General features: G+C 38.5%; 5 protein-coding genes across 9 annotated transcripts; 4 read left to right on the top strand and 1 right to left on the bottom strand.

Annotated features, from left to right (window-relative positions):
• Window positions 1–27,498: 27,498 nt before the first annotated feature.
• Window positions 27,499–56,272, bottom strand: mrasa (muscle RAS oncogene homolog a). 2 transcript variants are annotated; one of them, XM_022680484.2, is made up of 7 exons: window positions 56,110–56,272; window positions 54,177–54,273; window positions 41,650–41,856; window positions 38,250–38,403; window positions 36,706–36,805; window positions 31,110–31,189; window positions 27,499–29,576 (listed from the first exon to the last, which is right to left on the bottom strand). In XM_022680484.2, exons 2-7 carry the CDS (start codon window positions 54,184–54,186, stop codon window positions 29,477–29,479), a joined length of 651 nt encoding a protein of 216 aa, XP_022536205.2. In that variant the 5' UTR covers window positions 54,187–54,273; window positions 56,110–56,272; the 3' UTR covers window positions 27,499–29,476. The 2 variants fall into 2 exon arrangements, with proteins under 2 accessions (XP_022536205.2, XP_022536206.2); XM_022680485.2 differs by having other exon boundaries at window positions 56,133–56,272.
• A 2,437-nt stretch (window positions 56,273–58,709) lies between these two features.
• Window positions 58,710–62,765, top strand: tmem177 (transmembrane protein 177). Its single transcript, XM_007260575.4, has 3 exons — window positions 58,710–58,788; window positions 60,184–60,687; window positions 61,794–62,765. Exons 2-3 carry the CDS (start codon window positions 60,205–60,207, stop codon window positions 62,244–62,246), a joined length of 936 nt encoding a protein of 311 aa, XP_007260637.3. The 5' UTR covers window positions 58,710–58,788; window positions 60,184–60,204; the 3' UTR covers window positions 62,247–62,765.
• Window positions 62,766–66,178: 3,413 nt separating this feature from the next.
• On the top strand, window positions 66,179–150,952 carry ptpn4a (protein tyrosine phosphatase non-receptor type 4a). 2 transcript variants are annotated; one of them, XM_022680487.2, is made up of 27 exons: window positions 66,179–67,035; window positions 90,762–90,916; window positions 102,961–103,068; window positions 104,553–104,595; window positions 104,692–104,770; window positions 105,989–106,033; window positions 106,129–106,181; window positions 112,126–112,246; window positions 113,699–113,786; window positions 116,266–116,354; window positions 118,795–118,858; window positions 124,299–124,471; window positions 124,950–125,018; window positions 128,003–128,137; window positions 128,921–129,079; window positions 131,959–132,112; window positions 132,912–132,995; window positions 133,108–133,164; window positions 133,394–133,550; window positions 134,389–134,555; window positions 138,381–138,471; window positions 138,570–138,631; window positions 139,530–139,676; window positions 139,849–139,977; window positions 140,217–140,365; window positions 142,323–142,458; window positions 145,238–150,952. In XM_022680487.2, the coding sequence occupies exons 2-27, from the start codon at window positions 90,779–90,781 to the stop codon at window positions 145,328–145,330; spliced, it is 2,790 nt and encodes a 929-aa protein (XP_022536208.2). In that variant the 5' UTR covers window positions 66,179–67,035; window positions 90,762–90,778; the 3' UTR covers window positions 145,331–150,952. The 2 variants fall into 2 exon arrangements, with proteins under 2 accessions (XP_022536208.2, XP_022536207.2); XM_022680486.2 differs by having other exon boundaries at window positions 66,180–67,035; window positions 128,918–129,079.
• A 1,976-nt stretch (window positions 150,953–152,928) lies between these two features.
• Window positions 152,929–205,900, top strand: epb41l5 (erythrocyte membrane protein band 4.1 like 5). Of its 3 annotated transcripts, none has more exons than XM_007260570.4 (26): window positions 152,929–153,084; window positions 155,776–155,978; window positions 165,667–165,771; window positions 167,864–167,906; window positions 169,279–169,357; window positions 169,453–169,497; window positions 171,025–171,077; window positions 173,510–173,630; window positions 175,358–175,445; window positions 176,392–176,480; window positions 176,608–176,677; window positions 178,579–178,748; window positions 181,011–181,117; window positions 181,232–181,250; window positions 182,662–182,701; window positions 183,861–183,982; window positions 192,466–192,620; window positions 193,700–193,788; window positions 194,538–194,666; window positions 195,229–195,293; window positions 195,908–196,024; window positions 198,976–199,057; window positions 200,257–200,334; window positions 200,456–200,518; window positions 201,580–201,707; window positions 202,918–205,900. In XM_007260570.4, the coding sequence occupies exons 2-26, from the start codon at window positions 155,799–155,801 to the stop codon at window positions 202,982–202,984; spliced, it is 2,304 nt and encodes a 767-aa protein (XP_007260632.3). In that variant the 5' UTR covers window positions 152,929–153,084; window positions 155,776–155,798; the 3' UTR covers window positions 202,985–205,900. The 3 variants fall into 3 exon arrangements, with proteins under 3 accessions (XP_007260632.3, XP_007260631.3, XP_007260635.3); XM_007260569.4 differs by having other exon boundaries at window positions 201,577–201,707; XM_007260573.4 differs by lacking the exon at window positions 201,580–201,707.
• Window positions 205,901–209,891: 3,991 nt separating this feature from the next.
• On the top strand, window positions 209,892–271,104 carry ramp1 (receptor activity modifying protein 1). Its single transcript, XM_007260574.4, has 3 exons — window positions 209,892–210,443; window positions 246,761–246,896; window positions 268,909–271,104. The coding sequence occupies exons 1-3, from the start codon at window positions 210,398–210,400 to the stop codon at window positions 269,162–269,164; spliced, it is 438 nt and encodes a 145-aa protein (XP_007260636.1). The 5' UTR covers window positions 209,892–210,397; the 3' UTR covers window positions 269,165–271,104.
• The last annotated feature ends 17,202 nt before the right edge of the window (window positions 271,105–288,306 follow it).

Raw genomic sequence — 288,306 nt, 5'->3', positions numbered from 1 at the left:
CCGGTACTAAAGAAGGAAAGACATTGCCCTCTTAATATAAAAAAAAACGAGGGGCTCCACCCTCCCAATACTAAAGAAAGGGGACAATACCCTCCCAATATGAAGAAGGAGGGGCAACACACTCCCAATATGAAGAAGGATGGGCAACACTCTCCCAATATGAAGAAGGATGGGCAACACTCTCCCAATATGAAGAAGGAGGGGCAACACACTCCCAATATGAAGAAGGATGGGCAACACTCTCCCAATATGAAGAAGGATGGGCAACACTCTCCCAATATGAAGAAGGATGGGCAACACTCTCCCAATATGAAGAAGGATGGGCAACACTCTCCCAATATGAAGAAGGATGGGCAACACTCTCCGAATATGAAGAAGGATGGGCAACACTCTCCCAATATGAAGAAGGAGGGGCAACACACTCCCAATATGAAGAAGGAGGGGCAACACTCTCCCAATATGAAGAAGGAGGGGCAACACACTCCCAATATGAAGAAGGAGGGGCAACACTCTCCCAATATGAAGAAGGAGGGGCAACACACTCCCAATATGAAGAAGGATGGGCAACACACTCCCAATATGAAGAAGGAGGGGCAACACTCTCCCAATATGAAGAAGGATGGGCAACACTCTCCCAATATGAAGAAGGAGGGGCAACACTCTCCCAATATGAAGAAGGAGGGGCAACACACTCCCAATATGAAGAAGGAGGGGCAACACACTCCCAATATGAAGAAGGAGGGGCAACACTCTCCCAATATGAAGAAGGAGGGGCAACACTCTCCCAATATGAAGAAGGATGGGCAACACTCTCCCAATATGAAGAAGGAGGGGCAACACACTCCCAATATGAAGAAGGAGGGGCAACACACTCCCAATATGAAGAAGGAGGGGCGACACACTCCCAATATGAAGAAGGAGGGGCAACACACTCCCAATATGAAGAAGGAGGGGCGACACACTCCCAATATAAAGAAGGAAGGGCAACACACTCCCAATATGAAGAAGAAGGGGTCAACACACTTCCAATAAAAAAAGGGAGGGCAACACACTCCTAATAAAAAGAGGGAGGGGCAACACACTCCCAATATGAAGAAGGAGGGGCAACACACTCCCAATAAAAAGAGGGAGGGGCAACACACTCCCAATAAAAAGAGGGAGTGGCAACACACTCACAATATGAAGAAGGAGGGGCAACACACTCTCAATAAAAAGAGGGAGGGGCAACACACTCCCAATATGAAGACGGAGGGGCAACACTCTCCCAAAATGAAGAAGGAGAGGCAACACCCCTCCAATAAAAAGGAACGAAGGGTGATGCCATTCCAAAACTAAAGAAAGGGGGCAACACACTCCTAATATAAAAACTGATCAGCAACACACTCCCTATATGAAGACGGAGGGACAACACACTTCCAATAAAAAAAGGGAGGGCAACACACTCCCAATTAAAAGAGGGAGGGGCAAAACTCTCCCAATATAAAGAATGAAGGGCAAAACACTCCCAATAAAAAGAGGTAGGGGCAACACTCTCCCAAAATTAAGAAGTAGAGGCAACACCCCTCCAATAGAAAGAACGAAGGGCAATGCCATTCCAAAACTAAAGAAAGGGGTCAACACACTCCCAATATGAAGAAGGAGGGGCAACCCCATTCCAATATGAAAGAACGAGGGGCAGTGCCCTTCCGAAACTAAAGAAAGGGGACAGCATTCTCCCAGTATGAAGAAGGAAGGGCAACACCCAAAACTAAAGAAGGAAGAGCAAAGCTCATCTAACTAAAGGCAAGGCATAGCTCTTCCAAATCTAAAGAAGGAAAGGCAATGCTCTTCCAATATGAAAGAAGGAGGGGCATCTCCCTACCAAAACTAAAGAAGGAATGGAAATCCCTTCCCAAAACTGAAGATGAACAAACAAGTCCCTCCCAAAACTAAAGAACAAGTGATCCTTCCAAAAACTAAAGAAGGATGAGTAGGTTATTCCCAAAATGAAAGAAGGAAAGGCAATGCTCTTCCAATTTGAAAGGAGGGGCTCTTCCTAAACTAAATAAGGAATGGCCCTCCTAAAACTGAAGAAGAACAAGCAATCCTTCCATAAACTAAAGAAGAACAAGCAACCCTTCCCTAAACTAAAGAACAACAAGTAAGCCTTCTGAAAACTAAAGACGAACAAGCAATCCTTCCCAAAAATAAAGTAGAACATGCAAGCCTTCCCCATAATAAAGAAGAAGAACTAGCACTCCTTCCCAAAACTAAAGAAGAATCAGGATCAACATTATTCTAAATCTAAAGAAATAGGGGCAATGCCCTGCCAGTCTGAAGGAAGAAGGTTTAACTCCCTCCCAAACTAGAGAAAGAAGAGCAATTCCTTCTTAAAACTAAAGAAAGAGAGGCAAAATGATCCTAAACACAACCCCCCAAAAACTAAAAAAGAGCAAGCAATGCCCTCCCAAAACTATCGAAGATGGGGGACATGTGGTTTTAATGTTGTGACTGATTAGTAAATGTTGTTCTGAAGCGAAGACTATTGCTAGTTTCATCAACCATACAATGAAACAAGCTCTAAAACACACTACAACTAACCACTTTAACTGAGTAGATTTACTTCCTTTTCTCCACAAGCCAGGCCCATTAGAGAATAGTTTTATAGTGGCCTCCAGTTTTGAAGAACACATCTAAGTGCTCATGCACGAAATTTCCTGGAAAGAGCATGTTAGATTAATAGCTTACTCTGACCCATGCACAGCACATCACACTTTAGTCTTGTACAGTACACGGGTATTACCAGATGACTAGCCATTTTGTAATTGGCTTGTCGGTCAGCAGAGTACACGCTGATGGAGCTTGCTGAAGGACTGCAGAAGCTGATCTCAGGTCACTGAGCTTCAGAGATGGAAAGCAACAAATTACTATCATCACTGCAAAATTGAACCACATTTTCCAGAAGCAAGGCTTTCAGTTCAGGCCATAAATATAAAAAAAATGGTCAAAATAAAGTTAAAATTCAGCCTTTTGAAAACAAAATTTAATGAGAGCTTTGAAACTAAGCTGATGCTGGATAAAAGGGAATTCTAAAGGAATCTAAATAGATCTTTGATACAGAACAAGGTCACCATGAACCAAGTGTTTAATTCAACTCTTGGTCAATCAGGTTTTCATCAAATGGCAATTTTCCTTTAAATTGCCAACCCTGGTACTGTCCACTCTATCATTCAGCTTGCAATAACAGGGTGGACAGGAAAAAAGTGTGAAAAGGTGATTTTTTTTTTTTTTTCATTTTTAAGTTCTCCAGGTCCAGTCAATAACCAGAAATGGTACCAAATCCACTTTACACGTTTTTTTGCAGTTAACTGCAAGGGCCTTTAAGACAAACCAAATAACTAAAAATAAAAAAGTCATTTTAGTATGGTACAAAAAATGGATATTGTAAAAATCCAATCATTGGATAGTAGCTAGTAAGTAGCATTGGCAATTAACTGAGCTTTGGAAATGGATTTAAAAAAGTATATATTTATTTACAACGCCTTTGTCTGTAGTAAAGCAGCGCTGAAACAGATTGTGTTACTGTACTCTCTACTAGGGGTGGGCAATATGGCTCTAAAATAATATCACGATATTTCAGGGTATTTTTGCGATAACGATATACTTGGCAAAATAGGAAAAAAGAAAAATAATTCATTAGTTTCAGGAATATAGTATAATAGTATAATAGTATAATCACAATGTGGCAAAATAAATAATATAGCATAAAATAATATAATGCAGCAAAAAATATTGCAGAATATTTTAATGCATATAAACTGCAAACTAAAACTATAAACTAAAACAATTATACAATAAATACACCTTAAGCTTCACAGTAAATAATAGACTACTTTTAAGACAAACCATCCCTATTATCACAATATGAATTTTTAATATCATGATATTTCTGTGTCACGATATATTGTATACGATATAATATTGCCCACCCCTACTCTCTACTGCAGCATGTACACACATTCACACTTTCATCATAATAACTAGAAAAAGACACAGAAACACAGAGAACTCTGTATATATCAAACAAGATTGCTTGTTTGAACCCTGGTCATGCAGCTTGCCATCTCATCACTCCTAGGGTGATGTTGATCAGCACAAGGCATCTGTGAGCTAATGTATTGAAATCGAGTGGCTGTTCTTTCCTCCGAGTACGCTGTGATGCTATGCTGCATTGATTCATCAGCAGCAGTTGGAAAAGAGGCAGTGGCTGACGTCACATGTATCAGAGGAGGCATGTGCAAGTCTTCAGCTTCCTTGTGTTGTGGCATCACTAGTGATGGTGATATATAGTTTAGTAGCAGCTGAATGGGTGGGACAGTTGACCTAGTTGTGAGAAAATGGAAAAAAAAAAAAAAAAAAAAAAAAGGGATGTTCGAAAAGTTTTGATCAGTAGTGTATGTAAGTACAATGAATAGTCAAAATAATTACAAATATTTGTAAGATATTACTTTAAAAGTATTGAGGTCCACTAGGCACAGAATTCTGCATATTTTCTGCATATTAACATATTTACACAAAGATGATTCAGATGAGTTATAGTGATTGATCTGTTAATAGGAAACTTACCAAATCTGAATTGTATAAAGGAGTGGTGAATAAAATTATTAAAATAATAAAAGGTGAGTTTAATGCAGATATTACACTGAACTAGAAAGAACACACTGCCTGATGCCTGAGACACTGTTTTACCATATTCTTGTGTTTTGCGAAGCCTAATATATTTCGTTTTTTCATGATACATTCACAGCGGATGGGTGCATGAGGGCGTTAGCTTCCCTACAGGCGGAGGGGGGTGTCATCCCACACTTCAAAGGGAGGAGCTTTTCCTCTCTTTGTAGCTCGTCCACAAAAGAGGTACAAAAAAATCTAGCTTGAAGGTACTTTGATGCTGACTCAATGTGCCTCTCATGGTAGACGTATTCAGTGCTGCTGTGTAGGTGATGAAGCTAACTCCTCTCCTGTTTTGGCAGCTTTCAGACACATTTCTCCACTTGTCATGCGTGAAATTATTCAAATGTTATGTTATTTAGTGCCCACCCTTTTGGACATAGCTTATCCTTACCCTGGAGGAGAGTTCTGACAATTCAATTAAACGGCAAGTCCATCATATGTCTCAAATCTCTGCATTATTAAGGTTAATGAGATGTATAATGAGTCATTCAGAGTGAGTTTTGTATGGAACACTTTGTTCCAAAGAAACTTACAGTGTGTGTTCTAGACACCTGAACCTGGAATACCCTGCCTGCTGCTTAAAAACTCAAATCTGTTAAAAAATATATATTCTGACTTATAGAATGTCATGGGAAATGGGACTAGTAACATGTCCCATGACTTTTGATACTACACTGACCTGTGGGATAGGTGTGTGGGGTCTTCTGAATATTTAATATGGATGTGATTTGTTCACACTGACAGTTCTAGTCAGATCATTACCACCCATGATTTCTAGCATTAATTAGAATGGCTAAAGCTACATTTTTTTTACAGCAAATTACTGTAACCACCGTAATTATATACAATAACCGTATCATAAAGCTAATTACCCACAGTGCGTCTTCACTGGGGTTGCCAACTGCCCCGTAAAATACAGAATCGCCCCATATTTGGGCAGTAAACTACGCGTTCGTATTAAGTTGCTATGAGAGACATGCTTTGTCCCATATTTTTGAGGTTAATTATTATTATTATAAGGTTAATTAAGACGGGTGATTTGTTTCAGACAGACAGAGACACCGCTGCTGCGGTGCCCCCCTCCGCTGAAGAAAAGCCACTACTCCTAAACAGAGGCTGCGCTTCTCATTGGTCGTGATACAGAGACTCACGACCAATGAGAAGCGCAGCCTCAGTTTAGGAGTAGTGGCTGTTCTCCAGCTGAGGAGATTGGAGGGTACTGTGTTATGTTTCATTGTTTCGAGTTTGGATAATACAGAGACTATGATGATTGTATACATTCACATATAATACATACATAGTAATTTCTAGTTGTTTTGTTGTAGAGAACATTTTATTTGCATTTGACCTTTTTCACTAATTCTTTTACAATATGCGGTTATATTCCAAATGTATGCTGTTTTGCACTGTTAAAGGAAACCCCTTAAATGCCAATGAAAAATAGTTTTTACTACTGTAAATATATACTTTTTTACAGTACAAATACAAATATAAAATTATATTATGTTACACATTTAATCCTATGCCTTGTTGAGCATTAAGAGATTAAACAATTAACAAGTAAATAATTGACTTTTGTCATGAATTGTAATGATGTAGTTGTGTCTACAGCATCCCCTGATACAAAGAATCCAACAAAACAATGCAAAACTAAATAGAAACTTCATTTCACAAAACACTGCTACAATCAACTGAAATTTCCAACCAAACCAGATCTAAACGTATTAATACATCTCCAGCTTAACCCTTTCCAGACGACGGACGCGCGGGCGCGTCAAACGCAGCGTTGCTGGGTGTTTCTATAAATAGATTTGCAATAATACGGCACAGAAACACAGTTCAAACATTTCCTGAATCAACAGAGTCCGCCCTTTTATGATATCCAATCCTGAGTCTGTACGTCACTCAGGTCCGGATTTATATGCCTTTTAGACGAGCAATACGGTCCGCCTCTCTTGTGTGACTGGTGGATTCGCGTGTCTATCACCAGCCTCTCATCTGCGACTGGTGGATTCATGTGTCTGTCACCAGCCTCTCATCTATAATTGGTGGATTCATGTGTCTGTCATCTCTGTTGGTTGTGTAAAACTGACCAATAGGCTTTCAGAAAATCACAAAAAACCCTCCCACACATGATTACATCAGTCTGAGTCATATAGAAAGACACGTGGGGGCGGGGTGTAAACAGTTCACCGCGGCTCAAGTTACAGCAGCGTTAGAGAAGCAGCGGTTTTAGGTAGAAGTGCATCAGCGGCTTTGATTCTTATAATGAGGAAAAATATAGAACCGATCAGGATCCAACTGAAGATCTGTGAGTGTATTTAGTGTATTTATAAAACTGTCACTCATTAGGGATGTTTTGTTATGTGAGTTCGCGAGCTAGCGAGCTAAATGCTGCTGCCGTATGTAGAGAAAGGATCTTTGGGGAAACGCAGGGCTGATAGAGAAGCTGGAATCTCTCTCTCTCTCTCTCTCTCTCTCTCTCTCTCTCTCTCTCCCATACACACACGCGAACACACACACTCACACTCTCTCTCTTTCACACACACACACACACACACACATACCGACACACTCTCTCTCTCTCTCTCTCTCTCTCTCACTCACTCACTCACTCACTCATGCACACACACAGTAAACACTGAAGCTAGTTAGGTTTCTGTAGTCATGATCTGACAAAATTGATTAGTAAACAGTAAATATTTACTTTGCTATTGGAAAATTCATTTTCTACCCATTAGTAAATATTTATTGTATAAAGTTTTTTTTCTTTCTTTTAGTAAAAGTAAGCTTCACTTACAAATTGCATACAAATAAACATTTTATGACCACTGATGGATTGTGCCATATATATCATACTGTTATGTTCAAATTAGACTTTGTTGTATTTAGTTTTATTCTTATTTTTTATTTGTGTGTGTAGTGAATGCAAAACACTGGTAGTCTGTTTAGGTGTAAAGTGAAGTGAAGTGTAGTGAAATAAAAGAGAGTAAATCCACCGTCTCTTCAGGTGGGCTCTTCTGCATTCCACTTAGGTGAGTGGGAGAAAGGGAAACTTAGTTAGCTTTTATATGTGAAAGTAAGCATTTTCTAATGAACAGACAATGTTTTTTAATACAGTAAAGTAAACATTTACTAATGAACAGTGATTTTTTTTTTATGTTTATGTCCAAGTTTATGGCTGTTTGCTGTTGTGTCAAGTACAATGGCAACATGCTACTGAATAAATGTTTTTACAAAAATTTAATTTTATATCTTTATTTTACATTTATATATTATTTTATATATAGTTAACTACTGATGTGAAGCTAAGACTTTAGTAAATAAATTTCAAGCACCAAAACATTTTATCCACACAAGTAAAATATATTTTTAACATTATATAGGAATAATTTTTAAATCGTATTTCACATTTTTGAGGTTTAGGGCCACATAATCTCTTCATACATCCTCCAGGCCACTTATTCCCTTATTATTGAGATAGTTGAGATTATTCTGAACATTTTGATATAAAATATGTGGGTATTATTTTAAATGAAAGTGCCTTTAAAGGCAAAATTAAGAAAATATCCAAAAATCGAGATAATGCCCCTAGACTGGAAAGGGTTAATATAGGACATTTTAAACAGTTGGTGGAATTTTCATTCGATGACTAATTCTAGAAAAGATTCCACTCTAAATATGCACTGAAAAAGCCTTTTCTCCAATGCCTGTGTATGTGTGTGTGTGTGTGTGTGTGTGTTAATGCACTTATGATTCCTCTCATTTATTGCCTTTTGATCTAGAGCAGCTGGCCTTTATCGGCACTCAAAGACCAGATGGAGGAAGCGTCCTGGCATTAATACAAGAGAGCCGTGGCCGTGCATTTTCATGCTGAGAGATGCTCAGGCTATTTTCTACCACATTACCGCTCACAAACTAACAAACAAACACATAAACACATAAACAACAAAACACTTCACTTGTGGAAATAATTACTGCTTAACACTGTTGTTTCTATCTAGGAAGCATACACTGACATCCCACATGTCATATCCCAATTCTAGCCAGATATCACCGGTCACGATCATTCAGTCACGACCACTCGTCACCTTAGATGTAAAGCTTTGACCAGAATTCAGAATAATCTGAAGATCTGATATGGGTGACCATTATTAACCTAGATAGCAGATGATTTTGGGTCATGGCTTTATATTAGATTTTGAAATATTTTTGTCAGAAATGTAGCATTTTTCAGCATTTGTTAGGTCAGGTACCATTATCTGCTATTTTAATAGACGAGAGTATGAATAGTTACAGATTAAATCTGCGCTCAGGTTCACATGAGGTTCCTTCTGCCATCCCTTAGTGGTAGAACACAGTACCTTATTTTTTGCATAATAAGGCACACCGGATTATAAAGCACACTATCAATGAAAGTCTATTTTCTGGTGTATTTTCATACATAAGGCGCACCGGATTATAAGGTGCATTATTCAACAATAGTAAGGCACAGGGGTGTCACCATGTTTTCCTTCTAATTCAGCTCGAAAGTTCAGCTCGCTAAGCTAAGTTAAATAAACAAAACTGTAATAAAAAAAAAAAATCCTTTTAGGGTCAAACGAGTGCTGGATGTTAATCTACACAAATCTGCACTGAAAACTGTTTTTTTGGGTGAGTAAAGCAGTTCCATGTGTTAGTAGTGCTAGTAAATGCTGCCCGACAGTGCTACATTGATGAGCACTGAGTGTACCGGTAAGCCAGGGTGATATTAGTTAGCAGTTTCGTCTAACGTAGCTTGTTTTAGCACACTAAACGCACAGACTACAAGGTGATAATGCTCACCTTTGAATGGCGAAGGAGCTAGTGCTTAGCACAGTTAGTGGCTAATACTAATGCTAATGCTGCTCCAGCAGTGCTAGCCAGGGATAGCAACAGGCTACAGGCTGATAAACTCACCTCTAAACGGCAAAAGAGCGTTTAGCTTAATGTTAATACTGCTCCAGTCTCGGTGCTTGATAAACTTCACTGAAACACTTTTTTACACTTTATAACGCTGTACTTCATTGGAGTAGCTTTCTGCTCCTTACAACCTGACTGGTAAAATTCATAAATTCAGGCGCACTGACGATTTTTGGGAAAATTAAAGGATTTTAAGTATTTAAGTATCTTATAGTGCGAAAAATACGATAAGTGTGGTCCAGAACTGGGATGTAACATCTGCTATTTGGTAGGTTGTTTCTGTGGAGATTTCATTATAAACAAGCAACATTTAGCAATGCTTTATAAATATTCCTTTCTAATTATTGTACGTTATTAAAAATCTGCTTAATGTCTGCACAAAAGCACAGCCCATAGTTATTCAGTCATGAAAAGTAAGCAGGTCGGATCATTTCACTTCTCTAAAATAATTAGGATGTTGAAGGAGAGAATGGGATCCAGCCACGTGTGTAAGAATAGCTGATTACACATGGCTCGAGAGGAGGATAATTAGACTTTAAAAGAGACTTTTATTCCTTCATTTACTGCTTTCTCTGGTTGGGAAAAAAAAAATAAATAAAAAAAGCAAAACAGAAAAACAGCACCCTTAGAACTCCCTGTTTTTTTTTTTTTTTCCGGAAGGAATCAAAAGGCTGGACGTGCTTCTCCTGCTCCCTGGGGGTCTCCACTCTGGTGTGGAAGTGAATGTGTCAGTCTGACCCCTCAGGATTTACCTGGAAGTGTGTGTCACTGACTGTACTGCTCAGAGTCAGCGGAGTCCTGGTGAGAAAGCTCGGACTTTGCTAGACTGTGAGGTTTTAACAAGGAAATGAAAAAATTAAAGACAGAGAGAAGTGGCGATTAAATACAGATTTGAAAGGCCAGTGAAGTAAAGCCAATTAATTATGGTTCGTTAGTGGAGGTGATAATTTAATGAGGCTATATGGACAGCTGAGGAGTTGAGATAAAGCACCTAACAGTGACAGTAATTCAAATTCAAGGTCCTTTAGGTCCTTTTTTTATCTCTTTTTTACTTTATAGATCAGTTTTTCAGACAAGATAATATTTTATGGTATTTTTGTGACAATGACACTCTTGGCGATATGAAAAAATATAAGTATATAAGTATTTTGCAGGTACATGTAATTATATCATGACGTGTAATCTTAGCAAGATTCTGACGTTGTATAAAATAAGAATAATGTAATAATGTAAAGAATAGAGCATCTATCTACCACACCAATAAAGTGGACTATAGTTTCCTTTAAATGGAAGATCTACATTCGAAAATGCTGTGTAAACCAAAACTAGGCTAAACCAACCCTATATCTATACGCATAAAAAAGAAGAGACCACTTAAATATGATGAGTTTCTTTGATTTTACCAGGAGAAGATGGATGATCACAAGCCATCAAACCAAACTGAACCACTTAAATTTTGCACCAGGAGCAGCATAAAGTTATCCAAAAGCAGTGTGTAAGACTGGTGGAGGAGAACATGCCAAGATGCATAAAAACTGTAATTAAAAACCAGGATTTTTGCACCAAATATTGATGTCTGAACTTCAAAAATATATAAACTTGTTTTATTTGCATTATTTAAGATCTGAAAGCTCTGCATCTTTTTTTTTTTATTTTAGCAATTTTTTCATTTTCTGCAAATAAATGCTCTAAATGACAATATTTTTATTTTGAATTTGGGAGAAATGTTGTCTGTGATTTATAGAATAAAACAACAATGTTCATTTTACTCAAATATATACCTATAAGCAGCAAAATCAGAGAAACTGATTCAGAAACTGAAGTGGTCTCTGTATACATAGGACCATGAAAAAAATGCCCCTTTTTGTTTTCAAACTAACTTTAATATCAGACAAAGATCACCTGAGTAAATACAAAAAGCTGTTTTATAATGATTCCAAAAGGGCATGGACAACTCATCCAGGAGGTCACAAAAAAGATCCAAGAGTGGTGAATACTTTTCCACAGCACTGTATACAATACCTACAACTATTACGTTAAAAGAGTGGCAACAGTAACATACGGCCAGTTTAGAGTACATACATATTTAATGTAAACTGAATGTAAAATAATATAATTCTAATTACATATCAGTAGTGATTTACTTTCACAAGAATTTTCATTATCACCTCAAAAATCAAAAACACTGAATACAATTTTACTAGAGGCAGCCAAATGATGTGTTAATTGATTCATAGTGAAGAAACAGATGTGAAAATAAAGTGCTGATGACTTCCACTGCAGAATACTGTATGTGAGAAACCATTAAAGAGTGAGTATACATAAATGGAAGTTTTAAAAGACGGGTGAAGCAATGGGCAATCGCTCCAGTCAGGCTTTTAAGCATCGACATGCAGTGCCACAGCCTGCCAGCCACGCTGCATTTGTCCATTTCAAAAGCCGTGGAGAAGACGTGCTGAGAAAAGGACGTCTCGAGCCAGGAAATGAATCCTTGACACGTTGCCGAAGGCATTCGACACACAGCTGAAAGGGTTGACATTGTAGGTCACCCAATTTGATTTTAAATGAGGATAAGGCGAGTCAGAGAGTCAGTGGATTGGCTGTGATCTTTCCTTCAGCTTAGCGGACAGTTCCTCTCCAGACACCGACAGTACCAAGGCTAAACTGTGCTCTCAGTGGAGAATCTCTATTCATGGGGTTCTTTACTCCAACAATATGCGTGACCCTGTGACCCTTTCTGAAGCCAGTCCAAGTTCCAGGCACGTTTGAAAATCATGGCAACACTAGATGGACACCTATATAGTAGACACAAGTATTTGAACACCTGGAATTTATCTTGCTTTTGTTGAAGTAAATGTCTCTACTGCACAGGAAAAGCTTTCTTCTAGAGCAGGAGTCGGCAATTAAGTTTGGCCGCGGGCCAGATATTCTCCAAGCCATTACATGGCAAGCCACAAAAAATATATATGTTTTGGAAAATGAAGTGAAATGGGATGAAGTGCTACAGACTAGTAGCTCTCCAGCCCAGAGGGTTGTTGAACCCAATTGCCCAAGGACTCTTATTAGTGCAGCACAGCATATAGTCACCCAGACCAGAAACTGAGCCCCAGTCTCCCATGTGATGTTGTAGTTTACTAGGAGGTAGCGGTGCACCTATATATTGGTATAGCGGTATAGAAATATATCTACACTGATGGGCGTGGTGGTCTGGAAGTGAGGTGTGTTCAGGGCGTGTTTCTATCTGGGTGTTGGCAAGCACAGACGTGCCACTGACTGATTAAAACCAGCATTCACCCGTCCATACCTATCTTAGCTACGCAGGTGAGCATCATCAACATTAAACAGACTACAAAATAAAATAATAATGCTGGTACCATAAAGTACCTGCTGGGCTACCTTCACAGCGTGAATACAATTCAGTATCCTCTGCTGAGACACGCAAAGCACTGCGCTGTTAAGATACAAATGTGCCAAAGTCACAGAGCACCTGACTCTTAAAGAAAATGACAAGTAAACTCTGGTTGGTTTATTTTATGATACACCCAAAATACACCAATTATTATTAAGACAATTAGTACATGCCTTCATGTACATGCCTTTTGCACATTTCAAATAGCGGACGCATATTTTTTGCGCCCTCACAATACCAGACACCGACATGCCCCCTAAATCAAGCTGTGCAATGCGCAATTGACGTCTCGCCTGTATATCAATAAAATAGGGCCCTTGGTCTCTTTAATCTCCTTAATCTCCTTAGGCCAAGAGATAAGTCTAATGCTGTCTCCTGAGATAAAGAGCTTAGTAATCCTACATGTGCCCCCTCTTCAGTTTTAGTATAGATACCAATGAAGTGTCATATTGTGCTCAGATTTGCCACAATAATAACACAACCATTTACATAAGACAGTCAGTATTTCTCATCCAAAAAAGAACAGCCTTTTTAGTTTTCATGCTGTTTTGATTTTTGTTTCCTATGCTTAAACATTTCTGTTAAAAAAATAAAAGGATGGAAAAGACGAAACGGTTGGACAGTTGATTGTATTGATTAAATTGAATGTGTTTAATTAGGGTTACAAAGCTTTAGTGTAAATTGTGTTGCTGGCTTTAGAGCAGTGGTAGGTCAATGGTTAGAGCACTAGACCATTATTGACAAGGCTGTGGGTTCGATACCTGAGTTTGGCGGGCTGTCAATAGGTCTTCCAAGAACTCATATGTGTCTAACCCCAAATAAAGGAGTCTGACTCCTTTAAGCTCAGAAGTATCTTGTGTGTCTTTTTTTATTCTATTACTCCTAAACAATTTTTGGAGTAACGTCTGTGATAGAGTTGATGTCTGGTCCCATTAGCAACTCACTTTTGAGAAGGGAGAGAGCATGAATGACCCCAACAAGCAGTGGATCTCTTTTAAAATGGTGGCCCACTGGTGGAGACTCTTTTTCACACTCCACCACAACATTAAGATTAGTGCAATTGTCACACAGACAAAAGAGACACCAATATTAAACCCCCTTATATGCCACATGTCCATGAATCTGAACATAGCCTTTGTATAAGCAGACATAGTAGTTGGCAAATGCAAAATTAACCAAGTGATATTTAGGCTGTATCTAACTTCCAAGCTGACACCATGGGGGTAAAGAAATGTTTCTACCAATGGAACCACCACAACTGAATTATTTTTCTGAGGGGGGGTGGCCATAGAGCATGCTGGGAGCAAAGCACAATAAAAGGTTGTGAGGATTGTGAGGATAACTCCCAGTGCATTCACAATTGTTAACACCGTGGATTTTACTGTGTGGCAAAACATATTAGATGTTTGATTAAAATTTGCCTCAGTAGACGACCTGCCCCTGCTGATTTTTTCATCCAAAGCAATTCAGTTTTGTCTCTGAAACGTAAAATCTTCATTTTATACATGCCGCTCATTAATTTAAGTGGTTTAGCTCGTGGAACTTGTTGGCATGACCTTGTTTTATCTATCCATCAAGGAGAAATCCAGATGTGGTTATGTTTAACTATATTTATGAGATTCCTGCAGACATCAATGTCCCTATTTATTGCCTTCCATGTTATCTGGTGTGAAGATCACATGCATTTCTTCTGAAGCAAACATGAAAGAAGGGGATGTGAAGTTAACATTACTAGGCCTTGGCCTGAGGCATTGAATGATGCTAATGGAATGAGTAATCAAAGACTGCCTGCAGCAATGCTGAGGGTGAAAAGAGCACTGGAACACAAAATACATAATTTCCATTGATTCTTTCATTTTGAACTCTCCAGCCTGAATAGACAACATTTAAGAAATAACAAATGCTTATTATTAGTGGATCATTTCCAGCAACAACTGGCCAAATTAACTTGTTAAAATGACCTACATTGAAAGAAGGGACTTGTGTTCATTCTCCTCAATAGGTTTCAGTGTATAAATTGCTGGTGCATTACAAACAAGTGCATTAGTTTGAACTCTGGATCCGATCCAACACTGTTCCAACTCATCCCAAATGTACTGGATGGAACGCTGCAAACCCTCCATGCCAAGGTTTCCACCCCTCTAAATTATGCTTGAGATTGGGTATAGAGGTTTTCTCCAGTTCTAGCAGGACACCTAAATCCATGTCACTCATGTCTCGACCAATCACCGTCTTCCACCTGTCTCTATAAGACCTCCCCTTACACACCTTATCTGCTTTTAGATGCTTTTGTTTTGTTTCCTCTCCTTTCTCCCCACCATCTCCAGTTTGGTCCCACCAGCTGCCAGGAGATGGCTCCGCCCCTACCTTTCATGTACCGTATTTTTCGGACTATAAGGTGAACTTAAAATCCTTTATTTTCCCAAAAATTTACAATGTGGTTATATTCGGTACGCCTTATGTATGATTTCTACCAGTCAGGTATTAAGCCACTCCGCTAAAGTACAGCATTATAATGGGGAGTTTTCAGTAAAGTTTATCCAGCACTAAGGCTGGGTGCAGCAGCATTAGCATTAGCCGCTGAGGAAACTGAACCTACACAGCCGAACCTGTATATGCAGTGTCTAATCACATTTGTCCTTGTCCTAGGAATTTTGACCAATCCTGACATGTTTAAAAAAATGGTTAAAAATCTAATTGTAATCATATTTTGCAGTCTACAGACAAACAACTGGTGCTATTTGCTTCAGTACTAGATTTGGAACAATTACATATCATGTAAGAAAATACACTCCTTTGTTTTAATTTTGACTTGTTTGGTCAAAAACTTCAACTTATTTTGAAAAGGTAAAATGATCAATCTAAACACAACTTTGTGAACATTCTGATTGAAGTCTCCTGATCAATAACCATAACATGTAGACACCTTTGGCAAATTGTAACTCACTTGATGAATATTCTACAAACTCCAATATATTTGGTTATATACGAAAGCACTGATCATGTTTCGAGGTCTCTGCTCAAAATAAATAACAGGTGAAAAAATTTTGATAATCTTTAAGTGTCACAGAGTGTTTTAAATTGTATTAAACCTTACACATCACCATCCAATGCTCTAGTAGGCACCATCGTGCTTGAACCCGATGATTGTCACTTGCAGCTAAATTATTATTATTTTTTTTTATGTCTGCAGCTTTTGTGGAATACCCGGCACCCCAGGCTGTAAAGATAGTACTGAGGAATGGACAGTAGGTGAGATCAGAGGCATAACCATTCCATAGCTAATTATTCAAAGGAGAATGTACTGGCTGATGCACTGCTGAAGCACCCTTTGTAGCACCTTTATTTTTACTGTCATGGGTTAAACTCATGACAAGCTGTACCTACACAGCACTGAATCATACTTTTTTTCAGAACGTTGTTGACTTTTTCATGCCCCTTAGAAGCTGAACCACATCTGCAGCCAAAAAAGTGCATAATTTATCATCTTTTTCACAGCACATTTTAATTTTTTGAGCCGTAATCGTGAAGCACATAATTGCACACTGCAGTAAATATGAGTAGCATTACAAAGCGCATTATAACCGTTCCACTTCATAAACACACCACAGTAATTATGCATGGGGTTTAGATAACCTTTATTGAATGATAGTCTTTGTCTGGGAATAATTTACTGCAATTTTTAAAACTATGCAGTTCTCGGTTATTGCTTGATTGTAGATGTTTACATTAATTACACTTTCTGGGCTTTGTTTATTTGTTTGTTTGTACTTGATTTAGTCATCCCTTTTGCCACATTCAGCTTAGTCAAATGTAGTCACATTTGAACCTGATTACCGATACTTTCTCTCAGCTCTTCTCAGCTGCATCTCTTTTCTACAAGACAGGTCTGTTAAGGTGAATATCTGTCTGAGTGGATTATGTAAGGGGGTGTAATCAGTCTGTACACAGAGCTCAACACAGTGGGCTACAAGTTACATCAAAAAGCTAGAACCTAATCTCATAATGGAGCATAACTGCTTTTAAGTCTGACTGAGATATGATTACTGTTTTCTGATTTTGTGAGAAAGAAATAATAGGCATCCATACAGATTCAACAAAATGCCGTTGTATAAGTAGAATTTTCACATGTACAGTATGAAGATGTATTTTTTGTATCTTTTTTCAACTCATACACCCATATATTTAACTATTTAAAATATGTATTGGTCAAACTGAGGCAGCTTTACTTAATTTTTGTACAAAATTTCTAAGCTGAGATATAGTTACAAAACTCATGTGACATTTAAAGCATGTTTAAAAGCAAGTCCACTAATTCTTTTAATTTTCTCTCAAGAAAGTCTTTATTTTAAAGGAATGGTTGACTGCATGTTCAAATAACTAATATTTCTGATAAAAAATAAATCACTCTTGTTAGTGGCACTCATTCCTGTTACTGGAACTCACTCCTGTTGCTGACATCCATTCCTGTTTTTTATATTTTGAGTAACTGGAATTAAAGTAACAGGAATGATTGTTTAGCAAAGAATTAGCAAAAACACAAAAGATAGCTAAATAGCGGCCATGCTAATAGCATGAGGACACTGAGCACATTATAGGGATTTTCCTAAACAAATAAGATCTAAGATTTAATTTAGGTAACAGGAATGAGCATTGAGATTGATCTCCTCAGATCAAATATACAGAAAAAACAAATGAGGGAACTTAATTTTGGTCTTCCCATGATCTTTGGAAGAACCTTGCTGTTGTAGTAGGCTAGTATCTGTGAAGGAGAGGACATATTAAGCAGCAAGTGAAGAGTCAGTTCTTCAGTTGAATGTGTTGAAGCAGGAAAAATGTAAAGATCTAAGACACTTTATCAAGATCTATAATAGGTAACCAAGCATAATTAATGAATAGTGCTGCATTAGCGCCTAAATCTCTCGTATTAACCACCAGGGAGTACTGAGTAATTACTCAGTAAGTACTGAGTAGTACTGAACTAATGTCTGTAGTAGCTCACTATTAACTACTCATTAAATACTGAGACTTACATATCTCCTTCAGAACTACTTACTAATTAGTAACAAAGTATGTTTTTTGACTGTTTATTCGCTTAACAGTCACTGTTATTTTGCTTTTTGACATTTGTGAGTTCAGCAATACATGTAAACATACCGCCTGCTGGTGTAGGTTTCCTCCCTTTCACTAATGCACATAACCATTCAGTTGACAAAACCTGCTTGGAGTTTTGGAGCAAAAAAGATGACTGTTACACAGACAAACCAAGTCTCCCTGAAGCTGCGGGAGTCTCCCACATTTGGGTAAAGGCTCCCTGATGCCCGCAAGTCACATATAATCTCCCGGAATTCAGAACGAGTTCCCCAAACGCGCACACAGCGCAAAACAGAGCGGGTTCTGGCCTGTTCTCTGCAAAGAGTCTGTGAGACAGCCAATCAGTGGGCGGGCAGTGTTTTTCCCCCCTCCCGGACTGGATTTGTTCAGTATATGAGAGAAAGCAGATCATGGCGGAGGCAATATTAATAATTATTGTAATATTATATGAAATTTTGATGTTGTGCAATTTTTTGTGATATTGTAACTGTCAATTTTTGTCAAATAAAAGCTTTTTTCCAAAAAAAAAAAAAGGAAAGCAGAGGCAGGGCCTTCCAAAAAGAAAAAGATAAAACTCATTTCACCTCTGAATACTCTAAATAAAAAAAAAAGTAAAATTAATTAATATAAAAGTAAAGTTTGCTTTGGTGTGTGTGCAAGTTTTTTTTTTTGTTTTGTTTTTTTTTTTGGTGAGGGGGGGTAACCTCCCTAAATTCAACTTTTGCAACTTGGGATGTCTGGTTACATTACACTGAAATATTCTGAACATACACAGTCGCTTCCTATTGGGATTAACACTTTTTCCAACAAATTTCCAGCCCCAGCACCGGCCGCTCCTGTTCTGCTGACAAGGGAGTCTAAGCTGATTCTGTGTGTAGATGGAAACTGTTGAGAATAAATGCAGTATGGCTTGTTATAAAGGAAAAGGAATTTAGGCACGCTGAGGAGAGTCTAAACAAACCCAAACCTCGACGGCTCATAGGAATTCAGCTGTACTGCTCTCTCTCTGTCTCCCCCTGTGACAGCGTCTCCGTGTGGGGAGAAAGTAAATGTCGGGTTGGCCTGCTGCCGCACGGCTTTTGTTGACTGCATTAATCATGCTCTTTGGCATCGTAATAGCTTGGCAGTGTCTGCTCACAGCTGCAGCAGGAATAACAATATTGTTATATGTATGGATTGCTGAACTGCCAGAGCACATCTACATGAACACGCAAACGCCCGAGAAAGTGGCCATTCATCCGCCCGCTAAGCTTGGGGGTATGTTTGTGTTCTATTTTGTTTTACTCTTGTGTTTTTGAGATCAAATGTTGAATCAGATTGGTAGTGGAGGGTAACATTTTTTATGCTCTGTAGCTTTACTACAGTGATGTAAGTTTATTGTGAACACTCTGTTAACCATAGGATTTTCTAGTTTTAGATACTTGTAATAATAAAAGCTTTTTGTTTGTAGTTGTTCAGTTCCTACTTCTCACACACATCGTGCCTGGATAATGGAAAGACACTTATTGGTCACTTTTTTTTATTTGTGACTAGTTTGAGTTAAGTCTATTTTTGTGCAACTTAAATACAACTCTAAGTCAAGACTCTCAAGTGCCCATCTTTGAAAGCAGGAGCATTAGCCTGATCTAGCTAATAGGAACCGCTTTAAAAGTGATGTCTGCATTTAGAACTATTGGCAAGATGACAGGAAGCAGCTGAAGATGGTGGCTAACAAAAAAAAGTGTTTATAAGCAAGTCAGTTCACTTGGAAGCCATCTTTGCCACCAGGCAGTTATATCCCTTAATAAGACCATGACACTCTAAATGACAAGTTACTATTGCAACATGTTTTACATCGCTGATAAAATTTGATAAAAACTGTTTGTAGCTTTTGGCTTTAATGCTCAACAAAAATATGCTGCCCCTCCTCTACTTGCAGTATAAACAGCTAGCTGATTGGTTATTTTGTAGGACAGGACTTTTTTGTTGAATAGATGCTGAGGTTTAGAACTGTGAGAACTTTCAGTCATATCTTAACCATAACCATATCTTCCTTTTCTATTTCTCCATTCTTTTTTTGTAAATATTCAGATCTATTTGTTGTTGTTTCCTAATATTTGTATCTTGTTTGCTATAATCTGTTTTTTTTCTTATAATTATATATTTTTTTCTTATAATTATTATTATTATTATTATTATTATTATTATTATTATTATTATTATTATTATTATTATTATTTCTCTTTTTTCTATGTATTATTTTTTTCTTCCTTTCTTTTCCCCCTTTTCTCCACTATCCCCCACTTCTTATTTTTTATTATATATATATATATTTTTTTTTTGTTATTATTATTATTATTTTTTCTATTATATATGTTTTTGTTTTCTTCTCACAATGCCCACAGTACCAAAAAACTTTGTATAAACACTAATAAACAATAAAGTTAAATTGGTCCTCCGAAGAGGGGGGGTGGTGGCGGGCAAACAAAAAAAAACAAAAACAAAAACATAACCATGGTCTGTTCTAACAGTGAATGCTCAGCAGTATGATTCCCATTAATAAACAAAAGAGCAGCTGCTCATTGGGTGACTGAGGACATCAATGCAGTTTGTGATCATACCTTGTGTACAAGAATAGTCCATCCACAAGTACACAAAAGAGGAAATTAGAGCAGAGCTGCAGTGCAGGAACCTCATTATGAAGAAAAATCACAGTCTGATAGGATAGGGGTACAGAAAAACACAGGCCCTGCATATTTGCTCCACAAATATGAGGAACATCTATCAGATGAACGCATCTTCCTCATATTCTCCAACAGTCAGCAAGAGCAAGTGAGCAACATCCAGAGAACAGGCCCTTTTCTATCTTGTCCTTTATAAGTAGAGGTTATTTTCTGTGGAAAGGTCACTGCCTTCCATTTATCGTCACCCCAACTCACCTTTATTCTGTAATGGAACATTTCATCCTGATAAAAGTGGTCTCCTTCAAACTAAGGGGTCATTGAGTGGTTTCACCACTTAACCAGGCCAATTTTTTTTTCTCATTACTTTTGTATTGTCACAATGCTAAGCTACACTAATATGTGGGATACAGCTCTGGAAACAAATTAAGAGACCACTTCAGTTTTTGATTCAGTTTCTCTGATTTTGCTATTTATAGGTATATGTTTGAGTAAAATGAACATTATTTATAGTTTTATTCTATAAACTATGGACAACATTGCTCCCAAATACCAAATAAAAATATTGTCATTTAGAGCATATATGTGCAGAAAATGAGAAATGACTGAAATAACAAAAAAGCAGAGCTTTCAGACCTTTCAGATCAGAAATCAATATTTGGTAAAATAACCCTGTTTTTAATTACAGTTTTCATGCATCTTGGCATGTTCTCCTCCACCAGTCTTACACACTGCTTTTGGATAACTTTATGCCACTCCCGGTGCAAAAATTCAAGCAGTTCAGCTTGGTTTGATGGCTTGTGATCATCCATCTTCCTCTTGATTATGTTCCAGAGGTTTTCAATTTGGTAAAATCAAAGGAAGTCATAATTTTAAAGTGGTCTCTTATTTTTGTCCATTGCTGTATGTGTGTTGGGCTTCCTGGATTGTATGTGGATGTGATTTCTGCCACAATCTCTTCACCTAATGCATTGTTCTCCAATGGTGGAACAAGCTACCTTCCACTACCAGATCAGGAGCGTCCCTTGCTACCTTTAAAACTTATGAAGACAGAGCTCTTCAAAGAGCACTAACTCTCCTAACACCTCTAACACACTAACTACTTCTAACCTCATTTCCTGCTCCCCATCCTTACCTCCTAATACCCCACTATTCCCGTGACTTCCTTTAGTCCCTGTAAAAATGTTTTTGCCTTGATGTTCTACTGTATGTCCTCTATGTGCTAATGTACATCATTATTTGTAAGTCGCTTAAGATAAAATTGAGCGCTAAATATAATGTAATGTAATCTAATCTATTGTTGATGGGGGTGGGGGGCTCTGACTGTAAGACTGATGGTGTCTACTGCTCTCAGGGATTATGTCGCACGCAGCGCCGTGCCCTAGTGCCTGTAAATTTAATGGTCCAATGAAGGTAATTTAAAAACCAGGACATTTCCTCACTTTTAAAAAAAAACCCGGGACGCCCGGGACAGGACGTGAAATACAGACATGTCCCGGGAAATACGGACGTTTGGTCACCCTACTATAGTTGGTTTCTATAGTCCGGACCAGTTGATAAATTAATTATTTAGTTTATTTGGAGCGTTTTCTCTCTCTGTTTGGTCTGGTTTTACACAGGCACAAATCTAAATGCACCTAAATGTGCATCAATAAACCACGCAAGCACACTGTCCTCTGTTTGATCAGAGCTCTCTTGTGTGAGCAAGAAAGTAAATATAGCATGGAGACTATTTTTTCCAGAGCATATATTTGTGCAATTTAAAGCTGCTTTAACACTCAACACTGAAATGCTGCACTTTTAAACACTGTGTTTTCAATAGGATGTGCACATAGTAAACGGAGTCACTCGGCTGCAAGCAGTGAACACAGCACAGGCTGTGCATGTAAACAGCATGGCATTTGTAAATAGCTGTGGTAATTAGCATTATGTGGATGATGTGTTAAGATTAAACTGCATCTTATCAGCAGTTTAGCTCAAATAAAAGGAGTATATTTGATATCATGTTCTCACCACGTTCTCTCGGTGTGGTTGTTTTGATCCACACCCCCGAGGGTGATTACTGTTTTCACACCTGCTCAATCGAACCGTACTAAAGTTACAAATGAACCAGAGTCCGTTTGAACTGGACCAAATAGTGCTGGTGTAAAAACGCCCTAAGTTAAAGCAGCATTCCTTAAGATTTTGTCTTTTGAAATTAGTAGAGTTAAGAGCAAAATATTAAAACAAACTGGATCAGTGTGCTTCTAATACCAGCTCTGCAAAGCCGAATGTATTAATTCTAAAACAGATTGGTCTGGTAGGTCCCCAGCCCTGCATTCTGTCTATGATAGCTTTTGCTGGTTAACAGAGAATCTGTGGCACAGCTCATAGCACTGATACAACAGCTACTGCGAACATGGAAATATCAGAACAGCAAACCCCCAGTCTTCACCTGATCATTCATTGCAGATCACTAAACTAAAGAGACACAGATTTAAAACTGAAGAGAGCTGGCGAGATAGAAAAAATTGCAACAGAATCCTCACTAAAATCACCAGATTCACTCACTCTGTAGAGAAACTGCAACACAGTTACACATCCCCAGACTGTCACTTTAAGTTTTACATTTTCTTAAAATAAATCCTTATAAATTGGCCAAGTCTGGCACTGTAAGCATGTTTCCATCTTTAACCAAGCAGAGCGTCACGTTCACGCGTTTGTAAGTGAATTATGACGCTAATGCACTCGGGAGGTGCGTCAGGTCCTTGTTATGCTGCAGCATGTCGTGTGCACACTCCCATAAGCGCAATTACCCTATAATGAGACAGATACAGGCTCTCCAGAGCCTTCCTGTCCACCTAAAGGACCTTTCAGCATTTTATTCACCGCGTGTTTCCTGCAGCTGAATGGAAGGAGACGGGGTCCAGACCCCAAACCATGGAGACTGGACTTGCATATTGATTATATCTGGATGCCTTCCGCAACACAGCGTATATATGTAGTTTGCCATGAGCGTATTGGCCGGAGTTCAACCTCAATCACAAGACACTAGACTGAACAAATCCCAAATGAGAAAACACTGTTAAATATCTTAATGGAAATTCATAATGGTCATTATTCATTAAAAAAACTATGGAAGTGGGTTTTAAGAAGACATTTCTTCTTAAAAACAGTTCATAAAAAGTCCTAATGTTACTGAAATTACAAAACATAGTGTTGTGTAGTTACACTTTGCATAGTGTAAGCTGGACTATAAACATAATTGGATGGTGTGTTTAATAGTACATTTATTCTGAGGAATATAACTGTTTCCATATTGCAATTGTGAAACTTCAGCTATCCAGTAGCAATAACAGTGAAGCAGTAGTAGCAATAATGAGGGTAATGGCAGTAATGTAATGATGGTAACAGTAGTGGTGGTAGTAGTAGCAATAGTGTAGTAATAGTAGCAGCAGTAGTGTGGTGTTAGTAGTAGTAGAAGTAGCAGTAGTGAGTGCAGGAGTGTGTGTGGTAATAGTAGCAGCAGTACTGTACTCATTGTAACATTAGTGGTAGTAGTAGTAGCAGCACTTGTGTAGTTCCAGTAGTAGTAGTGTAATTTTAGTAGTAGTAGGAGTAGCAGTAGTGAGGGCAGTAGCAATAGTGAGGGTAAAAGCAGTAATGTAATGATAGTAACTGTAGTGTTGGTGGCAGTGTCACTAGTGTAGTAATAGTAGTATCACTAGTGATAATAGCAGTAGTGTTGTGTTAGCAGTAGTGAGTGTAGTAGCAGCAATAGTGTGAGTAATAGCAGTAATGTAATGATAGTAACTGTAGTGTTGGTAATAGCAGTAGTAGTAAGAGAAGGAGTAGCAGTAGTGAGTGCAGTAGCAATGGTGAGATAGCAGTAATGTATAATAGTAACAGTAGTGGTGGTAGAAGTGGTAATAGCATTAGTGTAGTAATAATATTAGTTATGTAGTGTTAGTAGTAGTGTAGTAGTAATAGTAAGGGTAGTAACAGTAGTGGTGGTAGAAATAGTAATAGCATTAGTGTAGTAGTAATAATAGTAGTTATGTAGTGTTAGTAGTAGTGTAGTAGTAATAGTAAGGGTAGTAACAGTAGTGGTGGTAGGTAGTAGTAGCAGTAGTGTAGTTTTATTAGTAGTAGTAGCAGCAGTAGTGAGTGTAGTAGTAGTAGTAATGTAGTAACAGTAGTGGTGGTAGTAGTAGTAGCAGTAGTGTAGTTTTATTAGTAGTAATAGCAGAAGTGAGTGTAGTAGTAGTAGTAGTAATGTAGTAACAGTAGTGGTGGTGGTAGAAGTAGTAATAGCATTAGTGTAGTAATAATAGTAGTTATGTAGTGTTAGTAGTAGCGTAGTAGTAATAGTAGTAGTAATGGTAGTAGTAGTAGCAGTAGTGTAGTTTTATTAGTAGTAGTAGCAGCACTGAGTGTAGTAGTAATAGTAAGGGTAGTAACAGTAGTGGTGGTAGGTAGTAGTAGCAGTAGTGTAGTTTTATTAGTAGTAGTAGCAGTACTGAGTGTAGTAGTAGTAGTAATAGTAAGGGTAGTTACAGTAGTGGTGGTAGGTAGTAGTAGCAGTAGTGTAGTTTTATTAGTAGTAGTAGCAGTACTGAGTGTAGTAGTAGTAATAGTAAGGGTAGTTACAGTAGTGGTGGTGGTAGTAGTAGTAGTAGTGTAGTTTTATTAGTAGTAGTAGCAGTACTGAGTGTAGTAGTAGTAATAGTAAGGGTAGTTACAGTAGTGGTGGTAGAAGTAGTAATAGCATTAGTGTAGTAATAATAGTAGTTATGTAGTGTTAGTAGTAGCGTAGTAGTAATAGTAAGGGTAGTTACAGTAGTGGTGGTAGGTAGTAGTAGCAGTAGTGTAGTTTTATTAGTAGTAGTAGCAGTACTGAGTGTAGTAGTAGTAATAGTAAGGGTAGTTACAGTAGTGGTGGTAGGTAGTTGTAGCAGTAGTGTAGTTTTATTAGTAGTAGTAGCAGTACTGAGTGTAGTAGTAGTAATAGTAAGGGTAGTTACAGTAGTGGTGGTAGGTAGTTGTAGCAGTAGTGTAGTTTTATTAGTAGTAGTAGCAGTACTGAGTGTAGTAGTAGTAATAGTAAGGGTAGTTACAATAGTGGTGGTAGGTAGTTGTAGCAGTAGTGTAGTTTTATTAGTAGTAGTAGCAGTACTGAGTGTAGTAGTAGTAATAGTAAGGGTAGTTACAATAGTGGTGGTAGGTAGTTGTAGCAGTAGTGTAGTTTTATTAGTAGAAGTAGCAGTACTGAGTGTAGTAGTAGTAGTAGTAGTAGTAATGTAGTAACAGTAGTGGTGGTCGTAGTAGTAGTAGTAGTGTAGTTTTATTAGTAGTAGTAGCAGTACTGAGTGTAGTAGTAGTAATAGTAAGGGTAGTAACAGTAGTGGTGGTAGTAGTTGTAGCAGTAGTGTAGTTTTATTAGTAGTAGTAGCAGTACTGAGTGTAGTAGTAGTAATAGTAAGGGTAGTAACAGTAGTGGTGGTAGTAGTAGTAGTAGTGTAGTTTTATTAGTAGTAGTAGCAGTACTGAGTGTAGTAGTAGTAATGTAGTAACAGTAGTGGTGGTAGTAGTAGTTAGTGTACTAGCAGTTATATAGTAGTAGTTACTGTAGTACAGACCTAGTTGTAATTTGTTACAACTAGGTAACTAGGTCAATTGTTGTAATTGACCTAGTAATATATGTAAATGAGCAAAATATCTTATGCCTAGAGCTAAAACTTCACACTTTATACATTTTCAGCTCATCCCTCCTTCAACTCAAACCAACAAACCACAAACCAACACAGAAACTCTGACGTGCTGCTGCCCTCTAGAGGTCTTGTGTTTATAGTGGCTTTTATAAATGCTTGTAACTGTATATGATGAAGACAACAAATAGACACTTGAAAACATTTAGAAGGAAAATATGCCAATGCGGTTTTTAAATGAGCATTCTGTTTATTGAAGACTTCTTAAAGTAGGTGGTATACATTTATAAGTATAAGTAACTGCCCCTAAAAATACAAAATCAATCCGCTAACTTTAATTACGATTAATTTCACACACACACAAAAAAAAAAACACAACCAGGCATGATAACTGCCAACTGAATCTAAACTTCACCTAAAGACAGTAGAACTTGTCTGGAAATGGGAAGCAGGCTAGAGAGTTTTTTGCTAGTATTGACCCACGCCCTTGACTGGGCAGAGAAGAAGAAAGAGGGGGAGCGAACTCAGAGTATTTGGGATGGAGTTCGGGGCAGCTTCGCTGTAAAGCGTGAAGCCGAAGCCCCCCCTCTCATGAAGAGAAACATGAGAAGAGAATAAAATTAAAGAAGGAGGAAGATGGGGAGGAGGTGGGTGCGAGGTTTGTTCAATGAGCAGGTAGAGAGGAAATGACGGTTTAAATAGGGATGGAAGTGGGAGGAGTGAGGGTGTGGATCACTCCCATAACTTAGTTATGACACATAACTCCACTAAAAAGCAGCAAATTTGCCAAGATTGAGATGATGTAGCAAGCAAATGCTGGAAAACCAATCCAATGTGGCCAAATTTAAACCATTATGTAAAGAAAAAGAGGCCTCAACTCTCCAACATCAACATGATTTTGATTGCAGTTGTTACTTCCAAGCATAGCATAACCAGCAATTAGGATTTTTTCTAATCGAGTGGTATATAACCCCATATAAGAAAAAAAAACACACTCTTTGTTTCTTATATTTACAATGTTTTTTATTTACTTGCAGACAGCATGAGTACATTTTATGGTTTGTTTGGTCAACTTCATTTCATGTGTTAATATACATTCATTCCTGTATTTCAGGACTTCAACACAAACTGGCACAATAAGGCAATTAATACTTTGCAATGTTCCATTCCTTCTCAAAACACTTCGAAGATGTTTTGGCACAGATAATACAAACAAAAAATGAAGTACTTCAGGTTATTTTGTCCCATTTTCCTGCAAACTTTGTATTAAGGTGTGCTACAGTATTGGGTTCTCTGTTAGAGATAGACTAGTCCAGTGCCTGTATCCTCTTCTTCTACGATTACGGCTTTGTAATGTGTGCAGCATATGATTCTGCATGGTCTTGGGAAAAATGGGACATGGCTGTCCTTAGAAATGGTGTTACCTTGAAGGCAGCATATGTTTCCATAAGAGCTCAATATACTTTTCGACTTTTCTTCTATTTATGCTGCCATCACAAAAGGATGCCACTAACACAGCCCCATACCATGACAGACTCTGGCTTTTAGACACATTGCTGATAACAGTCTGGATGGTCCTATTCGTGTTCATTCTGCATGGTCTTGGGAAAAATGGGACATGGCTGTCCCTACAAAAGGTGTTGCCTTAAAGGCAGAACTTGTTGCTATAAGATCTCAATATACATTTCTAACATTTATGCTGCCATCACAGAATTGTACTACTAACACAGCACCATTCCATGACAGACCCTGGCTTTTAGACACATTGCTGATAACAGTCCGGATGGTCCTATTCCTGTTTGGTCTGGAGCACCCAAAGTCCAAAAAGTACTGTAATACTGATTCGTCTGACCACAATGTAATAGTTCTTTCCAGACACATCTGAGCCAAAAAGTCGATGCAGCTTCTGTTTCCCAAAGTAAAGTTTTATGTGTATTCCTCAGTGAAAGTTGGCTAAAGTTCTGCTAAAGTAATCCTAATTGCTTATGTGATTCCATCAGCAGATCATGGGTGTTCAGCTTGGGCTTAGTTTATCTACAATTCATGGAATGATCATTAATTGGATGGTCTGAAACATGTAAATATTACAATAGGGCAGAGGTAAAAGACACAGCACTGTGCAGGCACATTGGTGTAATAGGAATTGTCTTAAAAAGCCAAGCCTAGAAAAAAAGATGAACAAGCAATGCTTTTAAACCGCCACATACAGATCTTTAGCAGATATGTAAAAAACTTCATGTTGGCCAGTGGAGAACGTTTTGGTGTTTGATTAAAATAGGCAGAAAAAGTTTTACAAAAATGTATAAAGGCAATAAAAATGAATGTTGTCAGCAGTCCCACTATGAGTGCAAATTAGAAGTGCAAGAAATAATAATAAAACAATTCTACCTTTACAACTAAACCCTTCATCAAAGTCAGAATTCTTTAATACTGTGATCCCATAATTTCATATTTGACACAAAGTAAAAGTGCAAAATAGATTCATTTAGTAGTGCAATGGGACAAATTCTATTTGTGTAATACTTGTACAGTAAAGGCCATATTGAGGAGGTATTTAAATTCCTGAAGCCCCAAAAACGTTTTTAATACAAACAACAGTTCAGGTGACTGCGATCCCTCCGATATCTAAAACCAATAAGGACAAGTTCTGTCCGCTCACACTGAGCCCCTTGGAAGAAGTCATTAGCCAATGCCATTTACACTTGTGACCACCAGGAGACACTAAATCACCACACATCAGTACAAAGTCCTGTGGTGATCTCTGCATCAGTGCAAACGTCTCTGTCAGCCTTATTTAACTGTCACTGCTGGTCCGGTCCAGCCCGGCCCTGCCCGACCCCACCCAGCCCGGCCTGACTCGGGCCTGCCGGTTCTGTAGCACTCCCCCTGCTGAGCGCAGTGATCTGAGACGAAGAATGAGAACCATCGAGAAACCACCTCTTTCTGGCTTAACCAGAAGCTGGAGGAGGAGCGCATCACAAAATACTGCAGCGGAGTCTGGGAGAGGTAGCAGCTCGGTCTCCACGCCACTTCATCTTCTTCTTCTTCTTCAAACTCCTCTCTGGAATCTCCTGCCTGAGTGAGAGAAGAGGAGGAGAAATTAATATGATTTTTTTAATTGACAGGAGAATGCAGGAGAAGAAAAAGAGAAATAGAGAAATGCAGGAGAAGAACAGGAGAAATAGAGAAATGCAGGAGAAGAAAAAGAGAAATAGAGAAATGCAGGAAAAGAACAGGAGAAATAGAGAAATGCAGGAGAAGAAAAGGAGAAATGCAGCAGGAGAAAATGAGAAGTGTAGGGAAATGAAAGGAAAGAGAGAAAAGGAAAAAGGCAGGAAGAAAAAGGGAGACATTTAAGAAATGGCAGAGAAGAAAAGGAGAACAAGAGAAAATGCAAGAGGAGAAAATGAGAAACAGAGCGAGACTTTGAGAAAAGGAAAAAGGGAGAAACTGAAAGAAATTCAGAAGAAATAGTGGAAGAGAAAATGAGAAAGGAAGGGAGAGAGACATGCAGAAAGAGAAAAGGGAAAATAAAAAATGCCAAAAGAGAGAAATAGAGAAGTAGAGAAATGCAGAAAGAGAAAATGAAAAATGTAGAGGGTAAAACTGAGAAATGTAGAGAAATGTGAGACAAAATGAGAAATACAGGAGGAAAAAGGAAACAAAGAGAAATGTAGGGAAAAAGGGGAATATTAAAAAAGTTCCAAAGAAAAAAATGAGAATGAGAGTAAAATGCAGGAAGAACGGAAGAAATTGAAAGAAATGCAGAAGGAGAAAGAAGAAAGAGAGAGAGAAATGCAGAAAAGAAATGAGAAAGAAAGAAATGCAGAAGGAGAAAAGGAGAAATGCAGTGGGAGAAAACAAGAAAGAAAGAAATGCAGAAGGAGAAAATGGAGCAATGGAGAAAATAAAATAAAAAGGGGGTTGAATTGAGGAGGAGAATGGGATAAAGAGAAATACACAATAAGAAATAGAGAGAGATATGCAGGACAAGAAATGAAGAAATACAGGAGAAAACTGGAGAAAAAGAGAAATTGAAATTGAGTTATTTCAGAAATGCCACAGAGGAAGAGGAGAAAGAGAGAAAAGCAGGTGAAAAAGAAAAATACAGGATGACAAACAGAAATGCAAGAGAAGAAGGAGAAATATACAGAAAATGAAAATTTCAGACCAGAAAAGATCCCTGGAGGATAAAAGAGGAAACAGAAGAGAAGAAAAGGAGAAGAATACAGTAGGGAAAAAATGCAGGAGAAAGGGAAAGTGAAAGGAGACAGGATGTAAGGAGGTATAAATGAGGGAGAGAGGGAGGAAATGGTTACAGTGAGATAAGTGACTCTCTCTCTCACAGTCCTGACAGAATGCCCTATAGAGGCCGAGAGCTCCTATAAACCGGATACGACTCTCCTTATGGCCGCACACTGGATTCCACACCAGTGACTGCGCTGCTCAGAAAATAGCTTTTTATTTGAGCAGGTGGCTGAGCTTTAATACCGGGTGAACAGTTCAGAATGAACATGCCTGCCCCTGCACTATCCCGACAACAGACGTGTGAAACGAACACAGTAAAAACACTCTCAGATATTTGTGTTCATTAGGCACTTCACTTACCTAATTACTCGGACCAGTTCATGAAAGGCTTTGTCCACATTCATCGGGGGGTCCTTGGCACTCGTCTCAATGTAGGTAATCTGTGTATGAATGAAAATTGAAAATGAGTCTATGAAGGGCTCAAACGCTGTGACTCATTTTCTCTCTAAATAGAACATCCAAAATTATCATATCCATCTTTGCCTGGCTAAACCAGGCCTTAATCACAGCCTGTTTCTGGGAGTGAGTCAACACCAGTCCACAACCCACCACACACACACATACTTGTTTTCATACAACGTCGGAAGTATGAAGTAATGTGCAGTATGTATAGAGTTAAGGAAATAATTATTTGATTCCTGGCTAATTTTGACAGTGTATAATTTTAAGGGTTGGTCAATTTTATAGAATATTACATTGTATAAATTATATACATTTATTTGCATTCTGTAGAGAGTAATTTTAAGGGTTGGTCAATTTTATAGAATATTACATTGTATAAATTATATACATTTATTTGCATTCTGTAGAGAGAAATAAGTATTTGAACCCCTACCAACCATTAAGAGTGTTTTGGCTCTTACAGGCCAGTTAATTGCTCCTAATCAATTTATTATCTGCATTAAAAACAGCTGTCTTAAATTGTCACCTATATAAAAGACTTCTGTTCACACACTCAAATTACAGTAATCAGTCAGACTCTAACTTCTACAACATGGGAAAGACCAAAGAGCTTTCTAAGGATGTGATGGACAAGACCATATACCTGCACAAGACTGGAATGGGCTACAAAACCAAAAGTAAGACGCTGATTAAGAAGGACAGAGATTGGTGAAATAGTAAGAAAATGAAAGAAATACAAAATTACTCTCTATTGACATCAAACAGGGGCTTCATGCAAAATCCCACCTCGTGGGGTATCCTTGATCATGAAGAAGGAAAGAGATCAGCCTAAAACTAGACAGTGGGGAACTTGTTAATGATCTTAAGGCAGCTGGGACCACTGTCACCAAGAAAACCATTGGTAACACATTATGCAATAATGGATTAAAATCCCGCAGTGCCCGCAAGGTCCCCCTGCTCAAGAAGGCACATGTGCAGGCGAGTCTAAAGTTAGCAAATGAACACAATAGTTCATATATTCTCTCTGTTAATTGTTAATTAACATATCCTCATAGTAAAGTGTTTCCAGTGTTGCTCATAAAAGCACCGGGTCAGTCGGGACACTCGTGTCCTGAAAATGTAAAAAGAAAAAAAAACAAACACCAAAATAAAGCACCCTCCCAACAGCTGCCAATCCCACTGGTGTCTGCCCTCAAAGAAAAAGCTTTCCAGTCTCTCTTCAGAGCCTCTCCAGACAGACGTCTTCCTGTGTTAGGGTTCACGTTTGCCAAAGAAGGGAGCATGGCTTTTGGGCTTGTTCATCGTTTTCTAATTAAAGATGCTGCTCAGAGTCCACAGAAGCAGCAGCATCTGAGCTGTAGGCGTGTTTGCTGTTTTGAAAGCACGCCAAAGTGTTCCCGTAAAGCCTGTCAGGACTCCGGGCAGAAACATCTCTGCATGCAGATGAGAGAACGATGCTGTACAGTACGTTCACACTGATTATTAATATACATATTCGTGACTGTGTGTAAGCACAGCGGTGGACATATGGAGTGAATTTTGTGCCAAAAGTTTGACGTAAGAAAATAAAATCTGCAATCAAAATTTTAAGAATCAAAAGGTAAATTGGTATGTTGCAAATTCAAAAGAGAGAAAATATATAGCAAATAGATATTTTTAAATATACTTAGTTACTTTATTATACTTTGCAGTTTTTTTTTTAATATTTCAGTTGGGTTTTTTTAGTCACTGCTTTTACTTGTGTGTTTTTGTAAATTTTCTGTGATTTTTTTGCGATTTCGCTGTTAAAAAAGCAAAAGAGAGATTCCAGAAGCAAAAGTCTTTAACAGAAAAAAATTCACAAAAACACAAATAAAAGCAAAGACTGACAAAATCCAAACTAAAATAATTTTCAAATAGCTGCAAAGGATAATAAAGTAACCAAGTATATTTAAATATATATATATTTGCTATATATATTTTCTTTTGAATTTGCAACATACAATTTTTTTACAATTTTGATTGCAGATTTTATTTTTTGGTGTAAAACCTTTGGCGCAAAATTCACTCCGCAGTAGACACTCCTCTGGGAGATATTGTGCAACAGCTGTAATTAATGCATTATTAAAGCTCCCGTATGTTGCACATTTACCTTAAAAAGCAGCATCAGTATCAGTGTTTATGATACTCTGACTGAAATAGGGAGAATCATAGAGCTGCCCTCTGGAAGTCGACGAGCCACATTGAGATTCTGACTGAGATTCTTCAAGTCAAAATGTCAAAGAACAGAAACTGCTTGAAAATGATGTTTTATTCAAGAATGATAAATAATAGGAAATATATTTTATAAATCATAGCAGGGTGTGGCAGAAAGAAAAGCTGGAACTGTCGGATTTGCCATATAATTCAGGCTGGGTATAATTTATCCCTAATAACAGACATGTTCACAAGAATGGAGGTCCTAAGTAATCACCAACATGTCAATTTTAAAGCATAATGTTTAGAGAAGGCTTTCTACTATATTTTGGAGCATTGCTCTAAGGATTTGATTGCACTGATCCACAAGAGCATTAGTGAGGAGTAGAGTTGCACGGTGTACCGAAGGTTCGATTCTTTTTCGATACTACGTCATCACAAACGATTCGGTTCTTTAGCGTTCGATGCTTTCGATACTGTATATAGCCCAGTCACTAGCTTCAAATGAGTCAAATTAGTAGGCGCGATTTGATTCAGTTCATAAGAAAACTGATTCACACCGCAGCAGTCGGTGTGGCAGGATTCAGATAAACTTAGTGTTCTGAACAAATGAATCGATTCACGCGCAAGCCAGCAGAGCAGCAGCGAGTGTAGAATGGCGACGGCTAAAATAACAGATGTCTCTCGTCCGCGACTTGTGGACAAAACGGGCGCGAGGAGTGAAGTGTGGGAAAATAGTCTGAGATGTAGGCATCTGTTTTTTATTGATATTTTTATTTCTAAATAAAATAACGAAAACTGAAAGTGAAACTAAACTACTTTATTAGCGCTGTTTTCACTCCCGCAGTTGTACAGCGGGGGGTGTTGTGCCGATTCTGTCCGCGAAGCGGGAGTCGGATTCAGTAGCGGATTCGGCACAAGCGCGGCGGCGCCTCGCGGTCCGCGGTGTTAGTTGTAAGCGCTCGCCGCAAAATACGACAGAAAACACTGAGGGAGCTGCAGAATTATGTATGGGACTAGAATATGAGCACGAGGAGATCAAAGAGAACCTTTACCTGTGAGTAGCTCACATCAGAACACGCAAATCTCTCTCTCTCTCGCTCTCTCACTCTCTCACTCTTTCTCTGTGTCTCTCTCTCGCACGTGAACGCCTCCGCGTTTGACCTGCAGCACTGTGTTTAGCTGTTCTTAAAAATCATTTTAATTAAATAATAGTTCTATGCTTCTATGTTACAGTGTTATTTAACATAATTCTGATCATATTTCGCTCATTTAGCAGACAAGCACCCTGATCTCTACAAAGAGCTGAGAAGTCGACAGGTTAGTGGAGTTAGTCAAGATACACTCTGTCTGTAGCTTTACTAAGATTTACTAGCGACTGCTAGTAAATCACGTTAACATGGAGAGGAGTGTGCAGGAGTTTTGTTTTGGACCCGTGGTTTTCTCTATTTCTCCATTATCCCATTGGCTGTGAAACATGAACTCAAGATGTTCACGTTTTCGCGTTTCCATCGCAAATCTGTGGTCAGGCACGTAGCCTGCTTGCTCGTTACACTGAACATGGGCTTATTAAAAACGGTAAACGGTTGATTAATAAAACGGAGCAGTGAGTGTTAAAATGAACATAACATTGTAATGTTCTTCTGTCTCTTTATTTTCCTTATTCAGAACTTAACTTCTGCCCGCCCGTCAGGTTCACATAGTCAGGCTACCATTACCTCTGGTTTTAGTTTAAGTTTTTAGGAAGTGTTTAGATAATTATGTTATAGTTAAGGTTATAATAACGAAACTTGTTTTTTGTACAAATGTTTCATTTTAGAATAAAAACGTTTGCACCGATTGTTCAGTGTTCAATCCAGTTCAGTCAAAAATAAACATTTTATGTTCAGATATTTTTATTGTTTTTTTTTTCTTCCAAGTATCGTTTTGGTATCGAGAATCGTGATACTACAGTTGGTATCGGTATCGAAGTCAAAATTTTGGTATCGTGACAACCCTAGTGAGGAGGTCTCAATGTTAGATGATCACCATCCCACATCATCACCACCCCAACCCCTCAGCTCATCCCAAAGGTAGGAGGGGAAGTTAAAACAGCACCGGCAAAGAAGCAGATGCAGCTCGCTAACTAACGCTAGCCAACTAATGGTAGCTCAGCTCTGTGGAATCAAACGCTTCATCCTGCCTGGAGAGAAATGAGAACAGCACTTTATCTGAGGAGCTCCTTCTGCTGTTCCTCACTGTATAAGGGTTTTTATGAGTAAAATAGAAAAACAACAGCAAACAGCAATTATTCACTCAGAAAAGAGACAAATAGAATTGCACAATCAATAAACAAGTCAGACAAATAAGAAAAGTTCCGCTCCTCCCCTAGACAAGCCCAGAATTCAGTACAAATCCCTAGAACTCTGGATATAAGGTGCAAATAAACTTCAAGAGAAGTAACTGTAGCCCTTTTAAATATATTAATGCTCTAAGTTGAAGGATAATATTAATGCACTATACTGAATTTATTTGTTAAGTGGAGAAAGATAAAGCCTCTAATGGCTTCAAGATGAACATACTGTAAATTGATGTTAAACTTGTGTCTTTTTTCTGCAATAAAGATCTTGAGAATTGAGTAGTTTAGAACCATTTATAGTGTTTATGGAACTACTTAAAATATTGTGTTTGAAAAGAAGGCCTTGTTAAAAGTTGTTGGTGTATCTCTTTTTAAGGTTTATTGTTAACATTCTTCAGCTGTTTATCTGATAATGATGTCTGATTTCTTCATATATTGTGTAATTTGTGAGGCTAAGTGATTTAAAGCCTTAATTTAAGGCCTCAAGGTTTTATATTATATGTACTCTTAACTAAATAGTAAGTTAGAAGCCCAGTCATGCAATAAATAAATCAATAAAATAATTAAAAAATACACAATATACCCTGAAATGATCAGAGTCTTGAAAAATAAAGTGATATACATTTTTGGTCATACCTCCCAGAACTACCCAAAAGTACTAAATGAAGCACCATCATTCCAGTGAACACATTTACACTGCTCCTCAGCTCAATGCTGGAGGGCTTCATACCCCTCTGGTGCCAAGAGATTCATATGTATCAGCTCCAGACTCTTTATATTGTTTGCACGTCTGAGTCATCAATGGTGCAACTTAAAATAGATAAATGTATACATTAGAAGGCATGCCCACAAACATTTGGACATATGGGATCAGTTTTCCAGACAAGGATTAAGCCTAGTACATAGGCTATATTTTCCTTTCAATGGAAAATCTCTGTCTGGGGAAATGGCCCATGGTGAATGTCTGTCTGGAAGACTCACACTGTGTTTGGCAGCCATCTCACAGCCCTGGTCACTCGTCACCTTCCTCAGATGTACCAAATCTACTTTGTTTGCCACCAGGACCATGGGGAAGGACTCTCTGTTGGAAAGCAAAAAACACAGAAGCTAAACCAACACTAAAAAAAACATCAGACCTACTTAAAATGGACAAAAATTAATCAATTTTTTTTAGGTTATTCAATTTAGTTCAGTCAAATGTTCTCCTCTCTATGTGTCCTCTCTTTCTATTTGGTCAGCAAAACAAACCAAACAAACATTCACACTAAGCAATCCAGACTGTTCTCATACAGAGTTTCCCAATGGTGGAACAAACTACCTTCCACTACCAGATCAGGAGAATCTCTCACTACCTTTAAGAAACTCCTGAAGACAGAGCTCTTCAAAGAGTACTTACTCTCCAAACACCTCTAACTAACTACCTTCTACTACCAGATCAGGAGAATCTCTCACTATCTTTAATAAACTCCTGAAGACAGAGCTCTTCAAAGAGCACTTACTCTCCTAACACCTCTAACTAACTACCTACGACTACCAGATCAGGAGAATCTCTCACTATCTTTAATAAACTCCTGAAGACAGAGCTCTTCAAAGAGCACTTAACTCTCCTAACACCTCTAACTAACTACCTTCCACTACCAGATCAGGAGAATCTCTCACTATCTTTAATAAACTCCTGAAGACAGAGCTCTTCAAAGAGCACTTAACTCTCCTAACACCTCTAACTAACTACCTACTACTACCAGATCAGGAGAATCTCTCACTATCTTTAAGAAACTCCTGAAGACAGAGCTCTTCAAAGAGCACTTAACTCTCCTAACACCTCTAACTAACTACCTACTACTACCAGATCAGGAGAATCTCTCACTATCTTTAATAAACTCCTGAAGACAGAGCTCTTCAAAGAGTACTTACTCTCCTAACACCTCTAACTAACTACCTACTACTACCAGATCAGGAGAATCTCTCACTATCTTTAATAAACACCTGAAGACAGAGCTCTTCAAAGAGCACTTACTCTCCTAACACCTCTAACAAACTAACTACTTCTAACCCCATTTCCTTCTTCCCCTCCTTCACTACTCTATCCCATTATTTCCCTTTGACCTCCTTTAGGCCCTATCTAAAGATGTTCTTACCTTTAACTTCTATTACTTTTGTACTTCACTATTGTAAGTCGTTTTGGGCAAAAGCGTCTGCCACATGTAATGTAATGTAATAATGTAAAAAGGTTAAAACTCTGGTTAGAAGATATCTCAAGACGCTGAGTCCTTGCTAGGATTTAACTTATGATCTCTTCACACTAAATGATCAGCAGTTAGACCGTAGGGCCACCCTAGAGCTATAAAATAACAATGCATAAAACACACTTCTGAGTAAACAGATTTTCAGTGCTTTCTTAAACACAAAAACAAGTGGAGCGACTATCAAACCGCCTGTTTGTTAAGAGACAAGGTAACATACACTAATATACATATCACACATCCTGAGTTCTCTGTGAGAAAACAGAACAGCACCTCTCTCACCGATCTTTCACCCTGAGGATGAGCTGGTGGAAGCGGTCCACATGCTCGAAGCTGGCCTTGTCTGTGACGGAAAACACGATAAGGAAGCCGTCGCCTGTCCTCATGTACTGCTCTCGCATGGCACTGAACTCCTCCTGCCCTGCCGTGTCCAGAACTGACAAAGAAATACACACACACAACATTTAACACAACATGTGTCAGGGCTCAATTACAAAAACAATTGACCGCCTTTAGAAAAGCTGCCATTTTTAAATACCAAAAAAGGCAAATATCCTCAAATATACTGTAGTTTTCTGTGTTATTTATAGTTTACACTATAAAACAATTATATTTAAAAACACATGTATACACACAGATGAAAAGTTTAAGTTCATATTCGTAAAATTTTAAGAGTTCAGGATCAGTATTTAGTGAAATAACCATGATTTTTAATCACAGTTTTCATGCCTCTTGGCATGTTCTCCTCCACCAGTCTTACACACTGCTTTTGGATAACTTTCTGCCTTTACTCCTGGTGCAAAAAATGAAAGCAGTTCAGATTGGTTTGATGGCTTGTGATCATCCATCTTCCTCTTGATTATGTTTCAGAGGTATTCAATTTGGTAAAATCAAAGAAACTCATAATTTTTAAGTGTTTTTTTTTCAGAGCTGTATAGCGTGAAAAAGTATTTGTCCCCAACAGATTTCTTTTGTTTTTGCTTTCTATTGTCATACTGATATTTTTCTGATTATCAGACAAAGATAACCTGAGTAGATATAAAAACACTTTTAAATGCTACTTTTATTTATTAAAGGAACAAAAACTATTAAAACAAATCTTGCCCTGTGTGAAAAAGTGTTTGCTCCCTAAACCTAATAACTTAGTTGTGCCCACTTTTGGCGGCAACAACTGCAATATAGCTTTGCTGGCAATGAGTCCCATTTGGCTCAAACAAAGTAACAAAGTGTTTATTATTGCAGTTATCTAGGGCTGGCCCGAATAGCGTTTTTTGAGCTCCGGATATTCGGCACTGATTCGAAGCGAATATTCGAATATTCGTTTTTAAAAAAAGAGGTAAAAAAGAGGTAAAAAAAAAAAAAAGAAAATCACGGCCCCCTTAAGACATATTCACCCCGGATTTTTGGTGTTTTTATCCCGGATTTTTGTTTTTCACCCCATATTTTTTCTGTGTTTTTAGCCCAGATTTCTTTGTGTTTTCATCCCGGAATTTCTGCTGCCGCACACCGCGTCTTATCTGCTGCGTAAGAATAAATAAATAAAATAAATGATGTAATTACTATTATTATTAGAAAAATAACAAACAAAAATAAACCCAAAATGTTGACAAAAATATAGTCTAACGAATAAAAAAAATAAGAAACGAAAAACTCCACAGGACCAAAGAAAATTACTAAGACATGTAATACTGAAAAAAAAAACGGAAAAAACAAATACGCGTCTGGGGATAAAAATTAAACAAACCAAACCACACTCAAAGAAATAAATGTATATATAAACAAAACAAAAGAATGGACAAAAACAACAATCCGTTAAAAAAACTCATTTAAATCCATTAAAAAACTCATTTAAAACAATCACAGGCTTTTTGCGCAGAATAATAAAAGTTTCGGTTAGTTTCAGTTTCAAATCATGAAAACAGCTCACCAAAACCTCAACCTATCCTTTATATTTGACAATATTTGATTAACTTACAGGTCCTTACTTATTTTTATTTAACTGAACTGAGTTGTAAATTATTTATAGCCTCGCGCTGAATTCATCTCCCGCTGCGAAAGAGAGAGAGAGAGAGAGAGAGAGAGAGAGAGGCGCAGCGCATTTTGCCTGATTTTAATTAACAGTACATTTGTTGGCTTTAGTAAGTTTAATAACATTAATTTTAGTATACTTGTCAGATCTTATTTATAAAAACTTTTTTTAGAAGACAGAGGTTATTCTGCGCGCAATGCCGCGCCGCTGCGCCAAGCACCACTTTGCGTGCCTGACATTTCAGAGTGCTGGACGAGATTTTAATTCATGAATTAATATATTTAATATTTTAATAAATTTGCCCTGGTGATAAGAAACGAATGCTAACATATAGCTTTATATTTCTGTGTATTTCAAATGTTTTAAGTTTTATGTAATTGACGGGCAGCACCACGCGCCAGATTGACAATGTGCTTTATTTTTCAGATATAAAAGTGAAATTCAGTTAAATAATAGCAAAGTTAACTAAAATAAATTTATGTTCAGTCAAAGTTATTTTCTCTTTTAATTTTCCATTTCAAAACTCCAGCATTTGAGTGAGAATAAGCATCTGTTGAAATTTTTAAACAGCAGAATGCCTAGTTACAGTTATTTAGTCTGTGTACTAAACATAAATATAAATCCTTATAACTGACAGAAATAAATATAACTAATAATAATTTATAGTTACAGTGCAGATTTTTAAGTATATATATTTTTTCATAGTTGATTACTGAAGGCTCTGGGTGTGGTTTATTTTTATGTGGTAAAGATGTGATGGTATGGAGTATTTTGGAGCGCAGGGTGAGCAATCGCGCTAAGCTTTTTTCCGCCGCCAAGATAGAAACACGCCAGAAATTTACCTCAACACACATCATTTCCAGACCACCACGCCCATCGGTGTTAATATATTCCAAAGTCCAACGCTATTTTAAGGACGCGTGCAAGGCCTAAAAATAGACTGTTGACGGGTGGCAAAGCGCCACGCTACACGCCTTGCGTGGGGTGTATGATAGGGCTCTTTGTCTGTATGCGCAAAGTTTAAAAAAAGTTCATTCAGCTGCTAAAGTAACGTGCAGTAACGGAGTGTCGAAAATGGTAACGGCGTTATAGTTACAGTCATAGTAATTAGTTAGATTACTCCTTACTGAAAAAAGTAACGGCGTTAGTAACGCCGTTTATTTTAACGCCATTACTCCCAACACTGTCGTCTGGATTAAACTCCCGCTCCAGCCAATAACAGTTCAGTTCTGTCCCACACGCAAGATATTCTGACGGGACCCGCGAGAACAGAAGTGGTTAGAGTGAGGTGGAGCTCTGGAAAGTAGAAAAAAAACGAATATCCGAATACCAAAATTAAAAACCGAATACCTACTCAACGAACGAATATCCGAATACCCGAATATTCGGGTCCAGCCCTACAGTTATCAGATTATTTAAGTTGTATTTGCTGTACAATCTGTAATGAAACAGTAAAGGAAATTATTAATAAAAAGAATAGTAAAATAAAGGGCAGAATAAGCCAATAGTTTTGCTTCCAACTCAAGAACTATATTAGGATTATCTATTAATAAACCAGCAGCCACTTTTTTGAAACATAAATGTGTGCAACGAAATACAAATCCAAAAATAAATGAAGGATAAAATAGAACAATATTGTGTTAGAGACACTACCGTCCAAAATAGCCCACTGTCCATCGATCTCTGTGTGCTTCAGGTAGGAGTCCTCGATGGTGGGATCGTAGTCGGGTACGAAGATCTTCTGGAAAAACTGAATGGTGAGAGCACTCTTGCCCACGCCGCCGTCTCCCACCACCACCAGCTTGTACGTGGGGAGGTTGTCGCTAGGAACTGCACTGGTCGCCATGACAACAGCTATACCTGCAAGACAAGGAAGGAGAAAACCAGCTGTTATCCTGCTGATGTTCCTAACACCACCTTTCAGCGTTCCAGCATCTAAAAAAAGTCCTCAGCATGAGCCTCTAAACATCTAATCATCTAAACGTAGGAGCTCAGAGCGTCTTCTGAGAACACGCTGAGCTCGGAGAGCACTAGTCTGCTTCACTCAGAGCTAAAACAAGCCCAAGAACCACAGAGGAAGTGTGGTCTCCTCCAGACTTTCAGACTGGGATTCACTTTAATTATGTTTATTTCCTGTGAGGAACCAGCTGTGGAGAAGGCTTGCCCACTGCAGATGTATTTTTCTGGCTAAAAATTCCAGAAAACCAAAACTGGAGTGTTCAATGCCAAAGGCTACAGTCATTCAATAGCCCATGATACTCAACTGTCATGAAAATAAAATGACTTCAATATTAGCCATAAATATACAAATAAAAAACATTGCATATTTCATATTTTTGTACTTTATTTTGTGCAGTCTTGTAATTAATATAAATTATACACTATTTTTTTTATAAAGGTCCATTAAAGATGCCACATATGCTGTCACCTAACATTCAACTAATACATAAATGATTAGGCTAGATATTAAATGCAACAGAATTACAAGCTGAATGTAAATGACTCAAAGTAATCTACCTCTACATCTAACCCTGCTAAATATGCTAAGCTTAACCCTAACCTTGAATCAACTTTTAATTTTAACCCTAACACTCCAGTTAACATAAAATTAGGCTGTTTTTTTTTACACTTTTACATTACATTACATTACATTTGGCAGACACTTTTGTCCAAAGAGACTTACAATAGTCAAGTACAAAAGTAATAGGAATTAAGATAAACCATTTTTAGATAGGGCTTAAAGGAGGTCGAAGGGAAATAAAGGGATAGAGAAGTGAAGGAGGGGAAGAAGGAAATGAGGTTAGAAGTAGTTAGTGTGTTAGAGGTGTTAGGAGAGTAAGTGCTCTTTGAAGAGCTCTGTCTTCAGGAGTCTTTTAAAGATAGCAAGAGATTCTTGTAGTTGGTTTCTCTGATCAGAATCAGTTGATAAGTCTGTTTACTTGGAGTATTTTCTCCCGCTGTTTGGTTTGGTTTCACACAGGCATAAACCTAAATGCACCAAAATGCGCATCAATAAACCACGCAAGCACATCATCTCCTCTGATTGGTCAGAGCTGTCTGGTGCATGAGCAAGAAAGTAAGTATAGTGAGAAGATTCTGTGTTTCAGCGTGTATATCTGTGCAGCTGCTTTAACACTAAAGGCTGTAAATTTGTCGCTGTTCTTTTAAAACACAGTGTTTGGACGTGCAGCGCAGATGTATATGTACATGCATTTGTTCATAGTTGTGGTAATAAGCGTTATCTGACTAATATATCAGATTAAATGCGCCTTATCAGCAGTTTAGCTCAATTAAAAAAGAAGTACATTTGATGGCTGCATCAAATCAAGACCGGATCACGTTCTCACCACAAGTGAACAACTCCACCTCCTCTAGCAGGTCTCAGTACGTTTTTTTTAATCCTCACCCAAGTATGATTACAGTTTTCACACCTGCTCAATTGATCTTAATCGGACCAAATAGTGCTGGTGTGAAAACACCCTTAAAGGTTAAGGTTAGGGTTAAGGTTAAGGGTAAGGGTTAGGTTTAGGGTTAGAGAGTCATTAACATTTACATAAGAATTTGTTTGCATCAACATTTAATCAACATTTGGTTGAATGTTAGTTGAATATCTACAATGCATCAACAATGGATCATCCAAGTAAAGGGTTCTACACTGATTTATTTTTTTTACACTGATCACCATTAAGAGTTAAGAAATCTTCTGATTATTTAAATTATTGACGCTACTCAATTTCATTTTATACGTTTAAACAGTATTGGAAAAAAAACTGACTGTACTTTTCTGTAGTATTACATATTGCAATTTTTAAAAATACAGTAATTTTTATTGAATACACTCAATAAACTAATATGTCACAATATTAATAATGCACTATGTGCATTCAGGACTGGACTAATATAAGCTGAATTATGTATGTAGATATGAGTTTCACATGTCATGGAAAATAAGAAAGTTTATTTAAGTTAAATATCATAACACTGCAAATATTGCAATCTGAACAGTGTCCACATTGCGATGACAATGTGCATGCCATGTCTGAATTATTTCTAAAATTGATGACTGATATAATTGAATAACAAATGAATAACTTTAAATGCAACCTTATAGTCAATCGCTGGGGTGCAATGGAAACTCTAACCCTTATTCACAACCTCCAAACTCTGGATGTGAGTCACATAAGACCATGCAACAGAAAGGGGGCAGACTCTTCAGATTGAAGAAATGTTTGAAGTGTATTGCTGTTCTGTATCATTGCAAATATATTAATGGAAACATTGAGATGGCTGGTGAGTTTGGTAACCCTGAATGGTTAAAAAGCAAGAGTAAGTAAAGCATTTTCCAAGTTTGATCTTTCCAACCTTTGCAATAGAGCGAGCTGAAGCCATGCTGCCTGCATGCTGTATATCATTCAGAGAGAATGCACAATTGTAGCTCCACTAGTTTAAACACACCTTTTAACCCAGCAGACCATTCTGATCGCTCCCTCTGAGACCTGTGTATAAATCAACCAGCAACAAACACAAGCTGCAGCAGAGAGGAGCTCCAGTTCCCCTCGATAACTCCACTGTTACAGGAACCCACAAACCATATAAGTGCACTTTTACATTTGAGAGCAAATGAGCTAAACAAGTGAATATATATATATATATGACATATGTGGCCTATACTAGGACTGTGCAATACGGTAAAAGCTAGCGCACACCACATTTAATTGCATTCATCACTTCTAACAAAGAAAGTTTTATTTGTAAACTGTGCAATTCAAAAGAATTTATTCTGAGGAGCAAATGAATGAATTAATGAATGAATGAATAACTGACATAGACTTAAAAGCTCCCTGTAATGAACATAAGTCAGCAACAGATGCTGTAAATACTGAATGTCTCTTACAATACTAGACCAGTTTCATAGTTTGATGCAGCTTTATTAGCCTAAATATGTAAAAAATATATATAGAGAGAAAAAAGAAAAATAGAAGATGTTAATACATGCCAAAGAATATTTTCTATAGATTCGAGGCTACAAAAATACGTCTTAAAGAGTTACTACTCTCTAATACATTTTTACATTAATAGCTTAAATGTATTGCTCTGTAATAATAACATATACCAGCCCTGCTTAAAATGTTTAAAAATGAGGTGCATTATTACTGTATTTTTTATAATTATAAGGCGCACCTGATTATAAGGCAAACTATCAATAAACCTCTATTTTCTGGATTATTTTCATACATAAAGCGCACTGGATTACAAGGTGCATTAAGCAACACTAGTCAGAAACAGAGGAGCAGGTCTTGCTGCTGGGTAGTGGTAGTGGTGGTGGTGGTGGGGGGGGGGGGGCTAAGTTAAGTTAAAGCTAAGCTAAGTCAAGTAAATAAAACTGTAAATCTGAAAAAAAACATTTTCTTTTAAAGTCAATCAAGTGCTGTATGTTACTTCTCTCCTGAAAGCTGTTTATTTAGGTGAGTAGGTGAGTAAAGCATTTACATTTATTAACAGCACGATTTACAGATTTCCACTGGGCGCAGCATTATTAGCTTTAGCAGCTAACCTGAGAACCCTGAGTGTCGCGATATTAGCTAGCGGTTCGTCCCACGTAGTTTAATAAGTTTAATAAAGTAAATGCGCAGGCTACAGTCCGATATAGTTGCCTCTGAACAGAGAAAGAGCTAACGCTTAAGATGGTTAGCAGCTAAAGCTAATTTACAGCAAGCTTAGATTTACAGATTTTCACTGGGTGCAGCTTTATTAGCATTAACAGCTAACCTGTGGAACCCTGAGTGTTCCAGTAAGTCAGCTCGATATTAGCTAATGGTTCCTCCAAGTAAATGCGCAGGCTACAGTCTGATACACTTGCCTCTGAACAGCGAAAGAGCTAACGCTTAGGATGGTTAGAGGCTAATGCTAATATTGCTTCAGCAGTGTTAGCTGGGGTTAACAGCAGGCTACAGGTCGACAATTCTCACCTCAGAACGGCAAAAGAGCTAGCATTTAGCAGCCTAGGCCCAGGAGAACAAAACTAAAACTCCTGTTTAATGCTGCACTTCAGCAGAGTGGCTTTACTGTTTCTTATGTCCTGACTGGTAAAATCTATACATAAAGCGCACCGGATTATATGGTGCACCTGCAATTTTTGGGAAAATTAAAGGATTTTAAGTGTGCCTTAAATTGCAAAAAATACAATCGCGTCCAATTAAATAAAATGAAATAAATGTTTTAATTGCTTTACTATGCATCTTTTCATTAATACAGGACAAATCTTCAGACTTTTATTTTATAAAGCCCAAAAAGGCGGATTAGCCACGATGGCTAACGGCTAACTGGAGATGAATTTTCAAACATCTTACAGCGAGGAGTTGTTTGGTCTGTGTCTGTCGCTGTAAAAACGAACTAATTCACAGAAGCCCCAGATTTTCCCTAATCACTGTGTTGTTGTTTGTGTGTGAAAAAAGCAAGCAGGAGGAGTGTCACTCTGAACTACGGGATCCCAAAGGGAGCATAGGTAGCAGAAGTTAAAACTGAGAGAAAAAATATTTTCATAAAAACACATCATCCTTAGCTTTAAATTCAAATTAATCGATCAAATCAATTTATCGCTTATGATCTAAACATGTCGATAAATGAGTTTGAAACTGTTTGTGTTCATGTACAGTTAACACATAATACACTGGGGAGCAGAGTGGTCCAGCGGTCTAAAGCTCTGCCACTATGATTGGGAGATCGCAGGTACGAATCCCGGTCATGCAGCTTGCCATCGTCTACTGGAACCCTGAGAGAGCACAATTAAGAGAGCAGAGAGCACCTTACTCTCTCTGGGTGGGTACATGGAGCTCTTTCCCAACAGCTCTTTCCCCACATCACTCCTAGGGTGATGTTGATCAGCACAAGGCGTCTGTGAGCTGATGTATCAGAACCGCTGTCGGAGTCGTTTCCTCCGAGCGCACTGTGATGCTACTCGACAATGCTGCATCAGCAGCAGTTTAAAAAGAAGCAGTGGCTGAATTCACATGTGTTGGAGGATGGGTTGAGTAATTGGTCTTGTAAATTGGGAAAAAAAAACGTAATACACTGGATTTTGAATATCAGGGTCACATTTAAACAAATAAGACAAAGGGGATTAATCGTGATCACTGAAGCTGTAGCATTTGTATAACAGCTTACTCAAACCACAAGTCTCAACACTTTTGATGTGCACCAAACTGAAATAAGAGAAGCGATGGTATCTACAGCACTCTGCCAAAAGGGGCTTTCCTGCAGTGGTACGCAAAATTCATCTGAACTTCCCCAACACTTCATTTTTGTTTTTCAAACCCTTAGTGTGATAATAAAGAAGATTTCTATTCCAGGACAATATGTAGAGTCTCAACAAGTTTCATACTGACAGACTATTCTTTCACTCTCACTGCTAATGGAAAAGTAGAATGTGTAGGTTTAGCATCCAAACGTATTTCCTTTCTTCAGTTCCTAGAACTAACTGCCTGAGTGACAGGATGCTAAAAAGCTGCAGTTAAAATAACTCACAGTGTTTGTTAATAAAAAGATTCTTTATTACTATAAGATTATGACTATGATTTTATTACACCTAAATAATGAATTTTCTAACTGTCTACAAATAGGAGGTGGGCGATATACCTCAATATTTCAGGGTATATTTACGAGACGATCTTTTTGCCAATAATGACGAACACAGAAAAATGATTGCCATTTGAATTTGAATGAATGCCATTTAAAAATATATTGTTTATAGTAGCTATTGTATAGGTAAAGTAGTTATTTATTGAAGTATATTTCAAAAAGATAATAATGCTACAAACAAACATTATATTTTTATATAGTTTAACAATTTTAAACATTCAATAGAAACACTTAGAAAAAACTTTTTTTTTTAACAACAGTAACATACCAAATCAAAACATGATAAATACTGTGTATTATAAGGTATCTTTAAAAACTGTGATATTATTTTTGACATATCGACAGCTTTATCAGTGCGTGATGATGTACACCAAGGACGGTGGCTTTTATGCAGTTCATATTAATAACAAAATTATACTTTATTGACCGAAATTAAGAAATATATTGTGATATTAGTTTCGGCAATATTGTATAAGTCAAATTTACTTCAAATCTAATCAAATCAAATTTAAGTCAGCTACTTAATAATTGACACTAGTTAAGTAGTCCAGTGGTCTAAAGTGCTGCCACTATGATCGGGAGTTCGCTGGTTTGAATCCCAGTCATGCAGCTTGCCATCAGCTTCCAGAGCCCTGAGAGAGCACAATTGGCCTTGCTCTCTCTGGGTGAGTAAATGGAGCTCTTTCCCCTCATCACTCCTAGGGTGATGTTGATCAGCACAAAGCTTCTGTGAGCTGATGTATCAGAATCGAGTTGCTGCGTTTTCCTCCAAGTGCGCTGTGATGATATTCGGCAATGTTGCATCAGCAGCAGTTTGAAAAGAGGCGGAGTCTGACTTCACATGTATCAGAGGAGGCATGTGCTAGTCTTCACCCTCCTTGTGTTGTAGCATCACTAGTGATGGGGGATATACAGCTGAGTAGCAGCTGAATGGATGGGACAATTAGCTTAGCGAAATTGGGAAAAAATGGGGGAAAAAATTAAATAAACTAAAAGTTTAGACCTTCTGCAGTAAGTACTGCTTGCTTATTGTAAAGCGTTACCCTTACATGTGCTAAATGGAAGATGCTAATCTAACATTGCTATCAAACAACAGACTATCATCAATCTATTCTCAGTAAATATGTGTGAAAATCTTTATTTATCTACCTCAAAACTGTATACACATGTTACAGAGAACTGTAGCTATATTATTATATTCATATCGTCCCACTCTGCAGTGCTATTCTGCTTTCAAACTAGGCCGCAGCATATGTTTGGAGTGATATCGACTCTGGGCTGTGGTAAAAGTGGTTCTGGTTAAGTTTATTTATGCACTTACAGACCAGAGTTAGTCACACCATATTCTAAACCACATCAATTTGTCTGCACCAAACAAATAAAGACCTGAATCTACTAGAGATTACTGACAGTATTATTCCAGCATTTGTTAGCAATGTTAGGACTTAGGACATCCCTGTTTAAAGAGTCTAAATGATTCTGTATAATGAACCACTTTACAACACTACTTATGTAAAACCAAGAACACAATGCATTACAAAGAGCATCATTAATTATGTTTAAATGGATTTAACGGACAGCAAATTTTGAATAAAATCTGTTAAATCAGTTTTTGATTAAACCACATCGACTACATCTTTAGAATTTATATTTTGTTTATTTTTCTTGTTTAATTCCTTTTCTCTCTATTTATATCATTATATACAAGAAACATGCACGCATATAAAATATATATAGCTCTGGAAAAAAAAATGATTTTACCAAATTGAAAACCTCTGAAATGTAATCAAGAGGACGATGGATGATCACAAGCCATCAAACCAAGCTGAACTGCTTGAATTTTTGCACCAGGAGTAGCATAAAGTTATCCAAAAGCAGTGTGTAAGACTGGTGGAGGGGAACTTTCGAAGATTCATGAAAACTGAGATTAAAACCCATATTCATATACCTATAAATAGCTAAATCATACAACCTGATTCAGAAACTAAAGTGGTCTCTTACATTTTTCCAGAGCTGTATTATATGTGTAAAATAACTGTCTATCTAAACACTGACATTTTGACACTGTCCGAATAAAACTTCATATGATTGAAATGGTAACATTACAAGAAAAAACAGGCAAAATGTCATTAATGTACAGTACTGCCACGTGTCTAAATTCTATGCACTTTCTATGCTTTTTATTATTCAATTTATCATAAACTGGTCAGTTTTTAGTCTAAAGAACAGCTGATGTTTTCAAATGTCACATTTTTTGTAGGTAAAATCCATTCTTACCTAAACGCTCCTCTCTTTCGTTCTCCTAAATATTGGACGTGACCCACTGACACTGTCCTGACACTGTCCTGACACTAGCTAGACCAGCAGGACAGGCAACACATCCGCTTATGAATGGGAACCCTGCCCACAGTGCCCGAGGAGGAAACGTCCGTCAGCGGGGGGGCTCAGCCGCCCCTTCCTGCGCTCCACAATACGAGGAAAGAGCGAATTTCCTTCCTAATTCAGCCCACTTCATACCAGCGCACCCTCGTTCACGAGGGAACCCTAACACACCCCGCTCTCAAACACAGCCTGGACAGAGACCTCGACCTGTCCAGACAAACCAGCCCATCACCATCAGGCACATCCCTTATTAACTCTGAGTCATAAAACACTGAGTCATTCATAGCAGTTACTGATTCATTAATAGCGGGTACTTAATAATCCATAGTTCATACTGAATCATTTGCAGTAGGTATTAGGGCTGCACAATATATCACTTCAGCATCGATATTGCAATGCACACATGTGCAGTACTCACATCACAGGACATGCAATGTTTTGCTTTTTTTTTTACTTTATTTTATAGTTATTTTTGCTGCTTAATACAGGAAAAAAGGAAATCACACTGATCTCATTTTACATAACAATCTACCAGATTAACAATTATATCGACCCAATATAATTTATTTTATTCCAATTATTGACACATTGGGTGATTTATTAACATCATGTCATGTTGGATCATTGACATCTGACGAAATTTGATGAAACTTCCTGTATTTTTTAATATTGCAATATGTACCGCAGAACAACTAAATATCGCAAAGTAATTTTTTTTCCAATACCAAGCATCCCTAATAGGTATGGAATATTTTATTGCAGTCCGTGAATAATTCATAGCAGATACTTAAACAATTAATAAGAGGCTAAGATGTGAGATATCGGATTGAGTTTAAGGTTCTATTGTGTCTATAAGACCTTACATGGTATAGCACCAAGCTATATATCAGATCTTCACTTCTCCTCTTGGTCTTTGCGGTCCTCAAATCAGCTGCTTTTAGCCGTTCCGCGCTCCCGGCTAAAGTTCAAGGGTGATAGGGCTTTCTCAGTCTCTGCGCCTAAACTCAGGAACAGCCTGCCATCTTTCATAAAATCTTCCCCTACACTAAAAACTTTTAAGACTAACTTGAAGACTCATCTTTACACCCAGGCATTTGAATCTTCCTAGGGAGTTCTTTCTATTGTTGTTTTCTCAAGTGAATTAATTTATTAATTTACTCAAGTAAATTATTCAAGTTTTTTTTTTATAGATTAGAAGTCATTTTTTAATAATATTTTATAGTTTTACCACTGATTTGCTTTCTTTTAAAATCACTTTGGCCGACACTTGATGTCTTTTAAATGTGCTTTATAAATAAATTGACTCGACTAAATAATTAATACAGAATACTCAAACTTCAGAGTGAATACTAAATTATTCATAGTGAATACTCAATAACAGTGAATAGATAATGAATAATACATAGTAATTACTGAATAATTCACAGTGAATAATTCATTATTCATAGTAGTTACTGAATAATTCATTGTGAATGCTCAATTATTTATAATAATTACTGAATGACTCATAGTGAATACATAATAATTTATAGTGGTTATTGAATCATTCACAGTAGATACTGAAAATGCATTTTAGTAATGAATAATATAATACTTCCTGAATAATTCATAGCAGTTACTTGGCCTGTCACAATAATAACATTATCGACTTTTGGACATAATAATATATGGACATGACAGCAATCATTCTGATGACCCCAATATTGCCCATTATGTTTTTTTTTATTAGCAGGAATGAGCCAATATATTGGATTGGTTTAAAATAATTTAATTTCTGTTTTAATTATTTAGGATATCTGAATTTTATTTATTATTAAAAGTTAACTGCTCTTTTGAACATGTGTAACTACATTATTGTGCTATTATTATCATAATGTATTATGTATCATATTATAAGTGTCAGAAAATTGCAATAATATAATTTATCAATTTATCTATTATGTCTCGGGACAATATATTGTCCAAAAAAAAAAAATATTGTGACATGCCTAGTAGTTATTAAGTAATTTATTGTGAATACTGAATAATATATAAGACAAACTAAATATTTTATATTACTAAATATACATATACAAAATAATTCATATTGGCCACTGAATAACTCACAGTGGATATTAAATAAGTTCTAATAGATACTGAATAATTTATAGCGAACTCTAAATACTGGTTTCAGAGAGACATTCTCTCTCTCTCTCTCTCTCTCTCTCTCTCTCTCAGTACAGTGACTTCATTAATCGTTTGTGTGAGTGTCAGTAAGTACAGTGAGAGCCAGGGTCCCACACAACAGCCTGACTTCTGTAAAACACAAGTGCACACTGAAACATGCTCTCTGTTCCCAGCAGCTGAGCTGAGAGCTGCTGAAGCTGAATGCTGTATTGTGTTTTCAGTTCAGTCTGGCTCTCTCATCATCCTGTGTGAAGACACCACTGCTGACAGCACTGTAATTAGCTGCATTTACAGCCATACAGACCTGACTGCTGCCTTTCAAAACTTTCCACACAGTGTATGTGTATGTGTGTGTGTGTCTGTGTCTGTGTGTGTGAGGGGGCATCCAAGTCATTTAGGCCCTGAAGAGCAGCTGTTCCACTCTCAGAGACCACCACTGACATAAACACACAAATGTGCTTTGTTTCAGTTATGAAAATTAAAACACACCCTTATAAAAAAGGAACATATGGTAATAATGTAGTAACTGGTACAAGATTCTTGTAAGACATTATTTGTTATGAAAGTAACAATTACAACAAACTAAAATATAGATTATAGTGTACTACAGGACTCTTTAAAGCCTTTTTAAATGATGGAATTTAGCTACTACAGTGTTACAGCCCCCAAATTGAAATATTTATTTAGTCTGCATGCTTCTTATTGTCACTGTCCAATGAAAAACACTTATCTGCAAAACGGCAACTTTACAGGAGAGAGAAAAACACTTATAAACTTTCAATGGAAGTCAATGTAAAAAGAGATTATTTCAGGTCATTTTGAAGTATTTCTATCGGTTCGTTCATCAAGAAATTTTGGCACAGAGTAAGGAACAGTTTGTCTGTTCAAATTATGTAGTAAACTAGAAATCGACAAAAATGGAGATAAGTGTTTTTCATAGGACAGCGACGTTATGCTTCGTAATTTTTGTGTTTATTTTGCTATGTGCAGTACCAAGACTTGCCACCAGCTTTCTATAAAAGAGATAAAAGAACCTTGTCCTAGAGAGACGTTTAGGGCTCCTCCCCTTTGATGACCTGGAAAAACTGCCTTCTCAGGCCAACCTGGTACCTCCATTTTTACACTCTGTGCTCCTGCAAGCTTTGTATTCTTTTTATTATTTAAAAGTTGGTGAAAAGTTGGTGGTCAGTGTGATTTTGTTTGGCTAGCTTTTTTTCCTGGTTTGTTAGTAGTGAGTAGTGAAGCACTCTTTCAAAATAGCGATCTACATGTTATGCAGTTGTTTACTGCATACTCCTCATTTCAAACGTATTAAAAAAGGTTTTCTTTTACATATAATAAAATGAATATTGAAAATTGATTTTATTTTTACATTTCTTGTACTTTTGAAAACAAAGTATGTGATACACCTATTAAAAGTCCCAGATAGAAATATGTCCAACCACCAGCACTGGGTTGTAAAGTAATGGTACTACATTCAGTGCTATCCACAGGGCTCCAGACTAACATGGTCCCACCGTCCCTGGGACGATAAAAATTGCACATGGGACAAGATTAAAGCTCTTTGGGACAGATAAGCTGTGTGCGATGCAACTGATTATGAAATGTTTTTGAGGAGAATGCCTGCTGGTTGAAAAAAAAAAACGTTCCTAATGCTTAGCACAGATTGTATTTACAGATAAAGTCCCACTTTTCAACGTAGCGCCAATCAGCTTGCTAGTAACACTGTATGAGGAGGTGGGGCATGAATTCAAGAAAGTCCAAACCACTGATGACTTTATAGCTGAAGAAAAATCCACAATTCAAAATACAACAGTAATGGTAAAAAAATAAAATATATATACAAAAAAATATGTATTTTGGGCCCAACATTTTTTTTGTTTGTGTCGGGCTGCCAGAAAGCTTTGGGACGGGTGTGAAAAAGTTAGTCTGGAGCCCAGATCCACTACTATAGGGATTAATTAGCATCATTTGTGAATGTCTAATAGCAGTACCTGAACTCATGAATGCTCTTCTTGCTGAACTCGATCCAATCTTCACAGCAATGTTCCAACATGTAGTGTACAGATCTCCAGAAGAGGGGAGGTTTTACTGCAATAAATGGGGAGAAATATGGTATTATTTACTGCCTTTTATTCAAAAAAAGGTAGAATGAGCAGAGGTGTCTGTACTAGGTTAAGAGAATTGGTGACATATAATATGATATGATGAAAAACATAAAAAAGCCAATGTTAAAATACCTGTTTTTATTTGTACATTTATAAATACTGGTTATCTAGCTTGGTGAGGGTGATCATGTTTGTAGACCAGCTAAACCATCAAAGTCATTTCAAAACACAACCTTTGCTACCAAAAATAAATGGATTTTTAAGTAGCATGGTCAGTGTTGGCCAACTGTAGTAGTGTGGTCAGTGCCGTTTGGTCCTTTTCCAGCATACAATAAATACATCAGCATATATCAGTTTGAAATATTGGCCAAATACAGATACCAATATCACTGTGCATACTTAAGTTTTATAATCACATTATAATGTATAAATAACCTTAATAATTTTAGAATCCACTGCTCTTTAGAAGTGTGTCTCTGCATCATTTTACTAATTAAAATCTTAAAATCACAATAATACAGCTCAACATAATAAAATAAATATATAAAAAATAAATGATAATATATTGTCGGAAAATACAAATTTACAAACAAAAATAGCTACAGCTTGACAATCTCACTGTATATATATAATCCACTGCTGACTATTTATGTCATTTTATTTTAATAATAATCGCACATGCATTTACTGTTAACGTGAAATAAACCAAATATGCTGCACTTTATTTTTATGGTAGATTGCTCTTACATTATTTATTTCTTCCAATATTTTAAAACAAAATCAGGGTCTTGATAAGTTACTATCTACTATTTAAATAAAAAACATATATAGATTATTTTTGTTTCTAATACATTTTTAAACCCTTATATTTATGCTTAACACAACTGTAATATTTGCTTTGCAGCAGTAATATATATATATATACTTTTAATTAATTAAAAAATGTCAATGTTTTGTTATATCCCCAAGAATATCATTATTTGTTTCTACTGAACTCATGAAACTCTTATATGTATTATTAATAAAATTATAATATTTGTTTTGCTGCAGTACTATATTTTTAAAATTCATATTAAAAAATGTATGTTTTGTCATATTGCCAAAAATATCATTATTTGTTTCTACTGAATTTATGAAACTCTTATATTTATGCTTAATACAACTATAATATTTGTTTTGCTGGAGTTATATAATCCTAGTTACTTTTTTTTTAAATGTCAATTGTCAGTTTTGTCATTATGCTATTAGAATATTGTTATCATAAAAATACTGAATATTGTGATATCATTTTAGGGTCAAATTGCCCAACCCTGGTTTCTCATAGTTCACTTCATTATTTAGAGCACTACAGTACCAGTCAAAAGTTTGGACACCTCTTCTTATTCAATGTTTTTGTTTATTTCTTTAATTTATTTTCTACATTGTAAATTAATATTAAGAACTTGAAAACTAAAGTATAAAACATATTCTGGTTTGTTTAACATTTTTTGTTTACAGAATAATTCCTCATGTGTTGTAACAACAATTATAAATCTAATATTTAAGCTTAATTTTAAGCTTAGCTTTAAAATAGTATTTTCTATTTGGAGTCATCCTTTCAGTGTACTTACTTCTATTTAACAGTCCTTATTAATAACTAATAACTTATTATTAATAACTGAAGGAGTTTATCGTGTATATAACTCGTTGTTTTAGTGTATTAAAGCCACATTAAACTTTTTTTCAGCTTAAGTTTTTTAGCAAGACTCTCTCCTAACAGACGCTTCTTATAACCGTAATTAATCAGATTTGTTTTAATAAATGAGCAATAATATCTTACCAGTGAAGTGTCTGGGGTCTTACCGGGAGAGAATATGTCGCCAGAACTCCCCCGCATCCCTCCAGCACCAGAAAACAGACTTTATTCAACAGGTTTCCTCCTAAACTCAGAGAAAAGCATCGCCGTGCCTTCCTCTCCCTCTCCTCTACTCCGCCATATAAACACACACTACAATAAAAGACTCTGAACTGAGGAGAATTCACACTTAAAAAAAAACAGTCCGCTGGGTTTGTTTTACCACCAGGGGGCGCTGCCTAAAGAGAGTGCAAAATAATTATGAATGTTTTATTAACCAAATAACTGGATAAAATACTGTTCACTGTTATACACGTGAAAAAAAAAAAACATACAATTAAATGTTTTAAAGTTTTTTTTAAGTGTTACGTTTAGAGAAAGGAAAACACTGCAATTCAGCATAAGAATCTCATTCTGTGAAACATGGTGGTGGTAGTATCGTGGTTTGGGCCTGTTTTGATGCATTAGGGCCAGGAAGGTCTGCCTTTAATGTTAATGGAACAATGAATTCTGAATTTTAAGCGATATTATTGTCATTTTAAGACCCTTAAATGACTTTTATTTTTATTTTTTATTTTTTCACCTTTATTTCACCAGGCTAGTCATTAAGAACAAGTTCTTATTTACAATAAGCCTGGCGCTGTTATAGTGATAAATAAATAGCGTAACAATACAATTATGCCCCTTTAAGGGTATACAACACAGTTTTGATTAATCATAGATTGGGAAATATCTAAATTTTCTTCACCTACTGCAGTCCACACTGTATGTATGGAGTCACAGTTATTGAAGTATTGGTCATTGCGTGACTGGCTAAAATATTACAAATAAACGTAATAGATAATGTCTCGATTATCATATACTACTGAGATCATGTCCATTTGTTGTACGATACATTTTCAATACAGAATACATATTATTTATGTATTCATAAGTATTTAAACTCCAGTTATACATTTTAAAAGTGCTCTTGCTGTATGTTCAGCATCAACTGGCTTACCAACCACCACTCAGCTCATAGTAGCAGTAATGCTAGCGTATTTACTGTTTTGTGTAGAAAACAAATAAACATACAGGTATATTTTCTTTGCCTTTTTAGCGACACACGCCATTATACTTTCCGAAATTAAATGAATATCTTAAAAAATTATATAATTAATATTTTTTATTTGACTTTTTAGCCGTTTACCTCCATTCACCCCATTCATTGAGGGCTCGCTCGCGGGCTCCCTCTAGCGGCTACCACTAATTTTCCTATTTCTAAAGTGAGCTATATGAAGTGCGCAGTCTCTCCATAAACCGGCTCTGCTTCAGTCTTCAGCTATATCGCAACCGCCGCCGCCGCTGCTATAAATAGAATGGACCGGTCTAGAGGAGGGGTGTTTTCCGCTAAATTAAGATCGGATTTCGAGCTCAAATCTAATCGTAAAGTTGTGATATAGCTCACACAAGTTATTATCAGGAGTTATACAAGTTTATGTTCAAGAAAGTTAATTTTCATCAGTGTGTATCACTGTTTATCCTCCCCTCTCTTCTGCAAGAATGAACTGATCCGCCTCTCCGCTCAGTTTAAGGTGGCAGCAGCTGCGCTAAAAACGCCTCACAGACAATAAAGGAAGATTAAAGTGATAAATATAGAAAGAAAGTGTCGGATTTTAATATAGAAAATGTGTTTGGTATTTGGGTCTGTTAGACTTTAGCATAGACATTTTAGCCGTTTGCTGTGCTGTTTTAAAGTTTGTGAACTAGAATTTTCTATATTTCTGCATAAATACGATCTAAAACATCATCAGATTTTCACATAAATCCTAAAAGTAGATAAAGGGAACCCAGTTAAACAAATGAGACAAGAAGATTATACTTGGTCATTTATTTGTCGAGGAAAATTATCTAAAATTACAAATTTGTGTGTGGTGTGTGATGTATATTGAGCATACACAAGCTGTGAACCTCTAGGATTAGCAGTTGGATTAAAAGGTAAAATCCAATATGACATGCACATTTTTAAAACACCAATTGTTTTTGCTCGAAATTGTCTGAAAACTCAAAAAGTGCCAAAATAGCACACAGGGGACACCGTCTTTATAACCTGTTTATTACCTGTAAACGACCAGGGTTAACCTTTTCATGGCAACATACAATAAATAAAAAATAATAATAATAATAAATATATATTTTAGAAGTTGTTTAAAAATGCATATGCAAGATGATGCAGATTTGACACAATATTTGCGGCAATTACCGAACCGGCCGCGCGGTGGGGCCATTTAACAACATTTCTCGATAAATGGACCAATATCTAATCTTTCAATATAAATCTTTTTATTGTAAATTTGCCGTTTTGTAGATACTTGTTTTTCATTGGACATCGACCTTAGCACCACCTCGAGTGTATTACTGCTTAAATCAGATTTTAGGAAAAGGATACCGGCCCTTAGGTATTATACATACAGTCTACCTCTTTGGAAAACATTGGTTTGGACACCCCTGCTTTAAACAGCTTTTTTGCTTTTCTCTCTAGGTAGGACGCAAGTGTTAGGGCGTAGGGTGTAGGGACGTTTAGTTCTGAGTGGAATGGGACGCCCCCTGCTCGCTGTGTGCAGTGGAAAGAGAGAGAAGGATTTGTTCTGATGCTGTTCATGTGGAAATGAACCCCTTTTACCGGTAGGTGGGAGTTTAAAACTTCATCATAATCAGTCTGGAGAGTAATTTAAAGGTGTTTGCTCGTTTTAAATGAAGTTTAGACGCTTGTTTTGTATGTTTGTGTGGCAACGACCTCTAACTGCAGCCTGTGTTATAACCCTAACCTAGCCCGGCTAGCTAAGTTAGCCTGATAGCTAGAAGGCTAGTAACAGCATTGGTCCTTAGCTAACTACATGCAACAAGCTAACAAGCCAAGCTAAGCTATTTAGTGATATATAGGAATTATTTAACTGTTTTGTTCAGAATGTTTAGTTGGAGAAAGACTGTAAGGCGTAATTTATGTTCTTACTAATAACTTCACTAACTAGTTAACATGTTAGCTAACCTAAGTTAGAATTCCTCTTAGTGTTTAATATATTGTAATATATTGTATTAATGTATTAATATATATTATTCACACCAGACATGTGCAAAAGTCTGTGCACCCCTGGTTACATCACCTGTAACTGTTCGCTACTATTGAATTTAGTGCAAATGCTAGATAGTTAAAGTAATGCCTCTACAGAGATTACAATATGCACATTCTATTATTTACTTAATTTGACACATTTAATTAAACAAAATATAATGTCTGACCTTTAGGTTTAAGGCAATTAGTGTTTATGTATAAAAAACTAGGACTGTCAATCAAAAAAAAAAAAAATTGCACAATTAAGATGGGATTAACTGTGCTTCTTATTTTCGTAATTTTCTTTTTAGTTCATTACTATTACCTTACATTCAGCCAGTTACTGACACACCAGTTTTTTTACATTTAATAAAATAGTGTAATGATATGATATATATATATATATAATATATATATATATATATATATATATATATATATATATATATATATATATAATATGTATATATATATATATATATATATATATATATAATATGTATAATATAATATATAATAATGCAGTTGCTCTATATCAATGCCTAGTTTTAGCACATGGCGTACTGTAGTGGCCAACATTCCCCATAGTGAACTAGAGGTTGACGATTGAAGATTCCTTGGGCAAGAGTTCTACAAGACCCACGGTTCACATGATGTAAAGGCTTTGGATAAGCATAAATATAAATGTTTTCTTTGTAGAATTTGTTAATTTAGAACATTAGCAACATTTGTTTAAAGAGATTATTAAAGTGGACAGGTGACCAGCATACACCAGAATTTGATTTCCTTAATCAAGTGTTATGTACTATTCTGCTACAAACAAAAAAGCCCAAAAAGTAAGAATCACAAAGTGTTGTTAAAAATTACTAAGTTTTGGAAGGAGGAACATGCGTGAAGCACCTGAAAATCTTTGCGTTAACTTTAAAGGGACTCATTTTGTTAATGTAATATTTGTTTATTATTTACAGAGTTTCCAGCAGCTAGAGAAGATGATGGCCTCTGGTTTCTTGAAGTTCTCTGCGCTGTTGCAGAAGTACCGGACCCCTCTTCTTCTCACCGGCTGCGGGGGCGTCTTTGCTGCCAACATATTTTACCATGTCTTTCCAGAAAATACTTACAGGAAACTGTACCAGGCCTGGAGCAAAGGAGAGCCGGCCACACTCTCAGAGAAACTGGAGAATGAGTTTCAGCTGGTACTGAAGGATTTAACCGTGGGCTCCCCTGATAAATACAGCGCTTTTGCTGCCTTCGGTTTCCATCCTGTTGGGGCGGGGGTCCCCTGGCTGCCCGCAGGTGCACAGATTGGCATCCCAGCCAACTTCAACAGCACAGTGGATGACCAGGCTGGAATCACTAACCGAACCATTCTCATCAATGGTAAAGAGCTGGAGTGGGACAGTGAGCTGGGAACGGCTCTGAAAAATGCACTGCTGTTGTCCCGGGATGCTCAGAAATTTGCGGTGGCACGAGAGGTAAGATGATAATTAGCATTTTTTTTTTACATTGTACTTTATAAACCTGCGGCTACTCTGTCACCTGTGAGCTAACAATTTAGGAAGTTTATGATGCCAATTTAACGTATTGAAAACTGAATGTCTCTGAAATATTTCTTGCTTTGTTTACTCGCATGGGCTTAAGAAGTCAGGGTAGTGTCTGATAGATGTCTGTAAAAATTAAACAAATATTTATGTTCACATATTCATACAGTGCCTCCAGATTATTTCTAAGTTAATTTATCTGGTGAGTTCTGGGTTACCCTGCATTTGTGGCTACAGTTATAATGTTTTGAGTTCATTTAATGAGGAGGTGCAGTGTAGCCGAAATTAGTTCACTTGAATATTTAACCCCTTTGCCATAAAAAAATTGATCTTTAACATTTGTGTCTCTTTTTCAAACCAAGAAATGATATTATTTGATGACAAATGATGTCATAACAAGAAACAAGCAGGAAAGTGTCCAAGAGGCATGATTACAATGAAAAAGTTCCATGGGTAATTTTTTTGGGTGACTCATTTGTACCAGAGAGGGTCTTTAAAGTTAGCCGGAAATATCCCAACCGTGTAGATTTGTTTTGTCTATGGATTGTCATAAAAACTCTCTTTGTAAATCAGTTGTATAGCAGTAAACTAATCTGCTAATCTCAGTCCAGATCAACTGAACTCGTTTAGTTTGTCTGTAGTTAAAAAAAAAAAAATTGGATGGTTCAGATTACCGAGGCTATCACCACCAGTCAAGTAATAAGAAAGGTGATTTCTGTATCTACTGTAACTGTAGATGAACCCTTGTTTTTCAACAGGGCTAATGAGTAATCCACTGGAAGGAAAAGTGCAATTGTACAAAATGGGTGCACTAGACATATATTGGCAGGAAGGCAGAAGGACGGCACCTCAAAAGGCAACTTGCTGAATTGACAAAATGCCAATTCCATGCCCCTCTGCAAACTGTTAAATGTCAAATATAGGTACACACAGCCCACATTGGATGATTATTAGGCATAATAAGACCCTTCATTAGAGTGGTGCTTTGTATCACAATATCAACCCATACTGATTATACCCTCCGCCATATGTTCCAACAGGTTTCTCGGCTGGAGAGCGGTGGACCACTTCTGCAGGCCGCCGTCGCCCCGATCTGTCTGGCTGGAGCCTGTCTCTACAGTGTGGCCCTCAAACAGATGTTCGGGCTTCTCTCTGGTTCTCTTATCTTCAGGGCTGGAGTTAACGTGGTTGCACTGAGTCTGGGAGCTGTGTCATATTTTTTAGCCTCTGATGCAGCCAGCCAGTGGCTGGAGTTTTACTCGGACAAGCGGGCTGCCAGCCTGTCACATGACTATGCTAAAGGTGGAGTGGAGTTTTATGATAAGATTCTGTCCAGAAACAAAACCCTGAGACATCTGATGGGGCAGAAAGGGCAGGAGATGTACGCGCCCAGTGGGAATCTGTTCCCTGCCAACGTGCTGAGTCTCAAACATGCACCGTATACATCACGACGAGATGGGATTCTGAGCCTTCTGAAAAAAGAGAAGATGTAAAGACGTGTTTAGTCGTGGACTTGGTTAATTTAACCTAGAAATGATGATAAATGGCAGTGGTAAAAGGTGTAATGGTAATGAGTATGCAGTGTTTTCTAGCATTTTTCAATCTCTAACTGTTGCACCTTCATCATGTATGTGGTTCATGTATAGCAGGCAGCTATCCCACTGAATAACAATGCTATCAGGCACTATGCATAGTTTTTTTTTTCTGTTTTCTGTTGTACTTTCTTATAATGATTCAGAAGCTCCAAAGATATTTGGGAGAAAACTTCTATTCTCATCATTTGGAAATTACAATTTCTGTCATAGATGATTCAGGTATGATTCTAACTACAGGATGACGACACGACATCAGTCAATAGTGCTGTAGTTTCCCAACCACAGGCTCAGTAAAGAAGGTGAATGTCGCAACACATGCTCTTAAGTATGCAGAAAAACTAAAGTGTGAGTGGTTAGAAATGTACAAACTCTGGAAAATGATCATGCATATACATTGAATAAATTGTTATATTCTTACTTGCGTCTTTAGGGTTCTCTTACTTTGGATGTTTTAATGAATTTGTAGGAGTGTAAAAACTGCATGTGATGTATGGTTGTGTGCAATACAATCCTCTCATTACAAAACACACCAATTAGTACACCCCATAAAAAATGTTTTTAAACATATTAACCATTAATAATATTAATTTGAAATGTCTTTAAATATAATTTGTAAAAAAAAGTATTGAATATAAATGCTATTTCTTGCAAGGAAAAAGTAAACCCCTATATTTATTACTATATAAAATGTCTTAATAAAAATGTCTCAACAATACTTTTACACTTTAAAGTAAAAGCTTGAGTTCATACTTTTGACTCCTTTGACAGGCATGTCAAAATAACAGTTTTATTTCTGGACAATATATTGTCCCAAAAATAATTGCGATAAATGATTTTGCAATTTTAAGACAATTTTATACCACTTATGTAATTCTACCCTATATAATTAGATATTATTATATAATTATACCTACTTAAATGCAATGAACTATTAATTATTAAGAAAATAGTTTTTTTTACGTTTAAATAATTCCATGTAAATGTCTAACCAGAAAAATAATCTGATGATTTATTTTCATTCGTATTTAAAATTAAACAGACTAACTCATAGGCCCTCATCTCTTAATCACATCTCTACTCCCTTGTGCTGAACGTGGGCCAGAAATAGAGCTGAGTAATTAAGACTGTAACCATGTTAGAGCCTAATAACTGTCAAGACACTCACTAAGTGTGTTAAGAAGTAATTCCTAAATGAGCTCATGTTAATTTTACCAGTGCCTTAACAGACTTCCATTACAGCCATAATGCCAAGCTTGTGTTGGTGTGTTAAAAACTGTATTTTAACACCATAGTATCAACTGCAAATTTTCCTCTTAATATTTTTTTACTTGAAATATATTTATAACATAATGTGGGTTTATGTTTAGTTTTACGATACTGTGTATCGCAAAATCCTAAGTATCGGCCCCACAATCTTGCTCTCAATGGTTTGGTGCTCTAACCACTGAGCCACCACTGCCTGTCCAGTAATTCACACTACATTAATTTATGCACACAACAAATGCAAATGCTGCAAGATCATGCTGTCAAACTAAATTTATACCAGTCTATTTCCACTGTTTATTAGCAAGGTTACTCTAGCATTTCCAGTTGCAGGCTAAAAAAAGAAGCAAATGTATTGATTGATTGACTGTGTCAGGTGAGTGTGATCAATAATATTCACTAGATTTTTTTCACTGAACTGTTCCTTTAAGTCAAAGTTTGCAGTCTTGCGATCTTTAGATATATTCAGTGCTGAGATCATAGCTTATTTAAGCTCTGAATGTAGCAGCAGTCCATGAATAAACAACCACATCTTTAAATTTTTACTGTCTTTAGCAACCAGGTCAGTAACTCATTAAAAAAACACAGGGGATAAAACCAGCTGATGTGGTTTAAAATGTGAATAAAATACTATTTGGCCTGAATACAGTAAGTCTCTCTGGTTCTCCTGTAATGGTTCATTCTTCATTCTTTTCAATGCGTACCAAAGCTAATTACACATTTTTTTTGTACATGAATGTCAAGGCAATAGTGAGATTCAGTTTTTTTTATCTGTGGGAGAATGTCTAATTGGGGAGTTAGAATGATGCACCATGTTTCATGTTGAGTGTTCGCCTTAATTTAATGTGATACTAATATTACACTCCTGCATTACAAGCCTACAACACATTTCAAAAGTTGGGATGGGGAACTTAAGCACAAGTAATAAGATAAACAGATGATCTGATACTGAGGTTTAAACAGGTGATGTCAACAGACAATTGTAATAATGATTTGGTACAAAAAAATAGTACGTATGAAAGATTGAAGCGAGGAGTAACAATTGGCACAGGATCTCCAGTTTGTCAACAAATGCATGGAGAAATTATTGATATGTTTAAAAACTCGCTCATCAGAGAAAGATTGGAAGGATTGGCATATTTCTTCCTCTATAGCCTATAATATCATTGAACAATTTAAGACATCAAGGGATTACTTTGGCAAAGCTTTGTCAAGCACTACAATGCAGACTAACAGGACATTAACAAATACTTAGTTCACAAAAACTTTACAGTGCAAAACAGAAGCTTTAAGTTAACCATGTCCGGGAGCTACGTCAGGTTCTTTGGGCTAAGAAGCATCTTGGATGGCCCATCACACAGTAAAAAATGCACCTTCAAACACATTCCCTTACCCACCTAACTCAGCCCTTCTTAGATACAACCACTGACTGGAACTTGCAGCTACCTCTGCCAACTTCTACAACTGCCCTCAGCACATGGCCGCTAAATCTGAATTAAGTTAGCATCTTGAGGCAGACTTTGCTACAAAACCCCTAGCACTTACCTCAACTTGTCTGCTTACCTCTCACTCTTACTTCCACAAAGTCTGCATACCCCTACTTTTACTTTCATACACTCCATCTACTTTAACGGAACAGTCAGCTCTATAAAATAAACTATTTGTTTGATTTCAGATTACAACACAACATCTGGCCTCAAGGTTGTAAGTGCAATGCACTCTGGGACCTGCAGTTTTCTGCCTTTATCTACTAACATCTTCTCTTCTCAACTCTTGTGTCTTCCCATTCACAGCCACTTATGTCAAACACTGTGCTGGTATCCTATTAAACTAGGCGTACACTGTGCGATTTAAGCCGACGTTAAGCCCGATCTTGTTGGTTGCGACTGAATTTCACGATCATGCTAAATTTTAGCTAGTGGTTAGCTGCTAATGCTATTGCTGGTGCAACCAGCCTTAGTAAAAATCTGGAAATTTAAGCTTACTGTAAATTAACAGAAGCACTTTACTCACCCAAACAAACAGTTTTCAGGAGAGCTCGTTTGACTTTAAAAGAAAATATTTTAATTTAATTATTCCCCACCACCACTAGCCAGCAATGAGACCTGCTGAATTAGAAGGAAAACATGGAGACAACCCTGTTCCTTACTAGTGCCACATGACATGCCTTAGAATCCGGTGTGCCTTATGTATGAAAATGGATCAGAAAATAGATGTTCATTGATAGTGTGCCTTATAATCTGGTGTGAAAAATACGATAACTAGCCTGTTGAAACAGGCATATCATTAATTTCTATCTGTAAAATGTTGAGTGCAGCTGGGCTGCAGGAACAGGATTGAGAAAACTTAGTCAGGCCAAAGGTTAAGACTGTCTAACAGTATAAGAGGTCAGAAACACAGAGAAAATTCATTTTGAACAATCAGTCCCTAGTCTGTCTACTGAAGCTTGAAGTATCTGTGCAGGCTCCTCGCTGGGTGGCGATGTTTCCCGCACTGAAACCGGACTTCTAGACTTCTAGCCCTCAAGCTAATTTAGAGCAGCTATTTCTTTCTTAGTTTTATTGATTTATTTATATTCTCACCACAGTGTGGACGTTCACATATCATATATTAAAACCACAAGGTTATTAAAGCTCTAGAATCAATATTCACTAACAAAAAGAAGCGAGAATGTGAGTGAGAAGCTGGCGAATGAGAAGCGACCTTCAGCTGGTCTGAGTCCTCCTCCCTCCTCCAGCTTAAAGGGGAGAAGACACTGGTGTAGAGCTAGCTTAGCTTAACTAACTACAGTAGCTACTAGCTAGTTACAATACCGCTGTGCTAAGGCGACAAAAAAGGGCATATTTATTATATTTTCTTAGTTTAGGCTTTCTTTTTGAACCCCCTCAACCTCCTCCTTCTTCACCAGCCAGCACTCACTCTCAGCGGGGCTGTGACTGCACCCCCGAGCGCTGGCGGCGCTACGGAGATCTGCTCCACATTTGCCCGCCTCGGAGAGCAGGGAGACCGGACACACGAAACAACAGGCAGCGGTGTACGAGCCGAGCACAAGCGCCGGGCTGCCAAATGCACGAATTTACCCTCCTACTTTTTCTTTTCATCGCTGTGGATTGTAAATTCTCACACTCAGCCGGAATGCTCACTGCTGGATTTTATTTTTGACCGGTTTTAAATGTTTTTCACCCTCCTTTTTCACCGCCAAGAGGCCCCGCGGATTGTAGCGACGTGTAGCCGCCTCGGGGCGACCGTATCGGGGATGAAGTCTCGCTGGGGCTCGCTGTGGGCGGTTTGAGTCAGGAACTCCCCCACCTCCACCACTCACACTAGCTAAATTTCCAGTCGTTTTGTATTCATTTCTCACATCGGAAAGAAAATATTTGCCACGTTTCTTCAAACCTGGACACCCCTGGAACAGTTTATGACGGTAAGATTTTATATAAAGTAGTTTTTAACCTAGTTATATTAAGAAAAAGTAGCTAAACTGGGCTTTCCAACCTAACTACTTATTTAGCCTGCTAGCTGTAACAGTTTTGGCCAATCCAGATTCAGAAAGTAATATTCCATTCCAGGATTTTGTTCCAACTGCCCTCGGCAAATCTGCAGAGCAAATGTACTGGGGCAGCTGGAGTAAAACCTTGGAGTGGAGTTTTACTTTCTGGACCTGGATGTTTAAGCTCTGTAGCTATAGGTTAATAAAGTTTTTATGGCATGGCTGACTCTGGAAAGCTGACTCTGGGCTATGGTTGAACGTTTATGCCTTCAGAAAAATACATTAAAAATAATGTTTGGTGTGAATAACAAGGCAGGGTTAACGTTAGATAACTAAGCAAGAGAAATATAGCTTAGCCAGTTAACTTATGACTGTTCTCCTTTCTAGACAGTTATTTTAAGCTAACTAATCCAGCTAGTACCCTGTATAAGTTTTGGGAGGGCTAGACGATACTGGTGGAATTCTGTATTGTGATGTTTAACGCTATCAAATATCACGGTTTCATATGACATTTAAACTAGCTTAGATAACTAAAAGGACAATTTTACCAGCTGTTACACACAGTGTGGACTGCAGTAGGTTAAGCAATAACATTTATTTTGTTGTCTTTAAAAGCATATAATTGCTTTGTTATGCTCTTCTATTATAATGTCAGTGGCATTTAAATGGTCTTAAATTTGCAATATTGTTTATTGCCGTTATTCTTGGGATGATATAAATATATATCTACTTGGCTGTGATTCTCAAATACTTCTAGCAACTTTATAGTCATAAAAGACCTTGGAAAAAAGGCTTTAAATATATTAACTTACTAAAAATGTTTGGAACTACCACTGCATTTAAGGTGGAACGGAAAAACACTATTATCGCATGCAAGATAAATTTAATAAAAAAAAAGAGATATGTCTTGATTAAACACTCTAGAAGGTTCTAGTGACATTTGAGTGAGAGAAAAAAAAATAGAACTTGATGTTAAGGTTAGCTTGATTTAAATCTATGCTGGTTTAGCTGTCACATTTAAGGTGGAAGGGAAAACTCTTAAGGCTACCTTGTTCGCTAAATATAAGTGAGAGATAAATTAACTAACACCGTAGGTTCTACTGCGACTTTCCAAAAGCACTGAAGAGACTGAGGAAACTCCAGCAAATTTAACATTTACTCATGTGTCTTTCTAATAATGATTGACAGGTTTCTCACAATATCCCACAATAACAAATGGGATGCATTCGAGAGACACTCCCGAGACAGTACCATCTCTCTTGGTTGTTAGCAAAAAGTGTGCAAAAAAGCCCAGCATACATTTGTCCCGATTTGTTTGTTTGTTTGTTGAAGATATTATATGTGATTAGCTGGTATGAGAAGCCCACTATCTGTATGTGGAAGAATCCAGCGAGTCTCAGGAGAGGTGGGATGTCTGCAGCAGCCACCTAGTCTTACTAATACTTAGAAAGCTTGTTTCATGGAGTAAACTAATTAAGGTTTGAAATCTATGATGTTTTACCTATAGTATTAATTAGGGGTGTGCCATATCGTATCGTACGCGATAATATCGCCAACATTTTTGAATATCGTGAACGATATTTTACCCTGAAATATCGTGCCATAACACTTACCCCTAATTATCAAATCAGGGTTCTACTTTTTAGCTGTTTTAAGCAAAAGACAAATTCACACATTTCTCATTTCCTATTATTTATCTACTAGAGACAGATTATCTGTCCATTATCATTTATTTAACTTTAATCCTGGATATATTGAGATATTTGGAGTTCTGTTACAAATCTACTAAAATTCTTGTATTTTTTTTTTATATCTTTATTTTTGTGTCATATCGGCAAGAGTATCGTTATCGCGATAATACCATGAAGTATCGTGATATTATTTTAGGGCCATATCACCCACCCCTAGTATTGATAACATTTTAATTGATTGTTTAGTTTGTAATCATGCTCATAACTACAGTAGAGTTTAATAGGCCCTGCCATAGAACGTTGTGGAACTACAGCAGATATGCTGAACTTATGTTTACCAAGTGCTTTACAGTACATCTGTATAAGTAATCTATGGTGTAAGAGGATGTCATATAGACACTATAGTTCCAAAGACTGCACTCATGTTGTTTTCCTCAGTCTTAAGCTTTCCGAGTTGTCTCAGTAGGCATACGTCACTAAGCAGAAATAAAAACATCCTGCCATGCTAGCTTGCAGGATGAAAATGTGGCCCATCTCCACACAATTGGTGAAGAACCATCTGCAAAAAAGAAGACATTGTCAGATGTGTGTAGGCTACATCTAACTTACTGTGTATAAGAGTATGTGTGTGTGTGGTACATATATTTCTGTGAAACTGAGTTGTAGGTGGTACTTGGAAGTTTTAGTTTGCTTGTGGGTGGAATGCTATATAAAATGCTTGAAACAAATCCCACAGTGAGAGTACATCAACTTAGATATATGTTGTGACATGCTATGAGCGTCATGTACATCTAGTTAGACAGTAAGTAGGTGGAGGATGTTATACTAAGTAAGTTTCAGTATGTGTTCATTTTTCTCCTGTCAAAACATGACTGTAATATTTTTTTAAACCATACTTAAATTGTTTTCAGATTAATAACCACATTTTAGTATCAGACAAAGAGAACCTGAGTAAATACAAAAAGCAGTTTTTAAATGATCATTTCATTTATTAAGGTAACAGAAATCATCCAAAACAATCTAACTCTGTGTATAAAGTATATTTCCTCTAAATTTATTAACTTGGTTGTGCCACCCTTGGCAGAAAAGTCTGCAATCAAGCGTTAGCACTAACTGGTGTATAAGAGTCTTTCACATCTCTGTGGAGGAATTTGATCCCACTCTTCTTTGCAGAATGGTTTTAATTCTGTCACATATAAGTATATTGTCTATCTAGGCTGCAACGATTAGTTGAGATAAGAGTCAGTTAATCACAGTAAACTAACTGCAACACACTACAGGACAGAAACTCAGTGGGAGAGGGGTAGTGCTGGACGATATGGCCAAAATTTATATCACGATATATTCCTTAAATTTGGTCGATACGATATAATTTCGATATTGATATACATACTTTGAAGGCCTCAGAAAACTGCTAAGAAGCCCTGCAATCCCTGCAGCACTGCGAATTTAAATTATTATATAACTGTGTATTTGCACTTTTTGTATTGCTGGCATCAGATACCCTCATTATATGCACATCTATCTATCTATCTATCTATCTATCTATCTATCTATCTATCTATCTATCTATCTATCTATCTGTCTGTCTGTCTGTCTGTCTGTCTGTCTGTCTGTCTGTCTGTCTGTCTGTCTGTCTGTCTGTCTGTCTGTCTGTCTGTCTGTCTGTCTGTCTGTCTGTCTGTCTGTCTGTCTGTCTGTCTGTCTGTCTGTCTGTCTGTCTGTCTGTCTGTCTGTCTGTCTGTCTGTCTGTCTGTCTGTCTGTCTGTCTGTCTGTCTGTCTGTCTGTCTGTCTGTCTGTCTGTCTGTCTGTCTGTCTGTACCTACTACTGTCTGAAAATTTAATTTAAGACTTTGAAACCTCCTTTCACAAAAACTTTAATACTTTAGAAATAAAAGTAGTCAAAATAAATGAATGCTCAATATTATTTGCATATAGCAAAATAATAACATGACATCCCTGTTAAACATAAGCCTATATAACTATTACCAATAAAAATAACTTTAAATTACAGCAGAGGCAGAGCTTCTTATTCTTTGTGAACAAATTTAACAGATTAAAACAAGTGTTTCAACTAGGATATAGAATACAAGAAGCCTTTATATACATAAAAGCAACAAGATTTTCCCGTCAAATAAACAAACCTACAGGCTCTATCAACTATGAATAACTTAGTTACAACATAAGCTATAAAAGTGCTTCAGTCAGTATAAGAAAAATATTGTATGTAGTGGAGTTGCTTGAAGTGGTGGAACAGATTAGATGTATTAACATTACCGCTGCTGGTCGGCTGCACTCTCCGGCACAATTTGCAGCAAAGCGGCAAGGGAGCGGACCCGCTCGTCCCGGCTCTGTTTGGCTCCACCGCGAGACATATGTGCTGAGTAGCGAAGCGGACCCGAGCCTAGCCATTTTAATGTAGCCTTGCCTAGCCTAGCCTATTTGGCTACGTGCCTGTGTGGTTACGTCATCACGCACTGACGTAGCCCAGCTACGGGGGCTGAATGTGTTGAGCTCTGGGGCGAGCTGACGTCAGTAAAAAACGCCTGTCCGTGATTCTAATACATATCGATATACCACAAAACTGATATCACCGTTATTGAAACATTTCTTATCGCGATAAATACCGATATCGAATTATTGTCCAGGCCTAGAGAGGGGTAATGGCTTTTCACTCACATACAGTAGCCTATGACTTTTGCAACTTAGCCTATGATTTCTGCAACCTAATGTTCTGCATCTTAATGCTAGGGCCAACGCTGAACTATAGGCTTCTGTGGTGCAGCTCAAGCTTTTATCCTTAAAAGCATTTTTTCCCTGTACATTACTCTTACTCTTATACTTTTAAAGTAGTTGTGAAACCAGTACTTTTACTTAGAGTAAAAACTTGTGGTGATACAGAAGTATTTTAAACACTAGTATCTATACTTCTACCTACCTAAGTAATAGGGGTGGGAATCGTTTACTATCTCACGATTCGATTCGATTCCGATTTTGGGGGCCACGATTCGATTCAAAATCGATTTTTGATTCAAAACGATTTGAATTATAAAAATTTCTGCTTCTGGCTTATGAATCTTATTGAAAAAAAACCCTCCATAATATACACTGGTCCTGGAGCAGGTAATGTGTTACAAAAACAATAAAATGTGCAGGAATGTGGGTCCTCAGTGACAGAGGAATCACTGGGATATCACAATGACGTTAATGAACAATAAATAAATAATAAATAACACTGCTTTATTACCAGGCTACTAGCGGTGGTGTGTAGGTGACGCTGCTGGGCTGATGTGATGATAGCAGTGGAGCGCTAAAGTTCAGGAGCAGCTGCTGATTAACTAGTTAATTTAAGGTCGTTGTATTTCTTCAGAAAGGGGGCAGGAGGTGGAGAAATTAATTCATATGGTCCATTCCTTAATTCCTCTGTGATGAGGAGCTGAAATTAGCTCTGATTAGCTTATTGTATTTTTCCGTTCCGCCTTAAATGCTGCAGCCCGCTGCCACCTGTAGCGTTATTTAAGGTGGAACTGGAAAGTTAGCTAGTTAGCTAGCTAACAGTTACTGAAACTAACTACTAGCGATCTTTTTTATGCTTGTTATGAAGCATTCTGCCATAAAACATTGAAACTACACGTTAATCTAATGTAATATAGTGCTTGTTCTGCCATCTTACCGGTGATTCTCAAACACCTACGCTCTGTGTGTGTCTGGAAGATCTCCGTTTGAAAGGACAAGCGCTATCCCCAGGGTTGCCAGGTCCAACAAAAATACCCAGCCCAAAATCAGTCTAAAACCCGCCCCTCAGAATCGATTTTGGGACATTTTAAATCGATTCTGAATCGTAGTAAATGAGAATCAAGATTCTTATGTGAATCGATTTTTTGGCACACCTCTACTAAGTAATGAATGTGAATATTTTTCACACCTTTGGCGTTTGGAGAGTGCATCAGGATCATTGCCTTGAATTACTGATCCCATGTTCCTGGACAGTCTGAAGGAGTTAATTTTATGCAGGGCCATTTGTTGGTGCTTCTGGGGAGTCAGCTGTTGGAAGATGATAGCCTGCGGTGAGGGCCCGGGTGGATGCAAACACGCACCTGAGCCGAAAATGCGCAGGACTGGGAGCCTGTGGGGGGCAACAGGGTAAATGAAGGCAGGTGCCTGGACAGTTGTGAGGGGAGCACCTGCTAACTACTCTTCATTTGGGCATAAGAAATACATTTTCAAATCATATAGTAGTTTGTCTTAAAATTACAGCTACATTACTGCTGCAATTCTTGTGCTTTTGGTTTCAAGTGGCAGTAAGGCAAGTGAATGACGTCAAGAGGTGACGCGCCTTCGGCTGCTTCCATCTAAACAAGCAATATTTTGGCTTTACCAAAAATTGTATTGTGCTACAAATCCCTGTACTGTGTCACAAACCCTAGATGACCCCACTTTAAGAATCTTGCCACATTATATGGCTATATACTACTGTGGTACAGAATAAAAGCAATAGTAAAGCTCTTTGGTGATTTTAAGTCTATGCCAGTCAGTGCTGATGCGCTTCTCCAGGTGGGCTGTCGTTTCCGGTTAAGAGTATGATTGGCCGTGGCTTCTGTCTGGTGTAATGGTTGCAGAGGTGTCAAGTAACAAGAAGTATAAATACTTCGTCACCTTATTTAAGAAGAAAATTAAGTTATCTATACTTTACTGAAGTAATTATTATTACTAAATATATTTAAAAATACTTTTTACTTCTAAGCCTTACATTTTCACACAATTATCTGAACTTTTTTAGTTGTTACATTTTAAAAATAGCCTTGTTACTTTATAATTACTATTTCATTTCATATTGTTTTCATTCTGGCTAGTCAGCGTTCCAAAAAAAAAAAAACAATTCAGATAAATCAATGTTAAAACGATGGCTATAAAATTGTGAAACTGTAAACTGTAAAATACTACACATTAACATATGAATATATAATATTGCTGTAGTTACAGTGGCATAACAAAAGTGGAGGACATTTTTGGTGCTATATAGAACCTTTTTTTACAAGGTTCTTTAACCATTTACTGGAGTTTTCCAAGTATTGCAAGATGCCTTAAACCTGGCAAAAATACCAGGTACTCCAGTAATTATTGGATTTGTTTTTATTTATTTAGTTATTTGACTATCACTTTTACTGAATAATTTTTGATGCACCCACAGGGAGTGCCACTATAAGGACAATGGCTATATAGTACTGAACAGTAAATTCTGCAAAGTATCTTTCAAATCATCAGACAATTCTTTGAGGTTTCATGGTTTGAAGAACCTTTAAAAACAGTATTAAAATAGTACTTTTTTTAAAATAAATATAATGTTTCTATACTCCTATACTATACTCTTTTATTCTAGACTATACTTCTATACTATTTTCCCTGTATTGTAAAATAATTTAACCAGGCAAATCAATTTAAAGATTTAAAGCGCTTCAGTAGTGGTCGAAAGAACCTTTTGAAGAACCACCGGGTGGTCCCACATTAAGAATCATGGCTATATTGTTCTGTAGAGTTCTGTGCAGTATGATATCACAAGTTATTTGAATGTGTTTGAAGTAATTTGATTGGACAGTTCTTGACAGTTCTTTTCCCATCACTGACTCATCATTTCCTCCAGGGTTCCAGAATTGTGATTGTTGAGTTGCAAAGTGAAGGGAGGAGACCTGCCTAAGAAGAGACCTGCCCATTACTGGGAATAGTAGTAATGTCGTCATTTAGTCCGGTTCTATCTGCCTTTCTACACAAACCTTCCCGAGGTGTTACAGAATGGATGATTAGCAGCCTTGTCATGTCCTGTCAGCACCTGTGAAGTGAGGCAATAATGCGTATTATATATTGTCTGGTGAAAAAGTGGCACAAGCTGTTTACAGTAATTACTGTTACCTTACAGAAAAAAAGTCAGTACTGTACTGTAGTTGTAATACTGTAAGTAGGCCTGTACTTTACAGTAAATGAAAAAAAATGCATGATGTCCTAGAATGAACTGCAATAAACAATAGTATTTTATATATGTTGTGTTATGTTTATATATATTATTTTATATATGTTATAAATATTATATATGGTATAATGTAACAACACAAAAAAGCAATTACACTATTAAGAGTGATTTCATATTTTATATTTTAGAATTAAGAATGTTAAGGTTTTAACGTAATGTAATATAATATATATATTTTTAAATTTGACAAAAATCAACATGCAATAAACCCACTTATTTAATAAAAGTGTACATTAGAGCTGAATAATATGATTTTTCAGCAATTGTCAATATTTCAATAACATTCCCGTGGACCGATTTGAGTCGTTCTCCAGGTGCTGGTGTTTTGAGCTAAAGAACAGAGCAACATATCACATCAAACAGCAGAATTTACAATATCTAACCTGCACATGAAAGACATTCTTTTATCAAACATCAGTTAATTATTTAATCTTAGAACACAGTTAATACAATAAATAAAAAGATTTACACTAAAAATAATCCAGAAAAGATTATATTTGTTTTATTTAAATCTAAATTATTTATTTTCGTCCAAATATGGTCAAATTCTAATAATATGTGCATTATTTTTTACAAGCATTTATAAATATATACATTCTTTGTCATTTTATGCAGATAAAGGTCCATCAAAGTATAAATTGTTGCAGCTTTTTTTGCCTGAAAATGACAAAGTATTTATAGAAAAGTATTTATAGAAGCATCTATATTAAAGAATAGCCCCAATGCTAACTGTATTCCTAGATGGATTTTCTGATATCAGAATGATATTAGTCCCTGTGCTGGTTAGATATGGTATGTACTGCAGTTGAATGCGATATGTGTATTTTCTGTTATGAAGCTCAGGAAAATTTGGCATTGCTTTATAGTGTCATTGACGCATAATATAATATTTGATAATCGTGATTACCATTTCTTCAGTAACTGTTTGGGATGCAGTATTAATGATTAATTTCATATTTGTTGTCTTTAAAAGAGTACAATTGCTTAATTATGCATTATATTATCCTTCTCTGTGTCATTTTAAATGGTCCTAAAATGGCATTAATCTTGTTTATCGCAGTTATTTCTGCGACAATATGTCATCCACCACAATGTGTTTATATGTGTATATATGTAAATAACAACTACACATGTATCTCAATAAACAAAATCACTTCTCGAGCATGTAAAGCAACATAAGCTTCTCTCACTCTCTCTATTTCTCTCTCTCTTTTTCTGTCTCCCTCTTTCTTTCTCTCTGTGTGTGCTGGGCAGCTTGTTTACTCTGCGGGTGTTGTGTCAGGGTTAGGGTTACAGCTCACACTCAGCCACAAAAAAAGAAACAGCATCTGTTTGAGAGCAGCAGCCTGCAGCCGCTGACCTTTCCTGACTCCACCTCAGGGTGACGGCGTGGGCCTGTAATCACAAAACCTCGCAGAAACTGAACACACTCCTGTATCTCACCAACAATAATCTACTGCAACCGTACTACAGCCTCAGGTCACTTCTACACACTATCATTATTATTAATAATGGATTAGTTCTGAATTGAGATACAGTGTACTGAATTCAGATACAGTCCACATGTTAAAGACATGTTTGGAGTCTGAAGTATGCTTTTGTAGTATAAAGTGGGAGATTCTGGACTAATCAGTATGTCAGTACGAAATCAGTACACACAAACTATACTGTATCTGGACGGGATTAGTTTCTCAAATCCCAGGCGGTCCTGGGGTAATTTTGTGATTTTATTACTGTCCGGAATGACCATGTATGTGTTCTCTCGTCAGTTTTTAATTCAGTTTTTACAGGCTGAATTACCTACTGTTTTTCGCTGAATTTTAGTCCCATCTGGACGCGAATCTCGTTTCATCACCTCACATTTAATAAAGTAGCTATTTGTCCACACTTTGGGCACACGTTTCCACAGAGATCCGCGTAAACACAACAGCAAGTGGAAATGGAGGAGCTACTGAACTCGATGTCATGTGAACCAGAAAGCCAAAAAACTCACTGGTCCTCCTGTTTTTTCAATTGCAGTCCAGATGCAAGAGTTTTATCACTGAGAAACTAATACCATCCAGATAGGGTTAAAGTATACACTAAGGGTGGGCAATATTATATCGTATACAATATATCGTGACACAGAAATATCATGATATTAAAAATCCATATTGTGATAATAGGGCTGTTCTGTCTTAAAAGTAGTCTATTATTTACCGTGAAGCTTTAGGTGTATTTATTGTATTATTGTTTTAGTTTGCAGTTTATATGCATGCACTAAATATTCTGCAATATTATTTGCTGCATTATATTATTTTATGCTATATTATTTATTTTGCCACGTTATGATTATTCTGTTATACTATTATACTATATTCCTGAAATGAATGAATTATTTTAGTTTTCCTATATCGCCAAATATATCTTTATCGCAAAAATACCCTGAAATATCGTGATATTATTTTAGAGCCGTATCGCCCACCCCTAGTACACACACAGTACATTTTTTTTTTGTATTAAAGACTAATACAAGCACATTATATGTACATATGGACACAATTATTGGGACACTTGTTCATCTCTTCTAAAATCAAGGGTATAAGTTTATCCTGCCTTTAGTAGAGTAATTGTCTCTACTGTCCGGTCCAATTCTTTCCACTAGATCTAGTAGCTTTGCTGTGGGGATTTGATTGCATCCTGTAATGAGAGTTACAGGGGTTGGACAATGAAACTGAAACACCTGTCATTTTAGTGTGGGAGGTTTCATGGCTAAATTGAACCAGCCTGGTGGCCAATCTTCATTAATTACACATTGCACCAGTAAGAGCAGATTAAAACTGTCTGAAAGGGATTGTATCCAAAAAACTTAAAACCGCATCTGCCCAAATCACGGCATAATTTAATGTGCACCTCAACTCTCCTGTTTCCACCAGAACTGCCCATCGGGACAATAAATTATTGTGGTCTAAAACCAGGTGTTTCAGTTTCATTGTCCAACCCCTGTAGTTCCAGAAAACACACCGTTCCTTTGCTGCACAGCTCAAATTCTAAGAGTCTTTATACCCTTCCAAGCAACACCTGGCATTAAGAGTCATAGTGCCAACATGTTCTTGTTCATCTGCTCATGAAAGTTCTATTCCATTGTCAGTACTTCTCTACAGGAACTACACAATTCATGTGTGTACATTTGCACATCTGTGTCAGCAATAGGAGCAACCTAAAGTAGCTGAATGCATTCATTCATTCATTAAAGGGGTGTCCACAAACATTTGGACAATACAGTGTATTTACTAAAAGGAGACTGTTTGCAGTCTAAAGCTTGACTGTTTGTTAGCAGCGTTAGCCAAACAGCTCTTCCAGAATCACAATTTTGCTTAGTCAAAGTGTATTTAGTCTCTCAGCCTGGACCGAGGCCAATCAGAGCAGAGGTTGTTTACATGGCTCGGTCTAAAAGGCACAGTAGCTCCAGAAGCTTTTTAAATGGATCATTTGAATGGGTCACTGGTTTTGTTGCATAAACATGCTCAGATGTCATAAGTGGATCTTAGTTTTTTGCTGACCTTATTATTACCCACTATGTTCTCCACAAGCAGAGCCCATTCATGTGAAGGTTTACTAATGCTGGACGATATAGACAAAGTTTAGGAGGATATATTTCTTAATTTCGCTTGATACGGTGTGATTTTGATATTTATATGAATAGTATAAAAGCTACCGTCTGTTGTCTACATCACAAACTGGCAGTGCCAGGCTACCTGATTGTATTGTACTTACGTCAATCAAGCATATTGTGTTTCTACACTCATTATCATTATTTTTTTTACAGCTCCTCTTACTATATAGTTGTGGTTTTCTATATTATATGGTATTTAATAAAATTGGCAAAGTTTTTGAATATCATTATCGCAAAAATACCCTGAAATTTTGTCATTATTTTAGGGCCATATGGGTCATCAGGGTACAACTTGTTTGCTATTGGTAGCAAAAAGAAAAAAATCACACTGTTTTCCCTTTTCCACAGATAATAAAATCTGTACAGTATCCTTTAATTTACTTCAGTTCTGGATATATACAGTGCAATCGTAGTATCATGACCTGTTGGATCATTTTACTTCTGTAAAATCAGTTCTGTTTTCTGTTAAAGCACTTATTTTTTATTTACAGTAAGCTTAGATTTCCAGGTTTTCACTAAGTCTGGGTGCAGCAGCATTAGCATTAGTGATCAGCACTAATAAAAAGCCGCCAGACAGCGGCGTGTCCAGTAAGCCAGGGCTTCAATCTGATATACTCACCTCTGAATGGCAAAAGAGCTATTGCTTAGCGTGGTTAGCGGCTAATGCTAATACTGCTCCAGCCTCGGTGCTGGAGAACCTGTTTTCAGCAGAGTGGCATTACTGCTCCTTATAACCTGACTGGTAAAATTCATATATAAGGGGCACCAGATTATAAGACGCACTAGCGAAGTTTGGGAAAATAAAATTATTTTAAGAATAGTGTATAGTATAGTGTGAAAAATAGGGTAGCATGCAATAATGTCACCAAATAAAATGTAAAATTCCTCTTGTTGCAGTTGTTTATTTTTAGTTTTTTTACATTTTTCAAATTCAATGTTTTGTCATCACTAAGAACATTGTTATTACGATAGCATCAAAATTACGATGATGCTATCTAATATAAGACACTTTGTAGTTCTATAATTATAGACTGGGTTTTTTTTTTTTTTTGCACTGCTGGACTGATAATTGTCCACAAACAGCATCCAGTATGCAGCATCCAGTGGGCTCTAATGAAGGTCTAGACGATGTGCAACTACAGATGGCGAAGCTAGTATGAGTTTCTAATAGAGTGGGCAGTGTTTAAAAACTCCAGCAGCACTGCTGTATCTGACCCTCTTTAAACAGCACAACACAGTTTGCAGAGAAACAGAAAGACTACAGTCTGTAATCATAGAATAGAAAAGTCTAATAAATTTGATGTTTTTTTATGCTTGGTCTGTACAGGTGTATAGGTCAGAAGAAAATAATGCAATTTCAATTTTTACCCTAGTATTGTGCAGCCCTTATAATACATGTACACCCATCATAACAATAACCGCAAATAAAAGGTGGAGGTGTTTGTTTTGCTCTGTATTCAGCTCTCTGTCTTTAATCCCAGGAGCGCCAGTATACAGCAACACAAACAGCAGCTCCTGAGGGCAGCACTCGCACAGACCTCTCGCACGCTGAACTGCTATACATGCCTCGGCAACCGTCTCTGATTACTAAATACGCGCTCAGCTTTCAGTGGAATTACAGTGACTCACGGGCGCAAATATTTCAGCACCAAATGCAGCTTCCTCTTTCCTCCCAGACATGAGAACTTTATTCATTAATGCTTCAGCCATCTCCCTGTCCCTCCGAGCCGTGTCACAAGTCCTGAATTAACAATGACACGCACAGGGAAAAGGAGGCGGGCTATTTACAGCTTTTCCGTCTGAAACGTGCCGAGACGTGTTGCCAAAGAAAGCAGCGGGAAGCAGAACAGCATGTCACTTCCACCTCCTGTAATTCTGACTACTCTTACACTGAATGTGTTTCCAAGCGAAGAACAGTGTTCCTCAGTCTGAGATCTTTTTTAAGAGTTTAAAGTATAATACACAAGCATTACTAGTGGTATAAAATCTGAAATCTGTGTCGATTAACATCCAGCGCTCGTTTAAGTTTGAAAGAAAATGTTTTTTTAAGAATTACACTGCCCCCAGCAGTGATCCCTGCTGAATTAAACGGAAAACATTGTGACACTCTTGAACCACAATGAAGATGATCGGATACTTCCATGTATCACAACATTGGCAGAAGGTAATCTTAAGCACATACAAAAGCAGTTCTGCAGAAAGGAATCAATGACTCATCCTGTGTTTTGGTTTATTTGGAATGTTTTCACACCTGCACGTTCAGTCTGTTTAAATCGTGTTCTGGTTTGCTTTCGCACTTTGTGCGATTTGTTTAAGCAGGTGTGAATACAGTTATTGCACTCGAATGCTGCCCAACACAACCACACCAAGCCCCTTAAGAGGAGGTGGTCTCAATCCTTAACCTGGTATATTGCCCTAAGAATTACTACAGCTGTGACTAGATTGCATCTCTGCTGCTGCTCCTCCTAGTTGAACTGCACGAATTCAAAAACCTGCTCTAATCCAAAACACAGGACCTTCTTTCTGTATTTACTTTCTTACTCCCGCCCTAGTCGGGTCTGACTGTTAAGCAGAGAACAGAGACCTTCTCAAAATACATTTGCTCTTGCACGTTTAACTGTGTGAAAACAAACCAGACCGAAGGGAAAATGCTCCAAGTTTATGAACTCGTTAACGTATTTGATTTTTTATCCTTTAAATGTATTTGGTCTGCATCGAGAATAGACCCAGTTGTTTAAGTGCACTAAGATCTGACAAAAACTCACACTAGTTCTGATGAACCAGAATAACATCTTGGTGAAACCAGGGTTTGCTTTGACACACCCCCCAAACCATGATTCTCTTAAAAAAAACAGACAAAAAAGGAGACTTGAACTTTATGCGATGAGAGTTTATAGATAATCATGGGAATCATTTTCTTTGCCAAAATGTTGCCTCTAGTAAAACCAAAAGGGGATATGTGAGATGATGTTATTCAGGAGCCATCTTTGATTTGTCTTTTCCAGGGATGTACACTCATGTCACTTAAAATACGATCCTGTTTTGAAAGGTTCCTAAAGTGTCCGAAAGATGTTCTACTAAAGCCTCCGGAGCAGTGTAGCCAATTTTGGGAGTACATGCTGTTGTCTATAGAGTCAAGACTCGTGATTTCCATCCTATCGCCAAGTTTTTGCCAATACACCGCTGTAATAGAATGAGAGAGCACGGTCCGGCTGCATCTCAGCCCTCTGCATGTTCAGATGAAGCGCTGTGCGCTCCACCACATCAGTCCGGGTCGGATTAAGAGATTAGGTTTGCTGAGCTGTCATAGTGGTTTCATGGATTCCAGATGAGTGTGCTGTGACTCTGAAGATGAAACAGGTAAGCTCATTAAGAGATTAGCATAAGCTTTGATGATTACTCATTGGGAATGCTGTGTGATGTCGGAGGTCGGCTGGGTCAACAGCTCGTGTTCACACCACTTCTTGAAAGGCAGTACGGCAGAAGTTGGAGGTGGCTGATTGACATCAGAAGAATTTGTAGAAAACTTGCGTTAAGAACTTAGCTTGCGGTTTCAATGCAAACCTTGGGGGAATAGAAAGGAGCTGCACGATATTGTGACAATTTTACATCGTGATATGTTTTGTTTTGGGATATTAAAAAAAAAAACAGGAATTTTGCAGAATTTTGGCCAGAAGTCATGTTTTCTTATAATGCAAGCTTTCTGTCAGTGATTGTAGTACAATAAATGATATAAGGTATATATTATCAGTTGGATTCCAAAATGTATTAACCTTATTTGTCTTAAAGCATTCTTTGGTAGAACAACTTGTGTGCTTAGGGTCATTGTCTTGTTGGAATACCCACCCTCTCTTGAGATTTCGTACACAAAATTTTCTTTACAATTCTCTGATATAATTCAGAATTCATTGATCCATCAATGAAGACACGCAGTGCTGGCTCAGATGCAGCAAAACAGCCCAAAGTATGATACTAACACCACCATGTTTCACAGATGGAATAAGGTTCTTAAGCAGGAATACAGTGTTTTCCTTTCTCCAAACATTCTTTCTTCCAATAGCTTTGTGGATTGTCCATGTGATTTTAGAAAACTGCAGACAAGCAACAATGTTCTTTTTGGAGAAAAATGGCCTTCTCCTTTCAACACTGCCATGCACACCACTGCTGTTCAGTGTGCTCCTGATGGTGGACTCATGAATATTAACATTAGCCAGCGTGAGAGAGGCCTTCAGTTGCTTAGAAGTTACCATGGTATCCTTTGTGACCTCACTGACTATTACATGCCTTGCTTTTGGAGTGATCTTTGTTGGTCGACCACTCTTGGGGAGGGTAACAATGGTTTTAAATTTTTAGGTCTTTAGATGAGCCTCAATATCTCTTTTTCTGATGTCCTCAGATATCTCCTTTGTACCATAATATACTTCCACAAACCTGTGTTGTGAAGAGCTGTCTGCCATATATGTATGGCTGCTATATATATATATATATATGTATATATATATATATATATATATGTGTATATATATATATATATATATATATATATATATATATATATATATATATATATATATATATATATATATATATACACGTATATATATATATATATATATATATATATATATATATATATATATATATATATATATATATATAGTCTAAAGGGTTCACAAACTTGTGAGTTAAAGCCACTCTATACTGGCGTTGCACACAAAATTGCATGCTCTGCATTGTGACTATTGTGTAATATCAATGCTAAAACAGTATATTGTGCAGTCCTAGTAAAAAGGACTTTCTGCAACAATTTCTCTGCTATCAGCATGGTTTTCTTTGACCCGCCCACCCTGAGTCCAGCCTGTTTTTCAAGCCTAGCAGTTGATGGTGGAGGTGGTGGAAGTAGTGGGTGGAGAAAGGGACTCGTTCCTATTTAACTTGTTTGTGTTTGCTCTGCCAAATGTAGCCAGAGGCTGCAGAAATATTGAGCCCTGTCAGAGACTGGCTAGAAGTGTGTGCGCCATTGAGATCTGGTTACAAGGTCCTGTGGACACAGTTAAAATGCGTCTGTGTGTGTGTATGTGTACTCACCTGAGTAAGAAGAACCACCCGCTTTCCCCTCCCCACCTGCCGAAAACACACACACTGCACATTGCACTATTTATGTCGGCCTGGCGCAGGGTAGCGTGGGCAGCATGCAGGAGAGGAACTGTCTCTGTTTACTCGACAGAAATAAGATTCGCTTCAAACAAACAACCTCTGAATCCACCCCACTGGGTTACAGGCTAGAACCCTTGATCTACCGAGACTACACCAGGGCACAGCCGAGCCAGAAATATAGATCAGAACCTGTCGGGAACCAGTTGTTAAATGATTGTATTTGGGGTCAAGGTTCCAGTGATCTGATCCTCCAATTTCACATTTTCTCAGGTTCGAAGTTGCCCTTCACCAGTCAGATTACACTGTTTTTCCCAGTTTTGACATGCATCTCATTCAGTCATGTGCACACTGTTCAATTTCCCAGTTTTGAAAATGCTCACCCAGTCACATACATAAACTTCTGTTTCCTAGTTTTGGAAATGCCCCTTATCTATGGGATATGCTTGCTCTTAGAATTCCCAGTTCACAAGTGTCCCTCGCCCAATCAGTTGCACAATCTTCTATTTCCCAGTTTTGAACTTGCTCTTCAGCCTCTGTGCTAACTGGCCAAACTGATACATGCCTACACGTGGCACCGACGAACACACCCACAATACACCAACTTGGGGCTACATGAGACTTGTAGCCTGCAAGTACGAATGCAAAATTAGGGTACAGATATACTTGCTTTTAAGTACACCATTGCGTATGCATTGGTGCATTGTATGTGCACATACTTCAGAAGTTAATGAAAAGCATACATTAGGACATGCAATACCGCTTGGGGCAGAGCTGCACATCAACAAATTTGCCTGTTTAAACAGCTGGCGAGAGCTCAACATCATTTTAAAAGTCGATAAGGAAACGTGTACATTGAAATGGAAACAAGTCAGAGACCAGTACATCCGTGAAAAATGGTGAAAAATGCTCAAGAAATGGAGAAAGGGATGGAGCAGACAGTAATTATTATTATTTCAAGTATTCATTATTTGTCTGAGCTGCCAATTACTGATCAGATTAATCCGCAGCCAAATATGATAATCGTCAGTTGCAGTCATGTAGCACATAGGCACGTATGTCAACTGTTACATTCATGGTGCAGCTGGTTGTGTACATAATTGCATGGTCAAATCCTTAAATGCATCTCTAGACATTTTCTGGAAAGAGCTTTTACTGAATATATTCAAACAGCTTCCCCTGTATGTTTTTGTACTTAGCTTAGCTTCATTAAATTTGTGTAAGTAGATCAACCAGGGTTCCAAGCTCACGTAACGATGCTGTTCAGCGATACGGGGTATTTTCTGTGATGTGCAGGGATAGTGTACTGCAACATGTGCTTTAAGCCCCCAGTCTTCAGGCCCGAGGCTCAGACTTCACAGACAGCCCAGGGTTTCTATTGATCTGGAAGATCAGCAGTAAACACTAAAGCTTTCTCTTTACTGCTCCTCGTTCTCTTCTCTTCCCAGAGAGTCGTTAGCTTACTTAGTCCCTAAGGACTCTTCCACTTGCTAATGAAACGAATGAGGATGTGCTTACACACTATTGATCACTGCGGTGCTTCTTCATTTACATGTGGAGCACTTTGGCTCTGGCAGTTTTGCATGAGGCGCTCTCACAAGTAGGAACAGCCTTGATAACACTTGCTTGTGTTTTAGTGAGCCTGTCACAATAAGCTTTTTTGTTTTTGGACAATATATTGTTCCAATGTTTATTGCAATAAATTATACTTTTATTAATGATTTAATTGTTTTGTTATTTTAAGAAAGAATTTCTCAAACACCTATGAATACTAAAGCCCAGTCACATTTCTCTTTTGTACCCCTACCCCTTATTTTTTTGCTTTGTAACTCCTCCCCCTAAGAGTTCATACGCTCGATACAGATATATAGCAGTGGATCTCCAAAGTTCTGCAACCTAGCTGCTGGATAACTAGTTAACTGTATGGCATCATATCTTAAGAAGTTTAGGTGGTCCAGCAATTGTTATTGCTGTCCATTCATTAATTCCGATCTGTGATCGGAAACTGAAATTAGCATTTATTAATTTTTTTTTCCACCTTAAATGCTGCAAATTTCTGCCATCTGTTGCACCATTTAGCTTCCTAGCTAGCTACTGAGATTAACTACTAGCAATTTTTAAAGCCTGTTAGGAAGTGAAATACATATTTGCCATAAAACACTGACACTATCATAACCTTTAACAAGCAAAATAGTCAAGTTTGTTGGTTGCTTTGGTTGATTGTGCCACCATCTTGCCAGTGATTCTCATAGCCCTCAGTTTTGAGTGGGCCTCTGAAAAATTTGGAGGGTCATGTAGCCCTAACACTTCCCCTACTCCTCCAGCCTACTAAGAATCAGGACACCCTACCCCTAGACATGCACACTCAAAAGGGCCAAGGGGTGAAATGGGATTGGGCCTAAATATTAGAACAGTTTTAATCATTTTGTTCACTACTGATGTCGTTACAAAGTGCACCTCAGTTTTTGCTGGTTGTGATTTAATTGCATCATCAGAAATGTCATTAGGTTTAAAGTGCTCAGTCTTTTCAAGTATTTGTCTGAACACCGAAAGTACTATTTTGCAGTTTTTGGCCAAATGATGTTGGTTTGCCAAATGTTTAATGCATTCCTAATCTAAGAACAATTTATGCCAGTGATAATACTGTAGCATGGTATTGCAGTTTTTAAGCTTAATGTTTTTAAGCTTAATTAAGAATATTCTGACAAAAATATAAAGCTGTGTTAATTGACCTTAATTGACCCAGTCTAGTTTAATTTACTTCAGTAAATATTTGACCAACAACATCTTGATCTGGTTGCAATGGCTCCTATAAAAGGGGTGGTTATGTTAGGCAGCAAATGAGCAGTCAGTTTTTGAAGTTGATGAGCTCAAGCAGACAAAATTGACATTTTGACTTTGACTTTTGATCAAACTGTGATGGCAAAATGACTGGGTCAGAACATTTCAGAAACATCGGGTAGATCTTGTGGGGTTCAGTTCCAAATACGCATTGGTCACTACTCATCAGAAATGCACCAAGAAAGGACAACTGGTGACACTGATGCTCGTGTAGGTCCCAGCTAATAACTTGCATGACTCTGGGTCTTCTATTAATGACTTGTTTTAGGATACTAAAGTGAAACCTTGTTCAGAGGTCTTTGTAAGTTCTGTTTTGTTGGCAAAAGAGTGATCTGATTGGCTGTAATCGCTTTACCTCAACTGCTGTTCAGTTAAATACCTTCAGTTAGCTTCAACACGAACAAAAAGCTCCAAGAGCTCTCACTATTGGTCAAGCTAAAGATTAAAAGAGTTTGCCCATGATGGATCTCCCCATCTCTTCTTTCCTGGCTCAGGTAACCTGGTGTTGTGAGATTTGTCATGCTCCAAATCAGGTTTACAAAGCAGAGCTGAAAATTCAAAGGGAGGTCATGTGGAAGCGTCTGTACCACTATGGCTGAGGGTGATACTCATCAGGCCATGCACATGCCGTGCAGGCTCCTGAGGGAAGGAGGTTACTGTGAAATGCCTGTGACCTTTTACGGTACCTCACGGGATTTTGGAGACTTTGTGTTTGCCAAAGCATCCTTTCCAGCTCTCTTTTAGGTTGGTACAAGGTCCTTTGTTGGCAACTATGCTTTGTGAGTAAGGGTGAATGAATACATGAATTGGGGTAAAAGTTGGTGGGGGGTATGGAGGAGCTTGATGACTTACCTTAATTACCTGAAAAGGGTACTGCATCAGATTGATAACAATTAAATTAGGTCAAAGAAGTATGGAAGGGAATGAAAACGTCTTTTAAGCTGTGTAAAATTTTAGAGAACCAATAATATTGGCTTATTTTAGCATATCAGTTCTTTTCTGACTGATACAGTCTTTCATTGTCACATCTGAGTAACTGAAGTTAGGCCCAAATCAGATTTTTGACATGTATATTGCATCCAGATTGATTTTTGATGGTTTGGATAGCTTGAAACCACATACAATCAGATATAAACAATATTTGGGGGTGGTTACAGTTGTATTTGTAGGGATTTGTAGGTCTCTGTCTGGATGCTCTGGCTGCTCTCAAATCAGATTTCAGCAGATCAGAGTGAAAGACGTGTTGGTGTCCAAGAAAAGCACATACTTTAATACCACAGAATCCAATGTAGGCTCATCAAAAAAAAAAAAAAAAAAACAGTGTGGACAGTCATCTCAACAGATCTAATATGAGAAACAAAATCAATTTTCCTGCAGTTTCAACCTAACCTTCATCACTACCCTAATTGTGGTTATTTGGCATTTAGCTTTTTTAGTTTTTGTTCTGCACAATAAGTTACATCATACTATCATCATGCTAGAGGTGAAGTGTGGGTGTGTTATTCTAACCATGATGGTAGTTTGTGTTTGTGATTCAGCTGTTCAGCATGCATTACTCTCATACTGTAACGTGATGTGGGCTCGCCCTGTTTCTGGAAAATGTGAGATTTAATCCTAGCGATGCAGCATTCAACAAATAAAGGCAGGTCATGGGTAAACATAGCGTGGGTCTTTAGCTTTGGTCTGTATTATTGTTTAAGTAACAACACATTTCACCTGCTGCCAAACAGCTCTGACTTATCGAGGCATGCGCTCCACAAGACAAGAGAAAATGAAAATAGATGAGTGTGGTTCAGAATGATTTATGGATTAGCTTTTGGGGATCTGCCCTGGTAGAGTATTGATGGAGTATCGTATTTTTGCACTATAAGGCACACTTAAAATCCTTTAATTTTCCCAGAAATCATCAATGAGCCTTATAATCCGATGGGCCTTATGTATTTGTTCACCGGGCAGGTTATACACGTTTCAGTTTAGTTCTCCAGCACCGACCCTGGAGCAGTATTAGCATTAGCAGCTAAGTGCTACCTCTTTTGCCATTCAGAGGTGAGTATATCATACTGTAGCACTGCTGGAGCAGCATTAGCATTAGCCGCCAAGAACTAGCTCTTTTGAGATTCAGAGGTGAGTATTTTGGACTGTAGCCTGCACACTTACCGTGTTAAAACAGGCTACATGGGATGAATCGCTAGCTAATATCGCCCTGCCTTACTGGAACACTCAGGGTTCCTTAATGTAATGCTCTCTCTGGTGGTATTTACTAGCGCTAACAGCAGCTAGCACTCGCGGTTAGCGAGTCTATAAAAATCTAAGCTTAGTCTGAATAAATGGCGGTGCTTTACTCACACAAATAAACAGTTTTCAGGAGAGAAATCTGTGTAGATTTACATCCAGTACTCGTTTGACTTTAGAAGAAAATGTTTTTTTTTTTTTAAGAATAAAAGTTTTATTTACTTAGCTTTGCTTAACTTACTTATAACAGTAAAGTAGATGCGGACACATTTTTCACCCTAGTTGTACTTAATATCAAAAAAATGCTAGCGAAGTTCGTACAAAAACAGTGCGCCTGATCAAAAAGCTGTATGCAAGCCCACGTCACACACTGAGACTGAACACTCTGGGAATGGTGATAAATGCTCAAGATAAGTTATGCAGCAAAAATCTAGCTTTTGCATTTGCTCACTTGCTGGTTTGTTATGTGTATATTGATTATATACAAATGTTTTCAAGTACGTATACGTCAGTATTTAGCTGTTTGGGGCTCATTCATAAATCCTCCCTCACTGTGCAGAGTAGCCTGTATGGCCCCGCTGTTCTGCTGTTGAGGCCTGCTGGCATGGCTGCATGTTTTGGAATGTTTAATGATCAATGATGGCAGTCTGTGGGTTCTGAAACAGAGCTAGCCCCCCTGCTCCCCTGACCTACTTAGAGCTTCAGCCGGGTCTAAGCTCAATCCTCTGAGAACCAGTCTGAAGAACATACACAATCCACTGACTCTTTATAATCCAGTGTTATTCATTTTGATTTATTGTAAGTTTAAATATACAGTGAGCATATTTCAATTAGACTTGCACAAAGTAGAACTGGGTATAGTTTAAATTTTTTTTAATACTGATATGATACTTTGAATTCGATACAAGTACCCAAACAATAATTTTTTGAGATCTTTTCCAAAAAATACAAAAATCAATAATTATTCTCACAAAATGATTTTATGTACACTAATAATAGTGTAGTGTGGTTTACTTCTGCTTTACTTCTGGCAGACAGGATTACAATATCTCAAGGTACATTGCAAGAGAGAGAGAGCGGGAGACAGTGCGTGTGAGAGAGTGATAGCGTGTGTGAGCAACAGACCGCAAAAGTGTGTGCGAGAGAGAGGAGGATACTGCCCGTGTGAGCGAGATAAAGTGAGTGTGAGCGAGAGAAAGTGTGAATGGGAGAAAGTGCATGTAATTAAGAGAAAGTGTGAGCGAGAGAGCGCATTTGAGCATTAGCACGTGCGAGAGAGACTGCGCAAGTGTGTGCAAGAGAAAGTACGTGAGAGCAAGAGACAGCGCAAGTATGCACAAGATAGCATGAGAGAGGGAGAAACAGCGGGAGAGGATGAGACAGTTATAATTTACTACACTGCAGTAAGATATTGTCATGTTTACCAGCAGAATCTAGTCAGAATTAATATCACAAATATGTCTTGGTTTTAGTATAAACATTTAAGCCATAAAAAAGCTGCCAAAAATGCATATAACAGATGTTTGCACTTTGATAACTTTGCCTATTCATTGTTAAGTATCATTCAGATATATTGTCCATTCTTGCTTTAACAGCTTCCTTTAAATAATCAAACTGATGAATAACAGTGCTCCTCTGCATCCACATTTAAAATTTAGTTATTTGTTTTAAAATAATGTTTAACGTTTAATTAAAGGGATTAAGTCTTTTGTTGTGGACTGGATTTTAATTTTAGTGGAAAATCTTGATTTAAAAATGCTGTGAAGTCCAAGACTAGGCTTAGTCCCTGAGCCCTGGTGATTAGATGACTGTGAGTATTTAATCTTATGTTATGGTGTGGTTTGGTATTGAGTATTAGGATACTGCAGCTTGGTACCAGTAATGAAATCCCAAACCATGTTGTTGGGACCACTAAATATGGTTTAATAAACAGTTCATAGAGAAATGGTCCTGAAGCATTTCTGTATGACTGCACAGCCATGCTGTATGTAATTCAGTGTGTGTTTTTCGAACCTGCAGGTTGTGTGTTATTTATTTACCCGCTTGTCCTCATTGTTTCAGACTCTGGCTGGACCGTAATGACCGCACGCTTCCGGTTGCCTGCTGGCAGATCCTACAATGTCCGGGCGTCGGAGCTGGCACGCGACAGGCAGCACACTGAAGTGGTCTGCAACATCGTTCTCTTGGACAACACAGTCCAGCCTTTTAAGGTTAACGTAAGTACGCTGAAATACTGTCTGTTTCTGCCTCTGGTTTATCTGGTAATCCTTTGTTTAAAATGTTGTGGTAGTTGGCTTGCTAGTTAAATGGTAAGAACGTCGAACTCAGATCTCTGTAAAGCTGCTTTGTGAAAATTTGTGTTATGTGAAGAACATCAATGACTTTGTTAGCAGGTGGATTCTTATTATTGTACTAATAAGGAAATGCTCTTATTTTGGTGCTGTTCTTGTGCAATTATGTAATATATAATATAGTACCAGTCAAAGGTTTATCATATATATTTTTCCCCTACAGTGTAAATTTAATAAATAATTGTCATCCAGACTAGGAAGGAACACCTAAGGAATCATGTAGTACCTTAAAACTGTTTAGCAATCCAAAATACTTTGAAGCATTTAAGTGATATATTGTGCAACAGTTTCTTTCCATATTCTTGCCATATTATAGATTAGAACATTCCTCAAATATGGTTATTCACTGTATACCAACTCTACCTTTACAAAACTTTGCAACTGATGTTTTCTAACACTTTAAGAGCACTCCAAGCACGAAATAAATCCATCCATCCATTTTTTGTAAATCATAAGCTTGTATGAGCCATTTGGATGGCTCCCTTATTGTGACGTCACAATAAGGAAAAGTGTATAGAACCATCCTGACATCACTAGTCACCCCCCACCCACCCCAGCCCCACCCTCTAAATCCGATAAAAAATCGCCATTTCAGTAAATTTGGTTGGGAATCTCGGATAATACAAAGCAGGATTAGAAAGCAGACTTCTTCTGAGGGAGGGATCTGTACCTACTGTATGTTGCAAGTCAGCAGATGAGGGAGATGTAAGTACTTTCAAATCTCAGTTAAACAAGCTAGATCATGTTGTGTTTTGCCAATTAGCACAAGCTGACATTAACGTGTGATAAATACTCAGCGTAAACATGGCATGGCCAGCAACAGTCTTGAAACGGTTTATTCTGAAATGTAATGAATCTATTAGGATTAGAACTAGTGAGATCTCTTTATGTGAGAGTGATTTTGAGCGAAGTACTTCATGAACACAGTTTGTATAGCACATAGATCTATTTTAAAGTGTTTTAAGTGTAAAAAGAGGTATAATATATCCCCTTTAAGATGCTTACTCTGATCTGACTTACTACACAGGAAGTGACATGGTAAACCTGAATTAAATTATAAACAGCAAGGTAAAATTCAGAACTTGTAATATGATGTGCTACAACATAGAGTTTCTATGTTCTAAATCTTATCTGAACCCATAATAGAAATATTCTCTTCCAGACAGAAGCACAGTGTGGTTTAGAAGACAGCACATTTAGCAGTTTGTTACTGTCAGATTTGAATGAGGATCAGTAAAACGGGGCATAAGAGAAGGTGCCGCAGGCGAGCTGCAGGGGATAAAGAGTCTTCCTCAGTCAGTCGGTAACTCCTGTCAGCGCTGTAGGTGTTTAAACACCTACACAGCGAAGTTTGAGACTGATCTTCTCTGATGTTCTGGATTACACTGCTGTCACATCTGCACACGCTATGCTACCTTCAGCTCAGAGTTGGGTTTCGTGTCTGAAATTCCTGGGGAGGGAGGAGCCTCCTTTGGGGTTCCTTCCAGTCAAGTATGTACTTGCACCTGCAGCGTTGCACCACTGGCGTGCACGCACCCGTACACGCGCCAGGCAGCGCACGGCTCTAATCTAGGGCACTAAATCACGGGGCATGACTATTGCAACATCGCCGTTGTTTGTTTCTGAGCTGTCTCAGTCATGAGAGTTGAAGAGTGTTGAGTAAAAGTCCTGGACTGGGTGGGCAAAAGAAAACAACACTCTAAAAGGGGACGGTCATAGACATTCCTTCAAACTCAAGGGCTCTGTGTAGGGATTTACCTTTTCAACTCCCTACTGGGCTTCCAGACGGTAATAAAGCAGTACAGCTAATCAAAATGTCTTCATAAAGTTAGCGATTCTTTATAGAAGTATGAGCCTCTCAATACATAAATGGTTTGAGATCAGTTTAGAAATTGTTTTATATACCCTAATCTGCCAAAATCGACACTCGTCTTCCTTTTTACACAAGGGTTTAATATGTTGTTGACTCGCTTTTGGTAGCTAAAAAAAAGGTTCAATTCGTCTAGGAAGGCTTTTCATAAGGTTTAGGAGTGTGTTTATGGGAAATTTTCACTGTTCTTCCAGAAGCACATTTGTGAGGTGGGATACAGATGTTGAAAGAGAAGGCGTTCTTTCAGATTGAGTTCTGGGCTCTGTGCAGGCCATTCAAGTTCTCCCAGACCAAACTCTGTCATCCATGTCTTTGTGCACTGGTGCACAGTCATGTTGGAACAAGAAGGGACCTCCACAAACTGTTCCTGCCAAGTTGGGAGCATGACATTGTCCAAAATCTCTGGATAAGCTGAAGCATTAAGAGTTCCTTTCACTGGAATTAAGCAGCCGGACTGAACTCCTGAAAAAGAACCCCACATTATAATCCCCCCTCCACCAAACTTTGTCAGTATGATTGCCAGACTGAAAGCCATGACAATCTACTTCAGAGAACATGTCTCTACTATTCTAGAGTCCAGTGGTGGTGTGCTTTACACCAATGTACCCAAGACTTTGTGTTGCATTTGTTGACGTAATACGGCTTGGATGCAGCTGCCCGTCCATGGCAACCCATTCCTTGAAGCTCTTCACTCTCTGCTGTTCTTGGGCTAATCTAAAGGCCTCAAGAAGTTTGGAGGTCAATTGATAGTAATTAACTCTGCAGAAAGTTGGCGACCCCTATGCACAGTTTCCCTCAACATCCATTGAGCCACTTAGTTAATGAGTTGCTGTTATTCCCAATTGCTTGAAATTAGTATAATACCACTGATAATTGACTGTAAATGATTTACTAGTGAGGAAATCTGTAGGACCTCTTTTCCTAGAGCAGAGGTCCTTAAATATGTAGCTTAACTTTCCAGTGGTTGAAGGCCTGTAAAGGGCAAACAAGTGATATAAGTCTGGTTCATCCCACGAAGTACAAAAGAAGCTGATGACCAAAGTATAGTTTAGTCATCAAGAAATCAAAAACACTGAATTGACAGGTATCAGGACACCTGTTCGTTTGTTGTTTCTTCTGAAATCATGGGTAATAATGTGTTTATCCTGCATTTGTTTAAGATGTTTTGGATAATTTGATGCTAGGATTTGATTGGGGGTTTTATACCCCTGAAGCCCATACCTGGCATTAGAGATTGTGCCAGAAGCGTTATGTTTATCTGCTACAGAGAGTTTTATTTATTTGTTTTATTAGCAGTATGGCTTAGACATGCTGTTTGTGTGCGCTATTAGGAAAAAGGCTTCTATATAGCATGGAAAAGGGGTTCTTGAACTTTGGAAACTCTTTGTTCTTATGTTTCTTCTCTTCATTCTCTAAGGTAGGGTTCTCTAACAGGATTATTTTGCTTTTAGGAACTTTTTTGTTTCTAAAAACTTAAAGTATAAAACCACTCACAAGAGTATATGGAGAACCGTTTAACCAGCAGCTCCACCAGTACTCTAGGGATCAACTCTCTGAATGGATCTCCAGCAGGATGTTGGGTTCGATGGGGTTAACTGGGAGTCTTCCAGTACAATTGCAGCAGTGTTCTTCTTATGAAACATACGCTAATCAGTTGAATGAATGAAGGCTGTTTCCTCCTCGCTGCTCTTTGATTTGTTCCAGGAAAGCCTGCGTTCTTCTGACCGTCCACTTGATCAGATTTACCCTCCTACACTCTGCTCTCGTACGCCTGGGTTGCCAAACCTCTACACGACCCAGATACCTCCAGAACACGGCCCTGAAGAGCAGTGTTCACACGAACAGAGACGGAAACAGAAAGGACTAATAGTTTAGATGAGAAATGCTGATGTACACAAACAGGAAGGCCGGTGTTGGTGTTGCGGGCGTTACTTCTGCAGATCTCGAGAACATTATTGGAGAGATTCTTGTAAATATTTTGAGTGTGTTATGTCTGGAATGACTGTGGAAAAAGCCAGAAAGTCCAAGCATACCTGTATATATTTGAAATTACCGTATTTTTCGGACTATAAGGCGCACCGTATTATAAGACGCACTATCAAAGAACGCCTATTTTCTGCTATTTTTCCATACATAGGGCGCATCGCATTATAAGGCGCGTTAAGTGACACTAGAAAGGGTGCCTATATCAAAGTGAACAGGGGTGGCGCCATGTTTCCCTTCCCCCACCGGGGGTGGTCGCTTGCCGGTGGAGCGTCTCAGTATTCAAATCTAGCTCTTTCAAAGTCAAACGAGTGCTGGATATTAATCTACACAGATTCCTCTCCTGAAAACTGTTTATTTGGGTGAGTAACGTGCTTCAGTTTATTTACAGTAAGCTTAGATTTCCAGATGTCCACTAAGGCTTGCTGCACCAGCGTTAGCATAGCTATCCGCTAGCACGCTAGCTAGTCACCTAAACTAGTAAAGTTAACCCAAACTTAAACGACAGCGTTACACTGAGTAATCCTGCGTGTTCTGGTAAGACAGTGAGATATTAGCTAGCGATTCGTCCCCCGTAGCTTGTTTTAACACGGTAAACAAGCAGATTACAGGCTGATAAAACTCACCTCTGAGAGAGTTAGCGCTTAGCATCTAGCTAATGCTAGCCAGGCAAAGCAGCACAGACTTACAGGCCGATAACTCACCTCTGAACGGTGAACGCTTAGCGATTAGCATCTAACTCTCATAATACTGCTCCAGCAGTATTAAAAGTACTAAATTTAGAAAATACTGATCTCTGAACAGTGAAAAAGCTAGCTAGCTAAGCGGTTAGCATCTAGCTAATGCTATTGCTGCTCCAGCCTCGGAGCGGCACGGCTCTGCACGGAGTGTGTTTATTGCTCCTTACACCTGACGGGTAAAATTTAGATAATACTGATCTCTGAACAGTGAATAAGCTAGCTAATGCTATTTGCTGCTCCAGCCTCGGAGCTGCACGGCTCTGGACTCTGTATAGCACTGAAACTCTGTATAACGCTGCACGGAGTGTGTGTTTACTGCTCCTTACAACCTGACGAGTAAAATTTAGATAATACTGATCTCAGTGAATAAGCTAGCTAGCTTAGCGGTTAGCATCTAGCTAATGCTATTGCTGCTCAGCCTCGGAGCTGCACGGCTCTGGACTCTGTATAGCACTGAAACTCTCTATAACGCTGCACGGAGTGTGTGTTTACTGCTCCTTACAACCTGACGAGTAAAATCCATACAAAAGGCGCACCGTATTATAAGACGCACTGTCAATTTTTGTGAAAATTAAACGTTTTTAAGTGCGCCTTATAGTCCGAAAAATACGGTAGTCACGATAACGTGTCTGTTGGCGAGTCCTCAACACCAAGCTTATCTAAGCATGGCTTTAGGTGAGGAAATGTAAACTACATGGTTGTCCCACCAGATACAGAGAGAGTCCACTTTATTGCATATGATTTATTGCATTGGATATCAAGTGTAATGTAAACGCAAGATAATCTTTTCATCCCCATGGGGTCTGAGTCTAAAGGTTGTTAAAGTTATAAAAGTTGTAGTGTGAACAGAAAGTGACCCAAGATCCCCACCCATGTTAAAGAGGATCATCAAGTGAACAATCTTTTTTAGAGATTAGTTACAGTGAGGGAGATGCTTTTCAGATTCATTTTGTATATGAACACTTACTAACTGAAGTCAATTCTGTTGAAGTGAACCTGAATGGGAACGGTACTTTTGGTGTTCACAATGTAAATGAAATTATTAGATCTTGGACCACTTTTTGTTCACACTGCAAATCTTTCATGTAGGTGTGAATAGTGTAGCTGAAGTTCTTCTTGGGACCAGAATAATAATAATAAAGATAGAAGTATAGATACTAGAGTTTAAAGTACTTTTTTTTTTAAAAGTTGAAGTATCAACTCAAGCTTTTTACTCAAGAAAATAGAAAGTACTGATTGCAGAACTTCTTCAGTAAAAATTGTGGTTATATATACTTTACTGGAGTATATACTTTTTACATTAAGTAACATAACTAAGTATTTGTACTTCTTTATGTGACACCTCTGATATTATTGTATTTTTCTCACTATAAGGCACTCTGAAAGTCCTTCTACCAGCGAGGTATTAAGGAGCAGTTAAGCCGCTCCGCTGAAGTGCTGTGTTATACAGGAGTTACAGTGAAGTTTCTCCATCATCGAGGCTGGAGCAGTGTTAGCATTAGCCACTAACCGCAGCGCTGGTATTTAGCATGTTAAATCAAGCTACATGGAACAAACCGCTAGCTGATTGCGCACTGGCTTATTGAAACACCTAGAGTTTCTCAGTGTAGCGCTGTCAGGTGGCTCAGAGACTGTAAAAAAGATGGCCGCCGTGTCGCCGTTCCCATTCGTTCAATGAAAATAAAGCCAAAACCAGAGGAGGGAGAAAGACTGTTGAGAGACAGCCTACTCATTTAAATAAACCCGCCCCTGAGGGCTGCCTCCACAGAGCTCACACAGTCTATGGTCCCACCCATACAGACATTGGTCCCACCCCGGCTAGGTGTAACCCAGCCCTTTTACAATAACCACACCTTTTTAACTAGAGATGAATAACGTTTTAAAAACAAATTCTGTGGGGATATAAAAATCTGACAATATAAGCAGAGGTACCACTAGCTGTTGCATTTAAATAATGGAGGTAGAATTGCAGTATGTTTTGCCATTGAAACCTATGGGGATGGGTGGGGTTACACAGCCTTCTGAAACCGAACAGCAGGGGGTGCCCGACCTGTGGTGGCTTCACTTTTGAGAGACGATGCTCTGTCCAGCTATACACAGTTTATGGGCGGCATTTACAAGCGCTAAGCTTACAGACGAGACCTGCTGAAGTAGAAGGGTAACATGGTGACACCCTTGTTCCTTACTACTGTCGCTTAAACTGTGCCTTTATAAATCCAGTACGCTTTATGTAGAAAAATAGACCAGGAACTAGATGTTCACTGAATGTGCACCTTTATAATCTGCTAAAATATGGTTAGTAGTGAGGTGGGTGCTGCTGCAGTACAGTGTAGGTGAGTGTTGTTTAGATCTGTGGTTGGTGGTGTAGGTCTCTCCGTTAGAAGTCTACACCGTGCTGAGATGATTCCTGGACAAGCTGCCTCCTGTCTGCTCACATTTCTGTCATTCCTCTGCCCGAGCTTTTCACCTCCACCGCTGTTCTCCCCTCCACTTGACACCCGTCTATCTCCCACATTACAGCATTACAGCCTCACAGCCTCACGCTGTTAACCCCCGCACAGTCGCAGCAGCACCGCTAATGCTTTCTCTCTCGGGGCTTTTATCCCCCGGACAGGAATGTTTTAGTAGCGCTGCTGCCGCTGCGATGCTGCTTAAATCCAGTGTCCTATTTCCCTGCCTGTTCAGAATACACACACACACACACACACACACACACACTTTTCTCTGCCTTTCTCAGCTTGTTTCATTATTTATCCCCTCTGTTCTGCTTAGCTGCTGAGTGTTTAGCTCTATAACCTGAGTTTGAATAGTGCTGCACTGACTCAGTCAGACTGATATGAATATTATGGTACAGATTTTCTATTATAGCTGAAAGTTTCATCTGACTTGTATAGTTTTCTTTTACTTAATGAACCAAAAATCTGCATTTGTATTGATTCGTTCTGTTTATTATACATATATATTATATATATATTATATATATTTCTTATTTCAATGTTTCTGCTGGATTTTTTTTCTTTCATTCCTGCTATCTCCTCCTACAGTTATCAGTTATATCACAGATATTGGCACCATTCCAACTTCAGATTGTTGGGTCTGATTTGGGATCCAATTTAAGCTTGATCAGACATACTGTGCAACATTCCATGTAGCAACATTTGTTGTTTTCAAATATTTTTCAAATATTTGGCAACATAGATTATTCAGCTAAAATATGGCCAAAAAGCCTTTTTGGTGTTTGACCAAGTAATGTATAGCGATTTATACTGATAGTTTGATTGATATGCTAGCACATCTCAAAAAATTTAACATCATTGAAAAGTTGCTGTATTTCAGTAATTCAGTTCAAAATGTAAAACTGATCTATTTTAAGTGTTTATTTCTTTTATTGTTGATTATGGCTTACAGCCAATGTAAACCCAAAAATCAGTGTGGGCAGTGTGCCAAGTCCTGCTGGAAAATGAAATCTGCATCTCCATAAAAGTTGTCAGCAGAGGGAAGTATAGAGTGCTGTAAAAGTTTCTGGGAGAACACTGCACTGACTTTAGACTTGATATAACACAGTGGACCAACACCAGCAGATGACATGTCTCTCCAAACCATCACTGACCATCAGTAAATTTTGCATTTCATTTGAAAATGAAGGAAACCGAGTCTGGAGGAAGTTTTATAATTGCTTTTTCTTTGAAAAGCAAGAAAAAATAGACTTATTCTCTTTAATGCAGTAGTGAAAACTGACAAAATTAATTAAAGCCTGCAAAAAAAAATACATTTGTGCTTTTCTATTTTTTCTTCCCGTTAGATTGAGTGCTGAAGTGCTTCATGATGATGTTATGATGATTATACAAATACACTGGTAACACCATTGTGCAGACAAACGCACCTTCTCATGCTCAAGTAACATTTAATGTATCGGCCCCAGGTCTGTAAGTAAAGCTAGGTTTAAGTTCTTCCTTTTGCTTTTTTTGCATGTTTAGCCAACAGTGTAGGAACATCAGAGGAGTGGGAATAGCCCTGTTTCTCCAGCCCAGCACGGCGCCGCCACTGTGCAGCAACTCCGACCTACGTCTGCCTTTACACACTCGTCACACACACTCATTACCAGCTCCACAGCGCATTCCTGCTTCCAGTCACTTCCTCAGGAATGGCTCTAGTCGACCACACACACACACACACGTTCTACAGTGGCAGGATGTCGGATCATACATCTGTTCTTGTTGGTTCTACTGTATATGTAAGCACATAACAAAAGTGGTGCATATGGTGTTTTTACAAGCAACACACAATCTGGCATGACATTAATTCCACTGCTAGTTATGTTATCTCTATACAACTGGGTTAATGCATCTCCAAAACATTAGAAAGCTCTTGTCGGGTGTTCTTGTTATGCATTGATCAGTGCCTACCAAAAGCTCTCCAAGGAAGGGCGACCAGTGAACTGACAAACTCATAGTCATAGCCCAAGGTGGGGATGACGTTGCTTTGGTATTTCAGGTGGTTTCCAAATGCTAATATAGTAAATTTATTTATTAGTTTGCACTCAGGGAGTGATTTGCAGGTTGGTTTGACATGGCGTGAAGTTCACATTTTGAGATTGTTTAAAGCAGCACTAGGTAGGATTTCCTTGATTTTTGAACTTATTAAAGAAGTAAAATCACAGCTTGAAACTTACTGCATCACTGCATTGAGGTGTAATACGACCAACCGAGGCGGCCACGACCAACGCTCGCGAGAACTGCGACCTGCTTTCCATCCTTTAGTTCGAACAGTTCTACAAGGACTACTGGTTCATTCTTTACAAACTAACATACAGACACTCTGGCAGAAGCTGGAAAGAGACCGAATATGTCTGTGAAAGCCAGAAAACGAGAAAGAGAAACTAATCCTCCTGAAACATTTATTACACTCTGCAACTGTAGGGGGAGCCCACAAGCACAAAATCTCAATCCTACCTAGTGGAGCTTTAATAGATTTGTTCTTTAGTCGTTTACTTCAATATTTTTTCCAAAAGTCTCTAAAGTGTCACTCAATGCCAGTTTCTATAAAAGTTCACTTACATTACATAAAGTTAGTTTTTGGTTATAATTTGTTGTTTATTATCTTTTAAACATGCTGAAAAGCTTCAAGATTAAGCTTCCAGTCACATACACATTATAGTACCACTCTCCGGAACCCCAAGAAACTATTACATGTCAAGACTCCCTTGATTGTCACAAACCCCAGTTTAAGGACCCCTGATTTAATCTGATTGTGTGGGTTTGACTTGTGTACACCGAAGTGGTGTACCACAGCAACCGGCCCTCTGAGAAAAGGCACCCTAACAACCACCTAAAATTCCACAGCAGCTGTCTTAACCACCTAAAAACCTTGACAACCTCCATGACCACTTGGTAAATTTGGCAACTATTTGAAATAAGACTGACTGCCATAAGTACCTGAAAAACATGGGCAGCCACCTCAAATACAATTATTTAGAAAACCTTGGCAACCACCTGAAATACCAAAGTAACCACCATAACCACTTGGAGAAACTTGCCAACCACTGGAAATACCAAAGCAACACCATACCCACCTTAAAAACCTTACTAACCACCGGGAAAACTATACCAACCGCCATAACCACTTGTGAAAACTTGCCCAACAACTGAAATACCAGATCAACCACTACATCCACATAAAAAAACGTTTGGCAACCACCTGAAATACCAAAGCAATCATCATAATCAGCTGGTAAACCTTGGAAGCCACCTTAAATGCAGTTACAACCATGGAACCATCTGAAATATCATACTAACTGCCATAATCACTTGGACAACCTTGGCAATCACCTGAAATACCAAAGCAACGACCATAACCATGTAAAAACTCTTAGCAACCACCTGGAATACCATAGCAACTGCTGTAACCACTTCAAAAACCTTGTCAACCACCAAAGCAACCAACAGACCTACTTGGTAAACAGTTTTGGTCAGTCAGGGTTAAAAACAAACGTGTAAGATTTGCTATTGGGGTTGTTTTAAATAGAAATATGGTTTTGTTGTGGAGTTGAGTGGGTCAGTGTTCAGGAGTTTAATCTGCAGTTTAATCTGTCTGGAATGGAGTGTTGATTTTGTCCTGTAAATGTATGAATACAAACCCCCGAACACACACCGTCTCAGGGTTGTGCAGTTATCCCTCACTTCCAGTTCAGACTTCCAGTGGTGTTAAAATGTGTGTGCTGCAGGAAGCAGCTGAAAGGGCTGTGGGCAGAGGAGGAAGTGCTGAGGCAGACTGCAGCTTCTAATCATCTTTCTGTCCCCAAAAAAGATCTAGCAGTGACTAATGCTCAGCAAATGCCTCGAGATTTAGGAGGAGTTGTGTCGGGATGGGCACTTTGATGATACGTTATTGTTCTCTTGTAAACGCACTTATCATCTAAGAAAGAGTTGATTCCAAAAGGAAGTGTTGGATTGCAGTGCAGTTAGGCCAAAATATTTTCCCACAAACACTGATTTTGTAAAAAGTAAACACTACAAAATGGCGGAAGATGTTAGACTTCTCAGCGTGGCGCTGTAGAGGTTCTTAATGGTGTCATTTTAATACATCCCATGCAGCTTGAATGTTGATGCCGTTTCTGTCGATTTTGCAGTTGGTAAAGAGAGGAGTTCAATAGCTTCTCACAATCTCTCAGTTTTCAGTCAGGGGTAGGTCTGGCGATAGCCTGACCATGGAATAGTTTGTGTCTCCATGAGAATGGCAGCAGTATGTGGATGAGCATTGTCCTGTTGTATTGAAAATCAAAGGTGATCCGGCACCATATAAAATTGTCTCCACCAAGAGACACCAAGTGGCAGGATGACCAGCTGTCATTAAGTCAGGCACGACTACCCAACAAGTATCATTCTTGTTGTTTATTGCTTCTGGGTGTAACTTTGTCGATGGGTGTGGTGGTCTGGAAGTGAGGTGTATTCAGGTAAATTACTGCCATGTTTCTATCTTGGCGGCAGGAAATACAGGTGCGCTACTGACTGATTAAAACCCTACAACAGTCAGTTGCGCAGTCCTATCTAAGCCACGCAGGAGCACGTATTTTTTGGTGTTCTCACAATACCAAAGACACATCGCCCTAAATCCAATTAACCGGTGCTATAGAGCACTAAAATAGGGCCAAGAGTGTTTATCATGTTTATCAGAGTATAGTCAATACTTATAAAAACAACTGCATAGCCATAGCAAGCAGTGCTAAATAACTGTAAAGTTTAAAAATAAATCAAATAAATTTGTGATTGCTCTTCTGACATCTTGTGTATTTGTCTGTGTGTGTGTTGGTTCTGCAGAAGCACGATCAGGGACAGGTCCTGCTGGACACAGTCTTTAAGCACCTGGAGCTGACCGAGAGAGATTATTTCGGGCTGCACCTGGCGGACGATTCCTCCGACTGTCCGGTGAGTTCAGAGGTCACTGGGGAAGTCAGGCCTGGGCTAAGCAGCTCTGTCCCCGAGCGCTCACACGCCTGATCCTTTAAGCCCTTACAGATGAGCCTAGCAGTAGAAATGGACAGCTCTGCTTTTAACAGGCCTACATTTCACAATGTAGGACAATCTTCACTTTAAACTCTCAGCTTTTAGAACACAGCCTGATCAGTAGTAGAGAATCTGCTGTATCTATATTTGACTGTGTCTAATTACAGACAGGTCACAAATAACAGTACTTGCTGTCAAAATCTTAGTTTTTAATTTTCCCAATAATTCCTGTAATGTAACTCTGGTTGTTCTTTGCATTACGTCAGAAATGTATAATGAAAGAACCAATAAAAATGCTCTAAAAGTAATGAGATGAATATATATATACAACTCTGGAAAAAAGAGACCACTTTAGTTTGTAAATCAGTTTCTCTGATTTTGCTATTTATAGGTATATATACATATATACATATACATATATACATAAATAAACATTGTGGTTTTATTCTATAAACTACAGACAACATTTCACCCGATTTCCAAATAAAAATATTGTCATTTAGGGCATTTATTTGCAGAAAATGAGAAATGGCTGAAACAACAAAAAAATATGCAGAGCTTTCAGACCTCAAATAAGGCAAATAAAACAAGTTCATATTCATAAAGTTTTATTAGTTCAGAAATCAATATTTGGTGGAATAACCCTGGTTTTGAATCACAGTCTTCATGCATCTTGGCATGTTCTCCTCCACCAGTCTTACACGCTGCTTTTGGATAACTTTATGCCACTCCTGGTGCAAAAATTAGTTCAGCTTGGTTTGATGGCTTGTGATCATCCATCTTCTATATTCTAGAGGTTTTCAATTTGGTAAAATCAAATAAACTCGTAATTCTTTAAGTGGTCTCTTATTTTTTTCCAGACCTCTATATATTATTTTCTTACTGTCTAACAGTATTATAGTACAATAAAATCAGAAATATGTCAGCATTTGACAGATGACCAGATGTGACCTATATTTCAAGCCAAGATGTGTGTTTGTTTGTTTATTTATTTATTTATTTATTTATTCATTGAACGCCAGGAGCAGGTTTTAGTTTCAGTGTCTTCATTTGTTTTGTCTACATTTGTAATATCAGGTAATTCAGCTGATTTTAGTAGCTGTACGTTTTCTTATAGAAATGTTTTGAAAAGCTGAGCTGAGCAGTGCAGGAATGGCCTGCAGCAGTCAGACTCGCTCGCAGTCTATCAGTGGGTCAGCGTGTGGTTGAATGTGATGTTCTGCTGCTGAGCTGGATCAGAGATAAAAGGTGTCTGAAAGTGTTTTGTGCTGTAATTACACTCCCGCCTCTCCTCCCCTCCCCTCAGAAGAGCATTGTGCTGAATTATTGAGTGGTATTGTGTTGGACTGTTGCCTTGTTATTGAGCCCCCCCTCCTTTCTCTTGTCGTCTCATCAATATTTCACAGAGGTGGCTGGATCCAAACAAACCCATCAGGAAGCAATTAAAAAGTAAGTGAATTTAAATGAGGCTCTAAACTGTGCTGGTGTTTAACCTGAGCTATTGATCTGATTGGTCTGTTGACACCTTCTCTTCTCCTTCTGCAGGAGGATCTCCTCACCATCTCAACTTCCGGGTGAAGTTTTTTGTGAGCGACCCCAGCAAGCTTCAGGAAGAATACACACGGTAAGTATGGAAACACACACAACAGACGAAGAGCTGGAGTATTGATAATCCAATTAATAAAATAGTTTAAAAAGGTAATTGCATCAGCTATAAAATTAATTATATAACTATATAATTATATAACATATGTTAGTATGAAGTTTCATGCTGAATCTATCCATCCATTCTTTTATAAGCTCACTCCCCTTTATTCACCCTTCTTTTATCCATCTGTCTCATTTTATCCATCTATTATTCAGATCACATGCTATCCATCCATCATCCATATCACATCCTATACATTATTTATCTATATCACACCCCATCCATCCATTATCCATATCACATTCCATCCATCCATCACATCCCATCTTTCCATTTTCCATATCACATCCCATCTATCCATCGTCCATCACATCCCATCCCTTCCATCCATCATCCAGATTACATCCCATCCATCCATCATCCATATCACATCACATCCATCCATCATCCGCATCACATCCCATCCATCCATCATCCGTATCACATCACATTCCATCCATCATCCATATCGCAGCCCTTCCATCCATCATCCATATCACAGCCGTCCATCCATCATCCATATCACATCCCATCCATCCATCATTCATATATCACATCCCATCCATCCAACCCTAATCTATATCACATCCCATCCATCATCCATATCCCATCCCATCCCATCTAGCAATCATCCATGTCACTATCACATCCCATCCATCCATCATCCATATCATATCCCATCCATCCATCATCCATATATCCTATCCATCCATCATTCATATCACACCTATCATCTATCTATGTATCTATCAATATCCAGTATCCTTCAATCTCATACATGCATCCAATATCCCATCTCTCCCAAGTAATATAATGTAAATTACAGTATATCTGAAAGAAGAAGAATCTTGAAAATTATATTATTTAAAATTGTACTGGTAACAAATTCCTCTCTAAAGAATGGGATAGAGTTAAACAAAAAACAGCAGTTTATTCAGCCTGTAATTTTCTCAGAGGATGTCTGAGAAAAACACACACATGGTCATTCCGAGCAGGAATAAAATCACAGAGGACCCCCATAAAAGAGAAAATTACCCCAGGACCCCCTGAGAAACTAATCACGTCCGGATATAGCTTAATGTATATTTAATACAATTTCTTCCTCAGCATTACAAAAAAAACTTAATCTCTCTCTCTCTTCCTCCTCTCCTAAAGGTACCAGTATTTTTTGCAGATCAAACAGGACATTCTTAGTGGGAGGTGAGGTTTCTGCTGGACACAGATTTTCACCTTTAACATGTGAACTGAACACTCATTCAGTGTGGTGATGATGTTATTTATGTGCTATCTTTTAGACTGCCCTGTCCGCACAACACTGCCGCCCTGCTGGCCTCCTACACTGTTCAATGTAAGTACGAGCTTCCTTATAGGTGCTTTTACACTTAAACATTTGTTCAACACATTTCACCGTGCTGCATATATTTGCTGCTCGTCTGTGTCGTATTTTGTCTCTGGAGCGAGTTTTATTTAGTGAGCTAGTGGGTTTAGTTTGTGTGGCATGTTTACACTGCAGTTTGAAAGCTTCCTCTATTTCTTGTGCACAGCATATCAATAAGAGCATGTAATTAGAAATGATTTTAGATTTTATGGAGAATCGCTAAAAGTCTTTAGAGTCACTTGAAGTGTGACTAGTCTATATGCAGACCTAAGTAAGTTGTAGTGAATATAGACTCTAGACTGTAGTCTGCACTATTGAATTAAATCCTGTGAAGAAGAAGAAGAAGAAGAAGAAATGGTGGAATGTCGATAGATTGAGCCCCGCCCCCTCACTGCACATAATATACGTTGATAGGCTGTTGCATGATGTCTGGTTGTGATCATGGTAGACCCTAGAACAGAGGGAAGAGCGCTTAGGTGATGCAATTTCCATACTGTGAGTCTAGACTGTCTTGTATTGTTAGGCTAAATGTGAGTGATAAATGTTATTGCCTATTATATTGTCAGTATAATTTTTTTTTTATATTGAGGATCTCATTTGAGCTGACCCACAGACCCAACTGTACCTGAGAGCAAAATTTATAGGTATCTCTGAGTAGGAGGTCCTGAATCAGGTCAAGGAACTAGGGTGTTTGAGGGGCTTACAGAGTTGGTGTTTTGATGGGGGGGGGGGGGGTCACAGTGCTGGGGATGGGGCTGTTTCAAAGGTCCTTCACTAACCCCAGACCCAGCCTTTGTCTCAGGTGGTGCTACTGAAAACCTTTATTAGAGCATCAATAGCAAAACTATCGAAATGTGACTTTGTCAGATATGTCTATTCTGCGTGATTATAATAACCGTGAAGTAATGGGGCGCCAAGTGTTTCAGCGGTCTAAATCACTGCCACTATGATCGAGAGATGTGGTTGTTGGTTCGAATCCCAATCATGCAGCTTGCCTTCAGCTGCCGAAGCCCTGAGAGAGCACAATTGGCCTTGCTCTCTCTGGGTGGGTAGATGGCACTCTTTCCCCTCATAACTCCTAGGGTGATGTCGATCAGCACAAGGCGTTTGTGAGCTGAAGTATCTGAACTGAGATTCTTTCTATATTTCTTATGAATGTCTTCTAATAAAATAAGGTAAATCTCTGCTGTATATTAGTACTATCACTCTTTTTTGGATGTACTGTGGAATGGGCTGGTCTAAAGGTGGATCAGGCAGACGTCAGCAGAATCCTGACCAATTCACAAGGCTAACAACATAGCTCCGCCCTCTCTGAGTCTGAGCAACTAGAGCTAGTAAACTGGTGAGCAGTTGCTTAGTAACCATCTAAGATAAAAAAAAAAAGCTATAAAGTGCAGTCGGAGACTGACGCAGCTTTTCTGTTACAAGGCTGCTGTGTAGGTTGCCTCGGTAATGTAAACAACTAATATAAGTATACCATGACCACGCCCACATAGATCTCAGATACTGAATGCCTCAACCCATGTTCTAAAAATCGAAAGATCAGTATATAAAATTGTGTTCCTGAAGGCTTTAAGGATCTGTCACTGTCGTCATATAATATTTTTAACATGTTGTCCAGCCCCACTGTTACTACTGGTGCTGTATGAGTGTGTTATGTTTGCACAGTCCACACATTCATTCAGCAAACACGCCACGCTGCCATGTGCTGTTCCAGAGCCTCCCCCCTGAAGCCCCCAGCGTAAGCCACCAGCGCAAAGCATGGCCAGGCCAGCACAGCACATTCCAGCCCCAACACACACACACGCACACACACAGCTTAACAAGCTGCAGCCTGTAAAACACATACATGCTCCGAGTACAGCTGCTAAAACAGCCCAGCCTTTACCAGCATGGACCAGTTCAGCTGCAGGTTAATCAATATTGTGATGTTCCAGTTTGACCCGCACTAATTTGAGCAGTTTACATTTTCTGGGTTGTGTGAACGCCTCGATCTTTCCAAACACCCACAGAAACACTCAGCAAGCAAGCAGGGTAAAGGTTGGGTAGGAGGTTTAAAGCACACAGTAGAATGCTGGGATTTGTTTTGGCAGATTGAGGCTTATTTGCATGTTGCAGCCTGCTGCTGTAGTACCACTATCACGAAGACCAATATCACCATTCAGTTCACTTTTAATATCACTATATTGATATATTTGCGAACTATTAGGTGCACTGTATTATAAGACGCACTATAAATGAATGTCTATTTTCAGGTCTATTTTCATACATAAGATTATGTATGAGGCTTATTAGGCGTATTTTAAGCGACAAAGTAAGGAACAAGGGTGTCTACATGATATGGGAGGGTGGATGGGAGGAATAGTTCAATAGATGTAATTTGTTTTTCCATTTATTTACAGTAAGCTAAGATTTCCAGTATTTTAGCACAGATAGCAGCAGCGCTAGCCATGGTTAGGAGCCGCTATAAAACTATAAACACTATAAAAAAGTAAAAAAGAAATGCTCATTTTAAATTAACATTTATTATATGTGAAAAAAATATTAATTCTAAGAGACCAAAAAACAAATGAACACATAAAAAGAATTAATAAAATATAAAATAAAGAAAAAGATAATAGTAAAAGTAAAGTAAAATGATAATAAAAATAAATGATGAAATGAATAGTAATTAACTAAGAACATAAGAATCAAAATATAAAACATTAGAATAAAAAAATAAAAAGTAATAAAGTGTTGGATATTAATCCTCACAGATTTCTCTCCTGAAAACTGTTTATTTGGGTGAGTAAAGCACTTCCATTTATTTACAGTAAGCTAAGATTTCCAGTATTTTAGCACAGTTAGCAGCAGCGCTAGCCATGGTTAGGAGCAGCGCTTAGCGCTAGTAAATTTCACTCGATAGACTGAGGTAGACTGAGAAACCCTGAGTGTTTTGGTAACACAAGGCGATATAAGATAGCAGTTCGTGCTCTGTATCTTGATTTAACACGATGAACACACAGACTTCAGTCTGATATATATTTACCTCTAAACAGTGAAAAAGCTAGCGCTTAGTGCTCAAGAAACTCCACTGAAACTCTTTTATAATGCAGTCACCCTCTGCATGGGATCCTGGCAGCTCAGAGGAGCAGGCGCAGTGATAGACTCCTCTCTCTCTGCTGTAGGACTGAGAGGTTCCGCAGGTCATTTGTTCCTGCTGGAATTAGACTACTTAACACCTGATGTGTGTACTTAATAAGCACCATTTAGCACTTTTTTTTTGTACCTGGGTGTGGACTCTGTCGTGTATGTTTTTTGTGTGTTTTTGTTTTTTGTTGTTGTTATTTGTGTGCTGTTGGACAAATGAATTTCCCCATTGGGGATTAATAAAGTATCTATCTATCTATCTATCTATCTATCTATCTATCTATCTATCTATCTACTTCAGCGGCGTGGCTTTACTACTCTACTTTACTACGATTTTTAGAAAATGTTAAAGTGCGCCTTATAGTGCGGAAAATATGATATATTGCTTCAAACCAAATTAAGGAATACTGTTTATTGTTATATACTTTTTTCATACTGTCAGGCACTAGCTATATCGTTGTTTGGTATCCATATATCAATGTTGAGCACAAAATTAAAATTTAAGTCATTTTGGGTTTTTTTTAACACTTTTGTTGGTTTGGCTGCACTCAAACTGTCTGTGGACCTCTACCTGTACCTCAATTTACTTTACTCAACCTCCAGCCTTGTTATGTCACGTGAGCACACACTGCAGTGTGCAGAGCTCCCTCTATTACTGCATTTGGGTAATACAGCTTGAGTTTGCTGTTATTAATTAGATTATTCCAGCTCTTTCAATGTATTTCGATGATTAATCAAGAGATAAATGAACGGAGGCAACAATAAAAAAAAAAAACATAAAATAAAAATAATATATAGAATAAAATAAGCAAAAATAATCTATTTTATACTATTTATACTATTTATAGTATTATTAATAATCTGAGGGTCTGATGGTGGTCTCCTGCGGGGTGCACTGTGCTGAACAGTCTCTGGAATATTCTGCTAATAAAAGGCTTCTCATATATTGTAGATCTGAGATCACACATGCGTGTGTCGGACCCCCCTGCAGGGTGTCTACACACTACCCCCATCACCAACCCCTCATCACCAGACTGACCTCAATAAGACTGACTCCTGACAGATTTGTGTGTGAGTGTGTTTGCCTTGGCCTTTGCTGAGCGCTTCAGAGTCTCTAAGGGGGGGCTTTGACCGCGCAGTTTAGCAGCTATGTAGGTCAGAGGGGATTTGAACCAGTGAGTTAGACTTCAGTACCCATCATCCTCTCCATCTCTCAGCTTTCTCTCTCTCAGACAGAGCCCACCACAGTGACAGATGTGACCGGGTCACAGATCTGTGATCTGACCCCCCCCACCCCCCATTATCACAACCTTTCACTTTTGCAGCTTCACAAACAAGCAGTAGCCAAGCCCCTCACAGCAAAGCCTGTCACAGAAGGATGCTTATCGAACCTATAGCTATATCTCAGGCAGAGCCAAGTGTATTAGAAGAGGATATTACATAGAATAGTGTTCTGTGAATTGTATTGTTTGGTACATTATGGGGAAAAAAATTGGATTAGATTTTTTATTTTTTTTTTTCCCAATGTGAAGTAATTTGGCCCAAAGTAATTTGGGATGATTTTGAGTATTTACCGATACCAAGTTCAACCAATCAACCTTTATTTTCACTCAGGAATACATTGAGGGTGACCCTCATTTACATTGTTGCCAAGCAATTACAGTAATAAGGAATAAAATAATAAATAAGGAATAAAAAAGTAAAAAAATTATAAAAAAGAAATGCGAATTTTAAATGAACATATAATATATATGAATAAAATATGTGTGAAAAAATTAGAAAATTCTAGAAGACCATAAAAAACAAATTAACACACAAAAAGTTAAGAATTAATAAAATGTAAAATATAGAAAAAGATAATAGTAAAAGTAAAGTAAAATTATAATAAAAGAAATTATGAAATGAATAGTGATTAACTAAGAACATAAGAATCAAAATATAAAACATTAGAATAAAAAATAAAAAGTAATACATGTATAAAAAATAAATGAAATTAATTAAAAAAATAATAATAAGAAAAAGATAAACTAATAAAAAAAAAACGAATTTAAAACAATCACAGGCTTTCTGATGGGGATTAGAAGCTAAAAGTTTAAAATGGATCTGATCCCATACTTTGGCGATGCAGTAAAAAAAAAAAAAAAAAAAGAACAGATCCAAGTTGTCCGTTAAGGTTTTTTTAATCACATGCCATTTATAATAATATATAATTGAACATCATTATTGCATTACCATGAACAAAATATAAGTAATTTTTTCTAAAATTAGCGCATTTTTTAAATTTAAATAAACATTTATTGTAAAACTGCTGCTGTTATTGTAAAACAATGTAGTTTAAAATGAGCTAAGCTAAAGTGCATCCTTTTCTACAGATTAGTCTCCTTTTTGTTCCTTATTGACTTCCATGTGAGCTCTTTAAGTTGGTTAAGGACCCTGTACTTGGTTTCATGTCAGTTAAAGAGTCAGAATTGATTGTTGGGGGTCTGCGCTTTAGTGTTTTTATGGACCGCTAAGTCTGTCCCACTGTTAACACTTCAGTTTACAGCTCTCAGGTTTCAGTGTTCAGTAACCCGGGTAAGAAAAAATAACCCACTGCACATTATACTGCAGGTACTCATGTTTCAGATGCCATGTTTCTTAAAGGGATATGTGTATGTGTGTGTCTGTGTGTCTGTGTGTCTGTGTGTGTGTGTGTGTGTGTGTGTGTGTGTGTGTGTGTGTGTGTGTGTGTAGGTTATTTACTGATCCATGCTGTGTGTATTTATGTTTGTGTTTTGCACTTTAGCTGAACTGGGGGACTACAGCGAGGCGGAGAACCCACCCGGCTACCTTTCAGGGTACTGCTTCATCCCCAACCAGCCACAGGGCTTTGAGAAAGAAGTGGCCAAACATCACCAGCAACACAGGTCAGTATTTGAGCTAAGGTTAGCACCATGGTAGGTGTTATTTTTGTAAAATCTGGACATCGAAACAACTGTAAAAATTACATTCTATGTTTACCGATATACCCTCAGTACTTTTGCTACCCCAGCATTAGAGTTGACCAACAACCCCACTTAATGGGTATGATGAGAGTGGCATGGCTGTGGACAAATAAACAAAGTAAAGGGTTAAAAGCTTTGGAAGAGTATTTTTCTGCACAGCAAGCCTCTTCCCAAGTGTCACCCACAGTGCTTGAATGATGGGAGTGCTGCAGAATCATTTCAGCTGTTACATATTCATCCAAATGACTTTTTAATACAGATATTTTAACGTTATCATGCATTCACACATGAACCGTTTTAGAACATCCCTTTTTTAGTTGTCCAGTAGCAGTGCTGTATGACCCAGACAAGCTGCTTTTTTATTTTCTCTTCTTATCATTGACTTTATTGATGCACTTCACCTGTCAGACCTCTAATTCTCCTTTTCACTGCAGACACTCAGGCTTAGTCCAGTGTTCAGCTAAGCTAAAGCTGTTGCCATGTGGGTCAGCCAAACCTGAAGAGCTTAAAGGCAATATATATACACAGCCCTGGAAAAAAAAATATGAAAAAGAAAGAGACCATTTCAGTTTCTGAATCAGTTTTTCTGATTTTGCTATTTATAGGTTTATGTTTGAGTAAAATGAACATTGTGGTTTTATCCTATAAACTACGGAAACAACATATTTCCCAAATTCCAAATAAGAAGCAATTAGAGCATTTATTTGCAAAAAATGAGAAATGGCTGAAATAGCAAAAAAGATGCAGAGCTTTCAGACCTCAAATAATACAAAGAAAAATAATGCAAAGTTAATGTTAAATAAGTTTTATGAGTCCAGAAATTAATATTTGGTGGAATAACCCTGTTTTTAATCACAGTTTTCATGCATCTTGGCATGCTCTCCTCCACCAGTCTTACACACTGCTTTTGGATAACTTCATGCCTGCACTTCTGGTGCGCAAATTTAAGCAGTTCAGCTTGGTTTGATGGCTTGTGATCATCCATCTTCCTCTTGATTGTATTCCAGAGGTTTTCAATTTGGTAAAGTCAAAGAAACTCATAATTTTTACGTGGTCTCTTATAATTGAAATAAAATTTGTGGCCTATCAAAAGTTTGGGACCCAGTTGAACCCACCCAGCACAGGAGAGATGAGAGACATGGGGCAGGACTGAGAAATAAAGCAGATCATAGTGTATTTAAAAAGTGTAATGCTGCCACAGAGGTCCAGAAAAAGCTGTAGTCACTCTAAATGGGAAGTTCTGAAAAAGCTCAGGGCATTTCTATCCTTGTTTAAAAAGTGTAAACTTAAAACATACAGGCAGGTTTGTAGTTTTATCAGGTTCTCGGTTAGCTGTTTTTTGTTTTGACACGTTCTCTTCACTTGTTCCTGTAGTGGCCTGAGTCCAGCTGAGTCAGAGTTCAACTACCTGAACACAGCGCGCACTCTGGAGCACTACGGAGTGGAGCTGCACTATGCAAGGGTGAGTAATTCTACAGCCTCCAGCTTTATCCATGCTTTTAATAATGTGTTTACCATACAGTATAATGGAACACAGTGTAGTATAGTACGTTGGCATGCTAAAAGCTAAAAATCAATGAATTGGAGTTATCATCTTCCACGACTGCTATGTCCTGGGGAAGCTAAAGATTTCTGCACTAACCTGAAGGATATGCACGTAGGGCCTTCTGCATTAAGTTGTTCAAGCTTAGTCAGTATTTTAAATAAAGATTTTTAATTGAAAGAAAATATAATCTCTCTTTTCCTGACTTACACAGTGGACCAACACCAGCAGATGACATGTCTCTCCAAACCATTACAGATCATCATTAAATTTTGCATTTCATTTGGAAATCAAGGGATCAGAGTCTGGAGGAAGAGTGGAGAGACACACAGTCCAAGCTGTTTGGGGGGTAGTGTGAAGTTTCCACCAATCAGTGATGGTTTGGAGACACATGTCATCTGCTGGTGTTGATCCACTGTGTTTTATTATCAAGTCTAAAGTCAGTGCAGTTTTGTTTTCCTGGAAAATCTTACAGCACTTCATGCTTCCCTCTGTTGACAACTTTTAAAGTAATGGAGATTTCATTTTCCAGCAGGACTTGGCTTACTGTCCACACTGCCAAAAGAACCAATTGGTCTTATATAATATTCTAATTTTCTGAGACACTGATTTTTTGGGGTTTTTATTGGCTGTAAGCCATAATAATCAACAATAAAAGAAATAAACGCTTAAAACACATCGCTCTGTGTGTAATACATCTATATATCTATATAAGTTTCAGAACTTTTGACTGGTAGTGTATGATTTTTCAGTTATAGATTATCTCCTATTATCAGCTTAGTAAGCAAATTTCAGGTACCGAAATAAATTGACTGCATTTGGGTAATTTTAATGGCTGCAGGAACAGCTCAGGTGTGTGTGTGTCTGTATGTGTGTCTGTGTGTGGCCTCTGCTCTGAACCAATTAGCATCCAGGGCTGCTCTTGACCTTCTAATGGTTTTAGCATCTCTCGTAATCCACCGCAGTGTTAAACCTGCCCTGCCTCGCACAAGAGGAGAACGTTTTCTCCGAAGTGGTGATCTTAGAAAGCCCAGCTTTCAGGCTTTTCCTAAAGCTGCAGACAGGATAGAGCACACCATACAGACACACATACCTTATTAATGTACAGTGTGTGTGCATGTGTGTGTGTGGGGGCCAGACAGAAGCCATCAAAAGCTTTCTAGATCCCGTAAGCTGGCCGGCACTCTCTCCAGTGCCCATTATCCCGGGATTCGTGCCGAGGCATTAGCTGCTCTGGGAGCTCTCGTATCTAAAGGCCGTTGTTTCAGGGGTGGAGAGGACTCTCCCTACTGTACAATTATCATATGCTGTTCTGTGGACCCAGGAGATTTCAGCTGCAGGGATACAGAGCTGTGGAAGGAGAGAATCAGGGACATTCGCATACATAATTTCTGTGAGCGGAAGGTTTAAGCAGCATTCTGTGAATTGAGCCCCGTTGATGTCAGGTCTGAGGCAGGTTTGCATGGAAAAGGCATCACTGTTATTTACCTCCATTATTATGCCCAGTCTCATTTATTATTTGTATTCCTACCTTTTTCCATTCTGAATACTATTTTAATTACACATTTCTATTGGATTAAGATCAGGATTTGGACTTGGCTCCATTTCAAAACATTTGACTTTTTTTTCTAAACTATGCTTTGGTGGAATAAGTGGTTTGTGTTTAAAATCATTGTCTTGCTGCGTGGCCCATATTCTCTTGAAACTATGACTTGAGCGAACATGCCAGTTTGTCCTGGCCAAGTTGCATTAAAAACAGACCCATGAAACCTTGATACTACCACCACCATGTTTCACAAATAGGATCAATTGTTTTTCATGCTGGAATGCAGTGATTTCTCATTTAAAACTTTAAGTTCTTAAACATTGATCCCATGCAACTCCAATTCTGGATGTGTTGCATAACAACATGCATGCCAGCATTAAGAAAGCCTAGAAGTATGTGGGCAATACGTGGGATGTATGGTTACATTATTTGAAACTGACATTCATTTTCATATTTAAAGAAAAATATATAGTCTAATCAAACACAGATTTGTATAAAATCTTGCATTCTTTCAAAAAAAAAAGCTGTCCACGAAGGTGCGCTCAAAGGATAATTTTTATTAACAGCGGTGGAGTAAAAGCAAAGTACACGGCACAGGAGCAAAAATGCATGTAGTAGAAAAAGAAAAAAAAGTTCAGAACGGAAGAAAATCATCTCTAAAACATCTCATACTCAAGGCACAATTCCTCAGCTGGAGTGTCCACATTATAAAGTAGCTTTCACTGTAGTTTACTGTAGCTTTAGACCACCCTTCTGGCTGGTGTCTGAATGCTCTGTTATGTTTCTTCTAATCAATGTCGCTCTTTTCTTTTTGCTTTTTTCTCTTCTTTTTCTCTTCCCTCATTACTGCAGGATCAAAGCAACACTGAGATTTTAATTGGAGTAATGTCAGCCGGAATCGTCATTTACAAGAACAGGGTACGAATCAACTGCTTTCCATGGTAAGTAACGACACAATCTCAACACTCAGTTGCTTACATTTCCAATATTTTGTCTAAGGGTGAGTTTTCAGTGAAGTTTCTTCAGCACTAAGGCTTGGTGCAGCAGCATAAGCATTAGCCGCTAAGCGCAGCGCCGGTGGGCCGTAAATGCCACCTGATTGCGCTACACCTGAGGAACCGTTAGTTCCGGTAGAACTTAGATCGGGCCCAAAAAAATCCAGCCAAAGAGCTGCATGATTATAATTTTTTTTTTTTTGTAATTATATGTTTATTGAATTTTACAAATATTACAGTTATATCAAAACAAATTTAAAATCTCTCACCGCATCAGGATCAAAAGGAGGTTAACATAGTATGTAAAATTAGATAGAAGATAAAGGGTAAAATAAATAAAAGTAACAAAATGGTAAATAAAAATAATATAAAAATTGGGAAAAATAAAGATAAAATAGAATGCAAGACAGACATGATATAAAAGGAAGAATCACAGATCGTCAACAGTTTTGATTTGTTACTTGAAATTATATTGAAATTATCATGCCACAGCTTTATATATATAATAAAAATATCATTAAAAAAAACAGTTGCCTACATCACAGACCATTTTCTTGAGCATGACCCGAGCTGGCCAGAGGAAAGTGGTCAGAAATCCTGGCCCTACCTGCCCTAAATTTAAATCTAAACTCTAGTGAATATGCATGAATAGTGTATAATACAATGAAATTATTAATCAGTACAATTTTTTTTTTTTTTTAACAATTTATAAAACGCTAGTTATCCAGCATGAGAACTGATTCCTTGCAGGCGAGCCTCCTGGGAAAACAACAGTTGTTGAGGAAAGTGAGCACATGGTTTGTGTAGTGACACAGTATTTAATGACCTCACTATAGCGAGCTTGGCAGGGGGACCACTCTCACCAGTCGCCACCCCGGCCACACCGTCTCTGCCGTCTCGGACATGTTGTTGATAGCACGTCCTTGGTAACATACTTTGTGTGGTACTTCAGTTCTTCAGTTCTATTTAAGCTGCTTTATCCTCGTAGCTGCAGAAATCTCTGACCTCCTGCTGGGCTTCCTCTGCTCTTCAGCTTTCAGAATTGGAGGGATGACACCCAGACCCCTAACACACACACACACACAAACACGCACACACCCTATTTTCTGATGACACACTCTCCTTGTTCTCAGAAGCAGCTGCTCTGGAGTCGTTACCCCAAGAACAGCCTTCTTTTTTAGAAACAGACGCGCAGATGCTTTCCAGTCAGGCTAAATTTAGCGGCGCAGAGGGACGCACGCTAACTTCTCCTGCGAGCGCTCGAGCTGGTTCTGCTTATTGATTATCTTGTCACTCAGCCCCTGTAGTCGAGGGCAGTCAAGCAGGGGGCTGAGCAGAAGGGCCAGGGTTACAGGATTATATGTTTTTCTTATTTATTTATTTATTTATTTGTCTTTACTGTGCTGGCAGGGGAGCTTAGTTTAGCAGGCATGACTCCTTGGAATTGAGCTCTGGAGCTCTGGAGCTGTGAAGCAGTGAAATGATCAAGCTCCATTCATTGTTTTTGGGATGAGGTGGAGTGGTGATCATCCAACATCATCGCTGACCTCCTTAACACTCAGAACCTGGAAAAGTCATAGAAATTGAAAATAGCAAATTCCTGAATAAGTTTGGGAAAAATAAAATACCCAGAAAGTTTTGGAGAAGTCATGGAAATTTGGTCTACAAATCTTTGTGTTTCGGTTTATCGATGGAGAAAATCTATTTTACTCTAACAAATACGTCAGCTAAGAGTTAATTCAGTAATTTAGCCCTACACAATGGAGCTCTCAGGATCTGACACACATTTTATTATTAAAGATTGTGAGTCAACATTTTATCTGATTTATGTTAGACCTAATATAATATAATAATATAATAAAAACGTATGGTCATGAAAATTTGCCTTGAAGGCATGGAAAAGTCATGAAAAAAATCTTGACTTTATTGGGTAAAATGTGTATGAGCCCTGCAGAATCTTTACAACAATGCTCTAAATCCAGTCGAAAGTCTGATCTGGACAGTAGAACCAGTTACTCCAATAAAAGCTGAATAAACTCCTAATGCCCTCGATTTTAGAAGAAGCAGAGCAGATGTTCCAATACTTTTGCCTTTATAGTGTATACATTTTTGATGTTAACACTGCTTTGCAAGTGTGTGTGTGTGTGTGTGTGTGTGTGTGGCCTCATAATGTGGGATATATTTAGACTGACTGTGAGTCAGGTCTTAATAGGGGAAGTGCTTTTGTAGGGGAAAGGGAGAGGAGTAAATGGGTCAGGAGACAGCCGCAAATTATGAGCAGCTTTAATTGTATGTTTGTTGAGGTCATTCTGAGCATTTTCTGCCTCACCAGTACTCTTATAATTTATTCTCTCTCTTTTTTTCTCTTTCTCTTTCTTTCTCTTAGGCTGAAGATCGTGAAAATCTCGTTCAAGTGCAAACAGTTCTTCATTCAGCTAAGAAAAGACGCTGTGAGTTATCTGTCTCTTTCATTTCCACCTTGTAAGCAATAGATTTTATCAAATGTTGTGCACACAGTTACCCCCTGCTAATTGGTATACCTAAGCCCTGGAAACACCTGGCATTAAAATATTGCTTGGGTGATCTGGTTGTGAGTGGATGTTGTAAAGATGGGTTGCTGTCCAAATACGTAATGGAAATGTCAAGGGTTAAAGTGAGTGTAGCTGGTGAACAAGTGCAGGTATCCTAAAACTGTGTAAAATTCCAAGTCATACAATCAGGCTGAATAATATAGAGATTACACTGTGCTGATATTGAGATATTGAGAAGGCTGATGAAAGCCACCTGTGAGGAAAGACAGCAGCAACAAGGGAAGGTGTTAACAATAGAAGACTGCAATATGGTAAGACAACTAAAACAAAAGACTGCTATGACAGAAGTCAGGTCAGACGATGAAGAGAATGGAAGGTGGAGACGACAGAAGACTATGATGAAAGAAAATTATGACAGAAGACGATAAAGACTGAAGACAACAAAGACTAAAGACGGCTACGATGGAAGACGGCTATGACAGGAGACGACTACAATGGAAGACTACTATGATGGAAGAGGTCTGTAAGTGAAGACTGCCTACAAAAAATTTCATTTTTGGCGACAATAATGGAAGATGCCGGTCATGCAAGATGCAAGAGAACTACTATGATGGAAGACGACAACTATTGTAGAGGACTGTAAGGGAAGACTGCTATGAAGGACGACCTATACCAAAGAAGCCATTTTAAGGGAACATGGCAACAACGATGGAAGATGCCGGTTATCCAAGATGCTGAAGACGCAAGAAGACTGCGTGGGAAGATGATGACATAGAAGACAATAATGATGGAATAAGATAATGTCAGAAGGCGATAACATCAGAAGATTGCGAGGCCAGACCATGAATCGGATAATGTAATTCTGCTGTAGTGCAGTTGGCATAATAAATTGGAGCTGTTTGTGGTGCATAAAGCATGCACACTATTCAGCTGTGCATGTTTATACTTTTGCGTTTTTATGTTCGTGGCTTGACGGACCTACCATGTAGCGATGCGTAGGCAGGGGCGAATTTTACCACCACGCAAACCACGCAATTGCTTGGGACCCCAGGAACCAGGGGGCCCCCTGCTGGCCAAAAGGTTGGAAAAAAAGCAATAGCGTTATATATTTTTTGTTTGAAGAGACACCGTACACACAAGTTAAGCTAGGCGAGGTAGACTAAGTTATCTTCGGCATAACCATGAAACAGTCTTATCCCAGCAAGAAAGAAAGAAAATTAAGGAATGGAAGTCCAGCACAGAAAGCTTGACAAAGCTCACCAATTTTTTTCGCAGCAGCAATAAATGAAACGTCTGATGAGGATAAGGTACCGGAGCCAGCTAGGTTGTCAGAGTTAATATTGCATTTTGCTTTGCAAAAGAATCCATTTGATCAGGGCCCCCAGAAAAAAAAACATTGCTTGGTGCCCCATTACTTCCAAATCCGCCTCTGTGCGTAGGCTGAGCTGTAGGTTTGACGCTGAGATGTAAATTGACCCTACTTTAATGAGCATACCCTAGCCTCCTAGCTTATGAACCATCAATATCAAATGAAACTGAAAAAAGTGTTGTACATGATAGATAGATAGATAGATAGATAGATAGATAGATAGATAGATAGATAGATAGATAGATAGATAGATAGATAGATAGATACTTTATTTATCCCGAAGGAAATTTAGGCATCCAGCAGCAACAACACAATACAATAAGAAACATACTCAGACAAATCAAAACACAGAAGAATAGAAAATATATAAGGCTATAAAAAAAACTAACTATACAAGGTAAGGATCTATCTGTAAACGGAGCAGTGCAGTAGATGTTGCTAATGGTCATAAATAATTAAATAATTAACAGAGTAAAGTGCAATGACATCGATTACGAAAGTGACTGATGTGACATAGAAATATAATATAATATAAGTATGCATACGTTACAAGACAGTTCTAAAAAGAGAATGTGAAAATGTGAATACCCAATCATGAGTAAGGTATACTTTAATGTAAGCGAGGTTGGGGAAGTGTTAATATAAATAATTAAGTTGTTGAATAATGTCCAAGTGGTGTGCCTGGATTAAACTCAGTCGTCAGCAGCATCCCGTCCCCGATGGGAGGAGTTAAAGAGTCTGATGGCTCTTGGAATGAAGGATTTTCTGAGTCTGTCTGTTGTGCAGCTCTGTGACAGCAGTCTGCCACTGAACACACTCCTCTGCTTCATGATGGTGGTGTGAAGTGGGTGACCATCATTGTTCATGATAGAAAGCAGTTTATCCAAAGTCCTTCTCTCAGCTATTGTAACCAGAGAGTCCAGCTCCATTCCAACCACTGCCCCGGCCCTCCTGACCAGCTTGTCCAGCCGTGATGCATCTCTCCTCTTCATGTTGCCTCCCCAGCACACCACAGCGTAGAAGAGAATGCTGGCCACGATTGATTGGTAGAACATCTGCAGAAGCTTCTTACAGATGTTAAAGGACCGCAGTCTCCTCAAGAAATAGAGCCGGCTCTGTCCCTTCCTGTACAGGGTGTCTGTATTTGTTGACCAATCCAGTTTGTTGTCCAGCTGCAGACCAAGGTACTTGTAGGTCTTTACTGTCTCCACATCAACCCCCTCGATGGAGACTGGCTGCAAGGGTGGTCCAGACCTACGGAAGTCCACCACCATCTCCTTGGTCTTGGATATGTTCAACTGCAGTTGGTTCAGTCGGCACCAAGCAACAAAGTCATCCACCTGTCTCTTGTACTCCTCCTCCTGACCACCCTTCACACACCCAACGATGGCAGTGTCATCCGAGAATTTCTGCAGGTGGCACATCTCAGAGTTGTACTGGAAGTCTGATGTGTAGAGAGTGAAGAGGAAGGGGGAGAGCACAGTCCCCTGTGGTGCTCCAGTGCTACTGACCACAGTCTCCGATGTGCCGTCAGTGAGCCTCACGTACTGTGGTCTGCAGGTGAGGTAGTCTGTGATCCAGGACACCAGGTGAGGATCCACATTCATCTTCACCAGCTTGTCTCTGAGAAGTGGAGGCTGGATGGTGTTAAAAGCACTGGAGAAATCAAAAAACATGATTCTCACAGCACTACTCCCCTTGTCAAGATGAGAGTAGGTTCGGTGGAGGAGGTAGATGACTGCATCCTCAACACCAATCTTCTCCCGATATGCAAACTGGAGAGGGTCCAGTGCATGCTGTACCTGGGGTCTGAGGAGTGGGAGAAGCAGTCGTTCCATGGTCTTCATAATGTGCGAGGTCAAAGCTACCGGCCTGAAGTCGTTGAGCTCACTGGGGCGAGGTTTCTTGGGAACAGGGACTAGGCATGAAGTTTTCCACAGCGTAGGAACCCTCCCCAACTGCGGTTGCTGAGATAGCAGGACAGACAGAAGCAGGTGAGGATGAAACAATCAAACCGGTTATAGAAGAGATTGAGTTCGTTCGCTCTCTCCACACCACCAGCTGTTGCACTATCACTCTTTGGCTTGCACCCTGTGATTGTCCTCATACCGTCCCAAACTTCCTTCATGTTGTTGTCGTCAAATCCTTGCAAAGAATTCAACGGTCTCTTTCTCATTAATTATGAAGATTAGATAATGTACTTTCACATGGTGATCTATGGGACTCACATGCCAACCCCACATCTCCACGGCAACCTACACTCTCCTCCCCTCTCCCCCATCCACTCCCATAACCCACCCCAGAGAACTGAAAGCACCCGGGCGGTGTGAATAATGCACGGGGGCCCTTTCGGAGGCAGTTGTTCTAAAAGCACGGATTCAATAGTGTCATGATCCATAATTCATGGCCAGATGGCTCGACGTGGCTGAGTAGGTCCAATTTATTTCTATATTTATTTATTTTTCACATCCTCTGCTCCCCCTCAGAGCCGGTAAGTGTGTGGACCTGGGTGGCAGCCTTGTGATTTACAGAAGTGAAGAAATACAGTGGAGAAATGGGTTTTCTGCCCTGTGGTTCTTTCCAGCACCCAGTGGAGCCTCAATGAGTGCAGCTTTGTAGTTAATAGGTCTTGCAAAAGTGGAAGCTTTTGTTTTAAACTGATTCGCTTGTTGACTGTGCAACCAGGCTGCTGTCAGAGGGGGATTTCCTTATTAGTTAGTCAATTTCCCAGCATTTCCAGATCTAACGAGGCAAAGGAGCTTACGGTATTAGGATGAGTTGAGTGGTTGTGTTATGCAGACCAGGTTTCACTTGTAGTTGGGTTAAAAGTTCAGGATACTGTGCTCCAAGTGGTCCTGTGAACCATGGCACTACCACTATAAGGACCGGTTCAAATCCCAGGTCATGCTGCTTGTCTTCAGCAGTCGGAGTCTGAGAGAGTGATTACAATTGACCATGCTCTCTCTGTGTGGGTAGCCAGTGCAACAGTTTGCAATGTCCTAAAGAAGAGGAACGTCGTCACTTGTGTGCTAAATAACAGATGTTGAACATTTGATGAGCAGCTGATGACAAACAATTAAAGATTCTAAAACAACTGTTTGTGACATCACCAACATCCTACAGAGGGCAGGAGTGAAGGTATCACAATCTACTGTTCACAGAAGATGTCAAAAGCAAAGGTACAGAGACTTCACCAGAAGATGCAAACAATTAATTATCCTAAAATATCCAGGAATAGGCAAAAAAGCACTTTTGGTATTTAGACAAAGTAGTGAAAAGACAGAATAGATGTTCCATTGTTGTTTGGTGTTCTGATGGTGGATTCATGAACATTAACATTAGCCAACGTAAGAGATGCATTCAGTTGCTTAGAAGTTACCCTGGGGTCCTTCTTGACCTCACCGACTATTCTTGGCACGATTGCCTTACTCTTGGCAAGGGTAAGAATGGCGTTGAATTTCCTCTGTGTGTACACAATTTGTCTGACTGTGGATTGGTGGAGTCCAAACTCTTTAAAAATGGTGTTATATATATTTCCAGCCTGATAAACATCAGCAACTCTTTTTCAGAAGTTCACATACTTTTGGCACTCACAAATATGTAATATTGGATAATTTAAAATAAATAAATGACCAAGTATTATATTTTTTTGCTCATCTGTTTAACTGGGTTCTCTTTATCTACGTTTAGGGCTTGTGTGAAAATCTGATTATGTTTTATATATATATTTATGCAGAAATATAGAAAACTCTAAAGGCATCACAAACTTTCAAGCACCACTGTAAATCTAAGAAAACACTACCATGGTTAATCCATGGTTAAAATTGCACTGCTTGGGTACTTTTATGCTATTTAAGTTATTCAGTTGTGTCCGGTATTCAATACCAGGCCACCTACCAATTGTTTGTTTTATTTTCATTTCTATGCATCTCCTATACTCACCTCACCTATTAATAACCAGTCCTTTTTTCTACTTCTCATTTTCTCCAGAACGAGACTCGAGAGACGTTACTGGGCTTCAACATGGTGAACTACAGAGCCTGCAAGAACCTGTGGAAGACGTGTGTGGAGCACCACACCTTCTTCCGGCTGGACCAGCCCGTGCCCCCTCAGAAGAACTTCTTTGCACACTACTTCAGCTTAGGGTCCAAGTTCCGCTACTGGTGAGAAACTGACAGCTGCCAGATTGTGGCTAAGTGCAGTAACTAGAGAAAGAAAGGTTCTTACTGTTATTTTCTTCTTAATGTAGGAAGTTCTAGAATAGACTGGGCATGCGACTCCCAGATGAATCATATTTTCTCCTGTTTGTGTTCCATCTATCCCTGAAAAGCTTGACCTCAGTCAGACTCTAGCCACTTGCCACTAGCCACCACTTGCTTAAATTCAGCAGCTGAAATATTGATGATGCTTTTAGGGACACTTTAGCTTGTTTGGTGGAATGTTTGGGGAGAAGTTGTCCACTTTTTGCTCTACTTTTTAAATCTGTGAGCATCTTAAACAATAGCAGTGCTGACAGGTTTCAAATCACTTACTCTCACTTGATTAGATTTGAATGATTGAGTTTGCTACAGAGATTAGATACTCCGTTACACTGAGGACATGGCTGAACATCTGTTTGTCTGTCTCTGTGTCTGTTTACAGCGGAAGGACAGAAGCACAGTCTGTGCAGTATGGCAAGGAGAAGGGAATCAAGGACAGAGTGTTTGCAAGGTAATGTTTAATGACTGCCTTAACTTGTAGGACAGTGGCTGTGTCCAGCCGCAGAGCATTTTGCAGCATGAATAAATAAACAGAGAGAACAGAGAGGTGTGTGTAAATTTGTACTCCAGCTAGTGAATAAGTGAGTGTCGGTGCGAGAAATTAAACATTAACACAATGTTTACAAAGCTTATGTAATTCTTCTGACCTAAACGAAAAAAAAAAAAAAAAAACGGATGTAAAACCTGCAACTTCTTAATGGTCCATCCTGTACCACTAAGCTGTATCAATGTCTTAAGCTGTGTTTTCCATCAGTGACTCCACCCCCTGCTTCGATCTTCACCCCTTCCCAACCCCAGCACCTCGATCTTGGCCTCTGTACCAAGCCCCTGCACTTCTGAAATCTTCCCCCCATCCAAAACTCATGTCTCTAAATTTTTTTTAAAACCTCTGCACCTCGATCTTCACTCCATCCCAAACCCCTGCGCCTTGAACTTTGACCCATCCCAATGTCCTGCACCTCTCTTTGTCCAGTCCTAAATCCCTGCTCCTCGAACTTTGACCCATCCCAAAGTCCTGCACCTCTCTTTGTCCAGTCCTAAACCCCTGCTCCTCTAACTTTGACCCATCCCAAAGTCCTGCACCTCTCTTTGTCCAGTCCTAAATCCCTGCTCCTCTAACTTTGACCCATCCCAAAGTCCTGCGCCTCGAACTTTGACCCATCCCAAAGTCCTGCACCTCTCTTTGGCCAGTCCTAAATCCCTGCTCCTCGATATTTGACCCATCCCAAAGTCCTGCGCCTCGAACTTTGACCCATCCCAAAGTCCTGAACCTCTCTTTGGCCAGTCCTAAATCCCTGCTCCTCAATATTTGACCCATCCCAAAGTCCTGCGCCTCTCTTTGTCCACTCCTAAACCCCTGCTCCTCGATATTTGACCCACCCAAAGTCCTGCATCTCTCTTTCTCCAGTCCTAAACCCCTGCTCCTTGATAATTGAACCATCCCAAAGTCCTGCTCCTCGATATTTGACCCATCCTAAAGTCCTGCACCTCTCTTTGTCCAGTCCTAAACCCCTGCTCCTCGATATTTGACCCATCCCAAAGTCCTGCACCTCTATCCTTGCCCCTGTCCTGAACCCCTGTGCCCTTAAAATTTGTCTGTACCTCTGCAACCTGATCTTTAACTCATCCCAAACCCCTTGGCCTCAATCTTCACCTCATCCCACATCCCTGCTCCTCGATCTTAACCCCATCCTGAAATCTTAACCCCACCCTTACCATTTCTGCAGTGCAAGCGTCTATTTGATATCTATTCCCATAAGAAAACTGTACAGGTTCCTAGAAAAAAAAAAAAAATTCTTTAAACATGTGAATTACAGTAAAATTCTCCTGTGCTACCGCTGTGACTTTCAGTGCATTTCTCCAGCTCAGAAACACAACATCAATGAACCTGCAATAATCCAAACCCCCATTCTGACATTGACTTTTCGTTCCATTGACAGCATCCAAAATCATCCTGTCTGTAGTCAATTGGATTATCTGGTCAGTTCTATGTGTAGCCCTCACACAGAGTCACTGATCTCTGCTGGCCTTGATCGAGTGAAGTGAGGGAGGTCAGTGGTGGGTCATGGAAGGGAGGTACTTTTAATTCATCCTGATGTGCGTAGGCTGCCGCAGTCATAAGCCCCGCTGAAGAAAGAGCAGATGAATGCAGTCACGGCCGCTCAGCCGAGGGCCACCGGAGTCCGCCTCTGCCATTTCCGTTCCGCTCAGGATCGCTGCACATCGCACACGGCTCTTATGTGATTTCATTAACTGCTGCTAATGTGCTGTTAAATGTGTTGGCAGTGTAGTCAGATGACCCTCTGATGTCACAGAGCATAACATAAGACGAGTAGTTTGTCGTCTGTTTAGTTGAAAGGGCGGTCAAAACTGCAAATGTTTTTCAAACCTTTACAAGTTTCTTAGATAGATAGAACCTTTGTCATTAAGTACAATTAAATAAATTCGAAATTGTAATGGTGTTCACACTTAACATCGAGCAATAATAATAAAAAAAAATAACAAGGCGAGGGTTCAAATATAAAATATGGAAAATATGGAAGTAGAATATGTATAGAGGCTGGCTGAAATGTAAATGCATGAGGTACCATACTGAGCAGTACACATATCCTGAAAATACTAAAGGCAGTATTTGTACAAATGGACAATAGATAAGTACAGAACCTCTCAAAATATTGGGAACACTTTAATTGCAGTGTTTTTTTATTTTTTATTTTATTTTATTTTTTATGTTCAGAACAGGTATTATATTTTAGATTCTTCAAAGTAGTACCTCGGAGGCATGTGCTGGTCATCACCCTCCTGGTGTTCACTAGTGATCACTAGTGATAGGGGGAGTCCTAATGAGTGGGTTGGGTAATCGGTTGTGTAAATTGGGTAGAATAAAATAAAGTTATAAAATAATTTTGTAGTTATCGTGTTCTACTTGTTCTGACCTTTAAAAAAAATAATAATAGTTTTAAAAACCGAGAAGAAACATAGTAGAAAGATGTCTTTTATGTTTTAGTTGTAAAACCTCTTAAGTTTTTGTATCTGAGAACAAGTCATGACTCCGAAGCCTCCGGTTGGTAAGTCTGGGAGTGCAGCATTTTACTTTTGCATTGTGCATTCTACATTGTGCGCTTCCAGAAGATTTGTAGAAGAGGTTTGTGTGAAACCTGTGAGATTTTGAGACGTTTGTATGTTCATTTTAGTTGAACAACTTTGGTGGCAAAAGAAGAAACAAGCCACACCATCAAGCTTCAACTTTATGAGAGTAAAGTGTGATTTTGCTGTTATGAAGGCTCAGAGTAGTGAGATGCTTTTGGCGTCGTCACTTGGTCTGTCAGCTCATTCAGTATTCACAAGTTGTCATTCAGTGTATTAGTGACCTTTTTGCTCATGTGTGATCATGATTATGTTGACACATAACAAAAACTTGTCATGTTTCCACAGATCTCCCAGCAAACCCCTGGCCAGGAAACTGATGGGCATGACGGACTGGGAGGCAGTGAGCAGGAACTCGCTGTCTGAGGAGAGGCTGGAGACCCAGAGCCTGCCCACTCGCTCCCCTCCAGGAACACCCAACCAGTAAGTGACTCTCAGCAGATAAAAGTGTCTGACCTCAACTGTAGCCCAAAAAACTCCATCTGAACCAAGTGTAGCTCAACATAATTGTACCACCAGCAGATAACATGGCTCTTCAAACCAGCCCCCACCCCCTGGAGCTCTGCCAACAAATATCTAAGCAATACTGTATTGTGTATTGTAGGGTTTGACAGTCCGCGTATACAGCTCTGGAAAAAAATGAGAGCTCCCTTAAAAATGATGGATTTCTGTGGAATATAATCAAGAGAAAGATGGATGATTACAAACCATCAAACCAAGCTGAACTGCTTGAATTGCACCAGGAGTAAAGGCATAAAGTTATCCAAAAGCAGTGTGTAAGACTGGTGGAGAAAAACTTGCCAAGATGTATGGAAACTTTGATTAAAAACCAGGGTTATTCCACCAAATATTGATTTCTGAACTCTTAAAACTTTATGAATATGAACTTGTTTTCTTTGCATTATTTGAGGTCTGAAAGTTCTGCATCTTTTTTGTTATTTCAGCCATTTCTCATTTTTTGCAAATAAATGCTCTTAATGACAATATTTTTATTTGGAATTTGGGAGAAATGTTGTCTGTAGTTTATAGAATAAAACAACAATGTTCGTTTTACTCAAACATAAACCTATAAATAGCAAAATCAGAGAAACGGATTCAGAAACTAAAGCGGTCTCTTTATTTTTTTCCAGAGCTGTATTTAGTTTGTTGGTAATTTATTATGAAGGAAGATTAAAGCTGATCTTTTGTTTTGTGCACTGGCAGCAGGAATTCCTTGTTTGTTCAAGAGGGGCCCCGGCCGCGGCCGTCTTCCATGGGTCATTTGGTGGAGCACGTTATTCACGCCTCGCCCAGCCTGCCCGCCTTCACCAACCACAAATCAGCCTCGTCCACACAGGCCAACAGCATCAGCCTGGAGTCCACACCGTAAGTCCAGCCAGAGTGTGCGTGAGTCTTGTTATTGGAGTCAGAATTTTCAGTTTCAGTGATTGTGTACACAGGTCCACAGTACGGATTACTCACCACCTCCCTTTTTTTAAGGAACAATACCCATTACAGACCATGAAAATGATTTTCAGTCTCTACAACCTATAGAACCCCCAAAAAAAACTCCTTGATGCTAGCTATGGCTGTGGTTTTGAGTTATGAGGTCAGAAGGGGGTGTTGGTGGGGGGTAAAAGCCCATACGCCAGCATCTTCTTCACACATGGTCAAAAGCAGAGCTTAATTTGTGTGTCGTGGCGTTCTGCTACCACTTTTTACAATCGTGAAGAACCTCTATTTTGTTGTGTCTGTGGCTTGCAATTACAGTTCACGCCCTCCGTCACTGTCATTAAAGCGTCTCAAATGGAAGCGAAATGCACTCGGAGCTGCTGTAAAACGTGTTTACTGCTCTCACAGCGCCGGCAGATTGCTTTGGGTTCTGAAAAACATGCCTTGTGCTCCATTGTGCTCTTTTAGAAAGGCCTGCCATCTACTTAAGCCCAATGACCCCGGCAGATCTTTTCTCATGGAATATGGTTTGTTTTTGATTTTAAACAGAGAAATAGATGAATAAATCCCTCACCTCCTCACCTCTTTCACTTGTGTCCGTTTCTCCTAAACTGTCACAGGAAAACATTTAAACCAAGTGAAGCTAAAAGTATTTTAAAATGAGCTCAAAATATACTGTAAGTATAATTTAGCAGTAATACACTTGAGGTTCGTGCTGTAATGTGTAATATTGGCACTGTTGGACACGTTATAGCACGAACCTTAAGTGTATTATTGCGATTATACCACAGTTTCATTATCGCTGTTTATTGAAAAATTTAGATGGATTTAAAGAGGATGAGAAAATCTGATCTGTTTTAAAATAGTTCAATTTCTGCTCTGTTTGTAGCTGCGCTGTTTGGCTTGTAAGCGCTGCATCGTTGCTAGGTTACCTGTATGTGGCGGGGAGAGCTTCGGTTACAGTACATTACCGGCTGAAAATTGTACTCACAGAACAGCTCTCAGCCAATCACATTGCAGGGTCGGAACTAATGGTACACATTACATTAATAAAGCCATTATGCTAGTAATGATAGGATGCACTTTCGTTTGTGTAGAAATGTTGACCATTGTGTTTGCACCATTTCAGCCATTTACATCCCTCTTTTAAAACTTCTACATGTAAATGAGCACTGTTCTGATTGGCTGCCCCCACTATTAGAATCTAACCCTGGATTCATTAAGACGCTTTCTCACTCTTTCTGAGTACTTAGGGTTAATGCTACAGCGTGGGCTGCCTACACACACACACACACACACACACACACACCAGAAAGAGTGTGTTACATAATTCAGTACACCACCATGTTGTTACTCACCAGCGTGAAACTGTAAAGTGAAAGACGCTGAACCAGTTTGACCCTCCAGTCTTTTTCAGATAAGATGAAAGAGAAAAGGAGGGACTCAGTAGGCGGGGCCTGATCCAATCTGAAGGAAAGATCAAGGCAGATCTTAAAAGATCATTATCGTTAAATGAAAGATAGCCATGGGGTTTAACAGGTCACACATCCTACATATTTTTTTATATAAATTTGTTTGCCATTGCTTCACCCACAGTGTCACATGCGTACCAGGAATATGTAATAACAGGCATTAGCACCAACAGCCCTGAGTGGTTAGACAGTCCTACATATAGCTGCTCCAAGCTTGTAGATAAAGTAAGCTCAGAGAGAGAAGCTCTGAATCTGTTGCTGCACAGCTTGTGTTGGTCACTAGTCTTCATCAGTGCTCACAGAATACTGTTGTTTGGTTCAGCACTGCTGTAACTGATCTACTCATCATACCAGCACAACACACACTTATATATAACACCTCATATACTGAATGAATGACCTTCCACTCAAATAACAGCTGCTTTATGGTGGTCCAGTGTAGTCCTGACCATTGAAAAACAAGGCGAAAGGATAAAAAAAAAAGATAAATATATTAAACTATAAAGTGCTCCTACATTCTTGGTAAAGCTAAAAATGGGTAATGGGTTTAGAATAACAGAGGTGGTCATAATGTTATGCTTGATTCTGTATGATATCTCTATCCTTGAGTAAACAGTACAGTTGGAAATGAGATGAAAAAGGAGGATTTTTCTTTTTTTTTCCCTTTAAAGTCCCTTTAAAGTAGCATTATGGAGAATTTGTATTTCTTGCTCCTAGGCTCCCCCTAGTGTGAGGAAGGGCAAGCCGCCTCTAAAGAACACACTCTGCACAGCGTTTGTGACAGAAACAAGACCATCACTAAAAGTAAAATAAGCTTGTGGACTGGTGTGGAAGACTAATTTAACAAGATTTTACACAAATATGGCAAATATGATGAGTTATGCATTGGTATGCAGTTCTTGTGAGCATTGTCTTGCCCACTTTGCCATCACCGTAGAAGGGATGTGGGAAGAGAGCGCTATCCATCCATCCATCAATCCAGAGAGAGCAAGACCAGTTGTGCTCTCTCATGGCTCCAGCAGCTGATGGCAAGCTGCATGACCGGGATTAGAACCAGCGATCTCCTGATCATAGTGGCAGTGCTTAGCCTGCTGGACTACTCTGCGCCCTGAAACTGTTATTTTAAATAGAATTGCTAGATAATCTTGCTTTAACCTAATTGGCTGCCTATTATATTTGATCTAAACTGGATTTCCTTCACTTTATTTTAATGTATTTAAATCATCCACTGACATTAGGTATAATAAAACATGACCCAGTTACACTTTAGTCTTTGCAGTCCAGACTATTTTTAATTTATGTATTATTTAAAGTATAAACTGTTTTATTTGTGTCTTGCAGATCTCCAGAGGGTGTGGACGGGCCACCGCCGGCTTTGCCCCCAAAGCAGTCCCGGAAGAACTTGAGCCAGCTCATTCTCTCCCACTCCCAACAGGATCTGGACAACCACATCAACGAGATGTACGATATCCCTGTGGCGACAGAAAAGGCCACGGTATGCCACACACATGCACACACACTCAAATACACACACAAATACAGAGCTCCTCTGGCCCTCAGTGAAGTCTAATGGAGGAGTTCCTGTTATTGAAGCAGACTGCTCTTAATAGCTCCACAGCTCCTCCCTGCCAGCATGCAGCAGTGATGTGGTTTCATTCACACAGGCTAATAAAACAGCTGCAGGGTTTATATGTTTAATTAAGTTTCACTGTCTGATTGAAGTAGCATATTAAAACGGTTTATCTGTGAAATTAAAAGCTGGAAAAACTGAATCAGTAATTAAAATAAAAAAATAAAAAAATAATAGCACTTCTGAGGTAAATGTATGATTTGAATAGCTCTATTGAGGTAAAGGCATAAGTAGTTTGCTGTTGAGGTCAGTTTTTGATAAAAAAAAAACTCAGATGAGGCAAGGGTATGACCAGACTAGCACCCCAGATATAAATGTAATAATCTGATTAAATCTAAACTGCCGAGGTAAATGTATGACTTAATTAGTACTACAGAGTTAAATTGCATTTGAAAAGAGCACCATCTACCCACCCAGAGAGCAATGCCAATTGCTGCTGTAGCTGATGGCAAACTGCATGACCAGGAATCGAAACAGCAATCTCCCGATCTTAGTGGCAGCACCTTAGTCCGCTGGACTCATTCACTTGTACTCCTGTCTTTGCTGTTCTAACAAAAATGAATTTAAGTTTGTTTTTATGATGCTGATAAATCAGTGAAATTTTGATTGGCTTTTTTTTTGTACTTCGAAATATTTTGTAAAACTTCTGTTGGTCTTCCCTCAGCTCAATGGGGTGGTCCCTCATGACAATCTTGTTCTAATCAAGATGAAGCCGGATGAAAATGGAAGATTTGGATTCAATGTAACGGTAAGAACTCAATAGAACTGATTATCATTGTCATTACAAAGCAATAATTTAAATACTCTAATTTGTTTTTTTTTCCCTGTGTGTAACATTTTGTTTGGGGTTTTTATTAAAGGGTGGTTCTGACCAGAAGATGCCTGTAATTGTGTCTCGAGTGGCTCCAGGAACATCGGTGAGTATTAATCTCAGCTTGTTATAAGCTCATTCTGTTAATAATAGATTTATTGAACTAAGAGAAAGGTAAAGCCTAGTCTTGGACTAGCGACTCTCTGTCTATGAATCTGATCCTATGTGCCTTAAGTATTAAGCTTTACATTTTGATGACTTTAGGTGGCTGTAGGAACTGTATAGGGTTCTTCATCTTGGCTAATCACAACCTTTCTATGTATTTTCCTCCTCAGGCTGATTTGTGTGTGCCCCGCCTGAACGAGGGCGACCAGGTCGTCCTGATAAACGGCCGCGATATTTCTGAGCACACTCACGACCAGGTGGTCATGTTCATCAAAGCCAGCTGTGAAAGCCACTCAGGGGAGCTCATCCTGCTGGTCAGGCCCAACGGTAAGAACCGAGCCTGTTGTTTTTTATTACTGGAGCAGATATTGTTTGTAGAACTTGCTCACTGTCATTGTCATTGTTTTGCAGTCAATATTGGGCCTGATATATTTATTTTTTTAAGAATTTTGTCCACACCTAGCATTGACCAACCCAGCAGTGAAGCATGGGGGTGGTAGCATCATGCTGTGGGCAACTTATTCAGATAATGCATTGCCATAACATGGTCATCCCAAACTCCAAATCATAGTGCTACATGCATGTAACCCCATTTCCTCCATCACTTAAATGGAACTGCTATTGATTGGAAGGTTTTTCTTCATTTAAATAATTTCTATTAGGAGATAAATATTTTTGTTTCAGCACCAACTGTATGTTTGGATTTTGTTTTGTTTTTCTTCATATTAACTGTAATATTTCAATATCTGTAACAAAAATATTTTCAGAGACCAACCACTGGTTGAATTATGACTGGGAGTTCTCGTAACTTTCAACCCCAGCTTCCATTTAAGGGTAAAGTCCCGCCCTTCAACAAAAAGAGCCAGTCAGCTTGGTGCTTGCACTGCGAGAGGAGAAGAGTCAGTGACAGCATGCCTGTGTGTAATCCTCCCCTCACTAAGGAGTTATGTGCAAGCGCAGTAGCCATAACAAGCTGAATAATCATGTATTTTGTGCAATTTAGAACCAAACACTACAGACTAATCTTGAGGGTTTTTTTTTTATATTTTGTTTAAATTATCATATACTTGTGAGTGGTTACAAATGCCTGGTGGCATTGCAAAGATGGTTGTGCTGAGTGATCTGACTTGGCTATAAATCCCCTTACTGTAATATTCTCTTCTAGCTATCTATGACGTGGTGGAGGAAAAGTTGGAGATGGAGCCAGATTTCCAGTACATCCCTGCAAAGTCCCCCACGGACCCCTCCCAGCTGGACCAGGACGCCTGGAGGGAATCCATGCAGCAGCTGAAAGACGGTCTCAGCAGTGGTGCTGTACTGGCCCAGTTTGATGTGAGTGTATAAGAGAAAAGCTTGATATTAAAATAAATGTTAATTGTTTAGATTTATTAGAGAAGTGAGCAGTATGACACATTTTAGACATTTTGCTGGATTTTGGAGCATTGCTGTGAGCTAGCTAGATAGTGCATTATTAAAGTCAGGATGGTCATCACCCCACCTCATATATGCCATATCATCTGCCCTTAATTATTCATCCACCTCCTCTTTTCTAACTGCTGTTGATGCTGATGTTGCATTGTCGAGTAACCAGGGTGCTTGGCGTGCGCAATGAGTCAAGTCAAGTCAAGAGGCTTTTATTGTCATTACATCTGAGTACAGGTACACAGTGTGATGAAATTACGTTCAGGGAAGAGAGACTCCGATGATTTTCTCAGCTGTCCGCACTATCCGCTGTAGGGTCTTGCAGTCTGAGGTGTTGCAATTCCCAAACCGGACGGTAATGCAGGTGCTCAGGATGCTTTCTACAGTCCCTCTGTAGAACATGGTGAGGATGGGGGGTGGGAGATGTGCTTTCCTCAGTCTCCGCAGGAAGTAGAGGCGCTGCTGGGCTTTCTTGGTTATGGAGCTGGTGTTGAGGGACCAGGTGAGGTTCTCTGCAATGTGAACACCGAGGAACTTGGTGTTATCCACAATTTCCACAGCAGAGCCGTTGATGTTCAGCGGGTGGTGGACACCTGGAGCTCTCCTGAAGTCAACAACCATCTCCTTGGTTTTATCCACGTTAAGAGATAGGTTGTTGGTTCTGCACCAGTCCGTCAGCCACTGCACCTCCTCTCTGTATGCTGACTCGTCGTTCTTGCTGATGAGGCCAACTACAGTTGTGTCATCAGCGAACTTGATGATGTGGTTTGAGCTGTACTTTGCAGTACAGTCATGAGTCAGCAGAGTGAACAGCAGTGGGCTGAGCACACAGCCCTGGGGGGCGCCAGTGCTCAGTATGGTGGTGCTGGAGGTGTTGTTTCCAATCCTGACTGATTGTGGTCTCTCAGTCAAGAAGTCTAAAACCCAGTTGCAGAGGGAGGAGTTCAGGCCCAGCAAGCTCAGTTTTCCGATCAGATGCTGAGGGATGATGGTGTTGAATGCTGAACTGAAGTCGATGAACAGCATTCGAACATAGCAGTCTTTGTTGTCCAGGTGGGTGAGAGCCAGGTGGAGCGCAGTAGAGATGGCATCGTCTGTTGATCTGTTTGGACGATACGCAAACTGCAGAGGGTCCAGTGAGGACGGGAGCTGGTTTTTGATGTGCCTCATGACCAGCTTCTCAAAGCACTTCATGATGATGGGAGTAAGTGCAATGGGACGGTAGTCATTAAGGCAGGACACTTGAGACTTCTTCGGCACAGGGACGATGGTGGTCGTCTTGAAGCACGTCGGCACGATTGCAGTACTCAGAGAGATGTTGAAAATGTCCGTGAGAACATCCGTGAGTTGTTCTGCACATCCTCTGAGCACTCTGCCAGGTATGCTGTCTGGTCCTGGGGCTTTCCGTGGGTTGACTCTGAGTAGAGTTTTCCGCACATCAGCTGAGGACAGGCACAGTACCTGATCGTTTGGAGGAGGTGTAGTCTTCCATGCTGTCGTGTAGTTCTGTGCTTCGAACCTTGCGTAGAAGGAGTTCAGTGCATCTGGAAGGGAGGCATCACTGTTGCAAGCAGGGGGGGGTGACTTGTAGTTGGTGATGGTCTGGATGCCCTGCCACATGCGCCAAGTGTCAGTAGTGTCCTGGAAGTGGGCGTGGATTTTATTTGCGTAGGTGCGCTTTGCCTCTCTGATCCCCCGGGAGAGCTTGGCTCTAGCTGTTCGGAGGCCAGTCCTGTCCCCTGACTTAAAGGCCTTGTCTCGGGATCTCAGCAGCACACGCACCTCTGCAGTCATCCACGGCTTCTGGTTGGGGGCGGGTTGTGATGGTTTTGGAGACAGTAACATCCTCAATGCACTTGCTGATGTAGCCAGTCACTGAGTCTGTGTACTCCTCCAGGTTGATGGAGTCATCAGAAGTAGCAGCTTCTCTGAACATGTCCCAGTCAGTGTGCTCAAAACAGTCCTGAAGAGCAGAGATGGCTCCTGGAGGCCAGGTTGTAACTTGCTTCTTCTCTGATTTGGCACGTCTGATGAGCTGTCTGTATGCTGGGATGAGCATGACAGTGATATGATCAGAGTAGCCGTAGTGGGGGCGGGGCTCTGCTCTGTACGAACCGGGAATGTTAGTATACACACAATCGAGCAGGTTAGCTCCACGGGTTGGAAAATCCACATGTTGGTGAAAGCTGGGCAGCAGAGCCTTCAGATTACTGTGATTGAAATCACCAGCAACAATAAACAGTCCGTCGGGGTGTGAGTTCTGGAGTTTGGAGATAACAGTGTACAGTTCTTGACTCGTTTCCTATACATTAGCTCACAGATGCCTTGTGCTGATCGACATCACCCTTGGAGTAATAAAGGGAAAGAGCGACATCTACCCACCCAGAGAGAGAGCAAGGACAATTGTGCTCTCTCAGGGCTCTGGCGGCTAATGGCAAGCTGCATGACCGGGACTCTAACAAGCAATCTCCCAATGATAGTGGCAGCGCTTTAGACCGCTGGACCACTCGGCGCACCTTCGAGTAGATCAAAATTAATTTTATATATATATATATATATATATTTGTTGTAGATGTAAAAGTTTGAATAGCTGTTGAATGTTCTAAATTGTATTTGGGTCTCAAAAGCACTGAAGATTTCTTTGTGGAATTGTGTGGGTTTCCATTGCGATACTTATGCTTAATTACCATTAATTACTGAACCTTTTCTATTGCTCAAAAGTGAATAAGAGAGCTGCTATTGCAGAGCATTGGTTTGAAAGAGCCAATTCAAATCTGTTACATTGAACTTCAGTCCTGTTGAGGGTTATGTAAACAGACTCTTTGTTCAGCAGCAATCAAGGCGTTTACCAGGATGTGGTCATATCTGTGATAACTTCCTATTACTTCCTGTCTTTTATCAAACAGACTGTAATAGCTGTGTGTGCGTGTGTGTGCTTGCATGCTTGTTTTTTACCTTTGTGAGGACCATATGTCCACACAACCATAATTAAGAGTAATCAATTGTCGGTTTCTGATGGTCCTTTCGATTTTGAAGGCTTTTAGTTAGAAAATATAAAAGTGAGAGATTATTTATTTTGATCACTGTAGTTAGGTGTAGGTGTAGTAAGCATTAAATACAGTCAGTTGTTATTATTATGTGGAGGGAAGGTCCTCACAAGAATAGCAAAAACAACATTGTGTGTGTGTCCACATGTAGGAGAATCTTTTCTTCCTATTTTGTTCTTGGAAATCCAGTCCATCAGTTATTATATTCAAAATCCTGCACTGCTCTCTAAAATGATACCTCTTCGTATGAATATGTTCTAATTCTAGTTCTATATGAGAAGATAACAGTGTTTTCAGATGCACTACACCTCTTTACACAGAAATGCAGCTTTGTGGTATTGTAATGTGCAGATTAGGGAAAGCCCCTTGAATGGCTGGCTCAGCAGATAAAGAAGGCTTATCTGGAATAACCGAGCTTACGTCAGCCTTCCTAAGACACGTTTCAGGGCTTTCTCTCCCGGGGCGGCTGTAAGCAAGGATTTTGTTTCTTACAGATGTTTTGCATATTAAATCTCTCTCTATTTCTTGCTCTGATATCTTATGTAATCGAACGGTTAAAGGATGAATAAGGACATTCAAGGACTATCCATTACATCCTGAGGGAATATCGGTCTGTCTTTAGTGGATATCATCACTTAAAGTGTCACTGATTCATGTTTTTAATTATTTATTATTTTTTTCTTTACAGCAACTCTACCGCAAAAGGCCTGGAATGACAATGTCGTGTGCCAAATTACCTCAGAACATTTCCAAAAATCGCTACAGAGACATCTCACCCTGTGAGTATCATCCCCAACTGATGCTTTCTGAATGCACTATGCATTCAGGTTATGATGCTGGTACTTAACAATATATTCTTTGACTTTTTGTTCTTCAGATGATGCAACACGGGTCATCTTGAAAGGCACAGATGACTACATCAATGCAAATTACATAAATGTGAGTATTGTTTTCTTTTCTTTTTCTTTTTCCCCCTTTTTTGACTTTTTTATTTTATTTGTTATTTGTTACAGTTGTAAAAAGGTTTGGGCATTCTTTTTCAGTAAAAAAAAGTAAGCAAATCCTCTTCAGAACATTACAAATAAACACAACTGGAGAAAGGCCTTATTCAGTTTGAACAAAGCTCATTTTTGAAGTTCCTCAGGGCTCAATACTTGGTTCAATTTCATTTCTTTTGACAAAGCATGTTTTTACATTTACTTATTTTTTACAGCATTTAAAAGGAATTTTAGACTTTGACTATTTAAAACAATGTACAAATTGTCAAACAGGTGCAAATAAAATAAAGAGGATTTTTTAGAAAGAAGCTATTCAAAAGCATGGACAACAACAAATACAGAGACAAATACATAAGGCAGCAAAAATATACCAAAAGGGATGGAATAGTCCAGATCCACGACAAGACAGTATAAGAGGAAAAGGCAAACTCAAAATATAGATATCAAAATGGTCAAACAAAAACAGTCAAAAAAAAAAAAAGAACGATAGAACCAGAACAAATACTCGGCAAAAGGTGTGTGTGGAAAAAGAGGTGTGTGTACAGTGGCTGTAACAGGTGAAGTCAATATTCATGTGATTGTGGTCTGGTGGGTGTCATGTGAGGAAGTGAATGACTGATTTCAGTGTGTGATGTATTCTGAGTAGTGGAGTTCAGGTGTGATGCAATGTGCAGAAGTGTGTTTCTGTGACAAATTGAACATATTATTTTCAGTTAACAAACATGTAATTTGATCAGGGTTGTCCAAATCTTTGTATACAAACTACATCGCTGATTATTGATTTTATATTTTCTCTGTTATCTAAGTTCTTCTAAGTTATTTGGTGAATTTTGTTCCAGATGGAAATTCCCGCTTCCAGCATCATCAATCGCTATATCGCCTGCCAGGGTCCCCTGCCGAACACTTGCTCTGACTTTTGGCAGATGACCTGGGAGCAGGGTTCCTCCATGGTGGTCATGCTTACCACTCAGGTGGAGAGAGGCCGGGTAAATGCCACCTATTGTTTCTGCTTCATTCTGGACAAAACTCTGTTGTGAGGTTCCTCCAGGCTCTGTTCTGGGCCCACTTTAATTGCTGTAGTTAATGCAATGTAAAAATGGACTTTTCCCCTGTATTGTAAGATCAGGTCAGTGTGTAACCTGTGGTCTCTCGTTACAGGTCAAGTGTCATCAGTACTGGCCCAATCCCTCAGGGACTGCCACGTATGATGGCTTCCAGGTTTCCTGCCAGACCGAGGAGGGAAACTCTGCATTTTTGGTTCGAGAAATGACCCTCACTCACATTGAGGTGCGTCTGCTTTAAAAGAGCTTTTATAAATTACTGTTATTGTAGATTATAGTAGTACATAATTTTCAAAATACCTTAAATAATCTCTTATTCAATGCAAGTTAAGCCATAAAAATAATATATTGTGATTTAATTGTTTTAATTAGAATAGAACTAATAAATAGGTTCACTGCTTTTATAATGCATATAAGTATTAGTAAGTAATTTGACTATTGCATGTGTGGTGTTTGCTGCTTAAGACTGAGGAGAGCAGGGAGCTGACCCAGATTCAGTACCTGGCCTGGCCTGACCACGGAGTGCCCGACGACTCCACTGACTTTCTGGACTTTGTGGCTCTGGTACGGAGTAAACGAGCAGGAAAGGACGAGCCGGTAGTGGTGCACTGCAGGTAAAAAAAAATATTTATTAGACATATCCCCTTACCTATAAAAGACATACACTCACTGTATACAACATTAAAAAGCCCATACCTTGTGACTCCACTCAATGGCCACTTTATTGGAAACCCATACCTTGCAATTCTACTGATAGGCCACTTTATAAGAAACACTTACCATCTTGTTCTCCCACTCACCAGCCACTTTACTACAAAATCACACCTTATGCTCCATCTCTTAACTGGCCACTTCATTAGGAACACTTATCCTGTGCTTCCATTTACTGTACACTTTATTAGAAACCCCTACCACCCTGTGCTCCCACTCACTGGCCACTTTATTAGAAACACCTAGCACCTTGTTCTCCCATTCACCTGCCACTTTATTAGAAACACCTAGCACCCTGTTCTCCCACTCACTGGCCACTTTATTAGAAACACCTACCACTCTGTTCTCCCACTCACTGGCCACTTTATTAGAAACACCTACCACTCTGTTCTCCCACTCACCGGCCACTTTATTAGAAACACCTACTGCCTTGTTCTTCCACTCTCTGGCCACTTTATTAGAAACACCCTCTGCCCTGTTCTCCCAATAATTGGCCACTTTATTAGAAACACCTACCACCTTGTTCTCCCACTCACTGGCCACTTTATTAGAAACACCTACTGCCCTGTTCTCCCAATAATTGGCCACTTTATTAGAAACACTTACCTTGTTCTCCCACTCACCAGCCACTTTACTACAAAATCACACCTTATGCTCCATCTCTTAACTGGCCACTTCATTAGGAACACCTGTCCTGTGCTTCCATTTACTGTACACTTTATTAGAAACCCCTACCACCCTGTGCTCCCACTCACTGGCCACTTTATTAGAAACACCTAGCACCTTGTTCTCCCATTCACCTGCCACTTTATTAGAAACACCTACCACCCTGTTCTCCCACTCACTGGCCACTTTATTAGAAACACCTACCACTCTGTTCTCCCACTCACCGGCCGCTTTATTAGAAACACCTACTGCCTTGTTCTTCCACTCTCTGGCCACTTTATTAGAAACACCCTCTGCCCTGTTCTCCCAATAATTGGCCACTTTATTAGAAACACCTACCACCTTGTTCTCCCACTCACTGGCCGCTTTATTAGAAACACCTACTGCCTTGTTCTTCCACTCTCTGGCCACTTTATTAGAAACACCTACTGCCCTGTTCTCCCAATAATTGGCCACTTTATTAGAAACACCTAGCACCTTGTGCTTCCAACTTTCTGGCCACTTTATTAGAAACACACTCTACCCTGTTCTCCCAATAATTGGCCATGTTATTAGAAACACTTACCTCCTTGTTCTCCCACTCACTGGCCACTTTATTAGAAACACCTACCACCTTGTTCTCCCATTCACCGGCCACTTTATTAGAAACACCCTCTGCCCTGTTCTCCCAATAATTGGCCACTTTATTAGAAACACCTACCACCTTGTGCTCCCACTCACTGGCCACTTTAATGTAAACCCATACATTGTGCCCCCCCCTCACTGGCCATTTTATTAGAAATACCTACTTCCTTGTTCTCCCACTCCCTGGCCACTTTATTGGAAACGTTTCTTGTAACCTTCTGTATTGAGTTTTTACTCACTGGTCACTTTAATAGAAACATTTAAATTTACATGCTTGCCATTTTATACCATATTCAACTCACTACTGGCCACTTTATTGGAAACCCACTTCTAGTTTGAGGTGCTTACCGTGTTTTTTTTAAGACAATATTAACCAGCAGAGCTGCATCTCGCTCTCTTTGTCTCTCTCTCTCTTCTAATATCTCTTCATTATCAGCTGTTTATATGTTTAACATTCACTCCACATCTCCTTGATATCAGTGGGTTTTTTAATCAGTAGTCAAGATTGTGCCCCTATGGGCATCACTAATCACACACTCTCTCTCTCTCTCCCTCTCTTTCTTGGCCCAGTGCTGGGATTGGCCGGACGGGAGTGCTCATCACCATGGAGACTGCGATGTGTTTAATGGAGTGCAGTCAGCCTGTCTATCCGTTGGATATCGTGCGGACCATGAGAGACCAGCGAGCCATGATGATCCAGACCCCTGTGAGTGCTCTTCTTCTGTAATCCCTCTTCTCTTTTCTCCTCATTCTGAACCACAGAGGAATTACAACAAGAAAAAAATAATTTATTGAGTATTTAATTTGTTGTTTGATATATATACACAGTAAGTGTGTGACTTTATTTGGGCTAAAAAGTTAAGACATTGTTTAACATCATTAAACTATTCTGTAGTTCCACTTTCCTCTCGCTGTGTCCTCTCAGGGTGATGTTTTGTTAGCAAGTTGTTGAGATTGTAGTAGGTTAGCCTTTAGCCCTGCACCCACTCACTCAAACAAGCAGGTTTTTTTTTTCTGATTTGTGTTTAGCTCCACTTTGGTTCAGCTGAGGTACTCCAGTTTGTCTTTTTTTAAAGAACTGGAAAGCTAGCATCTGCTTCTATTAGTTCCTGAACTGAGAGCGCTTGGGAGTACCAATCTTTGGGGTTTGCTTTAAGCACCTCGAGTGTGGGAGCTATCTGCTCCCTGTGCCACATGTGGGGTCAGGTGATGTGTTCAATTTGCAACATAATGCTTTACCTTGTCTCTTTGCAAGAGTATATCCTATTAAAGCCAGTGTGATAGGACTGGAGTAACAGTACTGTAATAAGATCAGCTTTGTGGAAATATTGTCTGTAATGTCAGCATGGAAAAGCATTTTCTCTTACAAGTTTGGCTGATTTGTTTGGAGAAGCTTCTGCACAGGGAACTGCCATGCATCCCAAAATCTCTGTTTCTCAAAACTAAAAATAATCAAATGTTTAAAACATTTGCAATTTTACGTACAGAAAAGAAATGCATGGAATTGCACAGTCTATCCACAGTATTACTGGAGAAGGAAGTGAGCAATAATAAGCTCCTCCTCCAAATGAGCCTAGCTTGTATTTTTGGAGTGTGAAAACGCCCTTAAAAGAGCTGAACTCACTAATAAGATGGGGGTTCCACAAACGTATTCATGAGTGGTGCCTGTTGGCATGTGTTTGTGGGGGGAAAAGGCTTTGAAAATAGCAGAAGTGCTTAAATTACTGAAACTGCACTAAAAATAGTTGGTCATCAATTCCAAACCAGATGGGGATAATATTTACCACTTAACTGGTGTATAATGAAACAATATATCTCTAAAAAAAATAAATCTCTAAAAATTCCATTGCAATTCCATTGCAGTTCACCTTCTTGCTGATTTTACACTTTTGGTTCATTTAGCAGAAATCTGGGCTATTATCTTAGCCACTTCTGAGTGGATATGGATCCAGAGAGGATTCTAGGGGGGTTACTGAAGGGGATTTAGGCCAGCACAGGGCAGCAGGGGTGGGTTGATGATGCTGCAGCAGCTGCTAATTTGGTGAAGCAATGTGCCTCACAACGAAGGCTTAATGAAGGCTGCCTGCCCGGGGCTTAGAGCAGGGGAGCTTACTAATTACACAGGGGACGAGGAAAAGAGCTGATGTTCAGACCTTCCAACAGACCAAACACACCAACACACTAGGGCTGGGCAGTGTAGCCAAAATGTGTGTGTCAGTATTTGTTTTTTCAAGATTCTGACAGTTTTACAGAATATCACAGTGTTTTTATTCATTTTTTGATTCATGTATTTGTGTTTGTTTATATGTATTGGTTATTTTGTTTCAGTGCCTAATTTTAAATGTCAGGGCCCTTGGCATTCTATCAATAAAGTGTGGAGTTACTTTGAGCTTGTTAATGATGCAAAAATAGTGTTTTCTTTGCATGGGAAATGCTCTATGCCCTATCGCTAGCATTGTGAGGCTGTTGGGAGCGTTGGCTAAAAGTGCTGCATTTTGAAATGCTAAGGGTGAACAGAGGTGGGATGTTTGACAAAAGTTTGTATTCATTATTTCTCCTTTAAATCTAGTTTAAAAGTGATATTTCTCATTAAAAAGTTTCTTTATTTCATTAATTCAGTTCAAAATGTGAAACTCACAGTGTGCCAGGTCCTGCTGGAAAATGAAATCCGCATCTCCATAAAAGTTGTCAGCAGAGGGAAGCAGGAAGTGTTGTAAGATTTTGTGGGAAAACACTGCACTGACTTTAGACTTGATGTTACACAGTGGATCAACACCAGCAGATGACATGACTCTTCCTACCATCACTGATTGTAGAAACTTCACACTAGATCTCAAGCAGCTTGGACTGTGTGTCTCTCCACTTTTGCTCCAGACTCTGGTCCCTTGATTTCCAAATGAAATGCCAAATTTACTGATGATCAGTGATGGTTTGGAGAGACATGTCATCTGCTGGTGTTGATCCACTATGTTTTATTATCAAGCCCAAAGTCAGTGCAGAGTTTTCTTTCTCAGCACTTCATGCTTCCCCCTGCTGACAACTTTTATGGATATGCAGATTTTATTTTCCAGCAGGACTTTGCAGTGTAGGGCAATTGCGAAAAAGTGTACCAAATAAACTGGCATACCACCCAGTACATGTGCACATTATACACATTTTCACACCTGGAAATTACATAATAATAATAATAATAATAATAATAATAATAATAATAATAATAATAATAATAATAGATTTAAATCAATGAAGACATGAATTTATTTAATACACACTTCCCGTTCAAACAGGGTGCTCACACTTTTTCACTACTGTGTGTGTGTGCGTGTGTGTGTAATAATGATTTAATTGTTACAAAATACTCTCCCACACTCTTATTCCCAGCTTTTCCCTCATATGACCCTCCACCCACTCTCACACTCTTTTCCATTCAGTTCTCTTTAATCTGTAGCAGCTCATTCATTTCTCTCTCTCTCTGTATCTTTCAGAGTCAGTTCAAGTTTGTCTGCGAGGCGATTCTGAGGGTGTACGAGGAGGGCCTGGTGAAGCCGCTCAAGTCCATGCCGTTTAAGTCTGAGTAACAAAAGCAGCATTTCACCTTCACCAACAGCCACCAACCATCACTGCAGCATTGTCAGAGGATCCTGCTTCACGCACGGACGATTGGCACCTCGAAAAAAGTGCTCAGCCCCCAAAGCACATTATCTTTTTTCACATTTTATTATATAAATTTAAAATGCAATATTTATTTCTCTGTGGTGGAGCACCATGTCAGAGTAAGATTTTTATTATTATTTATTATAATTTTTTTTTTTGTCGTTGTTGTTAAACCTCACAATTCATTGGTTTGACACCGGGTGTTTTTGTAATGTTATATAAATAATTAAATGTTTTTAAGTTAATTCAAATTGCATCAAATCAAAATTCAGAATTCCTGAGAGATTTGTCTTTTTTGTGTTCATTTAGATTTTTTTTTATTGTTGTATAGTTTATTCCTAAATTTAATTAAAACCTCAAATTATAATTTTAGGTGTGTCCTAGATATATTTAAACCCACAATTCATTGGTTTCAAAAAGAGTGTAAAATTTATTTTTTAATAAATTGTAATTATTGTTTTTTTACTTCAATTAAATCAGAAGATATATTTTTGTTTGGGTTTTGTTCCTTTTTCTGCTTTTTTTTTTTTTTTTTTTTTAATTAGAATTATCTGAAATTCTTCTACTTTTACTCTCACATGGTGCTTCTTTAATCATGGAAGATAATACAATATAATTTAAGTAATATAATGTAGGAAAATGTTTGCTTGGGACTGTGTACTTTTTTGAGGCACACCAAAATCAACAAAAAAAAAACAACAACTCTTGAGCCAGGAAAAAATATGTTGGACATAAAATAAGCACTATTGCACTTTACGCTGGCAAAGGGACAATTCGCCAGGCTTTGAGGAGAGATGATAGAAAAAAAAACTAAAATAAAACAAAGATGAATTTCGTACTTGTAGGGACTTTGAGTGTTCAGGGTTTAAAAAAAATATATCTATAAATATATATATATGTTGATAATAAGAATAGAGGAGATTGCTGTGGTGCCATATGTAAGTAGAAGGGCAGGCCCAGGAGTAAATGAATTTTCTGTCTTTTGTTCTATCTTTTTTTTTTGTGCTCGCCTTGCTGGAAAAAAAGACTACAATCCACACAGCGGACATGAGTACTTCTCAATTCCTGTGCTGCAGATTAACAGAGCTCTTTTTATTAAGAGTATTTATTTTGTGTTATTTTTAGTGTAGAACCCTGCCCAATGAACAAATTTCTCTCTTCTTTTTTTTTTTTTTGTTCAGTTTTTTTTTTTTTTTTGGTTCTTATCACAGTAATAGTTCATTCGCTGGATATGTTTTGGTTTTGTCCCATTTCCGTTTGTTTCCAAGTAGTTTTTATTTATTATTCTTCTTGCTTTTATCAAAAATCATGCAGTTGCCAGGAAACCTAGAGCACTTTGTGTTTTTTATTTGAAAGGTCTGTAACCCGGACTGACTGACTGACTGTGTTTGCAGATCACAGCTTTTGTTGAAAACTGACTTGTGGAACGGGGGTAACGTTTTACATGTTTATCAGACATCATTAAGCAACTTTTATGAGACTTTTTGCGTTAATTTAAACTAATTGAGTACAACAGTAGAACTGGAAAGTGTGTGTATGTATGTGTGTGTGTGTGGACATGGGCGTACATTACTGTTTCCATTTGTGCCTCTTGGAGTTGCAGGTAATTCACATTCAGCCTAATCGCCACAGCTTCTTTATAGCTATTAATTGCTGATCTCAGAACAGCCCAGGAGACTTGACTGTTCTCAGATCAGTAAAACTGAACGAATGAAATGAGGCCTGATTGTCGTCTCAGCAGCACATTCAGGAGTTACTATCTGCTACGTCTGCACTAAACTCATTACCAGCATAAATACAGACAAACCATCCATTAGCGTACAGCTTTACCCAATTTCGGCTCTTAACTGTGGCCTGGATCTGATATTGAGTCCTCTAAATCTATCCTGATCTTAAATCAGCTGTTTAATAGTGCCGCCAAATTATTGTAAGACTGCCAGTGATGCCACAGTTGTAAGTAGTGGGGGTTCCACACTGTCCATGCTGTCGTAGCATGTACAGAATTAGAAGTTAGTGCTCTCCTCCAAGCGTGTTGAGCCCCAGTGGTGTTTATAATTAGCAGCAGATTAAAAAGGTGTGGAGATTTGAGTGTGATCCATCTTGGAGGAATACCGTGACATTTAAGCTAGAACTGAATTCTCCGTTAGACATTGGAACAAAATGAAAAGTAATGACAATTAAACATTAAGCTATAAACATTACACATTACAGTACTCTTCAAAAGCTTGTAGTTTTACATTAGTATATACATACTAAATTATACTTTCTAAAATTTTAATACCGTAAAATGGACATAAGGCCCTTTTCTACTTAAATTTCAATATTTTGCCTATTACAAAGTGATGTTTCATTATAACAGGTAGTGTATAAATTGCCCTTCAAAACTATAGGCTCTTGTTTTCAGTTATTACATTTGGCAAGATTTAAATGTTTTGAGGAAGATGAAATTATAATATCAGATAGTATCAGTAATATAAGTTATTGCTAGTAATACTAGGAAATAATTCTGAAGGCAACTCATTGTATTAGATGTCGAAATTCATTGAGTTTTATTCTTCCATGTCATTGTATCAACTAAAACCTGCCCTTTGTACTGAGGTAGACAATTTGATGAATATGAGTGCTATAGATAATTCTACCCAAATACATATTTGTTTTTAATACGGTAAATATACATTGAAAATGATTACAGTCCAGAAGGCATTGAGGCATCAGCACGGCTCCATGGGGGTCGATCTTTGCTCTCATGTAGCTGTGTGTGTGTGTGTGTGTGTGTGTGTGAGTGTGAAAGAGAGAGAGAGAGAAAAAAAAAAGAGAGAGGTGTTGTCTGTGCTTGATAGCACTGTATGTTTCTAGTCTGTGTTTGTGACAAGGCTGCGTTTAGTATTTAATGTGTGTGTGTGTGTGTATGTATAAGTGTGTGTGAGAGGCTCTGAGCCTGGCCTTAGAAGTTTGTGTTTTAAAGGAGTAGTCTGTTGAGTGTTCACATGATCAGGTTTTCTTTTTACACTAATCGCAAAAAGTGTCAGACGTTTGTTTTTGTTGTTACTCACAGATGTAACCAGAGCAAACAAGCTAAATAGATTTTTGATTATTGATAGACTTCCTCAGCTGTTCTAACAAAGTTAAAATATCTAGTAACCAATCAATACATCCCATTAGATGAGCTAATAGATATCCCCCAATCAGATAAGCTAATGGAGCTAAATAATACATCCCTTCGAATGGGCTAACATCTAATTGATATCCCTCTTCATATAGTCACTGTCCAATGAAAAACAAGTATCTCCATTCTTGTCGATTTTTAGGTTACTACATAGTTTAAACAGGCAGACTGTCCCTTACAGTGTGTCAACATTTCTTGGTGAATGGACCAATAGAAATATTTACAAATTACCTAAATTTTACATTGACTTCCATTGAAAGATTACAAGGTTTTTTTTTTTCTCTCTCCTGTAAAGTTGCTGTTATGGTGATGCTTGTTTTTCATTGGACAGCGACGGAATGAGCAAACAGAGCTAATCTATACACCACTTTAGATTAGCTAAATGAAACATTCTTTCACAAGAGTTAACAAAGCTAACCAATTTGTCTGTTCAAATGAGCTAACAAACTAAACAAGCTAATACATACATCCGTTCAGATGAGCTAAACCTTTTTTAAAGTTTATCTTCCGATGAGTTAATGAGCCAACAGAGCTCATAGATGCATCATTTCAGATTAGCCAACAATGCTAATAGCAACACCTCTTCAGATTTGCTAACGTAGCTGTATTATTAACCCTTTCACATTTAAGAGCTAATCAATTTATCCCTTCAGATGAGCAAACATTGCTTACAGATAAACCCCTTCAGTTGAGTTAACAGAACTGACCAATTTGTCCCTTCAGATGAGCTAATTTAGCTATCCTTTACAACGTTTCAAATGAGTTAACAGAGCTAACCAATGTGTCCCTTCAGATGAGCTAACATTGCTAATAGATACACCCCTTCAGTTGAGTTAACAGAACTGACCAATTTGTCCCTTCAGATGAGCTAATGTAGCTATCTTATAAACACTTTCAAATGAGTTAACAGAGCTAATAGATACACCCCTTCAGAAGAGCTAATATAACTAAAAGATGAGCTAACAGAGCTAAAAGATGCTTCTCCTCAGATGAGCTAACAAATCTTACCAGTATATCCTTTCAGATTAGCTCAAAAAAAGCTAAAAGATACATCCCTTTAGTTGACCTAACAGGGCTCAAACACTATTTAGGGCAAGCTAACAATTTTGAGCTAACAGGGTTAATAGGGCTTATAGAAAAACCCTTTCAGATGAGCAAACAATGCTAATTAATGGATCCCTTCACTTCAGGTGAGCAGGTGGAGCTAATAAACACGCTCCTTCAGATGAGCTAACAAAGCTAATAAATAACCTACAGTCCTTTGGATTAGCAAACAAAGCTCAAAGGTATAGCTACCCTTAAGAAAATGCTCAAAAAGCTAATAGACACCGCCCTTTCAGATAAGCTAACAGAGATAACCAATATGCCTCACAAGCTCAGCTGAAGTAGCTAAAATAAACACATCCAGCTAAACAATATATTTCCCTGCATGAGCTAATAAGCTAACAGTGCTACCCAAAGGCTGCAACGTCTATTTCCAAACTAACATCAGGTAGAGCAGTTAGCGGAAAAAAAAAAACACCAGAACTGCCAGCACTACCAGAACACTGCTCTTTTTGGGGGCTAGCTAACATTTATATTTACACCTAAATATTATTCTTAAAATGTGGATTTGTCAACAAACTACTCCTTTAATAATTGTAGTGTGTTTGGGAGATTCAAGAGAGAAAGTTGGCCTTTTTTGGTCGACAGTTTCTCGTGTTTACTTAGCGTAGCAAGCCTGAATCAGACAAAGTATGCTAAAGTTTTTTTTTTCCAGCCGTTTTCTGAGCTTTATCTATAGCAGAAGCCTCTGAGCCCATGTCCCATCTCACCAGCTGTCTCTCACGCCCTGTTTACGAATGCTGCTTCTCAAACTGGTTGCGATTTACCAATAAATCTACTGGACATTAAGAGTCCCGTGGACATGGAGTCTGTGGAGGATTCTTCCAGTGGTACAGAGCACTGGTCCAGGCTTGAAACTCTACTACTAGGTACCAAGTGACATTTAATCTGAAGATTATAGGACAATATTGGGTGATTAGGTTTTAGGACCAATCAATATCTCTGCTCTTGAATGTCCATTTAAACTTCTCCAGCATATGATTCAGGTTTGGGTGTGTTGAGTTAATAAATATAGAGCGTTTTTTCAAATGAAATGTTTTCTGCCTTGTGGAAAAGGACAGCACTTTTCGAGAGAGGATCATGAAAGCTACTCAAACATGCATAATGAAACATTTATAAAGTCTTGTTGACATTATATTTATCTTTTTTTTCTTACGTACACCTGCAAGAGAAAGAAAAAGTCAATTGTGCCACTTGTTAATTTTGTAAATATTCTAGTGTGAATACAATGTTGTATATTAAAAAAAAACCTTTAAAAATAAAAGAGAAAATGTGATGTGTGTGATGGTATTATTTTCTGATAAATGACAAATTTGCAACTCAGTATAGCAGAAAAAATTATCTGTATTACATACCCTTTGTTTTGCTTCAACTCTCAATACTTTGAGTGATAAGTCATTACTTTTTCTGTGCCTCTCACTGGCCACTTTATCGGAAACACCATCATTTGTGTTTCCACTCACTAGATACTTTATTAGAAATACCAATCTTGTGCTTCCACTTACTGGACACTTTTAGAAATGCCTACCTTGTGGTTACACTCACTGGCTTCTTTATTAGAAACACAGACCTTGTGCAGTCACTTACTGGCCACTTTATTAGGAACACCTTTGAAATTTCAGTCTCTGGCCACTTTATTAGAAATCCCCACCTTAAGATTTCAGGCTCTGGCCACTTTATTAGAAACCCCCACCTTGAGATTTCAGTCTCTGGCCACTTTACTAAAAACCCCCACCTTGAGATTTCAGTCTCTGGACACTTTATTAGAAACACATACTTTGTGCAGTCACTCAGTGAAATATTATTAGAAAGCTCCACCTTGAGATTTCAGTTTCTGGCCTATTTATTTAAAAAAAACTACCTTGTATTACATAGGCCACTTAATTAGAAACACCTACCCTAAACTTCAACTCAATGGCCAATTTATTAGAAACTTGTGCTCCACTTGCTGGCCACTTTATTAGGAACACCTAACTTGTAAACACGTTCAAGTCTTGTGAGGTCCATGCCTCAATAGTGCCACAAAATCTTAGACAGGGGGTCTTAATGTTATGGCTGACCCATATATGCCACAACTACAATGCTTTTCATTAAAATATGATCTGTGTCTAGGTTTCAGTAAACATGGGAATGGATCTGCTAATAAAGCACTCTTGATCCAAAGATCTAAGATCCAAACAGCAGATGAGTTTATGAGTTTTATGAGCTTATATTAATTAAATCTGTGGTGGTTCATGACAAGTTTGGAATTCATGCATCAGAGATTTTAACACAGGTAATAAAACCCTGTGAACAACCAGGGGGTGGTGCTGTGGTACCTGCAGGCCTGTGAAGGAAAATCATGAAAATCATCAGGGGTTCCCAAACTTTCATAAACTTGTCAAACGTTCATGATTGCACTGGGTTTTATGTAGGGGTTTCAGAGGAAGTAGTGCTTTTTCACATCACATTTTTTTTAATAAAAATTTTTAAAACCACGTATTATTTTTGTTCCACTTCACAAATTATGTGCTATTTTGTGTTGGTCTATCACTTCAATCTCAATAAAATAAATGTAATTTTGTGATTGTAAGAAGACAAAATGTACAAAAATTTCAAAGGATATGAAACTGAATCAAGTTCTTTGATTGTGCTACTTATAGGTATATATTTTAGTAAAATGAACATTGTTGTTTTATTCTATAAACTACAGACAAATTTCTCCCAAATTCCAAATAAAAATATTGTCATTTAGAGCATTTATTTACAGAAAATGAGAAATGGCTAAAATAAAAAGAGTTTTCAGATCTCAAATAATGAAAAGAAAACAAGTTCATATTCATATTTTTTTTCAGAAATCAATATTTGGTGGAATAACCCTGGTTTTAAATAAACGTTTTCATGCATCTTGGCATGTACCCCTCCACCAGTCTTACACACTGCTTTTTGGATCACTTTATGCCACTCAAAACATCATCCATCCATCCATCTATCATTTATCTTTCTCTTGATTATATTCCAAAGTTTTTTGAATTTGGCAAAATCGAAGAAACTCACCATTTTAAGTGGTCTCTTGTTTTTTTTTCAGAGCTGTATGTAAAAGTTGTATCATATGATATCCGACGGTGATGAGACTCTGTGAAGCTAATTGCTAAGATTAGCCCCCGGCTGTCCTTCAGCGCTGCTCCTTTAAATCTCAATCCTCTTTTAGGGATTTCAGGAACGTCATTTCCTGAAGGAGGGAGCAGATCCTCCTCCTGTAGCTCTGGGGGAGAGACAGAGCGAGTATAGTGGAGAGAGAGAGCGGGGCAGCGGGCTGGCTGGCGGGGTGTTGTGGTGGAGCTGAGCGGTGGATATGAGCTCCTCGGAGCGCGGAGCTGCTTTGTGATCGATGCGCGGGTGGAGGAGCTGTGTTTACCCGGACTGAGAGTGAGTAAACTCGGCCTGCGGGCTTCAGACTTTCCGCCTGTTTTGGATCAACAAGTGGCGTAGCGGTCAGCGGCTCAGCTACCCTTACTAACACCAACTAACACTGCTCACACACACATACTGACCCACAGCGTCCTCAAGCCCGGTCCAGTCCGCGCTCAGGTTATTAAATATCACATTATAAAACCCTCTATATGTTTATTTGTTGATTTAGATAGCTATCAGACTGATGCGCGCGCGGGATAAAGGGACAGAGGGAGAGAAGTGGAGAACAGCAACAGGTTGGATCCGAATCATCAGTATCTAATGTTTCATTTGGGAAAGAGTCGGTTCTTTGAGTCGACTCGGTGTTCAGGTCCCCGCTGGGATGCGATTCACGTTAAAGAGCCGAGTTTTAGACTTGTGTAGGGATGGGAACGATCCAGTAACAGGTTTTTTTTTTATCGATGGCGGTCTATCGGGAAATTCATGCTAGGTGTAGTATAAATGGAGAATAAAAAGAACGAATCGGATCCGATTCTGCAGTGAATCGATCACCGTGTGCTGATTTGTTGGAGTTTTAGACTAGTAAAGTTAGAGCTGTGGGTTAAAGGAGAGCTCCGGTGTAAAATTGACTTTTGGTGTAGTAAAACATGATTTAAAAAGTACTTAACTTCGATGAATAGCACATCTCCATTCTCCCACAGTGTTCCAAGATCCAGAAATTTTAACTGTTTGTCCAAACACCCTTCAGACTGGGTGACACGGGACATAATTTGCTCCAATAAATCGCTTTTTCCACCGTTATCCAGCTCAAAGTAGCTCCACACCTCCTTGCTAGAACCCGGAGAGCCCTGACATTTAAAACGAGGCATTAATAACTTCAAAAGTGCACATGAAACACTGTTTACATCCTATAACCTGAGCTTCTGCTCCGTACACCGCCATCACTGTGTACTGATAATAACTGATAATAATATATACATACACTTCGGATAGCATAGGCTATGTTGAATCTAAGGCTAAGTTGTGGTTTACCCCAGGAACAGATGCTAACTGTAAAATTTAGCTATGTATACAAGATCAAGGACAAACATGGTTATATAAGTATATAAAGAAAAATTTGATTCTACTCATTATTAGTCTTACAATATGAGTAACAGGGTTGCGTTCACTGAGTGACACACACAGATTGGACAAACATATTTGGGAAAAAAAAAACTTGAAAATTGTTAGAGCACTTACTCTTGCAGAAAATGTCCTTGTGATGTAACTTCCTTTGTGCCAGTAGACAAATATTTTCAACTCTTTCTCTACCAGGTAAAATTCCTTATGGTAACAGGGTTGTGCGCATGTTGTGGGACACAAATTTATAGCATAAAAACTGTAACATGCAATACAGTGTAGACCAAAGAAGTTGTTTTCATAAGTAAAGGAGATGCATATCAACAATAAACAAGAAGAAGTCATTTATTTAGAGCTTTTTTTAATTGTTAAATTTGAGTTGGTCACCCAATGTGTGGGACAAGAGAAAACGGCCATTTTTTGAGGTGGTCCAAAGGTATTCTGTCTTTTGAATAATATCTTAGGAGCTTATTTTTCCACCATATTTTACAGTTTGTCTTATCACAAGTACATTGTTCACAAAAAACAGTCATTTAGATATTTTGGATATGTACATTTAAAATGTAAGTGGTGGGACAGGAAATGTACCAAAATCCTGGAATGTCCCATATATGTCTGTCATTATAAGTACACAGTGATATAACGATAATATTAAACACTAGAACACTAGAACGAGAAAAAGACTTGTAATCCTAACCACTTTACACTGAACGATTGAGATGACCCATTCATTACTATGGGGCAAATTTGTACAACAATTGTACAAAACCCATACATCTTATCATTTCATACAGCATATTTTCAGTTATTAAAACATATTACTAGTTTTGTTTTGTTTAGCGATATTTAGCAACAACATTTACTGTTAAGTTCAGAAGATAGATTGCCTTTTATATTTGCTGAGGTTTATGCTCTCTCTCTGTCTCTCTCTCTCTCTCTTATTCTCTCTTTTTTTCTCTTCTCGTCTCTCTCTTTCTCTCTCTCTCCCACACATTTGTGTGCTCATGCATGCACAAACCCAAACACACAGCTAATGGCACATTTCCTCTTCCCAAGCTGATGAGTGTGGAATATGGAGCTACACTAGCATGTTTTTTCTCCTTTAAAATTCTCAGTTAAACTCAGTAACTCAGCACATTACAATATTCTAGTTTAAAAAGCATCAGAAATGGCGTGAGATATTATTATACAGTAAAAAAATAAAAGGATCTGGTCTGTCAGGTGTAAACCACTTTACACTATTATTATTATCGTCTCTCTCCCAAAAATACAGTTAAATACCAATATTATGTCCATTAATTATCCATAGTTATGATATAGTTGTGATTTAATATTTTTATGGGCTTAGTTTCAAAAATACATATCTGTTTCTAAAGCTTATTCTTCTTATATGTACAGGATGTCCGAGTAATAAAAATATACTTATCTAGGACTGTTATGAATAAAGTTAGTCTCCTTAGTCCCCCTTTTTTCTTTAATCCTGTACATCTGTTTGGCAGTTCTAGCAGATTCATGAGAGAGTTGACTCCTTGTTCAGTGGCTGATCAGAACGGCATGTTGACTTCTTCTTCTGTCTTTTCTTCTCAGGTATAATCCGCAGGTCCTCAGCCATGCTGAGTTTTCTCCGGCGCACTCTGGGCCGGCGCTCGGCCCGCAAGGCCGCAGAGAGAGCGCGGCTGAGGGAGGCTCAGAGAGCCAGCACGCACATCCCAGCGGCTGGAGACACCAAAAACATCATCACCTGCAGAGTGTCCCTGCTGGACGGGACGGATGTTAGCGTGGACTTACCGGTGAGTAGCTTATCATGATCACCCTGGAAGATCCACAGCCTTTTTTCGAGCTGCTGCTGATGCGGCATTGCCGAGTAGCATCACAGCGCGCTCAGAGAAAAGCGCAGCGACTCGGTTCTGATACACTTTGGAGCGCCATCTACCCACCCAGAGAGAGCAAGGCCAACTGTGCTCTCTTAGGGCTTCGGCAGCTGATGGCGAGGTGCATGAACGGGATTCGAACCAGCGATCTCTCGATCATAGTGGCAGTGCCTTAGTCTGCGGGACCACTGTTTTTATTTTTTTAAACCTTATTTAAAAATACCAAAAGGTGTTTATTTTTTGTCATGAAAAATGGCTTCAAAATTTGTTTACATTGACTTTTATTGCGAGTTCAGAATGTTTTGTTTGTGTTTCCTTCTGCTGGAAAGTTGCTGCGAGTACCACCTTGTTAATCTTTGTGGGAAAAGTTCTTGCAGTGCTAGTTGGGCTGCTTTGAGTGTTTTAACATTGTAATTGTGTAACAGCTGTGCATAACCAGGCATATCTGGCTTGTGTACTTTCTCTTGTCGCACACCTATTATTGACATTTTGAATCTGTGCTTTGCCCCAGATACCACACAGAAACTCACAAATGGATTATTGACCAGTTTGCTTGTCAAGTTAAAGTTTTTGCTGCAGTTGGCTTTGAGTTTTCTAGTAGTTTATGGAGAGATCTTAGGGGCATTTTGATACCTGTACTTGGTTTCTATGGTCCGGATCAGTTGTTGAGATTCTTTACTTGGAGCGTTTTCTCCCTCTGTTTGGTTTGGTTTCACACAGGCTTAAACCTAAATGCCCCAAAATGCGCATCAATAAACCACGCAAGCACATTGTCTCCAGCTGTCTGGTGCAGGAGCAAAAAAGTATTTATCGAGAAGATTCTGTGTTCCAGCACGTATATTTTCGGAATTTTTAAGCTGGTATAACACAGAATGCTGAAATGCTGCGCTTTCAAACACAGTGTTTTTTAATAGGATGTGTAGCAGTGAACGCAGCACAGGCCGCATGTGTAAGTAGCATAAAGCAGCAGAGAAAGTGTTTTTTCATAGCTGGGGTAATTAGCGTTATTAGGCTAATATATCAGATTTAACTGCACCTTATCAGCAGTTTAGCTCAACTAAAATAACTATATTTGATAGCTGGGTCAGATCGAGACCGGATTACATTCTCGCCAGAAGCAAACTGCACCAGAGTTTGTTTTGAGACCGGATTGAGAACACCTCCTCCTCCAGGTGTTTTAACTCCTGCTCAATCAAACCGCACTAAAAGGTACAAACGAACCAATTGCCGTTTTAACCGGAAAACGCCATTAAACTCCTGTAGCAGATGGAGCTGCTTTATATTGTATGACTTGATATGACTTTGTTGGATGGATGGGACATTTTAATTTCTGAAGTTGTGTGTGGGCATTTGACATTCCTCGATCCACAAATTATAGAGCCTTAACACTTTAACCATATTTTAAACAATATCTATATTCATATCACTCAGGCCATACAGCAATTGATACCAGCAAGATTGTTCTGATTCTAGTAAAAAGCTTTAGGCCTCTGTTGGCTGTTCTGTGGTTGTAATAAAATGGAGCTTGCTCCCTTTTAAACATCATTTGATTTTTTTTTAATAATGTAAAAATGCACTAGTGGGCATGACTCAATAAAATCACAAATAATATCATCATGTTTCATTTCTCCTTCCAGTATGCCATCAGTCATGTAGAGAAAACACTCAGCTAGCTTAGAGGCCCTCCCTAATATTCCAATACTTCTAGTTGAAGTTCACTAGTGCTGCAATACCCAGCATGCACCCTTAAAACACAGCATATCCAAGGGTATATTAGACTTTACGTTTGGAAGTGTCAATCTAGAGACCACAGCGGCATGGATGTAGAAGATGAGCAGACACTTTTACAGCAGACTTTTTGGAGCTTGTTATTGATACGTTTTGCATTGTGCCTATTTTATTTTTTGTATTTGTGACGCATTTTTGCTGGGCCATCCAGTGGGCCTGGCTAGAATAGATAATTTTATACAGTCTTAATAAATGAATCTGTCACACTCAGCTGTTTTAGCAGAGGAGAGGCTTTAGAAGAGGCTTTGACGGCTCTTTTCTTGCCGACAGATTTAAGCTGCTCTACCTAAATGACCCTGCAGGAAAGCATTTGGGGTTCCAGCCTCGCCCAACACCACCTTTACTACTACTGGTCAATTTACACTTCTAAGTCCAGTCAAAGAAGTGTCTACCGTGTAGCCTTGGCAAGTGGCTGTTGTAAGCGTTTATACTTCTGTGTTGGTGTGTCGGCATCACTCTGCAGTTCACTGCGCAGGCAGTAGTTACATTGTCGTGGAGGTATGTGGCTACACGTAAGCTATGGTGTAAATCTGAGGGCAAAACCATTAGTACCAGGATGCTGGCCTCACCCAGCATAAATATCGCACAGTTAGCATCGCCACCGCATATTTTTCTTTGCGCCTTTGGTACCTCCACCATTCCTTTTGTACCTCCACCATTCCTTTGGCATTTCCACCCTTCTTTTGGTATCTTTACCATTCTTTTGGCATTACCGCTGCTCCTTTGCCATCTCCACTATTCCTTTGGCATTACCACTGCTCCTTTGCCATCTCCACCCTTTCTTTGGCATTTTCACTGCTCCTTTGCCATCTCCACCCTTCCTTTGGCATTTACACCCTTCTTTTGGTATCTCTACCATTCTTTGGCATTACTTTTTTGGCTATTCCACCTCTCCACCATCCTTTTGGCATTTCCACTACTCTTTTTTTTTTTTAACTCTACCATTCCTTTGGCATTACCACTGCTCCTTTGCCATCTCTACCATTCCGTTGGCATCTCCACCGCCTTTTTGGCATCTCCATCATTCCTTTTGCATCTCCACAGCTCCTTTGCCATCTCTACCATTACTTTGGCATTTCACTGCTCTTTTGGAATTTCCACTGCTCCCTTGGAATTTCCACTGCTCCCTTGCCATCTCCACCATTCCTTTGGCTTTTCCATCGCTCTTTTGGCATCTCCACCATTGCTTTGGCACTTCCACTGCTCCTTTGTCATTTTCACCTTGCATTGAGTGTCTCCCCTTGGCCTTAAGCGTCGACCCCTGGGCCTTGAGCACCAAGCCCTGGGCCTTGAGCACCAAGCCCTGGGCCTTGAGCACCAAGCCCTGGGCCTTGAGCACCAAGCCCTGGGCCTTGAGCACCAAGCCCTGGGCCTTGAGCGTCTCCCCTGGGCCTTGAGCGTCTCCCCTGGGCCTTGAGCGTCTCCCCTGGGCCTTGAGCGTCTCCCCTGGGCCTCGCACAGTCACACTCACCCAGCATCACTACTCCTGTGTTAGTTACAAGCTATGTTCTTCAGGGCCCTTTACATCTAAACACTACTAAATATACGGTTTACATCTTAACGCTCTGTGATCAAGGCTTAAATCTCGATCAGGCAGGGTCACATGATTTGCTACATAAAATATAATCAAATTCATATTTTATATCCCAGCACCTTTTGCAAAATAAAGAGCAACCCTGTTGAAATGCCAATGATGATTCTGTGTAGTCTTCAGAGATGACTTAATGGTAATGATTAATCAACCTTACGTGACTTTACCATTCTCTTGGTTCTCAGTGCTGCTGGAATTTCTTCTTGTTTGCCTGAGGCAGAGGCTGGAAGGTGGTAGAATAGAGAGTAGAAGGGCAGGCAGTTAATGAATGCCCAGGCTGGACTGCTCTAGCTGTGGTCACTGAGCTGTGGCTTGGACAGTTGCGTGTCACACTGTGTACTGATCAGGTGTAATACCAAGATCCCCTTAAAAGGTCCAGCTGTCACGTGAGCCAATAGCTGACTCCCTTCGGCCTCTTTAGAGCCTCAGTGTTTACTCTGCAGCCGCTCCCTCAGACCTGCGTTCTGCACTCTGTTTGAAGAACTAGCCTTAACTTCTTTACACCATGACTTAACTGATATGTGGAAATGTCAAGATGATTCTAATATTATGAAATTGTAAATATTATGAAAGATAAAAAAAGTAATTTTAATAGTTTACTAGACCTTCCTCTGAAAAAAGTATTTAAGAATGTATAATTGTGTGGGACTGTGTGCCTTGACTGCGTGCAAGGCTTCAAGTTACCAAAGGATTTTGGGTTGCAATATAGGGTTCAGTGTCAGAAAGCTGGGTTTAGGTCCTAGGTTATGGGTCTTCCGGCAGGACAATGAATGACCCCAAATATACTTTAAAAAAGCTCCCAAAGATGAATAGTAACAAAGTGCTGGAGAGTTCTGAAGTGGCCAGCAATGATTCCAGATCTTAATCCCATTGAACACCTGTGGAGAGATCTTAAAATTGCTGTTGAAAAAAGGAAACCTTCCAATATGAGAGACCTGGAGCAGTTTGCAAGAAAAAGAATAGTCCGGAAATCCAGTTGAGAGGTTTAAGTAGCTTGTTGATGGTAATAGAACGCGATTGAGTTCAATTATTTTTCCAAAGGGCAATAATTTTGTCCGGTCCATTTTTTTTTTCTTCAGTTTTTTTTTGTGTTCTTCCAACTTGTCTTTGCACGTGAGCTAAATATAACAGTGGGAATAATGTTGACCAACAAATGAATGTTCCCTGAGGCTGCAACAGTTCAGAGGAGTAAACAATAGCTTGCATAATATCATATGATTCATACAGTCCTGTCTCACAGTCAGCCTGTTTGCTTTACATGTGGCAGTGCTAATATGAAGATCTCGAAGGGATTAACATCAAAAATCCAGCATGAATCTGGATCAGGTCAATTCAGTAGTGCCACTACTAAAAATACAAATTTTGAGAACAAAAAAATTATATGCTGTGGGCATGTTGAGAAAAATGTGAATGTTTACGCAATAAAGTTGTAATGTTTTCAGAAAAAAGTTGATATTTTGATCATTTTGAAAATAACATCTCTATTCTTTGTCATGACTTAAATCTCAAAATATTATGACATAATTCTTAACATATTATGACTTTATTGTTAAAGAAATATGGTTTAAAGATGACATATATTATGCTCCCCCGCGACCCTTCACGGATAAAGCGGTTGACAATGAGATGAGATGAGATGAGATATATTATGCATAGTTCACTTTTTGTGTGTTTTTGAATTTCCGCTTGTGTCTCAACTGCCCCTATAAACATGCAGTTTTTGTGAATAAGTTGAAATCAGGAATCATATGTTTCTATAAGCCGTTTCGATGATTTGATTCAATGACGTCACAATAAATAAAAGTGCATAGAACTACCCTGGCACAACCCCTTACCGTTAAACCCCCACCAGAGCCCCACCAACTAGATAAATCAGTTCTGCCAAGATCTCCCATTTCTTGGTCTGCTGATTGAGAACCTCAGACAGAACACACTGCAGCATTAGCCAGCAGACTTCGCCTGAGTGATGGATCTGTACCTGCTGTCTGTAGCAAGGCAGCATATATGAGGGAGACTTTATTTTTGCAGATTACTATTTGAACTTGCTGTCTGATTGTTTATCTTGACTTTGCTCACTTTGTGAAGAGTTGTAAATTGTTTTCACCTCCCCTGTTCACCAGCAGTATCTGGATTGTGAGATATGTGAGAAACTGCTATTTAATGGCATTATTTCTAAAACCTTTCTACCTGAATTAGATTTTCAACCATTGAATCGTACCTAGAGTCAGTTTTATTAAGCCAACAATTCACATCTTCCTTCCATGCCGGCCCGGTCTAATAAATCCCGTCATCCGGTGCTTCATTTACTGAAAGGGGACCCATCTCTGGCTAGGAGCTGTACAGAAAGAACAATGAAAGATCTGAAGTCTTCTCACTGTATTTTAAATATCCTCTCCAAGGGTTTCCATGGGATACCCCAAAAGTCCCCTTAAGTTGCATCTGCTGCCGGCCCCTGTATGTTCTTCGATTCACAGCCGTCTCTGATTTACTGTCTTGGCGTCCCATCTTTCTCTCTACGGTGTGTCCAGGCAGCAGGGCCCCCGGCCTTCATAGGAAGAGGTGCTGAGAGAGGTTCCTTGAGCCTCTGCCCTCTTGTCCCTCCCTCGTGATGACTCGCGTGCAGGAAGCAGGCTGAGGAATGTAGCTGTGCCTTCAAAGGCCGCTAGCTGCCCCAGCAGAGCTGGAAAAAAACCTGGGGCAGAACAATGCGAGCTGGGAAGCTAGGGGCTCACTGGAGTGCACAATGGGCTCTTTGTGTGCATTCCCATCAGCCCGCTGAGATGCTTTGTGCGCTATGCCAACTCTCTGGGGCTGGAGCAGGCAGCCGGCACGGTGGACTCAGAAACAGCTCCGCTACCAGCACCCAAAACCCGGCTCTGCCCAACCAGAGACGGAGGCTGGAGGGCTAGTGTGGAATTTCAGCCAATCTTACTCTAATCTGCTTTATTGTAACAAATAGTTTGGTTAAAAAAAATAAAATATCTACACTGCAGTCAAAAAAATATTTGCCCCTTTTGTCTGGGTCTGCTTTGCTGATTCAGAACCTGAACAGTTTGCTGTAATTGATGGAACCATGGATTCTGCTCTCTGCCTTAAAATCCTGAAGCAGAATTTCCACCCTTCATTTCATGACCTTAAGCCCAGGTGTACTTGGGTTCTGCAGCAGGACAGTGACCCAAAGCACATCAGCAAGTTCACCTCGGAATGGCCTGGCATGGCCTAGTCAAAGTCCAATTGATATGAAGTGGCATGACCTTAAACAGACCCTTCATGCTCAAAACCCTCCAGATTTACAACAAATCTGCAAAGAAGAGTGGACCAAAATTCCACTCTTTGAGATTTGAAAGACTAATTGCCAGTTATCAGTAAAGCTTGAATGCAGTTGTTGCCGCCAAAGGGAGGGTGGCACAACAAAGTTATAAGGTTTAGGGGAAAAATACTTTTTCACATATGGCCAGGTTAGTTTAAATAGATTTTTTTTTCTCTTTACTAAATTAAATTAGCATTGAATTACTGCTTTTTATATTTAGTCAGTTGTTTATTCTTCAGTTTTGCTGACCTGAGAACAGTCGAGACATTTATAATCTTTTAATTTTCCAAAAAATCGTCAGTGCGCCTTTTAATCCAGTACACCATATGTATAAATTTTACCAGTCAGGTTGTAAGAAGCTGTAAAGCCACTCCGCTGATTTTCAGTTTAGTTTTCCAGCACAGATGCTGAAGCAGCATTAGCATTAGCCGCTAACCGCTATTTCCGCGTTCAGAAGTGCATATTGTCAGCCTGTAGCCTGCTTCTATCCCAGGCTAACACTGCTAGGGCAGCATTAGCATCACCTATTAACTGCACTAGCATTTTCGCTGTTCAGAAGTGAGTATTATCGGTTAGTATAATGGTTAGCTGCTAATGCTAATGCCCCAGCCTTAGTGCTGGAAAAATGTGGGAATCTAAGCTTACTGTAAATAAACAGAAGCGCTTTTCTCACCCAAATAAACAGTTTTCAGGAGAGAAATCTGTGCAGATTAACATTGAGCGCAAGTCTTTTTTTTAGTACACTTTTGTTTACTCAGCTTAGCTTTACTTAACTTAGTTAGCTTAGTTATCTGAACGTTCTCTAAGTAAATAAATCTAATATCTGCCAGACCTGAGTATCTGCTGATACTGATCTGATTCCACTCCTGGATGTTTTTAGTGTAACCCCTGTGAAATGTGTGCTGATGTTCTTTTGTATCTTCTCATGGCTGTAGGTCAGGATCTTTTTTTATGTGTACTGGCCAGACTGTGACTAGTTGTATGTTTGTAAGGTCCAGGCTGAGTAGCTGAGGCTCTTTCAGGGTTGCTGTAGTGATGGTTTGATGGTTTGATTGTCCTGCTGGCTCGTCTGAAGCTGGTGTACTTCTGCAGGAACGAGGGAGTGGCTGGTACGGCTCTTCTCAGAGCTCGGACTGTTCCTGGACGAGGTCTGAGTACAGCAGGTGTTTTATTTTTTCAGAGTTGAAGTGCTGTAGGTGAAGATCTGAGTGGATTTTGTTTAGAGAGACCTCCTGATGTATGGCAGTGCAGGTCCTGAGCTGTTTCAGTGCCTCCTTTTGCAGAGTTCCATGGCTGATATTTTAAGGAATGTAGAAAAAAAGGGTAGTTCTGATGACAAACCGTAAATTCTGTGGGTTTTTTTTTTTTATTCTTTTCAAATGTTCTGCGTTGTAGATTAATACTAAAGTAATTATATTTTTTGATTCACTAAAGTAGCTCCTCTTGCCTAGATGACAGTTTTGCATGTCTTGGCTGGATGTTCCTTAGTCAGCTTTATGAGGTAGAGTCACCTGGAATTCAGGCTTTCAGTTAACAGCTGTGCTGAACTCGTCAAGAGTTAATTACTAGAATATCTTGCCTCTTAATGTGTTTGAGAGCATCAGTTGTAAAGTTGTGAAGAGGTAGAGTTGGTATACAGTGAATAGCCCTATTTGAATAATGTTCTAATCCATATTATGGCAAGAACTATAAGTATATATTGTAGTATATTATAGTTTACTTATAGTATACAAGTATTATATTGAAAGAATCCCCCAGTGCAGTCACAAAGTCCATCAAAAACACTATGATGAAGCTGGCTTTCATCAGGACCCAGGAAGACCAAGATTTACCTCTGTTGTACAGGCTAAGTTTATCAGCGTTCCAGCCTCAGAAACTGCAAATTAACAGCATGTTCCTGAATCAGAATGTTCTTAAGATTGTCAAATGCCAGCACACAGTCAGGTGTGGTCAAACTTTTGACTGTTGTTATAAATATAAAACTGTGTGTGTGTGTGTGTGTGAGTAATAGTTAAGACATAGCTTGGTTCTATTGTGTATTTCATTTAGGCCCGTCTCTGCTGGCTCTGAGTCACTGTTAGTTTGTTTAACAGTAGAGATTTTAATCACAGACAGCTGCTGAGGTCTTTAGAGCTCTACAAAGCCACTAAGCAACAAGTGTTTAATGTCTTTGATCACATGGAGATGTGTATCCTCTGATATACTCCTAGTTTGATTCAGTACAGTGGACAGACACAGTGTTACACACAAAGCACTGAAAGCTATGTTAGTGCTAACAACAACCCCGTGTGGCAGTCTGCAAACAGGTGAGGGGTGCTGAATGGTTGGGTTGGCAATAGGACTGATTCTCTGATTTTGCAATTTATAGGTATGTGTTTGAGTAAAAAAAAATGTTTTTGTTTTATTCTATAAACTTTAGACAACATTTCTCCCAAATTCCAAATAAAAATGGCTTAAATAATAAAAAAGATGCAGAGCTTTCAGACCTCAAATGATGCAAAGAATACAAGTTCATATTCATAAAGTTTTAAGAGTTCTCAAAAATCAATATTTGGTGGAATATCCCTTGTTTTTAATCACAGTATTCATGCAGCTTGGCATGTTCTCCTCCACCAGTCTTACACACTGCTTTTGGATAATTTTATGCCACTCCTGGTGCAAACATTCAAGCAGTTCAGCTTGGTTTGATGGCTTGTGAGCATCCATCTTCTTCTTGATTATGTTCCACAGGTTTTCAAGTTGGTTATTTGGTACAATTATCTTTTTTTTTTCAGAGCGCTATATGTATGTTGTTGATTAAGTTGAATGAGTGGATTAGAGGATGGGTGAGTGGGTGAATGATTGAATTAGTGGATGGGTGTGTCTGTGGATGAGTAAATGTTTAAACTAATTGATGACTCTCGTTCTTCTCTCCACAGAAAAAAGCCAAAGGCGAGGAGCTGTTCGATCAGATCATGTATCATCTGGACATCGTGGAGAAGGATTACTTTGGCCTGCGCTTCATGGACTCTGCTCAAGTGCCGGTAAGAGCAGTGTGAACGGCGTTCCCCAAAGTACTGAGAGTTCTGAATCTCATTATTCTCAAATATATATTGATGCCAAGAGATAAAGTTCCTAGAGAGCACTTGTTTAAAGCATAACACTCAGCTAACACAGTGCTAATGCTAACAGTAGGAGATGTCTGGTCATCTTTTGTGGTTTGGAGACATGCTGCTTGCTCTGAGTATAAAAGCAGGCTGTTCTGGCGTGACGCTTCACTGGAAGGATCGTCTTGTTTAGTCTGATCTGGTGTGAATGCTCCTGTGTGTTGGCTACTGTATCTGTATCCTTTATGATACTCAAGATCATTATGGTGTTGGTAGATGGCTTTTGTTGTATTCCAGGTGGTTGTTATGGTGTTTCTAGCTGGCATGCATTGTACATGAGGTTGTTATGGTATTTCTAGTTGGCCTCTGTAGCATTGCATGTGATTACTCTGGTGTTTCTAGTTGACTGCTATTGTACTTAAAGTAGTCATGATGTTGTCATATAACTTTTTGTTGTATGGTATTCCCAAGTAACTTTTTGTTCTATGCCAGGTGGCTGCTGTGGTGTTGCTGAGTGTGTTCTGTTGTATCCCAGGTGGATGCTACAGTGATTCTAGTTGACTGCTATTGTACTTAAAGTAGTCGTGGTGTTGCCATGTAGCTTTTTTTGTATCCCAGGCGGCTGCTATGGCGTTGCTAAGGTGCTGTTATTGTAGACAACATGGTTATGGTGCTGCCATTGTATTGCATGTGGTTGTTATGGTGTTTCTAGCTGGCAGCATTATACTTGAGGTCGTTATGGTGTTTGTATGTGGCTGCTGTAGCATCCCAGGTGATTATTATGGTATGTGTAGCTGGCTGCTATTGTATCTGAGTTGGTTATGGTGTTGCTAGGTGACTTTTTGTTGTATCCCAAGTGGCTGCTATGGTGTTTGAGTGTTTCTGTAAATTACCAACCGTTTGTAGGTAATTTACATTGTGCCTAAGGTCGCCATAGTGTTTCTGGTGGCATCTGTAGCATCCCAGGTGATTACTATGGTATTTATGGCTGGCTGCTATTGTATCTAAGGTGGTTGTGGTGTTGCTAGGTGACCACATTTGAGGCTTCTCCAGAACCTTGTGGAGTCCTGAAGGTCTGGAAAAGCAGCTCCATTGAGAATCATCCTGAAGCTGCAGTAGACTGGGAGACTGGGCTTTGGGGAGAGTGCTGTACTACATAGAGCAGACAGGGAGGGGGTGGGAGGGTGTGAGTGAGTGAGGAATGCGGGGGAGAAGAGGGTGAGACCTTCCATTCTTCCATCAGCAAGCCCCTCCCTCCCTCGATCCCGCGCTCCACTGCTGCACCCAGAAATCCTTGAACTCATGTGTCTCAGTAGCAGTGAATTCCTTGAACACTCATGATCATGAAGCCGTTTTTATAAAGGATTTAGAGGAAGAAAGAAAAAAAACATACTGAACATTCCTGATCTGCCACTCTGAAAATGTATATAATAGAGCCATCTCAAAAAATTAGAATATCATTAAAAAGTTACTTTATTTCAGTAATTCAGTTCAAACTGTGAAACTCTTATATTATATAGATGTATTACACACAGATATAACTATTTTAGGCATTGATTTCTTTTATTATTGTTGATTATGGCTTGCAGCCAATCAAACCCAATGAAAATCTGAGTGTTATATAAGACTAATCAGTATTTTTGGCAGTGTGCCAAGTCCTGCTGGAAAATGAAATCCTCTTCTACATAAAGGTTGTGAGCAGAAAAAGTAAAGAAAAAAAATATGAAGTGCTATAAGGTTTTCTGGAAAAACACTGCACTGACTTTGGACTTGGTATAACACAGTGGATCAGCACTGATCAGATCATGTTCTCACCACAAACGAAGCGCTCCAGAGTACTGCTGGGCAGTATGGCCAAAAATGCATATCACTGTATTTTTCAAAATTTATAGTATTATTTATTATTATTTATTATAGGTTTGTGAGTTACTGTACTGTTAGGGGTACATATAATATAAAACACCTAAGGCTTTAATTTAAGGGGTTTACTTTGTCCCACAAAATTGTAATTTTATTTTTCTCTTCACAGCACTGGCTGGACGTCACGAAAAGCATCAAAAAGCAAGTAAAAAGTGAGTAGTCTGTTCTGTATCTGCAGCAGGTTCTCAGCCTCGCTCGGCTCTTCTTTCTCTGCGTCTCCTCCTATTAACACTTGAATCAGGTTCATTAACGAGCAAACCTGAAAAGAGTTTTCCGTCTCCTAAGTCTTAAAATCCTGAGGAGTGTGTGGTGAGGAGAAAAGAGGACACTTTAAGTGGTGGAGTGGAATGAATGCTGGCTGATGGGATCTGCTGACCAAGTGATAATGAGCTGCACCTTCTTAAAGGGTGCATATCTCCTACAGCAATTGTGCTGCTTTATGTTCCTAAAAAGGCAAAAAATGATTTGAGGCTGATTTTAATTTTATTCTAATTAGAAATGTATTTATTTATTTATTTTTTTTTTTTTTAAGAATAAAACCAATATATATTTTTAGCTTACCATTAAGACTGGTACTGGGAACTGTATGTAAATGAGTGTCTCATTTAAAAAGCACATCTGAGAACATCAGTGTGAATGGGCGGAGCTAAAGTATGCTAGGTCTATTGATGGAGATGAGTAAATGTATCTGTAAAAACCTGCGGAGGGAAAAGTTGAATGACATTTTCCAAATGAATATGTTCTTTGCATATTTTATATTTTTTTCATTGTAGATTAATACTTAATTTATCCAAACTTTGAAGAAAATCATATGGAATCATCTGGTAAACAAGAAAGTGCTAAACCAGAATGTTTTATATTTTAGCTTCTACAAAGTAGCACCTCTTGCTTAGATGACAGCTTAGCACATGTTATCTGGATTTTCTCAGTCAGCTTTATGAGGTAGAGTCACCTGAAACAGAGCTTTCAGTTAACAGCTGTGCTGAATTTTTAAGAGTTAATTACTTGAATTTCTTGCCTCTTAATTAATGTGTTTGAGAGCATCAGTTGTAAAGTTGTGAAGAGGTTGAGTTGGTATAGCTTAGCTTTATTTCAGTAATGTTCTAATCTATAATATGGCAAGAACTACTCAACTATGTAATAAAAAATACTTTAAGAAATGAAGGTCAGTCAATCTGAAAACATTTAATAACTTTAAAAGTATCCTCAAGTTCAGTTGCAAAGACCATCGAAAACGTTATGATGGAACTGGCACTCATCAGGACCTCACCAGGAAAGGAAAAGCAATAGTTACCTCTGTTGCACAGGATAAGTTCATCAGAGTTACCATCTTCAGAAACCACAAGTTAACATCACCCCAGAAAAGAGGCACCTAAATGCTTTGTAGTTGTGTGAGCAAATTTTTAACAGGAGAAAGAAATAAAATACTAATTACTTTTTATGTTTAGATTATTTATGCAGCATTTGTATTTTAGAAGTGTATTTCTCACTACTTTTGTTTGTTTGTTTGTTTTTCGTCTCCAGTCGGACCCCCGTACTGCCTCCATATGCGTGTGAAGTTCTACTCTTCAGAGCCCAACAACCTGCATGAGGAGTTAACCAGGTTCAGTTCTCACTATTTCCTCATCTGTTAAATTTATTATTAACATAATAAACACCAGGCTCACACACTGACCACATTTATCTCCCTGCTTACAGATACCTGTTCGTACTGCAGCTGAAGCAGGACATCCTCAGTGGAAAGTAAGCAGAACACCTTAATGTCTTTACCTCTGTATTGACCTATACACTCTACTACACTGCTTTTTTTAATGCAGAGTATAGCCTGAGTAACGTAAATTACATTATTATGACTGGTTGCGTTGGTCTTCCCTTGTTAACAGTGTGGTTCCTATGAATAATTAAGTGAACAGAAGAAAAACTAAGGCTGTATATTGGCAAGGACATGGCAATACATATAGCTCATCTCTGTCTGTTGAGGAGTCTGACTGCCTAGGGGATGAAGCTGTTGCAGAGTCTGGTAGCAGAGGCTCGGATGCTCCTGTATCTTCTGCCAGACGGCATCAGAGCGAAGAGTCTGTGTGAGGGATGGGTGGGGTCGTCCACAATGCTGCAGGATTCACGGATGCAGAGTGTGGTGTAGATCTCAGTGATGGAGGGAAGAAAGAGACTAAGGATCTTGGATGATTTTAACAAAGATTGAAGTCTTCTCAATCTCGTCCCAAAAATCTGCCTAGCATTTAAAACATTTAAAGAAATTGATGCTTGGGGGTGTCAAGTGGTCCAGCGGGCTAAGCGCTACCTCAATGACCGGAAGAACGGTTATTCGATCCACCATCAGCTGCCGGAGTTCTAAGAGAGCACAATTAGCCTTGCTCTCTCTGGGTGGGTAGATGGGGCTCTCTCCTCACCTCACTCCTAGGGTGATGTCGATCAGCACAAGGCATCTGTGAGCTCATGTATCGGAACCGAGTCGATGCGCTTTCCTCCGAGTGCGCTGTGCTGTGATGCTACTCGACAATGCTACATCAGCAGCAGTTTGAAAAGAGGCGGTGGCTGACTTCACATGTATCAGAGAAGCACATGTATCATTTGCTAGTCTTCACCCTCTTTGTGTTGTGACATCACTAGTGTAAGTGGTTGACTTAAAGCTGACTAGCAGCTGAATGGGTGGGACAATCAGCCTAGCTAAATTGGGGATAAATATGGGACAGAATTAGAAAAAAATCAAATAAAGAAATTGATGCCCCTCTAATCACATTTATTAAAGAACCCTTTTTAATATAGTAAATGTGCATCTGTTGATGCTATCAGTAAACCAGGTGGGGTAAGCGGCTTAGGCTGATCAGGTTTTCAGTTTGGAATGGAATTATTTACATCCATAAGCAGATTATGAGCGTTCATATCAGTGCAGGATCTCATAACACTGGGCAGTATGGCTCGACTGGCTCTGTTCTAGCGCACAAGAACCATATATAGAAGTCTGTTTTAGGTTATTTAACAAAAACTGTGTAGTCTATGGATTGGATCAAATGCAGTTAGTCATTACAGAGACTAATATATTTGAATTTAGGGCAAAAATATACAGATTTAAGTTCAGTATAGTTGCTAGATCAGTGTAGTTGCTGGCAGTTGACTTGTTGGAGTCTAGCAATGTTGGTCTGTCTAGCAATGCATATAATAGAGTGACTTTTGGTCAGTGCCTCATTAAGAAGTGTTGCCCTGAAGCTAATTATTTTTATTATTATTTTTTTTCTTCCCTGAATTCAGGTTAGAGTGCGCGTTTGACACGGCGGTGGAGCTGGCAGCCTTTTCTCTGCAGGGTAAGTCAAACTTCTGTAAGCTAACATGAAAAGGATGATCCAGACTGTTATCAGCTTATTTTACGAGAAGTCATGGACACTGTACTTGTTCATGTCTTATGACGTTTGGCATGTCTGTGTAATCTTATAGTATTTTTAACTATTCTAAAAAAAGCTAATATATGATATTTAGACTGGATTTAAAGATATATAAGATATAATGTTTTGCAGTTCACTGTTAATGCAAGCCTGTACATTCTGTGAGTACATGCACCTAAAAGCACACTGTACTACAGTGAAGAGGATCCAGTCTGTGCATTTGTTGGCGCCGTGGGTGCCGAATGATTTGTGTGAGAACACAGAGAAGGGCCCCCTAATCCAGCGCCCACCTCCCTCTAAGGCTCGGTTAATGAGCTGGCATTTACCCCATGGAAAGAGCCAGAAACTGCAGGCTGAGGGAAAGAGAGAGAGAGAAGAAGGAAAGAGGGCAGAGAACTGGAAGACAGAAATGAAGATAAAGAGGAATATAGAGTTATAGGAGTTTTAACATTTGTATTGTAAGCATCAATAACATTCGACACAACAGTTAAATCTAATAAAGCATATTGAATTTATTTTCTAAGTGGAGACCCATTGGGGCTTTTCTACACCTAATCCTGATAAACACATTAAGGCCAGAGTTCTGGATGAGGGGAATCTGAGAAGGAGCAAAATGTGCTTTTTCCTCTGGGTGGGTTAATCATAAATCTCCTCATAAGATAGTACAAACAAACATGGTGGAAGGAGAAGGGGGGGGGGGGGGGGGGGGTTGAGATGTAGGTCTGAACATGAAGGTCTGGAGCCTTGTAAACAACTTCCACTGACAGCAAGGACACTCCCACACTACACAGCCAAGACTTTCAGTTTTATTCAGAGAGAGAGCTCCACAGATTACCATACTTTACACTGACCATGTATCAGCTAATTGCAGAAGTCTGAGTACGGTAAGATATGATAGACTCTCAAAAGGTTTGATACTCTTTATTAAACATTTATAGTTGGAGTTTGTTTGAGTAAGTATGATCTACAACCTTAAATCAGAAACAGAACAGTTCAAGGAAGATGCAACATGCTTGTTTTTTAAGCAATATTCCTTGCATTTAATCTGACCTTTATTTGATTACAGACAGTATGGAACCTAAAATATTTCATGTTTTGTCTGCACAACTTCAATTCATTTATTACTATACTTTAATTCCTGTGTTTCTGGGCTGCGACACATTCGAAATAAACGTTAGATCTGGGGCATTCTTGGGCTAGTAGTAAACAAAAATATATACAGCTCTGAAAATAATTAAGATACTACTTCAGTTTCTGAAGTAGTTTCTCTGACTTTGCTATTTATAGGTGTATATTAGAGTAAAATAAGCATTGTTGTTTTATTCTATAAACCACAGACAACATTTCCAAGTAAAAATATTAAGAAAAAGATGCAAACAGAAAAGATGCAGAGCTTTCAGACCTCAAATAATGCAAAGAAAACAAGTTCATATTCATAAAGTTTTAATAATTCAGAAATCAATATTTGGTGGAATAACCCTGGTTTTTAATCACAGTTTTCATGTATCTTGGCATGTTCTCCCCCACCAGTCTTACACACTGCTTTGGAAAACTTTATGCCACTTCTGATGCAATTTAAGCAGTTCAGCTTGGTTTGATGGCTTGTGATCATCCATCTTCCTCTTGATTACATTCCAGAGGTTTTCAATTTGGTCAAATCAAAAACTCATAATTTCCAAGTGGTTTCTTATTTTTTTCCAGAGCTGTATTATTTACTTAATTCTGATGGTTTTCAAACAGGTGATTGTAATCATGATTCGGCACAAAAGCAGAATCCACAAAAAAAGCTGAATCTTTGAGGAGGAAAGATAGGAAGAGGTGTTCCTTAAGTAAAATTTAGGCTTTAAGGCCATTTTTATATGTTTATACACCTGCATAAGCATATCAGCGGCTCTACATTGCTCTCTGAAGTTTAAACTGTGAGGCTCGGTGGACCAATCACATCTGTGTATAGTTACATTTACAGGAAGGTGCGCATCGAGCTAATTAAAAAAATATGAATTTGGAAAGAAATTTGGTAGAAGTAGACACTTCTGAAAAATGGATCAAAAGGATGATTCAGACTGTTATCAGCAACAAGTTACTTGGGCTTTATTTTTGTTTTATGTATAATTTAATTTTTTTTCACTTTATAATGTTCTAATTTAATGCCATCATTACCAGGTTAAAGTTTTAGTTTAGTTTGTTTGCTGCAGTCAGAATGCACCTGCTGTTTTTTCTCTGTTTTGGCTCAACCTGGATATTTCATTGGCCGAAATCTTTGTCAGCGTTTCCATTCCAAGTTGAACCACACATCCAGCTCCATCCATTTCAGCACCCCATTATTAATCTTTGAACTCTTGACTCGCCCTCAGCTGAACTGGGTGACTACGACCCTGCGGAGCACGCCCTTGACCTGGTGTCGGAGTTCCGCTTCGTGCCGGAGCAGACGGAGGAGGTGGAGCTGGCCATCTACAACGCCTGGAAGGAGTGCAGGTATGTGAGGCAGAGTTCAGGCCGTAAAAACGCATCCGCTCGCTTAAAGCGGGGCTTCAGGAGAGGAAATGGAAATAAGAAGCAGGTGAGAGGAGTGCACGGATGTCATTTACAGGCTATCAGCCAGGATTACGGCTCTATCTGGTCTGCCTGCTCGGCTGGGTTTGTGCTGTTAAGCCTGCAGGTTTACTGCGTGAGTTATGAGTCTTCATTCCAGACGCAGCAGCATGTAATCTAGAACACGTGTGGGCTGGTTTGTAGTCGCTCCAGAATCATCTTAATGTCTAGTGGCCAATTTACAATGAAATCCACAGAAAATGTAGAGTTAGGAGCCACGACCAAGTCAAATATTAGTCTAGCACTGGGTTGGTGTTATCCACTACACAACACTACTGCAAAATATCTTTGTTTCTACACACAAAAACGGTAGGTGGATTGTAAATAGTAGTAAAAATGGTATTTATTTTTGGTATGGTGATTGAGAGCAATAGTCAAGTTTAAAGTTTTGTAAAAAGGCCAGAAGTGTAAAATCATAGGACGGTATATTCTTTTTCTTTTTTTTTTTTGAGTTTTACTAAAATATTTGTTTGCATGTGTCACTTTTAGAAACTATATATATTAAATGAATCTTATGGAAAAAAATGTTTTTAAATAATACAGTTTGTTAAATTCCAATGACTTTGTTTTGGATAATTTGTGCATAATTTAGTGTAAATAAAAACCCATGTCCTATTTTATGCTATTTATTTTTGTATTTTATGTCTATGCACTCTTAGTGTTTTTGATATCCTGTATTATAGCTATAGGGCAATATGGCAAAAATATTTTATCAAGGTACTTAAAGAAATTTTATTTATCGTAGCTGATTTCCAAAATCCATTTAATTCCAGTTCACAAGGTCCCAATTTAATTCGTTTTAGTTTTTGATTTGATTCGATTCGATTCAATTCAATATTGATTCATTTCGCGATATTCCAACTATAGTATGGATTTTATTTTGGTGTGAAAAGAGATTTAAAAAAAAAACTAATGTAATTTGAAAGAAACAACCTACTATTAGTTAATGAATAATTGATTAAAATCAGTTACATTCTTTTTTTTATTATTATTACTATTTCTATTATGGCTAAATATCGTAATTTTTAAGAATTATCTTAGATTTATATGATTTGATATTATATTGAATCAATTCAATGAAAACAACATATTCTTCTGAGTCCTAAAAATGCAAATTAAACACTACAGTTTTTTTTTATTCTAAATATGCTGCACTTCATTCAAACAAAGTGCACTAATTATATTTTTTTCTAATGAAATGTGCAGTTGGTCAGTCTTCTTTAATATTTGATGATATTCATATAATATTCATCACAATACAATAAAATATTATCATATTGCCCAGCTCTATTCTGTATAGACATCCTCTTGCTTGTACAAATGGGCCTAACTCTCTGAAATATGATTTTGTAATTCTTGTAATACTTAAGCTGGATTGGTAACAGCCTTTGGTGTGTCTGCTGGCAGGGATTAAGCCTGCCGGGAAACCTACGGGGAAGTTTCCCAAACAGGGATTTCTAGGGATTCTTTTTCTATAGAGAATCGTAGTTCCCACTGCTGTGTAGTGGCAACCCACATAGGGTTGGTTTGTTGGTGTCCAAGACTTGGAAGTCCAGTCAGTCCTTTCTTTTCTTTAACCTTTCTTTAACCTTTCTTTGTGTGTTTGGTAGGGGCCAGTCTCCTGCCCAGGCCGAGATCAACTACCTAAACAAAGCCAAGTGGCTGGAAATGTATGGAGTGGACATGCACATGGTCAAGGTAACCCAATTATACAGTCAAAAACAAGACCATTAATCCAAAAAAAAGAAAAGAATTAAATTACAGATGCATCTCAAAAGAATTCAAATATTATTGAAAAGTTACTTTTTTTCAATAATTCAGTTCAAAATGTAAAACTTATATATTATATATTATTTATTATATTGGTGATAATTGTGCTTAAAGCCAATGCAAACCGAAAAATCAGTGTCTAAGAAAATATTAAGAGAATATTATTTAAGACTAATTGGTACTTTTGGCAGTGTGGGCAGTGTGCCAAGTCCTGCTGGAAAATAAAATCCACATCTCCATTAAAGTTGCCAGCAGAAGGAAGATTCTGCACTGCACTGACTTTGGACTTGATGCAACACAGTGGATCAACACCAGCAGATTCTACAAACCATCAGTTTTCATTGGCTGTAAGCCATAATCAACAATAATAAAATAAATCAATGCTTAGAATAGATAACTCTGTGTTTAATACATTTGTATAATGTGAGTTTCACATTTTGATCTGAATTGCTGAAATAAAGTAATATATATTTTTTTTAATATTCAATTTTTTTGAGATGCACCTGTAGTGCAAACACATGAACATTGTTTATATGAATGCTGATTAAATAATGAGAATATTTCACATTTTTATTGTAGAATTGTAACCTTTACTTTCACAAGTAACATCTTGACATAACATTACTGCATTTTAAAAGAGATAAAAAGAGATAAAACGAACATTATTGCAAATTGAGATTAGTTTTTAGTTTAACACAGTCTGCAGTTATCACATGGCCCCTGGTTTATAGTATTTGATTTGTGTCTACCCTGAGTGAGTTATTATTGTATATATTGTAACTTTAACAGAAATAACCAGAAGTATTTGTTTCATAAGTCTGTACTCAATCCATTCATATCCAGTGATTTACCTTCTTCTGTATTTTTCCTCCAGGCACGAGACGGAAATGAGTACAGTTTAGGACTGACCCCCACCGGAGTGCTCGTGTTTGAGGGGGAGACTAAGATCGGGCTGTTCTTTTGGTAAGGAGTCCTCCCTAAAGCCGTAAAGCTGTTCTACTCCTGATATATACTGTACACTTCCTGCTGTATTTTTTGTGTTGAAGATCTTTATCTGAGTGAACATATGTGTGCTTCTCACCTACAACAGGCCCAAGATCACACGGCTAGACTTCAAGAAGAGCAAGCTGACCCTGGTGGTGGTGGAGGATGATGAACAGGTAATTTATTGGCTGCTAAGTGTCAAGTTTGCCCATCAGGGTGTGGCTATAGAAAAGCTCCTCCTATGGAATGTTGAAGAATATGAGCTGCTTGAAATGAACTGCACTGTGGAAATTTGACCACTTGCTGGAAAAGTGATTTATTACAGCATGCTTATATGTTTTGAGTTGTGCCTTCTAAAAGATGCTACACATTGACAGGGTTGTGAATAAATGAAGAATACAAAATATCTTAAATGCTAATTTTTCCAGAAACTTATTTTTAGTTTTGCACATCACTGAGCTCAATGCAACTATGTTGGAGGTGCTTTTAGATATAATTTACCATATTTTTCTCAGTATAATGTGCACGGTCTTATAAGGCGCACTATCAATTTACGTCTATTTTCTGGTCTATGGGGAAATAGCAGTTAGCGGCTAATGCTATTGCTACTCCAGCGTTTGTGCTGGAGAACTAAACTAAAACTCCTGTACAACGCTGTACTTCAGCGGAATAGCTTTACTGCTCCTTACAAAGGTACACTGACCATTTTTAATCAAATTAAGGGATTAAGTCAGGGTTGCCCAAACTTTTTTTGTTGGGGGCCAGAAGGAGAAATATATTTGAAGTCACGGGCCACACTCCGTAATAAAACAAATAATGAAATATACCACTTTAAATAATACTTTTTTTTTTCCTGATTATTTCATTTACACACCATTTTACTTGACTAACTATCTTTATCTTTGACAGTGTTGTGTAAACTAGGATTTTTCAAATTTCATTTCATGATGTCTCTTAATATTAAACTCCTTAATTACGGCAACTTTTAGACTCTTTTGCCCCATTTTTCTGCGCTAGAAATGCGCACCCTCTCCGCTTTGAGACTCTTTTGCCCCGTTTTTCTGCGCTACAATTGCGCACCCTCTCCGTTTTAGACTATTTTGCCCCATTTTTCTGCGCTAGAAATGCGCACTCTCTCCGCTTTTAGACTTTTGCCCTGTTTTTCTGCACTAGAAATGCGCACACCTCGCTTTTAGACTCTTTGGCCCGTTTCTGACACCTAGCGTTCAAACTTTGAATCTCACATTATAAAAACCTGCTTAACAGCGGGCCAACTTTCATTCTATTTCTAAAATACCTCGCGGGCCGCTCCAAAAAAGGAAACGGGCCGCAAATGACCAGCGGGCCGTAGTTTGGACACCCCTGGATTAAGTGATAGTGTGAAAAATACAATAATCTATCTTTTAACCACATCAATATGTTTGACTTTCTAGGACACAACCATCTAGATTGTCACTGTGCCAAAGATGGAGAAAAATGAAAAATGATGTTTCTGTGAAACATGTAAATTTACACACATTTGTATTGTTTATTGACTTAAATCTGATCTGGCTCTTAATGAAGTGAGACCTGACGGGAAAGGTTGGCTCTCCTCCAGCAGGATTTAATAAAGCACTGCCCTGCCTCAGGCATGTCTGGAATCTGGAGCACTTCACACTCCAAAAAGCTCTAGAAATGCCATTATAATGCCATCAGTACAGCAACAGCACAAATGCTGGAAGACTCTTCCTAAAGGTAGTTTTTGAGATGCGCATGATGCAGGATGATATCAAAACACTGATGCTCACAGATTATTAGATGATTGCTCCCCACATCACTCCTAGGGTGATGTCCACAGCACAGGACGTCTGTGAGCTGATGTACCGGAACCGAGTCGCTGCGCTTTCCTCCAAGTGTACTGTGATGCTACTGTGATGCTACTGTGATGGGGGGGGGGGGTTGGGTAATTGGCTGTGTAAATTGGGAAATAATGGGAAAAATTAGAAATAAGAAGTGTTGAAAAAAGAAATGTTTTAGTGTATCATTAAAGAAACTTCATTGTGTTCATGTCTCTAAAGAGTCTCTGGTTCTTCTGCAGGGGAAAGAGCAGGAGCACACGTTTGTCTTCCGCATGGATCACCCGAAGGCCTGTAAGCACCTGTGGAAATGTGCCGTGGAGCACCACGCCTTCTTCCGGCTGCGAGGCCCCGTCCAGAACAGCTCTGCTCGCTCTGGATTCATCCGCATGGGCTCTCGCTTCAGATACAGGTGAGCTTATCACAGTGACCTTATCATGGCTGGAATTGAACCAGATCTACAGCCTGTTGAATACTGACATCATTAAGATGTGGATTTTTTTCTGTACTGGCTGTGGTTTTACTTTTAAAATACAAAAGTATTTGTCAGGCTTTGACTAAGGCCTCTTCAAAACCCTTTTTCTTTTTTGAGCCGTTCACAGGTGGACTTGTTTGTGTGCTTTGAGTCATTGTTCTGTTGCAGGACCCAAGTACACCCAAGCTTGAGGTCACAAACTGATGGGCAGGTTTTTTATTTAGAATTTATTGTTCCATCAATTAAATCAGCTCTTAAAGCAGCAAAGTTTTTAAAACATCACACTACCACCACCACCATGTTTGACTTTTAGTATGATGATCTTTTCTGAAATATTATCAACCTGTAGCCTGCTCCCAACCCCGGCTAGCATTTCTGGAGCAGCATTAACGTTACCCGCTAACCGCAGTCGCCCCCCCCCCCCCCCCCATTCAGAGGTGAGTATTATCCGCCTGTAGCCTGCTCCTAACCTTAGCCAGCCCTGCTGGAGTGGTTAGCTGCTAATGCTCCAGCCTTTGTGCTGGAGAAATTCGGTAATCTAAGCTTACTTTAAATAAACAAAAGTGCTTTACTCACCCAAATAAACAGTTTTCAGGAGAAATAATCTGTGTAGATTAACATCCAGCGCTCGTTTGACCTTTTTACAGTTTCGTTTACTTAGCTTAGCTTTACTTATCTTAGTTAGCTACACATTCCGCCCCCCCCCCCCCCCCCCCTGGCAAGACCAGCTGAATTACAATTACCTTAAAATGCACCTTATAATCCAGTGCCCCTTATGTATGAAAATAGACCAGAAAAAAGATGTTCATTGTGCGCCTTATGTGGTGTTCCTTATAGTGTGAAAAATTTGGTATTTTAAAGGTCTCATTCCACCCATCAGCAAGTTAATGGTTAATGGTTATCTACTGTATTAGTATAAGTTAAAAGTGAATCTCTGTGACTGGGTAATGTTGCTGGGTAATCTAAAACAGTTTGACATACTGGTACACGAGCACATCACTATCTAACACTTTTACATGTATTTTTTGTTTACTTTCTGGTCTAAATGTATTATTTATTAATGTGTTGTTGTGTTTAGAACATTAGCGAGGATTAACCATAATCACGACCTCGACAGCTGCCCCGTCTGCTTTCCTTCACTGTCTATTGTTTGTTTAGCAGAGGGATTTTGGATATCTGTGAAAAATGGGGGTTCATCAGGGTTTAATGCTAAGCTTTATCTCAGTGTGTGCTGATAGGCACTGAAGTGATTGTATTGTTTGTTTTTTAATTCCATATTCTTGGAATTTCAAACAATACTATGGTTTTGACTGTGTGTGCATGCGTGCGTGCGTTTATGTGTGTGTGTTTAGTGGGATTGAATCTTATCTCCAGCTGCCAGACAGACAGCATTGACGCTGACCAGTTACACTTTAACTGTTGCAGCCCTCTTTTATCTTAGACTTTTCTTTTTTTTTTTTTTTTGCTTCATATAATGTTTTAACACATTCTGTTCTGCGTATTATAATGTATTATATGACTTGAGAACCTGTAAATTAGGCTTGTATAAATGCTCATTAAAATATTTGTTTCATGCGTAACGCCTTTAGAACATTAGAATTCATCTCTTATAAAGTGCATTTATTATATAAAAAACTATGTTGAGCAATAAGGTTTAAGAAGATGGTATATAATTTCATGTTTTATAATGCATATACTATTTTAAGTGGTACAGTACCAGTCATACGTTTAGACACTTCTTCAGTTGTTTTTTTTTTTTTTTTTCATTATTTTAAAATGTTCTGCATTGTAGATTAATTAATACTAAAGTCATCCAAACTATAAAGAAAAACGTGAAATTATTTACTAAATAAATCTCATCAGGTCCGCTCCAGGAAAGAAAAAAGCAAGAGTTACCTCTGTTGCACAGGATAAATTTATCATATTTACCAGCCTTAGAAACCACAAAGTAACAGAACCCCAGAAAAAAAAAATATATATTTTTTTTCTTAAACAGCATGATTTATTATGTGTTCCTTCATAGTCTGGATGACTTCAGTTTTCATTTACAATGTAGGAAAAAGAAAACATTAAATGAGAAGATGTGTCCAAACACTGAACTGGTATTGCATATAGCATTATGGTAGGTTATAACAGGTTATAAGGAGCTAGTATAACCTAACTGCCTTGTTCACTTTGTTTTATTCTGTTGTTTTGCAGTGGAAAGACTGAGTACCAAACCACAAAGGCTAATAAAGCTCGGCGGTCGGCTTCCTTTGAGAGGCGGCCCAGTCGCCGCTACTCCAGGAGAACCATGCAGAACCGAGGTGGAGAATTAAACCAACCTATATTATTTACCAGCGTGGGAACATAACATGCTTTAGGTTCCTGCTTTACAGTTTTTACATTCATTTCACTGACTTGTTAATTTCCTTTCACAGGTCCATTCAAGTCCTCAGAGTAAGTACCTTTAATTGTGTTCTACATTTTACAGCGTGGTTTTATGAAGTGCAGCCGACACAATGACCTCAGTCACAATTAGAGTAATTACTTACCAAGTTGCTAATCATGTGTGTGAAACAATTCTGCCTGTTTTACTGAAGATGTACAGGGTTTAAAACTTCAAAGTTTTCACCAAAAAGAAATCTCTTGGCTATGGAGATTGCACTCAAGTTTAAAGGTGGAAAAGCAAAGGGTTGTTTAAATTATTCCATAGAAGCAATGCTGTTGTGCTTTTAAACCTGGCAACCTCGGGGGTGGAATTAGTATTGGGGAATGAGTTGCAGGCAGAGTCAGAGGCCACACCCACACAGAATTACATGATGATTCACACAGTTCTAGTTAGAAAATACTGGCTTTAGCTCTGCTGACTACAGATGACTGTGCTTGAACTTTGCATGTTTCCTTAATATCTGATGACACATTCTGATCATTTTATTATTTACTACTGAAAAAAATAGATTCCTCACTCTCCTTTAAATATTTAACTTTTAGGACTGATTTATTAATGTGACCTATTTCCTGTCAAAAAACAATACTGTGAATCATCCAGAGTTAGCCCTAACGGCTCTTTTTTTTTTTTATCTATAGTGCGGTAGACTTTTTGTGTTTTATGGATTACTCTATGGATTATTATAATTATTTTTCCTTTTTTTCTTTTGCTTATGTGTGTCTGTTTAAGTAAAATGTTTCAACCATCATAATGAATATATATATATATATATATATATATTTATTACAATATTTTATTCAATTAAATCTGGTGACCTTATAATATCAATTCACACCAGCCCTAGATTCCAATCAGCTTAACCTCCATTATGTATATTAAAATAGATTACTATCTCCAGTAGAAGTGATTGAGCATTGTGAGCTCATTGTGAAACTTGCTCAAATCTCTGGTTACAACAGTAGCCTTCACATTCCAAAGTCATGAGCAGCTACTGCTCCTATTACAGCTTCTTGTATCAGCTTATCCACCGACACAGAGAGAAAAAGAGCAGACCAGGACCTGATGTAACTCAAGCATAAATCGTTCACATCCGGTCCTTTTCAGCTAAATAACGGTTCTGTGCGTTGTGTGGATGAGTCACTCAGTGATTTAATGAGCATTTTGTAATCCTCTTGAAAGTACAGCAGCTATTGTCTTGCTTACCGAAACTGACTGACTGTAAGAACGTGGCTTTGTGCTGAAGATAAGCTCAATAGGGACGCGTGTCTAACGTATTACTGCACCACAAGGCCGACATTGTTTCTAATAATTAATATCCACTCAATGCTTGCTTATATAACATGGTGAAAGACCAAGATCATCATCTACGATCATCATGAGTTCATATCGTATTAATTTTCATCTCTCTCCTTCCTCTAGGGCACACAATAATGGAGTGAGCCCCAGTAAAGAGACCAAGGTAAATCACTTTTAATTTCTTCCTTTGAGAATTTGAGAGTTTTGGTTGGAGTAAAAAAACTTGGGTTGTTTCACATTTAGAAGTCAAAACCAAACTCTTAACCAAGGTTTGAGTGTTTGTTACATTGTATATTTTCCATTTAATACAGTTAGTTTTGGTTTCACATTATAGTTTAGTGAGTGGACTAAAGAACTTACTGTGAATCCATTTAATTTACACTGATTGGTTTGTAAAGGGTGTGAATTCTGCCTCCATTTACAATCATTACTCAGGTAGAAGTATAGATACTAGGGTTTAAATTACTTCTGTAAAATTTGAAGTATCAACTCAAGCTTTGTACTCAAGTAAAAGTGTAAAAGTACTGCTTTCAAAACTACAAAAATTCAACCCAACTGCAGAAAACCCTTAAAGAAAGAAAAAAAAATAAATAAATAAACACACCACTCCTCATGTGGGATGGAATACACTACCGCTAGTGAATTGGGACACAGCTGGAGAAAAACGCCCTTATAAGGAGTTAGAGAGCCCAAAGACAGACGGAAAAATGAGAACAGGCGGAAACTAAAGTCATGCCGAGTGCGACAGAGAGACAGGGGAGGATGGTAAACAAAAGCTCACCAGAAAAGCATTTTATTTAGTTATTTTTTGTCATTATCTATCATTATAGTTCCACCAACATCATGGACCAGAGTTATGCAAGGGGAAAGCTTAGGTCGTGCCACAGGGGCCTATAGTGCAATAAATTATACTTTTTATCCAAACATATAACGTGTGCCTGTTGGCAGCTATGCCAACATTCTAGCTTCGCCCCTGAAATAGCAATACGCCAAAAAAGGAAGTAGCAAGTGTCGCATTGATAGGTTTATTTTACTTTATGTCCAAAACACACCCATGATTAATTAGTAGAGAGAATAGGTACATGCTTTTTGCACATTTCAAGCTCTCGCTCAAACGTACTTTTCCTGTCGTTACGATAGCAAAGACTCAACAACAGTTCCATGGTTGCTGGCTCACCTAGAGATCATAAAAATAGGGCTCTGAAAGTGGAAGATACTTCAAAGTGATGCCATAGAAGACCCACATTTGGTTCCATAAAGAGACATTTAAGATATCAGATATGTGATTGTGAGAGTAATCTCTCCGCCCTTCTCCCTCCCAGCCTGTCCACTCTCGTCCTCCATGGTCTGCGGTACCTGCCAGCGCCCTGCCCTCATCCCAAAGTGCTGTGGAAATCGAAACTCTCCCCAGGAGCCCCGGCGGCAGCCAATCAGAGAAGAGAAGGTGAGCTTTTCGCAAGCGTAATGCTATAAGACAGCTAAGCCGGGTAATCCCCCACCCTGCTGTCACTGTCCGCTGTCTTACCTGTGCTCCCACACTGCTGCACTGCCTGTGCACTGAGACTGATGGACTCAGTGGGGGGGGTTTGTGTTGGTGTTGATGGTGAGGGGTTGTAGGGCTGTGCGATATAACCTACATTTATTTTATTCATAAGTCAATATTGATAGTTGCTAAGTTTTGTATTCGTTGAGGTGAACTATGAAGAAGAACTGTTTTTCCAAAACTACTTAGTACAATACAAAAATTGTAAGAAACACTGTAAGTATTCAGTGTTTGGTATCATCCATAATCTTTAAAACCGTCAAAAAACTAGGAATGAAAAAAAGCTAGATATTCGGTCTAATTGTCTTATAATCAGCTAAGCTAGTTCCACGGTTCCTCTTCTCTGTTGTGCTGTTATAAAGGATAAGATTAGCATTTGTATATAACCTTGTTGAAATACTAAAGACTACAGATTACAAGCGCATGTTACAAATATATTATATTGCCTAAGCTATTCGCTCATTCATGCAAATCATTAAACTCCGGTATTTCGATCACTTCCATGTCCACAGATGTATAAAACTAAGCACTTAGGAATGCAGAAAGAATGGGTCGCTGTCAGGAACTCAGAGAATTCCAGCATGGTATCGTGATAGGATGCAGCACCAGGGCAACAAGTCCAGAGATGAAATTTTCTCACTACATAAGATTCCACAGCCAACTGTCAGTGATATTATGACACAGTGGAAAAGACTGGAAACAAAAGCAACTCAATCTGTCAACCTAAAATAACAGAGCGTGGTCTGAGCATGATACTGAGAAGCATAGAGTCACAATTAGCTCAATTAGCACAATTAGTCTTCAGATTAGCTCATGAACAGTGTAGAGCGTAGGGAACTTCATTGAATGGGTTTCCATGGCCGAGCAGCTCCATCCAAACCTTACATCACCAAACGCAAGGCAGGAAAGCAGATACTTTTGGCAAAATATAGTGTATCAGCATAAGCCATTTAAAAGTTTTACTGTTTCGGCCATTTTGGAGCAAATAAGAAAGCCAAGAGCAGATCACTGCAAACAAACAAAAGCCTGTAGTTCAGCTCCAACTTATTATGAAATTATGAATATCTAGTCTGTTCCATACAAATAACTCTTAACCCACTAGATTGTCAGTTTCCAACAAGATTTCTGAGATGTGAACAGTAGTTTCAATATAAGCAAAAGTGCCCAAAGTTGTTACTCAGAACATTGTGGAATTTGTACAAGTACCTAAATAATCTCAATATAGTAATCTCAAAGTAATATTTGAAAAGCCTAGGATCTCCAGAAAATAACATCTGGCATGTGTGTGTGTTTTTTTTTTTTAAAAGCAAAGTATACAAAGGTATAACAACAAATGTCAAAAATGGCCTAGAGAGCCCTAAAGAGTTTCATATTCATGTTTCATGGATCATTATTTTACTTTGCTGCACAACAGGATGCTTATTTGATCATTTCAGGTAAAACATGCATTGAAATAGAAGCCATGCTTACAGCCAGTGATGGAAAGAGACATGCAAGACATCACAGAAATTGTTGTTGGTTTAATGATGCATTGAAAAGAATAATCAAATGGTTAGTCGTCTATAAAAATAATCATTAGTTGCAGCCCTAGTGAGTTAAAAGACTGGCTAGAAGACTCCTTCCGCCCGTTTAGCAGATAAAGCACATGATGATTGATCGTCTGGTTTACCAAAGCAACAGTTCAAGGTTCAAATCTTCGCTGCTAATGCCGGATTGAGGAACAGTCAAGAACAATTGTTTGACATGGAACAGACGGCGGCCCCTTGTCTGGATGAGGCCCTGCTGTTCTGGCAACAGGGAAAGGATTGTTTATCTCCTGCTGTCTGACTCTATTACTTCACTTACTCTCGTTTTCTGTCGTTCTCTTTTTGCTCTTGAGGCAGTCTGGGGATCACTGTACTGTTAAGAGCTTTTCCTTAAATGTCCTGAAATGCAGAAAAAGTCTTAAAAGTATGCTTTTATCAACAGTGGTTCTCATGCCTGGTCATGGTGGACATTCTGTCTTGCACATTTTAGGGTTAATCATTTTCCCAACCCTGATCCACCAATTTAGACATTTATCAAGCCCAGAGTTTTTAAGGTTGTGTGTGCATTTGGAAACTACCGAAATGTGCAAGGCATAGAGTCCTCCAGTATTGGAAAACACTTTTAAGGAACCTTTTAAAAAAGGTGTTTCAAGAAACAAGATCTTCTGAAAGCCTTTTCTTGAAGGTTCCTTAAATAATCCTAATAGATTCCTCCATTGTTTCAAATTGAAAAAAAACCAAGAAGTTCCTCAGAGAACCTCAACTTACCAATGCACTGAAGTACATGCTTGCATTATGGGTGTGGGAGTAAAACATTGTGATTTTATTATTATTTTTGAAAGTATGTTCTGATGTTTGTTCTAGTCTGGTGTTCTGAAACCAAACACCCTTGTCATAAGGTAAGGTAGTTACTTATCATTTCTAACGCCTGCTGGGATGCTGCCTCCAATCAGTTGTATGTCTTTTGCTGGGGTGGTCTCTCATGATTGGTTCTCTTCCAGCTGGGCAAGGCTACTTTTACAGCTCTCTCTTGGTGCTCTTCCAAACTGATGCAATCAGCTGATGTGGTGAACTCTCTTGATGTACCGAATCATGGATGGTAAATTGGCTTAGTTTAGATTTTGTTCTGCTTTCTTACAAGCTTTGGACTCTTTGCAATCTCTTTGTGAAATTCTCTTTCCTTCAGCTCTTTCTTAAACTAGTTGAGGCTAATGTCGGTACATAACAAAATCACCAGACAGGAACACAGAAGCATCCATGAAAGTGTTAACATCATGCCAGTTTAGAAAATGATTCAGGGACTAGTATGGCCCATGTAAACCAATCACAAAACAACTAAAGGCAACCACAGCAGAGCTGTTTATGACAATTCCATGAAGGTTGAATTGGAGGGATCGGGCAAATTTATTTAATGAGCTCCACAGAGACTAATGTTGGGTGATCAGTTGAGCTTTGGCCTGCAGTCCATCCTAGAGGTATTGGATGAGGTTGCATGAAGCCACATAAGGTGCAAGTCAGAAGGTAATGTTGGGTGATCGTCCAGTGCTTTCCAAAGCTTACCTTGAGTTCCATTACTCCAAATAATACAGTTCCACTGCTCCACAGCCCAGTGTGGTAGTCTCCACCGGATGTGAGGTCTGGTACTAATATTGGGTGATCAGTAAACCTTTGATAATCCAGATATTCTCAAAGAATTGAGCTCTATTCTCCAGATAACTCGATTTCGGTGCTCAGCAGCCCAATTTTGATTGTCTGTTCAAGGAATGATGTCAGGATGGGACTACAACAGAGAACTCAGGTACACTGCTCCACAGCCCAATGCAATGGGAGTGGAATCAGGGACTAATGCTAGCAGTAAACCAGTAAACCATGCTAGCAGTAAACCATTTTCACTACGTTTCATTTTCGTTTCCAATTTCATCCATATTAAATGAATGCGACCAATCCAGAAAACTTTGTTCCAGTTCCCCAGAGTTTAGTACTGGTGGTCTGTTTAGGGAAAGGAGTAAGGTTATTGACTAATGTTAGGTGGTCATCCAGTACTTGATCTGAAGTGCCAAAGCTTAACTGAGGTTCCATCACTGCAGAACCGAGAACTCCGTCCTCTTCTGCAAAGCCCAATGCTGTTGGTCTCCTCAGGATGTGGGGTCAGTGGCAAGTGTTGGGTGATCAGTTGAGCTTTGGCACTTCAGATCATCTCAAATGTATTGGATGGAGCTCCATAATTTCAGAGAAAGCTGTTCCACTGATTTAGAGATCAGTGCTGATGGTATTATCTGGGACTGAGGTCGGGGACTTATGTTGGGCGATCAGTTGAGTCTTTGCATAAAGTCCATCCCAGTGCTCCATAATCCAGTGCTGGTAGTATCATCAGAGATATCGCATTTCCACCAACGTGGAATCAGCACCGTTTTGGCGAACCTAATTTTAAACCGGTATGCTGTGTTTCCACCAACAAAAGTAGGTTCCCAAACAAGAAACGTTTGTTCGCAAGTAAAATTGAAGAATACTAGGTTCTTCAGCGCAAACCGTGACCATATCTGTGAACGTGTCTGGTTGTACAGGAGCACCGGCACTGTACAATGCCCTATGTTAATGACGTATGATTTGACATTTTGACGGTTCCAATAAAGCTGCTTGGAAATGGAATTGGTTCAAGAACCTAAGTTCTTTTGGTGGAAAAGCTAAAAGTGAGATAAGGGACATTGTTATAGAAAGATACGTAATTCCAAGAATCTACTGGAATTCCATCACTCCAGAGAGTTCAGTTCCACTGCTCCACAGCTTGGTGCTGAGGGGCTTTCTACCAATCCAGTCTTCATTTGACACTCATTTGGCTGTGGCTGCTTCATAGTTTCCTGTTCTGTTTGTCAGGGTTTTTCTGTCAGTTTCTGCCGACTTTGCTGGGTTCTTAAAGACTGGTTTGGGGAAACCCTGCAGTGAATCTCAAGCCTCTTTTTCTGTATCTTGCTTGGTCAGCAGGTTTCTTTTCTTTGCGTGGGAGCTGACTAACAGTAGTAATTCTGAGCATGCACCACTAATGTGAATCAGATCCCCCCCACAAATCCTTATCTAAACTAATAAGGCTGGTAAGCAAATGGCATACACTGTATTTTGGCCATTGTTTGCTGACATGTTTTGTCTTATTGAAAATATTTGCTCTGGACGTTTCTTCACACTGTTCTTCATCACTTCCCTGTGCTCTGTGAAGTTACCTTACATCCTTACATCCTTACATCCTTACATCCTGCACCTCATTTTTTAATATGTATTGTAGCTTTAATAACCTAGGTCAAAACTAGTCATTTTGATGCTTTTGATCAAAAGGTCATAATTGGTCAATTTTCTCTATTTTTATCATACCTAAAATTTCAGTATACCATTAGTATACCCTTAAAACGTGGTTCTACAGTGATCTACTGTTGAAGTGTATGGTTCTGTATAGAACCACAACAAATGATTGCATCATCCTTGCTGCTGAAACAGTTCTACTCTACATTGATAATTCTCAAATGTTTTGGTGTTTGTTCCATAGAACCCTTTTCAATACCATACAGAACAGAATATAACCCTTTAAAACCTTTAGAATTATAATCTGCTACGAATATTACTTAAAAGAAAGAAAGTATCAGGGCAGCTTCATGCCAGATCACGACAAGTGATGGTCATTCTTTGATCTTTCAGCATGTCCAGCTCTTCTTCATTTCCTAAAAAATCCTTCCACTTCTATTCTATTCTTTTTTCATTTCTCCCTGCCTCCTGTCCTGTCCAAAACTCCCCCGACTGTCCAGCATTCCTCTCAGCAATCATCTTCATCTCCTCTTCACTACACCCTCCCTAACTCCTCCAAAACCCCTCCCACTCAGGCCTCCCATCCTCCCCAACTGGCGAGACTGTTTGGCTCCACCCCTTCAGCCTGGACCCCTGCCCACCTCACATTCCTCTTGGATCAGGAAGACACAGTGTTCTCTGACCAAGTCTGAAGTGAACCTGCCTGAGCTCGAGCGTTCCCCTGCATGGCTTTAACCACAGACCCTGCTTTGGTCTTCAGCGTCCAGCCCGTGATTGAGACTGTCCAGAGCACGGCCGTGGGCGTGGACAAGATAACGAACGATGGCTGATTTACAGCAGACAGCTGAGGAGAGTACTGCCTGCTGTCAGAGACACCTTACTGTTACTGCTGCCTCACAGTTTCTAAAGAAGTGACTCGACCTGTACTCAGCCTCCTCTTTACACTGAAAGTGGATTTTATTACTGATAGAGCTTGTTCTGTTCTACAAAGTGATATAATCTAGAACTCAAAGCACACTGATTCAGAATCCTCTACACAACAAACACCAGCAAACCCAAACACTGAGTTGTTGTCCATGCCTGTGTGATGGTTGTGCCCATTCAAACTGCTCTATTGTTCTTAGAATTTGAGTATGGAATTCTAGAATGTTCCCCTTAATTATATTGTTTGTGAATATTCTCCACATTAACTTCTTTTCACACTCTACGAGAAATACCTCTTCCATTCACACTGTTCTTGAATACTTCCAACGTTTGCACCGTAACAGCATGTTTCCAGCATGCACACTAGTATAGAATATTCCCAATTGTTTTTTTAGCATTTACATTGTTCTAGAATATTCCCCAATTCACACTGTTCATTTAAAAATACTCCCAATATTAACATTTCTGAAAAAATGGGGGAGTATTCTAAAACATTTACACTTTTCCATTTGCACTGCTCTAGAATACCAGCAATATCCACACTGTTCTAGAATATTCATCACATTCATAGTGCTCTAGAATTCTACCTATATTCACACTGATCTAGAATATTCCCCTTATTCACACTATTAATAATAATTCTCCCAGTGTTCACACTCTTCTAGAATGCACTGTTCTAGAATATCCCTCCCCTTTTCAATGTTCTAGAATACTCCCAATATTTAAAATGTTCTGGAAAATTCCTTCCATACTTAGTGTTTTCAGAATACCCCAGTAATCACTGTTCTATAATACTCCAAATATTTACACTGTTCTGGTATATTACTCCCATTTATAGTGTTCAAGAATACTCTCAAGTATTCACACTGTTCTAGAATACTTCTAGTATTTACACTGTTCTGAAATGTCCCTCCCCTTCATGGTGTTCTAGAATACTCCCGATATTCACACTTCTAGAATACTCCCCCATATAATATTTTAAAATATCCCTGTTCTAGAATATTCACCCTATTGATACTAGAATACTACACATATTCATATTTACAATGTTCTGGAATACTCCCAATATTCACACTATTATAGAATACTACTCCCAGTATTCACACTGTTCTAGAATTGTTCTAAACAGTCCAGAGACAATGGTCAGCACTGGAATGTTGGTGTTTGGCAGGTGATGTTGGGTCATTGTGCTCTGGGCCGCGATTCAATCAATCCATCTTGCATTTGTATGTTTTTTAATTTAAGTGATTTTTCATTTGAGTTTATTTCCATCCATTTCAGTGCAGTTCTAGTCTAGTTTTTAGGATATTTTGTCCTGTTACATTCTATCAGAATAATTTTAGTTTTGCACAGATTTAGTTTTTACCAATGATCTTCAACTACCTTATCCCTAACTGCTTTACAGTAAAACTCTTACCAAAGGACACTTCTTTTTCTCACCTTGGTTTGAAAGCATTTCATAGTGACTAGTGATTAATATTAAAGTGTATTCTTAAGTTTTGGGTTCTGTTTTTCTTGAAAGTAAAACACTCAGATCATGATGACAAGAAATCATGATGACAATAATAAAAAGACTGTCTTTTTTTGCACAAATCAAATAAATTAATATAATAAAGTCCCAGTAAATCAAGTCCATGCCTTGGCTGCATGCAAAGCTCTTGTTTGGATGTGGTTATGGAAATGACTATTTTGAGAGCAACTTTAGACATAAGTTTCAGGATTGGTGCTGTTGGATTGGATTTAACAGTAAGAACGACTGAAAGTTCTTATCTTTGAGCCTCTGCTGCTGGACACGTCAGAATGAGTAGGAGTCGGAAAGCATTTGATGGTGCTGCTCCAGGCTGTGTGTGTGTGTGTGTGTGTGTGTGTGTGTGTGTGGTCTTTTGATTTTAATTGAGCTGTAGAGGAATGCATGTGTGTGTGGTCAGCAGGCATGCAGCTCTGTTAGATAACAACTCCTTTATTTCGGCATGCTTCTGAATCAGGAGTGTTCAGTGAGGTTTGCTTTTTCTTAGCTGCTGCCGGTGGGGTTTAGTATCTCTCTTTTTGATCAGGCTGAATCCGTGATGGAATTTAGGCCATTGTTACACCTGGAAGTCTTAAAATTTTGTTTTAAAGTTTTAAATTTGGCTTCCCTGCCAGAATCTGACTCAATTTAAGAGTCATTTCTTTCATTTCTGTTTACCAATAAGAGTTATTCTACAGTTACAGAAGATAGAGGGGTCACTAGAGTAATGTGCTACATCCATGCTGCTGCAAGTTCTTTTTCTTCTTCTATTGTTTAATGGTTGATGATTGAAATCCTTAAATTTTAGTCATTTTCTGTAATCGTAAAAAGTAAAATAAAAAATTACAAACCGTCCAAAAAATATATTTTAACACTGCCAGCAAACCTGATAAAGCCGTTACAGAAATACAATAACATATTTTTTGTTCCGTATCTTGGTAGAACCCCAGTTGTTAAGGCTCTTTCACACAGTTTTTTTTTTTCCCCCCACATATAAAAAAAAAATTATGCGATTTTTAACACAGGACCTTTTGCCGCAGGTAAGTTCCTTTACACATGATTACACGAGTGGAAGTAAAGAAGTGTTTCAGGAACTGTTTGGTTCTCACCTTCTTCCCTGTTTCCTCTTTACCCAGCATGGCCGCCGCGGCCGGCCTGCTCGAGACGTGCGTGGACGAGGTCATCCTGGTGCCCGTTCCCATAGCAACGGCGGGTTTGGAGGAGGAGCTGTGCCCTGGTGCCGCTCACCCTTCACGAAGTGCAGCTGCTGAGGAGAACCTGACACTTACAGGTGAGACACACACACCCAGACACACATATTTTATCATTGCTAACCTTGTGAGGACAGTCCATTCACATAATAATAATTGTAGCCAGTTTATACTACCTCTACACCTATACCTAACTCTAACCTTAACCTCAGTTACTCAAAGTAAATAATTTGTCTTCTTTAGATTTTCTAATTAAAGTACAATTGTTTGTAAAAAAAAAAAAAAAAAAAAGCCCTTCAAAGTTCAGAGGACAACAAAATGTCCTCATAAATGGGACGTTGAGGAGGATCAGGAGATTCTGGTTCGAATCCAGGTCATGCAGCTTGCCGTCAGCTGCCCGAGCCTTGAGAGAGCACAATTGGCCTTGCTCTCTCTGGGTTTGTAGATTGCGTTCTTCCTAGGTTGATGTTGATCAGCTTATGGCGTCTGATGAATCAGAACCGAGACTCTGCGCTTTCCTCCAAGCGCGCTGGCTACTCTACATGTGCTCGTCTTCACCCTCCTTGTGTTGTGGCATCACCTGTGATTGTGGCTATATAGCTGAGCAGCAGCTGAATGAGTGGGACAATTAGCCTAGCTAAATTGGGAGAAAATGAGTAAAAAAGTCCTCATAAATGACCGTTTATGACGTACCGCTATGCTTGTGAGGACATGTAATTCTCACAATGCTGCCAAAACATGTACACACACACTCACATTCATCACTAAGGGTTTAACAAGTTGATAAAATAACATAATTTGAGAACAAGAAGTTATCATGGCTGTAAGAAAATATGAGCAAATTATGAGATCAGATATTATTATTTAGTAGTAATAATATAATAATTATTTTTCGGCATTTTCTGCTCCATTGCTTTTTTGGCACTGTTTCAATCTGACAGGTTACTGAAGGACAGCATCTGTAATGCAACTGAAACCAGCTTCTAAAACATTAAACATGAGTCGCAGATATTTTCATGACATGTAACATGCATTGTCATGCTCTCTGTTTTTCACATCACCTCCCCCGGTCCTCTCCACTCTGAGGGTCTCGGTGTGTCTGAGTGAGCTGAGTGGTTGGTTAATGCTGAGTGTGTGTGTGTGTCTGCTGTGCTTTCAGAAGCTGCAGCTCGGCTGAAGCAGCTGGAGATCGAGAGTGCGCCGGTTTCTGCTTCTCGCTCCAACATCAACCTCAACATGAACAACCAGGTCAGTGCAGCCGCCCGGAACAGCGTGGTGGAGCCTGTCTGCCTCATACAGTACCAGTCAAAAGTTTGGACACACCTTTAATTCAGTGTTTTTTTTTTTTTGTTATTTTAAAATGTTCTGCATTGTAGCTTAATACTAAAGATATCCAAACTATGAAATTATTGAACAAAACAGAATATGTTTTATATTTTAGGCACCTCTTGCTTAGATAACAGTGTTACACATCTTGGCTGGATTTTCTCAGGCAGCTTTATTAAGTAGAGTCACCTGGAATTTTCAGCTTTCAGTTAACAGCTGTGCTAAACAACATCAGTTGTAAAGTTGTGAAGAGGTAACTAAATAAAGGGAAAAAATACATTAAGAAATAAAATCAGTCAATCTGAAAAATTTCAAGATCTTTGAAATTATCTTCAATTGAAGTTGCGAAGATTGTCAAAAACGTTGTGATGAAACTGGCCCTCATCAGGACCACTACAGGTAAGAAAGACCAAGCCTTACCAACCTCAGCCTCAGAAACCAAGACAGACGAGAGAACAGGATAGCGTAACTGTCACAAATATTGATGATCATTCCTATATAAACACAATGGGTGACATTGAGGTCATACTAATATATTGTACGAAACATTGATAGTGTAATTATTGTGAACGGCCTAGTGATTACAGATTATTAGGGGTTGACAAGCTCAGCTCATAGGCCAGTGACACTTGTGTGTGTGTGTGTGTGTGTGTGTGTGTGTGTTCATTCAGGAGGATGTGCTGAAGCTTACAGATAAGTGTCTGAGCAGCGTGGGCAGCAGTCCAGCGCTGAGTCAGCTGACCGCTCCAGATGAGCTCAAGAGCAACATCCTGAAAGCCCAGGCAGAGGCTGCACTCAGGGTAACATACACACACACTCTTACACACACACTCTTACACACACACACACCGCACAGAATAAGGCTGTTCTTTATTTTAAAGGTAAAATATATCCAGTGCTTCATATGTGCTCTAAGATGCTTGAGCACAGATATGAATAATTTTCAAATCACATTTTTTTTTATGATAATCATTTCTTGTATTCAGGAGTTTGCTCATGTGACATCCAGTAATTTTTAAATAAAACTACAATGTGAAAAATAAATACCCAGAAAGTTTTGTAAAAGTCATGGAAATTTGATCTAAAAATATTTGTGTGTTCCATTTATTGACAAAGAAAAGCTATTTTGAGCTAACAAATAAATCATCATCAGTCAGTTCACTAGGACAGGCCTAGTGAGTTCATCTCGTAATTTGGTTACAAAGGTTTTAAAAAATGTATTTACAAAAAAATAATGATATTAATGATTATTAATAATGTTAAAAGAAAATGATCAAAACGAACAGAACAAGTTCTTTGTCGTTTTTCTTAAAACTAAACTTACGTGACTTAACTGTACAAATGTGGATTGTCTTTGTTCAGGGTGTGAAAGAGGAGGCAGGAGCAACTGGAGAAAAGAACTGTAACCTGCAGGAAGCAGCAGCCAGGTGAGATGATCGATGACGAACTCTAGGAAAGCTGGAAAAATATTTGTTATAAATTAGGGGAGTCAGTTGATTTTAAAAAAGTATTGTGATTAATCACACTTTTTCTTCTTCACACTTTTAAATTGGCAGAATTTAATGGGGTAAATTGCTAAAAAAAAAATAATAATTGTATTGAATGCAACAATATTCAGTGTGAAAATTATGATATTTTTTTTAGCTGACCGTTCCCTCTATTTTTGAGAGGGGAGGCTATAGTAATAACAGTGTAGTGTTGTGGAGTTTAGGGCTGGCAGAGTAGAATCTTTTTTTTTTTTTTTTTTTTTTTTTACTGTATTCTAATACTTTAAGGCAAGTTTAATGCTTTTTTTTTAATGGAGAGTATTTTCATGTGTTGAGTTTAACGTACAGCTTGTTAGCAAGTGTGAAGTGTGTGTTGGTGAGGTAAGGAGGTGGTGAGTGAAGTTATTTATCTTCTTAACACATCAGTAAATGTCACTGTGTTATATCTCTGTATGGTCTTTGTAAACTTTGTCACAGGATTAAATTGAACATTTTTATGTAATATGTATCTTTCTCTCTCTCTCTCTTTCTCTCTCTCTCTCTCTCTGTCTCAGGCTGAAGGGACGTGGTGGGCGGATGGGCAGCACCTCCTCTCTGACGGTGAGCGGCTTTGCAGAGCGGCAGGAGCCCAGGGAGGCTCTAAAGCAGCCTGTCCTGCAGCCGTCCAGCAGGTCAGTCCAAAAAAAAACAAAAAAAAACAGCACAGTCACAAAAGACCACTGTGTGTGTGTGCACATGTGTGTGTGTGTGTGTGTGTGTGTGTGTGTACTTATTAAGAAGTAGTGTAGTGTATATGTGAGTAATCCTGCTGGGTCAGTGGTGGAGACAGTGGAGCGTGGGGCTGAATCTGGGGCACACTCAGATTAAAGGAGGCACCTGGTCCTCCCCCTGCTGGAGGACGGAAGTCGGGGATGCTTTAGTGTGACTGATACCTGAGGCGTCTTCTGTTGCTAGGGTTGTACAAACATTTATTTGAATGAGAAACTGTGTAGTTGTGTTTGTTTTTAGTTGAAAATACTGTGCTGCCCAACTGGACTGTAACTGTAGATAACTGTGAATGGCAGATTGAGAAAATACGCTAACCCACAGACTGTAAAAAAGATGGACGTCATGTCGCCGTTCCCATTCATTCAATGAAAATGAACCCAAAATCTTTCGCCATGTTGGTGATCCTGATACCCGAGTCTGCGCAGTAGAGACCAGAGGATGGAGAAAGACCGTGGACTGTGGAAACACAGCCCACTCATTTAAATAACCCCGCCCCAGAGTGTGAAAGTTCAATTAGCAGGGTAAGAGCTCAGTTTTGCTCAAAATATTGCAATGCACACAACATTATGGGTGACATACCAGAGTTCAAAAGAGGACAAATTGTTGGTGCACGTCTTGCTGGCACATCTGTGAACAAGACAAGTCTTTGCGATGTATCAAGAGCCACGGTATCCAGGGAAATGTCAGCATACCACCAAAAAGGACCAACCACATCCAACAGGATTAACTGTGGACGCGAGAGGAAGCTGTCTGAAAGGGATGTTCGGGTGCTAACCCGGATTGTATCCAAAAAAATACATAAAACCACGGCTGCTCAAATCACGCAGAATTCAATGTGCACCTCATCTCTCATGTTTCCACCAATACTGTCCGTCACCACAATAAATTATATTGTGGTCTAAAACCAGGTGTTTCAGTTTCATTGTCCAACCCCTGTTTCTTCTATCTGTCTAAACTAATGCTAATCTAATTCAAACAGCCTTGTGTTCAGGTCTTTTCTATGAGCTTATAAGATTGAAAACCAAGACATTTGAACCATTTCCAGCTCTTTGTTGCCATCTAGAGGAATAGTGACTCAGTGCACTGCACACGGTCATGTCACGTGATTCAAGTTCTGCCTGGATACTTGTTGTCTTTACATAACTAGAGTGTGCTCTGATGCAGCAGATAAACACAGTACAATTAGGCAATATCTGCTCTACAGTGACCATTGTCTGCTCAGTGCTGATATTCACCCTGACAAAGTAAAGGTAGCTACATACCTTCACCAAGATGAAGGAAACGAGGGAACACACAGGCTGTAATGCGGAGAACGAGCTGCGGTCCCCGTATATACACCCTGCACACGTCACCGCTCTGACTAAGCGCTCCGGATTTGAATAAATTCTCCATTGTGTGGATGTTAATGTGCTCTACTTTTTCTCTGCTTTCTTCCAGCAGCTTGAATTGCTGGTTTAATTATCTGTAAACTGGCAGGAGGGGAGCAGATGTGAGCGGGGCTGGTGAATAACCCACATGCTGAGTAATTAAAAGCCTAGTGTTTCAGGACTGCACACAGGAGAATCTCGAGCTTCTGTTGGGGAATTAGTGTATTGACGACTTGCAGATATATAGAAATGGTCAAAGTATAAATACATGGAAAATAATGTTTCCAAGATTTATTAAACTGTATTTTTCGCACCAGTCGCACCATCAATGAACATCTATTTCCTGGTCTATTTTCTTACATAAGGCACACTAGATTATATGGCGCATTTTAAGACACATTTATAAGAAAATTCTATCTCAGCAGGTCTCGCCACTGGGGGGTGGTGGGGGGGTAGCTATGTAAAGCTAAAAAGTAAGTAAACAAAACTGTAATAAAAAAAAGACTTTAAAATTAAGTCAAACAAGCGCTGAAAAATGTTTATTTGTGTGAGTAAAGTGCTTCGGTTTATTTACAGTAAGCTTAGATTCACAAATTTCTCCAGCACTAAGGCTGGAGCATTAGCATTAGCAGCTAACAGCTCCAGCAGTGCTAGCCAGGGATAGGAGCAGGCTACAGGCCGATAATACTCCCCTCTGAGCGGTGAAATAGCGAGCGCAATTAGCGGGTAATGCTAATACTCCAGCCTTTTGTGAATCCAGAAATTTGTGAATCTAAGCTTACTTTAAATAATCTGAAGCAATTTACTCACCGAAATAACCATTTTTCAGCACATTTTTCAGCGCTTCTACCCCAGTAGGGCTAGCCGGGTAAGGAGCAGACTACAGGTTGATAATACTCACCTCTGAACAGGGAAATAGCGAGCGTGGTTAGCAGGTAATGTTTATGCTGCTCCAGCAGGCTACTGGCTGATAATATCCCCTTTGAACGGGGAAATAACAGTTAGCGGCTAATGTTAATGCTACTCTAGCCTCAGTGCTGCAGAACTAATCTGAAACTCCTGAATAACACTGCAGTTTGATGGAGTGGCTTTAAAAAAAAAGAAAGAAACAAATAAGCTGCCTCTTTCTCTTCTGATGTACCTTTAGCCTCTACCATCTCTTCTGTCCATTCTCTACTTTCTTTAAAACAAACTGGACCTTAGCTGAACTTAACTGCATCAGTAAGCCCTAATGACCAGGTTCTGTTGGCTATAATACTGCCTCCACCATGTTTAACCGATGGTTTAAAGGAAATTCTCACTTCATCTTTCATCTTCTAGGTTTGCTGTGTTCTGAACAATTGTGTCTGTGGGTTCTGTGTATTGGGAGTGTGGTTCAAGTCACTAGTAGATTAAACAAAAATCACAGGCCTCTTTAATGAAATGATTAAAATGTGATCTAAGGTCTGTGTGTCTGTGTGTGTGTGTGTGTTGTTGTCTCTCCTCAGCCTTGAAGTGAAAGGGGACGAGTTTGCTTCTTCTGTGGCCAGCTTACCAGTAGAGCCAGTGAATGAAGCCCATCCAGCCAAGGTAACAAAAACCTCTGTGTGCCAGACCACAGCAGTCCAGCTGCTGCACTTCTGCAGCACATCACTCAGCGTCTGGCAGTCATCCGTCCATAAAGTGCATCCAAAAATGTGAACTTGGCTAACAGTGAAGGAGATGGCTTTATGGCTGGTTGTCCTCCATTAGTTTTTATTCATTCTGCTTTATTTACACACTATGAGAAATCATTTGTAGAGTTCTTCATCTTCAAATCACAAATATTAATAGAGAGTTTGACCCTGCTTTACGACCATAACAGCTTCTAGTTCTTAGGGAAGGTTTAGAAGAGAATAAAAGCTGGTTCTGTTGCCATTCAGATGTGAGTATTATCGTATTGGCCTGTAACCTGCTGCTAACCCCAGCTAGCACTGCTGGAGCAGCATTAGCATTAGCCGCTAATGGCACCTTAAAATCTAGTGCACCATATAAATGTATAAAAAAAATAAATACATAAAAAATTCAACAAAAATATCTTGAAAAAAAAGTGTTTTTTTTTTTTTATATTGTAAATTTAATATTAAAGATATTAGTTATTCAGAAACACATGCGATATTGTTCTGTGAACACAATACAATGTATTGTGGTGTTTTTTATTTTTTTGTATTTCTACTTGATCTTTAACACAAGCTCTTAAACTGGATAAAGATTCCAATAAACAAAGTAGTAGTAGATAAACATTGTAGTTTTTACATTTATTTATTGAACATTTTTTTCTGAAAAACTTACTTTCAATAACTCATGTCACCCTGTTGAGTAGCAACATCTTTATAATGATCATTCCTCTTCAAAATGCTGGCGCAATTTGGATATTATAATTTGATGTCAGACTTTCATTCCCACAACATGATGCTGCCACCCCCATGCTTAACAGAAGCACCTAATGGCACCTTAAAATCTGGTGCACCATATAGTGTAAAAAAAAATTAAACAACAAACATCTTACAAAAAAGTGCATGCATATAAACTGCAATCAATTAAATACAAGTACATACAGTGAATAACAAAACTGCTTTCAAGAATATTTAATATTGCAATATTAGGAAATGTATCTTTTGTATATCAGGATATACGTATATTAGGATGTGTACATTCTTTTGGTAATGTTATTGTGTGCAATGTAATATGGCATACCCCTAATATAAATGTAGCCTTCCAAGTTTACACGCTTGTTTTTCCTAACGCAGGGCAAAGCTGAGGAGCAGGAGGCACATGCGCCCCCCCAGAGTGAAAACCTGATAGACTTCACAGATCCCACCCCAGTAGTAAGTCCCTGAACGCACTGCTACTTAATGTCCTGTCTCATTCCCATGCTTTATTTATTTCTTCATGTTTTATTGCAGTGTAAGGATGAAAACTCAAGTGCTGTTATGCCCTTCCTTACAGCTCCCGCAGGTGCAGCCGCCCAAGCCCATCATCACCCCGCGGTGGATCATTCCAGCAGCTACAGTGAGTTCAGGCTGCCGAGAGGCTCCTTAAAGTGCTCAACAGGATCTAACAGTAGTGTTTAATCTCAGTAATAAAGGCCCACTCTAACACTCCATATGTTTAATTTAAAGAGCAGCGTTTCCTTTTATTGAATAAGAAATGATTTTTAAAGGCTGCTTAATTAGTTTAAGCATATGGAGCGGAAGAGTTTTACACTTTTATGAGACCCAGTAGTTTTTATTTGCAGCTTGTTTTACACACAATACGGGTCAAACGTTTGGGCACACCACTTCACCTCTTTCTCAGTGTGTTTTTACATTGTAAATTTAATATTAAAGATATTAATTATACAGGAACACGTGCACAATTGTTCTGTAAACACAATACAATGTATTGTGGTGTTTTATTTTTTTGTATTTCTACTTGATCTTTAACACAAGCTATTACACTGGATAAAGATTCCAATAAACAAAGGAGTAGTAGATAAACATTGTAGTTTTTACATTTATTTATTGAACAATTCTTTCTGAAAAACTTACTTTTATTAACTCTAGTCACCCTGATGAGTAGCAATATCTTTATGATGATCATTCCTCTTCAAAATGTTGGAGCAATTTGGATATTATAATTTGTTGTCAGGCTTTCATTGACTTGAGGCAGCATTGTGTTACCAGAACATGATGCTGCCACCCCCCATGCTTAACAGTTGCGCTTAACAGTTTCTTAGGCTGGAATTCTGTGTTTTGATTTTTTATTGGGTTTTTTTTAAATCACTTTTTTAATAATAATAACTTTGAAAAGAAAGGTATGGTATATTGGATTATCTGGTATATTTTCAGAATTTCCGAATTTAATATTGGCTTTTTTAGATCAATAAATAAACACTTCAATGTTTTTTGTGATTTGTTTTGAAATCTCTTTATCCAGTTTGGTTCTAGAGACATTTGGGATGATTCTAAAAAAAAATAGACAAGAATTCCAACCAATCATCTCTTCTTCTCACTTTTCAGTGCTCTCTCTCTCTCGTAGTGACCCCTAGCGACCTCCTAACCCTCTCACCTTTCTTTGCCCTTCTCTAGCAGACCGGCACCTTTACTAACGGCCTCCTAGAGCATGATTCTGCAGCAAAGATGACCCCTCACCATCCTGAAGGGGGCGCTCTTGCCTCCCTCCCTCATCTCTCTCACACTCATAATGTGATTGCCACCAGGTTTGTGTTCGCCATGATTTCTTCCCATGTAGTTTTAATAAATATTCCACAGTTGGGTGCCCAGTGGTCCTAAGCGATGCCGCTATGATCGGGAGATTGCTGGTTTGAATCCTGGTTATGCAGCTTGTCGTCAGCTGCTGGGGCCCTGAGAGAGCACAATTGATCTTGCTCTCTCTGGGTGGGTAGATGGCGCTTTTTCCCCCCGATCATCACTCCTATGGTGATGTCGATCAGTGCCGGTCACGATCCATTGTGAAATGGAATGTGCCATCGATATGGTGCTCAGTGTCAGACCCTGTTCCAACTACGATGATTCATGTTACCTTGCCATGAGCACTCTGTCCAGTGTTTAGACTCACTCACAAGATAACACATTAAGTTATACAGGGTTTGGCGTTACCAAACCATTGCCGGGGTAACACTTTATCTGGTCAGTTTACATATTCATGTCTCATGATTTTGGTCTCAAGACTTTTGGCTGGAGTGTCCCAGCGACTTTGGTTTTTCAGTTTGCATCATTTATTTTCTATATACAGTACCAGTCAAAAGTTTGGATACGTCTTCAGTTTTGTGTTTTTTATTTTATTTTTTCTCATTATTTTAAGATGTTCTGAATTGAAGACTAATACTAACGTCACCAAAACCATGAAGGAAAAACCTTTTGGAATTATTAATTAAACAAAAAAAGTGTTAAACAAACCAGAATTAAGTTTTACATTTTAGATTTTTCAAACAGCTTTGCACATCTTGGCTTGGCAGGATTTTCTCAGTCAGCTTTATGAGGTAGAGTCACTTGGAATTCAGGCTTTCAGTTAACAGCTGTGATGAACTTATCAAGAGTTAATTTCCTGAATTTCTTGTCTCTTAATGTGTTTGAGAGCATCAGTTGTAAAGTTGTGAAGAGGTAGAGCTGGTATACAGTGAATAGCTCTATATGAGTTATGTTCTAATCCATATTACGACAAGAACAACTCAACTAAAGTAAAAAAGGTCAGTCAATCCCAAAGAAATACAAGAACTTTGAACCTATCAAGTGCAGTCACGTTCAAAGACCATCAAAAGCATTATGATGAAACTGGCACTCATCAGGACCGCCCCAGGAAAGAAAGAGCAAGACTTCTTTAGAGTTACTAGCCCCAGATAAGAGTAATTTTGGTTTGTTTAACAAATACATTTTCTACTAAATGCATATGTCCATTTCTATTCACAGCATTGTGGCTCACCCACCCAAGGAAGACAACAACAAGCCCAAGGGCCTGCTGACCACTGAGCTCTGAGGACACTACATTCCAGCTTAGGGCATTCCTGCACTCAGAGGGACGTGAAGCACCAGGCGCAGTAGACATGATGTTACCAGCTGGACTCTGGAACACTGTGGATCCACCTTTTAGTGCTTGCTGGCTTTGCGTGGTGCCTTTAAGCCCTGGCCCTGGATCTGCCTCGCTAGGACCAACCTCTGGACTGAACACTGTTGAGATTTTGGCATTTGAGGATTTGGAGAATTTGGGATTTTGGGATTTTGGGTGGCTGCAGCTGTTCTGGGGTCAGCAGAGTTGGAAGAAGGCCTTCCGTTTGGTCGTTGGGGGAAACTCTTGACTCTTGTCCGATGAGGCGAACTTACAGGTGCTGCTCTGCCACCTGCTGTGCTGTTCTCAAACTTCATGTAGTTTAGATCACTGTGAAAAAGAGCCACCTTTGCTGGATCACTACAGACCATCTACCAACACTGGAGATATTAATTTATAGAACTGACTTAGTCCTTTCTATACCTTTTTATTTTTTATTTTTTTTGCTTTCTTTTATCTTATTTACCTTAAATAGAAATCAGTATTAAGCTTTTAAGTACAATATTCCATTAGAGGACCACCTTATTATGTAGCACTGGAACGACATGCAGTCATTGAGCCATTTAAATTGTTTGATTGTTTTATCGATGCTGTTTTTATCTTCGTCAGAGCTGTAGCTGCATTATGACCTGCCTTATTTTATCAGTTCATAATTGTAAAGTCTAGAATCCTCCGCAGTAAGTTGTCACTCTTTTTGCATTGTTGCATTGTTGCATTGTTCACTGGATTTTCAATAGCGGTGCATGATGATGATGATGATGATAATCGTTACGTAGTCTCAACACTGTCTGAAAGCTGACCACCTGGAGCAGTGAGACCCAGGGGCAGCACTGAATACACTGATTACACACACACACACACACAGTCTGTCTGCAGTTACCTCTACACAGCCCTCAGAGCTGGTAAAACCTTTCTTTATATACTCTGTTAGCATGTGTTGCTATCTGTGTAGAACTGTAGCAACATCTGTAGCAACACTGGTTCCTCAACCAGCAGCTGGACATCTCTGTAAATACAGAATACAGTAAATAAAAAGAACTCTTGATATTAAAAAGGAACATTTCTGGTGTTTTCCAACCTGATCTCTTATCTGCTGTGTTTGTATTGTGTTGCTGTTTAGCTCAGACCGTTATTTCCACATTTTCCTCTTCTGGGAAATGGACAGAAAACACAAACACAAAACTGATAGTAGACATGATTAATTGGCAGAAAATAAGATAAAAATATTTAATGACTCCAGAAATTTGGAATATTACAATCTATAAAACAGGATGAAACTAATTTTATTAGGCAATATTGAGAAATATAGAGAAATTAACCATCTATGGCACTATAATCACTTTTTCATATTTGAAAGACAGTTTTAAAGCATCTAAAGGCTCTTTTGTTTTCATTTACCTCCTAAAACAGGGATCTTTAATTATTTTTTTTATTTGAATTATGCTGGTAGATCACAGGGCAGTGATGCTAAAGCAGTGAGTGCTTCTTGTTGTTTTTGAGTGATACATGAACAGAAGCACAAAAATACAAGCTCATAAAAATGTGGGATAATTTTTTTTTATATAAAAAAGCTATAGAGGGTTAGCTTTGATTTGTTTTCAAATATGAGCGATTCTCAAATACTAGATTATTAAATTTAAACACAATTTAAAGTGACGTGCAGGCAATTGTTTCCTTTACATTTCATTTCTAAGTTTGTTTAAAGGAATATTAACCAGCCCCCTTTAACTTTACACACAGCTTTTATATTTAACACGATGCAAGTATGATGTCAAATTTGTAAAATATGCCACGTGAAACAGTAAAAATATGAAAATATTAAAAATACATTTTTTTTTTTGCATAGGAAACATTATGCCCCTATCTCTAGCATTGTGAGCCTGTTGTGAGCTTCGGCTGAAAGTGCTGTATTTTGGGATGCTGGTGGTGAACTGAGTTGGACTATTTGACAAAAGTTCATATTCATAATCGTGTTTCACTACACCCCAAGTCCATTTTACACAGAATTTCCCCTTTAAACAACATAATCTACAAAACAATGCTTATCTAACATATTAACTTGTGTTAGTTAATTTCAGGAGCTACCAATTGACCTCTATTATCAGTGTGTTTCAAGTATTTTCCAGGTTCTTTTGAAATAGTTTGAAAGGATGCACCAAATGTTTAACAACCAAAATTAATTGAATCAAAATGGCAAAATTTTTGTTTGTTCTGATAAGTAAAAAAAAACAAAAAACAATAATTTATACAGGGCAGTGATATTTTTTTTTAAAACCAAAACAGAAATGCATTTAGGCTTTCTAATTTATGCATTGTTGAAAAAGTTGCTAAACTCTATGAAAACCCTTAAAAACTTATATGATATGAGCTTTCATTCAATGTAAAATTTAGTTTGATTTCAGACAAATAATGAATGTTGGTGCATCTCTGTTCTTTCTCATTGTAAAATGCACAGCACAGTATCGATGCAGCCGATGGAGCTCATGTTCAGACCCAGTGAAGTCGTGCTGGAGAAGAGAGCTTGCTAAATAATCTTCATTGATTTTCTGGAGTCGTGTTTTAGCTGAGAGATTTTATATCAGTCACCTCATCAGTTCTGTTTCAGCAGTGCGAGATCACCAGTACTGTCAGTGTTTCTGAAGCTGTCCAGCTTTTAATTTATTCCTCATCTCTTCCTCTGTTTTTTATGAGCACTCTGTTTCACTTCCTGTAGTTTGCTGTAGAGGTCACTAATGACACGTGTAGAGGTCTGTACGTGTTCACCAGCTGAAGAACTCTGAGTAGTACGGCTTCAGTCGTTTTGTATGATGTAGGATGTTCTTTAAGTAAAGATGTATTTTAACAGTACCGCTGTCTCCAGTTTCACTTTATTGATAAAGGTCTTTACACTTACCACATGCACGGATGCCAATATCATCAAAAAAAAAAAAAGCGAAGCACCAATGGAGAGTAGTGTTCTAGAGTAGAGTAGTGGAGACGTGTTCTCTGGAGTCTGGGATTAGTGGTTACCCGGAGAACGGTGTTTTTCTGAATGCATTGTGCATGTGTACAGTTTGGTGGAGGTGGGGATCATTATGATGTGGGGCTGGTTTATAGGAGTTGGGCTCGGCCCCTTAGTTCAAGTGAAAGAATATCTTAATACTTCATGGACAATTTCATGCTCTCAACTTTGCGGGAACAGTTTGGGGTTGGTCCCCTCGTACACCGAAGCTACGTCAGTCCAGTTTAACCCCCAAGCTGCTGTAAAATATTCAGAACACAACGATGACTATCAAAAAAAGATTTTAAAAAATGTTTTAAGCGATATTTAAGCAATATTTTCGATTTTCGAAGCCATCACTGAAGAAACAGTGAAGCAGTAAGAAAGCTCTACATTCAGTTAATTTATTTATAAACAATATTTCCTTATTAATAAAATTAATAAAAAATCCTTTACATGTATGCAATTTTACAATGTGTTTATTTTATAAAAGGATTTCTAATATTCTTCATACATTTTCATTTTCCCCTAAAAAGTCCCTAGTTAAAATATCAAATCCTGGTTTTAATAAATCTGTTTAATAAATTTAATACATTTCTGTTTTCCATTGACTGTTTATATTTTCCCATTAGCAGTGTTTTAATTACAATCATACTATCAATTTTATTATTTCTTTAATATTTATTTTTTATTATTTATTATTACTTATTTTGATTTTGATTGTTAAATGGTTCAGTAAATTCACAACTAATTATTAATTGACATTCATTAAGACATTACTGAACATTTATCAATTTTAAAGCTTAAGAATGCTGTTAATTATAATAATTAACTAATTATTAAATGACGCTAGTTCAGACATTACTAAACATCCTTAAATTTAAAGCTTAAGTATGTTGTTAATAATAATAAATTGAAACATTAGTTAAAATTAGTAATGATTTATAATGTCTTAACTATTAACAATTAATCATTAGTTGAGGCAATCTGTCGTAAATTCTGGTCATTATTGTGTCCTTATTGTAAAGTGTTACCTGTATTTTTATATAATAATTTTTATATATTAGTAAAAAAAAGTATTTTTAAAATATCAATTTATAAATTTAGTCAATTAGTAACATTTATTTATTTTTATTTTATTTTTAAAAAAAATTTAATCTATTTTTTTAGTTATATGTTAAAAACATAAATCATTATTTTTCATATATATTTTTTAAATTTTCAATAGTTCAGAAATGACCGTTTTTATAAGTGTTTTTTTCTCCTCTGTCAGTCTGAGGGTCAGGGTGAGTGAGTGCACTGAGATTCTGAGACTCCAGCAGAGGGAGCTCCAGTCCTCAGGGGAAGAGTCTGATCATCAGCCTCCTCCTGATTCAGAACTCAGAAGTGACCAACCATCCACTCAGCACAGCCTTCACTATACAGGTGCATCTCAAAAACGTTTATTAAAATATTATTTAAAAATTACTTTATTTCAGTAATTCAGTTGAAAATGTGAAACTCGTATATTATATAGGTGTATTACACACAGAGTTATCTATTTTAAGCATTTATTTCTTTTGTTGTTGTTAATTATGGCTTACAGTTAATGAAAATCCAGAAATCAGTATCTCAGAGTCTGGAGGAAGAGTGGAGAGACACACAGTCCAAACTGCTTGAGGTCTAGTGTGAAGTTTCCACAATCAGTGATGGTTTGGAGAGACATGTCATCTGCTGGTATTGATCCACTGTGTTATATCAAGTCTAAAGTCAGTGCAGTGTTTTGTGTTTACTCTGTTTTGTATTTGCATGTAGTAAATACATAAACCCTTCATGTATGCACACACAGAGATAAAGTGGTGCATCATCTGATTCAGTGATATAAGGCCTGATATAAGCACTGTATGTGTGTGTGCTCTCTATAGCTGTATTTGTACAGGATTGGGTTTATTTCCAGTCAGATCAGCTATGTCTGTTATTCTCCCTCATTCCCGTATTCTGAACTCAGCTAGAGTGCTCAGATCTTTCATTTCTGGCTGGACACTCATCTCACAGTCTATGCAGCATTTAACACAACTCCAAGATCCTTCAGTACATATTAAAACACTTTGAATTAATGAAATTAAAACTTTTTCTGAAGTCTAAAACTTACCAAACTGCAAAACTTTCCAAATTAAGAAAAGGAAACTTTCTAAAAGAAACAAACAAAAAATTATAGAAACAAACAATTTAAAATCCTGAAAAAGAAATGTAATCTCAAAAAGAAAATGCTCTAAACCTAAATATGTCAAAACAAAACTAAACCTTTTGAAATTAAATTGCTTAACCAAATCTTTATGAATCATGTAAATAAAGAAAATGCTGTGAAGCTAGTAATTTCTCAATTACAAAAAAAAATTCTGAAACCAAACTCCATCACCCTGCTGGAATTATCTGAAATTAACACTTTTTTTAATTGAAAAAGGAAAATGTTCTAACATTACAAAAAGAACACTTTCCTAAACTAACATTTGCTTGATCACAAAATGAAAATATAATCATAATGTTGTTAGATCTTTACTTTCCCATCAACTGAAAAAGTTGTGATCACATGACAGCATAATGCAAACATTGAGGCAGGAGAAACATCCAGTGATTATTTAGGTTATCACTGAAGAGACATTAACATTTTATTACAGATCCCTAATAAATTAATCCAGCCTGAATAGAGCTTGTGTGTATTTGAGAGAGAGAGAGAGAGAGAGAGAGAGACGGAGTGTGTGTGTGTTTAACCTGTGTTATTGTTTATTTGTGTCGTTTTATGACAGAAAATGCAAATAGATATGCAAAACTGATTGTTAGGTCATGAGTGCTTGTGTGTGTCCTGACTCTACCCTTTCTACACTGTGACGTACTTTATGTATGCCATGTGTGCAGTGCTGCCGGGTTAACTTAAATTATTATTTTAGTTGATAAATTACACAATCAAAGAAATTAGTTAATTATACTTACTGTTAAATACTTATTTTAGTTAATTATAAACTTACTGATTGAAGTTTTTTTTTTTATTATCCATTTAGGTATTTTAATAAAAATATTGAGCTGTTTAAATGTGTCCAAGAATTTCCTCATCTTGGAATAACCTCAATCTTTAAGAAACTAACCCATGAAAGCAACAGTGGCATCACAACCTTCTTGTTGTATAGAATATTTTTTTTAATTTAATGACTTAAAATAATTGTAAAGTCTTAAGTTATCCTTAAAAAACTAACATGGAAAATAGTTGGAAAATATTATTTCTGTGTAGTCTGAAATAAATTAATTAATTAAGATTTTTTTAAACATAGCAAAATGATGTTGAATCAACATTATTTTTTCCATTGCTAATAAATTAAAATGATGTTGGTCTCCAATGTCAGAATTTATTTATTTGTGCGAATCGATTTTACATTAATTCATTAAAAGTATCCTCAAGTGCAGTCGAAAAGACCATCAAAAGCATTCTGATCAGGACCGTCCCAGGTCTTGCAGTGTCAATGGACACGTATTTAATAATTATTATTATTATATTATTATTTGTGGCAGCAGGTTTTATTTTCAAACATTAATGTGGTTGTAATTTCAAAACCCCAACTAGACTAACTAAACCGAATTAACGTTGATTCAATGTCACAATTTCGACATTAACTGATTAGTCTATAATCCAGTGTTTAATTAAGGTTGGCTTTTCCGTCAAGAACAACATTATAAGATGTAATGCAACCCAAAAATAACGTTTATTCAACGTTCGCTGCTACCACACACACAGACACACACACACAAGCGCACACACACAAACGTGTCGTGTGGTGTATACAGCGCGTGTGGTGCCCTCGCGCTGCTCCTGCCTGAGAGAGCGCGCGCGTGCGAGAATGTGTCCTCGCGCTCACTCCACACGCGCACTCTGAAAGAGCTCGAGCTCCAGTGCGCGCGGGGACCCGCTCTCTCTCACTGTCACTCTCTTTATCGCTCTCTTTTTCCCGCTCTTTTTGTGTTTATTTGATGATTCTCATTTTTACGCTACAAACTAATTTTAACGAATTTTCTACGGATATATTTTTGCGCTGGTTTAACGAACAGAGAGTCGACGGGAGAGAGAAAATGCCGGGGGAAGCCGGAGTACAGTAACGGACTTTACCGGTCATTAGTGGACTTTACCGGCCATTAGCGGACTTTACCGGTCAGCGGGTTTCTAAGCCGCGTAGCCGGGGAACAGGGGCCGGTGAGCGGGCATCTGTGAGCTCCGTGCCCCGGCAGACTCTCCAGCGGAAATGTTGGAGCTGCTGGCCGGCTAAAGTGACTCAGGCTCGGGCAGAGACTCGGCTAAGTGCCCTGTGCTGGTACGGGTGCTGTGAAGTTTACTGGTTATGGGTCTCAGCAGCGCTCCAGTGTCCTCCCTCTGTTTGATTCTTGGTGAGTGAGTTTGTTTTACAGTGTTTATCCCCAGTTTTCTGCTATTTTTATAGAAGTTATAAAAAGTAACATGATTCTAATACAACACCTGCGCCACACGTTACCATCTGTGTGATTTAATTCTCTGGATAACTTGGCTAATTGCTGGAGTTCATTTAGCAGTAGATATTTTATCATATTTAGCCATATTTTGCCATTTTTATCATATTCAGTTCTGAGGCATTTTTCCTGGTCATGTTTGTTGGATATGAATAAGTAAAATATATTTTGTTTAGTACAACCATCCAGAAATGCATTATGCAGCTATCATAAAAGTCAATGCTAGGTATCTTAGTTAACTAGCCCAATCCCAAACATGTAAAACCCCAAATATAATTATAATGGAAACAAAATACATGTGAAATGCTTCTATTGAAAATACTAAAAATGAACAATTATTGTTAAATTATTAACCACTGTCAGTGGCACAGTGGCTTGGTATTTAGCATGTTTGCCACACATAGCGTTTTTCCACCATAGTGGAACCCGTGAACCTAATTATGAACCGGTTTGCTCTGTTTCTACCAACAAATGTTCATTCACAGAACGAACCATGACAACATCTATGGTCATGTCTGTTTCTACAGAAACACTGCCACTGTGCAACACCCTCTGTTAATGAAGTGTGATGTGACGTTTTGAAAGTTACACAAAACTAGTGGAAATGCAGGCTGGAAAAAGCACCACAGTTCTTATGATCCCAAACAAAACTGGTTTAGGAACCAGAGTGCCTTCAGTTTTGGTGGTCTTGGTTCTCCTGGTGATTGCATTTCCTCTAGTTTCCCAAAAATGGGGATCAGGTGACCTGGTGTGGTCTAAAATTGGCCTGGTGTGAGTAAACAAGTGTATATGTATATATGTGTATACATAAATGTATGGCCAGATATAGATATGGACTGGCACTGGTGCCCATAGTGCCCAAAGCAGTCCTTCAAGTGGATGTATTTTCCAGTTGAGTGTATGCTGTGCTCTGGTGGCTGCTACTTGTCAAACGATTGTTTTAAACGATTCTGAATTAATCTGAATTTTACATTGAAATTGTACACTTTTTACACAATCCTTTTACACTATACACTCTAACAACACACACCCGTGTTTGAAACCTCTTGGGACCAGTCAGAATTAGTCAGCACAAGGCAGGAATACACCGTTGTCAAACTTAAATCTGATGAAAAAATTAAAAACAGCATGCTTATGCAGGAATCAGTGTTTTTTTTTTTTGCTCATGGGCTCCTCCTACAGTTGGGGAGCATCACTTTCACTCAACTGCAGTAAATACAATGCATGCTGGGAGCACCCACTCATAGACAACTGTACACATGCATTTGTGGACAACCTGAAAGATACAGGAGCAGCATTTGAAGTAAAAGAAACGTGTAGTGAGATGGTATATTACATGATTTTACCCTAATAACACTATGATTTTTGTGTTAAATAGTTAAATAATAATCAATATTAGGGTATTAGGTATTTAAGGTTTAGCCCTTAGGTTGCAGAAATCTTTGTTTTGCTAGTATTGACCCACGTCCTTGACTGGGCAGAGAAGAAGAAAAGAGGGGGAGCGAACTTAGAGTATTTGGTGTGGAGTTCGGGGCAGCTTCGCTGTAAAGCGTGAAGCTGAAGCCCCGCCTCACACGAAGAGAAACATGAGGAATAAGAATGAAATTAAAGAAGGAGGAAGATGGGGAGGAGGTGGGTGTGAGGTTGTTCAACGTGCATGTAGAGAGGAAGTGACGGTTTAAATAGGGAAGAAAGTGGGAGAAGTGAGGGCGTGGATCAACTCCCAAAACTAAGCTACATTACATAGCTCCACTTATATCAACAAATAAAATTTCAGTTGGTTCCAAAATGTAAAGCAGTGAAACAATTTGTGACATTTTTCCCCAGTTGCCCATTCAGCACTGGAATCTTAAGAAGTTGTGGAAGTCGCTGAGTCAAAAAAATCCATGACTGTCCCTCCCACACGCACGGGTCAATTATTTAATTTGCTCATCAATAATGTATGGATGGTGGAAAGACTTCATTTTGCCCGTCTCTTTAACGAGCATGCTGGGCTGAGCTGAGCTGTGCGTGGCTAAAGCGCATAAACGAATCTGATCTGCTGGCCTTGTGTTCATGTTCTGGAGGAGCTGCACATATGCTCATTAGCAGGAACTCCCTCTCAAACACAACCCTGCAGCCTGGCTTTTGGCTTGAAAGTAGAGCGATGATGTGGAGTGGTGCACTAAACTCTAAGATCTAACACTTCCAGACATTACTGAATTTGGCAGCATTAAAGCAATATTATGTAGCATTTTTACTGTAAAATAGCAGCTTCAAATCATTCTGATGGTCCACTGATCTGTAAAAGGCAAAACAGCTTCTCTGGCATTGCTATTCTGGATTCATTGTGTTGTGGAGCAGGCTCTGGGGAGATGAAATGCCATCCTTTACCTTCGGGACCTCACTAATGCTCTTGTGGCCGAGTACAATCAAATTCTCTCTGCAATGTGTTGTAACATGTATTTATCTAATATTCTGCCCTATTCATCTGGCCAATTTGACCACTGCAACAAAATGAAAATGAAAATCTATTTTTACAATAATACAGTATGGCACTCCCCTATTTACAATGTAGATTAAAGCCCTTCACACCCTCAGGCACTTCCTGACTCTGAGCACTGTTTGGTTTTACATCAATTCTACATTAAAATAAAATAAATCAATAGCATGGAAAGCCACAGGACATAGAATTTACACAGAGACAAGATTACAGTTTTTTTAGGGAACAAACAAATGTTAAAGGCTTTTGCTCAGCTTAGCTAACGTTACTATTCTACACACTAAGAAAAGTAAGTACAGATTTGTACTTAAAAGAGTACAAAGCTTGTCGCTGGGGCTGTACCTTATATTGAGGTACAAAGAAGTACCTTTCAGTGAAATTCCTTTTTTGTACCCATGTTTTTGTGCCAGTAAAGATTATAAAGATAATAAACATTATCATCAACTAAATATGGCTCAAAAACTTGTTGATCCAAAATTGTCTGGCTTTCAAATAAAAAATGTGCAATTTAAATATATATTGTTTATTAGTACAGTGATACAGAATACTGAATGTACCCTTTGGCTGATTAAATGGTACAAATCTGTACTTATTGCTGTTAGAAATTACTTTGTACTTCAGAGGGAACAAATCTGACCCTCTAAAGACCAATGTTGTACCTTTGAGGGTACAATTATGGAGAGTGTACCTGTGAGTACAAAAAAGTACTCATATCATACCTCTGTTTTTTAGAGTGTAGCCCTGTACAGCTTGTGCCTATCAGCTGACAATTAGACAGTTTGTGAAAGGATAGTAAAGCTCTCCCTCATGGACAACTGTACACATGCATTTGTGGACAAGCTGAAAGACAGAGGAGCATCATCTAAAGTAAAAGAAACATGGGCACTGGAATGGTAGAGGAATATTACAGCATTTTACCCTAATAAGACTATGATTTTGTGTTTGTGTTTAAGAAATATTTGTTTCTATCAACAAATAAAATTGGATTTGGTTCCAAAATGTAAAGCAGTGAAACAATTTGTTGGGAGTAGGTTTGAACCACACATGACATTTTCAATTGCCCATTCAGCACTGGAATCTTAAAAAGTGGTGGAAGTCGCTGAGTCAAAAAAAATACGCTTGTTATGTTATGCTATTCAAGTTCATCCTGGTGATGGGGAAGTGTGGACCTGCTGCTGCGGAAACTTGACCTAGACATGCCCCGCTGCTTGATGTTCTGTGTATGTCTAAATGATGTTGTGTTGTAGTTCATGACCAGAACTTTTGAGAGAATTTGTGACACAACTGCAGATATTCAGAACTTTTTGAGGTCTTCTAAAGTGCCTGGCTGGCTTGTGCTTTTTATCCTACTTTGTGAAAGGGCTAGTAGTAACAGATCTGTTACAGCTTCCCCACTCAGATTTATAGAAGCCCTGTCTCCTCCGCTTGGACTGACAGGGTTGTGTTGGTTGTACGAATGGGAAGCCAACAGTAAAGCCTGTTTCTGGAGCTGTTGCAAGAAATGAGGGGGTGGTGATGGCTTCCACAGTCGAAAGCACACATACATCCTCTCTGAGGAGACAGCCAGCTTTATCTAGAATTTGCTTGGTGCTTTCAGTTCTTATTTAATATATTGCAAGACAATTCTCTACAATGGCATCTGTATTACTAAAGAGGATAAAATACTCCTAAATAAACAAAAAACAGGGGTTATAGCTTTTTTGGTAGCAATTTTGCAAAAATTGCCAGGTATTTCTCACTACAGGTTTACTGTATTTCAAAATATACGTAGTACAAACAATGTTGATGTATCTTCTTAGATGTTAAAATGTTCAGTGTTGGGTAAATATTTAAGGACATAGAAGTAACAGTTATTGTGTTTATTGCACATAAGTGAAAAGACTTAATAATTTATACAGAACAATGACATAGGGTTTCTCTAGAAATTCTTTCAGCAGTGGTGGCACTTTACTGGATTCCCAAAAAAATTGGAGCTAAAAAGAGAGTTATCAGAGTAAGCAAAAAACAGACAGTGTGATTAAGCTAAATTGATAGTAGTGGGGATCACATGGCATCTTGCGATACCAGATGATTTTATCACGATATGTGGCTCATGACTAGGGCTGCCACAAACGATTATTTTTATAGTCGACTAATCACTGATTATTTTTTATGATTAGTCGACTAATCGGATCATACGTTAATTGAATATAAAACACAGTTTATCACAATAGAATGCAGCTGCTATTATACAACCAACATTAGATTTCAGCTATATGCTAACTAAAAATAAAAACAATTAAAATCATAGTTCATTAAACCTTTAATGAAATATGCAGCTTGTTGTAACAGACAATTATTTTACTGTTTAGCATAAAGTGTAAACAACTGTGTAAAATAAGGATAAGGCACTGGCATTTATGAAACATCTCAACCGTGAGGTTGTTTGAACTATTATGAAAAAAAAGTATATTAATAAAAAATGCCTCTCTGTCCAGATATTGTGTACATTACCGTACACAGGGCAGCGGTCTGCACAGATATGATTGGCAGAGGAGAGCGTTTGGTGATTTTACACCACACATGACTGATCTGTGAGTTTACTGCACCGAAAAGCACTGAAAACAGAAGCCACTGTCAGAATGAAATCCTTCTCTGTAGTTTATCGGTTTGGGACGGCATTTGTGACAACGTCTGGGTCCGGATCCGGATCGCGGTCCGCCTATTAGTGACCTCTGTTTTAAAGCTATCAAGATGAGTAAGTTAAGTACTAAGTTAACGCTCTGTTTACGCTAATTTTAGCAGCTAAATAGCAATTTAGCTTCTTCGTCATTTAATCAGCCACAACATGCCTCCTTTTCAGGTGCTCGTGCATCGCGGTTGTGCTGCCGAGGAAGGCAAGTTCTTCATTGCAGATATTGCATTGCACGCGTTTCACTTTTATTTTCTTGGTGATCCCACACTTTTGAGTTCTGTAGCGGGGTAGCCATGAAACCAGAGCCTGTCTGTATAATGTCCTGAGATGTCGTCCACTACCTACCCCGGTTTCCACTACTGCGCATGTGCGTCCAGGACAGAAAGGCAGTCGCAGCAGTTTGGAGAGAAAAACAAAGAAAAAAAAAAAACGACTAATCGACTATTAAATTAGTCGTCGACTATTTTAATAGTCGACATAATCGTGACTAGTCGACTAATCGTGGCAGCCCTACTCATGACATAACAATACAGTGGTTTTGTGATACTCAACAAATTGCAAGACAATTCTATACAATACTTCATGGCATCTGTATCTGTAAAGAGGATAAAATACTCTCAAATTAACAAATACCAGGATTTTAGAGCTTTATTGTTGTCGGTTTTATCCAAGTTGACACAAGGTATTCCTCATTGCAGGTTTACCCTATTCCAAACATGTAAAATATTTGTTGTACAAACAGTACAACAGGTGTTGGTGTTGGTGTTGGCATACCTGCTTGGGTTCATTAAATATTTAAAAATAGTAGTTTTGCAATTGTTAAAGAGCATGGATTACTGGAGCCATGTCCTGTGATCAAGATAAACGTTTTTGGCTCAGATGGTGTCCATCATATGTGACAGCTCCCTCATAAAGGAGTATTAAGAAAACTGTCCCTTGTCTACAGTCAAGCATGGTGGTGGTAGCATCATGGCCTGGGGCTATGTGAGTGCTGCCAGCACTGGGGAGCTGAATTACAACTGTACTGTGACAGTTTTCCAACAAGATAACAACCCAAAACACACCTCTAAGATGACAACTTTTTTGCTAAAGAAGCTGGAGATAAAGGTGATGGATTGGCCAAGTATGTTTCTAGACTTAAACCCAATTGAGCACCTCTGGGGCATCCTCACACGGAAAGTGGAGGTGTGCAAGGCCTCAGTACATGCACCAGCTCTGGTTATCATGGAGGAGTGGAAGACTGTTCCAGTGGAACCCTGTGAAGCTCTAGTTAACTAAATGCCCAAGAGAGTTAAGGCAGTGCTGGAAAATAATGGTGGCCACAAAAAATATTGTCCCATTGTGCACAATTTGGCCATTGTCTCGTAGCGGTGTACTCCCTTTTGTTGCCAGCGGTTTAGACATAATGGCTGTGTTGCGTTATTTTGAGGGCACAGCATATTTACACTGCTATTCAAGCTGTACAGTGACTACTTTACAATGTATCAAGTGTACAAGTGTCAAATTCTCAGTGATGTCCCATAAAAAAACGATATAATAAAATATTTACAAAAATGTGTACTTACTTGTAATTGACTATAATAAAATAGTTAGCTTTTCTCTAACTGGTAGAGAAATTAAAAGAGAAACTAAGATGCTAAATTTATAAGCTAAGTTTGTACTTTCCTGATCAATATTACATTCATAAGCAGACTCTTTGTATGCATGTTGTTTTGGGTCTCTGGTTCGGTGTGTTGCTGAGGGTGCTATTAAATATGTAGATGTAACAAAAGGCTTCTGTTGAGGATTTTCTGGAAATGGTGCCAAAAAGTTGACTAGTAAACTAGGTCTGAACTGTCAGAGGAGCACCCAGGATCTGTAAAATAATATATGACATCATCTCCTAAGGCCTGAAATGTAGTCCATGAACACAATAGTGTTTTGTACCGAAAGTTGAAGAATGCAAAGACCTGTTCTATTTTTAGACAAATGCGTAATCAGGTATATAATACTCTAGGTGTGTCATTGTAGCACTGTATGTCCTGATATTGACCTCTGCAGTGATCAGCCATAACATTAAAACCACTGACAAGTGAAGTGAATAATAATGATAATCTGGTTCCACTGGCATGTGTCAATGGGTGGATATATTGGGCAGGGGATTGATGTGTGTTGATCTAAGGACCTAATACTTACATTTTAAAAAGAGCCTAATTGTGATTGCTAAATGGATAAAATCAAAACACCCAGCAGGTATTGTGGGGTGTTTCCAATATGCAGTAGTCTGCGGTAGTCAGATAAGTCTGGCTGGACCTCAAGTACTAATTTTTTTTTTTTTTTTATGTACTTTTTGCTCTCTTTTCCTTTTGTTGTTTGTGCTGCTGAAACGATGCAATTTCCCCGAGTGGGATAATAATAAAGGCTATCTATCTAATCTAATTAATATTTTTAATAACAGTAGGCTGAGTGTTCTTTGTACAAATACAACATTAGTTCTATGAAAATATTTTTCATATCTGAACAAAACCTGTATTTGTAACTGAAATATCTCTAAATCGGAAATCGAATCTAATTGGAACCTTGTGAATTGGAAAGGAATCAAATTGATTCAGGAAATCGGTGGTGATACCCAGCCCTATAATCAATCCCACCAGATCCATCTAATAACTGTCTCCAGGAGAGCTTGATCAGTTGAATGGGGGCCGTCAGATTTGTGAAGGAGGTGTAACCTGCAGGCAAGTAGCTCTTCAGACGTAGGGTTGGAAACCCCTGTTTTATAATGTCATAAAAAGTGAAAGAAATGATCACTATCAAGTACAGTAGTGGTTCTCAAACTGTTGGTGGTTCTTAAAGCATCTCAAGGGGGTACACTAGACGACCTCACACACTAGATGATCTACTAGATGATCTACTAGATGATCTACTAGATGATGACCTGTAATTTTGCTAACATTTTGTTTGTTTGTGTTTAGTGCTTTACCTGTTAGAACCTGTATGTAAGCCTACACTTCAGTGCTTCACTCTCAGAACTACAATTTTATAATTATTAACATCAGTTCCATTGGGCCTAGAGTAAAACCCTGTGGAACGCCACAAGATATGCTATATCAATTAGTCACCTACAGTTCACTACAGCTAAATAAGGTAGAAAACCCTGTAGTTCACTGCTTCTCAGTTGGAATACTACATGTGTGGATTACACATCTAGCTTGCCGTGTTTAATAAGCATGTGTGTGGTACATGTGTTCCTGTAAAATGACTTGTAGGTGGTTAAAAAGTTTGAGAACCACTGAAGTACAGGATTGAGCATCATGTCCTGTGTCTCAAATCATCCCCTTGCTCTCTATTTTCTCTCTCTCTGTGTCTCTAGAGAAAAAAAGGTATTAGTTTGTACCTGTGTCTAAAATACTATCACCATCACCATGCTATTCACAAGGGTATGTTACTACACACTCGGCTGGTAGGATTGCGTGCAATATATCAGATCCGCCACACTTCATCGACCTCACAGATTGGGAATGATATTATTTCTATCATTGTCAGCGTCTCAAGGAAATAGCTGTGACCCCTCTTAACAATTCCCACCCCAGGCACTTCACAGACCCTGACCCCATCCCCTAAGCCTACCCTCAACCTTCAGGCTGAGGGGCTTAGCAGTCGATGATTGCACCACATTTGTCCAATAACCCATTACTGCCGTGCAAACAATCAATATTGTAGCCATTTGTCATTATGCAGTCAGGCTGGGAAATATTAAAAGTATGGTCTTTCACTGGTATAGAATACTTTGACTACACATTTAGAGAACATATGTATTATGTGCCAAATTTTAGGAGTATGAGTTTATTTAAAGGGGAAAGGAAATTTCTTGAAATTTCTTAAGCATCATATAGGTAGTTTATAATGGTAAAATATTCTTTTAATTATAATATTAATTTTCAAAAACACTTTATATATTATTTTTATTAGTTTACATGAAAAGATTGATGGCAGAGAGTGGTGCTTTTTGTACTGTATTTAAACCCTGCTCACTAGATAGCAGTGTTTTTAGATCCCACTCTTGTGACTGCATAAAATTTTTACTGAGATTAAAAAAATATGACTTATAAATATACTATGACACTTTTCATGAAATTTTATTTAAACAATTGCAATATGTTATAAAATGTATACTGCAGATGTAAAGTAAATGGAAATTTATTGTAATACATGACAATTTATTATGTCTAAGGACGATAATAAATCCTTACATGTTCATTTTGAAATTTTTAGATATATTAGAAATATTTACCTTGCTCAAGATATTGACCAGATTGTTACTACAGCTAAAACCAATGCCATGTCTTCCATTGATCTATGCTAAATTATTCAGTTATGCAAGACTCCAGAACACAGGACCTTCTTCCTGTATTTACCTTACTATCCCAGACAGATCTGACCAATTAGCTGAGATGGTTTGTTGTTATGAATTTTGGTGCCCTCAGAATTGTTTGCTTGGCGAATATGAACTGATTTGGAGCAGGGGAAACCAATTATAGGAGTGAATACGCCATAAAAGTTCAGAAATGGTTCTTTATTTAGATGTACATATGTGTTAAGAAACATACATTGGACTTGACAGTTTAAAATTAAATCTCAAAACCATGCACCACAATATCCACTAACGGTGAACCATTTTGGATCACCTTTAATTGTAAAGGTAACAGAGTTCAATTTAAATGAGTTAAATGAGCAATACTTAAAAGGAGGACAAGAAAGTGCCCAAACAAACCCATCATTTGTAAATGAACTGAACTGTAGCCATTTGGAAGGGTTTTGGCTTTGTGTTTCTCTGAGCAGATCTACACAGTCTCTCCACTACCTAGAAACAAATGCCTTTCCATTGGACACACTCTATTTCTTAGCTCAAGGCCTCCAAATGCAGCTTATTTATGAGACGGAATAACAGCATGGGTTCATTTGTTCAGCTGCATATTTTAGTCTGGATTCTTGTGTTGTGTCTCCACTGAAGACTTTGCTGAGGGCTGCATTAATACTGACTGCATTTATTACCTTAATGTTGCTAATTCACTTCAGCTCCTGTTACCATGGCTTTTCGTTGTTGTTCTTGTTGTTTTTTTCAATGATATTTCAAAGACTTTAAATGTAGGGTTGTCCTTGGTGGAGTTTATTATATTAAATATTTTATTAATAGAAGATATATTCATATTTATATTGAAAGTAAGTAATCTGAATCAATTTTTTGTGCTTTTTCGTAAAAGAGATGTTGGTTTCCCAGATGAAGATAAGCTTAATCAGTACGTCATTTTACATGGGTTCAATCTAGACCCCATGTGCAGTGCACTAGTACTAGATGGGCCTATGCTTAACACTGTTGAACATCCATATTTGAGGCCAACATGGAATCTATGGACAAAGTTCTGATTCCCAGTGGTGCTAACCAGAGCTATAACTGTAAGGGGGACCGACTCCACATTAATGCATATTGGATTAGAATAGGGTGCAAAAAAAATCTCATGTATTTTGTCCATACAGTGTATCTGTTATGTATAATACTACACTACTGAATCAGAATTCTGGTGCCATGACAACACTACGATTCTCAGCTACATGAATAAGATGCCAGCCGAAGTAAAATAAAAATGTCAAGCACACTTGTCAACCAATACAAAGCTGCTATCCTGTTAAAATCCTTATACAACAGGACAAATGAGACTCTAAAGCCCTGTGCAGTGCATTATACACATTTTAAACTGTACACAAAATTATCTTTAACATTACACTTAAACAATACCCACATATACACACAACGAGAAGCACATTTCCCGCTGCATGCTCTGCTTGACAAACCCTTGACAAAGTGATTAACTATGGTAAAAAGCCTTTGTTGGATTGGGCTGAATAATGAGATGGCCAAGCCTGGGTAGAGAAGGCGGAACTAATAAATTGAGATTAATGCAGGGATGCTTTATTTCTTTCTGGTTGCCGGGGGAGCTTTGTAGTTTTATAGGCCAGCTCTCAACAGAGACCCACCGCTTTGTCTTTGAGAGTATGTTTGCCAAAACTCAAATGTGCACCATTTGCCCCTAAAGTGACATAAAACCAGCTCTACATCTGTGTTAAACACGCCTAGTAGTCATTTATAGCAATGCTACAGTAGAATCTCGACTCAATTAAATTGATATCTGAAGAGGACAGAATATAAAAACCTTTTAGCAAGTTAGTAAAGTTATCCAGATATCTATTTTTTTCTATTTGTTTTTCCCATTTTCTCCCAATTTTCCCACCCCTGCGTAACCCTCATCACTGGTGTTGCCACAACACAAGTAGGTTGAAGACTAGCACATGCATCTAATCAGAATCCGCCTCTTTTTGAACTGCTGCACAGTGCGCTCGGAGGAAAGCACATTGACTCGGATCCGATACAGACGACTTGCGTTGATCAACATCACCCTAGAAGTGATGAGGGAAAAGAGCGCCATCTACCACCTACAGAGAGCAAGGCCAATTGTGATCTCTCAGGGCTTCGGCAGCTGATAGCAGACTGCATGAACGGGATTCGAACAAGCGATCTCCTAAATGTAGTGGCAGCACTTTAGACCGCTGGACCACTCGGCTCCCCCATTGTTATCTAAAAAATCTTAGATCAGATCAAAAGTGTTAAAAGTATTTACATTAATTTATATTTTAATATGAAAATAAACAGATTTATGTTCAAAATCTGTTCGGAATTAATAATTAGCACACAATTTGAATGCATGCTTAGTTTTGATGCACTTGTTAGCTACATTAACCATCTCAATTGCAAAAACTAATAAAGCACGCTATTGTCCACCAATTAGCATCATGGAAATTCCTGTACATCAGCTTGTTTACTTGTTACTTGTTAAGAAAGCAGACTTCAGGCACCAGACCTGTCTCAGCTGATCAGGTTTACTTGGAGTAAGGAGGCAACAACATTTCATTCTTGACTGATTTTGTACTGTAAGGCAGAAACGAGTGAAGGTAGAAGCTAATGCTAACTGACACAATAAGTAACGCATTTTAAACATTAATGTGTATAAATAGTGCATTATGAACAGCGCTTACCTATCTTGAGACCAGGTGCAACACGGCACACTGCAGACACGCTATGGGCAGAAGAAGATGAAGCGAATTTCTTTACTTTCTCTTCGGAGAAGACACTTTTAATGACACTGACAAAACCTTACATAACTGCCACCACAGCACGTCCTCTCCCCGAGTTACACTAATGGCATATCAGCGCTCAGTCTCGGAGGATGCAGAACATGTATCACCGTAATGTTCTCTGCCATTATTGCCTTCTTTAATCTTTTTGATTGCGTTTTTTTTGGATCAGCGAAGCAGGGCGTAGAGCTGGTAGAACCCTGTGTTCATCAGCAGCGTGTTGGCTTGGGTGATCGGAGGCAGTGAAGTGGCAGCAGAGTGAGCACTCGGATGGCTGTTGATCTTCAATAGAGCGTGCATTAACGTAGATAGCCGCTTTCTTCAGCATGGCAGATGCTTATCTGGCTTAGTTTTATTTGATTAGAGGCAAAGTTTTTTTAGTTTTCAAACCCAGGGCCAAAAAAAGCAATATATACAAACATCTGAAGACATCTGGGGGTTCAGATGTTTCTAATTACTGACCAAGCCTTTCGTTTTGCTTTGATGAGCTTTGATTAAGCTCATTTGAGTGTTGAAGATAAATTTGCTCAGAGTATTAATACACACACTGACATACCAGAGTTGATGGCGACAATACCTACTATTGCTATCTCCCATGGAAGCTGAATAATGCTACACGGACCAACATGATATGCATGTGGGGTCTCCTGCTTTAAGTGCTGCTAAAAAAATCCACATTAGAGGATTAGACACAGCAATGCTGCTGGAGTTTTTAAACATCTCAGTCTCACTACTGAACTGGGAATAGTACTGGAGTTTGAATCGAACTAGCACAACACATACTAACACACACCACCATATCAGTTTCACTGCAGTCTAGAGAATGATCCAACACACAAATACAGTAATAACTAGCTGCTCTGTGGTGGACCTGTGGGGTCCTGAAACATTGAAGAACTGGATGAAAAAAGGATGATAGGGAATGTGCAATGGCATGGCAAGAAGCCAATTATTGGTTCTGTAACTGCATGTAATAACTGGATAGTAAGCCTTGTAGATGTACTAAACCAGAAAATGTAATGGGTTCATTGATTAAAAATCAAGCATTACATAGATGATTTTAAAGTGAAATCTAATTCTCTTCACTCTTTTTGCAGACACTGTCTGAACCTTATCTTCACAGAGACCCTCAAACCCTCAGAGTGTTGTCTTCACGCCTGCAGTGGGGTTTTTGCTGTTTGTCGCATCAAAAATGAGCTGTATTCTTGGTGCGTGTTAAATAATTGATGTTTAACTCAGGCAGAGTGTGTGCAGCGAGCTAACCGGGGGTGGGACGCCCGAATGGCTTCTGCGGAACAGTCTGGAAACTCCTCTTCACATTAGCTGATTATTCATTATGCGGATCAAGACCGCCAGCGAAGCGTAGTGTGACGCTGTCGCATACATTAGACCGAATGGGAAAACAAGGAAAGGGGAAATTAATCTGTCCTCCTTTCTCCTGCCCTGGCAAAGAGTGTGAGTGACGGTCTAGCTAAGCCCACTGGTCAGGCCGTGGTGGGGATGATTCATTTCTGTCCTGGCTTTGTGGTCACCTAATGGGACTTTGTCTCGGTCTGACTGTAAAGCACTGTCGCCCCCTGTGCTGTCCTTTCTTAACTCCTCTTTTTAAGCCTCTGTGTGAGAAGCAATATCTCACTCATGTCCCTGAATAGACTTCCGAGAGAGGTACAATCGTGCGCCCTCTCACTGCTAAGTAGAATCGTAAGGAGGCCACCAAAACCATTCCATTTATTTTCCCCTTGGGATGGATCCAAGGAGAGTACAGCCGTAGAGTGCTAATATTTCAACAAAGGCCACTGCAGTTCTGTCTGGGATTTTTTCAGTTCAGAAAGAGACAGTTTGACTCAAAATCATTTGAGGAAAAAAATGATGAACAATTCTTCTTTTTATACTTTTCTGATTACAATGAGAACAGAGCTTTTTACATCACTTTCCTGAAAGCAGAGTACTGTGAATGATTTCTGTGCTTTAACTTTCATCTAGTTATTGTACAGTAGGGCTGCACAATGAAAAAAATGGACATTGCAATGTTTTTTTTTTGACAATATATATGCAATATAAAACAATGCAGGAACCGTGACATCACCAGCCCCGTCCCCACCTGACCGTGCCCTGTCTCGCATCAGAGATCTGGACCCACTGGGATCTGAGTCAGCGCTTTAGAGTCAGCCCATCACTCAAAACACGAGGAAAACAGCAAAACAACAATAATTGGCCCGTTAATAATTCCGTTAAATGGCCTTTAAAACGTAAATAAGAAAGTTTTTTCTGGGATTAAAGGGTGATATCGGCTCTAACTGGAAATATCTGGCCAAATCTGTGCCGAACTAAGGTGTAAAGCTTTTAACAGGCTGTCAGCCGCTGTGTTTACAAGCACGTGCCCAGCGGTAACATTGTGTTTACGCCCGCAAGTTTGTTTATTAAGGAAAAAATGCACATTTATGTGTGTCATGGCTGAAAAGGACGCAGACACACACACATACAAAAACAGTAGTACAGGGGATAGTCTGAATGTTCAGGGTCAATACCAGTATACAGCAGCAATTGAGAGTAAACATACCATGAACAGGAATCTGTCCAAAATCATACACGAGAAGGCAATATCAGAGGGTATGCAGAATTTGTAAAACCAAACAAGATAAACACAGGTAATGGTATAAACGCTTCGTATGTGGAAATGGACAATCCTCAGCGAGGTGTGTGTTTGAAAGTGAGGGTGTATATATATGGTAGAGAACAGGTGTAATCAATATTCCAGTGATTGACTTCCTGTAGTTGTCTTGTGCAGTGACGTGATAGTGTGAGGGAGTGACGTCAGTGTGTGGTACATTCTGGGTATCGTAGTCCAGAGGCTGGAGAAAGCAGACAGAGCTGAGTGTGGGAGAGACAGGTGCGCTTTTCATGCTAGACATGACAATATGGCTATTTATTACTTTTATGTTATTATTTATTACGTTTATTTTTTGATAAAAATAGTTATAGTTTATTGTATTTATTTTTTCTTTATTTTTTTTGATAAAACATAATAAAAAAAAATTAAGGCACAACTTGGATGTGTTCTTACTTTTTTTTTTACTGCATTTCCAAAGTATCTGATTGGGACACAGTGTCGCCACTGATTTTAGACTCAGTGGTCTCAGTGGTCCATTAGTTAATTTTTCTGATTTCTCCCTGAACAGTTCCTTTAGGACCAGTCTGATATCAAGACAGCGTCTGCGATTGTCGGAAATGGAGAATTGGCCTCAGAACGGTCTCGATTATCCTCTACCAAGGGCAGATGTAACCCGTATTTCTACCTTGGGTGCTCGGAGTTGTGAGCGCGGCTCAATTGCAGGATAGAGTGAATCAGAGTGTGAAGGTGTGTATTAAGCGCTGCTGCAGTGAGTCATCACCGCAACCTGCAGCGAAACGCCTGTGATGATGGGGACCAGCATTTATATAATGGCTGTGAGTGATCTATCAGTGGAACAGCGAGACGAGGTGACCCCTGTAATTACAACAGCGCAAAGGGTCAGCTCCATCCACATCACTCTGACTTGTCGTAATGAATGTCACTGAGAGTGTGTGTGTGTGTGTGTGTGTGTGTGTGTGTGTGTGTTTGTGTGTGTGTGTGTGTGTGTTTGTGTGTGTTGGTCTGTGTATAAATGCAGGTGTGTTGTGTGTGAGATAAAGAGAGTAAAGGGCTGGCTGTGGCATTTACTCTGTCAATACTCGTAAAGCAGCTTTGGAAATGAGCGAGGCTGGACAGAAGCACCTCAACACGTTTGATTGTTTTCCTCTAGTGCAGATTGATGGAGGCCGGCTGATCTTGTATGTAAAGTAAAGTCATGTGGAAAATTTTAAATTCCCCGTAAATTCACAATACATTCATAAAGCATTTCAATCAGTGCTAAATATATTTCTAAAAATTTATAACACATTATTACCATGTTTATTATGGTTTATAGATTGTGAAAGAAACTAATAGCACTAAAAGCTATGTATTATATGGAGCCCCTAAAGGGACATACTTTTCGGGTACAAACGTGGTGCTACCCAGATACTTAATGGTGAACACCATATATTAAGTGGTAAGCACCACATACTAAGCACCAGATACTGATAGAAAAAAAGTCCTGTTCACTAACCCACATAGTTTCTGGTGGTCACTACTTAGTATTTAGTGCTTACTATTTAGTATCTAGTGCTCACCAATTAGAATGTACTATGTATCTGGTACTCTCCACTTAAAATGTACTTAGTATCTGGTACTCACCACTTAGAAAGTACTTAGTATCTGATGCTCACCACTTAAAATCTAGTGTTCACGTTTAATGTCTATTGTTCACTAATTAGAATGTACTTAGTATCTGGTACTCACCACTTAGAATGGTAACAACTTAGTATGTGATGCCCATCACTTAGTATCTGGTGCTCACCACTAAGTATCTAGTGCTCACCACTTAGAATGTACTTAGTATCTGGTGCTCACCACTTAAAATGTAATTAATATCTGGTGTTCACCACTTAGAATGTACTAAGTATCTGGTGTTCACCAATTAGAATGGACACAACTTAGTATGTGGTGTTCACCAATTAGTATTTTGTGCTTAGTATATATGATGTTCACAACTTAGTGTCTTGTGCTCAGCATTTAGTATCTGGTGCTCACCACTTAGAATATGGTGCTCACCACTTAGAATGTACTTTGTATTTGATGCTTACCACTTAGAATGGGGTGCTCACAACTAGGGGTGGGCAATATTATATCGTATACAATATATCGTGACACAGAAATATCATGATATTAAAAATCTATATTGTGATAATAGGGCTGTTCTGTCTTAAAAGTAGTCTATTATTTACTGTGAAGCTTTAGGTGTATTTATTGTATAATTGTTTTAGTTTGCAGTTTATATACATGCACTAAATATTCTGCAATATTATTTGCTGCAAAATATTATTTAATGCTATATTATTTATTTTGCCACATTGTGATTATACTGTTATACTATTATACTATATTCCTGAAATGAATGAATTACTTTAGTTTTCCTATATTGCCAAGTATATCGTTATCGTAAAAATACCCTGAAATATCGTGATATTATTTTAGAGCCATATCGCCCACCCCTACTCACAACTTAGTATCTGCTGCTCACTACATATAAACTGGTGCTTCTAAAGAAAATGACACCATGTTCCTTCATGAGCTTCATAATCTGTTATATATTATATATCTGGGTTAAATTATCATATATCTATCATCAATAATCTATTCCCATTATGAAGTCTGTTACTTTACTTTTAACTATTTTACTATTTAGAAGGTTTTAGAACACTCAGTTTCCCTCGCGGTGCTCCCGGTGTCAGCTGGCATTACTGGGGACAGGAGAGATCTCCCTGCTGGCTGTTTCTCATCGTGCACTACCAGTGTTACTTAACCTCACTCAAGAGAATCAGATTACCTAGATTTCCCCCTCAGCTGATCAGCCAAGGCTTATTTGTGTCCAATTTGCTTCCTTAGCTTTGTGCTGGCGCTACCAGGGTAATGTAGCTAAGACGTAATTGAAGCCTGTACCCCACCAGTACGCCTAAAGCATTACACACTCGCCTCAGTTCATGTTAGGTTGTTAAGTAATGTCACGCAGATTTGTCTATATGGTTTCTGTTGCAGCCTCAGTAAAGAAAACTCTCTTTCTCTTTCTCGATTTTGGCAGCTGTATATGAGTATTTTCACTTGGTATCTTGAAAATAATTACTTGTTTTTTCCAACTCATAATATTGCAGTTTTCAAAAATGGAAAGATTACTTTATTTTGCCATGTTCATTGCTACCTTACACCCAACCAACAGTCTATTTTCAAGCCTTGCGCCTGCATGTCGCTTACTATTCTGTTAAAGAACCAGGTGTGCTCTGACTTTGGCTAACTGGTATTTTGAGGGTGCAGCACACAAACATGCACGAGCAGGTAATTTATCGAAAGAGCAATGTTATTTTATTTAGTATTATGTTTATTGTTGATGTAAAAGTTGGGTTTGTGCACTGCTGTATGTTCTTGTGTGTTTGTGTGTGTGTAAGGAGCAGGGGTGTCTTGTGCTACTGTGTTGCCAAGATAGCAATGAACATCTGAAAGGTGACTGTTGTCGATGTTTAAATCAATCAGTGGCGCAACTGTGTTTTCCGTTGCCAAGATAACAATACATCAGAAATTTACCTGAACACACCTCACTTCCAAACCACCAGGCCCATTGGCTTAGATAGATTCACAATCATCGGTCACTGATGACGGGGTGTAAGATAGCAATAAGCATCACAATAGGGCCCATAGTCTCATGTGTTTGCTTTTCACAGCTGCATTTCCTGTCTTTAATGTTAGAACAAGAATAGAAGCTTTTAGCAGCATTGTGTCCAGTACTACTCTACAAGTGCTTATTAATTTTCTCCTTTATGTTCACCAGTGTCATTCAGACGAAAGGATAATTATCATTGAAGCCTCAGAGGGGCCATGAATGTTCCAACAGGTTTGCTGTGAAGGTGCGGAAATGAGCCTGAAGAGTGTCCGGCATATCTCCCTGGTGTTAACACCTCGCCAGCGGATCTAGGTGTGCTCTCATATCCTGTGTGTTTCTATTCAAGAGGTGCGTTGGCTGAAGGCGTGTTGGCTGGAGCTGCGTTGGCTGGAGATGCTCAGCAAGCTCAGCGCTCGTTCCTTCAATTTCATGCCCATTATGCTTGAATAGAACATGACAGTTTGACACAGCAACAAAAAGCATGTTTAATTTAGTAATTAGATTAGAGCCAGACAGTATGCAATAAAACACCACTGCTGGAGCTGTAACTCCAGACCTTTATCTGCACTCGCAATTGGTGCAGCATTTTAGAGCCAGTCGCCTTAGAGGGCCGATTCTAGGATCAGAGGTTTAAGGGTGCTGAGCACACAAAGAACACAGCCTCACCACCCCATTCAAAATAAATTAATAATAAAAAAATAATAATAAAAAACAGTAAATAAAATTGAGAAGAGTTCCAAGGAGAGGTGAGTTGGTTATATCATACATTTAAATCAAAAACACACCAAAAATATGTACAGAGGGCTGGTGTGTTGCTTTAATTTTAAACATTTTTTTAGCAAATAAGAAGATAAAACCGCCACACGTTTTTATATATATTTATCAAAAATATATTCCATTCCACAGCTGCACTCTCCATCATTTTAGTCTAATTTAAGAAGCTAAAAGTTGGATCGTTATGGATAACATTAGATTATTAGCTGATACACATACAGACAGTACTAGTCTACCACTTCACCTTTAATATAATAAACACACAAACCGCACCGCAAACAGTACAAGAGAAAGCCTCTCTCACTACAGCTTAACCAGTGTCTGATTATCAACCTGTACAATTAGCTTACTAAATTTAAAAAGCATCAAACAAATACAGCTGTCAGGTTGCAGCAGGTGCAAGTACTTTTATTTAAGAACACAAAAATAAACAAACATATTTAAAAATACAAGGACTAAACAAACAAAGAAACACGGAGTACATAGAAACTAGAGAAACTAACGGAACACACAACCTAACAGACTTAAATGTACAAGACCAGACAAACTAACACTGAACACACAGAGGGTTAAATATACATGGAGGGAACAGGAAACAGGAAACACCTGGAGACAGGTAGTGGCAGAATTAAAGAAGCCTGGATGCTGGTGTTGAACGCTGTTTGTTTGGAGAATTTAATAAGTTCAGGGCTTCTGCAATCACTCTGGAGTTATTGTGGAGATGTTATGAGAGTTGACTGCTACGACGTAGGTCATCGTGTCAAAATTTGTCAGAATATCATTAATAAAATAAATAATAACAGAAGCTTCACTATCGGCTCAGAGAGCTCATCTCATTAAAGTGGCCTCAGGGGGGGCTGATAAGCTCTATAATTAAGAATTTAGTCCCTGCCAGGGGAAGTGAGGACAAATTTGGATAAGCCACTGCAGCCTCCTCTAGATTATCTATAAATGTACCATCCATCCATTCATACATCTATCTGCTTTTCTAACTCTTTCTGATCAGGATCACAGTAGGTCCAGTAAGGCCTACCCAGAATCGATGCCCCCAATGCAGGAATAAGCCCTGGGCAGGGCACCAGTCCATGACAAAGCTACAATATGCATTACAGTATCTTTAAGTGGCTGTACAATAAATGGTATTTTTTTATTGTTATCACAATATGAGCTTTCACAATAAAAACATTAAAAGAGGTACAAGACCGCCATGAAAAACAGAAACCTAAACCGCATTACCTTTACACTGTAGACTGTTTTCATGTGACATGACAAGACTGGACGTAGAGTGAGGTAGAGGCTCAAAATGAATGCACCCTAAACTACTTCTAAACCTGGGAAAAATAAGTGCAACCATGCATTAAAAACCTTAGCAAAACTAAGTGGATTTTAATTTATTATGTTCTATAGCAATATCTGGATATCTAACAACATTATTGCATCACATTTTTTAATAAGCTTACAGATCACATTTACAAACATGGGTCTAAATGGAATCAAAAGAACACAAGAGCTATTCAGTAGCTATATAACAGTGATGAGTGAATGTAAAGAATCTTTAAAATGATTGAGAACCTTTACATTAAGTGAGGAGTGAAAAAGATTTATTGAACCAAAAGTTATTATTCTATAGAGTTTCTTAAGGAACAATTTGAAACTCCTTTACTTTTAGAACTGTAGGATTAAGGATAGGGCCATGGCTAGATTTATGACCAGGTTTTGAGTTGAGGTTAAGGTTTGGTCTTGAAGACCTGGCTTTCAGTTCCTTGCTTCTCCTAGCTGTACAATTCACATAATGTATCTTGCCGTACAGAAATCCCATTGATGTTGATCGTTTTCCATAGATTAATTAATTTGTATATACTTTATGGACAGTTTATCCATCAGTGTATGGTTTTGAACTCTCAGCAATCTTCATGCCTCTCTATAACACATCTTCTTGTTGTTGAGATCTGCTTGTTGTTTGCTCTCTTTCTTGAGAAGAACAGGTTTGACAGTGAAATAGGTTGTATGTGAAATACATCAAGTCTCATTTCCTTATCTGAGACAGCTTTGGCAATTAACTCTTGTGGAAGTCCTTGAGTGTTCCCCAGTGCCAAGAATGCAAATAATGCACATATGTTAATGGCAGGAATGTTCTTGACAAGTTAGTTAGCAAAAACAAACTCACAAGAACACAAGAACATTGAACGTAATGAGATGCAGTGTTCTTGCTTTTTTACTATGTTAAATCATAGTGCTGTAGACTATAAAATCTTTCTGGTTTGCTACTGTGGTCCAAAGCCAGCATAGGAAGGTAAATGAATCTTCCAACATTTAAACAGTATAAACAGTCATTGTTTGTATCAAATTAACCAAGACTTTAATTGATTTTACTACCTATTTTACCTACCTATTTTTAAATGCAGAACCAGGGGCACCATTTATTTAAAATGCAGATAAAATATGAGAACTTAAAAACATTTATTTGTTGGTCTGAGCGGCATCTTTTGCCATCACGTGTGAATTGAATCACAATTAATGATGGGTGTTTTTCATGGATATTTTCCCCCATGTAACAGGGGTGAAATCCTCCCCCTAGAAACTGGGACAATCCTTTAAGCACTCGATACTTTACCAGGTAACCCTGCTGCGCTGCTGTGATAGCAGTGGAGCATCCTAGTTGCTCGCATGTTTTGTGGAGGTGTGGTGTGATGGGGAGCTGAAATTAGCTTTTATTTTATTTTTCTGTTCCACCTTAAATTCTGCAGCCTTTAGGGTGAAATGGGAAAGTTAGCTAGCTGGCTAGTTACTGAGACGAATTGATAGAGAATCTTATGCTTGTTATAAAGGAAGTGAACATAAAACATTAAAACTGATCATTAAACTATTGTAATACTGTATAGTGGTTATTATAATAACTGTGCTGCTTTCTTGCCAGTGACTCTCATAGCACTATGTTTTAAATCTGCCTCTGAAAAATCGACCTACCCCAGCCTAACAAGAATCGGGACACCATAACCCTAGGCATGCAAACGCAAAACAGAGGGGTAGGGCTAAGTGGTAGAGCCAAGGGGTGAAATTGGATTGTGCTCTTTAGAAGGATTCAATTTAGCGTACATTGGGTGTACAAATAAATATGCACCAATAAAGTGCTATGAACCCAACATTCCAAGGCACAGCACCCTCTCCAAATACCCAGATTCTCTCCTCTTCCCCCTGAAGTATGTTTGGAGACACCATGCTCTATTTAAGTTACAGGGCAAGCTTGTGTACATTACGCAACAGTGACCCCCCAGATGAAAGGCTGAGGAAGCAAACAGCGAGACTGTGTCTGAGTGGGCGTTCTGGGTGTTTTCAGGCTTCTGTGAGGGAGAAAATGCTCGCAGTTGTGTTCTCGTCACATTGGGATGGTGATTTAGACGGTTTTTATATTGAAACTTTCTGCATTGTCAAGGTTCACAAGTTTCTCATTATGTGATCACTTTTTAATCATTATCTTTACAGCCTAGATGAAAGAAAAGGATAAGCGCTGCAAAATCTAACAGCGGTTAGATCTTGTCTCGCTGCTGCTTTTCTTTTCTTCCTTTTCTCCGTTAAATGGGGAAGACTATTATTCAAGGCTTTGGTTTATCATCAGCTGATTTTCTTTTTTTTTCTGTTGAATGGAGAAGACTCCTACGTCAGTCATGACAACTTTATGTCTAAGGTACCATTATGTTAGGTAAGACACCTTCTGTAAAGTTCTCCTGTTCCTTTTTTGGAACAAACCTCAGAGAGTTCAGTGATTCTAACAGAACGATTCCTCCATTCCTTCAAGAACCAGCACTCCTCCTATTCAACATATGGTTTTATCTAGAAGGTCAGGCCTCATCTACATAAGCATAACGCAGAGAGCAGATTGCAGACGATAAACTGAAAACACATGCCTGCTAGCAGCCCAATTAAAGATGACCTGAGCAGATGAATGACATAATCGGAGTTCCTCTCGCCCGCCCACCTACATGCACTGCGACTTTCTACTCAGACCTGATGCTTCGTTTTGAAGATGCTTCGTGCTGACTCTTCCCCAGCGACGTAATTCAGCTTCTTCGTGAACTTTTTTATTAGATTTGTGTTTCTGAGGACAGAAATGCACCCAGAGTTTACTTAACATATTTTTTCTGCTGTGACAGCAGCTCACACTCTCTCCCAAATCCCACAAGGGTGGCATGAACATCAATAGTGTAGAGTAGTGGTGCGTCACTTATCAGAATGCTGCTGTAGAGAATGGTGGGAAAAGCTGATCAGCTGATTCATTTTACACTCTATTCACATTAAACAAGAAGGCAAGAAGTTTCCTGATCCAAAACATTAACTTTATTCTTTGGAAGAACGTGCTTCGGGTCATTGTCTTGCTGCATGAACCACCATCTCCTGAAATTCAGTTTTTGGACATTTTACTTTAGAATTCTCTGATATAATTCAGAATTCATTGTTCTGCAGCAAAACAGGCCGAAACCATAATAATAATACCACCACCATGTTTCACAGATGGGATAGGGTTCTAATGATGGAATGCAGTGTTATCCTTTCTCCAAACAAAATTGTCCACACCATTGTTGTTCAGTGTTCTCCTGATGTTGGACTCATAAACATTAACGTTAGCGAGGCCTTCAGTTGCTTTGAAGTTACCTGAGGTCCTTCAAGACCTTTCTGACTAATTCACACCTTGCCCTTGGAGTGATCTTTGTTGGTCGACCACTCCGTTTGTACACAATCTATCCAAACTCTTTAAAGAGATGGTTTTGTAACATCTTTTTATCTACTTTTAGGATGTGTGAAAACCTGATGATGTTTCGGTCATATTTATGAAGAAATACAGAAAATTCTAAAGGGTTCAAACACTTTCAAGCACTATTGTAGATAGACTTTTGCATTAATTAGCAACTCTGGACGGATGCTGCTCAGTTGAGTCCATTAAGTGGTCGATTGACCATGCCCTCGTTTTCTAAGCTAGAGCAAAGCAATTCTACCATTGGAGTTCAAGAATAGTTCAAGGATGGCAACAGTATACTGGAAAAAGTAATGCATTTATATGCATGTATAATTTTTTGCATGAATAAAATACAGTATATTGTGATAATTAATATAGGCATACTGTATATTGATGTGAAGTTGATGTACACATTTGAATTACATTGTTTTACATTGTGATGTGACTGAAAATTGATGCATAATCATTTCTGACATTTAAGGACATCTTTTGTCTATTTTAGCTGAAAAAAGTAGAATATTATACTATACATCTGCATAGGCCAAGACGGAACACTGACTTGTCTGATTTACTCTAGACAAGCAGACAAGTGAAGTCATCGCTCTGAGCCGACTGCGCAGTCAGCTATCTGTAATGAATGGCAAGCTGTCCTTTTTTTTCTGCAATAAATTGAGGCTTTTACTAAGAAGCAGCTGCACTAATGGAACACAGACGACCACATGCTGCCCACTTCTACCACACAATATGCCCGAGTAATTCACTTGAGGCAATAAATAAAAAGTAAAGTTGCCCCCCTCTATTGGAGGCTGCATTAAACATAAGACAATTATTTTGGACAGGCAGAAAAGTAAAACAAAAAAACAAAAACAATCATAATGTGTTATTAGTTATATTTTATATGATTTGTTTTAATCATAAGATAAACATTAAAACATTAAAACATTAAACATTCTTTGATTCTGGGCTTCCCCCTCTTAGACAGGAAGTGTAATTTGCTCTTTGAGCCACCACTGAAAGACACACTGTACACATGCATTTCTGGACAAGCTAAAAGAAACAGACTACTCACTGACAGTGAAATAATCATGTGGACTGAGGCAGCTGAAGTAGCTTTAGTCCAGTCTCGAGTGTAAATGACATTGGTGTTATTCTCCGTATTACAGTCAGGGGAGCATCAACTGATGATTGATTCTGAAGTGAATATTTTAAAGTGAAATTGTTATAAAATACACAGTACCAGTCAAACGTTTGAACACCCCTTAAATTCAGTGGTTTTTCATTATTTTTAATAAAAATCTGCAATGTAGATTAAAACTTAAGTCATCCAAACTATGAAGAAATACATATAAAATTATTAATAAACAAACCAGTATGTTTTATATTCTAGATTCTTCAAAGTTTGCACATCTTGGCTGGATTTTCTCAGTAAGCTTAATGAGGTAGAGTCACCTGGAATTCAGGCTTTCAGTTAAGAGTTAACACCAAAAGCTGTCAAGAGTTAATCATTTTTTTTTTATCTTTTAGCTGGAAAAAGGTAAGTTTGGGAAGAGGATGTAGCCTGATCCCAAGCATTGTAAATTATGCTTCCATTTAATAGAATATAGCTTAAAAATGAACTTAAACCTGCCGTTTGTCTCCTATCCCTATCAGTTCCCTGTCACTCCTCTTCTCTGAGCACTGGGGTGTGAGGCTCCTGCTGCTGCCATTTGAAAATGTTTGTTTTGCCACTAAAGGAAGCATTAAAGACTTGTAGGACTTAAAATAAACAAATCTTTGTTAGGTATTATTTATTTTATCTGTTTACAATTTTGGCCAAACACCGAAAGTGCTTTTTTGCCATTTTCCGTCTGGCGCCATATTTGATGCCTTTCTACAAGTGTTAATTTCTCAGGAGTCCAATAATTTATGCTGGCAGTGGTGCCAGCTTTGCAATGACCTTTTATAAAAAAAGTGGCTCCAACTTCAACAGCACATCATGCGTGCTGCCCTTGCACCTGCCCGTCCAGTCATACATCACGCCTCCTCATCAAAGCAAATGAAGCGTTTCTAATAACCAGCCACAAGAGGAGCCTGGCCGCAATTCAGATTAATAACATCTTTCCAACCTGAGACGCTTCACTGCACTGACAAATACACTCACTCGCATGTATGAGTGGAGTGAGTCTGTAATGTCATAGAAGATACACTTCAATTTTACTGAATATTTTATTGATACATCGATTGGCTACAATGTTAGAACCACCTGCTTAATATTAGCAAAATAGCAAATATAGACACAGAATTCACAAGACCTTTTGGTATGAACTGTGAACACCCCACAAGACTGATGTTGCCTGATGTTTTGGAGTTGCTCTGTTGTCAATCTGTCTCAAATTGTCAAAGTCTAAGGCCTAATCCCATTTCACCATTGGCCCTACAACTTAGCCCTACTCCTCTGTTTTGCATATGCACACCTAGGGGTAGGGTGCCTTCAACCTAAGGCTACATGGATCTTTGAACAGAAATTTTTCAGAGGCACACATTTCAGAGCACTGAGAATCACTGGCAAGATGGAAGCAGCATAAGCAACCAAAAAAAAAACACAAATTTGAGTATTTTCCTTGTTAAATACTACAATAACCACTATATTACCATTAAGTTAATGTGTAGTTTCAATTAATTTCTTCATAATAAACAAAAAAACCTATGTAACTTTCCCATTCCACCTTAAATAGTGCAACAGATGGCCGAGGCTGCAGCATTTAAGATGGAACTGAAACATATAATAAATAGCTAATAATAAAAGCTAATTTCAGCTTCCCATCATAAAATAATTAAGAAATGAACAATAATAATAAATCGTTGCACCACCTGCCCTGCTTTCTAAAGGCATATATTCCATTTTCTCCCCAATTTACATGGCCAATTACCAACCCACTCATTAAGACTCCCCCTATCACTAGTAATGCCCCCAACACACCAGGAGGTTGAAGACTAGCACATGCCTCCTCCGATACATGTGAAGTCAGAAACCGCCTCTTTTCGAACTGCTGCTGAGGGAAGTGCAGTGACTCATCAGTTCTGATACATCAACTCACAGACGCCTCGTGCTGATCGATATCACCCTTTGGAGTGATGAGGGGAAAGAGCCCAACTACCCACCCTGAGAGAGCAAAGCCAGTGTGCTCTCTCAGGGCTCCAGTAGCTGATGGCAAGCTACATGAACAGGATTCAAAACAGCAAGCTCCCGATCATAGTTGCAGCGCTTAGCCCGCTGGACCACTCAGAGCCTAAGTTATCTAGTTAAGCAGCAGTTAGGTTTCTGAATTTATATAACACTCCACTGCTATATATCTGTAGCAGGTGCTTAAAGGGTTGTCCCAGTTCTTACAGGGAGATTTTTTACTTTTTTTTCTACTTTTTAACTTTGTTTTAAAAACAAGGGGTAGGGATACAAAAGAGAAATGGGATTCAGCATAAGTCTGTCCCTGCCTCCTATTTTCACGGTCTATCGAAGTCTCATTTGTCACGAAGGTAGATGAGTTGATATTCAGTATGAAGCATGTTTTTGATGCATACAAAATATCTCACAATGAGTTCTTTCACATATCTTGCATATCTTCAGAGTTCTTCCCACGCCTTTAAAACCCTTATGTATGCATTGAAATTTCTTGCCGTATTTATGATGGATAAAAATCAGAGGGCCCACCTGCTGGCATGCTGTGACTGAGATAAGAAAATGGAAGTGGAAATGGTTCAGAGTGTTGTGCAGCACTGCAGTCTGGGTATTCTCTCACATATAAAGCGATTTTTTTTTGTAGGTTTAGTTCCACATTTTTCTCCCAGAAAAGAAAAAGAGGTTAAAATGTGATTTCTCTCTGCAGTAAATGCAGAAGTTGAACTTCACACGTTTAAATATGTGGAAGGCTTTCACACAACCAAAGCAGGAGTACTACTTTAGCTGGAAATATGCTGAAGCTTTTAGCGGTTAACTTGTGTTTGAAACCCCCCACACAAATGTAATGTTTGCTGGAGGAGGAGCCTCTCTGGAGTAGAAGAGTGCTACGCCTGCAGCTTTTCAGTCCTGAGAGAGGCACAGCTCTGAGAAGCTCTGAGTAGTTTTGTTCCACTCTAAATGTGGTTACAGTGGATAATATACAGCTTTGCTTTTGGCAGTGAAATGGACTAATACCAACGAATCCTTCAAGAGCATGGTAGAGAATTGGAAATAAAAGTTTGCTGTAGTTTGTTAAAGTTTAAAATGTGCAGTTTAATTACAAGATCATACAGTCTAGAGGGGTGATGTGCGCTAACACTGTTGGATATCCCCAATCAATTAAAACGCTAAGAAGTAGTTTGTTGTATGTTTTTACTGTGGGTCTTTATCTCACTCTTATCTCCCTTCACCTCAATTTACCTTACTATACCTCGCTCCACCTCCAGCTATGTTATGTCACATAATTATATGATTGCAGTCTGCAGTGTGTGGAGCTCCCTCTGTTGCTGCATACAGGTAATACTAGTTAAAAAAATATTTTAAATTTCCACATTTAATACAAGATTTAATAGATTTAATTTAAGTGGTTAAGAGGTAACTCTTGCTCATCCTTTCCTATGGCAGTCCGAATGAGAGCCAGTATCATCATAACATTTTTGTCGGTCTTTGCACTTGAGGATAATTTCAAAGTTCTTGAAAATGTTTGTATTGACTGACCTTTATTTCTTAAAGTATTGTTTCTTTACTTAGTTGAGTAGTTCTTATAATATGCTATAATAGGGAATAGAACCTTACTCAAATAGAGCTATTCACTGTATACCAACTCTGTCTCTTCACAACTCATCTAATGCTCTTAAACAGGTTAATCAAGAGGACAGGACATTCAAGTAATTAACTCTTGATAAGTTCAGCACAGCTGTTAATTGAAACTGAAAGCTATTCCTAGTGACTTTACCTCATAAAGCTGACTGAAAAAATTTAGCCAAGATATGCGAAGTTGTCATCTAAGCAAGAGGTGCTTACTTGGAAGAATCTAAGATATAGAACATAATCTTCATATTTTTAAAATAGTTTTTTGTTTACTAGAGAATTTCACATGTTGTTTCTTCATACTTTGTATGACTTAAGTATTAATCTACAAAACAGTACTATATGTTTTACTCTGAATACATTGAGTAACCCTCATTTACAACAAATATTAGGAGAATGTAAAATTCTTGTCCAGTCAGGTAATTAAACCCTTGTTTGCCACAAGCAAGGCAGTGCTGTTCCCCACTACACCATCCCAATCTTAAGTCTCCAGTAAGTGTAGTCTTTTGTAAAAGAAGAGTTTTGTCTTTGTTCCATTTACTTTTGTTTCTCCTTCTTACCAAAGAGACATTATTTCTTCTTTAAACAATGCAGCAGTAATTTGGCAGCAGCTCAACCTGATATGCACATACAATAACACTAATATTTCTCTTGTACTCTCATGGAAATAATGTCTGCTCTTATTGTTCTGAATTATTGCATAGTGTAAAAAAGAAATAAAAGAAAAGACGGAGGAAATTAAAGTACGACCTTCTCTCTTCTTAGGGCCCACTCCCCCCCTATTCATCAGCCCGATTCTTTCCAAACTGTTCCAACTGCCTATTATTAGAGTAGTGCTGCAGTCTGTCAGACTGTGAATGTGCTCATCACACTCGGATCTTCATTACTGCCGGTTCCATCATCCTCACTGTTTACACACTCAGCACTCTCACACATACACAGCCTGGCACTGACTGTAAAAGCCCCATAGGCAAACACACACAGCCCAAAGGCATACACATACACACACACGTATATATTTGTCAGTGTGTCAGTGGTTTGTATACCCCTTTATACCCCTTGAATTTTTAAACTTTTTCCACCTTAAAACCACAAATTTAATTGTATTTTTTTTAGATTTTAGGTGATAGACCAACACAAAGTAGCACATAATTATTAAGTGGAACAAAAATGTTACATGGTTCTCTAAATTTTAATCATTTAAAAATGTAAAAAGTATGATGTACAAAACTATTCAGCCCTTATCATGCTTTGTGCTTTGTGCATCTAGATACGAGGGAACTAGAGATTTTTGCCCATTCTTCTTTGAAAAATAGCTCAAGCTCAGCCAGGTTGGATGGAGAGCGTCTGTGAACATCAGTTTTTATGTCTTGTCACAGAAGTTCAATGAGATTTAGGTCTTAAGGACTTTGGCGATTCTAACACATTAATATAATTAGATCAAACCCAATCCACTGTAGCTTGGGCTGTATGTTTAGGGTCATTGTCTTGCTGGAAGTTGAATCTCCTTCCCAGTCTCAAGTCTTTTGCGACCTCCAACAAGATTTTTTTCCAGAATTGCCCTGTATTTAGCTCCATTCATCTTCCCATCAACTCTGACTACCTTTTCTGTCCCTATCCTGACAGCATGATGCCACCACCACCACGTTTATCAGTGAAGATGGTGTGTTCAGGGTGATGAGCACTTTTCCAACACATAGCGCTTTGTATTGCATTTCTTGCATTCTTTCATGTTTCCCCTACATGGCTTGTGGTAAACTACAAACGGCACTTCTTTTATCTTACTTTTAACAATGCTTTTCTTTTGTTTTCACTTTTCCATAAAGGCCAGATTTATGAAGTGCATGACTTTTAGCTTTCATGTGGACAGATTCTCCCACCTGAGCTCAGGATTTCTGTGGCTCCTCCAGAGGGACTATGGGCCTCTTTGCTGCTTCTCTGACCAGGTTTTCCCTTGTTTCATCTGTCAGTTTGGGTAGACGGCTTTGTCTCGGTAGTTTTTGCAGTTGTAGAATATATTTTTTAATTTAACGGATTGTGATGGTACAGTGCTTCTTGGGATGCTCGGAACATGGGATATGTTAGTAACCTAAACCTGCTTTATCCTTAATTAATTAAGTGAATTCTGAAGGCAATTGATTTGCACTGGATTTTGAGGGGTTTCAGATTAAAGAGTGCTGAATCCTATTACATGTCACATTTTTCAGATTTTTTTATTTGATTCAAATGGTGAAAACCAATTATTATTTTTATTCCACTTCAAAATCATGTACTACTTTGTGTTGGAGTATCACTTAAAATGCACTTAATAAAATGCAAAGGTTTGTAATTGTAAAGTGCCAAAAAAAATGCAAGTCTCTATAAATATAAGTATCTTATTGTAATGTAGATATATACATATGTCCCATATGTATTATATACAAAAGTACTTGTGCCATAATGACATACTCTATTTACATTATATATGTGTAATAATCTCAGACACTAAAATAGAATGGTTTGGCTCTTTCCATTTTTCTGTTTTTGCTGCAAAGTGATGACATTTTGTAGAAAAACAAACTCCCACACACTGGAAGCATTGATCTGTCAGTGACTCCCCGCCTCTCCATCTCCCAGGAGCCTCTGACCTGTCACATGACTGAGCTGATAAAGTTGACTGAGCTGAAAAGTGCATGTGATGATGTCTCTGAGTGAGAAAGCTCTGACATCAAGCTGATCACACTCACTGATCAAGCACCCTCCTACACACACTCAAACACACACACACACCGGCATTATGGACCACAGCCATAAACCTGTCAGAGTGAGCTGTAGATGGGGGCTGTAATGAGAGGGAGAGTGGGAAGGGCGTGCGAGGAGACTTGACTGCTGCACTTTAGACAGTCTGAAAAGGGCTTTTGTTTCTCCAAGTGCTGCGTAATAAACCCATTCTGTCAGAGTTAATTAAACTACTTATCACTGTTTCTCTTCTTCAGCCTTTTCCTCCTGCTTTTGTCTCTCCAGACTGTCATTCACACACTATGTGCTATCGGCACATTTGAATAATAATCCTATTTTTGCGTTCCTTTATAGTTAAGAGATTGTCTTTAAGGAGGAGAGAGAGTGGAGAATTGGATTTTTCTGAGTGAATGCCCACAAATTCAATCTGACGCACAGGCGTTCATTGAAAGTAGTGCGAGGTTGCTGTAAGAATCAACAGCGTTTTGACAGCTGGGTGCCAGTCGTCAGGGGAGATGTTCTGTAAAATCCTTTTTGTTTTCCAGGGGAGAGAGTCTAGCTTGTTATTTATGATGAGTCAGTGCATATTCTCCATACGTATGGCTTTATTAAATTTCTCTCCTGTCATTTATAGTGCTGTAGCTCCACTCAGTTTCACCCATATTCTTTAAACAGCACTGTATGACTGGGGATTCCCTTTAAAACTCAAAAGTAATTATGTTATTTTCATTATTACTTCTTTTAGGGACCATTTTCTGAATAGTCCCAGACTATTTTTTATTTTTAATACTAATATTAATACTAATATTGGCACTACTGCTGCTACTTCTATTATTGCTACTACTACTGCAACTAATGCTACTACTACTAATATTGCCATTACGGTGATATATTACTGCTTAACTACTACAACTACTAACACTATTACTATTGTGCTAATACTGCTACTACTACTACTTTTGCTACTACTGCAACAATTGCTACTACTACTAATAGTTATACTGCTACTATTACTGCTCATCTTCTACCGCTACTTCTACTATTACTGCTAATACTACTATTAATGTTAATACGACTACAATTACTTCTGCTACTACTACTGTTACTAATACTTTTTCTACTTCTACTAGTACTAATAAAATTGCTACTGCTGCTATTACTACTACTGTTACTGCTAATACTGCTACATCTAATAATACTCTCATTAATGCTGGTTGTGCTACTACTGCTGATACTTCTAACTTCTGTTACTAAGGCTACTACTACTCCTTCTATCAGTGTTACTAATACTAATACTAATACTACTGCTAAAACTGCTGCAACTACCATGACTACTACTGCTGCTAATGTATTACAATAGTGGTCAATAGTGACATCAGTTTGGATGTATACAGAAATTTGATGTAGTGTGTAGGCAATATAGAATTATTTTAAATATAACAATATTAAATACAACTGTTAAAATAATATAACATGTATACTAAATGAGATGGAATCCAAATTTATAAATACAGATGATGGTGATTGAGGATTATAAAGCATTACTGAGGTTTAAACATTTGGAGCATGGTGGTTTCAGAATGTGGCTGTCAGACAGGCAGAGATGTGTGAAGCTGCTAAGTCATCAAGACCTCGTATTGAAAACCAATAGAAGGATTGTAATAATGCTGAAATAGGTGAAATATTCTCCTGCCTGCTAGTGTGCTTTAATGCATTTTGAACATGTTGTAGCCTGTAGATTATGTGTTTAGGTAAGCACTTCACTACAGTAGCTTAATCCAAAGAACCTGATGGTGCATAAGTTAACTTCTAAGAATCTTTAGAAACTTTTATGGGGTTTTTTTTACAGCTGCACTGGACAAATATGTGAATGTGTCTGAAAGATCCCACCACTTACTGACCCTCTAAAAATATTAGATCATTAATTCACATTGATTGGCTTGGATTAAGCCCAGTCATAGACTATATTTTTCTTTCATTAAACAACCTCCATGAGTTTCAGATATACAATGTGTCCACAAATCTCCAGACACCCCTTCTACCCCTTATTGACTTTAGGTTCTGTAACGTTCACCTATTGACTTCCAATACTGTGAATAGAATGAGGCACTCTGGAATCCCACATAAGCCTAAGGTTACCATGTCCAATACTTAACATCTGCTGGAGGCTCATTAATTATTGATGTTCCTTAAGCACCCATTTTATTATTAGTGTGTGAGTTCCATCTATTTTAAAAAAAAAACTATTTGTAGAGTTTAGTTAATTTAAATTGTAGGTAATTGTTTAATAATAGTTAATTTAGTTAGTATAGAGGTATTATAGATATTTGAATTACCACCAGCATGTTATTTTTTTTGTACATACATATTTGTATGTACGCATCCCTCAAAAACATGATCTATTTTTACTTATATATTAACTGTTAACCAAACAATTGGCAACGTAACTATATAGTTATATAGTACAGCATAGCCATGGTCACTTGCTCTTACAGCCTTCAACACAAAGACCTGGCAGCCTTGCTCTATTAAAATGTTCACTGTTTGATTTCTAATGTCCTTTAATTCTGTGCTTTTTTAAATCACAATCGAAATCTGCTTAAGTTTACTGTCAGGGTTTTTTTAACTCTCCCATAAATTTATAAATTTACAAATTAAATATATGAAACGGATAACTGTTTTTAGTGTAATACTATGATATTGGTCTCCTACATATTACAATTACATTTGGTCACATCTAAAATATATATTTTTAAATAATCAGATTCATCAAAATTATAATATATAATGCCCACTCAAATAAACATCTTAAAACAGTGTATTTGCAAACGTTGCATTGCAAAATTTGGACAATGTATTATCTAACTATAACACTAGAGCATTAATAAGCAGCAGGTTATAATTGTAACTAACTTATTATAATCACAGCAGCCCTGTAACAGATCATGAGCAGAAGACACTCCTTTCCCTCTGAGCTTCTTAAACTGGCAGCCCAAGTAATTAATCTACTTTTGCATTTTAACATTATAACTTTAATCTTGTGACTTTTCCTGGTAGATTACTGTATTTATTTTTATCAGCCATGTCGCAGCACTGTTTGTGGTAGGTAACATTATTTGTGTACATAGCCTTCAACACAAAGACCTGGCAGCCAATGTTGATTCAACAGGGGGTAACATCTATACACTGATGGTAAGTGAAGGGAGGGAAGGAACATGGCCAATATCTAAATAGATGATGCCAATAGCCAAAAGGGAAAGAAGTTTTTCTTAGAAAAGGTTGTACTGCACACTTTAAAACATTATTTACACATTACGTTTAACTACTGAAGCCTACATTACATAAATGTATAGTACAAATCACACACTAATCACATTTTTATGTACTATCGCTGTATATATCGTATCTTATTTATGATCGTATATCTGTGTTATTAGACATCTTTAGTTTATGTTTATATATATATATATATTTTATATATTCTTGTTTATATTTTTATATCTTGTGTTTTGTGTCATCAGCCAGTCTTCAAAACAATTCAGACATTGTTCTGTGTGTTACTATTTATGTGGCAAATAAACTTTGACATTGACATTGACTTTGAGGTGGTATAACTTCCCAGAAATGGGTCGTGGAGAAGTGACTGCAGAGAACTGCATTCTCTGGAGTGATGGAGCTCCATTCAGAACTTTTGGGATGAGTTGGAGTGGCAGTACCCAGTGCCCAACCTCGATACCAACCCTCACTGATGCTCTTGTGGTGCTGAATATAATCAGATCCTCTTAGTAGTATTCAAGCATGTAGTGTTAAGCCTTCCTAGAAGTGTAGAAGCTGTTACTGCAACAAAAATAGAACAAACTCCTGGAAAATAGCATTTATATTAGAAGAAACACTGGATGTGTCAAGAACTGCACTGTGCACTAGTGTACATAATTAAGCCTAACTTGTCATAAGGAAATTCCCTTAGACATTCTTTTTTATCTTATCTGGTTGCACTCTTAAAATGCCCAATGATTAATTTCCAATATCCTAAAATCTGCTTTAGTTTACCGACATTTCCGGGCTATAAGTCGCTAATTTTTTCACAAACTTTGAACACTTCGGCTTATATAATGGTGCGGCTAATATATGTCTTTTTTTTTTTTGCTATACTCACCCAAATAAACTTATTTTAGGAAACAAAGTATTTGCAGCTACTAGACACCAGCATGAATTGTGCATTTAAGGTAGGGCTTCAAGCTTCCAGCATCCCGGGTCAGCAATAAACACAATTCTACATTGTATCATAATTTTGACACACATATCATGCTTCAGAGTATATTTGATCTGATATGGTTTATATAAGCTGAAACGCATTATAGGCAAGGCTTATGAGTTATGAGGCCTCTGACGCAAAATCAATCTGGACATTGTATTATCTAAGTGTAACACTAGACCATTAATAAGCAGCAGATTATAAATGTAACTAACTGATGACAATCACAGCAGCCCTGTAACAGATCATGAGTGGAAAATTCTTCTTTCCCTCCAATCCTCTTAACCTGTCAGCTCAAGTAATTAATCTACATTTACTTTTACATTTATTTTACAATTATTTCCTTTCTTTCCTGCAGCAACCCTCTGTGCAGCAGCGTTGGCATGTAGCAGCCATTATGAATACGCCATCGAGGAGTTCTGCCTGGCCAAGTTCAAGCTGGACATGGAAGCTTTGGACCAGGGCCATTGGTGCAGCTGGGAGGACACAGTAGAGTAAGTACTTCTCTATCCAGTGCTTCTCATTTCACCTTCTACCATTTCCTCTCCATTTCTTCAGCACTTATGAACCAACAAAAGCTATTGCACCTCACCTCCCCCACAAGTGCTTAAGACCACAGCAAGTGTATGGAAACATTTAAGCCTCTTATATTTCCAGCCCATTTTTCAAGCCTCTGTCAGCTTTGCAAATGTGTCCTAAATAGACTGGAGTCAACACAGTAAAGCCAGCCCTCTAAATCTTCAACACGTTTCCAAGCACTCTGGTTTAACACAGAGTCAGCAACCTTTTAGCAGTGAGCCTCCTTGCAGCTGACACTCATGCATGAATATTTCAGCACTCCGGATAGCAAGGGCATCGCAGGGCAGTTCCCTCTGCTGCTCTGAGAATACAGGCACTTCCACTTTCCCTCCTGCTATCTGTTACTACAGCCGAGTCTTGAGTGAGCTGTCAGCCAGAGCTCCCGGAGTTGTTACCTCCCAGGGGTGCACTGTCCTGGGTTGCCTCTTAATAGTATGCCCATCTGTCTTCAGGGGTTGACAGAAGGAGCTAATCTTAATGCTCCGCAAAGCACCAGAACTTCCCTTGATACTACACAGCTTTTAAAATCTATTTTAGCTGCACATCGAGACCAAACCAGAGCTGAACTTACTCTGGAGACACCAAGTTCAAGGCTTATCAAGTGGACGTTCAAGAGATGTGACACCGGTATGCTAGCCGGTCCGACCAAGCCTGCCACTGTCAGCAGTTCCCTGTCACAAGCACTCAAGGCAGTGCTTGTCCTTAGTGACCTACCACACTCCATCCTGTCTTTGCCTCAGGCAAGGCTTAAAATGCTGACGAGGGGCTTCATTCAAGTCGTGTTAAGTTTGGGTATGTTGGGTTATGTTGATTAATTTGTAAGACCAACAGATGAAAGAGTATCACATGCTCATGTGCTCAAGTGCTCTGCTCCAGGATTGGCTGATTGCTGGGAAAATTGCAGATAAAAATGAGAAGATAACCAAGAGCATGTTGTACATTAATCTACACTGATGTGCTAAATGTTGTCATGTCCGAATAGAGGAATATATTTGTATTTATTTGTATTTACTCTTCTCTTGGATTTCATTTAAGTAAAATATAGATTTGAAATACTCTTAGTACTTCATTAATTAGATGAAGAAAGAAAATGCTATAGAGAGAACAGTATAGCATACAGTCAACACAGAGTTAGCAGCTTAGAAAATGATGCTTATTCTTACAGCCTACAACATAGAGGCCAGGAAGTTAATCCTAATATACAGTAGTGCTGTGCGATATGACGCTAAATATTGTGGGGACGATAGAAAAGTGTCTATCGTGCTACTTATCTTCTATCGTCCCTATCGTTTCTATATTAATTTCATCAATTATTCATGCAAACATATGAAGTAGGCTATGATGAAATGTATTGGTGTGGTCACTTTGTGATAATAAAGTAATCTTTCCAAAAAAAGCTTCATAATGTGGTTTTGCGACATGACGCTGCTTTACGTTATTTAACGGATACTTTAAAAAAATGTTAATTAAATTTATTTTAATTACTCAATTTAAATACCTGTATAATTTTGAAAAAATTAGCTACTGCATCTACCTTATCTGTTTTCATTTGATACATATATATTGCTGCACAAAAAGGTAGTAATTCTCATTTATGAAAGTTGGGTTTAATGTCACTTCGAAATAAAGTTGGAAAAAAGTAAGCAATGATATTATTTTGTCATTTTTTGAAGAATACCTGAAAACATACTTAAATGTGGTATATCATGATTGATATATATATATATATATATATATATATATATATATATATATCGTTATGGTGATATAAAAAATTCCATATCGTCATATATGATTTTTCCCAGCACTAATATACAGTATGATTTACTAGCCCCAGGGGGAATCACTACACACTAATGGTGAGTTTCAGAAACTGGATGACAATATGCAATAAGATTATGCCAGAAGCTGATGGAAAAGAATCTGCCAATGGTTATTATAAGTTGATTCAACTCAAAGATCTCTGTATGAAAGTATATGTGTCCAGCAATGTTTGCCAAATTTAAAATAGTCAACTAATGTTTGGAAATATCCATTTGTACATAAAACAGACCTCATTTGTTTGAGTTTAAACTAATTGTGGGTTTACACTATACACTTTAAAAAATTTCCTTTGTGAATACAGCATTTTTTGGACAGACCCATCTGGCCCCATCCCCATCCTTTACTAGTCATGGTTTGCACTGCTGGGGAAAGCTGCTGCAGATGTAAAGCTTTTGTTGGGATTTGCATATTAAAAGAGCTTGTTTGGGTCAAATTGGCTCTACCTTAGCCATGGCTTGCCTCTGGGCTCTCTAAACCCTGGGCTGACCCACATTCAGGACTCACAGAACTGGCTTTACTAACATCCAGCGGAAAGGTGTGTTCACAGAAATGACGTCTGCGTTTGCTGTTGAGCTCTCAGGAATTTGCAGAGGCAACAGTGTGGGAAGCGTCTGTTTGTTTTCTGCGTTTGTTGTCATGCTCCCGGGCTTTTGCTGCTGCCTCGGCCGTTCTGAGGGTGTATTTTCAGAGGAACGTGCTTGCCCCACTGATACTGTTAATTAGACCAGTCAGTCATGAAACACAGTGAGCTTGCTGATGTGTCTCACTTGCCTGAGCATGTCCCCTTAATTAAAAGTTTGGCCTGTTTATCTGGTTTGTTTGCTTCCCCCTTTCAACAGTGAGTCAGTTATTACGCTAAACATGAGTAATATTTGCTGTGATAGATTGGGCTGACCTTGACCACTGCTGTCTCATTTTAGAGATGCTCTGCTTTATGGGAGCTACGGGCTACAACCAAAAGATGCCCTGTGGGTAAACATGAGCCCCGTCTCTGACAAATACATTCTCTCTTACACTGTAAACCCACAATTAGTTTGAACTCAAATAAATAAAGTTTGTTTTATGTAAAACTGCAGTTTTACAAACATTTCTCAAGTACTTTAATTTAGGTAAACATTTGCAGCCACAAAAACATTTAGTTGGAATATTTGAGTTGAGTCAACTTCATAATAATTGAGTGTAGTTTGTTTTACACATTCTACATTTGTTTGCATACTGGCTGTGACTCCCAGTTTCTGACACTCACTGTAAGTGTGTAGTTACTCCCCCAAGCTACTTTAGGTAAACTTGTAGATCATATATATTATGTATTATGATTAACTGCTAACTCTGTGTTGGCTGTGTGCTTTACTGTTAACTGTATAGCATTATCTTTCTTTCTTTAATTTTTAAACCTATATTTTAGTTAAATAAAATTGAAAAGAAGATTAAATACAAATCTATGTCATTTACCTGAGTCATAAAACTTACATGAAACAGCAAAGCAGTTGACATAACAAAGAAAAAAATCTATTAAATCAACTTGATAATCAAGGGATCAAGGGATAACAACTTGTTTCAATGAACATTACTAGCTTTAGAATCAAGAGCAGAAAGGAAAATACATATAATAGCTTAGGTGCTAACCTGTTAGTTGATGGCTATTGTGTTATTCATCCGTCAGCCTTGCTTTGCCAGTATGTGACAGGGTAAGTTTAGGGTTAAGTTAGGGTTAGGTTTAGGGTAAGGTTAGGGCTATATATTTCGGGTGGAAGGAGCAAATTCGTGGAATTAGAATATTAAGATTATTTCATGTAAAATATCAACAGTGCATCTACTAAATATATGTAATGCATCAATAGTATCTTTACAATATTTACCTTTGAGTATTCAAAATCTTCACTACTGTTAGGACACTGATTGTTTGTTAATATGTTACTGATACTTTGTTAATAGTTTATTAAACCTTTATAAAAAAACACTCAAAATAGTGTTAATTAAATTGCAATGTATTGTGATGTATTAAAGTGAACCTCATTCAACTGTTTACTTACTCAAAGGCAAATTCTGCTACTTGTGTTGCTTAGCCAGACTATGTCTTTAGACATAAGAGTGCATAAGAGTACAATTTACACCAGTTAATACTTTAGAAACCCTATGAACTTAGAACAAGTTAGTTTAAACTAGCATATGTACCTTCAAACAGGGACTGCTTGATGCTTAAATATAAGCAAAATAACTAACTACATACAAAGAGCATTGTTTAGAACTGCCAGCTAAAAGTTTCTTCCACACACCCAGATGCTCTGCTGCTCAGTATGGCCTGTGGCACATCAGGGCACTTTCTTGGCAAGGCCACGGGGTGCCTTCGCCAGGCCCTGGCTTCAACAACCCTCAGCCGTTAAAGAGCTCATTGAAATATGCATGGCTCCCGTCTCTCACCACGGGCTCATCCACTCGCCTGCTCAATAATGCACACGAGCTGAGCTCGGGCAGATCGCTGCTGTTTTAGGGGCGGCGCGGAGCCAGCGACCTGCGGCCATGAGTCAGCGGAAGAGCAGCATGCTGGTCGCCCCTCGTCGAAGCTGCAGAAGTGAACGGCAAGACCCCAGATGCTCTGAGGTCAATAAGTTGCGGCTTAGCAAGGTTATTACCGCAAGATCAAAGAAGCAACACACCAGTACTGGTCACAACGACGTGGAACATAGCATTAAACTTCCACAGAGGCAGACTGCCCTCCCCAGCCACCCTGCTGCTCACTGGGTCATTTGCAGTCAGACACACTTGGCCTGACTTTTCCAAGGAAATCTCTGAACCCAGAAAGAAATGATTGAAAATAAATCGTCGCTTAGGGTGGGCAAAGACCATTTAACACATGCAATATTTTCCTTCATGGAGCGAATTAGATTGAGAATGAACATAAAAAGGATCATTGTGCACAGTCATATCCCGTCTGTTTAATTCCAGCCCTTAGCAGCCCACCTTGGGTTTTCTGCTTATGCTGGAATAAATCAGACCCAAAACACTGATGAAAATCAAGATTATTACTACATACTATAAACTGATGTGAGCTGATCAGTAAAACATATTTATGAGTCTTCTGAAAAAAGCAAAATATTCACTCATAAACAAATTTAGCAAGGAAATGTCAAATTGCAATACTTTTCAGAAGATAAAAATGACCAGGAACAGTATATTGTTCAAATGATATTAAATCAGCTACACATACAGAAGTAGTGTGTAATACGTACACCTGTAACATGACATGCCAGACATTTCAGACATCCTGAAGTTGTAGAGGTTCCTAATGGTGTCCAGTGATAATCCATCCCATGCAGATATTCCTACAGATTTTGCAGTTAGGGTGGAGTGTAGAACTGCACAATATTAGAAAATACTGGCATTGCAATATTTAGTTTTTCTGCGAAATACAGTACCAGTCAAAGATTGGACACACCATCTCTTTTATTGTTTTACTCATGAATGTATTTTCTTCTTTGTAGATAAACTGTAAAGATTAAAACACAACAGAAAGGACAAAAGGGAATAGGTAGTAAATAAAAAAAAGTGTTAGTCCTCCAAAATCCCCTGATCTAAACCTGATCAACTGAGATGGTGATTGAATGGGGTGGGATGAGCTGGAGCTTCACAGTTCAACACCTCCAGAAACTCCTTCAAAACGCTGAGAAAACTATTCCAGGTCACTATACCTCATGAACACACTGTGCAGATCTGACTTCCAAGCTAGATGTGATACCAAAATATGAAACGAAGGAAAACACATTGAATAAAGAAGAGGTGTATCCAAATCTTTGACTAGCACTGTATATGGCAATATTAAAAAGATTTTTCACCGTATTTCTTCAGATGTCAGTGATTCAACGTCATGATATTAATCTCATCTAGACGTTTGTCTTCTGAAATTTTAGGTTTTAAATGCATCCTAAGCCTCATTTTTTATTTATTTTTTTTTTTCACTGTTCCTTGCATTGCAAAAATTTTAGCGCACCACATTGCACGTCCTGCGATGTGACTATTGCGCTTGTGCACATTGCAATCAAATAGCATCTCACATGTTTTATTCAGGGATAGGTCTGGCAATGCTGCTGCCCATGGCATAGCATCTGTGTCTTCAAGACAAGTTCCTGAGATGGCAGCAGCATGTGGATGATCATTGTCCTGTTGGAATACTAAACTATTCCAATATAGTGTGTGATCAAAAAAGGTAGGGGCACTGCTTGGAGGACCAATGCAATGCAGTGTGGGATGCAGTTTTTTTAGAGGTCCTGAAGTCAGATACCACAGAAGCTAAGAGGTGTTTCTCTGGTACTGTGGGGGACCAACACATTTTTAGGAGGGTGGTTTTAACTTTGCTTCCCATTACTAGTTAATGTTTTGCACAGTTCTTCCACTCCAGTAACTCAAAGCTAAAGAGTGCTGACAGAAATCATACTCCATATCCCTTTTTGAGTGGGATTAGAGGGCTTCTGGCTGAAGTTCATGGTTGTATCGTCACAACCTCGATTATAGAAAAAAAATGGTGAAAGTTCATCAAAGTCTCCACACATCAAGTCCAGTTTTGCACAACATGACCCCATTAAAATCTTTTTGTCTGTTCTGGTCATCTGAACTACATAAGGCTATAAGGCCAGTTCTAGTGTAGTGCGAGTGTAGTCAGTGTGACCCTCATTCTAACCTCTTTGACTCCAATTAGCCTTTCTAGATTTAGCCACACTGACTCAACTTCTCTAAAAAGCACCAGCTGGCTGGGGTCTATTTTTTCTCTGCTAAAGTGGCTAAATCTGTCGCCAGTCGAACAAGAGGCACAACACTAGATTTAGGAATTGTACTTCGAAGAGTCTCCGATATTTTTAGCCGCAAACGTGACTCTTAAGAAATCAGTACCCTGCGAGAAAAGCCTTTTCCTTCAGCCCGGTTCTCTAATGAACACTGCTGAGTTGCTTGAGGCCGATCTCTGGCCCTGGGTTCCGATACCTCCTGCTGACACTCAATGAGGCACTACTGTTCTCCACATGGGCTCCATCTGCTTATGAGCAGAACTTCACTGACTGTCTGCACTTTGAGCAATACAGCAAATGGGATATAGTTTTTTAAAGAGAAAGAGAGAGAGACTTTTACAGATAGAATCATTTTTTGCTTTACATTACATTGTATTTACCAGATGCTTTTATCTAAATGAATGACGGGTACATAAGCAATAAAGAACATGCAAAATTTTCAAAAAGTGAAAGAAAAGCATTTATCAGAGAGTAAGTGTTCTTTGAAGAGTCTTAAGGAGTTTCTTGAAAGTAGCAAGGGATGTTCCTAAAACTTCGTACTCTACTTCACTGTGTAATAAAGGTCTACAGATTAATGGGAACAGTGCTTGTTTTTTGTGTAAAATGCAGCAGTAGAACAAAGTAAGAAATACATTCTACAGCATTATTGACTTATGTTTTTGAACCATTCATTTAGTTAAAATGTTCTTGTAATGATGAATGCCATTGTTTTCATAAATCAAACAATCGCAAATAAAAAAAATGGTAAATGTAAAAAATAAAAATAAAAATCCTTATTAAAAACAGTTAAACAGTTGGTAAGAGAAGCCTATTGGGTATTATATTCAGTGACATCACAGCCATCTATGTCCAGGAGTCCCAGAGGGCACAAATTGCCTATTATTATTATATTACCAGTATTGGTGAAAAAAGTCCAGCAAACAGAAAATCTTACCTGTGCCTGCACATGTCTTTTTCACTTCAGCCGCTGCTTAGCCTCACTCAAACACACACCACGAAGAAAGAAGAAATTCACAGAGAGAACTGAAACTGATTTGACCTCAATCCATCTAAAAATGTAACTAATATGCTTTATTCCATTGGAATCAGTGAATGTGTACAAGTCTATAATATATTTATATATGTAGTTATGTTTAATATTATTATTTTGGAAATGCTTTAATGAAATACTGTAATACAGTAATACTGTGATATACTGTTGCAGCCCTACTGTGCAGCAACATCTGCACAAATATGACCTTTAAGTAATAGACATAAGAAGATCATTTCCTGCGTTCTGACTCTAAAATTAGAGCACAGTGGGACAGTGATGTTGTCTGGTTTGTGCTGAATGGAGTCCAAAAGGAGTCTACAATCTAAATATTGCACATTCTAAAAATAGTTTAGAAGGTTAATGGACAGGTCAAGAAATGTTACATAACTGGACATGTGTACAAGGACTGGGACAATGGCAGCTGCAGAAACATGCTATGGTGTTATTTTTGTTTAAGTTCCTGAGTTCTCAACTGATTGGACTGCCTTGGATTGTGGATCACATGTTTTGTCATGTCTTGACATTGAAATGAAAGAACAAGCGCTCAAAGCCTCAAAGTCAGAATGTTTGCACCAGGAGTGGCATAAAGTTATCCAAAAGCAGTGTGTAAGACTGGTGGAGGAGAACATGCCAAGATGCCTGAAAACTGTGATTACAAACTAGGGTTATTCCACCAAATATTGATTACAACTTTATGAATATGAACTTGTTTTCCTTGCATTATTTGAGGTCTGTAAGCTCTGTACCTTTTTTGTTATTTCATCCATTTCTCATTTTCTGCAAATAAATGCTCTAAATTACAATATTTAGGGTTCAAGCACCGAAGGTGCGTAGAACCCTATTGTTTTTGCTAAGATTTTTCTTCTTCTTCTTCTTCTTATTATTATTATTATTATTATTATTATTATTATTATTATTATTATTATTATTATTATTCTTTTTCTCCTGTAAAAACAGTTGTGCAGCCTAAACCGTAAGTCATAGAGAAATGAAACTTGGTAGGTAGATGTAGGATCAGTGCATCTCGGTGGACAACAAAAATGGCACCGATTGGTCAAGTGGTGGCGCTATAAACAAGGAAATTCATTTTTCACAATTTTCTCAATAACTCAAAAACCATAAGACCTACATTCAAAATTCCTTGGGTCAATACCAACAACTTTCCAATTTGGACCATGCACTTCCGTCTATATAGATTTTGTGCTAATTTGCATAATATGCAAAACCTACTTTTGCAAACTAGTCCTAGCAATTTTGACCAATCCTGGCATGTTTGGTATCAAAACACTCGTGAGAGCATGCGCTTCAATATTCATTAAGAAAAAGTTGAAATATGTAAACAATATGGCCGCCATATGCAAATTAGTCCTTCCGGATATATGCCCCATTCACTTCAAGAGGTAAATTTGGAGCACTGTTTCTCAGCAACCGTGCAACCTAGCAAGTTGAAACTTTGCATGCAGAATCTATCATACAGCCTCTAAAGGATGTTCAAAGGGCAACTTAATCAATCAACATGGCTGAACACCATCAGCCAATCAGCATTCAGCAGACATTTTGGCAGGCTGAATGTTGCCCAATCTGGATGATATTTGGCAGTTATGTTCAGGTGGAGACACTGTAGTGACCTGCAAAGTGCTGAAACAATCCGCCCACTGGGGGGCGCTGTTCCAAAAAAACGAGTATATGTCAATCATGCTGTACTATTTTGACATCTAATTGTTTTTGCCATATTTAGTACAGTGGCTCTGACAAATTTCTCAATACAACTATGTTTAAAAAGTGCTTTGTTCATTCGTAATTGCTAATTGTTTGAAAATAGCTATATTGAAACTACTCTCTGGATATTTGGCCTATCACCTCCATTTCAGTCTTGCTGCACACTGTAGAGTCTCTAGGTAAATGTTCATTAAAAACATTTGTGAAAATTTCACATACAATACTCTCCAGGCATCAAGCAATCTGTGCGTCCTTGGAATTTCTAACCTAAATTGCTGTAACTCTGCAGTATTTGCTGTAATCTCACAATGTTAAAGACCTCTGTACAATATCACTCTGATGAAGCGCCATTTAATAAAGAACTAGATTAAGAATAACTTGATATTACATGTCATATCAGAACATTCACTCCTTTGTGCCTCTTCTCAACATTAATAACAGGTGAAAGACTTTTGATCATTTTAAATGTGACAGAATGTCTCCAATTGTGTTAGACCTTCTTACACATCACCATCCTATGCTCTAGTAGGCACCATTGTGCTAGTTGGTGCTTGATGAAGCGCCATTTAATTCAGAACTAGATTTATAATAACTTCGTAATTACATGTCATATCAGAACATTCACTCCTTTGTGTTAATTTTAACTTGTTTGGTCAAACATTTCAGCTTGTTCTGCAAAGGTTCAAAGGTCAATCTGAATACCACTTTGTGAACATTCTGGTTGAAGCCACCTGATCAATACCAATAACATGTAGACACCTTTTGACTAGTTCTAGCTCACTTAATGAATATCCTACAAAGTTCACTAGATTTACATGTGAATTTAAGCACTGATCAGGTTGAAAGGCCTCTGCTCAACATTAATAACAGGTGAAAAACTTGATAATTTCTAAATGTGACAGGGCATCTCCAATCATATTAGACCTTCTTACACATCACCATTCAATGCTCCAGTAGGCACCATTGTGCAAGTTGGTGCTTGAACCCGATGATTGCCGCTTGCGGCTATATTTTCATTTGTTATTTGGGAGATGTTAATTTTACTAAAAACACAAACCTATAAATAGCAAAATCAAAGAAACTGATTCAGAAACTAAAGTGGTCTCTTAATTTTTTCCAGAGCTGTAGCTCTGAGATTGATGGTGTTTATATAACTGAATATAATTCTGGAGCATGTTTGTGACACTGCTGCATTATTTCATATTAAATACAGAGATATAGCCAAGGTGCAGCCACTGTATACTTTTCTGTATACAGTATATTCATTTCTAGAAGCCTCGTTAAGTCCTCCGCGTATGTAAACACACAGCAGCTCTATAGCCTATGTTATGAGGACATTTTCCTCATTTGTGATTCTCATATCAGTATGGGCCACCTGTGGACCGCACACACATGCCTCCCACTCTGATCCCAGGGCTTACGAGATTGTTTCCATGCTTTCTGCTCTGAGCGAAACACAACAGGACAGATAGGCACTTGGTGACATTAATGACTTTGAAAGATCGATTGAGAGTACACATTAATGTGTGTTCCAGTCAGCATGTCCTAAGCTTCAGCCTCCTGGCTGCTGGCTGACTCTCACATCTGCCTTATATATATATTGATTCATATATATATATATATATATATATATATATATATATATATATATATATATATATATATATGTATATAGATATGGAAAAAAATAAGAGACCACTTAAAAATGAGTTTCTTTGATTTTACCAAATTGAAGCCTCTGGAATATAATCAAGAGGAAGATGGATGATCACAAGGCATCAAACCAAACTGCTTAAATTTTTACACCAGGAGTGGCATAACGTTATTCAAAAGCAGAATGTGAGACTGGTGGAGGAGAACATGCCAAGATGCACGAAAACTGTGATTAAAAACCAGGGTTATTTTACCAAATATTGATTTCTGAACCCTACAACTTTTTTCTTTGCATTATTTGGGGTCTGAAAGATCTGCATCTTTTTTTGTTATTTCCACCATTTCTCATTTTCTGCAAATACATGCTCTGAATGTCAATGTTTTTATTTAGAATTTGGGTGAAATGTTGTCCGTAGTTTATAAAATAAAACAACAATGTTCATTTTACTCACCTTTAAATAGCAAAATTGAGGAAAAAAAGAGAAACTGAAGTGGTCTCCTAATTTTTTCCATAGCTGTATCCCTGTCTGATCTGACCAGTGTGCTCATGGCAAGGTGATGTGAATTAACAGAATTCTATCACTCAAATCACTCCTCGATCCACAGTGTCACATGTGTACCACACACTGCAGCAGGTGGAAACAAGCATGATCTGGGCTGACAGACAAACAACTTAAAATTGCAGAAATCACATCCACATTCAATGCAGGAGACCCCACACACATATCCCACAGGTCAGTACAGCACTCTATAGATTCCATGTGATAGGACTTGATTTTATTACTTTATATTTAACTGGTGCAAATTCCGTAGCTTTATGAAAAACCCATCCTGTCACAACAATCTGCAGTGGGCAGGAGCTCCTCTCAGCAGCTTCCTAAAACTCTAAACATTACAATAACTGATTTCCACAAAATAGGAGATGTGCTCTAAGTGTTTTTTAATTAATGTTTTTCTTGTAAAGTTAAAAGGATCTGTGGAGGTCTATAGGATGAGAAAGAAGAAGAAATGCTTCTGAGAGAAATGCTTGTAGGATTGCTGGAAAGGTAAATCAGAACCCCACGTTTGACTGAAAAAAGAAAACATGAGAAAGCTTTAGCAGACTCTGCAAACTACAGGTCAGAGAGTGTTGCAGACCTGGATTCGAGTGCAATGTCAGGGTTGATAACAATCAGCACAGTCCCATGGTCATGTGGAGCTTTGTCCCCGGCACCCTGCAATCTCCCTAACTGGCTATATATATTGGTGTTAAACCGTTTGGAAATTCAATCTGTGACTTGTATGGGCTCTGAGCTTTTTCTATTTTCCCAGCTGTGCTTTCAGTACCGGCCTGTTAGAAAAACACTCAAAGGCTGAAGGAAGTTTAGACCACAGGCGTTACTGTCTATTATATGAATGATCTATATAGGTATAGCAAGCAAAAGTGTTTCTTGGGTTTTTTTTTGCAGGTGATGCAAATGTGACTGGAGTTAATGAAAAAAGTGTAAGCTCGAGCAGACCAGCGCTGATGTTTGCCACCATAATAATCAAACATTTGTTTAGGTTACCTGTATGCGTAAGTCTCCTGAGACACATCTAACACCTGAGGAGAAATATCATGCCACTGTAATCTTGCAAGATCTTGTGGCATGTGATCTTGGCACCTTACTACTAGAAGACTGTTAATGTAGCTGTGAAATCCAATCAGAAGCAATCATAGGAGACCCATTTAAAATTCAGGGTGAACAGTTATACTTTTTTGCAGTCATTTGTGATCAGAACATCCAGTGTTCTTTCCTCAACGAAAAGTGCCTTGCTTGTGTCAACAAGCTAAGCTAAACTCCTCTTCAATAATCACACTGACAAGAAAATCCAATATTTCTCTCTTTTCTAAAGTCATTTAGAAAAGGGTAAAACTGATAAGAAATTAACATAAAACATCAACTGAAGTATCATTGTACCAGGAAAATAAATGAGCTAGAAATTAATTCGCATTATCTATAGTAAGCACGGGTGAATAGCATTTAGTAAATTAATCTGCTTAATCCAATTTACATTCACATAACTTCCCATATGCTTGAAAATATAGAGAAATAAACATCAGAAATAAACATTTTACACACAGGCGATGCCATCTAAGACCAAATATCGAATACAAGAATAACATCCATGTTTTCCACAGCCATCGCTTAGGCTAGACACTCAAAAATGACATCAACAGCCCACGCCTCTAAACTCAAAGCTCACAGTCTTTAAACTGCATATATAACCTTGCCAGTAGGTGGCGCTAAAGCACAAGTAAAGAAAAGAGGACAATACCCCAGAATGCATGTTATTAATGCCAGGTGTGAATAGGGCCTTTGATAAGACATCTATTCTGATCACCTCACACCAAACCAAATGACTCCGACATTGAAAATTTGTCTATTTATCTGTTAGAAGTTCACAAGCAGGCGCTTTGCTTGGACGCACACATAGCATAAATAACTCATTTTCCGATGTAAGCAGTTTACTTTGAAACTGAAGCCAAGCGAAGCGCTGCTAACATGAAACCCGACTGGAGATACGAGAGCAAAACAGTGGCTGCATTACATTTAAGTGCAAGAACCTGTCAAAACATTTTGGGAAATTCATGAGAACACGATGTGATGTTTCTAAATGTTCTAAGGGACAATGTTTTCTTATTCCTCCACTGGTTTGTTTACCACTTAGTAATTCAGGCCAGTTTCTAGTCCAGATGACCCTCCCCCAGAAGTGACAGGAGAGATTATACAAGCAGGTTCTCCAATTCCACTGCCTTCTCTGCTAAATATACCATAACAGCACCTGACGGCGCAGTAATGAGACCAACCACAGCCCAACAATTAGATCCCCCAAATCATCTTTTACACTGATGTCTTATTGCCAATAGAGACTCCCCCAGGGGTTATTTCTGTTTAGAAAGGTCACACCAGACTGCAGCCTAAGTTTAAATGTCTTCAGTGAGTAAACGATACTTGAGGGAACGATTCAGTGCATCATAAAAGCTCAAATTTGATATTTTCTTATGCAAATAGTAATTATACTTGAATTAAACAAGTCATTCCATTTCAACATGTAGCACATGAATAGTAATACTATTGTTTATTCATATATTCGTATAGCATCTTTTATAGCTGCTTAACGAGAACAGTCACAAAAAAAACTAAACGTTAAAACCATAAACAAGCCATAGAGTAGATAAAAACGTCAAAAAATAATGTCTGACTTATAAGACATATTATCAAGCAGTATTTCTTAAGCAGCTATAATGTTAAAAAAACACCCGCCTAATACTCTTGTCACAACAAACCACAGGACTAGGGGTGCAAGAAAATTATTAATTAGATAATTCGAAGTGTCGCAACACTATTACTACTATTACTACTTATACATATAAGACCAAAGAACTCACCAGACAGGTAAGAGATAAAGTTTAAAGCAGGGTTAGGCTTTGAAAACATATTCCAAGCTTTGAGCATCCCAATGAGCACTGTTTAATCTATTATCGAAAAGATTAAAAAGTATTCTACAATTGCAAACCTACCAAGACATGGTTATTCACCCAAACTGACAAATCGAGCAAGGAAACCATTGGTCAGAGAAGCAGCCACAAGAGGCCCATGGTCACTCTGGAGGAGCTGCAGAAATCCACAGCTCAAGTGGAAGAATCTGTCCGAAGGATAACTATAAGTTGTGCACTCCACAAAACTGGCCTTTATGAAAGAGTGGCAAGAAGAAATCCATTGTTGAAAGAAAGACATAACACATTCTGTTTGCAGTTTACCACAAGCCATGTAGGGGAGAGAGCAAACATGTGGAAGAAGATGCTTTGGTCAGATGAGACCAAAGTTGAACTTTTGGCCTAAATGCAAAGCGCTGCTCATCACCCTTGTGGTGTAAAAAAAAAAAAAAAGATTAGTGACAGAACAAACACGGAAATCTGAATCTGGATCAGGTAAAATGAAATTATTGAATTGGAGAAAAGACAGAATACATTACAAAGCATGCGTTCAAGTCTCTCCCCCCGTATAGCCAACAAATCAGCGTATTTTTACCTTTTTAGATCCCCTCAAGCATATTACCTTTTATGGTAAAAAGTCCACGTATCCTGGTACATCACCTGGCCAGTCTTGGCCAGCCCGGTCCGGTGCATTCCTACAGCCTGGGGCGTGGGTGAAGCTTACAATTTAGTGACACGTAGCTTTCAGAACCATCCAGTGCGCTGGTCAGTAACTTGTGTCACGTATATTTTATGGTTGATGCCCGAGGGATGTGTTCATGTGGTCACCTGTCCCGCACGCCCATGTTAGCAACATACGCACATTCTAATCTCTGCAGCTTGTCACGTACCTCCAGTCACATTTACATACATGATTAAGAAATAATTTACCCTCCTTATTGATTATGAATCACCTTAAATAAATACATTTCCATCACACCCTGAACCCACCATCCGCACTGTGAAACATAGTGGTGGCAGCATCATGCTGTAGGGATGATTTTCTTTAGCACAGGGGACAGGGAAGCTGGTCAGACTTGATGGGAAATTTGCTCACAAATCACAGACACTCACAGAGACTCTCCATCCAACCTGGATGAGCTTGAGCTATTTGGTAAAAATGAATGGGCAAAAATCTCATTATCTCTAGTCTCTAGATGTGCAAAGCTGGTAGACAAACCCCAAAAAACTTGCAGCTGTAATTGCAGTAAAAGGTGGCTGTGCTAAGTATTGAGATAGAGATTGAGATTGAGGGCTGAATACTTTTGCACGTCACACTTTTCAGATTTTTATTTTATTGAAATTTTGAAAACCATGCATCGTTTTTGTTCCACTTTACAACTATGTGCTATTTTGTGTTGATCTTTCTTTTTCTCAACATTTTGTGGTTTTAAGGTATCAAATTTACAAAAAACCTCTCAATATCTATATATATATATTGAATCGTTTCACATCAGTAGTGCGCCTAGGGTGCTCATGACCCGTTCCTCACTTTTTCATTGTTGTTCTTCCTTGGAGTGCTTTTTGTAGGTATTGACCTACATACCAGGAACACCCCCACGATACCTGCCTGATGTTCTGAATATGTTGTGACACACTGTTTTTTGTCATAGTGTCTCAGATTCTTATGTTCATCCATTTTTCCTGCTTTTCCTGCTAGCACATCACCTACAAGCATTGGCCGTTCGTTTGCTGCCTAATATATTCACCACTTTATACAAACAATAAGTGTCATTGGTTTTAATGTTAAGCCTGTAATTGTACACTGTATCTAACATTGGCTACAACACTGCAACATCATTGTGACAAAGACGGAGAATCATTCATCATACTGAGCTAATCAGCACAAAGGCCAAGCCCCTGGCAGTGCTGAGCTATATGAAGACATTCATCACTCAAAATACAGGACAAAGGCCTCAGTCCCAGTGTGTGCTCTGCATATATGCACTGCGTCTGTGCGCACACACACACACACACACACACACACACAGACACACACTCACACTGGCCCTCATTATCTGCAGACTACACTATGTGTCCAAATGTCTGTGGACATCCCTTCTAATGAACGGCTACCTTAAGCTACTTTAAGTTGCAAATGCACACACACAGTTTATCACACAGTTTGTCTAGTCCCTATAGAGAAGTATTGCCAATACAACAGGACTCTCTGAAACAAACATATCATCCCTATCCAATGAAGAACAAGTATACCTAAAACATCAATTTTACTTTTTTTAATTTTGGAGAAATTCTATGGGTCCATTCATTAAGATATTTTGACACAGTGTTTGACACAGAGACAATTTGTTTGTTGAAATTATGTCGTAATCTAAAAATCTACAAAAATGGAGATACTTGTTTTTCATTGGGCAGCTACAATATGCTGGCACCCTGCCTTGCGCCAGGGGTTGGCCAGAGGGGTATAAAATCTCCCAGCATTGAGCTGTGGAACAGTAGAACTGTGTTCTCTGGAATGATGATGCTCCATCCAATTAATTTGGGATGAGTTAGGAAGCTAGGGTTTGGGTGGTTGGGTGCCATCCAAAATCCTTACTTACCTCACTAAGGTGCTTGTTGCTGAATGAATGCAGTTAAAGCATCACAGCAAAACCTTGAGACAGTTACTCTGATAAAAGCAGCATAAACTCAATCATTATTTTTAGTACCCTTGATTTCAGAAGAAACAATGTATAGTAAGGCTGCATTATATTGGAAAATTGCATTTTTTCGACTATATATATTGCGATAATGTATAAGCATTTTTCTGGTATTAAAAGCATGATTCCAGCTGTAACAGGAAATATCTGTGCAAAACTGTGTGGAACTAAGGTGCACAGCATTGGACATGCTGTCTGCGCTGCGTTTACAGGCACGTGTCCAACCACGTGGAGGTTACCTTTTGTTTACACCCGCTACCCCTCCACCTTGTGCTCCCCCTCCCCCTCGTGTTTCTTGTCAGCAGCAGACACAGAGACAGCGCTGCTGACTCAGAACACTGTGTATCTATTTCCTGTGTCAAGAATCAAAACATTGCAACATGGCGTGTTTGTTTTTATCGCCTTAGGTGACATTGTGCATCGCGCATCACACATCACGATGGCGATGCTTAAACGATATATTGTGCAGTCCTACCATATAGTGCATATGTCTGTATGAGTGTGGAAATAAATACTGTGGTTAGTTAGTGTTGATGTAAAGTAAAATGAAATATTGGCGCAGCTTTGTTTACTGAATTTGCTTTGGCATGTTGTTTTAATCGGCCAGTCTAATTACACACTGCCCACAGCTACTGTACTAATCAATACCCTCAATACCCTGACCCCAGCATTTACCCCTGGCCATCAGACCAGCATGCGACTGTGTGTGTGTGTGTGTGTGTGTGAGTAAGCATCTGAACACACTCTTTTCATTTCAGCCTCAGTGATTCTCCCCTGATGCAGCTAGAGGGGCTTTGATAGAGTGAAATGACCCTCAGTAATGACAGAGGACACTGACCACTCTCTGCTCACATCACAACCAAGCTCCACCTCCACCACACTCAACCCATCCATCTCTCTTTCTCTCTTTCCTTCTCCCTCCCCTTCTCTATCTCACTCTCTCTTTCCCTCTCTCCTTCTGTCACTCGTTCTTTCTATCAGTCTAACTCTCCTTCTGTTAGTGTTTCTCTCAATCTCTATATTTATCATTGTCTTTGACACTATTTCTCTTCTAGTATTCCTTCTCTCTCTCCACTGTCAGTTGTTCTTACTCATTCTCACTTCCCCTTTTTACTCTGTCTCTCTCTACTTCTCTCTGATCACTCTCTCTTTGTTACTTTGTTTCTCTCTATCCCTTTCCTGTTCCTTTTCTCTCTCTATCATGTTTTTTCATACTCTCACGCTTCTTCTCACTCATTTTTTTTCTCACTCTCTCCTACTGTCAGTTGTTCTTTCTCACTCCATCTCACCATCTAACATTACATTTTTCACGGTCACTCGTTCTTTCGCCCACTCTGTCTCTCTCTATATCTCTCTGATCACTCTTTCTGTTACTTTGTTTCTATGTATCTATCTCTTTCCTATTCCCTTTCTCTCTCTCTGTCTTTTTTGTAATTTTATGCTTGCCCTCACTCATTCTATTTCTCACGTTGTCTTTATCTTTGCTTTTACTTTTTTCTCTCTTGTCTATTATTTGTTCTTTCTCACTCCATCTCTTAAAATCTTTCCTGTTACTTTTTATCTCTGTCTCTCTCTATCTCTATCTCCTTCTGTAACTCATTCTTTCTCTCACTCTCTCCTACTGTCAGTTGTGCTTTCTCACTTTCTATCTCTCACCCACTATCTTACATTTTTTACTTTGTCACTCGTTCTTTCTCCCACTCTGTCTCTCTCTGTATCTCTGAATACTGTCTCTTTTTTTCTGTTTATTTCTATCCTTATTACGGTTCTCTTTCTGTCACTTGTTTTTTCATACTCTCACATTTCCTGCTGTTACTCATCCTTTCTCTCTATCTCCTACTGTGATTCCTTTCTTACTCTATTTCACGTTTCCTCTATCCCTTTCCTATTACTTTTCTCTCTATCTTTCTGTCACTTGTTATTGTTGTTATGTGTTATGTGTTGTTTCTTACTCTCACACTCCTTCTGTCACATTTTTTTTCCCCAATTTCTCTCCTATCTTACTGTTTTCTCTCTCTTATCTATCATTTGTTCTTTATCACTTTGTCACTCACAATTTCTCCTATTACTTTTTTCACGCTGTCACTTGTTCTTTCTCTCAACACCTCTTCTATTACATTACATATACTTTATCCTTCTGTCAATCATTTTCCCTCTCAATCTATTATGCAGTCACTCTTTCCTTCTCTCGTAAACTTTTCTTTTTGCTTTTCTCTCACTCCCTACTGTCATTCATTATTCTCTCTATTACTCTTCTCCCTATTGCTCTTTTTCTATCCCAAATTCTTTCTTTCACTCTTCTTCTGTCAATTTTTTCTTAGTTTCTCCTTTTGTAACGCTTTCATCACTTTTTCCTTCTCCTACTGTCACTCAGTCTCTTGTATCACCTTTAATTTTTCCTGTCTTTCTTTTTTCATTTTCTTCCTTTCTTTGTTACTCACTCATTCTTTTTCTCTTCTATTACTTTTTTCATACTTTCTGTTTTATTCTCAATATTATAATCTCCAATCACTCCATCTATTACTCTTTTCTCTTTCTATTACCTGTTCTTTCTGCCACTCTGTTTTTGTCCTTTAATCTTTCTTTCTCCCTTTCTGTCACTCATTCTTTCTATTTCTCTCTCATTCTGTGATTTTCATTATTTCTTTCACTCAACTCTCATTCCTACACTTGTTCTGTCATTATGTCACTTATTCTCACACAGTGACATATCTCTCTCACTTTCTCTCTCGTTCTGTCACTCACACTTTGTCTACTATTACAGTTTCTTTCTTAGCTTCTGTCAATTGTTCTATCTCAGTTTGCTATCACAATTACTCCCTCTGTCACTCTGTCATTCTTTCCTGGTATCACTTTTTCCTAACTGTTTTTGCTTTTTCACTTTTTGTCACTCCCCTCTTCTTGTTTCTTTTGTCACTTTTTTTTTCTCCCCCTCTCTTTTTCTGTTTATCTGTCTCCCTCTCTGTCCTTCTCTCTCTATATATATTTCTTTTTTAGTACTTGTTCTCCTTGCCCCCTCTCTCCCCTCTCTCTCTCTGTCTCTACCCTAGTCTGTTCACCCTGGTCAGTCTATTTATAACCGTGGCTGGGCCGCGTGTGCGACGCCTGGCTTGGCCAGCGAGCTTTTAATGGTGAGTGCTGTTCCGGGGTGAGCTGCCCGTAGTGGCATTTCCCCAGCAGGGATAAAGATGGCTTAGGGAATGGCAGCCCGAGCTTTCCGAGAGCGCAGAGAGCACGGCTCGTTTTCCCCTAGTGGAATGTGGGACACCAGCGGGTGTCCGGGTCACCCCTGGCCACATGGAGAGAGGGGGAAAGGGGAAGAAGAGGAACAACAGAGAGAGAGAGAGAGAGAGAGAGCAAGTTTAATGTCTGCTGTCTCAAAACCAAAAATGGTACCAATTCAATTCAACTGAAGGAGAAATTATACACTATAAATTTACAGTGTATTTTAAAGCAGTATAATACTGTATTTTGTAAGAAAAGTTGGTTCAGTTTTCAGCAAACTAGCACACACAATGCCTCATTTGCATGCGTTAATTACATTTCGCTGCACTTACAGCTGCAAGTGTTTTGGGATATGTCTCTACCAGCTTTCCACATCTAAGACTTGAGATTTTTGCCTATTCTTCTTTACAAAATAGCTCAAGCTAAGCCAGGTTGGATAGAGAGTGTCTGGGCCATTCTAACACAAATATTATTAGATCAAATTCATTCCACTGTACCGTAGTTCTGGCTGCATGTTAAGGCTCACTGTCTTGCTGGAAGGTGAATCTCCTTCCCAGTTTTAAGTCTTTTCCATCTTCCAACAGATTTTCTTTTTTCTTAGTGCCAAACTTCCCTGTACCTGCTGAAAAAAAAAGCATACCGACGGCATGATTTCTTCAATATTCCATAAATGCCAGATTTGTGGAGTGCATGACTTGTCTTGTGGACAGATTCTCTTACCTGAGCTGTGGATTTCTGCAGCTCCTCCAGAGTGACCATGGGCCTCTTGGCTGCTTCTCTGACAAGCTCTCCTTGCTTGATCTATTAGTTTGGGTGAATGTAGGGTGACCAAACGTCCGTATTTCCCGGGACATGTCCGTATTTCACGTCCTGTCCCGGGCGTCCCGGGTTTTTTTTTAGAAAGTGAGGAAATGTCCAGGTTTTTAAATTATCTTCATTGGACCAGAGAGCAGTAGACAGCGTGACTGTCAGCGTGGAGCCCTCCCTCCCTGCCTTCCAGCGCAGTCTCACAGTAAGAGCACACACACAACGCTCCACCCCTCAACCACCCCCACCCCTCCCGCCCCTGCTACCAGGTGTCCTGGTTTACCCAAATGAAAATATGGTCACCCTAGGTGAATGGCCATGTCTTGGTAGGTTGCATTTTTGGATGGTGGATTGAACAGTGCTCCTTGGCCTACACCGAACAGGTGTATTTATACTAAGACTAAATTTCACACAGCTAGACCATAATAACTAATTTAGTGACTTAACCGATTGCACTGGACTTTATTTAGGGGTTTCAGAGTAAAGGGGGCTGAATACATTTGCATGTAATTTTATTTTATTAAATATTGTGTATCACTTTTGCTCCACTTCACAATGATGTGCTACTTTGTGTTGATCTATCAATTAAAATCTCAATACAATACATTCAAGTTTGTGGTTTAAGGTGACAAAATGTGCAAGCCACTGTATATGCTTTGAACATGGGCTTAGCCAATCAGATTTTCCATTTAATGTTTTTTTTTTGTTGTTGTTGTTTTTTTCCTGAAGGTCCTATGGGGAGTTGACAAACTGCACGTTCCTGGTGGCGCTGAAGATGAACTGCTTCTGGCCCAACAGGCTGGTGGACGAATTCTTCATCCGCGTGCACCGGCACTACTTCCAGGACTGCTCACTGTCGGGCCGGCTGCTTCACGACCCGCCCAACCGTATCCTGGGGCCTTTTATCATAGTGCCCATACTGGTCACGTTGCTCATGACGGCTCTAGTGGTGTGGAGGAGTAAGCGCAGTGAAGGCATCGTGTAGGGCAGCCCTGAACACCAAAGTGCCCTTCATAAATAACACATCACATGACAACATCCTGAGAGCACATAGTATACTGATGCTGCTGCTGCTGCAACCTACAGACCTTTCTGTGCGACTGATTGCTTGTATCTTGTCATTGACTGGTTGGCCAGCGAAGCAACCTAATGCATAAACATTTACACATACATGCAAACACACACACACACGTCACATGCCAACAGTTCTACTCTACTAAAGACTGCCCGCCCACACACTGGCAAACAGATTCGCAAAGGACTTTACTTCCAAAGAGTCAGAGTTGTATGGATCTATACAGGAAGTTTCCATAAGGATGCCTCATCAGTTGCAGCATAAGCAGATCTGCCCTCTGAACAAACGGACACTAGCTGAATGAACCTTATTTACAAACTGAAAAAAAAAACACACAAATATCTAAAGCAAAAGGAAAGACACTGTGTGTGTTATATGTGTGTGTGTGTGTGTGTGTGTGTGTCTTGGGACTCCTCATTATTATCCACAAACGTTGAACTCAACAGCTTGCACTCATATGCCATTACTCATGTGTATCATGCCAAATGTTGACAGCACTTATTGTAGTAAATATTGTTGTTCTGTTGCAACAAAACCTTGTAGTTTAAAAATATTATGTAAACATTAATGTAAAGAATGTGTCATAAGACTTTCATGAAGGGCAGCATTCCTAACATCCACTGAGGTAACATTACACTCACCTTCAAAAAAAGGGTTGCATCACCACAAAAAGAGTGTTTTGGATTGCAATGCTATTTAAAATAAAGTAAAAAGTTACAGAAACAGTTTATATTTACACTTTCCACCTGCGTTAATAGCAACGCAGTTTAAATAGCAACAGAGCTTATAAATATATATATATATATACATATTGATGGGAGTACACAGGAAACAGGAAATGAGGCAGATCTTTTTTTCAAAGACACACAATCCAATAAACAGACAAGGGTCGAATCACTGGCAAACAGGGTAATTTAGAGTCTTAGGCAAAGACGAAGTCGAAGCATGAGGCAAAAGGTTAAAATTCCAAAACAAAAACACTAGGACTAGAACTGCTCAGAGCTTAGAGTTCAGAAGATTGAAATACTAAGACTTCTAAGAGTCTATAGCCGGAGGCTCCTTTATAGAGTATGTGAATAGCATTCAGGTGAGTGTGCCAGTGATCAGAACTCTGGTGATGCTGAGCACTGTTGGGCAGGAGAGTGTGGAGTTGTAGGGCTGACATATGCTCTGAAAGTGAGATGTGTTCAGGTAAATTTCTTGTGTATTACTATCTTGGCAATGGTACACACAAGTGCACCACTGACTACCCACCAAGGTGCAATCCTGTCACTTAATTCTTTCCGAGTGCAACCATGTTTTTGATGTTGAGTGTATATGAAACTGAAACTGTTGGAATAGGCATATATAATGATACATGTTTATAACATGCAGGTGTTATATACAGGCCTATTAATGCTACCCTTCATAAGAGTGTTCATAGAAGTTTTTTGTTTTCCAAGTCATTTTGGGACGTTTCTTGTTGTTCACTACACTAAAACCTCCACACAATGTAAACAGCAGCTGGCATAATTTAAGTTTTGTTAATGAACAAGGTTTTCATATGACGGCCACTATGTGTAATTCTGTTATTTAATATAGAAATAGAATAGAATAAAGCACTTTGAAGTCACAATAACCACGCCATGTAAATGCCAATGACTCTGAGATTCTGTTGACAGTGAATCTGGGGAGTAAAACAAAGGTTACTTGAACTTGGATGTATGTTTTGCGACAGAAATGTAGTTTACTAGGCTACTCGTCTCACTACAGTTTTGGAACATTTTGGAATGACTTACATTGTTTTTTCATTATATACAGTAATATTTTATGGCACTTATAAAGTGTTGAAATAAATCTAAAAGAATGATTTTGAAAGTGTTTTATTCAGTATTTATAAAAACTACACTTAAAAAATTTAGTGATTCCATTCCATAAAGATTCAAATATTGCATGGAAAATGTATATGATTCAATATGTTCTATCAGCCTACATCACGTAAAATGCTTAACCATACATCCCAAAACATGTGTTGAAACCTGTATACCAGTATTCTAATCTTTTTTGGGAAGAAGAATCTTTTCTTACATTTTTTACAGGTTAAGTATGCTGTTATTTGGATAAGGAAGTTAGGCGAAAAGCATTCAAACTAATGTATGGTATCTGATAGATATCAGCATAATGAAAAAGTGCTATCAGGCCACCCCTAGTTTTGAAGAGATTCTACAGTTGTGCCCAAAAATATTTGGACAGTGAAACAATCTTCATGGTTTGGGCTCTGCATACCATCAAACCAGTTTTGATATGAAATATATGAGATAATGTTGATGTATAAACAGGTTTAATTTAAGGGGTTGAACAAAAATATCTGATGAAACTTTTCGGAATTTCTACAAAGCCTCCTCATTTCAAGAGATCAAAAGTACCGTATTTTTCGCACTATAAGGGGCATTATAAGGTGAACCATCAATAAACATCTATTTTCTGAATGTTAATCTATACAGATTTCTCTCTTAAAAACTGTCTATTTGGGTGAGTAAAGCACTTCGGTTTATTTATAGTAAGCTTAGGTTTACAGATTTCCACTAAAGCTGGAGCATTAGCATTAGCAACTAACCGCTAGCGGTAAGAAGCTAAGGCCACTCCACAGAGCTACACTGAGTGTTCCGGTAAGCCTGGGCAATATTAGCTAGCGGTTCGACTCATGTAGCTTGTTTTAACACAGTAAACACACAGACTTCAGCTAGCGTTGTGGTTAGCGGGTAATGCTAATGCTGTTCCAACAGTGGTAGTCAGAGTAAGCAGCAGGGAACACCTCTGAATGGCCAAAGAGCTAACGCTTAGCATGGTTAGCAGCTAATGCTAATACTGAAGGAGAACTAAACTGAAACTAGTTTATAACGCTGTATTTAAGCGGAGTGGCTTTACTGCTACTTACACCCTGACTGGTAAAATTTATACATATGGTGCACTGATGATTTTTGGGAAAATTCAAAGATTTTAAGTGTGCCTTATAGTGTGAAAAATAAGGTAATTGGGCAAATTACAAAAAAATGCTATTCTATGCTCTTCACTGGCTATTGCCTTGATAATGGTTTGACAAAGTAATCCCTTGCTTATGTGGTTGTAACCACGCAGTGTAAACATGGGGCTTGATCCAGCTTGAACATCTTATTTGTATAAAAGTGACAGAGCCCAAGTTCCTTAAATGGCTCCTTCTGAAAGGAACTGAAACTGGTAAGAATAGAGCTGAAGAGATGTCTTTATGTGAGAGTGATTTTGTGCAGAAAACTTCCTGAACATGTTTTGTTTAGCCAATAGACATAGACATTTAACTTTTGTAAAAACAGATATAATATGTCTTCTTTAATGATCTGAAATTTGTATCAGGATAAATATATCAGATTAGATTAGATTTTACACATTTGTAATTTTATTTTTTATATTTGTAGATTTTATATTGTAGAAAACACTGGTTCTGACCAGTAGGTGATATCTTCAAATGAATGCACAATTGATTCTAATAGCTGTTAGTCAGACTAATAGACGTTAATTGGGGGGGTTTATTTAGTGGTTTGTTACAGTAATTGCGTCTTCATTGGGAGAGATTGTTGTTTGTAGAGCACGCTGGGCTGCCGGCTCTGGAGCTCGTGCTGTTTTCAAAAGGGATTCTTTCTCTTATTAGCCCCGGCAATGAAAGCCTGCTTTTAATTACATCCGTCTAAATGCTTATCCATTACTGTGTCTCTGAGACGACTCCTGATCCAGAACCTGCAGATTTAAAGGAACGCGAAGCTTCCGATGGATGTTATTGAGCTGCCAGTGACTTATTTCATTATTGTGAAGATAACGCACCTGTGTGGTGGGAGCGTCTCTCTCTGTCACTACTGTTCACTGTATCCACACTTCAGAGGACTCAGAGTGGTGGAAGATCTGTAATAAAGTCACTGGCCCTGAGCGTTTCTTTTATTCTGGACGTTTCTCCTCATTAGAGCACATCACCTTGAAAAGACACAAGGGAGCCGGCGAGCTCATGAGCACACTGTCCTTCACTCGGCTACTTTTATTCTGCGCTTGGAGCTTCTGTCAGCTTTAGAAAGAATGATCTGATCCCCTCTAAGCTAAATGATATTCCTTAGGAACCCTATCAGGATTTACTGTACAGGTTAGCGTTAAATAGATGTCGTGGTCATGTGGTCAGGTTTGCGTGTTTATCTTTTAAAGAGGGCGTTTCAGAAATGCTTCATGGCTTCATGCTTTATTGACAAAGATGTTTCAAGTCAATCACATTTAGGGGAAATTAGTTTGCGTTACCTACATTTTTGCATGTAAATGAATTTTAAAGATCTCTTTCCATTGTTTTTTTCTCTTTAGCCCTGCTTTAGATCACTGAGTTCTCTAAAGAAAGACTCATGCTCATGAATATTCATACATGTAAATATATCGCCTCTGATTGACTAACAGCACTACAGCGGAGAATGCGACCTGCTGCCTCCCCACCACAGTCAATTTTACAGCTCTAAAATGCAGAATTACAGCATTAGTTATAGTTATAAAGTTAACCCTTAAACTTTACTAAACGTCAGACTCAAGGCGAGTGGCCCCGCAGCCGAGAAATGTTATAAATGACGTGAGCCGAGCCCAGACAGTTTCACCACGGGCAGTTTCACCACGACAAAGCGCCAGAGTCCGCTCTATAGCATAAAATCCGACCCGAACGGCGCCCGCTTTGACCGGTGTTCTGTTAAGTAGTGCTACCTTGTAAATAAAAACATGCTTTAAGGTCTCAGTAAAAAGCGGAATCAACCGGAGATCCAATTTAAACCAGTCCTGAGCCGAGGAGGGCGAGGTTATGAACTCACTGGTTGTTGTCGACACCTAATGTCTCTCTGATCAACTTGCATTTCTGAGTCTTTTTTTTTACTAGCTACTGCAGCTAAGGGAGTCTGAGAAACAGTTTCATATGCAGCATCATGTACAACTCAGAGAGACCTATAGTATTTCAGAACAAGAACAAGAAGAAAATTGATTTTTTTTAAGCCATTCAACCTGTAAATAAAAAAATGTTAAACAAACCAGAATATGTTTTATATTTAAGATTCTTCAAATTAGCACCTCTTGCTTAGATGATCAGCTTTGCATAGCTTGGCAGCTGTGCTGAACTTATCCAGAGTTAATTACTTGAATTTCTTGCCTCTTAATAATAATGTGTATAAGAGCACCGGTCGTTAAGTTGTACATACTGCTAGATTGCCAGGTTCTGTGTGGTATCTTGTGATAGACTGGTGCCCTGTCCAGAGGTTATACCATGTGTCTAATGATTCCTGAACAGTGTCTCAGCAGGGTAGGGACGAACAAACCAGTTTTCCTCACCAAAGAGACAGCACTGAACGCTAGTTTAGCAAACTTACAACTCACAAACTTACTTATCTCTGTCATCTGAGTTTGAGGGCAGAGATTCATCTCGGGATAAATTCCAATCAGCGGAAATGCCAAAGGCAACAAAGGCATTAATTGCTGTGATTCTGTCATGAATATTTATGAGGAAAGATGAAGCTGAATGTTGAGAGCTAATACTGCACACTATCTGCAATCTGTCATGTGCAACACACCATCCTCCCCTGTGCACACATCACAAATAATTAATGTTTTGCCTTTTTTGGGGGGGACTTTTTTTTTTACTTGTTTTACAAATGTACCTACTAAACACAGCTTTGGAAACTAATTATACTAATTGGTCAATGATAATTGGCCAATACTGGAGAAAGTCACAGTGCTGTTAACGTCTCTACTACTGATTTCAGAAAGGTAGATCACTTTTTCTTTATGATGAAATGTGGATTAAATCTCATAACTTTCACCTCTCTCTCACGCTCTAACACACACGATTCTAATTTAAAACAATCAAAACTACCCTGAGATATTATAATAAAGTTACACAGGCTGAAGGTTGTTTGTCAGGCATATCACATTACACATTTATTTCTGCCTCCCTCCCAAAAATACAGGAAAGCACTTTTATGTTAATGTTAATTAAGTCATGCTCAATCACAGAATATTGAGGTGATTAATGCAATTTTATGTTTATATGATTGACACCACAAATATTTATATATACAGTCTGCCAATCTAATGTTCATTTTTTTGTTTACACTTATATACACAAATATCTATTACTAAAAGTCTTAAGAAGAAGAACAAGTGTGATTAATCATAAACAATCAAATAATATTGTTGTGATTGATCTGATGATTTTGACACCACTAGATTACACTGCTACAATATGGGGCTCAAATTCAAATTCTTTTTGTCATACGTGGCATAGATCATAACATTGTTTCTTGTGTGGCAGTGTGTTTTTGTGTGTCCGATTTGGGTCACCACACAATACATATCTAGTTTGCAGCAGTTTATATTTACCCATAATTAAAAGGGTATTTTATAGATTTTCTTTTGAACATTTCTACATAATTAAATGTTTATAAGTACCTTCATTGTACAAGTACAAGGAGATTCAGTGTGCTCTCCCTAAGTAATACTATATAGAAATTGTGTGAGCAGGTCATTTATGGGAACAGCAATGTAATGTTATTTATTTCACCTGTGTTTTCCATTGCCAAGATAGCAATACAGCAGAAATTTACTCGAAACTGGCCTTATTTCCAAGTCACCACGCCCATTAAAATCGAAATATTCATAAACACCCTCACTAATTAAACGGCGCAGGTGGAAGGCGTAAATATCGACTGTTGGCGGGGATAAGATAGCAATGAGCAGGGTGTAAGATAGTAAGAAAAGGCTAGAAAATATTCTCAAAATATGTTCAGAAGCAATTTCAATTTTATTTTACATTTTTGTATAAGTATAAGTTCACAGTTTTAATACTATATACAAGTCTGTCAGTGTCATTGAGACTTTAACAAAAAACTCAATCTGACCACAGTTGACTCTGAACACTTCATTCCACACTCAGTCTTATGTTAATAAACAGTCCATTAGCCGCATTTGTGTTTGTATATGTCTGAGATTTGTTTGTTAATGTTGTAAATGTTGAAGTTTACCCCACAGTAGAACCTCCTACAGTCCATACCTGAAACTCAAGACCAACAACATCTGACCAAATGTTCCCTGTAGAAATTCAGTGGCACGGCAGGGTTTAAACACTGGCTGTTTTGATTGGGAGCGCCTGAAAGTCATCACAAGCTGTTTGTAGAAGGTGAGTAATGAACAGTGAAATAACAAACCCCAAAAAAACTGCAGGATTTTAAAGGGCAGCTCTGGATAACATGGAAAAGTAGCCATCATGTCGTCTGTTGCAAAGATCTCCTACAGCCAACTCTAAAGTGAAATTTTCCAATTCAGATAGGAAAACTGTACTAATACTCTACTGATACTGAATCTTTCTTTAAAGTGTGAGACATTTCTTAAAATTTAAATTATTTTGAAAAGTAATTGAACAGTCCGTTCTTGAAGTTGATGTATTTGAATCTGGATTCAAATGGGGATAAGATTGTCCAAACTATAAGACTGAGACACACAAGTGACTCAAAACCTTTTTACTCACCAAATACTCATGCTTTTCGCACAATCTTCAAAAATCTAAACAGTTTGTGCTGTGTAAGTAACATGCATGCACAAAACAGCAGTGCTTCACATGAAGTTTCAGTTTCATCCTTGTCAGAATTTCGAAAGATATCTTTAAGAAATCTCACTATCTTTAAGAAATCTCTCGCTATCTTTAATAAACTCCTGAAGACAGAGCTCTTCAAAGAGCACTTACTCTCCTAACACCTCTAACACACTAACTGCTTCTAACCTCATCTCCTTCTTAACTGATCTTCATCTGCTGACATAACTGATATTCCACATGGTGCTGCATCTTTTTAAGGATTTATATACCTGGAATGTAAGAATCAGCAGGAACTAACTAAGCTGCGAGAGCTCGAGAACATTGTGGAATGCACTGCAGTAACGAGACATTAAGGTTCAGTAGAGAATGCTGTTTCTCCTCACAGTGAATGTGAATTTGGCTGCTTTGCATTCCTGTATCACAGCCAATTAGTGTCTCCAGTGTCACAATCTCTGCACTGGTGGAAATTGAGCTCGGAGCTCCAGTCTTTAAGATGAAAGGGGGATTCTGAATGACATTAAGAATATTTGTAGTCTCCTTTCTAATGAGGCAAACCCTCCATCAGTCGCACGCTACCATTAGGGTATATCTGTATTCAATGTGGATTAATTTCAGTTACACTAGCCAGAAACTGATCCGGTTAATAAAGGGATGCTTTATTTTATATACCGTTGTGACATAAATGAGAATGCACAAGTAAGGATCATAATTAACCCTTGTGTGGTGTTCGGGTCTGTGGGACCTGTTTTCATTTTTCATCAAATGATACAAAAAAAATATTTTTTCTAACTCAAACTCATTGGCATCGGCTCATTTTTTTGTGAAAAACATATATCAAAACACATTTTCGATAAACACACTGTACACCCCCCCCCCCCACACACACACATTTATATTACATACAGTATGTTTGGCCAAGGGCTAATAAACATTTCTTCATTTGTAAATTTGAAACTAAACAAATTTTCTACTCATATCTTGAATTAAATTCATTTTCTTTTACATTTTATTAAAAAAACTAATAAAAAAAAAAGAGTAGCACTTTTTAAAAGAAATGTAACATAAGAAAGGTAAAGGGCAAATATTAACCATGTAAGCTGTTTATATTGCTTGCAATTTAGGTGAAGCAAGCATGTGTAAAACATTTTAATGTAAAATTGCTTAATTTTGCTGAATTAAATACAAGTAACAAAGTAAACGAGTAACAAAAATAACACCACACAAGGGTTAAGCTGTAAAAGGCAATTATAATATTCATTTTCATTATCCATACACATCATTCAAAAAGTGATTAATGGATTAACTAGTTAATAATTCTCATCATATGCATAGAAAAAGACATATTGTCTGAGGTTTTCTTCCTTAGCTTTACACTTAAGCTACACTGCTAATCTGATGTAATTTACAAAAAACAATAAGTAAAAGATGTTATTGTTGTACAAATTCACAGAAATCTTCACTCACTTATTTTGCATGTTCATTTAAGCAATAATACATGAGAGGGAGTGCTATATAGCATAGACTTGCTATATAGCACAAACCTCATGTGTATTATTGCGATTATACCACAGTTCCATTATCGCTGTTTATAAAAAAAATATATTATTGCGATTATACCACAGTTCCATTATCGCTGTTTATACAAAAAAATTGAGTAAAAGAGGACGAAAAAAAATAGGATCTGTTTGGTTATAAACACTCCGAGTTAAAATAGTACCATTGCTGCTCTGTTTGTAGCTGTGCTGTTTGGTTTGTAAGCGCTGCATCGTTGCTAGGTTACCTGTATGTGGCGGAGTAATACTTTAGAGTTTTGGTTACAGTGCATTACCAGCTGATACAGGCACTCACATAAAGCCTCTTAGCCAATCACATTGCAAAGTTGAAAGTGATCGCGTCTAAAGCCAGTGTTGTGCCAAATTCAGCACCCCCCACCAGGAAAAGCACCCCTTTTGGCAGCATGTACGCACGTGTCTTCTTGGCTTTAACTTTACTTAGTAAATGGAAAAATAACCAAGACACTGCTCTAAGCTACACTGATTATAAGGAAAAAGATAAGGAAAAAGAAACATCACCTGCAGCCTCGCCTGAGAGGGAGTGCTTTTCCTGGAGGGGGTGCTGAATTCGACACCATAGTAGTGCCTAAATCTGCACCCACACCATGAAAAGCAGTTCCCCTCGGCAGTGCGTACACTTTTTTCTGGCGGGGGTGCAGATTTCGGTGCGATTTCAAAATAAAATTTATTACAATTTCTGCTTTTTCTGTGAATTTTTTTTGTTTTTCTAATTTTTCCCATTTTCTCCCCAATTTACACAGCCAACTATCCAACCCACTCATTAGGACTCCCCCTATCACTAGTGATGCCTCAACACACCAGGAGGGTGAAGACTAACACATGCTTCCTCCAATACATGTGAAGTCACCCACCGCTTCTTTTTCAGCTGCTGCTGATGCAGCATTGCCGAGCAGCCAGCGCGCTTGGAGGAAAGTGAAGCCGCTCGGCTCCGGTACATCAGCTCACAGACGCCCTGTGCTGCAGACATCACCCTAGGAGTGATGTGGGGAGAGAGCGCCATCTACCCACCCAGAGGGAGCAGGGCCAATTGTGCTCCCTCTGAGCGCCGGCAGCTTGATGGCAAAGCTACGTGAGTCGGGGTTCGAACCGGCGACCTCCTGCTCATAGTGGCAGCGCTTTAGACCGCTGGACCACTCGGCGCCCCCTTTCTGTGAAATTTTATCATATTTTGGGGGGACAAATCCCTTTCCTATGCCAATGTAACAAACTCTTTTATGTAGGATATTTTTAAAATGTGTTTTGGCCTCCTTCTTTTACTTGTAATAATATTAGTTATAATATGATGATATATGAGAGCAGTGTTAGCAAAGCTACTGAGTTTCATTGAAACTGACATACACACCACCCCAATTACTCTAGAACAATCGCAGCCATTTAATGAGAGGTGGCCTCCACACAACGCTCATCAATCTCACCCTGCTGAAAGCATCATCGCTCGTCCAGCAGACCCGTTTACAGCATTCGGTTTCACGTTTACAAGACTGTACAATCCATCTCATCTCTGAGCTTCATCTTCTTCACTTCATGCTCCACTGAACCTAACAGAGAGGCACATTACAGAGCTACACACAGAAGAACAGCCTGGGATGTTTGTTTGGATCATTACAACCAGACCAATTTTACAGCGTTGATGTAGATATCTGCTACATTTAACAGTTATACCATAAACTAAACTAAAAATGTATGCATGGAAGTGTAGGGATTGGCAGTATAGAGATTCTACATAAATATTTATGTATACCCAACACATATTTGTTATATACTGAAAATCTGGTTCAGAGTCAGAACCAAAATACACATTTTTTTCCCAATGTATACATTTAGTCTGGTAAGTTTTGGTTTTACACTGCAATAGAACATCTGTCAAAATCTACAGTACCAGTTAAAAATTGGCCACACTTTAAATTCAGTGTTTTTTTCGTTATTTCAATCCAAACTACGAAGACAAAGATATAAACCAGTATATGTTTTATATTGTATTTTAGATTTTTCAAAGTAGCACCTCTTGCTTATATGACAGCTTTGCACATCTTGGCTGTATGTAACAGCTGTGCTGAACTTATCAAGAGCTAATTACTTCAATTTCTTGCCTCTTAATTAATGTGTTTGGGAGCATCAGTTGTAAAGTAGTGAAGAGGTAGAGTTGGTATACAGTGAATAGTCCTATTTGAGTAATGTTCTAATCCATATTATGGCAAGAACTACTCAACTAAGTAAAGTAACCAATACATTAAGAAATGAAGGTCAGTCAATTAAAAGCTCAGTTCAGTCGCAAAGGCCATCAAAAACATTATGATGAAACTGGCTCTCATCAGGGCCACCTCAGGAAAGAAAGAGCAAGAGTTCCCTCTGTTGCACAGGATATGTTCATCATATGAGTTACCAACACCAGAAACCACAAGATAACAGCTCCACAAATAAGAGTATTTTGATTTGTTAAACAATTTTAAGTTACTTCATAATTCCTTATGTGTTTCACCATAGTCTGGATGACGTCAGTATTAATCTACAGCTTAGTGATTTGCTTTTCCAGGTGTTGTGCCAAATTCTGTCTCCCTGCCAGAATCCGACCCCCTTTCAGTTAATATGAATAAAACAGCAGAGTGAGCAGAACATATTCCCATCATATTTATTCATATTTATTAATATCACTGTTCATTAATAAGGGTTGATTTACAGTTAGAGTAGATACAGAAATCACCCAATCGCCAAATTTGGGCACAACACGTTTTTCTGTTGTTTAATGAGTGACGGTAGCCTCTTTTGCCTCAACTCATCAAAATTCAATCTAGAAAAGTTTTTTTTCACACTACAAACAAACCGGACCATGGTTTAGTTGATCTGGATTGAGACCACCTCCTTTGATCAGACCAAATTTGGGTCCATTGATCCTGTCACACCTTAGTCTGTGTCTGTCCAGTGTCTTTCCTTTTTTGGTTCCTTCCTGCTCCTGTCCTCTGTTCTCTTGTTTTGTTTACCTGTCATGTTTCCCAGCCATGTGCTACTGTGTTTTGGTCCTGTCTCCGCCTTAGCCCCACCTTGTCATCTGTAACCCCTCCTTTCTCATTTGTAACTCCGCCCCCTCATTACCTCCACAGGTGTCCCTAGTGTGTGCCTGTGTATACATACCCCATGTGCTCCTCTGTTGTTTGTCGTGCTTTTTGTTTGAACTTGTCTTGTTACTCTGTTTGGATCTGCCGTGTTTTTTGTCTACAGTGTTCTGGTTGGTTTTCTTGAATTTGTTTATTTGTTTGCTTATTTTGCTTGTTTAAGTCTTTTAGTTTATCCTTTGTTTTTTTAGTGTTTATTTCAGTAACCATTTTTCTTTATAGTTCTTCCTTAGTGTTTTGTTGTTAGTTTATTTTGTAAGGATGGAGAATAAACCTGACATGCGTTTACATCCTGCCTCCTCCGTGTTACAGATCCAGACCGTATTTTGTGGCAACAATAACATCTGCTATTTTGGTTTAGACCAAACCTATGAGTTCCCATTTTGCATGCATGTGCATCATGCAGTATTACAGGTACAACAGATTACACAGGTGATTTCTCTATCTACTGTAACTGTAGATTAAGCTTTATTTATAAACAGAAATAAAAGGAAGGTGAGGTGAATCTGTTACACTCTACACTCTGCTGTGTGATGTGCATGCACTTGATTAACTGGGTTCTGGCAGGGAGGCAGAATTTGGCACAACACCTGCAAAAGCTACTTGCTAAATTGACTGCATGCCAACATGTGATGCATGCCCTTCTACAAAGCAATCAGTATCAGGTATAGAGAGATGCAGAGATGCTGTTAAAGCAGCAAAATCTGTGATAACTACAGATTTAGAATGAAGGCACAGTGTGTAGCTGTCCCAATACTTTTGCTCATAGACTGCATATGCCTAATTCTTTATGAACTTTGTGCATATATGCTCATATATCAGATTTCCATATGGCATTAACCAGTGAACAAAGCATCTATCATGCATCAGCTTTTCTTGAGCACTGCTATGTCTGTAAGCAATTAACTGCCCTATTTTCAGTGTTTAATCTGGCATCACTAAAAGGTGTTTGTTTGCATGAGGGCAAGGCGCTTGGCAGTGCCTCCCACGTGTGAAATAAGCGTGTGTGTGAGTGTGAGTTTTTTTTTGTTTCCACTGGTAGAAAGAGTGCATGCTCCAGTGAGTGCAGTTCGGTTCACAGTGTGTGGGTGGATTTGATGAGTTGGAGAAAAAGTTCAAAGCACACTACGCAGACTCAAAGCTGGTGCTCCTCAGTCAATGGAAGGGCGAAAGACATTGCATGGCAGTTTGCATACCCAATATATAACGATTTCAAAAGCACTTGGTAACAAAACAATAAGAGCATCTCCAAAATAGGAAGTATTGGAGGGATCTTGAGGGGTATTCTTGGTATGCAGTGCTCAGTACCTGAACTTCTTGATTCAGTGATGTGCTGGTGGTGGTGTGCTTACATTGCTTCAATAAACCATTGGCATCAATTACAGGGGTTGGACAATGAAACTGAATCACCTGTCATTTTAAAGTGGGAGGTTTCATCGTGAAATTGGAGCAGCCTGGTGGCCAATCTTCATTAATTGCCCTTTGCACCAGTAAGAGCAGAGTGTGAAGGTTCAATTAGCAGGGTAAGAGCACAGTTTTACTCAAAATATTGCAAAACACACAACATTATGGGTGACATACCAGAGTTCAAAAAAAGGACAAATTGTTGGTGCACGTCTTGCTGGCACATCGCTTTTGGATTGTATTTGGTTTGTAACAGCTGCATCGCTGCTAGGTTACCTGTAGGTGGCAGAGTAATACATGGAGAGCTTTGGTTACAGTGCATTACCGGCTGATAATGTTACTCATGAAACGCCTCTCAGCCAATCACATTGCAGGGTCGAAATTAACTTTGGTATAATATACAGTATTATGCAAGTGGTTGTATAATATTATTTTTTATGTTATTTATTTAAACCTATTCACAAGGATATAGTTTAAAGATTTAATATAGAAAACAACATGTTTTAGCTGTCAGTAATTAATGCCTGAATACATTTAACACCATATCCTCTTCACACTCTTATCTCTCTCTCTCTCTCTCTCTCTCTCTCTCTCTCTCTCTCTCTCTCTCTCTCTCTCTCTCTCTCTCCTGCTCCGTCACTGTGAGTGCCACAGAGATCCGAGCTGGGGAGGAGCTTCACACTTTCCATCGGAAACAATGAAGTGTTACTTTAATGGAGTAAGAATATCATCAGTTCTGAGAACTGCTGTAAGCCCATGTGTCTGTGATGTGCAGGACTACTGAGAAGGTTAGCGACCTTTCTCTCTTCCCAATCAGCATGAGTGATGTTTCTGGAATTTGACAGTTGAGTGGCGGCCCCCTGTTTTATAACACTTCAGGTTTTCACAATTCAAAAGTTAAACTGGATACAGATGCAATTACATGACATTAATTACAGTACACACAACATGGCACTTCATGGCAAAGAACTCTGTTAGGATGTGAGAAATAAAATTGCTGTTCTCCACAAAGATGGCCTTGGCTATAAGAAGATTGCTATAAGAACACCCTGAAACTGAGCTATAGTACTTAGTGACCAAGGTTAAGTTGAGCCTTATAATCCGGTGCACCTTTTGTATGAATTCTACCAGTCAGGTTGTAAGGATAAGTAAAGTCAATCTGCTGAAAAAGAAAGCTATACAGGAGTGTTAGTTTAGTTCTCCAGCACTGGGGCTGGAGCAGTATTAGCATTAGCCACTAACTGCTAAGCGCTAGTTCTTTCATCATTCAGAGGTGAGTATATCAGACTGTAGCCTGCATGTTTACTATGTTACAACAATCTACGTGGAATGAACCGCTATCTGATAGCACCTGGCTTACTAGAACATTCAGGGTTCCTCAGTGTTGCGCTGCTAGTAAAGTGCTGTTAACCATGGCTAGCGCTGCTGCTAATCCTTTCAATCACTCTCAGAATCATCTAGGTGTTTATTAGTAAACTTCAGACGGGCCTGCACATGTGCTTTCTTGAACCTTCTTGTGCCTTCAGGGGAACCTGAAGACCAAATCTAAACAAAAAAAACATTGCAAACACTGTTAAGAGAATGTGTAATGCTGATTGACTGTCCAAAAGTATAAGGACACCTCTTTTAAGGGGGTACACCCACACAGCTTGTATATTTTTCATAGAAACATTGGCACTCTAGGAATGGGATGCTCTTGAACAGCTGCACATGACATGAGCCTAAAATGTCAAGTGTTTGTGTCCTTACCACTTCCAGTAAAACAATTCCACCTTAAGACCATTTCTACACTCAAAGAGACAATATAAACACAAAGAGACTCTAAGACAAATACATAATGCTGTGTTTATTGTCCAAAAGTATGAGGTGCACCCACACTCTAGGAATGGGACACTCTGGAACAGCTGCACATGAGCCTAAGGTCATCTTGGCCAATGTCAATCATTATTTAGAGGGCCATAAAGCCCACAAGCATTAACGTGTGAAGCAGTGGAACTGCATTCTCTGATATGATGGAGCTCCATCCAATATATTTGAGATGGCAGAGTGTCAGATCTAATCCTCCCACAGAACTATATCATCATAAGTCTCTTATATCTAGTGTAAAAGCTGCAGTAACACAGGTCAAACCCTCTACTAATACCCCTGATTTCAGAAGAACCACTGGAGTAGCAAATCTAATAGAGCTCTTTGTTGGGGTCCCATTGGAGCTAAATCCAGCTCCGGGTTTCCCCTGCAGCAAGTAAAAGTGAATCGAACTAAAAATGAATGTAAAAACAGTGCCAGAGCAGCTGTGTTGTCATTAATACTGTTGTGATTCATATTACCCCCTCAGCCCCTCATCTGCGTGAACCTCATTCCATCACACTCCAGCTTCTAAAAAAGAGCCCTTGTATTACTCAACAGGCCCGAACCCTAAAAATAGATCTCATCACAGCCGGAGTGCACTACCACCAGCTCTTTCAGCCTAGCATTACCACACCTACAGTTATATAAGAGTAGCTAACATTTCATCTGCAGCCACAGGAAACTCTGTTTGGATATATCAGATCTCAGGCTCATGAATTCTCTGATGCATCAAGCCTCAAAATATTAACTGAATCTCAGCAGTGCATTTATAGGAACTGAGTCATTTATAGTCAGTAATAAATCATTTTTATAGCAGATAATGAATGATTTGTAGTAGCTACTAAATCGATGTACAAACATTTATAGTGGATACTGAATAATGTATAGTAGATACTGGATGATTTATAGGCAATAATTAATCATTTATAGTGGATACTGAATAATGTATAGTAGATACTGATTGATTTATAGGCAATACTGAATCATTTATAGCAGATATTGAATAATGTATAGTAGATACTGGATGATTTATAGGCAATACTAAATCATTTATAGTGGATACTGAATAATGTATAGTAGATACTGGATGATGTATAGGCAATACTGAATCATTTATAGCAGATATTGAATAATGTATAGTAGATACTGGATAATTTATAGGCAATACTGAATCATTTATAGTGGATACTGAATAATGTATAGTAGATACTGGATGATTTATAGGCAGTACTGAATCATTTATAGTGGATACTGAATAATGTATAGCAGATACTGGATAATTTATAGGCAATTCTGGATCATTATAGCATAAACTAAATCATTTATATCAGTTTGAGAAACATATTTAATAGATAATGAATCTTTTAAACTAAAGACAAATCGTTAATAATAGCTCATAAATCATAACTATTGAATCTTTCATAGTAGTTACTGAAGTATTTATATGAGATAATCGATTGTTTATAGCAGTTGCAGAAAATATATAGAGGCTTTTTGAATCATTTATAAAAGATACTGTGTCAATTTTAGTAAATACTGAATAATTTATAGTAGAAAGTGTGTTAGTTATAGTAGAAACAGAATCATTAATTGTAGATACTGTGTCAATTTTAGTAGATACAGAATAATTTATAGTAGATACCAAATCATTTATAGTAGATACCAAATCATTTATAGTGGATACTAAATATTTTTGAGTATATACTGTATAATTTATATTAGATACTAAATATAATAATAGTGGATACTGAATCATTTATAGTAGATACTGTGTCTGTTATACTAGATACTGGATCAGTTATTGTTAATACTAAATAATTAATAGTAGATACTGAATCATTTATATTAGATACTAAATCATTTCTAGTAGACGCTGTGTCAGTTATAGAGGATACTAAATAATTTTGAGCAGATACTGTATAATTTATAGTATGTACTGAATTATTTATAGTAGACACTGAATAATTTATAGTAGATACTGTATCAGTTATTGCCAATACTAAATAATTTATAGTAGGTATTGAATAATTTAAAAATGAAAAATGATATGATATTATGATATTAAATACTGAATCATTTCTAGTGGATACTGTGTCATTTCTTGTAGATACTGAATCATTTCTAGTATACACAGTGTCTCTTCTAGTAGATAGAGAATATTAGGTTTTATAAAGAAATCTGAGAATAAGCTCAGGGTTTGTGGTGGTGAAGAGGTCAGGGTGAAGCTCAGGTGTTTGGGGAGATTGATTGACGGGGCCGGTGTTTGGGTGAAGCAGGTGTAGGTGTAGGTGTGGAGGGTGGAGGGTGGAGGGCGGAGAGCATTCTATCAGTGTTTTTGTTCACGCTAAACCTGTTTGCGGTTCTCTGTGAGCGGCTGATGGAGTGTCCCACAGGGAGGCGTGAAGAGAATGATGGGTTTGGCCTCTTTGCTCTAATCTCTTCTTTATATGCTTTCTTCTCTCAGTGCCTCGGTGCCGGCGGGCCGTGTGGGCCCAGCGCTTGGTGCCTCTGCTGTCTTTTACCATTCAGTGAGCTTTTTTGATCCTTCTGATCTTCCACCCAAACCAGACGCTGGAAATCCTGCAGCACCAGAGTTCTCATTAAACTCCATCAGACTGACAACTTAGAACACCAACAACACTTATTACAGATAAACTGTTAAAGTTACAGTTAAAAAGTTTAATTTTACAGTAAATTAGTCTATGATAACATAAACTCTTTTCTAAAATAACTGTGTGTACCGTATTTTAAGGACTATAAGGCACACCGGATTAAAAGGCGCACTGTACAAAAGCCCAGCTGTGAATTTGGTTTGTTATTGGTTTGCCATACTATTTGTCAGTTTTAGTCAGGCAGGTGGTTAGCCACCTATGTTAATCATTTGAAGGCCCTCTAGGCCCCTAATTGCCAGTTGCAGCAAGGGGCATGGTGGAGCAGCAGCAGGCTGACTCTCTGTTTAGACAATGTGTTGTGTGCATCTAATGGTGAGTTATCCACTAGAAGTTTATTCATATGTAATCTAGTGTAATATTATTTCTGTTATTTAGACATACTAAGCATATTTCTGTTATTTGTGATGTTTGCTACTAGATGCTAATCGCGATTAGCATGCTAATACATTCTTTATCTTATTGTTAGCATCAGTACTGCTTGTTCATGCTAATTTCAGGCTCATTTGTGTTCTGTATACCCTATTTCACTAAGCTAGCTATGTAAAACTAATTGATATGTTTTAAATTGAATTTAAAAGCCGTTTGACCAGTGGTAGGATGGTCCCCCCTTAAATGAGAGTCTTGGTCCTCCCAAGGTTTCTTCTTCCTCCTGCAGCTCTGAGGGAGTTTTGCCTCCGCGCTCACTGGGGGTTCTGTATTATGTATATTCTATGTTTAATGTTTTGCCTGATTCTTTATCTTGTAATCATGTTTCTGTAAAGCTGCTTTGTGCAAACACCAGTTGTAAAAAGCGCTATACAAATAGATTTGATTTGATTTGACTACCAATAAACGT

This window comes from Astyanax mexicanus, chromosome 11 (assembly GCF_023375975.1).
Source record: "Astyanax mexicanus isolate ESR-SI-001 chromosome 11, AstMex3_surface, whole genome shotgun sequence".
Lineage (NCBI taxonomy): Eukaryota > Metazoa > Chordata > Actinopteri > Characiformes > Acestrorhamphidae > Astyanax > Astyanax mexicanus.
Note: the sequence above shows the minus strand (reverse complement) of the source record. Positions and strands in the feature narration are given on the sequence as shown.

Bases quoted from the DNA above. Each gene is read 5' to 3' on its own strand.
- mrasa (XM_022680484.2), bottom strand. The intron at 31,190-36,705 runs GTGAGTCTTCCA...ATTCATACACAG, and splicing joins AGATGGCTGCCAAACACAGT to ATTACCTACATTGAGACGAG. The intron at 29,577-31,109 runs GTAAGTGAAGTG...TCTCTCACTCAG, and splicing joins GAACTGGTCCGAGTAATTAG to GCAGGAGATTCCAGAGAGGA.
- tmem177 (XM_007260575.4), top strand. From the start codon at position 60,205: ATGATGGCCTCTGGTTTCTTGAAGTTCTCTGCGCTGTTGCAGAAGTAC. The intron at 60,688-61,793 runs GTAAGATGATAA...ATGTTCCAACAG, and splicing joins AATTTGCGGTGGCACGAGAG to GTTTCTCGGCTGGAGAGCGG.
- ptpn4a (XM_022680486.2), top strand. From the start codon at position 90,779: ATGACCGCACGCTTCCGGTTGCCTGCTGGCAGATCCTACAATGTCCGG. The intron at 118,859-124,298 runs GTGAGTTATCTG...CATTTTCTCCAG, and splicing joins TTCAGCTAAGAAAAGACGCT to AACGAGACTCGAGAGACGTT. The intron at 140,366-142,322 runs GTAAAAAAAAAT...TTCTTGGCCCAG, and splicing joins CCGGTAGTGGTGCACTGCAG to TGCTGGGATTGGCCGGACGG.
- epb41l5 (XM_007260569.4), top strand. From the start codon at position 155,799: ATGCTGAGTTTTCTCCGGCGCACTCTGGGCCGGCGCTCGGCCCGCAAG. The intron at 169,498-171,024 runs GTAAGCAGAACA...CCCTGAATTCAG, and splicing joins CAGGACATCCTCAGTGGAAA to GTTAGAGTGCGCGTTTGACA. The intron at 175,446-176,391 runs GTAACCCAATTA...TTTTTCCTCCAG, and splicing joins TGGACATGCACATGGTCAAG to GCACGAGACGGAAATGAGTA.
- ramp1 (XM_007260574.4), top strand. From the start codon at position 210,398: ATGGGTCTCAGCAGCGCTCCAGTGTCCTCCCTCTGTTTGATTCTTG. The intron at 210,444-246,760 runs GTGAGTGAGTTT...TCTTTCCTGCAG, and splicing joins CTCCCTCTGTTTGATTCTTG to CAACCCTCTGTGCAGCAGCG. The intron at 246,897-268,908 runs GTAAGTACTTCT...TTTTTCCTGAAG, and splicing joins AGCTGGGAGGACACAGTAGA to GTCCTATGGGGAGTTGACAA.